General features: G+C 38.7%; 1 protein-coding gene and 1 long non-coding RNA gene across 6 annotated transcripts; one reads left to right on the top strand and one right to left on the bottom strand.

Annotated features, from left to right (window-relative positions):
- Nucleotides 1–251: 251 nt before the first annotated feature.
- LOC308498813 lies at nucleotides 252–4,118 on the bottom strand. Its single transcript, XR_013993517.1, has 3 exons — nucleotides 3,856–4,118; nucleotides 2,021–2,178; nucleotides 252–1,936 (listed from the first exon to the last, which is right to left on the bottom strand). It is a non-coding gene; the product is annotated as an uncharacterized lncRNA (long non-coding RNA).
- Nucleotides 3,002–175,808, top strand: MYO1B (myosin IB). 5 transcript variants are annotated; one of them, XM_081051487.1, is made up of 31 exons: nucleotides 3,002–3,552; nucleotides 34,853–34,996; nucleotides 51,862–51,977; nucleotides 81,532–81,626; nucleotides 91,806–91,910; nucleotides 96,404–96,450; nucleotides 101,564–101,627; nucleotides 116,909–117,007; nucleotides 118,539–118,642; nucleotides 120,191–120,338; nucleotides 120,822–120,940; nucleotides 126,585–126,671; nucleotides 127,303–127,368; nucleotides 136,649–136,753; nucleotides 138,820–138,882; nucleotides 142,153–142,353; nucleotides 143,731–143,957; nucleotides 146,552–146,752; nucleotides 148,448–148,541; nucleotides 149,635–149,784; nucleotides 152,341–152,409; nucleotides 154,346–154,432; nucleotides 154,718–154,804; nucleotides 156,560–156,646; nucleotides 158,395–158,469; nucleotides 159,854–159,988; nucleotides 161,834–161,940; nucleotides 167,491–167,623; nucleotides 167,971–168,123; nucleotides 169,525–169,652; nucleotides 174,487–175,808. In XM_081051487.1, exons 2-31 carry the CDS (start codon nucleotides 34,862–34,864, stop codon nucleotides 174,608–174,610), a joined length of 3,411 nt encoding a protein of 1,136 aa, XP_080907613.1. In that variant the 5' UTR covers nucleotides 3,002–3,552; nucleotides 34,853–34,861; the 3' UTR covers nucleotides 174,611–175,808. The 5 variants fall into 5 exon arrangements, with proteins under 5 accessions (XP_080907613.1, XP_080907614.1, XP_080907616.1 ...); XM_081051488.1 differs by lacking the exon at nucleotides 154,718–154,804; XM_081051489.1 differs by lacking the exons at nucleotides 3,002–3,552; nucleotides 154,718–154,804 and adding an exon at nucleotides 20,714–20,990.
- Nucleotides 175,809–288,358: the final 112,550 nt, after the last annotated feature.

A 288,358-nucleotide genomic window follows, 5' to 3' on the forward strand; every position in this document is an offset into this window, starting at 1 on the left:
CCTTAACACACTCAGTGATACACAAGCAAGGACAGAGAACATGAGGCTTCAGGATAAAATTCTAAAGCTAGCTGCAGACAGCACCAGTGAGAAAATCTAAAATTATGACTTCCAGCCCACTATTTTGCTTGCTATACCAAAATGAGGCAGAAGCAGGTCATGTGGTCCCTTCATGGTCTTTTTCCTAATATTGAATTCTTTTTAAAAAGGGCTCAAGTGAAACAACTAAGGAAAAAAAAACACCCCTCCTACACATTTAGTGGTAATCCTCTTCCTGGGACACACACAAATATGCTTTTTATTTCTGTATTTTCCCCCAAGGATGGCAGGATTTCCATTGTTTCCGTTTAAATCATTACATGGTTTCCTTGAGGTAAAGCACACTTCTTACATTCTTTTACTCCTGTAGTTTGGTAATTTATGTTTTTCACCCTCAAATCTTAATAACAGTCTTTCTGCCTCTTCATATATTCTACTTCTTCCAAACAGACTGAGGGAAAAGTAAAATATGCTTTTGTAGTTGGTGGATTTATTATCTATTCTTGACAATAATTAGAAAAACTGTAATCTGCTTCTCTTAAATTTAAAAGTTGTTGATTGATTGACTTTTCAAAAGATTTGCCAGGAAGGTAAAAGTATTTAAAAACCGCCTGGTATGTTCTCAGAAGTTTGGATTTTGAGATTTATGAAAACTAGGTTAATGGTATTTTTAAAAGAGAAGCATAGCCTTGCTCTAGAAGTATTTTTGGCTTTCTAGTAGCTTCTCGGCTATTTTCTCAGTGTTCATTATGATAGGATGAGTTCAATGGTTTCTAATATTTTCTTTTCTGAACTTGATGAAAAACAGGGAGGAAGCCTCAAGTGTCCCCCTATGCTAGGTCCTTCTAGAGGCAGAATTGTTTCAACATAACTAAATTCCCTATCTCTTTCTTGGGACAAGAGCTGCACATCCTGCCTAAGAACAGCTCTCTCAATAGTCCTACTCAGCACATACTTGTCACAAGTGTACTTTTTACTAAAACTTGGCCTTCTTCCAAGATCAAAAGGTTATAGAATTCCCCCACTTTTTCAAACCATTTGTTTACATTTTGTATTTGTGAACCTGCCATTTGAATTTTTGCTATTTTTGAAAAGTTGGAGTAGACAGCAGAGGTCGTAGGCTCCCTTACTGCCAAACTACTGTAAGCAGTCATTTGGAGCCTAGTATCAAATGGGCAAAATGGAAAAGCGAGTCCAAAACGTGTCATCAGGTAGCAGGTCCATATGTTGTCTGTTGTGAAGGCTGGGATCTCCAGGGAGTTCACTGGGCTAGATTATCAATGTCTGACGTAGTGTGCTTGATTGTGGTGAGAACTGTGGAGTCAGACTGCCTGGGTTCAAATGCTCTGCCACTGTTCCCAGTGTCTATTGCCATGTCACCACCATCCCGAAGATAATCTCCTATTGTTATCTCTCCTGTTTCTGGGCACTGATTAGGTTCAGCTAGGTTTTCCCTCTAGGTCTCTCATATAGTATGCTCAGTCAGTGACTGGGGCTGGAGTCATCTCAAAGGCTTGCTAACGCACGTGTCTGCCAGTTCATCTCTGGTTTAGGCTGGGTCCTCAGCTGGCACCAACAGCTGGAACACATATACATGACCTTCCAGATGGCCTGAGTTTTCTTACAGCATAGCAGCTGGGTTCCAAATGTGAGTGTCCTAAGAGAGCCATCGAAAAGCTATAGGTCCTTTTACAATCTAGAATCAGAAGTGATGTAGCATCAGTTCTTCTCCATTCCATTTATTAGAATCAAGTCATTAAGTCCAGCCCACATTCAAGAGGAAGGTAACTAGACTCATTCCTTAAGGGGAGGAGTGTTAAAGAATTGGTAGACATGTCTTGAAACCACCGTAGCCACTTATTAGCTTGAAGACTTCTCTGTTCTTTGCTTTTCTGGTCTGTAAAACAAGAACAATGGGAGTAACTCACCTTCCGGGATTTTGTGAAGATTAAGCAAGAAAAACAAAAAACAAAAGCAGTACCTGGTACTCAATGTCTTAGCTTAGACCTTTATCCTGCTTTCTGCATATCTGAATTGATGCTTGTCAGTGTCATCCATGATGAGATAGTTCCAAGCAGATACAGTCGGGAATTACCACCTTTCCAAACTCTACTGGTGGCATTTGACAAATCCCAGTGCCTGTGGGAACAGAGTTACTATAAATGGTTTGAATTCTTTGGTTCACCTTATTTTAGTGACAGTTTCCAGATATAGGTCAGTCCATTTAAACCTGGCCCCATTTATGGCAATTTAGTTCATTATAGGGTAAAGTAGTTAGAACCATGAGTAATAATTACTGTGCCTACATTGCTTTTAACACCTTAGTCAAGTAATCCTCAACTCACCCAGTGAGTAAGTTTGGAGGAGCACCCTTCCCTCCTCACTGATGAGGAAACCAGAACCTGGGTCAGGTGGCTTGTTCTAAATTCTACAAACAGGCAAGAGATCCGCTGGAGTGAGGAGCTGGGGGTACAGATTTGCTGGCCCCTCCAACATGCCTAAATAATATGCAGATTTAAAAATTTTTTTTTAAATTTTAAAATAAAAAAACGCAGATTACTACCCCATCATTGATCATTACCCAGTGTCAATTAACATGCTATATGCAGATATATATTTGAAATTTACTTTAAACTTTTATTTTCTGCAACAGAATTAATTGGTCAGTGTCTACTTAGCATGTGAGACTAAGTGGGTTAATAGATATTAAAATCATTGTAAGTAAAAGCACACTTTGCCATTCAATACATATTTTTTCTCTTTCGGTCAAATTAATATTTTGTTATTTTGGGGTACCCAAACTTTTTTTTAAATTACAGTTTATTGGGCAAAACTTTTTTATCTAGAAGAAGAAGCAAAATTGAGAACACTCCCACTCTGTATTTGCTCCCAGGTTGGCTTCTAGTTGTCATTTCCCCGCCCCCGACCCGCGCCCCAGTTATTACATTTCACGTTTGATGTTAGTGAATCCGGGAGTAAAAAAGGTAGAAGGACCGTGCCTGCCGTGGGGGCTGGGACGGCCGCCTCTTCTCTCTTTTCCATTTCTGTCCCATTTAGGGTTGCCCCGGGTGCGGAGGCTGCCGCCCGCCCTCACCGGGGGGCGCTATGCCGCCAGCACCGGGAAGCCGGAGGTGAGTTGGTAGGGAGGCGGTGGCTCTCGGTCCCGCGGGCGCGCCGAGGGGCGAATCCCAGGCTGCGAGGTCGCCGCCCCCGCCCCTCGGCCAGCCCCTCCGCCTTCCCGGGAGAGGGGAGTGGCCGGCGCCGCGCGCCGCAGCCGAGCACTCCGCAGCCGAGCACTCCGCAGCCGATCGCGCTCTGGAGCTCCAGCCGCGGCGCGTAGAGGTGGTGCCGGAGCGCGAGGCGCGCCAAGGGACCGTAGCCGTGGGACAGCGCCCACCCGGCAGCCTCCCCAGAGCAGCTGCCGCGGGAGCCCCGCAGCTTCGCGGAGGGCCCGCATCCCGGATCGCCCCCGGAGAGGGAGAACGACGAGGCGGCTGAGCGGTGCCCGGCAAGGTAGCGTGAGCGCCTTCCCTCTCCCCTGCCCTCCCGCTGGGTCCGGCCGCGGCCCTCGAGGGGCTGCGAAGCACACGCCCCGCGCCTTTGTGCCGGGGGTCCCCGTGGGCCGGCCGCGACCCGCCGGACTCGGGTCTGCGGGGTCTGCGGCTTTCCCCTCGGGGCGAGGCGGCGCTGCGGCGGGAACCCGAGCACGCCGGACATCGCGCAGAGTGGTCGCGCCCGCAGTTGCTTCGGGGGACGGTGGGAGAGAGGAGGGCTGGTAAACTAAGTTGCTCTTACTTTGCCCTATTGCCGTCGTACCTGTGGGCAAAGTGAAATCCAGATCTTCCTCGTGTTCACCCACATCCCGTCCATCTCTCTGGCCCACAGCTGTTTCCTGGCCCCCTGGTTCTGTGGAAGGACACGGGGTAGCCTCCTCCGGGAAGGAAAGCGGAGGGAGAACAATGGGGCGTGGGGTTCAGGTGCGGCGTGCCCCGGCAGCGGCGGGGGAGAAGGGGCCGGGACCCGCTGGGGCTTCCTGCGCGTGCAGCTGCGCTGCTCTCCTTTGTTCCGCCGCTGCGGAGGGGGTGGCCGGGGTCTGGTTTCCTGTCCCGGACGGGATTGATTCACAGTCCCCGAGAGGGAAGGGGAGGGGAGGGGGCGGGGCTGGAGTGGGAACCAGATTAGCAACGGGAATCTTGGAGGGTGCTGGGGTCGGGAAGTCGGGAGAGGAGGATTACAAACACACAGTATTTTGTGCCAGGGCCGTGTGGGTTTCTGGGGCTCATTTGTAAGGCTTTGTTCAGGCTGCGGCTGAACGTTTATTGCTGCAACAAGTTGTGTGCTTCTCTGAGTTCTAGGTGCTGCCGAATGTTAGTTTGGTGGAATCAAATCTTGTTAGTTACAGTGCAACAGTACCTTTTGGGTGGGTGTGTGTTAATCAGGGTGTTAAGTGTGTATGTGCGTGCCTGTGGATCTGTGTGTGTAGCTAATAGATACTGGCTTGAATGGGGAGGAGGCAAATTTTATGTAGAATCCATTTTGACATAAAATAATTTCCTCCATTGTAATATAGCATAACAGTTTTTCAAGAATGTTTGGGGAGAAACCATCAGAAAATTAGACACTGCTAAAGAAATGAATCAGATTATGTAACAGTGAATTGAAAATCCCTTTTACAGTCTTTCCCAGAAAACACACCACACATGCACCAACTTAGGTTTTGAGTTGAGAGGAGGCAGGGCTTTGTGCTTGCTTTCACTCCCCCAGTGTGTGTCATCTGGAATAAGAAAGTGAACACTTACATATTGGTGAATTGGAATTTTTTTACGGGGGAGGTACAATTAAATGAAGTATACTGCGCATTTGTTAAGTGACCCTTTCCTAGTTTGGAATCAAGAAACCCAGGAAGATTGGCTGACCTGGGGAGGGAGCTATGGAGGGACTGAATGAGAGTGTTTTTGAATGGGGTATTCCAAGCAAAACTGTTTTGGAAGGAGGCTGACATTTCCAGGCATTCATGGTTTGTGCCTATGGGACACTGGTTGAAGGATCCAAAGTCGGACTGAAGGTTAGAATTACGGTGGTGATAATTTAGGAGACATTCAGTTATAGTAGTCTGGCTGCAGGCAGGGCTGGGAAATGACCCAGGACTGCCTCTTTGACAAGCCTGAGGGCCCATGGTTAAACCACTCCATCGGCCATTCATTTTAGGATGAACCAAGTCTGAAAGCCACTTAAGCTTAGAAGGCAAATTAGGTGCTTACTCTGGGGGAAAAAAATGTTTCCTTGCCCACTAAATGGTAATGGAAAAGAGCTGCCCAAGCTACTGCTGGAGGGTTTGTCCTTTTCATGGGGGATGTGGTCAGATTTTCAGGCTAGGCTGAAAAGCAGTGGAACTTGTCCTCAGGAGCCATTATGATGTGAAGTTGAAGTGGGGTGTTGCCCAACCAGCAAGCTGGCAAAACATTTTGCCATGGGCAGTGAACAGAGGGAGACTTCTTGGTTATTGTCTTGCCATTTTGGACTCTTCATTTATGTTGTGAATTGTTTTGTAAAATATAGCATAATTGGATTCCTCCCAAATACTCATTGGAATATATACATTAACCAAATGGAAAGGATAAGACTGTTACTGCTATTAGAGACACGGATGTGTGATCCTCTTAACTAGTTTGTCTCTGGCATAGGCTGTCTAATGGATGCCCTCTCGTGTGATGGGGCTGGATACAGGCTGCATCCCCTTCATGGGATGGGATGAATCATCACTTTGTCAAGCCTGGAGTTAAAAGACTAACTCTCTCTGGTTGCTGCACAATTATGCAAAGCAATTAGGAGCTTCTGATACCAGTGGGGAAGGAGTGGGGGCTGGGTGTGGTATTTGGCTGGGAAAGGGTCCTTAGAGTGTAGGATCCATGTGTTTAGCATTTGTCCTCCTTTTGGGTGAGATTTTCCTCTCTTTCTCTCCCCTTGTACTGTTTTCAATAGCTGGACGTTTGGATTTTAATTAAATGCCCTAACAATAGTTGTTGCTATCATTCAGTAAGTGTTTATTATGTACAAAGAGTTTTACAGACATCACTCTGTGAATCCTTAAAACTTGATGGAGTGGATTTTCTCTCCACTTTACAGTTGAAACTGAGGTCTGGGGAGTTTAGTAATGTGCCTCTTACACCCTACCTGTGTAGGTAACTAACTAGAAAGTGGTGGAGGTGAGATTTGAATTCCCATCTCTGAGTCCAAGGTACATACTCTTTTAAGTATACACTGTACGGTATGATATCTTTTAATAATAGGAATAACAACGATTTGATTACCTATTTGATTAACGCATTGCAGATTTCAAATCCCTTTCACATATATTATCACAGTTGATTCTTTTAAAACCTCTGAAATGGGTTTGGGAGACCAGACTAGTGACATCACAACTCCTCCAACTGTACTGTCAGAAAGCTTTGTGTTGTTTATGGCCTGTATGAATTAGCTTTATGTGAATGAAATTTTATTTTTAAAAAATTAGGCTGCCAACATTTAAAAATAAGTTCTTTTTCGGAAACATGTAAAAGTGGTGGAATGGAGGAGATCTTACATAATATTCAAACATTTTGTATTTGTTGAAATTCATTTAGCTCTTTTTATCTTTCAGCCTTTATTAAAACACCACACTGCTTCTTTACTGAGACCTAATGCCAGTGTCTTTTTAGAAGAGAAATAAGGAGGGAAGGAATGTGATTATAAAGAGGAAATGGGACAGCAGAATTGGAAACATACACAGCAGCAGGCTGTAGATTTTCCCAGCAGATGCTTTTTGTCCTGGCAGTCGCCTTTTACAGGAGACATTCTTTTTTTAGGGAAGTGTCAAGGGTCTTTCTTTATAATATCCTCTGAGATCATCAAATTTCTGAGCTCTGTGGGAACACACATTCCATAGGATTGCTGTGCTCATCCTTCCCCCACAGAGGGGTAGTGAATGAGCTTGGGTGTCAGTGTGAAAATGGAATGGAAGGTGTGTCCTTTTTTGGGTGGAATAAAGGGCAATGCTGGACAGGAGGCTCTGACCCAAGAGTGACCATCACGTACAGGGGCAGAATGGATTATAACCCATGGCATCATTAATTGTTTATGGATTTCTCACGATGCTCCTGTGCAGAGGGAAAAGTCAATATTGTTTTTTTGTTTGTTTGTTTTGTTTGTTTCTAAGATAAGACTTTGAAGACTGGAAGTTCTACTTTTACTTGTTTAATTTTAATTTCAGGCTAGGACACCATTTACGGTCTTCAGGGGTGTGGTGTAGGTGCGGTAACGTATGTCTCATGTCATTAAAAGTCCCCTCCATTGGATAGAGAGGATGCAGCACATGGTCTACCGAGTCTAACGGAGCACCTTCCAACTTCCCCACTGAGAAGGAGGAAGGATGCTCACCAGCATTGTGCTCTCAGAACCTCGCATGGATTTCTTTTCAGTTGTCAGAACCTTCTTCATCAGTTCATATTTTATTAAGCACACACAGTCAATACATTAAAAAGCAATAAAGGAAATGCATTGTGCTTCAAACGATGGAGCAGGGCAGATTGGTGTGCCCAGAGAGTGGGTGTTGCTGAAATGAAGAAAGTGACACCTGTGGTGACTAAGGCCATGCAAACACATACTGCTGAGACAAAAGTGGAAAACAAACAAAAGCAGGAGGCTGAGAAGAAACCAAACACAGTGCCCGCTCCTTCCTCATCCTCAGCTACATTATGACCAACCTCTGATGGTGTAGAAGGGATCAGATCTCTAACGGCTGGATTGTTTGGGATGCTACGGAGCTTCATCCTGATGTTTCTGATGCTCAAGGAGAGAACGGAGGGAGCCTTCTTTAGACTCTGAAGATGTGTAAAGGACCATTCCGTGGGAGAAGGTGTTGAATAATGTGGTTGGTCCTGGAGTATGGCAAATCCTTGGTGATCTGCTTTCTTTCCTCCACACCTGCCAGCATTCCATCATCCTGTGTTCAGCATGGTTGTAGATTCAGCCCCACTGAGGCTGTTCATAGACTTCAGGCATATTTGCACTGGGACTAGAAATGGCAAGTCCCCAAAGAATGAATCATTCATATTTTATATGACATTCATGCTACTGTCGATTAAGTATTGGGTGCTTGCATTGTGTCAGGCCGCTTCCGGGATACTTTTCATAGCTTGGTTTATTTCATCCTCATTCCTGTCCTTCAGTAGGAGATGTCTGTAGATGAGGGAATTGAGAAACTTGCCCCGTCATTGGTAGAGATCAAATCCAAGTCTGTGTGCTTTCAGAACAACACACAGCCTCGTGGTGCAGTGTTCTTTGAGGCTTTGAACCACTTTTAGGGAATTAGTTTTAAGGAGTTGGAGAGCCCCCCCTGACGGTCGCCTTCCCTCCTGACTGGCTTCCTTTGTCACCCAGAATCAGGGTTTCTGTGGGTGTCCTTGGCTAGTCCAGAGTTGGGAGAGTTGGTTGAAGTGCTTCTTAGTTTCTCCTCCTTTTCTGGGTCTTGTTCTTGGCTCTCCCATTCTGTATTATTCCCCTTCCCCCAGATGAGGGAGACTTTGGTGAAAGAAGATGTGGCCTACAAGTGAGAGACTTAGGACGCAGTCCCCACCTGGTGGTCCTTCTTTCCCTCTCCTGCCACGTCTTTCTCTGCAGGCATCACATGGCCGTATGGGCGTTTTCAGGGTTTGTGTGATCTCCGGTCTTCTGTCCACCCGAGTGGGGTATACTGCAGGGCATCCAGTTGGAGCTCAGAGTCTGATGTATGGGTGTGAAATGGTGCGAGCGGCATTGCAGGGCTGGCACTTAGGAAATGAGACTTTGGGCAAGGCAGAGAAGAAAGGAGGTGGTATGGGTTTATATACTTTTTCAAGATAGGCACTTTAAGGAATTGAGGCCTGGAGAAGAGTGAAAATTGACGTTCTTCCTTTGCTTATCAGATAACTCTGAGCTTCTAAAAATACCAGGTGCCTGGGCTTTCCTTGATAGGTGAGAGGCCAAGAGGAGACCTGGTCCTTGGGTCCCTGTCTTCCCGGGACTTTTCAACCAGTCCCGTGTGGACTCAAGATGCTTTGAAATTACACAGACGGCTTCCTTTTGCTGTGTTAAAAATACAATTCAGAACTGTACGTTACTAGTTTTTAATTTTGTTAAAAAATAAGCCTTCAGTATCCTTAAAGAGATTTTAGAAAACTTAATTGAAAGGACAATGGAGCAGACTATCAATTACTGACTTTGTTGTAGTGTGTGCGCACATGCACCTCATTGGCCTACTCATGTCACAGGTTTCATAAAAGCGTTCTTCATATACTTAAAAAAAAAAAAAAAAAGACAAAAGAACCCAAAACCTTAATTGCAAAATTCCTGCTGGCCCCACTTACATCTTCCAGTGTACAGCTCTCTCCTTTCTCAGTGCGACTTCCTTTTAAATTAGGTATTATTAGACCCCGAGGTGTTACTCACAATGTTCAGATTGGAAATATGCTCGGTTCCTAGCTGATCATATTTTCCCCCTTCAAAGTGCTTCAAAAGGATCGTCACTGTTTTATTCACATTAGGGTCCAGCCTAAATGCTTTTAGGAAAAGCTTAATTTGTGTAAATGTTGGGCTTATGCCAGTTTGCATGGTTAGTTATTTTGCAGTCCTCTAATGTTCTGCTTACAGTTACAGCAGAATGACACAGTTTTGAACTACCCCTGATGTGATGAGCCATCGAGGAAAAAGTTCTCACTTGCCTGAAATCTTCAGGGTGTTGAGAAGGGTTCATAAAAATATATGAACTGCCACATTGGGTCTGACTCAGGAATCTGCTTTCTGCAGAAGCAGAATACTTAGTATTCTGTGACATTGGGGGAGAGGGCCAGAGTTAGATTTGAGATAGCTTTATAGGTTTCGGGGCATCTCTTAAACATCCATAATGGCACAATCTTTTAAAAACCTGTCATCCATATATTTAAATTCATATATTCAAATTCTTGAATTGTTTGTTTTTATCTTATATTCTATTCCTTTCACACCTTTAAAGGTAGAACTTGATTATATTGTTATTTTGATTTCAAATGCCCCATTTTGGGGATGGTAGAATGTCAGGGTGAAAGGGCCATAATGTTCACTGCTGTAACCCTTTCACTGTATTTGAGAGCTGCTCAGGATCATAAAGCTAATTGGACAGATGGATCTGGGTACTTGGCCCCAAGGCTTTTAACTTTTTGCTCAGTTTTTTTTCTAGGGGAATATCTCTCTCTCCCCAGAGCCATCTAAATCCAAACTCGGTGTCCATTATCTAACAGTTGATCCTCTTTTGACTTCATTGTTTGTACTAGTTGTGCTACCCTGTTTTCCCGAAAATAAAACCTAGCTGGACAATCAGCTCTAATGCTTCTTTTGGAGCAAAAATTAATATAAGACCTGGTATCGTATCGTATTGTATCGTATCGTATATTATGTAAGACCCGGTCTTATAGTAAAATAAGACCGGGTCTTATATTAATTTTTGCTCCAAAAGATGCATTAGAGCTGATTGCCCGACTAAGTCTTATTTTCAGGGAAATACATTTCTATCATTATCTTCAGTTTTTATTTCAGAAGCACCACCTACTTCTGTATTTTCGGTGACCTTTATATCCATCCAGTCAGTTGCTGTGTTTGGTTGGTTGTTGCGTTTTATTTTCAAATCCTTAAGCCTCTATTCTGGTTCCGACCTTTACAGGGCTGGGTACTAGAATGTAGCATTTCCCAAAGTGGGTTCCATTAAAAGTTAGTAGGTTGGAAAACAAAACAAAACAAAACAGAAATACCCTTAAAGTTAACAGATGTTAATATAAAAAAGGTTTGCTTGGGCGAGAAGGTGTTGGTTAAATAATATTTTAAATAAGTTTCATAGCAGAAGGACTTTGCATGGCCTCTTGTTTGTGACTGTCCTGGGACTCCGAGAGGGAGATACAGTATGCACATGTCCCAACTTATGTGACCATTCGACTACTTTTTGGGGGGATAATTATGTAGATCATACTGCTGAGTCACTTCATTGTACTATTTCTAGATCCCTTACTGACTTTTTATGGGAATATGTATTCTGTGTGAGTTCATTCTCAAATAGGTCGTATTGCTTTTTTACCTCTTTGATCTGGATCTTTCTTTCATCCTGGAAACCCATCTCCACCTGTCACACCTCCACATCTTTTAACAACCCAGTTTTGTTCCCATCTTCTCTGTCAATCTTACCCAGATTCTTGCTCTTCTGAACTTACAAAATAGCACTTACAGTTTCACCAGTTAAAAAAAGAGAAAATATTTGAAGTAGTCAAAATATTGTCACGTTGCACACCTATACTAGTTAAATTACTGAAATTCACACAAAAGGCCATTTTCAGTATTTGTTGTCGGTTGATGCATCACAACGCGTGTCACATTCTTCTCTCTCCCTTCACCCAGATTAACTTGCAAAACATTTCTTCAAACATATGGCTTGTATGTATGTATTTATTTGTTTTTAAAATTTTGTGTTCTTGGAATTGCACTGCATTTGTATAGAAATTCTGGGAGAATTGATCAAGTTCACATTTAAACTTGTGTTTGCTCCTGGAGCCTGAATTCGGGTGGCTTTTCTAATAGAGCATGAAACAAAAACCTGTAATGGATGTCACAATTAACTTTACTTTTAAAATTGTATGCAATACTTTTAGAAGTAAGGAGGGATGACTTGCAGTTCTTTAATGCATTCATTTTTTTCACTCGTCACATGTTCGCGTGCCTAGTACATGCCAGGCACTGTAGTAGGCTCTGAGTCTTTAATGTGGTTTCTGCTCTCATGGAGCATCGAGGGTAGAGAAACATTGCCGAAATTAGCACAGATATTTATGATGTATTTATGAATTGTGATAGCTGCTATGAAGAAAAAGGACAGGAGGCTGTGAGAATAAGAAAGGTGGGGAGAGGAGACTCAGGGAGGGCCTGTCTGAGGAAATGGACACTGATGAAGCTGCCTGACGGATGAGTTGGTGCTAGAGGAAGAGAAGGGTAGAAGAGCTTTCCAGACAGTGAAAAACGGGCTCAGAAGCCCTGAGGTGGGGCTCTGCTCTTAATGCTAGACTGATGGAAATTTTAATAATCAATGACTTAGATCAAGTTATTACTTCTTACAAATCATTATAATACTGGTATTTAAGTGTTTAAGTTATGATATATGAAAATATTTATTTTTGGTCAGTATATTCCCCTTCCTCCTCAAATAAAACTGCCTGAGTTAAGAGAGCTGTCTCTATCATGTGACCTGAACAGGACAGGACTACTGCCCATCTCCTAATCCCTGCTCTACTGTCTGAGTACTGCCATTGCCCCGAGTTCTGACGGCTGCTGGACACATCAGTGTTCTGGCCTCTGCATTATTGGTCTGGGCCTTGCTCCCAGGTGGGAGAAGCCCCCTTTTCCTTTGTTGGAGAGGTCCTGAGCCATCAGCGCTCTCTCCCTTCTCTCTGTGGCACCTTCTCCAGACACTCACTGAGGGCTCCAGTGTGGCCAGGGTGGGTAGAGGGGTCCAGTTTGAGTTACACACACCTCAGTCCTCTTAGAATCACTGTTTGTTTGTTTTTTTTTTTTTTTTTTTAAAGATTTTATTGGGGAAGGGGAACAGGACTTTATTGGGGAACAGTGTGTACTTCCAGGGCTTTTTCCAAGTCAAGTTGTTGCCCTTTCAGTCTTAGTTGTGGAGGGCGCAGCTCAGCTCCAGGTCCAGTTGCTGTTTTCTAGTTGTAGGGGGCACAGCCCACCATCCCTTGCGGAAGTCGAACCGGCAACCTTGTGGTTGAGAGGACGAGCCCCAACCAACTGAGCCATCCGGGAGCTCAGCAGCAGCTCAGCTCAAGGTGCCGTGTTCAATCTTAGTTGCAGGGCGCGCTGCCCACCATCCCTTGTGGGATTCGAGGAATTGAACTGACACCCTTGTGGTTGAGAGGCCACTGGCCCATGTGGGAATTGAACTGGCAGCCTTTGGCATTAAGAGCATGGAGCTCTAAGCGCCTGAGCGGGCCGGCACCTGAATCACTGTTGTTTGGTCAAGGATTTGCACCTGGGGCAAGTGCATCTGAGCTTGGATCTCTCTTACATGGTGTTAAGTGCTTGCTTCCATGGGAGGTAGTGTAGTGTGATGGTTATGGGCTGGGCTCTGGAGGAAGTACTGGTTTTGAAACTTGACTCTTTTGCTCGGTAGCCCATTACCTTGGGCGTGGAACTTAATCTGGCTCTGCTTCCTGTCTCTCATCTGCAAAATGCAGGTAACAGAACCTTCTTCTTTGGGCTGCAGTAGGGATTAAATGCGTGAACATGTAAGTGCCTAGAATCGTGTTAAGTGCAGTGCAAGCGCTCAGTGTAAAAATGGTATTTGCTATTTGTTCCTGAAAATATATTCTAGGGGTTCTTCCTTCCCACTGCCAGATACTCAGATCTGTTCAAATCTAAGCAGTGCATATAATTTATGATTTGATATACGGCTCCAGTTACTCCTGAAAAAATAGGTAGGAAGAAAGATGGCAAAGAAATAAATCAGAATGTTAACCATGATTGTGTTAGTATAGTAGATTGGGGTGACTTTTACTTTTATTCCTGTTATTTTCCACATTTTCTGTAATCTGGTTATGTTACAAACATAATAAAATCTTAATGAAAAAAGGCCAGGCTGGCTGTTGCCCAAGTTGTTCACTAAAGTGGGGCAGAAGAGAGTGGGACCCCTGGGATCTGCCTGCTCTAATTGCATTCACAGGTGGAGTACTTTCCCTTTTATGCTTATAGTTGCAGAAATGCAACAGTATTTAAAAGTCTTCAGCAGAAGTATACCAAAAAAGTTTGAGGATAGGGATGTGATTGTGAAACTCTTTTTTTCTTTGAGTGTTTGTTTTTCTATCATTATTTTCTCTTTTTGTTTCTTTCTGAGCTCTCTGAGTTGACCCCTGGCCATCTGTTCCTCAGTCTCTTTTGGTTTCCTCTTACTCCACTCCTTCTTGAAACCCCTTCCTTTCAATACCCCATCTTTCTCCTTGCTGTATTGCGGAAATGATGCACACACTTCTTCAGTTCAAAGTGAAGAATATTTTATTTCTTATTTTTAATCGTAAAAATAAATGTAGCTTTCACCTTCAAAAATATAAATTAAGTTGCCTTTTATTTACTCACACTTAGAATGAATGAATGAATGACCAGATTTACTAACTCAATAAACTTTGGGGGTTTGTAGCCACTTAAAAGCACCACGAATTGTAGGACATTGGGAAGCTGAAAGGAAGGGAAGATTGAGTGAATGCTGAAGTTGAATTTTCCTCTTTCCCTATATTCTGTGTTGGTTATCTGTGTTGGTACCATCTTGTTATGTGCCATAATTTTTAAACTTTTCCAAATTGGAAGAACGGAATTCTGGAAAATTACCAAAATATGTTTTTTATAAAGAAAACTTTGCCAAATCTGACACATTTCCTCAGAAACCCATTGATTTTAATTACTTTTTTAAAAGTTCAGTGAGCCTTCCTTTCATGCGCCTCCTCTAGTATAATTCTGAGTGGAGAAATGGGCTTTTCAGCTAAGTTTGTTTTATGTATAGGAATTTACTCTTAAGCAGGGGCATTCTGTAAGTATCAAAATGATACTGACATAGATTTCAAGGAAAGTGTGACAGAGATCTTGCCTGGCGTCAGTAGAAGAGCCGTTTACTTGAGGAATATTGCTAATTTCAATGAGATTTCACAGTTAAATATAAAATCTAGTTGAGGGGTTTAAATAAAGTGATGCCTTCCTGTACCTTATTCCACAATTTGTAATGTTTTACATCTCACATCACAAGTGCCTGATTTGAATGTAGCAAATATTTAGTATGAATGTTCTTTCTCTGCTGTAAGGAAGTCTAGTGCCATTACAATAAAATCTGGATTTATAGAGTAGGTATACTTAGAATTTAGCATTTCCTTTTCAAAAGGATGCATCATAGGAATTCTTTAAATTAGAAACAATATTCCGTATTTTGCCGTGTATAATGCACACTTTTTGCCCAAATTTGTGAGGGAAAAATAAGAATGCGCATTATGCATGGGTAGTAATAATTACGCATCTACATAAATGTTTTTAATTATTTTATTTATGCTTATGAGTTAAAAGTGTAGAAATCAATAACAATATCTGTATGCAAAATAATACCCTGGAATACCATAATTGGTTTGGTTAAACTTACAACAACAAAGAGTTCTTGGCCTTCTATGCTGCGTAAATATCATAAATTTGTTACCAGTACATAAAATTTCTTGTACCTTGTATCTATTCTTGTGTTTTGTAATTATTTGTTACATAAAATTTCTTGTACCATAATGTGTTAAAAAATAAGTGCTAAAATTCCTTTCTAATACAAGTACCTAAATGGAAACAAAATTTTGAATTAAACATTTAAAACAAAAGATTTTTTCCCCCTGAACGTTTGGGCCAAAAACATGGGCGTGCATTATACATGGGAACCCATTATACACAGTAAAATATGGTATACATCACTTTTGAGTCAGGCAGTGGTTGCAGATGTTCTGTGTACCCTACGCTTCTTACCAGGTTTCATCATAGACCTACGGATGTAAGCATGACCTTGCATGACATTTGTGGATGTTGCCTGTTTCATTTCATGCACCAGTATGTGGAGGAGGAGAAATTGGTTGGGTTTAGCTGAGACATGCCAAGGGTTGGGCATGAGTGTTGAAGAAATAATGGTACAATTGTCAGCCCAACCTTAATACTCGCCATTTGTCCCCAATTTAAAAAACAGACAAAAAAAAAAAAAAAACACAGACAAACGTTGGTAAAATGTTAAAGGAAACTTGTACCATTTTACATAATCGAGAAGTAACCTAGAGACCGTTTCATGGACTCTAGAAGGCATAGTTGACAACTTCTCTCCTCCTTGGATGGAGAAAATGCCCTTCCTTACCTAGCCGTCAGTGAGCCTGTCATGCATTTGATATAGAGGCGGCTTCACGTTCTGTGATTCCACTTCCAGCTTTACACTTGTGCTCTTGGCAGCAGCGTGTGCGTGCTGTTCTTTTCTTACCAGTACAGTTAATAACCGCGGCAGATGTTGGGAGCCTAGTTCCACAATCGTGCAGCTGTTTATGTGTCTGGTTGGATTTCTTGAAAGAATTAATCAATTTTTAGGATCTCATGCTGAGATCCTATAAGGCCTACACATATGACAGGATTTAGAGGGAAACTTACAGGAGTTTGCATTGGATGTTGCAACAGATGTAGCATGCAGGTGAAATGGCAGCTAAAAGGAATTCTGTAGTAAAGCTTCTCATTTATCCTAAAACCAAACAACTCAGAAAGTCCAAGATTACTAGCACTCTTTTGGATATTTTGTAGTAGAGAATCATCTTAAGAACATTACAGAGTTTGGAAAATGGAGCTGAAAAAGACACTTCTTGAGCCAACTACTTTAAAATACCAATTATAGTCATTTTTGAATATTCCTTTCCAAGCTTTTTATACGTATAGTTTAAAATGACTGTAATCAGAACATATATATATTTTCTATATTGCTGCATACTTTTTGAAATATATTTTTTTTTTTTTTTTTTTTTTTTGAGAGCCCACTGGCCCATGTGGGAATCGAACCGGCAGCCTTCAGAGTTAGGAGTTTGGAGCTCTAACCGCCTGCGCCACCGGGCCGGCCCTGAAATATATTTTATAGTTCTGTATTATTCCATTGAGTTTTGTAATTTCCCTAAAGGTCCCTTTATGATTGGGCGTTTGGGTTGCCTCTGCCAGTTTGCTATTGTAAATAAGACTATGATGAACATTTTTGCACATACAACCTTTTCCATGTTTTGGATGATTTTCTGACAATACATATTGAGAAGGAGGCTACTGGGCCAGAGATGGTTGTGAACATTTTGATATACCCCTCTTTGATCAGGGGGTGGACATGGTGCCTGGATTGGTGGGTCAGGGCAAGTTGGAGCCTGGGATGACTCCCAAGCTTCTGGCCCTAGTGTGGTTGGGAAAGGCTGGCACAGCCAGGCTTGAAGGGGACAGGTTCCTTGAAGGGGACGGGTTCCTTGAATGGGATGGGTTCCTTGAAAGGGAAGGGTTCCTTGAAAGTGACTGGTTCCGGTTGGGATGTGGGGCCTTCAGGCAGTGGGTGAGGCTCAGCAGACCATTGACATGCAGGGTCTGGAGCTGAGGGACAAGCCAGGGCCTGAGTTTAGTGATGGAACCACCAGCATCCAGGTATGGTTAGAGCTGTGGGTATTGTTAGTTTAGGGTTGCCTAGAGGGTTGAGTGAGAAGAGAGGAAGGTGGATAATAGAATGCCAGGGAGTGTTACTTTGTGACAAGGAGAGGAGGAAGGAAAAGCTACTGAGGAACATAAGAAGTCATGGGAGTGGGAAGTGGACATGGAAGAAATGACCCCTTGGAAGCCAGGGCAGGAAAGAGTTTCAGGGAAGGAGCGCAGGGGGCAACAAACAGGTGGTGACATTTTATTTGAGGCTGTTTCTATGGCATGTGCTGAGCAAACTGTGGGTGCCTAGCAAGGTGGCAACTGTCAAAGGTAAGCTCTGTCAGAAACCCGAGCTGTGGAGGAAGACGGAAGTAGGTAGTTGCTGGAAGGGGTTGTCGATGGTGTATTGGTCTGCTAGGGCTGCCATAACACTGCCACACCCACAGGGAGGCTTACACAACAAAAGTTGCTTTTCTCAGGATTCTGGAGGCTGGAAGTTCAAGATCAGGGTATTGGTAGGTTTGTTTTCTTCAGAGGCATCTCTTCTTGGGGTGTAGGCCACCTTCTTGCTGTGTCCTCATAATGGTCGTTTTGGATTGGGACCCACTGAGACGGCTTCATTTGAACTTAATCACTTCTGTGACGGCCCTATCCAAATACAGTCACATTCTGAGATACTGGGAGTTAGGGTTTCAACATGAATTTTGGGGGGCACAGTGAATTTGGGGGGTGCACAGTTCAGCCCCCACCACATGGATTCTAAGCCTGATGACCCACCTGTCTCCTCCCTCCTTGCCCCGTGCTCCCTCATCCTTTACACTGTTGACCATCTGTTCCTCCTGTCCCACGCTTGTCCCTTGGCTTTGGTGATCAGTGCTATTCTGGTCTCACCCCTCATCTCCTCCTGGTCTCCTGGTGTCCAGGTTCTGTAGGGGCTGGGCCTTGGCTCTCCTCTCTTCCTGGAATCACTTCTACCTGTTACACATCTTCAGCTCCTTTTCAACTATAACTCAATTTCATGTTACACAGTATTCATTCTCCCAGGCATAAAATTTGTGTCAGATTAACTATGTAGTGAATTTTATTTGATGAGAAGATGAAACCGTTTTGTAATCCTGTTCTCATGGTTGCTCATCTCATAGTTAACAAACAAACAGCACAGCGGGGTCAATGATTTAGGTCAGTCCAGTAAAATTTATATTTGAGTTCACTTCCTATTTCACAAATTGTTTTTCTCCCTAGAGTTTGGTTTTGGGTTTCTTTCTTTTTAAGAACCTACGTTGGTTAAAGTAAGACTGAATGCGTAGCTATCCCGGTAGAGTCCGGGGGCAGAATTATTTTGGTGGGTATGGTATCACTGCCTTTTTCCTCCAGGTGTGGGGTGTTTATTGTTTGTTGTTTGAGTTAAAACTATGTAGAGGTTAAGGTTATCCTATTTGATGCTGAGGAGGGAGCCTTTACATGCATGGTGTTGGTAAAAGGGTCAGGGGTCGACTTGTGAGTTGTTATAAAGTATGGTTGGTGGTTTTGGGGTCTCTGGTGTATATGTACTTACATGGTGTTTCTCACAACAGTCTGATGAAGTATATCAACATGATGTCTCCATAGAAGTTCATATATTTTTTTTTTTTTACCCCACCCCAAAAGAAGTTCATATTTTTATTGAAGAGGCTGACTATCAGATTTCTGGAAGTATATAAGTGACAGATAGAGTTACTGTTTGGCTACCTTAAATAGAAGCACCCAGATTTTGCGGGGCAACCTTGAGAGGAACATTATGTTTGTCAACAGTTTTAAAGAGGTATGTAATTTTAAAGTATGAAACTCAAATTTAGTTTTTAATAGTAACTTACGTGTTTATTCTTTCTATCTTTAAGAGGCAGCTTATTGGAATGACATGTGACCTTGTACTCTTGACTGGTTGTGGGTTTGCAGTATTATTTTTGTGTTTTCTTAAATGACTTAAGCACTTCTGACTGTACATTTGGGACAGAATAAATATGGTAGTTGGATATAGTTTTGAAAAACCAACCAGAGTTTTAACCTGGTAATATGATAGTACTAATTCACTCCTATAATTGTCTAGGCTCACAGCTTTGAAAAACAGTGCAGCTCTTAGTCTCCTCCAGACGTGTTCTTTTCCTATGCAAAATAGATCAGCTGATGCCCGTAAGACACTAAATGCTCAGAGTTAGAGAGGTACCCTACCCTGTAGTGTGCCCTTGAGCTTGTGGTCCTACCAGTGGAGATAGATGCTTATCCAGACTCAACTGTGTTTATTCCCAAACCTGTTTATGCCAGTTGCACTTACTATATTTAATATAATGGTTTTAAATACATATGCAAAAAGCATTGTTGTTGCTATCAAAATTCATTGGAGTGTTTTGGAAACTACTCGATTACGGTAAGTTTCTAAAAATGATGACACTTCATTTAGGAGTGGCTGAGAAAACTGGAACGGATTTGGGGAATCATAAAATAAAAGTATCTGCACTAATATTGTCAGTCATTCCAGATGGTGTAAGTTGTGACTGTGTAAAACTGAGAATCTTAGTGCCTCGAAGCGATATTCTGCACCCACATTGTGTGTCCATTGTAGTCAGGTGGGGGCTCTGCTTCCCGTTGCTGACGTCCTCACCTGGGGACACAGTGATGGAGCAGCACCCCCTGGAGCACTGCTGATCCCTGACTAGAGGGAAGGGCTGCTGCGAAGCCTATGTGGCCCTGTGTCTGCATTCAGCAAGGCGAGGCTGTGTCATCTTTCCAGAGAGAGGCGTATTGAGCATTTGTCGGGAATAGCACAGACCATCCCACATTGCTTCCCAGGTGTCTTTACCACCACACTGTTCTGGAAAGAAATTAGACTTGGAGGATGATGACATGAGTATGGTTTGTAAATGAAAGACCCCTGGGTACGACATATACTTAAAGAAATGATCTCAGCACTATAGCAAAAGATTGGCAAATGTATGTTTATAGGATTTAATTTTAAAAATTATGTGTAGGTATTGGTTGTGTTTTTTTTTTTTATGACTTTCAACTGTAACTGGCTTCTTGAAAAATCAACCAAACTGTCAATCTTTCTGCATTTGGATGAGAGAGCTTGCATTCTGCCTAATCACTGTCTTCTGAATATATTTTGTACTTCTCGCTTTAAAGTTCCTTCCTGCTTAACCCTTTCCTCCTAATCATCCTCAAAAAGTCAAGGACACGTGGCACAAATGCTTTGGCCATCCTTTTCTGATCCCCTTATATCCTAGTAATAGTTTCACCTTTAAACATAACCATCAGTCTCCGTGTTCCTCTGTTTGAGGTGACTCACGTGCCCACGTGAGTGCTTGTTTTATTGCTCTTAAGTACTTTCTGTCCCCAGCTAGATTGCTAATGCCTGGGTGCTTAAGCAGTACATGCATCTCGCATTCTTCCCTCTCCCAGTGCCTGTGTGTATACCAGGCTCACAGGTCAGAGACGTAGGCTGTGAATACAACAGAGGACTGTGTGGTTAATCATATAATACAGTTCTGGGTGGAAGCTTGAGGCCGCTCGTCCCTAGTTAGCCACAGGATATTGACCTACTTTTCCCTTCTTATCTGTGTGCAAAATATTTGTTGTACTTTGTGTGTTCTCCCTGTCACAACGAATGTTTGTCTCTCCCTTTCTCGTGAACCGAGTGCTAAAGTGCTAGTTAAATCAGTGGACAAGTAAAGTTGGTAAGCAGTTTTAATTTCTAAACTAGGGGGCTTTATAATCGTGACATTTAAAGAGATCGCTGTAATTTTTATATCGCTCTCTATCTCTACTCTACTATTGAGAGACATGATTAAGGGTGTGATTAAAAATTTTAAGTTTTTAGTATATGTGCTGCCGAAGCGAGCACACAAAAAAAATTTTAAGTTTTTATACCTCTTAATTTGATGATTTACAATGTAATGATGTGGTATTTTGAAAACCTGTTTGTTTTTGATAAACTACTTGTAGACGGAAATTAACTTTTCTTCATCAGGCATGTACAGTGTAGTTCAATATTGAATATTTTATTTCTTACTAAAACTTCACTTGGGAAAATTTATTGTATGGTTCTATACATAGTCAAATTTATTAACTTTAAAAATTGATTTTTACAGGTTGTGTACTATATTCAAGGGGGAAAATGAGTGTATGTGTGTGTGTGTGTGTGTGTGTGTGTGTGTGTGAAGGGAAGCATTTGTATGTATATATCCTTCTATAAATATATGAAATAATTGCTGTAGCCTACAGAACTTTTGGATGTTAGCAGAATTATTCAAATTTAGTTAACATTTGTAAATTTAAATTTAGTAGACAAATTTTTGTAAACATTTTAGTTGGTGACTTAAAAGGTTTATTTAGCGATGGCATGCCTTATAAGTGATTTGCTGTATAGTGTATCTTTTAGTTCTTCATAAATACTTGAGAATATATTTAGAGATATTTATATCTTACATAAGATATGGTACATTTGATTTTAAATTCAATAATGCTTCTAATATTAGAAAAATTAGGAAAATTAGGAAAAAAGTGACCCAGAAAAATACTTCCAAATTCTAATGATTGTTGATTTAGTCAGCGTAAATGAAGTAACCCACTGTGTTTTAGCTATTTTTTTTTAAATTCTTTTTAAATGAGAAACTCGTGTTGCCTTCTCAGTTTACATTATCAGTATTTTTTTGTTTGAATATCTTAGCTAGTTTTGTTTGATCAATTCTCAAGTAATACACATTCGTAAAATCCTAATGTAAATGTGTAAACATCTCTGATTACATAGTGTATTAGACCTGATTTTAGTGGCTGACTGCTTGAGGAAGCTTCTGAATTTTTGTTATTCTAAAGAATTTTTCTTAACCACAAGTAGAAAGGCATTACTGAAGATCCACTGTTAATGCGTATTTTTCTCATCTTTTCCTCTATGGGTTTCTTCATTTTGTAATTCCAGATCCCTTTTTGCTTTCATAACTGGATGAATTTATCAAAATAGCCAATGCCATTTTGCAACTGACCATGTCGTTGTAAACACAGCAGCAAACAGAGTCACATGTGTCTCAGTACCTTTACTTCTCCATCGTCTCGTGGATTCTGTGCATTTCTGTCAGTGCTGTGTATGGTTAGACCCTTAATACATTATTTTTTTTCCCCTGGTGAGGTCAGAATAAAGAGAGCTGCTTTCCTTTACCTCTGAGTAAATGGCATTGGGAAAGATTCTTGTGGACTGGCATTTTTGGTTTTTAACATTCTTTACAACCAGACCTAAGATGCACGTTCACCCAAAATGAAGGAATTAAGTCTTTCCAGAGTTGAGCTTTTCATGTTGAATCAACGTGATGGAAGCTGGGACAGGATCTTAGGAGATGATGCATTCAATCCCTTTGTGGGGCAACTGAGACTCAGAGCTGGTAATGTGCCCAAAGTCTCCCTCTGAGCCAGCTGCCGAGCTGAGTCTGCAACTTGGATCTTTTGGCTTCTGGAGCCACCGTGGTGGTCATGCTAACCTCTGTGGTCTGGTGCAGAATGCAACAGCTGATGTTTCCCTGTGAGACATAACTTGCTTCCTTACCCCAGAGGACAAAAAGAGTGCACTAAATTCAGTATATTTCTCTGCACTATCACTGAAAAGAGCCTGAGAGATGGAAAGGTGCCTTTCTAAAAGAAGGTACTTCTGCCCTGGTGTACCCCGGGCTCTTTTATGTGAACGTCGTCGTTCAGCCAGTTGTTTTCAAAAACCAATCCAGTGGGGCCCCCCAAACTGATGGGTACAAGAAACCCTATGTGAGTGCCCACCAGGTGCAAATCACTGTACTTTTAATCATGAGGGAGTACCTTGAGTGATTGGAGGGTTTGATCAAGTGTAAAGGGAACAGAAAGAATGACGCTACAAGCAGGGGAAAAGGGCAAGGGTCAGGAGGGCTTTGGTCAGGATATTAGTATATGGCACGAGATTGGGACTCTCTGATTCACAAGTCAATTCATTTGAAAGGGAAGTTGGTTTTCCCCTGGTGGCTGTATTCTATTTAATGATCACCAATCGAATCTGGTGTCTGTGCACTGGCCAGGAATAGTCAGAGCTGTCGGGTGTTATAGTCGAGTGGTTTTATGTTCATCAAGGGGTTCCAGGGTCTCGGGTTTGCCAATCTAAACACATTCGACTTCATGGAATTTTTAAAAATCTGTCTTGAGGGAACAAATTGAGAAGTCTATGGGTTATAATTAGCACGTTCCACATCCCAATTAACAGCTGAGTTTGTGTTTCTGGCTATAACGTGGTTTATAGTTTTTGGCTACCTTGTCCCGTAGGAACTCATAGGCCTTTTCAGACGTTAGCTCATTAAATAATTCTCCTAACATCCAGAATGAGTAGGATAGTGGGACCATTGGTTTCCCCCTAAAACTAGAACTGCTTGCTGTTCTTTCTAGACCTTCTAGGATTTTGGCTGGTGAAAGGTGCCAAGCCTGTGGGGGGGTGGAGCTGGCGGGGAGGTGGAGAGGGAGGGCTGGGGGTGGCTTTCAGACCCAGTCTTGGGGGTAGGTGTCATTCTCTGAAGTTGTTCTGCACTTTGGCTGTTGTTCCTGCCATGACTCAGCAAAGCCTCCTCCAGGAAGTGATGGTGGGTCGGTGATGTTGGCTGCATTTCCTCCTCAGGGTACTGAACCCCATGGAATGTCTGTTGCAAATGAAACAACTCTAGGTTATCTACCTGGACACCTGCCGGAAGACAACTCTCACAAGAAGAGTCGGGGAGCTCTGCAGGATCAGAAGCAGAAATGGCACTGGGAAGGGCTGAGCATCTAGTGAGAACCTGCTGTGAGTTAGGGCTTTGCTCTCTCCGCCAGCCTGCACAATAGTCCTAATAATGGAATGGATGTTGTCATCCCTGAGTTTTTACATCAGAAATTCGCGTTCCAGAGAGAATTCTCTTGGAATCGAGCCTGGGCCTGTGATCCAAGTCCTGTGCTGGGACAGAACAAAAGGGAATTCTCAGCTGTGGTAAACTCTTGCTGCAAAATTTCTGTAGCAAGTTGCTCTTTCCCAATGTAGAAGTAAAGCTTCTCCTTAAACTGGGGATATTTGTGAAGAGTTTGGCAACTTAGGAATTAGATTGAAGGGCGTGTATATAATATAATAAGTGTGAAAAACCACTCGCAGACTAGTCTCGAAAGCTTCCTCCTTGCCCTGGTTCTTCCAGAAACCAGATGTGCAACACCTCAGGTCCATTTCTCTTTGTCTTAAAGGTTTTGCCTGGGTTCCTAAGACATTTTGGTCGTGCATCAGATCAGAAAGGATAGTTTGCAGCTTGTAATCCAAAACCTTCAATGTTGTCATAGCAGCCACAGTTATTTTTGACTCAAAAATCCTTCTAATTAGTCTAGATAATGTATTTGTCATTTCTACAGTTAGAAAAAACAATTGTTTTTACCTGTCACTTTATGAATTGTGAAGTCCTAGACGCTGTCTTTTAAATCGTTAATAATTGGTCTGTGCCTGGGATTGAAGGCAGTTTAGCTCCTGCTCGATGGGCTAGCCTTTCCATAGCCAGACAGAAGCAAACCTTGGTATCGACACCTGGTGGTTCTTGGCCCCTCTCTGCCTATGCAGAGACCCTTTGGGGTGATAACCAGAATGTTAAATTAATTACCCTTTCTATTCACAGGACTTTGTAAAATTGGAGTCTGCTTTATGGTTTATGGGTTTCCATTTGCTTTTAACTGTTTGTTTTTCACTCCCAGTTCAAATGTTTTCCATTTTGTCATTGCCTGATAATTTAATGTCCTGTGTATTATCCAGAGTTTGAACACAAGCCAACAACTTACTGTATGGAAATTGCCCAGTAGTTGGGCCCATTTTTCCCCCCCCCAATCAAAGATTCTAACAAAAGGCATCCTACCAGCAGTCCATTAAATACTCTTAACAAAAGGCTTTAGAGGAGTGGGGTGTAATGCTCAGTATGTAGTAACTTTAATTGTGGAATAAAGGATTGGACAGTCAGATAACTATACTTTGTGAAGTAAATGCCATGGCTTCTCTAAGGAAGTGTGTTGATGGGAACAAAAATCAGCATCACCAGAGCCTTTTCACAAATGCATGGCAAGGTCCACTTGTTATGCACTGGGAGCCCTGAAAAGCACCCCTTGGGGTTCTATGTGGCCCACCAGCCCCATCTCCTTTGAAAACCATGCTGTTTGAGTAAATTGTCCTAAAGAATACAGTGCTCATTCCACTTGCCCGTTAGGTTGATAAATACGGAGAAGGTGTCTTGCCCTTTGATTTCTAACCTGACTCTTTCCTGATCTTTCATGTTCTTGGTGTATCATCTAAGGCGTTCTAATTGTTCTTTGCCACTTGTGACCTGGATAGGAAGGGTGGAGAGGATGGAAACAGTACTGCAAGGAAGAATGGGTCGTGTCTCTGTAAGGGGCCTCCATTCATTTGCTCTCCACACCAGAGTCCTGTGTGCCTGGCAGTGGGGTCTTTGCACATGGAGAACTCAAACCTTCTCCAGGGGAGGAGGAGACAAGCAAACTAACAGTTGTACTGGAGGTGTACTGGCTTGCTCAGAGCATGCTGCCCTCAAGAAGTGGCTACTCACACTGGTTTATGTCAGGGGGATTCATTTAGGATAAGAAGCTCGGCTGAACCTCTTGAGGACCTATAACTAGAACCCCTCTCAGGGTCTAAAGCAGCTTTTCTGTCTGCCCCATGAGGTTTGTCGTCGCTGCTTCTCTCTGCCCATGTGCTTCGTGCTTCTCCTCAGACTGGCTTCCTCGGCTAGCGCCCGGCAAGGCTTCCTTGAATGATACACCCTGTCCCCTGGATGTTCATGAGCTTCCTGGCCCAGTGCACAGACAGCCCTCTGACTATAGTCTCTGGGTCCTAATTTCAGATCTTTGTAAGCAGTTAGCGATGGCCTGGTTGGAGGAGCTGTTGGAAGCTTTGGCATATTTGTGTATCATGTGAGGTTTGCCTTAGGGTGGGGGCACTTTGCCAGGGAGAGATGAGACTGAGGAAGAAGGCTATCGAGTCAGGTTGTGCAGTTATGTGATCTCCGATAAGGAATTTTTATTGTGGTAAAGTATATGTGACATCACATTTGCCGTACCATTTTAACTTTTTTAAATGTACACTTAAGTGGCATTAAGTACATTCAGATTATCGTGCAACCATCACCACCATCTCTCTCCTGAACTTTTTCATCTTCTTAAAGTGAAACTCTGTACCCATTAAACAACTTCCTATTCCCTTCTCCTCTAGGCCCCTATGACCACCATTCTACCGTGTTTCCCCAAAAATAAGACCTCAGTTAAGATCGTCAGCCAGACGGACGCATTTAGTACATTATGACGATGTTCCAGAAGAAGGTGACATGACTGTATTTGAAGAAATGTAGATTGTTGTACTTGAAAAAATAAGACATCCCCTGAAAATATGCCCTAATGTGTCTTTTGGAGCAAAAATGAATATAAGACCTGGTCTTATTTTCGGGGAAACATGGTATGTCTTTATGAATTTGATTATTCTAGTACCTCATACAAATGGGGTCATACATATTTGTCCTTTTGTGACTGGCTTATTTCAGTTAGCATATTGTCTGAGTTTCTTCCATGTTGTAGCATGTGTCAGAATTTCCTTTTTAAGGTCGACTAATATTCCATAGTGTATGTATATCACATTTTGTTTATCCATTCATTCATTGATGGATTTTTCAGTTGCTTCTGCCTTTTGACCATTGTGAATAATGCTGCTTTGAACACAGGTGTACAAATACCTGCTTGAATTCTTGCTTTCATGCCCTAAAGTAGAATTACTGGGTCATGAAAAATCTGTTTCTTTTTTTTCTTTCTTTCTTTCTTTTTTTTTTGAGGATCTGCTAAGGGATTTGATTATTGGCTTAAAGACACTGGAGAGAGAGTTACTGAAGGATTTGAGGCTTACCTGATCAGACTGTGATTTAGAAAGGCAACTTGGGTAGTGTGGTCCAGGGATGGAGAGGGGGCGAGGGAGAGGGCTGGCCGAGGCTGCGGTGGCCAGACAAGGCAGAGACCACTCTGAAAGCTGTTGCTTCCCTGGCGAGACATGATGAAAGCTGAGCTAGGGCAGTCTCTGGAGAAGGGATGGAAGTGGGAGTGATTAAGGTGGTACAATCAATGAGAAAGATTGGCGGTGGGAGGAGGAAATGAGAGACAGGTAGAGGCCAAGGATGAGAAAATGGGTCACTTGTGACTTTTTGGAATTTAGGGGGAATAACAAGGTTGTTGTTTTATTTTTTATTTATTGTATTTTGGTATGGGGTGATAAATGATGTAAGTTTTGAACATGTATTCAGATGTTAGACACAGCCATGTAGTAGAGATGATTGGTAGGCAGGATGATTGGTTGATAATATGGGTTGCTAATTTGGGGGAGGAGGTAAGGTAAGGAATAAAGGGGCAGATGGCCATGCAGTTTGGCTGAATTTAAAAGTGTTGAGGATAGTGTTGGTGTAACCACACAGTCTCACAGCTCTGGATCTATTTCCTTTCCCTACCTTGAGGCAGAAATATATACATCAAAATTCATAAATCCAGAAATCACGGCCAGTTCATTGGTGAATAAAAATCAGGTTTCTTAAGGAGTAATGAATTCAAAAGGACTTAAAGTATGAGTGTGTTGAATTTGGCTTACGTTCTTTATACTTATCTGCATTTTCTGATCTTTTTTCCTGTAGTGAACACATATTGCGTTTCATCATTAAAAAGATCATTTGAAATTTCAAAAATTGCTTATTTTCTTATCTTGACTCTCTGTCTGGACTGTGATCTCCAAGGCGGTGGACTGGGGCGGGGGAAGTACAATGGTGATTCACAGTGTGTCCCTAGCACTTAACACAATATCAGAGACTAGGAGGGCTCATTGGAAATGATGGTTGAATGAATTGAACGGAAATTTAATCTAACTGCTCTCTGAGATGAGATTCCGTGCTATTTTAAAAGATGTAGGAAGGAAATTCCAGTTTTTCTCAGTCACTTAGCTCATTATATTAGGTACTGAACCACATCCTATAGACTTGGCCCCTCTTTTGCCTTTGTTTTGCCACCAGGATTTGCTGAGATTTATTTTGTGCATGAAGTCTTGCCACATGGGCCCTGTTTTCTTACTTAAATGTGTTTCTTATGTTATTCTTAAAAGCATTAGTGATCTTTTGGGGAGCCAAATAGCTCAATTCTGTTTTCCTGTCCTTTGTTGATAATATTATGTTTTTAGAGGAAAGGTTCCAAGTGACTTACAGCTGCAGTCATTATTCTGCCTTCTGGTCAGGAAGGGGCCTACCGAAGAACCAACTAATCCATGAACCAACTAATCCACCCACCCTTGGCAGCTGTGAGAATGTGCATTATTGAATGACTCATTTGTCAATTGTAAATTTGCATACTTGTTTTCCCTTCGTATTTCTCTGAATGCGTACTGTGTGCTAGAGGCTGTGGGCTGTGCCTTTGGGGAAATAAAGATGAATAAGGTGTGACTCTTGACACCAAGGAGCTGATTCTGTAGAATAGAGGCTACCATGCATACATGACGACCATACAAGGAGGTTAATGAGTGGAACTGGAGTCAGACAAGAGCAATTGTTAGTATGCTAAGAAGACCCTGAAAGTTCTCCTCTGATGTGTAGTGCTAATGACCTTACAATAGCTGTGTAAATGTCTTCATTTACAATTACCAAACCAATAGATAATCTGTTTTCATTAAGCTTTCCTACAAGAGTGGGTTTTTTTTTATAGCTTTGCTTTAAAAATTCCTTCAAATTTAAAATTCTATTAACTTGTTAATATTAAGCCTTATAATCATTGCATCCTCAGCGCTGATTTGTGCGTGTTCTTTCAAATTCTACAGTAAAACTGTTTCAACTTAAAAATGCACATCTGTTCTCATCTGTTGTGCTCTGAGAACTGTGAATTACACGGGAGACCATCAGATACTATATTTCAGATTATCCCACATCTCTTACTAATATTAAATTACTGATTAATTTGGAATAGCTTTTCAGTGTTGCTGTTTCAATATCAAATAGTATAATGATCATGCACTTCATATGGATGTGCTTGTCTGGTCTCTTGGGAGGGGCTTTTGGCTTAGGGAATGTTGGTCTTGACATTCCTGAGCACAGATGACGTTTAACACGGTAGGTGGCTTGTTAATTTAAGGTTGGTGACTGGGGTAGACTACTTATGTTTAAATGTTAGGTTGCAGATGACCATTTTAAGATGGTATAGGATGTTTATGCTGCATTTTTTTTTGGATTTAGAGGATTGTTTGAAATAATGATTTCAGTATTTAAATGGTATTTTTTACACAGCAAAAGATGTGAGTGAATGAATTGGTGTACATTGAAGTGTAAGTAATTTTGGAAGTTTTTGAGATAGAGTAGGTGGAGGAAAAAATGGTTGCTATCATATATATATATATACGATATATATATACATACATCGTATATATATATATATATCGTGTATATATATATATATATATATATATATATATATGATAAATTTTTTGTTTTTTGGCGGGAAAGAGCTGAGACAGCCATAGTCTCACTTGGCATCAGTTGGTGGGCTGGTGGCTGGACTAACTCAGCACCTGCAGATAAAGAGACCCTGCTTCCAGGCTCCTCTGTGGTTCCTTCCATCTCCCCCAGAGTATTTTGTCTTCATTTCACCAAGGTTGGCAGAAAGAGTTCAGGTTTGACATCATAATGAAGATCTCACAGTGGTATAGTACTGTGTGTTGGGCACTGTACTTAGTGTCATGTCGGTTAGGGATCGTGGTTGTTTGCAGTGCAGGCATGATGTAGAGACTCAGAACTGCAGAGAGGTTGGCAGACCAGGAAGGACACAGGCTTGGAAGATAGGGAGGAACCAAGGAAAGGCTGGAGGACTGGGCAGCAGGATCCCTAGCAGAGGCCATGCTGCAGGAACCACCTGGTCTTCATGCCGCTGCTGATGAGTATACTCTCCAGGCTGTCACCACCAGCTTTCATTTCATAGTCACCAGGGCTCCAAGTCCCCGGAGGATGTGATTGGCAGTGCGTAAGCCATGTTGCTTGGGGTGGCGAGAGAGCAGATTTGTCTCTTTAGAATTCTGTAGTGGGAGTTGGGCACTGCTCACTAGATTACTTGTTATCACAAGGTAACTGGGGAATCCTTAACAGCGAGATCAGGTGCAAATAGGAACAGGACTGTATACTGGGTAGTGTCTCCTTAAAGAAAAAAAAAAGGCAATTGTCTACTATGGCTCTCCCCTTTGGCTTCCCACCATTCACATACACCTTTCTTACCATACTTATGCTTACAAAAATAAAATGCCCCAGCCAACATAATGCAACTCGCCCTGTATGGCTGAAAACATAGTCACCCCGTATTCAGAGGTTCTGTTTTTCAAGAAGATCTCCTCTGTTCATTGTTTTCTGTGGCCACATCTAGAGCATTGGGGAAGATGGCTTTGTCAGGGGCTGCGATGTTTTAGCAGTTGTTTTTTTCTTGTTCTTATGCATTGGAGGACTTGGGGTTGATTGTTTTAAGGATCAAGCAATTGTAAGACACTCACTGTCAGCCAGACTTCATTGGTAGTATAGCTCCTTTAAAAATGTTGTTGGCTTTTTCTTTTTTAAAACAATTTATTGGGGAATATTGTGGAACAGTGTGTTTTTCCAGGGCCCATCAGCTCCAAGTCGTTGTTCTTCATTCTAGTTGTGGAGGGCACAGCTCAGCTCCAAGTCCGGTCACGTTTTCAATTTTCAGTTGCAGGGGTTGCAGCCCACCATCCCATGCGGGAATTGAACCGGCAACCTTATTGTTGAGAGCTAGCGCTCTAACCAACTGAGCCATCTGGCCACCCCTGTTGTTGGCTTTTAAGGTTTATTTGCTTCCATGGAGGAGTCACCAAAACTGGAGATAACTGCCAACTCCTAAGGTTTTGTACCTAGAACTTGGTCTGAGAACTTGTCTCCTGGCAATTGGACCCGTTCTTGGTTCTCTGAGAGTGTCTTAGCTCTTGGTTAATAGAATCTACCTGGGAACAGTTATGAAGCGTAAGAAGCAATAGGGTGGGTGATACCTCACCTGTGCTACATCTTTACGGTTGGTGGCAGTGCTATTCCTTTCTCAGGCCATATAGAGGCAACATCGTTGGTGCTTGGGATAAGTCACATCTCACACCTCCTGGCAGGACTCTTCTTAGCACCATATGTCTCCCCTCTGGCTTTCAGACAGGCCAGTTTCACGCATGCTTGTCTTTTTCTTGTTGATCCTTAAAAGGTAGCCAACACATACTCTGGTATCTGAATTGTTTTTCGAATTCTTTAAAGTTGCAGGCACAAGGTCTACGTCTTAAAACACAAGAGGCCATGGTTTAATCAGCTGTTTTATTACTAAGAATCAAAAATAATCATCTTGCCAGTCTAAGATAGTAGGTCCTCTTGCTCTCCACTTAAAACGCTGTACATCCTCGTATCAGCTTCTATTATTAGGTAAGGTGCTTTCTGTTGCAAAGAATAAACAATTAACTCAAACAACTTAAACAGTATAGTGAATTGACTTCCTTGACTAAAAACTTGAGGGCTGTCGGGCGGGCTTCAAGTGCAGTTTGAGCCAGAGATTTGTGATGTTATCAGGGTTCTGCGGCAAGTGTTCTCTTCTCAGATACTTGCCCATTCACCTCCATGTGGTGTTTTCATCCTCAGACCAGCCCCCTTGTGAAAGCAGACATGGTCACAGTAGCTCCACGTATCATGTCTGTAAATCCTGCCCATCCAGATGTAGACAGAACCTTTGTCCTAATGTATCAAGCCTCAGGCTCCATTATATGACCAGCTCTGAATCAGTTACAGTGGCTGGGAGATGGAAATGTATTGCTTCCCTTAGTGTATGTCGATCATGTGCTACATTCCTGGAGAAAGGGGTATGATTGGCTTCCCTAGAACAACATGGATTCCCATGGGAGTCTTGGGAAGGGTGAAGGTAGACATGTACGTGTCCAACAAGAAGTATCTTCAGTGCTATACATGTATTCTCATTTAATTTTTCCATGGGAATCTTCTGATAGTTTATGGAAATCTTGAGTTAGCAAGTGATTCTGACATTTGTTTTTGTGGTAAGCATTACTCTTTCAGAGAAAAAAAACCCCACAAATCAGTTGCTTTTGCTGGAGCAGTATACCAACTAATTTCATTGAGATGTCAAAGAGAACCAAACGAAGGCTGGAGATAGTAGTCACAATAAGGGAAATCAGTACATTTATAGGAAGATAGAGAAGTACCTGTACACGGTTTTCTCAGTGTCCCATTTTTAGCAGAATGATGGAGGGTGTTACCTGTTGCCTCTGGTCAGATGCTAAAAAGAAAAACACAATGAAACAGAACTGTTTGAATGACTAAAAGAATGGCGGTATCACCTTTTTAGTTGGTTTACTTTATTATTGTATTTTGGTTTGCAAAAGTTATGTTTTCAGTTTTTCACTTGTCAGTTGCTTATAACTCAACATTTATTTTGTTCCCCTACCTTAGGGTTATAAAGTTGAGATAGAAGTGTAAAAATTAGAACCCACACACACTTGCGTGAAATTTATATTTGAAAAGATGGTGAAGCAGGTTTAATGACGGAGAAAGATTGGATGCTTAATTATTGTTACCTGCAGCAAACTGTTGTCTTTCTGCATCTGTTTCCATAAATAGACTTTTAGATACAGGAATCCACCCCTGGGCAAAGAGTTCCCATTCAGTCTCTTTGCTTAATTTAAATTGCTGGTTTGAGATGCTTATTTTTGAAACCCATCTCAGGTTGACTTCCCCCTAATCCCTAAGCCTTCTTCCCTCATCTGCCAAATTATATGTAATGAATCGCAGCTAAGAGTGCTTTTGGCATTTCTGGAGTCTGAGAACTTGAAATTTGATTTAAATGTTAATTTATTGTGACAAAGGTTGGGCACTCAGGTTCCTTTTCCTGCAAGTCTTTCCATGGACTTGGCCTTTCCCTGGACTTGGCATGAGACCAGCTGTCTCTCTGGCTTCTGCTGCATTTCTAGAGAATGGCAAGTGCCCTTACCCCTACCTATTTCGTTTTAAAACAGTATGGCCTAGTTCAATACTCACGAAACCACTATTGTTAGGTTTTAGCAATACCTGGGGCTATTTATTTCAGGTGTAGTTGGCATGAAACTAAAAAAAAGCCACAAAAAAACAACAACAACAAAACCCACAAAAAACAAAAAACAGAACAAAGCACCTTATACTAACAAAAGTTAGCTCTATTTTTATTCTTTTGAATATTAAATACTTACTGCTTTTATTTGTTTATGGGAGAGCTCTGCTTCTTCTGGTCTCTCTTTTTTGGCTTTTGAGTACACACTTAAAATTTTTTTTAAAATAGCATCAAAAATAAATTACGTGTTTGTGAATTTGTATAACTCATTAGTAATGAATAATAAAGAAAATGTAATTCCCATCCTTTTCCAGTCCTTTTAGAAAGAGCCTAACTAAATGTAGTTTCTGTTGCCTCTCAGAGACCTACTGAATATTCTAGACTAGAATAGGAGGACATTTATTTAAATTGCTAACTTTTAAGGAAGTAGATCAACTGCTATAAGATAACATATGCCTGGGTGACTCCTTAAAGGAAAGAATTAAATGTACATTTTCCTTATTATTAGGAGTATGAATATACATTGCATGTTAATTTGATTTTGCTGTTTCAGTGGTGTGTCTGTTGGAATGAGAATTAAGAACATTGAAGGTCACTCTTGGCATGTTATATTAGATAGGCCACCTTTGATTTACAAGTGGGTTATGTACTTTCTAAGTCAGTTTTTATACCTCAATGTAAATTTCCCCCATAGGCGCAATGTTATAAGTGGCGATTGAGTTCTTTAACACAAAAGGTAATGCACTGGAAAGTAACCATAAGAAAAGTTTCTTAATCTCTGAGCTTCCGTATCTTAAAATGAAGGTAATGATAACCTACCTCATAGAGTTAATGTGAGGATTGAATTAATTAATGCATGTAAAGTTCTTGTTATAGTGTCTGATACGTGACAAGTACTCAGTAAATGTTAGCATTGCTTTTTAAATGTTTCCTGGGAAAATGCATTCTGAATGTCATCATGGAATACTGGGGAACGTCATCTTGGGGAAAGCAGGTTTATATAGGTTCGAGTCCTGGTAGAAAGGGGGTAGTTTGGGTCTCTTGCTTGAGTTTTGCAGCTTCTGACTGGGGAAACGGGATGCTCTAAAGAGGAAAACGGAGACCCTGCCTCTCTAATGATTCTGTCTATAGATGGACCTTGCCTGGGATGATGGACTGGGAAGGAGGTTCATTTGTGGCAGCAGGTTGGCAAACGGGGCTTCTCGCGGCATGGCAGTGACTGTAGCCACCTTAGAGGCTTCTGACATAGGTTGTAGGGAGGGGAGGTTATGACATTTGTGAGGCAGGTGAGGGCCATTTGGAGCTACCAGTGTTTCATTTCTCCAGTGGTGCTAAGAACCCATCTGAAATAATTTTGCTTATTTAAATGGACCCTTTCCCCTCTTTCCTATAGCTGGAGACTATGGCCAAAATGGAGGTGAAAACGTCACTTCTGGACAATATGATTGGAGTTGGAGATATGGTTCTTTTAGAACCTCTCAATGAGGAGACCTTTATCAACAACCTCAAGAAGCGCTTTGACCATAATGAAATATACGTGAGTATACACTAAAGGTCATCTGTGGCATTTAGACTGTGTATTTTGCAGTAAAGAGCTGGCTTCTCTTCCTGAAACTCTTCTCTCTCTCTCTATCTCTTTTTTTTTTTTTGTATATCAGAGTTCAGAGGTATTTGTTTATACCTTTAGGAAGAATTTTGTGTTTGCTCATTTGGCACATGAGTAATAGCAATTAGAGTCCAGCGAGTCTACTTTCCATATGGTGTTTGTAGAGTGCCGACTGTGTGCAGAGTATTGCATGAGATGTTGGAGGCATTCTACAGCAAGTAGAAGAATGCTTAATTCCTGACTTCTGAGGACCATGTATTTTGGTCCTCAGGGGGAGGGGGAGTTTTTAAATCCATAGGCGTTTTCTTGGTTGCCTTTATAAGATTAGCAGTCTAACCTTTGAGGAGCTGCTCATTAAAATGCAAGGCAGCGAACTGTCAGAAAATACACGAACCTTCTTAACAGTTGTAGTTAGTAGAGACAGGAGCAGATTACCAGATAAAAATATGTGCTTGGTCTCTGGAGATGTAGGAAGAGTCATGTCCTGCTATACAAAAGTATAATGTCATATAAAAAAAGAAAACATATAAGTATATACAATAATAGGAGACATTTTATGTTGTAAAACTTCTTTGTAAAGGATTTCACCAGGTTCCTTAAATATATACAAAACACAAGTAAAAATATATGTATATGCCGCTTTTCAGGAATTTGCATCTGTTCAGGTAGAGGTGTGTTGTTAATTAAACCAAGGAAATGGGGTATTTGGTTCCCTGTACCAGTGGCTGAGAAGGAAACAGGATGGAGTGGATGGAAGTGTGTACTTTTAATCGATTCTGCCTCACTTCTGAGTTCTTTTCCCCCCTTTTTATACTGCATCTGTGCCTGGAGATGAATGAGGTTATTGGGATATATCTCATATTTTTCTATTAATATAGGAACAGTAGGAGGAAATATAAATAAATAAAAGGAGAGGTCATAACTGATACAAGTAGGATCAATTATAACTTTTGTGAAACTAACATATTTTTAAAAATTATATGCAAAGCCATATTAATATATGTCCCATATAGCTTTCCCTGCCAGATAGCCAGTCATGTCTCAAGGATAATTTTTGGATAATTTCTTAATGAAATAATAGTCATCATCTGGGAATTGAACTTTTCATCTTTCTTGATTTGTATTGTTGGAGGCCGGAGGAGGTTGACAGTAACATGAGATTTGTGGATACTGCTCTTGGGAGATTAATTTGATAATTTGATAAGAAACTACGTTCAGAGATGTAGTTATGCAAAATGCTGATGCAAATGGAAAAGGTGTAAAATGCTGCTGCAGAGCAGGGAAGAGGTACTGTTTGGCTTGGCAATGATGCCCGGTGTCACCTTCCCTCAAAGCACAGCAGTTCAGCCTTCAGGTGGGAAAAACTTACGGTTCTGCAGCTTTAATTGAAAGTATGGTCTGATAACAAATAAAAGACAGACTTTAAACATTGGTCTCTGAGATAGAGATAGGAGGAACCAATTATATTGTAACTAATGCTGTTGATCGTTTTTCTTTTTGGCTCTCAGAAGCACAATTCACTTTTAGATGAATTGAAAATAGGATGGAGAGTAGGACATTACCTGCATTCAAATACCTGATTTGTTGTACTCACTAAAAATAAAACAATCCCCCTTTTAACAAAATGCCAAGTGTTAACATTCATGAGTCTTTAGCAGACAAAATGTCTGGGTTTCAGCTGTACATAATTTTCTTCTCTATTTTTGGAATGTCCTTTCTGGTATAAAACAAAGGCAGAAAATGGCTTTCTGCTTTCAGATATGCATATAAATTAAAAGTTTTCCATGATACTTTGGTACTATCATTTCCATAAGATGTGTGCTTCCATTTTGTAACTTTAAACACACATCATATTTGAGGGTTGGGCATTCTCTATTTTAAGAAAAAAAAAAAGAGAAAAAAAAAGCAGGTTATAGAATGTGTGTAGTATGATCCTATTTTTTTAAAAATTTTTATTGGGGAATATCGGGGAACAGTGTGTTTTTCTAGGATCCATCTGTTCCAAGTCAAGTTGTTGTTCTTCAATCTAGTTATGGAGGGCGCAGCTCAGCTCCAAGTCCAGTCAACATTTTCAATCTTAGTTGCAGAGGATGCAGCCCATCATCCCATGTGGGAGTTGAACCCACAACTTTGCTGCTAAGAGCTCGCATTCTAACCGACTGATCCATCTGGCTGCCCCGATCCTATTTTTTTTTTAATGGAGGGTTTATGTATTATATATTTGTATGTATATAGAGAAAGGCATGCTAACTTTGGGTACCACAGTGGGATGGGATAGAATGGGATGGGATGGGAAGTAGGGACAGGGCAAGGTTATTCCTTAGACATCTTTATTATAAGATTTGCTAAGTCAAACATGTATGGTTTCTATAATTAAAAAAATACTGTACAATAAATTTGATTACCACAACTCTGCTACCCCACACGTCATGTATACCACCCTTGGGAAATCTGTTTCTGGTTCTTATTCTTATAACATTCCTGCTTTACTTTTGTTCATGGATTGTAAAATTGTTTTGTCTGATGCCAAAGGCTAAGTTAATATGACATGCAATATTTTACTGTCTAGTACTTCACTTTGTTTTTTTAAAATTCTTTCCCAGATAGTGAAGGTGCATTTAAAAAAAAAATCTCCTTTGTAGTCTCATAGTTTTGTTTTATTCTATAACAGTGGGTGACAGTCCATGAGGATTCCTCATGCAAACACGTTGAACAGTCATATGTTCAGAAGCCATGGTTGACAAAGGGGCCAGTGAACGGAAGGACCCTTGGCTCAGACTTTTGAACTTTGGCTAAATCCTTGGCCTTAGCAGCCTTCTGCGTGAACCAATTCCAGGTCAGGGGACCCTATCCTTCCATCCTACCATCCATCACCACCCTTCTCCCCCATATCTGGAGATAAGAAATCACCCCTACCTTCACAGAGCTCTCACAAGGGATTGCTTTGCTTCTAGATGGGAGTTCTCAACTCTCTAGAGAATGAATAACCCCTAGTGGATCTCTAGACAGCTGAACCTGGAAGTAGAATCCCTTGTGATCTTAAACCTGAAGCTCTGCATGGGCCACTTGAGTCACATACCCTCTTCACACTACTGCTATGGTCAGGTGACTGCAGTGAGCTGACTGTCTCAGGACAACGATGTCTACTCCTAGGATTAGGGTCAGGTTAGCTTTTTCCCAAGTAGATGGGCTGTGTGGAAGGGGGTGGATACCCAACCAAAGGCATCTATCCCCATGCTAGAAGAGGAAAAGGGAAATGGATGAGGTCACCCGCAGGAGGCCCCTCACAGGCTTCGTAGGGGATTTCGTAATGAAGCGGCTTTACTGATACTGATATCACCTTAGAGGATATCTGCCCTGGGAAGCATTTATCGTTTGAGTTCTCGGTTTCAAGTGCACCCAAAGGCATACTTCTCTCCTGGAGAACTAATGGCGGAGAAGAGTAAATAGGTGCCTCAGAGACTCTGGGGCATAGTTGAAGTTCATTCACTTTAGGGAAATTTTGTTGACATCTTTGCTTCCAAAGTAATTCAATTTTATTCTATTATGTAAGGCATATGTTTTTTGTTTTTGTTTTTTAAATCTAATATGCTCTTTGCAGTCCTTCTTTGAGTAAGAAGTGTTTTTAGTGTTGACAAGTAGAGGTAGTTTATTTTCTATCTGAATTATCAGGCTGGAGATCATCTAGATATAGAGGTCTGAATTCATCCAATTTTCAGAGCTTATGTTAAACTCGTTGTAGTTGTAAGTGGACTGTTTTGACAGTCTAGTAAAAATTGTCTTAATTTTTAGAAGTTGGTACTAGAATTAGCACCTCCATAAAGATGGGGCCAGGTACTTTTACGAAAGATCCTCCTGGAGCCAGGAATATCCATTTTCACGTCGAGGTGGGTTCACATACTTGTTCACCCACACTGAGTTGCTTCATAACCTGGGCACAGTCTCTAATTTGGGACAGTTCCAGATGTTGACTTGCTCTTTTCAGTAAGGGCTGTGGTTCAGTTGGAGATGCAGGAGGGTCAGGTGAGAATCAACAGGGAATGGTGGCCTGATGGAGTAACATGCAGGGTCAGGACTCTGTTTGCTTTTATTCCTCCCTCTTGGCAGCGTGCAGTTCAAGCTGGGACCAGCTGCAGGACGTGCTGTTCAGTCTGGCAGCCTCTGTGTGGGGTCAGTGGTGGGAAATGCTGGTGGTGACGTTCCCGAGTGAATGCTGCTTTTCGGTATGCTTTCTGTCCTTCGGGAGACCTTCTTCCGGCCTCCCTCCCCCCGCCTCAGCCAGATAGAACTGTGGCAGGATTTTATGTAGACTTGTCATGTAGGTGACCCAGACAGACATGGTGCTGTTTTTAGGGTGACTGGTCAGGGCTGTGGTTCTGTTCAGGAACAGGAAAGCTGCAATTTAGGCAAGAGTAAGGCCCAGGGCAAATTTGGAAACAAAAGAACCAAGGTAACAAAGAAGTATTTTTTGTGCTGACAAGTAGATTTAGTTTGTTTTCTATCTGAATTGTCAGGTTGGGGATCATCCAGATATAGCGGTCCGAATTAGTCCAATTTTAGGGTCTTAAGTTAAACTAATTGTAGGTGTAAGAGCGACTGTTTTGAAAGTCTGGTAAAAATTGTCTTAAATTTTAGAAGTTAATACTCGAGTTAGGATCCCCATAAGGATGTGATTAGATGCTTTTATGAATGATACTCAAATATAAGTACGTATAATATATTTGGTTTAATATATTGAAAAGTAAATGAAAAGAATGCTATTGAGCATTTATGTATTTATTTGAAGTTTCAAAAAGCTTTTCATACAGCCACATGAAAATTCCTACCTTATGGGTATAACATATATCCCTGGGAATTTTGTGTTAATGCTGTATTCGTTTTCTCTTGCTGCATAAATAAATTGGCCCAGATGTAGCAACTTAACATACATTTATCATCTCACTGTTTATGTGGCTGGGGAGCTCGGGCATGGCTCATCTGGGCCCTCTGCTCACGGTTTGTTTTTCACCAGGTCATCGGGGCGTCCACCAGGACTGCAGTCTCATTGAAGACACAGTCCTTTTCTAAGCTCTTGGTGTCGTTGGCCAAGAGCTGGAGCCCCTGCTGGCAGGGGCTGGAATTCAGACATCCAATTTAGTGCTATTCATGCTACCCAGGCATTATCCAATTTTTTTTTTCTTTTTAAAATTTCCTTTAAAAAGTCCTTCGTTTTTATTTTTTTTCATTACGAAAGTAACATGCTTTTGGAAAAAAAATTCAGGTAGTACAGGCATACCTAACATAAAAATGTAATTTTCTTAACCTCAGTATCCCAGTCCCATTTCCAGAAGTAATAGTAGTTAATAGAGCAGTGGGTAATCAGATTATGTAAGTTTGATCAAAAATTATTTTTTTTTTGTTCTAGAGCTGGAAGTAAGGGGGTCCTCCTTCATCAAGATGGATGGACCTTTCCCCAGAGAACCCAGATCCAACCAAATTTGAGTGGAATGAGAACTATCTTTAATGCCACCTCCCATCCACCTAGACCAAATGGGGAAAGGAGGAAGGGGTCCCTGACTTGGTGAAATGAAACACCTAGACTTGTGTATGAGTGGTTCACCGTGAGCAGACTCAGCCTGCTCAGCTCATTGAGAAGGTGGAGCATTAAGGAAACACAAGAACAAATTGTGTGTGTTTTTAAGAGTGTAGCTTTGGTGTTTGGAATGGAGACTGCATTAGCAGGCTAGATAAAACTGGTGAAAACAGCAAATCACAAGGCTGAAGAGAAATGTTGTGTCTAATTTCTGAGCACAGTCTATTTCTTGGACAGTTTTATAATACTTTTCAAAAACAATCATTTTTGGTATTAACTTGCCATTTTTTACCCATCCAAGCTCGCTTGAAACCTTTGATGATTGGAAAATTTCTTCCTCTTAGAACTTGCAAAATGGACACAGAATTTATCTGTTATTTTTCGAGTGTAGCTGTTTCATCTTGCAGGCACTATATAGTTCTTGAAATATTTGTATACTATTTATAATATATTAATTTAAGTGCTCTCGTTGAAATCACTGTGAAGTTCGATTTGGAGGAAAATAAGGCCCGATCTTGGGTCTCTGAAAGTGTCGTCACCTTTTGGTGGCAGTGTGGTGCGTACTAAGAGTAAGAAGCAAAGACCTGAGCTCTTGTCCTGGCTCTGCCACTTACTGTCTGTGAGACCTGGGATAGGTGCCTCATCTCCTCCGTGATTGCTTTCTTATGGGAAAAATGGTAAATGATGACAACTAACATTCATTAAGTCCTTATTGGTGCAATATCCTATTCTACACACTTCACATGTATTTTTTCGTTTGAGTTTTACTAGAGTTCTATGCACTGTAGGTTTTCATCTTATCTTCATTTTACATATGAGGGAACTGAGGCTCAGAAAGGCTAAATATAATAACTTGTCCGAGGTAACACAGTGAGTAGGTGATGGAGCTAAAATGCACACCCAGGAAGTCCGGCCCCAGAGTTCGTCTTTCAGTAATACTCCTGACTTACTACGGTTGCTGTGAGCGTCGATGATACCACTAATACGGAAGCATTCTCAGTCTACAAAGTGCTGTTCAAAATAATTGAGTATGACGTTGAAGAATGTGTAGGTTGGGAACAAGACAGTCTCAACAACCCAGACAAATAATTGAAATGATAATCAGCATTCCTGCTGTGTGTTAAGCATTCAGTAATGCAGTGACATAAATCGGTGTGACATGGAACAAGCGTGTTCAGTTCTAAAGTCATAGGTGCTCATTTGTCACATTAGAGGTAACAGCCATTAAGATGGTGTTTTCCCCTCTGGAAGGTGGGAGAAAACATTGGGAGGAGATTGTTTTTTCATCATGTTTCCTGAATGGCAGGTGATTGACAGCTGCACATGGTCCTTCACCTTTGTGAGCACAGGTAGAAGAGGAGGGGAAGCAACTCAGCACAAGGGACATGTGGCCAATTTTACCCTCTTTACACATGCATCTATTTCTGCTGTTATAGCTGTAGTAGAGATAAATATAGTAATTATTGATGGTAATCCTAATTTCTAAAGAGAGGCTATTTTGTTTCAAACTGTTTTGGAGGAGGGGTGAAGGCGAGATACAGTATGGCATATTGGGAAAGGCATGGACTTTTGGCAGATAGACCTAAGGTTGACTCTTAGCTACTCACAACCACTGTGGCCATTTTAAGTAACTGAGGGTCAGTTCTCTCATCCATGAAAAAAATCATGATGCGTAGCATCTTAGCCTGGTACTTGGCACATAGTAGGAAGGGAGTACCTGGGACGTCCATGACCATCTGAAAAATTTGGAAACCCAGAATGACTTTTCTTCAAGGTTTCAGATACGGAGGTTTTCTGTAATTAGATTCTCTCTCTTCCCTTCCCCAAACTCTCTTTTTCCTTCCCTCTTTCCTTTCTTTTTTTCCCTACCCTTTCCCTCTTTGGTATTCATTGTGCAGATTTCATTTTTGTTGTATTACTACTTTCAATTAGCCACATAATATTATTTTTAAGTCTTCAGGTCAGTAGTATACCTGTGACACAAGACCACTCTGTACCTTAGTTACGAGTTTTACTAGGTTTGGAGTATGGTACCTGTTGTCTCATTACAGAGTTTATCTCAGTGAGGATACGGTAGTCTTGTGTTATCCTGCTCTAAAATAAAGACTGCCTGAAGTGATATTTTTAGCCACTATTTCTGCGTGGCATAGAACTCATATATAGTTCTTTAATTCATAGTCTGAAACGACTTGCAGCGCCGGAACGGTTATAATGTGATGGTAGTTTAGGCATGTCTCCAACTAGACTGACTGTGACCATGCCTGACTCGCATGCGGCCTCCTTGGCAGCCATGGTTTCCATGCTCTCCTGGCCTATGCGTGGGCTCCTGAGCTAAGGCCAGTGACTTATGGCACAGCAGAGTTAGAAAGAATGGGGCTTGATTCTTTGCTCAAACTTTGAATTGAGAAATACTGACACACAAAAAATAAAAGATCAATGGAAGCAGATACTGGCAGTCACGACTGCTGTGAGGCCATGATCAGCCACGTGCAAGCAGAAATTATGGATAAAAGTCTGTGCCATAGACCAGCCCTGGAGTAGAGAGTGAGAAAACCAGTCAGTAGTAGACCCAGAAGAAGCAGACACATGAGCAGGGGATGAGCCCATTGATAACTGGAACTGGTGGGGAAGTCTTCACAAACCTGTGTTGCCTTGGTCTGTAATGCTTCCTTGCACCCATACTCACTGTTATAGCTCAGTGATAGGTAACTTTGAGGATCCTTGGGTGTGTTCTTATTACAGTGAAACCTTCAGTACTTGATGTAATTTGAGAGCATCTCTGCTGAGCAGCTGGAAGAGCTTGACCAAATCACACTTCTCTGTTCTAGCGTCATATTAACAGATTGTGGTGTAGAGTTTTGGCAGGAAACTACCTGTACTGCTAATTGTGATACCTTGGGCAAGTGTGTAAAACCTTCGAATGCCTTCAGTTTCTTCCCCTGTAAAATAGGCTATTATTAGTGTTTGTTGTGTGTGTGTGTGTTTGTGTGTGTGTATACATGTATCGCATATGTATCACAAATATCTTCTTAAAACTGAAGATATGCAGTGTACACACTGTATTACATTGCTTCCGGTGTAAGACCTTGGTAGAAGCCTCAGCTGGTTCTTGACCTTATATTTGTAAATTTTACTTACGCAGTTTCTCACAATTTTGAACCTGTGTTTTTTTTTTAAAAAAACAACCAAAGAGTTTGGTTGACTAAACTGTCTTTAAAATCCAATTAAGACAAAAAGTCCTCTTCAGAGGAATTTGGGAAATCTTACAGGTAGATAATTAAAAACACTGTGACACCTAATGTCTTGATGTCTTGTCAAATTCCCAGGATCTGAGACCCAAAGAACAGGGTACATTTTTCCTCCTAAAGTGAACAGCATGTTGTCATTTCTGAAGGCTCCAGCAGTTCATCTTGTATAACCATTTCCTCGTTATCCTAGGCTTTTAATAGTAGCTTCGTTAAGACATATGTCATGTGCTCCCCTGGTAATTCATCACTTCCTTGTATACGAAGACCATGTTGTCGGGCTCTGGTATTAAAGGATGCCTCACTGAGTTTAGGTGAGATACTAACAGGTTACAGGCTCTCGAATCCTGGTTTGGCTATTTCCTGTGGCCAATAGCGTCCAGTTGAGCCAAACTGTGAGTTTCTATAATCACAATAGGTAATATTTACGGACTTCTTACTGTGTTTCATGCTGTAACACACAATTTCATTTACTCCTCAATTAGATGAGGGAGGAACCTGTGTCATCCTCCTTGTCCAAATGAAGCTGGGGCTTGGAGAAGTTTATGTGTCCAGGTTCACAGAAAACTGAAAAACTTTGCCTGATAACTTGGAGCCAAGGTTTATACAATATTTCAGATACACTGTGTTTCCCCACAAATAAGACCTAACCACAAATAAGCCCTAGCATGATTTTTCAGGATGACATCCCTTGAACATAAGCCCTAATGTGTCTTTTGGAGCAAAAATTAATATAAGACTGGGTCTTATTATATAAGATCCGGACCCGGTCTTACATTAGTTTTGCTCCAAAAGACGTATTAGAGCTGATTGTCCGGTTAGGTCTTATTTTCGGTGAAACACGGTAGAAGATCATTCCCCTCCTCCGCCTTGTTTATTCCCGGTGGTATAAGGATTTCTCCATTTCTCACAGCCACATAGGAGACTTCCGGCCAACTGAGCAGCTTTCCATTACACAGAGGTGAAGATGCCACTTGAAGGCATTGTATGTATAACGCATTTCCTGTGAATCGGAGTCCTTCTTGGCCATTTTTTGTCAAAGCTTGCTCAGCCTATCAGACAGCATGGATTTGTGTACTCTGACGAAGAGAACAGATTTTTGGCTCCTTGTCCTCATTCCAGTGTCTTAGACAATGGGGTCATGGCACTTCTTTGTGCTCCATTGTTATGGACATTAAGGTGGAGAATTCATATCTATCTCGTGGGGATTTAGGAGGAATTTAGTAAAAAGGTGTATGTGAAGTGTATATAAAATGCCAGCACTTTAATAGGCTTGGGGAATGAGTTTTTAAGGAGCTGCAGAGCCTATAAACAAGTAACATTCATTCTGAAGAAAATAAGGAAGCGGCAGGTAGGCAGACGGGATGCCTACCTAGTTAGAGCCTCAGCAAAGCAGGGCTTTAAAAATATATTGGAAGAATTTGATACTTGAAAAGAAGCATTGGAGTAGCCATCATGGTGAAAACAAGTCATAAGATTTCCTTACGTTTTTTATGGTTTAGTTATAATTTTATTTTCAATTTCATATGGGGAATTGAAATGTAAAACTACAGAGTTTTAGGGCTTCTAAAGACCTTGATGTTACCCTGATAGGAAAGATGTGAAACTCTCCTGAGTTTTTGGTGTATGTATACTAATGTTTCATTTCCCTGGCATTGTGGAAGAAAGTATATACAGTTCTACATAATTGAGACTCATAAAATACTAAAATTGTGCTTCACTATTTCACTTGCAAAAAGCATTGCATATAGCCTTGTCATCAAAAACAGAATGCTCTCTCTCATTTCGGCCCTTGATTGTTACGCTGTGTTCTGACTCGATGCTCAGGGCCAGCTGAGCTGAACTGTTGGCTCTTACTCTAAGTAGCTTTTCATTTCTATACTTTGAAATTATTTTGATCACTCCTTACTCCTTTTCTTTCTGTTTGCTTCTCTTTTTCTTTCCCTTGTGTCTTCCCTTTTCCATGACTGGCCATCGTTTTCTCCCCTTAGGGTGAGAGTTCTAATCTTGGTATATCCACTGTATGCAGACTTTTATCTTTTATGTGCTTATTATATGTGTTTTTTTTCTGGAGAGATGTTCATAGCTTTCATTGTCATCTCAAAGGGATCAATGACTGAAAAGCCGTTAAGAACTGCTCTATAGCAGTATTTTTTAATCTGCAAGATTCACCTCTTTAGTAGGTGATGAAAACCATTTAGTGGGTTAGGACAAGCAAATTAAAAAACAAAAATTGTAATGAATAGAATTCAACAAAGATATCAGTGCATTGCATGTGATTAAGGGTATTTATGGTTTTGTGAAATATAATTTCATATATGTATTTATGTGTATATAAATAGACGCTCAAGTACACATACTTGGTGGTGGTGAAAATTTTGTTTCTTGCAATGAGTCATAGTCAAATATTTGAAATATACTGTGAGAGAATGGCCCCAGTTTACAGATGTTGCTGCTGTTTTTCTCTGTAGTGTGCCGAAATACCATGTGCCAAGTTTATTAGAACTGTGGCCAAAATGAAAGTCGGCTAAAAGTATTTTCATTTTGCAATGTTTACAGAATTACTTACATAGGAATATTTGAAGGGGAAAGAAAGATAGAAGATGGGCCAACAGCGACACTAGCATGATTGCTGCATTTGAGAGTCAAACCCAGTCCTGGGAGTCCTGAAGGCAAAGGCCATTAGCAACGATTTTCAACTCTGGTTATACATGACTATCTCAGGAGACTTTAGAAGATACGAATTGAAGATACGAATAGATACGGTAGAATGCCTTGCCTCTCCCTAGACCACTGAAATAGAATCTCTGACGATGGGGTTCTGGAAGAACTTTCTTATAGAATAAAATTTATGGTCCTTGAATTATGTACAGAGGGTGCCAAAAAAATGTATACACATTTTAAGAAAGGAGAAAACTATTAATATCATAATACTCAGTATCAAAAGATGAATACAAGTCACGTTTGACTTCTGCAATTACAAGAGGTGCTCAAAGTGATTACCACAGCGTCCAGACACTTCTGATTATGGTGAACTATTGCTTGAGCAACGTTGACCAAAGTGTCCACTTGTATACATTTTTTTGGCATCTCCAGTATATATCAGAGGATTTTCTTCTGGGTTCTGAATTGTGATCTGGAAAGTGGAAGTTCATGTCTTCCAGAAAAGACTTTAGTTTTCACTGTAATCACAGTAGGAATACTCAAGTATTATTCACAAGGCGTCTGTTCTGGAATGCTGGAGATAAGTGAAATATGAAGACAGGATTGTTTTGACTTCGGAATGTGTGTACATTCTTGATTTAGTATCTGCCCTTGAGAAGTAAAAGATAAACTTGCTAATTGAATGTGCCATTTATATATAGAAAGGTAGAGTTTACGCTTCCTCTTCCCTTTTTCTTTTCTTCTTCTTCCCTTGACTTCCTTCCCCCTCCCTGCCTAGAAATCAGAGGCTGGGCAGTGGGAGAGAGGGAGCTTTCTTTTGTCATGGTGGTGGTGTACACATGCCTGAGAACTTGGGGTGCTGAGGGATGGGAGTGTTATGGGAGTTTCGGTTCTTCTTGCCAATGCAGTGAAGAAACAAAGGTCAACACGCTGATTAGACTGGAAGCAGGGTTCATTAGTGATACATTCTCAGGGAAGAGAAGGGGCCTAGCCAAGATGAGAGAGAGAGAGAGAGAGAGAGAGAGAGAGAGAGAGAGAGAGAGAGAGAGAGAGAGAGAGAGAGAGAGAGATATCTAGGCCCATTGTCCCAGGAATTATAGTTTGCTTGGTGGGGCGAGGAAGTTACATATTGATTGGGGGGGATGTGGGGGGGTGTGCGGGGGGAGTGGTGCACACTCCCACCACTCCCACCACTTTGGGGGGAAGGGGTGCACACTCCCACACTCCTACCACTTTGGGGGGGAAGGGGTGACCTCCTAAGATGGGTGGAGGTCTGTTGACCACCTTGTTCTAGACCACCTCTTCGTCCTCTTGTTTTGTAAAAACATAATATGGCTAGAGGCAGTTAATCAAAGCTATTTATGAGCTTTTTCTGTAGGTACTGTGGACACCCTCCCACCCCTCCTCCTTCTCTTACATTTTCTAATTTCTACCTAACAAGAGCATGGAGGTACTGAGCTAGGAAGTGGTAAGGATGGTTAGGAGGTTGGTTACAGGATAGATAGGAGTAAATAAGTATACTGAGCAATATCTATATACATACATACATACATACATACATACATACATACATACCTATGTACATACATTGAGGGTAAGGAGAGCCAGACTTGTCTCTGGAGAAGGTAGCTAGAACCTAATTGGTAGGTGGTCTTAGCCATTATGTGGAAGGGGTCCTTTTTGATGTGATCAGCCAACTGGAAGAACATCCTCTGGAGACTAGTAGGAGTTTCTCTGACTCCTTTGGGTCTTAAGGGCCAGGTTCAAGATGAGCATGGCCACAGAAATGGGCTGGTTGGAATGAGCTAAGATGCTGGAGGCCTTTTGTGGCTCTCTTGGTACTGGCACCGTCCGAGCTCCAGAGTAGATCGCTGGTGCTGGACATAATACAACACTGATCTCTTATTTCCAGTCGAGTAAGTGAGTGGAACTCTAGGGGGCAAGAGGTGGGTCCTTTTTGCTTTTCCCTTTTATAAAAGTTTACAATACTTTTCTTCCTTTTTTTTCTCCTTGGCATGTTCAGAATAAAAAGGACACATAATGACCAGGCTTTTCAATGCACATACTTGACTTGAAGAAGCTGTGTGTCTTATATCCAATTTCTTCTTTTTTTTTTAATGTCCAATTTCATAATTCCAAGGGTTATTTAAGGAGTTAGTTTACCATAGTTTTGAGAGCATGATGCAATAAAAAATCGCCAACTTTAAATAATATACAGTGGCTTGTTAAAAAACAAAATCAAATGTATCACTTAGAAGTCTAAATGTTAATTGATGTAAAAATGAACTGTCTGGTCACTCTTGTTTTGATCCCCGAAAAGAAGGTTGAATATGGAACTGCAATTACTTGAATGTAGCTAGCTGCCCAGCCAATCAGCTGCTGTCGGGGATGGTTTGAATCTCAAAGGAAGGAGGGTTGTGACTACGGACATTTGAGTTATCCTCTTGGCACATGTGGGAATATTTAAATCTTTGACTAACACACATAGGACCTTCAAGGAAGAAACCCATGCAACAGCAAGGGCAGGTATCATAACAGAGGACAAACCTCTTAGGAGTTCAAGAGTAGAACTTACGTATCTGAAGCATTTGCACAAAGTGGAACGGAGAGATAGCACAGTTTTCTTTTTGCTTATTTAGATTGATAAAGCTTGTTCTGCCTGGCCCCTTTTCTGACTTGCTGAGCTGTGTTGGTGTATCAGTAGCTATTACTGTGTAACACTCTCCCTCCAACCCCCCCCAAAATTAATGGCTTAGAACGACACCATTTATTTGCGCCCAGCTTTGGGGTAGCAATTTAGGCGGAGTTCAGTTTGGTGTGTCTTCTGCTGGTGTCATCTGGGGTCATGCATGTAGCTTTAGGCATCTGCGGGGCTTATTGGGGCTGGCTGGCTGGTTGAGAGTGGCCTCACTCATACATCTGCTAGTTATTAGGCTCTTTAATTTAGGGCGACTGGGCTTTCTTTCCATGTGATCTCTCCAACAGGCTAGCCCAAGCTTATTCACATCATGGCTTCCAGTTGCAGCCATAAAAACAGGAGCACATCTTACTGCACAAATTCTTTTCAAGCCTCTCTCCTTATGTGTCTCATCTTATAATGTCCATTTGGTCCTATCAAGTCACATAGACAAGTCTAGATTGAAGGGGTGGAGAAATAAACGACCTCTTAATAGAAAGAATGGCAAAGTCACATTTCAAAGTGGTATGCATACAGGGATGGAAGGAATTTCCCCAGCCATCTTTGCAAACAATCTACCACAATAGGACAAGGAACCTGAGGGGAAAGCATATAGTTTTAAGGGTTTGTTCAGTGGCAACGCATGGCATGCAGGTTTTAATAAAATATTAGACACTGGATGCAGTGTACTTGGCATGCTATTTTGAGAGAAGAATAATTGTATGAGAGTCAGTGGTTTGTACCATCCCATTTCTTAGGAATGCATAGGCCCTGTGCAAATCAGTCATTCGGTTAACAAATATTTATGAGACCTCATTATTGGGCCAGACCTGTTCTAGGTGATAGGGAAATAGCTGAGGGGAAAAAGCACACACAATTCAGTATGTATAAAAGTCACAAGTAACAAAGAGAAACTTTTAACTTGGTGTGGCTTTTGATTTTCAGTTTGAGACAGCAGGGTTTGCTCTCTATACAAGAATGCCACAGAAGCAGATTTTTATCAAGAATTTAGCTACTGTGAAGTTTGGTTTTAAAGAGCAACTTGATAATTCATTTCTCAGTTAACAACAAATATTTTGATTATTTTATTCAATAAATTACCTAAAAAGGGAAATTCATGTACTTTTCTACTAAAGAAGGATTATCTTTTAATCAACAGATACTAAAGGAATAACCAATGATTGTATTTCTATATCTACCAATGTAACGAATTCTAGTAAATTAGTTAGAAGGAATTTAATTACTCATCTCTAGCATTTCCCATCTACTTGCCCAGGTGGGTTGGAGTGTGGAGAAACCTTGAAAAAGTCTTGTCTAAATGGGATAAGTTAGGAAACTTGGAGTCATCTCTTGTCAGGCCAAATTCATGGGGTCCTAGTGATAGCATGCTGGAAACAAATGCAAAAAAATTGTGAGAACTGAGTTTTCTTTCACAACAGCAGTCTTGTCTACTCTTGATAAGATTATGTTCTCATTGGATGAAAGTGTGTATAAAAATGACCTGTTCAGTTTTCTGGGTTGGGGGAAAAGTTCTTTTATAATTAAAATAATCGATCCATGTTAAAAAAAATCAGTGGAACATTGTCTGCTGTTCTACTTTCTATTCTAATTTTTTAGAAAGACCGATAATTTTGAATCCAATGATACAAAAAAAATTTTCTTAAAAAAATTTCTTTAAAAAAATTTTTCTTAAAGAATATTTGTATTACGTAACATTTTTGTTAGCATCTTCCCCTGCATCCATCTTTATGATGTTGGAACTGAAAGGAAAAATGGAGCTGCTAAGATGAGTTACAGTTAAGTGACTTTTGCTTGTGGCATTGTGCTAGTCTTTATACAGTATGAACTAAACCTACACTACTCCTGCTGCCCAGGAATTTAGGATCAAAATGGAAAGGAAGATAAATAGTGTTCTGGTTTGTAACGCGAGAGGATTTGTGTCTGCTAAAATATAGTGTTGATGCCCCTGAAAGTACATTTAAATTCTACATTAAATTTAAATTTGACATTAAATGTACTCTCCTTCAGAAAGTACATTTAAATTCTGGTATTACAGTACCTTAGATGTAACATGCAATTATATTGTTTGAATGCCCAAGGGATAAATGGCTCTAATATTGAGTTGTATGTGGTCTGAACCCATTGTAGAGATTGACAGGCTTGCATAAGGGCAGTGCACCTATTTATTTGACAGATATAAGTGTGGGCAGGGAGGAGGGGAAGCTCGGGGTTACTATAAACTGAAACAGGAAGATGAAGATGAGAGACGGAAACACCCAGTTGTAAATGGAGTCAGGAAAAGCATACTCTTGCTCACACTTAGTGGTTGGTGATGAAATTTTGGGCAAATATGACAGGGCTTTAGTGAACTCTTATCCAGGATCATAAATTAATCTTGAGATTTATTTTGAAAAGTATTTTCAATGTATAAGTCTTTGCTTTCATTTATCAGCAAAATGAATAAACATTATTGTCCATGTCTTCAGAGATGTAAATAAAGCATTCTTGAAAAGTATAAAATAAATGGTCAAGTAGAACGAAGGTTGTTTTTTTAAAGGATGAAATCATGCGTCACTAAGACTTAAGATGTTAAATACATTCTGTGTACTAATGGGTATTTTTACTCTTTCTTTTGCAGACATACATTGGAAGTGTGGTTATATCTGTTAACCCTTACCGGTCATTGGCAATTTATTCACCAGAGAAAGTGGAAGATTACAGGAATAGAAATTTTTATGAACTGAGCCCTCACATGTAAGTACGCTATTAAAGCATTAAGTTTTCCTTTCCCTCCAGAGATGCTTAGTTGACAGATGTGTCCAGCTGTTTTCTTTGAGTCGTAGGAAAATGTTTCAGTCATTTTTTTCTAATTAGATGAAGGAATGTAGAAGCTAACTGTCATGGCTTATTTTAAATTTTAAAAAGGCAGAACACTTCATTTGGCGTCAGGCTCTTTATGTTCTGAAATATTTGGGTTCAGTATGTAAAATATTTTCTGTTAAAAATTCTGTGTAAGTAGCAGCTGCTGCTAATTATTTTTGCAAATAAAACAGGAATGTGCGTTGTTTATTATTATAAAGAGCCTAAGCAGCGTTTTCATACTCTTGTTGAGTTAAAGATCCCAAGTATTGGGTTGTGTAATGGCTTTTTGAGCAAAAGGAGTAAACAATACCTTGAGTTTATAATCTTCTCAGACATTGTTCACCACATGTGTGCATGAGGCCAGTGATTTCACCTTCTTTAAACTTAGTCACTTGTTTGATTTTTCTGAAGAAGGTCACTTGTTAGTGTAAATAATTTTTGTAAATAATGACTTAAAATAATTGCAGAGTGCTGAAGTTGAGTAACCCTGAACTAAAGTGAAAGAACTTGCAAAGTTTTGGTTGTGTCTTAGCAGAAAATCATTTTCTCTGTATGATTGAAGATGGGCTCTATTAATTTTGATAGAAAATAAAATCGAATAATTAAAGAACATATATACCACTGTCCAGATGTTTATTTCAATTTCTCTTCAACATGCAGCATATAGTGACATTTTTGGGCTATTTGGAATCACATTTAAATAATTTGTGAAAATGTTGAGAACCATATGATTTCACTCATGTGGGCTATAAAACTGAAAGCAACAAAGGAACAAGACAAAGAAACAAAAACTCATAGACACAGACTACAGTTTAGTGGTTACCAGAGGGTAAGGGGGGAGGAGAGGTGGTAGAAGAGGGTAAAGGGGGTCAAATATATGGTGATGGAAGGAGAATTGACATTGGTGAACTCACAATGCAATATATAGACGATCTGTTACAGAATTATATACTTGAAACCTACACAATTGTCCTAACCAGTGTCACCTCAATACATTTAATAAAAAGTAAATAAAATGACATGAACACTTGGCCAAAAAATAAGAAATTTGTGAAAATGGTTATTAAAAACTAAACACTATATTTTGCCAATCAAACAGATTCTGATTATTTAGTTTACTTCTAGAAGTAGATTTTGCAAGTGACTGTTTCATTTTGCCTTAACAAATATATAACCTGAAATTTGTTTTATAAAGTTATCCTTATAAAGTCCTTGCAATGAAATTCTTTATTTGATACCTGAATATTTATTTTATTTATTTATTTATTTATTTATTTATTTTAGATTAATATTGGTTATTTTCAGTTATTTATTACTGAAATTTTGTTTGAGTGTGTTACTTCTCCCATAAAAGAGGGCCAGGAAAGTGTTGATCAATAAGCTGTAGAATAGATTCTTTAAAAAGATCGAAAACCTTATTTTGATTTTGTCTTACATTTTACATGAATACAAAGCAACGCTTTTTTTTTTTTTATTAGTGTCAGGTGTACAAGACAAGGTAATACTTAGACGTTCGTCATTTATATCCCTCACACTGTGAACCCCCCCTCCCTGAATATTTATTTTAAATTGTAGGCTTGAAACTTCGTAAAATAAAATGCTTGGATCAACTCTGTCAGAATCCCCTAGTAGCTTAGGAAAAATCTAGTTTCCTAGGCCTTACCTCTGACAGGCCAAGAATCTACATTTTTTTACAAGCTTTCCAGGTGATTCTCATGTACATGCAAGTATGAGAACATGTTGTTTTAGTTGTATATTTACAAATGTTTGCATTTCCTTAACTGCTTACCACATACGTTGATCTTTTACAATAGTAGTATTAATAATAATGATAATAATAGTGATGGCTTGTATTTATTGAGTACTTACTATGTGTGGCTACAGCTCTAAGTACTTTATATGTATCATAAACTCATTTTATTCTCTAAATAATCCTGTGAGGTAGGTCCTATTACAAATGGGGAAATTGTCACAGAAAGACATGTGATTTATCCAGAGCCACACAGCTCGTGGCTGGGGACCTGGGGTGTAAAAACAGTCGTTTCTGTGCCTCTCCGCTAGAAATGGGTTCCTCCATTTTCATGTCAGGGCCTCTTACTGTGCACTTCCATCCCGCTACCCTTGGGTGGCCTGTATTCCTGCACCCTGGGCCCTCCAAGATAACCTAAGCTATGCCTCAGTTTACCTTCAGAGACTGTGTGCCATTCTTCCATTTGCACCTTAAATCTCCACTTTGGGGATATTTAGATATATAATAGATGTCTATTCCAGAACATAGAAGTTCATGCTCTGGAATATCAGTTTTTCACCCTCCACCCCCCAGAGATTCCTATAAGAGGCTGCATGACACTGCTATCTTAGTTCACTCTCCTTACTTCCAAGGAAAACCACCACAGCCAGCAATAAAATAAAATAAATTCCCAATGTGCTTAGGGTAAAGATAAAACCTTTTTACTATGGTCTACAAAAACTGTGTGTGGGGTGTGTGCCAGGTATAGCTTTACCTAATGAATCTGAATTTCCTAGATCCTTATCATGCCCTCTCCCCACCTCATTGCGTTTTTTGAGCCCACACCACACTTCTTCCTGCTACATCATCTTTGCATATTCCGTGCCTTCTGCCTGGAATGCTTTTCCCTCCTTTTTTCCCCAAGGCAACTCAAGTTCTTCCTTTAGATCTCAGATTGCATTAGACCTCCTCAGGGGACAACTGTCCCTCTCCCCTTCCCTGCCTAGGTCAGATCGATTGTTCTTGTCACAGTTAAAATCGAACATTTTGTTAGGGGATTATTTGATTCAGGGGATTATTTGATTCGTGTCAGCTTCACCTACCATGCCAGTTTTTGCACACCAAAATATTCTAAGCATCTGGAAGTAAGTGTTCAGAGTATATTGAACAGGACTTGGGTTTCAGACCCAAGAGTGACTTTTCTTGCCTTTGAGTTAGCAGAACCACTCATGTAATCTTACATACCATCTTTCTTACTGTGTGTTTGATCGTGTTTTGGTGTCATCCTCTTTAATGAGATAGAAACTTCCATAGTTTATGGACTTTATTCTACACATCTCATGATCTCTCAGTTCTTCGAACAGCTCAGTAACTGTAGAACCAAAGAGGCTTTAAATATTTTTTCATTACATTTTACTGGTTGTTATCTTTTCTCTGACAATTCAGTGAAATCAAACTATTCTTGCTAGGGTATTTGCAGAGTTTATTTAAAACTTCATGCAGTATAATGAGGATTCTTTCTCATTTTTATGAAAAAGCAAACAGAATATTATTTTTATGGTGCTCTTCAACACTGAGTGTTCAGGTTCAATTTATTCATGATGTAGAGCACTTACCATCTAATTATATCAAGTAGCTACTGGAGGGAACGTGCCACTAGAAGGAAGAGTGGTGGCCCCTGCCAACAATCCCTCCTGGTGGTCATAGCCCAGGAACGAACTGAAATGTGTCCTAGATTAAGATAGAATGTGGTGGCTTGTTGGCATTACAAGCACAATTGGAAGCAGTCAGTCTTTCCATTTTAGGAAATTAAAAACCCTGCAACAAATTTTAAAAACTGAGAAAAATGGCTTAAGGCTTTGCAAAATTTCTGGCTATGCTCACCTAAAAATGGGAAAGTAATTGATGGGGGATTTGAATAGCGCTCATGTGAGTTGTCTAGACATCAGCCCTCTGTCCTACGGAACCTCTGACTCCTAATTTTGTGCCATACTGGATTTGCAGGACCACATGCTGTTGGCCATACAATGGTGTTGCTAGAATGCTTGTGGGTTTGGAGTCCTGGTTTTGTTCCATTCAAGGTGAACCAGATAAATGTCACAAAGAACATTTCTGATTATATCTCAAAATGTACACGTGCTATGGTTGGGTGCCCAGAGTTTAGAATAAGGGTCTAGAAGACCCAGGTGTTGTCCCTTTTGTCTTATATTCTTTTCTACAGCAGAGTTGACATTCTGTGAATAAAATTTTACTTATTTTGAGAACTCTTATGACAGCTAGATCCTGAATTCTCAGAGAAGTTGTTTGTATAACTGGGTATGAAAGTGCTTTCTTAGGGAGTAAGAGAGAAAGGGTGTAGGGGGAGAGAGAAATGATATGATGTCATGTCACATCACTGAGACTTTTGTTATTTATCTATTTGACTTTAGGAATAGTTGAGCCTCAAATTGATCCGTACCTCCCAGAAAACCACTTGCAGAAAAGCGTTTTGTGCTTTCCCATCTGGCAGTCTTTCTACTTATTGCTTTAGAAAAGTTACTTATTTACTAAGCAGATATTGAGAGCTTACCATATGCCAGTCTCTCTTTTAGGTCCTGGGTTACAGCAGTGAACAAAGCAGGTAAATTTCTTGTCTTCTTGAGGGAGACAATTCTCAACCTTAAGTTTACAGAAACCAGTATTGTTCACATTATCAGGAGGGAAAGGGGTTTGGCAAAGGGAGGGAAGCTTTTATGAAAGACAAAGGGATTTAAATAGTATTCTTAGAAGCGCCTTCGAGCCATATTCTCTCAGGTAGTTTAAGTCAATCCCTGATAGGTTATGGTCTGGAAGTCTTTGCATCAGATTAGGTCTGTCTACGTGTATAACTTGTGTAGGGAGGGATCTGAGCTCTGGCCTACTCTCCAGTTTAGATACCTTAAATTAACATGTCAAATCTAATGCCACTATCTTGAAAGTAGTTTAAATTTCCTTTTTCCTTTTCTGCATGACTGTCACAGGTCAAAATAAGTAGAAGGCAGTCATCGTGTTTGCCTTCAGCCTTGGCGGATATTTGGTTGTGTCCGGAAAATCATGGTTAGAAAACTTCTTGCTTTAGAGAGACTGGTTTCATGTTAGCAGTGCAGTGGGGATGTGGTGAAGGACAGCTGTTGCATTGTAAGCTTTCTGAGACTGCGTCTGTGGGGGAAGCATTTCTGGGCCTAGTGCATATCCAGCTTTTATAAAGCTTCATGAACTGAATTTACCGCCTCTTAAACGGTTATTCTCAGTCTATTGCATTATTGGGGCTATTTTGAAAACTGTTTCTTTCGGAATACGCACTTTTGGCAAAAACAGTCCACAGCCAATTTCTCTTTCAGATTACATACCTTTTAAAATTAAAGTTGGAAGGTTGACTCTGTGCCACCATAATGTTTTTATCACGAAAATCATTGTGATTTAAGAATATATTTATTAACGAAAAGTGTTTTTGTATGTCTGAGAAGTTTCATATCCTCATTTCTAGATCCCTAGTTAGAATTTATATCACTTCTTACAAAATGCACACCTCAGACTTGAAAGAAATTTATTTTGAAAAGGCTGTTTGTAAAGCCAAGCCCATATTTATACCAGCATACATGATTATTTCAATGATATATAATCTTAAAGGGAAAAGTTTGATTCTTAGTAAAATAGGTTGTTGCTTCCTGCCAGAAAGAAATGTTACAGGTCTTTGGCAGGCCCAGAGAAATTCTACAAATCTGGAAGAGATCCATTTCATCCAAAGGAGTGGCACTGAGGCCTTGGTCCTGAAAAGACTAAGTTTCATCACTGACAATGAGAACTATACTTGGAACCCAGCCAGGGAGCTCTGACCAGAGAGGGTACGTTTAGGGTGGATGGGGAAGGGTACCCCCTTTGTGGTTGAAATAAAACTCACTGCCCTGGTCTGTTGTTGGGACTTGCTTGGTTGTTGGGTCAGTAGGACTGGGTAGGTGGGGCAAAGGGAGCCGTGGGGAGTTGTCTAAACAGGGGCCGTGCAATACTGGTCCTGAGTCAGTCTGAGGAAATCAGCAAAGCCAGGGATTATAGAAACAAAGTTCAGTAAAGTGCAGGGGGCCCAGGCTTAGGAGATGGGGGAACCAGGAGTGGGAACTGGGGCTGTCATGAGCCAGACATCCATGCAAAGGGGAAAAGGCCCTGGGTATCAGCTGCAGGAAGGGGGCTTTCTGTCCCCACTGTTAGGGAGGCGCCTTCCTCCCTGCTCCACCGCGGCTCGGCGATCCCAGGTCTCCACGTGGAAGTGGTTGTTCATTCATTTGATCAATATTATCAAGCATCTGCAATGTGTGTGAGGTGCTGGGGATACAAAGATGAATTTGTCCTTAAGGATTCACAGCCTGGTATGGGAGACAGCCAATAAATAAATGACTATGGAAGGGAATGAGTGAACAGCCATGGAAAAGGTGAGAGATGTGGAATGATCACGTTCTGGTTTGCCCTGGACAGCCCTGATCATTCCTATTGTATCCGTATAATTACTAACAGTGCCCCCTTGTACTCGCAGAACTGTCTGAGGGTGGGTCCCCAGGGGATCAGGTGCTGTGGGCGTGTCATAGAGGTGTTCAGCCCTGCCTGAGGAGATGGATGGGACAGTGGGGGTCTGGAAGGATGAGTTTTCCACATAGATAAGGAAATTCTAGGTCCAGGAAATAATTTTCCCATCAGTGGAAACAGTCTCACTTCAGTCATTGAGCATACGTTACTTGAGTGCCTGCCATGTGCTGGGTGCTAGGACAGGTACTGGGCCAAAATCTCGGCCCTATTGGATTTACATTCTGGCAGGGAGAGAGACCGTAAACAAGAGAAGTAATTAAAGTAAATGGTGTTGCAGATGCAAGTAGAGTGCTTGAGCTACCCACACTTCTACCCATTTGATTACAGATTTGGGGGTTTCCACAACCCTCCTGTTTAGCTTCAGTAATTTGCTAGACTGACTCATAGAACTCAGGAAAACACTTCATGTACATTTACTGGTTTCTTATAAAGGACACAACTCGGGAACAGCCAAATGGAAGACACGTGTAGGACAGTTTGGGGGAGAAGAGGTGCAGAGTTTCCATGCCCTCTGTGGGCGTGCCAACTTCCCAGCCCATAATTTTCCCATCAGTGCCTTCACGAACCCAGCAGCTCCCAGTGTTTCCTTGTTCAGAGTCTTTATAACCTGATCTGCAGCACCGCTTTGCCTTCCTGGCAGTGGGGAGGTGGGGCTGAAAGTTCCCACCCTCTAATTATGCATGTGGTCTTTCTGGTGACTAGCCCCCATTCAAAAACTATCTAAGGGTCCCACCTTGAGTCACTTCACTCACATAAAGTCAGGTTTGGGTGAAAGGGGCTTGTTATGAATAAGAAAAGACATCCTGATTGCTCAGGAAATTCCAAGGTTTTTAGGAGCTTTGTGCCAGGAACCAGAGACAAAGACCAAATACATTTCTTACTATACCACTGATTCCGACATGTGCATATATCATTCTTAAGAAGGCATAGAAAGTTGTGAAATAACTTGAATGGTAGCTTCCTGAAGCCAAGTTAATGTTAGAGGTTCGATATGGTGTCCTAGAAACCTGAATTAGTGGGCCTCCCTTTTCCAAGAAATGTCTGAAGGGTAGTTCTGTTCACTAAACGCTGAGTGTTATAAAGACTCAGCTGTCCAGCTCCCCTCTCCTCCACATGTGCCCTGTATCCCATCCAGTGCTTCTTGTGTCCTTAAGGACGTCACTCTGTGATTCTCCCCTCTCTACTGTATTACCAACTTTTTCTTCTCTCCCTTCCATTGCACCAACATATATAGTATAATTCTCTTAATTCCACATCTCCTAACTATTGCACCATTTGTTTCCCTTACCATGAACTTCTTTGAAAAAGTTGCATATACCTTTTGTCTCTAGTGTATCTCCTTTTCTTTAGTATTAAACTCACTCTACTCAGACTTTAATCTCCCTACTCCACTAAAACTGTTCTTCTCAAGGTCATCTGTGATCTCCCTGGTATCAAATCCAATAGTTGATTTTGATTCCTCTCTTCCTTTAATTATCAGGAACGTTTGACAGTGTGACCAATTCCTTCCTGACACCCTTTTTAATATTTGGCTTTCTGGCCTCACATTTCCCTGCTGGCTGCTCCATCTGTGGCCTCCTCAGAACATGCCCCCTTCCTCGCTGCCTCTGAATGCTGGCGGGTCCGAGGGCTCGGCTCGGAGGCCTTCTCTTTTCTCTCTGTAGGCCCAATTTTATCTGGGCTTTGAGGCCCTCTGCGTGCTGATGCCCCCAGATTTCGTTCTCCAGATGGAGCTCTGGCCTGAGCTCCGGGTGACTCAGCCACGGTCAACTCTTCAGGGTTTTCCTGGGTGTCGAAGAAGCATCTCAGACATTCGTATGCTTCAAAGCAGACTTGGGATTGCCCGCTCCCTCTCCACTTTCTTATCTCTGTCAATGGCAACACCGTCCTTTGGCTGCTCATGTCACAAATCTCATCTTCCTTTTCTCTCCCACCTTACATTTAACCCACCATCTGGTGGTGTTGGCTCTGCCTTTCTGTATCCCAATCTCATCACCTCCACTGCCACTGTACTTGTCCAAAGCACTGTCACCTTTTGCTTAGATGATTGTGGCAGCCTCCTAACTAGTCTCCTTTCTCTGCTATTGTCTCCTCCGCCCACGCCTTACCCTCCACCCCTATCATCTTTTCTCCATGACTGTCATGGCTGCTGGCTAAAGTGAGCTTTCTTAAAGATGCCCATCAGATTGTTTTTCTTTGCTGCTCAAAAGCCTGTAGTGTATGGGCTCCAGGTGATGTGCGCTCTGGCCACATGGCTGCATGTATTATTTCTCACACCCTAGCTCCAGCCACACTGGCCTCCTGGCTGCTCCTAAAATGCCAAACGTTCTGCATCACTCTTCCCCCATCTTGGAGCTAACTTGTCCTCTCACTTCAGTTAGGAAACACCTTAACTGGTAGTGATTACACTACCTGACATAGCAGTCCCCACCCAGTCACTCAGCATCCCCTTACGTGCCTTTATTTTTTTTCATTAATCACTATCTGATATTTTTTTATGTCTTTCTTGTTTGTCTCCTGTACTGGAAAGTCATCTCCATAAAAGCAGGGGCTTGTTTATTTCATACATCCCTGTGTCCACAGCAATTAAAACAATGTCTGGGACTTAGCAGGCAGTCCATAAATGTTTGTTGAGTGAGCAAGTGAATGGATGAATGAATGAATTTGGGGGGGGCGTACTATTTGTTAGAAACTATGTGTCGAAGACACACATGGTCTTTGTCTTCAAGAATCTTTAGGCTAATACGGAAGAGAAGGGAATGCTTACATAAACTGGTCATTTAAATATAATGGCACATTTGCAATGACAGGGAATAAGTTAGAAGCACAAGAAATTGGTGGGTTCAGAGATTCGGAAGATACCCCTTGTTGAGTCTTGAGGAAGCAATCTTAGAAATAGGTGGCTGCGGTAATGTAATAACTAGCTATATAGAAGATAAAGCAAAAGACCAGTTTTGGTTATGGCACAGTCAAGCCGAGTGTTAGGAAGGGGTAAAGGTGTTTGAGGGGTATGTAAACCTTTTTCTTTTCTTTTAAATAAAACATTCAAATACCAGTCTACTTGAATCCCTGGGAGGATTGAAGGATTATGAAGGTTATTCTAAAGTAATCCGAGGAAAGTTTAGGATGAGGGCATTCCTTAAAATTACAAGCTTATGTGTCTGGAAAAATTGTCTATCTTGCACTTTCAGTCCCCAACTGGAAAACATTTTGGGACTTGTTAAATATGCCTGAATGTGTGTGTATAAATGCAGTGTTTTAATGAATGAGTAGTGAATGACTGAATGTTGAAATAACTTATAAATGTAAACAGATGTTATGACAGAACCTCTAGTTGCTATTGGTGATGAATCATAATGTTATTCAGAAGGAGGAACATTTGATACGGAGTATACTGATTTTTAGCCATTATTGACTTCTACGAAGAATGCTCTATCCTTTGGCTATGATGCCCTCCCCGTGGGATATTAGTGTTCAGTGTCTGGATGCTTGAGTGATCTGCTTGAGATCTGAAAAGAATATCCTCAATTATGTTAGGGACATTCTAAACTTTACAGATGGTTTAGCCTAATTTCACAAAAATTGAGCAATAGAGGAATAAGTTACAATGTATACATTTTCTATTAATCTTTTTCCTTTAGTCTACATTAACAGCAAAAAATTAGAAAGTACCTGGAGGGAGGGAACATTTGGCTGGTTTGCACCAGGGATCTTTTATCTTTGGGAAATACTTGGAGGCACACTCTTAGGTTGCCTGCTTAAGACCTTAGATTGCCACCGGCAGGGCCCATTTGCACTTTTATCGTCTATACTTTCTTGAAGCATGTGTTCCTAAGGGCTCTTGAATTTTTCTTTAGGAATGGCTAGTTTTTAAGCCATTGCTTTGATTGCTTTCAAAAGACATATTCTCACACTCGATACCCTACCTTACATTCTGTCTGACAGTGTTGCCGCTTCTTCCATCTGTATTTATACCTGCCTTTTCCATCATTAATGGCGGATTCTTACACATAACTTGCTTGTGTGACTAGCATTATGGGTAAAACCAAGGATATTCAGAATAGCAGAATCCCATCTGAGGTCAGAGAAATGTATGAAAGAAAAATGTTATTGAAGTATAAAGATGTTAAGATATAAATTATGAAAAATGAATGCATGCCGCAATTTAAAATAACATGATATGGGTGAGTCATTGCTATCTGGTTACTCATTACCTGGAACGTGGATATCAGGAAGGAGGAAGTGTAGAAATGTGTATGGGTGTTTGTTGGGCATTGTTCCTAAAACAAATAGAAAATGATGTATAATACTTTGAACATTTGCTTCCTTTTCATAGTGTAACATAATTTTCATTATAAACAGTATCTTATCTACGATGGTGATATGCCGTGGGAATGTTATAACTTCTTACAGGCATAGATCTGGTAGCATAAATGAATCTTAAAACCTGAAAATCCTTGTGACTGTTTTTATATTCAGGGACTTCAGTGTTTTTAAAACTGGTGGCTGTGTATATCTTGCACTGGTGTTGCATAGAACTTACAAAATTAAATTAGTCCTACGTGAAACTTTTGTCTGTGAAAAAAATTTGAATAGGTTTGTAGCTAGTGATCAGTTAGATGTAAACTCTACTTCACCCGGCCTCTTGCCTATTCCACTGTTTTTTCTTTTATTTCTCCTTCTTTCCAGGTACCTTGGCCTCATATTCTGTTACACTTACTCCATTCTCTTCCATATAGTCAAACCCTACTCATTTTTCAAACTGCACCAGGGATATATCTGTATTTTGAAGTCTCTTCTCAAAAGACCACTTGGTGGTCCTACCACATATTTTCTACAGCATGCATTATGTTACAGTTATATGGCACTGTATTGTCTACTACCTTGTATATTTTATTATTTCATATTTAAGTATTGGACTTATACAAGAGTAAGCATCTTTTGAGCAGGGACGATGTATTATACTTTGTTGCCTCAAAATCAGTGGTCTTAAAATCATTCAGTACGTTTGCTTATCTATTGTTAAGTTCAAGTAATACCATCCTAATATATTGTATACATACATTATAACACACACACAAGAATAGGCTCTTTTTAAAAATTGATGAATAAAGACATATAAACAGAAGTTCTAATATTTTAGATCCATACTTCAGGGGCTTATCTTTGACGTGCCCTGGGATGCCCACACCTCCCTTGGAGGCCTAGAGTTAGGTCCATGTTAGGGACTCGGGGAATACTTATTTTTAGCCTTCAACTATTTTGTGCTGGTTGCTAACAAATTTTCTAACTGTCATAAATGAAATTCAAGATTATAGTCTAAGTATGTTTGAGATCTCGTTGGGGAAATATATGGATGTATTAGTCAGAATCAGGTAGGTGATACTCGGGCAAGCAACAAGCCTTCACGTCTCAAAACATAACGCAACGAAGGTTTGTTTCTCACTGATGCCACAGTCTGAAACAGTCTGAAACAGGTCAGATGGCTTTCCTCAGAGGTTCTCCTCCAAGTGGTGACTTCTATCCAAGCTGCTTCTATCTTGTAGTTATAACCACTGGAACCCATGGCTTTTAAGGCTGCTGTGGAAGGTGAAGAGAGAGCAAGGTCAGGCTTTATTCATTGGCCATTGCGCAGTCACCTGGGCCCAATCTAACTGCAAAGGAACCTGGGAAATACAGTCTTCCCATGTGCCCAGGAAGGGGGGAAATGAAATGGGATTTATTCAGTATGTCACATGGCCTGCTGTTTGCTAGGATCACCTGTTCATTTCAGTAGGGTTGTTACTATTTGATAATTCAACTCATGGATACCATGTAAAGCAAGCTTCTGCACGAATTGAAACAGGAGGTCGGTCGTATAATTTAGAAAGAAAATAAGTCCTCTTAAAGTACTTCTAAATATCCTTTTCCTTGTGATGACGAGAATCATGGTGCATTTCTACATTTTCATTTAAATCTTACTGGACTGCATTTGAAACTACAAAAGAAAAATTGGGGACTCATTTTTCATGTTTCCGTTATTATTCCTTTTCTTTCACACTGCTGTTCAGCACAGACTAGTGGCTTATTGGTTTATTATGAACAAAGACTTTTAGTAGTGTCACATTTTGTTGCTATTCTTTATAGAAGTAGTTAATAAGAAGAATATTTGAAGATATGTCTAAATGCTCTCATAGTTTATGGCAATAGGGCTATTTTTGGTCCAATTCCTATATTATTGATTTTTGGAGAAACAACGTATTTATTGAGAGTTTTAGAAAATGAGATGCTAATGTCATCTATTAGTTCACATATTCATCTACTGGGAATTGTGACAAAATGATTCTAACCAGCTTTGAAACTTAAGCTGATGCAATGTTAATTTTCTGGGGTTCAACTCTTTCCAGATGGGTGGTGAATAAATAAAAATAAATTTCTTCTAAACTGGGGTGTTTAAGGACAACTTTAGTTAAATTCGTTTTCCAAATAAGGATGTCATCAAAGATGGAAGGTGAAAAAATACTAAATTTTAGAAATGATTATAGAATTTTGATGTTACATCTGACCACTAAATTTTAATTTTAAGGCAATAATATTTATTTCCATGGTGGGAAAAACCAAAGCCCACTCTTCTATCTCCAATAAATGATGTTACTCTGTGTTCTCATCTTATGTAATGTGGACAGTATATTACTTTTGAATTTTACTTCCACATTTATACCAGTCATTCTCTTGTTAATTTTTGGTCATGATCAAGTACTTCGCAAAAAAGCTTACAGTATGTAATCTACATACTTTTCTTACAACCTCTTAATCGGGAAGAATATACGTGTTTTTTGATAAACAGATATAAAAAGCAAGTTCCTATTTATACATCTCTTATGAATTTATTGAAAAGCTAATTATCTTCTTATATGTATGAATCTTATTTTACCTGCAATACATTATCTCCTTTTGGGAACACACGAAGTTTCCTATTTTCTTCGAATGGTACAAGAATACCAAATTGAGTATCTTGCTCCTTGTCACTATTAATATTTGTAGGTTGATGTACCCAAAGGTCTGATTAAAAATCATTGTCAACCAAATTTTGCAGACATTAGATAGAGCATTAAAGTAGCATAGATAGTTAAAATAGAGCATTATCTCTCTCTCTTCCTCCTTCTTCACCTCTTCACCTGCTCCCTCTCCACATGTCCTTCTCTCTTACCTTCTTCAAGTCTTTGCTGAAATGTCACGTTGGTGGGTTCTTTCACCGTTATCCTTTCTAACAGTTGCAGCCTGCTCCCCTTTTCTGTTCTGCCCAGCACTCACCATTCCTCTCACCTGCTTTCTCTCTTTTCACCGCCTTCCAGCATACTATACTTAGTTTCTTTCTTGCCTGTCTTCCCCTCCGTTGCACCCATAGAACGGCAGGTTCACATTCACTGCTCATTCTCGGTGCCTATACAGTGGCTGTCACATGACAAACAGTCTGTAGTGTCAGTTAAATGGATTAAATAGATCTTCAATCACATGTTCAAAAATATCTGATGTTCTAGGAATTCATGAAGATTAAGCCAAATTGTAAAGACTTTGCTTGGGTATCTTAGCCTGATATTTAGTGACCTCTGCAAACAAAAAGGAAAAATTTCAAATTGTAATTGTATAATGTAATTTTTAAAATATAGGAAACTTCTTTAAATATTCATAATAGAAAACAGTAAAGTTATTCAAATATGAGATGTGTAATGGTAATGTGACTGCTAAATATTTACAAATTAACTTGTACTTTCAATAGAATTATGTATTGGTGGGTATTTAAGCTGTGAACGTCAACAAAGAATTTGTGAATGGGAAATACTTAATTCTAAAGTTCTTTTCAACTCTAAAATTCTATGAATATATGATCCTCCTGTTTAAGAAATGTGTGGTATATTTTAGGAAAACATTCATGAGAAACATTCCGTTAATGTTAGTGAATGACAGGTTTGCTTCAGTTGTCTAGAACAACTAGGAAACGGTGTATGTGGGGCCATGCTTTAGGTTTTCTGAGTTCAGTCTACATAAGAATAATTGAAGATTAGTTAACATCTAGATTTGAAGCATGGTTTTGTCCTTTTCCAATTTCATTGTCAACTGGGCGCTCATGACGGAAACTCTTCTTATCAACCTGGAGATGTACCTGAGAGGCTTTACTAACATGAAAAAGAAGGCAAATAGTTTTCAATTTTCTTTACAGAGAAAACGCTCAAGAAATGTCTTAACTCTGAGTCGCTGCTGACCAAATTTTGGTTTATTTACATTGGAGACCTTAGTGAGTAGAACAATACATTTCATGAGCACATGTCTCTTTTTCAGTAACTTCACAAAAGCCTGTAAGGGAAGACCTCTTAGAATTGGCGTGAAAGGAGAATAAAATATTGGATTTTTGAGAAGAGGCTGGGTGATGGATTAGGTGATAAAGCATGGAATTGGGACTACACAAATAAATACAGAATCCATGCCAACTGTCATGCATTCAGAGTTCTTATTTTTCATAACATGAGGCACGGCAGTAGCCTTTCAAAGTTACTCTTGATTTGATGTTGTTTTAATTTTAAAATTATAGTCTTTTTATTCTGGAAAACCTGTATCTATCAGTTTGCAAGCTAAAACGTTTTCTGGATTTGTGACTAGAATGTTACAGTTTTAAATGAATAAATGAAAAATTTCTGGGAAATTGCTTGTGTTCCTTAGATAGATACCTACATACCTACCTATCCACCCCCCACCCCCCAAAAAGGAAAATGAAAACAAAGAAGAGCTGTACATGTATGCATGGATTTTCGTCACACCAATTGCATTAAGTTTTTTATAGTTCAAAAATGTGTAAGGAATATGAAGAGGAGCTAATTATTATATTGCCTCACATTGAAAATTGACTGGAGGCAGCTTACTCTTTTACAGGCAATATAAAATGAATAGATTTTTAAAAGTCCAAGCAAAGGAAACAAAAGTAAAGGAGACGAAAGCAAAAGTTAATACCATGATGTCCTCTATGGTTAGTGAACTTGGGTTTTTTATTTCCTTGCAGTAGAAACAAAAGGGGAAATATGATCAGTCACAGCATTATTTTTGCACAGAAGATCAAAGCATTTGAGTTGCTCAAGGGAAGCAGTTTTCCTTACCAGTTAGGTTTAAAAGAGATTTCTCTTATGGGACTTAGGATGTGAAGGATGTCATCTTGAGCAGCAACTCTCCAAATTTCCCTGCAGAAGACAGTGAATTTTATATAGCTGCTTCGTATGCCACCTCACTAAGTGGAAGCAGAGGACATAACACCAAAGCACAGTTAGGAAAAGTAAGTTTCATGGGCTCCATAGAACCATCATAGAATTCTGTCACAATCTGTAGAGTTTGAGGGTGGGAAGAACGAGGCATCAGCCAGCTCCCTAGGTGATTCCAATGTGCACCCAAGGTTGAGACCCACTGGTGCTATACTACCTGGCTTATTGATGGTTTGACTTGATCGAGAAATACAGGGAACAGAGAGATTGCAGTTTCTCCTTCAGGTGATACTCGGGTGTATGTTCCTTTTTTTTCTGTTTTCTCATAATTGGGCTTTGAATTAAAGGTGGGCTGCAGACAATTGGAGGTTGGATTCCCTAGAAAGGGCCTAGAGTATACATACTCTTCATCAGTAAAAGAGCCTTAATTTCAAAACCCACTGAGAAATAGGTTGGGCTGTCATTGTTCTATGAGGAAGTAAGACTTGTTTGAATAGATGGCCCTCACCTTTCTGTAGAGATGTGGGCCATGAGTCATGGCAAATAGAAGATTCTCTACACTGGAACTAGTTTATGATGGTGAGTCATCACTATGTAGGTTGTAGGGTGGTGGTCCCAGTCTTTTGGCCTGGACAGTTAGTGCACAGATTGGTTTTTTCTTAATCAATATGTATCTAAAGTAAGCAAATTTGGAGAGAGCAGTCAAGTGTGCAGTGCGCTTTCTTTCTTTTTTTTTAAACTAAGCAACAAAGTTAGGAACCATAGAATATTTTTAGGAATTGGGATTCTCTATTTTAACAATTGTTTATACAAATTGCAGAGAAGTCTTTCTCCAATAAGTGTTCACAGTTCTGAAAACTCCTGAGATATGTGGCTTTGTTCCAAATCTTTATAGATTTTCTTCTGTCACTAAGCCTATTACTGTTGGCATATAGAAAACTCCATCGAGGGTCATTTGGCATCATTCTAGGACATGTCACTAAATTGACTGGATTCAATAGCATGTGTTCAGTGGCAAGAAAGACACATGGAAGAGAAACAGGTTTATTAACCAGTTTTTTTAGGCCATCTCCTAACCAGTTTAAGTTATAAAGATTTAATGTGGACTCTTTGAAGGTTTATTGGTTTATTCATCTAGCAAAAATTTTGAGTGTCCCACTTCTGCAAATTCTAGTGATTTTCTTGGTGCAGAAAATCTCCTCTGAAGATCAATTCTAGGACAGTGAAACTCTATGCCTTCTTCCAGAGAGGAGGAGGTAGTTTGCTGGGGGTGGGAGTCAGAAGAGGACTGGGATAGGTGACTCTTAAGAGGCCACAGTGGAGGATGAGCCTTGAACTTGAGGGCCTGGAGAGCAGAGGCAACCTCATTTTTGTCAGGACACTTTCACCAGCCAGCTCTCTAGAAATGACTCTAATTGGTTTTACCTCTTAGTTCAAGAACTAGCAAGATCCTAAAGTGTTACTAGGGCAAATAGAATCACATGTTGACTGCCTTTCCTAAAGCAGATGATTTTAGGTGGTCATTTGCCCATGTTTTCAAATAGAATCTGTATAGACCAGCATTAGAGAGAATTGCTAAATACTAAGAAGTAACCTAAATGAAGAATGTTAGCTAGAGAGTGTAAAGTGGAGTCCCATTTCTCTTTAACTTTCTTTATTTTAAATCTAGAGCCCTTTCTTTGTAAACATATGAATGTGCATTTACATACGCATACTTGAATAGCATTTGTTTTGATTTCTCCTTTACTTGTTTTTTTATAAATAGTTGGTAAATGAACATAGACTTTGAAAGTGCCACACATTAATTTTGTCAGTCTTTCATGAATAGGAGGCAAGACTGCATGAGAATTCATTCCACAAATTGATTCTGAGCATATCCTGTGTCAGGCACTGAGATGGTGGGTCATTATTCCTGCTCTCAAGGTAGAGAAACTGTAAGCAAAAAAGTCTTCAAAAATTAGAATACCACATGTGACGGTTATACTAGATGTATAAATGGGATTTTATGGGTATATAGGCAAGGAATTTCTAGAACGAGGGGAATCATCGCAGGCTTTCCAAGAGAAGGTGTTCGGTGTGTACAATGGGCAGAAGGGCAGTGGCAGGGAGATGAGCCAGGGGAGATAGCCTAGTTCCTGGGAAAGACCTTGCTTGCTTTCTAATCTATAGCACACCAGTAAGAAATAAAGCTTTTAGAGATTGGATTCTGTGTGAGTGACCTGCCTGATTTTGACCTCTCTGGGTAACCAGAAACCAGTCTTTATTTACGTGAATTTTGAGCTTAAATATTCTGTAAAAGAATGTATACCGGCCCTGTGCATAGTTCTCAAGGGCCCAGTTACCTGTCCCAGAGCACCTCGGGGCATGATCTGTTCTCTTCTGGGGTTTCTTGTCCTACGCTGCTGACCTGGGAGGATCGTTGCTGGCTTTCAGGACTTTGTTCTTAGTTTCTCAAAGTTTGGTCTTTAAGGATAAAATCTTTATTAGATGACTACCACCCCCCCCCCCCCCAATCCCACCAGGCATTTTCCTAACTGCCAGCTCGAAGATCTGAGTGTTTCTCTTAAATATATATGTGATCTGTGTATATGACATGTGAGCAGTCATATTCTCGTGGCCAACACGCAGACTTCTGGACATGGCTTAAAAGAACTTGAAAGCAGATGTTTGAGTGCTCCATATTTGGGCTCATTTTGGAGCTGTGCTTTCTGTGCGATGGCATGATATGAGTTGTTTCCGACCCTTTTGTATCACGGCACTTTGCGAAGCAGTGTGAAATCTTCCTCTAGCAGTTAGCTGTAGCTCAAAGCATTGCTGTTTGTTTCATTATCCCCTGCCTAAGGTCCTGGGCCAAACTCTTGCCAGAGTGTTGGAGAGCCATGGAAGCTTGCCAAGGAAGGAGTGACTTGTTTGTATTTCAGAAGAAGGAGCATTGCAGGGAAGCCAGCCGCTGTCCCAGTGGCATATGGTATTTTTGGTTTACCCATTCTTATGTGGCCACTTTGAAGCCATTGTTTAAAGGCGGCATTTTAAAAAAATCACATAAAATATGAAAATAGTAACCAAATACTGTGCAGAACAGACCTGCTGGCACCTTGAGCCCCCTTCCCGGGTGGGGATCAGGACTGGGATTGGCAGTGAGAACCGCTGGAGGACACACCCAGGTCAGGAGTAGTCATCCTGTTTTGACCACAGTAGGTCCTCTCTGAGAGGGCTGTCGGTCACTCCAAGCCTGGAGCCTGCTCATTTTCCGAGCGGGCTTCTATCTTGATGGTCTCACTTGCAATCCTCTGATGTCTTCAGTCACTGAGTTTCTTTTTCACATTAAGACATGAAGTGGCTGTGTAATAACAGAAATCATTTGTTTTCTGTTTAGAAATCCAGAGGAAAGCCTTCTGCGTTTTCTGTCTTGAATTTGCAAACCCTATTTGCATAGGTACTTATTAAACCCTGGTGTGTGGGGAGGGGGAAGGAGCGTCTGGGCCACATTAGGATCACTTCTGTTAGTCCAGACTCCCTAGGAAATCCTCAGACATGCTTCTAACACTTCTCTGGTGCCTAAGCAAAAGAATGGCTTACACTTAAAATCAGAGGCTGCATAGGACCGTAGTTTGGGAGGATAGGAATGATACAACCATGCTTTGCGTTTTAACAAATTTGGGGGAGGGCAGCTGGTTGGCTCCGTTGGTTAGAGCGCAGTGCTCATAACACCAACATCGCCAGTTTGATTCCCCCACGGGCCAGTGAGCTGCGCCTTCCACAGCTAGATTGAAAATAGCGACTTGGAGCTGATGGGTCCTGGAAAAACACACTGTTCCCCAATATTCCCCAATAAAAATTAAAAACAAAGAAACAAAAAACCAACCAAAAACAAATTTTTTGGAAAACACTTCATTACAGAAATACATAACATCAAGGTGTTAAATCTGGCTGCAGTGAGGACAGGAATAAGAATGGAGAAAGAGTCATGGTAATGAAAAATGCCCTATTTTGACAGCATTGTATTAAGAAGGCTTGAGAAAGTGTCCTGTGTGGATATAGAAAACTGCTTTAAGGGTTCCTGGAGCTCAGGTCAGAAATGAGGAAGTTGTCTAAGGCAATAAAAACAGGTGATGGAGAAGCAAGGAAGGGATGGATGTGAAAGGTTTTGGGTGCCTGAAAGGAAGACGCAAAATTTTAATTCAAAAGTATTTTTCTTCTGGTACCAGTATTCCTTTCATGCTTTAGGGAAAGTTTTTTTTGTTTGTTTTGTTTTTGTTGCTTTTTAGTTTTTTTTTTTAAGCCCCATAGACTAAATGACAAGTCATCAAATGACTAAATTATTATCTAGTTAGATAGTACATGATTTCTCTCAGCGGAGCGCCTGCGGGAATGGATGGTTGCCTTTGTAGTCTGCCTGACACTTGCCCTCTGGCCCGTAGAATGTTGATTAAATTAACGAATACGGAATTCTCTTAAAATTACTTCCAAAATGGTTCCTCCCTTACAGTATCATGATAGAATTTAGCTAATAATCAGGAAGTATTATTATTATGATGATGCCAATTCACATTCCTCTTTCCACAATTATATATGCAACCCCAGACATTCCATTGTATGTACACAGTGGTCTGTGTAGGTAGAGATATGCCTGTATCTTTTTATAACCAGGCATCTTATTAATATTTGTTTACTTCATTGAATTTTTGATCCACTCTATGAAATGGTGGCATATCTCTCTTTAAAATGTGAATAGGTTTGTGACCTTGATTCTGTAAGGTAAACATGCCAACTTAGCCTCAGCTGGTCTTTCAGGCCTTCATTGAGTGCCTGCTCTGTTTCAGACACTGTGCAGTGTGCTTTATAAATACTCTCTGCACAGGCCCTGTAAGCCTGGAAGCACAGATCAAAGCTTGAAGCAGTTGATAACCTTCTACTACTGCCCACTCCCTCGCCTTTGTGCATTTTTTTTTTTTTAATGAACCAAACCAGTGTGTACCTGGGGTTCCCACACTCAGATGCCATCTACACCCAATACCTTCTGTGACAACCACAGCTAGATTTCTCTGCACTTCTTCAGGACACAGCGCCATACAGGGTCCCCAGCCTAGTGACTTCTATTGTGAATGAGCGTCCTTGTGTCTCTCCCTTCTACTGGAGGGAAGCTGAGACCCCACTTCATTGCATTCTGTGTACATAGCAGGCACTTAGGGGCTATCAAAGTCAAAAGTGCTTTACATATGAGTGTTTTAAACATGAAATGCTCACTTTGGGATGTGGTTGTGCAGTAGCTTGGATCAGAATGTGTGTTTCAAAGTTAAACAAAGATAAAAACCCCAAAGTTGCATACGAGGTGGTACTTTTAAAGGCTTTAAATCTGTAAGAGGCAACATCTATCTGAAAAATCCCTTAGCATTTTGAGAACTTGAAATCATTCTTTTTAGTTTAATGAGTAAAATAAGTCCTAAGGATCACGAGGAACCTTGTCTTCGGAGTAACCTCTCTTGGGATAGGTGTGTCTAGGATTTAGTTACCCTTAATAAAATCATAAAAACTGACTATGAAATTAATTGAAATGAGCTATTTTGCCAAAAAAAAAAATAAATAGTTGTGCTGGGTATTTGTTTAATTGTATTCACTTTGAGCAGAAAGGTCTATTCTTATAGAGTGTAACACGGTGTAATTATTTTTTTGAGTCGAGTAATAAAAGATGACTGTTAGTATTGTTGAAAGAGATACTAAAAATATTTTATGGGCCTATTGAATTTGAATTAAGAGTCCGATTGTATATTTGTTCTTTTTCCCAAATCAGGTGTTTTGTTAATTTCTGGATAGGGGAAATAACATAATTTCCTCCTTGCTCTCTGTGTCCACCCAACCTCTGTCCTTGCATATTCCTTGGGGGTTCAGAGTTTGCAGCTTTCCATGACATGCTTCTCTCAGGAAAAGTCATTTTTTCCTTTTCTAAATGTGTTTAGGAGGTTGGTAATGTGTTAACTACCTTCTCACGTTCCCTTTATTGGGGGAACTTAAGTGTCTTCCCTGTTAGATTTTAAGCTCCTAGAGGACAAATTCTCTTAACCCTTGTCCTCATAACCCACACAATGAGTACAATGCCTCTTATCTCATGGGTGCCTATGAGCTCCTTGGGGATCCAGTCCTTGTGGATGTTCTCTAGCCTCCACACTCTCTTCCAGTTTTGTTATTAGGGGATTGATTCAAGACAGTTGAACTATTCACACTCCAAGTCCCTGTAACAGCAAAGACAGATAAGGTGGAATTAGCCTCTTTGCTGGTTTTGACTGGTTGCCAAGCCCAAGGCAGGATGCTGCCCCTGTGGAGGGCTTTCTCCGGTGGTATTTCTTGTTCAGAACACCGATTTCAGAAGGAAGTTTTCAGCAGCTGCAGGATTGTGCTACTACATTCCCAGAGAGCAGCTTCTAGGCCCCGAAGGCAGATGTTTCCGCCTTGCTGCTTTCAGATCAAGTCCTGTCCTTTTCCTTCCTGGAATCATTTAGTCTGGCTAAGCCTCTTATCTACTTCCTAATGCATATCTCCAATACCTGGCTTCTGCAATCCACCTTTGGAAAAGAGTCCTCTCTTGACCAACTCCACCTTTGTATCTCTCAGTTTTCAGTAGTAGAAGGAAGGTGTTTATACTTTGTCAGGTGACTCTCATCCGCTGGCCTAGGACTGGGTAGACTGGACGAAACTCCATTATAATTTTGATGATTAGGCCCTTGGGGTTGGAAGAATTTGGGTGTGTCCCAAAGCTGCTTCTTCACAAAAGGATTATAAATAAGATTTCGAAAACATTGAAAGATTATCCCTTAAGTGCCCTTGGCTGTGTGTTTTGCATTACAATCCCTAACTACATGTGACTTTTTGAAATAAAGAGCTTTGTTTGTAAATTCTAATACTGTAACTGTAAGAATTTCTTAACTAATTACACTAGGATTTCTTTTGTTCCTTAAGACATTATAACACAGGTGAGCCACTTTATATACACAGAACATTCAGATATGGGATTCTTGTCCCCTTAGCGGTTACATTTGACCGTTAAGATTAAAAATCTTTTGAAGTGACCCATTAAAAAATAATGAGAGACTGGTGTACATTGAGGTTGACTCAGACGAACTATGAAATTTCACAAAAATACTGTGGAGCCTGTTTTTAGAAAACCAATGCAATTTTAAAGGAAAAATAAACTTGTTGTCATGTTCTATTTTAAAGCCTGCTTTTGAGCTTTATTTGATATTTTACCATTGTCACTTCAGAACAGATGTCTTAAAATGATTCATCTCTGATGAGATTATTTCTTTTTGTGGCTAATAGAAACAAACCTTTTCAATTATGCAGCCAAAAGAAAGCAGTGCAGCTACTTACAGGTAGGATATAAGGATGTACATCGGGTGGCCTGTTAGCTCAGTTGGTTACAGCATGGTGCTAATAACACCAAGGTTGCCAGTTGGATCCCCGCATGGGCCACTGAGCTGTGCCCTGCCATGGTATAGCATCCTTCTTATATTGAGATAGTAATTAGGCACCTCTTTGACGTTAGATGTATAAAGAGAAAAGTACAATGCAGGTTTTTTTTTTCCTTTTTGACCAATTGTTTTACACGATATATCTTTTTCTGCTTATTTCCTTTCAGCCTACCTATGTCTTTATGTTTTAAGTGTGACTCCCGCAAGCAGAGTATAATTGGGTTTTGCTTTTATATCCATTCTAACATTCTTGGCCTTTTAATTGGTGTATTTGGTCCATTAACATTTAATGTAATTATCGATGTGGTTGACTTGAGGTCTACCACTTAATAATTTTCCATTTGTCTCCTCTGTGTTTGTTTTTCTTTTCCTGCCTTCAGTTGGATTACTTGAATATTTTTTTAGAATTCCATTTTAATTGTTCAATTTATTTTTGTTGCTCTTTGTGTTCTTATCTTAGTGGTTGTTCTAGGTAGTATAATATACATTCTTAACTTTTCAGGGCCCACATAGAGTTAGTATTGTATCACTTCATGTAAAATAGAGTAACTTGCAACCATTTAGGTCTATTTACCTCTCATCTCCCATCTCCCTCCAATTCTGTTCTTTGTTTTCATATTCTTTCCTTTGTACTTTATAGAGCACATTTTGCCCGTTGCTACTTATTTTGAAGAGAGGCTTACTTTTGTTTTCTATCTTTTGTTCTAAAGCTTAGATTGTTAGGAATGCTTACTAATGTTGTGTCTGAAGAGATAACTGTCGGGTTGCAAATGTATTGATTTACCATGTTTATCTTGACATTGGACACAAATGCAATAAAAATGTCCAGGACAAAAAGTTATAGTCATTTGTAATAAATAACTATAAAGACTTACTTTTCCTGATGTTTTCCCTTCAGATGTGAGAGGATGAATGTCTGGTGGAAGGGCACAACACTAATTTATCAAGGTGATATGTTTCAAGTGGGTGAACGTTTTCTGAATTAAATATCAGACAATTATACACACATCTACAATAGTATTTTGCAAGGAAGGCCAACATGGTGCCTCTCCTTAAACGCAAGCAAACAAACAAACAAACAACCCCCCCTGGAGCTTACCATGCAAAGCATGCCACACATGTCTTTTCTCCTTTTCTTTCTCTTCTATTTCCTTCTTGTGGACTATGTCAGCCCTTGATCAAGTTCAGTATGAAGTTAGAAATTGGTGGAACAGTTGGAGGTTAGGAATTTTTAAAAAACACATACTTTTTGTTACTTAGTTTTAGAAACACAGTTTTTAGTGCTTAACCAGAGTTGGAAAGGAAATAAATAGTTGAGATTTGTAGATCTCGATTGTAGATGAGAATTTTGAGACTGATCTATTTTAAGAGGGTTAAATTCCGAAGCAAAATTTCCCTTGTGTGACTTGAAAGTATTCTAGGATCAGGATTGAGTGAAAGGGGATAGTTGTTTGAGAATTTTTGAAGAAAAAATCATGCGATAAAAAAGTAGAAACAGTTATCTAAGTTTAGGAAAGTTTCCTGAGACAAATTTTGTTCTGTTAAAAACTTTGCTAATGGAGATGACAAACTAAACGTCTTCAGAATGGATTGGGCTGTTTTAGAGATGATTTCTCATAGAACTCATTAGGGGAGAGCCAGAGAGACTGAAAAATAATAGTATGCTTGGAAGAACAGAAGCTTTAGGTGGTGGTGGTGATGTATTTGGTGCTAGAGCATCTTTTCTGCTTTGCATTCAACTTAGAAAGAAACTTAGAAACTTAGGTGAAATAAACTTAGAAAGAAAATGGCAGGGTGGAGGGCATGGAGTTTTGGGAAAGCAGCCCTGTCGCTACCCTGAAAGCAGACCGTGAAAGCAGAGCCACTGTGGAGATTAACATTCTGAACAGAAATAAGATGGAAGAGGAACGTAAATACCAGCTAGATAATTTTGAACATGCAACCCAACATTCCGCCCTGACAGAAAATAACAGATGAGCCCCAAACCAAACTTCTAAAACCTAAAAGCAATAGGTACAGCTGTTTGGAAACATGCAGTGAACATAACTTGGTGTTGGGAAAGTTTGGCTCTCCATGAACAGCCGTTGAGCTGATCTGGAAATGAAGCGGAGACTTGCATTCAAACGTCAGGCCTTGTCTATTCTTAGAGCTCAACTAGAGGACAGAAGAAGTGGATAAAACCAGGCTCTTGATGTGGTGAGATAAAAACCATGCTTGCCCCTTACGTTATCGTCATTATATGATCTTTCATTTTTGTGTGTGGTAAATAACAATGCTGACATGCTCACAAAATAACGTGAAGCATATGGGTCACAACTGTTTTTAAGTAAAAACTTCTCTAAAGATTTATTTAGGTTCCCTAATTATAGAGTGGTTTGGAAGACTGGCAAGTGGTTTCAGTTTGTAGTTATAAATGTTGGCCTTGGTGATGAGTACGTGCTAATGTTGCCAGAGAAAAAGAGAACGAGATTGGGATGGGGCCTTCTTGCTTCGGGGACTACCCTTTGTCATTTTTTGAAAAAGTGAAGTCAGGATCTGTGTTTATATGAAATAAGTACCTATGTTTGAGATGGGTGTGCCAGTAGCCAAGCCAGTTTTCCTAGTGTTTAAGTAAGTTAGGTGGTAAATTTTCCTTGCAATTTGAAATCAGGGCTCTCTAGAATCCTGAAAGAACAACTGTTCCCTTTGGCCTTTATCTTATATTCAATACACTCTATGTTAGATGAATCAAGCCCAGTTTTGGGGACAGCAGTTTATCATTTCTGTTTGGACAGACAAGGAAAAAGTGTGTTCAACTTAGGTGTTTTGAGATGAAGTAAACCCATGGCAGGGCCGTGGTGATCTTCTGAAGCCGCGTGTGTGTTCACATATACATGCACACACCAAATCATAATGGTTATTCGTGTTAGAAGTAATTTTGCATCATTTGGGATCTAGTAAGAGTGGAATACATTGGGCGAAATTGTAGTCCTAGGGAGCAAGGAAAAGGCCTGAATTAACCAACCCCAGAAGAGGTCCGCGAATATGTATGGTTGGATAGTTCATTCGTGTTTATTCTAATGTGCTTTCCTGTGTTTCTTGACAATGATGATTATGATAGTGGCACTTCTGAACTATTGTCTGGAGGTGGAAAGAGTGGGAGGGGAGGAAGGCTAATAAGAAATCTAAGCAATGCTTTCCTTCCCTGCATGAAGGTCATAGAAGAAATGGATTTCTTGTTTACCGTTGTTCATGGAGCTCACTCCAGTAGTGACTTTGTCAGTACTTGGAGAGAGTCCACTCACTTATTCGTTCATAATTTGGTATTGGTGATGTCTTATGTTTGTAGACCTGTGGATGACACAAATATAAATTAGGTAGAAAGAAAAGCTGCGCTCCAGAAGAGCTTACACTTTGGTAGAGGATCAGAGGTGTGCATAACTATTAATAATTATAATGTAGAAGTATTTCAGACATTTTTGCAGTGCTTTATCACTTTTAAAGTGCTTTTATGCACTTTTATTTACTCGAAGCTCAAGTATGTGGCTCCATTCTCCATTTTGTACAGGAAGAAACCGAAGTTTAGCCAAAATGAATGAGGACTTGCTCTAGATCATTAGGTGGTATAAGCGGTGGTTTTAGAGCCCAGGGAATCCCACGCAGGGTGACTTTTGCCTCCACATTCACTGTGTTTTTCCACTGTCACTGGTGTACAGTGGTGCACAGGGGGGACGCTAGTTTCCACCTGGGGACTGGAGAACACGGGAGAAAGATGAGGCCACTGAATGAATGACCTGGCGGGGTGAGCATAGCACTGGTTATGTAGGGAATGGCTGAAAGTGATTTGAAGGAGAGGAAGACGAGCTGGGCAGGAAGAGATCAGTATACACTCTACCATTCTAAACAAGCTAAAACAACCTGTTACTCTGAAAAAGTCCCTTGTCCTAGATAGTTTCATTATCTTTTTTCTTGTATTTATTCATTCATTTAACAAATGCATTTGGGGTACATTATTATGTACAAGGCATTGGATTAATCAACGTGAGGGTTATAAGACTCGGGGTGGCTTTACTTCAGGGTCTCATCGCAGTCTATGTGAAAGACAACATGCCAAGTAATCATAGGAGAATGAATATTTCTGGGTTCAAGTTCTGAGTGTCCAGCGAAAGAGATCATGGGCATATCATATCGCCTCTTAGTCTCAGTTGGATCATTTTTCTTTAAGGAATCTAACATTTACTTCACAAAACTGTTTTCAGGATTAAATTTGATGATGAATATGAGAACACTTTACTCAACTCCTGGCATATTGAAGGTGCTCAGTAAATTGTCTATATTAACGGCTCCCCACACTTTCTGAAGGACCGCTAAAGTCCTTGATTGAGAGGCCCCATGTGGTTTGGTTGGCCAAATTTAAACTCTTCCTAGATCCCAGCCCTTCACCAGTCGCCCTGCCTCCAGATTGAATCTCTCTCATGTGTACCTTTGTAGCCCTGTGAGCTATCCAAATGCAGAGCTGGTGTAGTCCAGTGGTCAAGAGCAGGGGTGGGTCAGTTCTGACTGCTCTGTCACACTGGCAGTGTACCTCACTTTGTGCCCCAGTTTCATCATCCATAAATGGAATTAGTAATAGTTTATTCTTAATAGTTTTGTTGTTGTATTTAAAATGATTAACTTAAAAGGGCTTGGGGGCAGTGTTGATACAAAGTGCTGCTATTTTTAACTCTAATTACTATCTGATTACCATCTCACAGTGCCACTCCCCTGTTTCTAGGCCTGCAGTATGGCTCCCTATCATCTTCATTTTTCTCTTTGGAGTCTGCCCATTTATCTCATCACTCATCTCTCTCTTACTTATGTTTGCCTTCTAGTAACACAGAACTGCTCTTAACCCCTTAACCCACTTCTAGGATTTTTTTGGCTATAGTTTTCACCTAAAAGCCCTTTGTCTTGCTAATGCATTCTCTAGGACTGGTTTTTCCACCTTCTAAGATTCTTGAGGTCCCTATCTAGTTGTGTAATGTTTTGCACATCGTCTTTATCATTGCCGTTACCTTGCTGGGTTGCCATTTTCTGTTTGTATCTCTCTCCCCTGCTTTTGACTGAGAGCTCATGAGAGAAGGGCTGAGTTTTAATTGACTTTGCATTCTCAGCATGTTCTTGACACAAGGTAGACTCTCAGTAAGTATTTGCTGATAAATGAATTAGAAGAGGAACTTTACCCGTATTAAATACATTATCATGTTGTTAAAATTATTTTTCAGTTAGCTAGAGGGAGCAAAATTCATCCTATTTGTAAATTTTGAGGAGGGGTAGGTCAACCTGAAGACTGGCCTGGCCTTACCTGATAGGAGGCCCCTTGTCATCATAGGGCACAGCGAGGGCCTGGGATTGGACAAGAACCATGGCAAACCCACAGTACCATTTGCCTCTGGTGGACTTTACAGTTTCAGTCATCTCTTTGCAAAGGCAGAAGTTCTATATTTAGCCGAGTGATAGTAATATCAAATATTTGGTATTTGATAGCATTTTTTCTAATGGCTGAAAAGATTTTTTTTCTCACTATTTTGAAACTATTGTATTGTTCTGAAAAACGTCAACATTATCTGGTTGTGGATGTGTGATGTAACATTTTTTCTTGTTGGTTCTCTGAATTGCCTAGATTTTAGTAAAATGAGCCGTAAATATGTAGCATGTGCATTAAATAAAGTCTATCTCTAGAGTACAATAAATCAATACCATTTTGGTTGATTGCAAATGCATGGGAAAAGGTAACATGGGCCCCAAAGACTGTATGGTTTATTTACTTTAAGAACTTAAAGGAAATAAAATGTGATGTCTCAGTTTTCTGTCTAAAGCATATCTGTGGTCCTTTAGGGGTCTATAGTTTCATTTGATAAACACACAATAGTGTTTTGTATTTGTTTGTCTTGTTTGTTTGTTGCTTTTAGTTTTATATCCCACATATGAGTGAAATCATATAGTTCTCGACTTTATCTGCCTAACTTACTTCGCTTAGTATGATAATCTCAGGATCCATCCATGTTGTCACAAATGGCAGTATTTCATCTTTTCTTACGGCCGAGTAATATTCCATTGTATATATGTACCACAAACAAAAACTCATAGACACAGACAACAGTGTAGTGGTTGCCAGAGGAGAGGTGGTAGAGGAGGCTAAAGGGGGACAAATATGTGGTGATGGAAAGAGAATTGACTTTGAGTGGTGAATATACAATGCCATATATAGATGATCTATTATAGAATTGTACACTTGAAACCTTTATCATTTAACTAACCAGTGATACGCCAATACATTTAAAAAAAGAAATGAAATCCCGTCTGTGCCCCCTGCCCCACCACACACCCAAAAAACAACAAAAAAGAAAAATCCACGTAACAGTGAGCTGCATTTTAAGGCCTTTTTTTTCCCCCACCATGCCCTGCAGCTTTGCCCTGTCAGATGAAGCGTACAGATCCCTGCGAGATCAAGATAAAGACCAGTGTATTCTCATTACCGGGGAAAGCGGAGCAGGAAAAACAGGTAAGGCCACCACTGGACAACCTCACTTTTCTCCACGAGAAGGTAAATGTTGCACGGAATGACGCGTGACCATAGCACAGAGGGCATGTGTGGCTCATTAGCATGAAACTACTCAGGGCCACTGAGGGCTCCTTCACGGGAGGCTACTGATTAGGATCACAGAATGTTCTCTGGGAAAGACTTAACTCATCTCTCATATGAAGAAACAGGTAAATTGTCACAGACTTCTAACCAATGTGGGAGTCTATTTCTGGATTCTAGACCTTTCCAGTCCAGTCCCTGGGGTCTTCATTCTTACCTTTCTCCTGGGACACCGAGGCCTGTGAGGTCTCACTATTTCCCTAAGGAATGCCAAATTATTTGGGCTTTGGGAGGCCATAACCACAGCTCCTCTGAGGGAAGGCACCAGGAAAATGCTGAATTTCACTCTAGAGAAGTTTTCCTCTGAAACTTAAAGAATTGAGATTTCTATATATATTTTTAGATGGGCTGGCCACCTCCTTATTAAACAAACCCCCAAATGGAGGGATTATGCTTGCTCTTGTGCTTTGAATGGAACAATTTGTATGATTGATGGTCTTGAGTGAGAAAGTGGTTGTACACATGATGCCCAGCTACCTGGAAAAGATTCAAAAGGGTTGCACTCCCTGAGTCCAAACTTTATATAGGGTAAAACTGCTATTGTCAGTGGGTTTCTTTGGAACTGATGTGTCCACGAAGGAGGAAGATGGTATTTTCATAACCATTTCATCTGTAAAATGTTCTTTTTTTTTTAATGAAAGTGTAGTTGGCAGACAATAGCATATTACTTTCAGGTATACAACATAGTGATTCTACATTTATATATCTTACGATGTGATCACTTCAGTATGTCTAGTAACCATCTGTTACCACACACAGTAATTATGTTATTACTGACTATATTCCCTATGCTGTACATTACATCCCTGTGACTTATTTACAAAATGTTCTTGTTTTATAGGTAAGACTCTGATAATTGGTAATTTCTTCTCGTTTGCCAAAATGAAATTTAAGTGTTTCCACTTTGCTTGGCTATTTAGTTGTCAGATTAATAACTTTTGATTTCCCAATAATCAAGAGAAGAATACCCCTCCCATGGATATTTCAGTCGACTGTCTGAATCCATTTTGTTCCTGAGCCCTCTGTAAAATTTGTGCCTTTAAAGTTTCACTATCTGCTTTGGAATGGTCTTTCCTTCTACACTAGTTCCTTCCTGCACTTTGTTTAGGAGTATCTCCTCCCTAAATGGATAAATAGCCCCCAAAATGTAGCTAAAGAAAAAATGGTTGGATAAGCGTGTCCAGCTCCCTTCCTAGAGCCTTTTGGAGACATAGTACGCTGTTTCTTTGGAAGGTTGTACACGTTCTAGTATCTGGATGGGCAGAAGTAGAGGGAAAAAAACTGGTAGGTAAGAAACTAAAGTAACAGAAAGTATAGTCGCATATATTTGGAAGCGATTTGAGTTATAGACCGTCTAGAATAGGGTCCTACCAAGGGACAGCCAGACTCCTTTTGTCGTGATGGAGGGCGCACTGCTTTGTAAGGCAGCCTACTGAATTTTTCATATAGATTTGGCTAACAAAAGTTCTTCCTTGCCTAGCGTTGAATTCTGCCTCTACCCGTGATTCTTATCTCTGCAATCTGGAACCTTACCAAATTAGTCTATCGTTTCTTCTACTGCACAATCACTTAGTTATTTGAAGTAATCTGTCCCATCTTCCTAGGGCTAAAAAAATCCCTTGTCTCAAAAATTTTTCATGTGATAAACATTCACTGATTCATTCATCAAGGAAATAATTCCCAAGTACCTATTAGGTGAAAGGTACTGTACGAGGTACTAGTGATACATCAGTGAGCCAGACACCATTTCTGTCTTTATCAAGTTTATAGTTTAGTAGAGAAGATAAACACTAGCTCTACACTATATATGTATATGCATTTACATGTATGCATGTATACATACAATTTATATGCAAAACATTAAGTGTGGTGAAGGAAAAGTACAGGGTGCTTATAAGAACGTATAACAGGGGGATCAAATCTTATTCATATATCTCTCATTATCATGGTCATATTATTCTGGAATCATCCCAATTTCATTTTTCTCTTTACCCTCCTACCCAAACTTCCTAATCTCAATGCATGGGACCACTAGTCAACCTAGTTTCTCAAGCTAGAAGTATAAGACCCATCCTTGATTTTTTTTTTTCCCTTTCTTATGTCTCCCACATGAAATCCATTTCCTAATCCTGTCAGTCCTACCTCTAGAATAAATCTCTTGCTAAGATGTTTCTTTTCTTTGTGTCCATATGGAGATTCTAGTCCAACCTACCAACCATTATTTCCCTCGAGGGCTATTTGTAGCTATATCTAGCTGGTCTCTCCCTTTTCCTTTACGCTGCCTATAATCCGTTTTCAGAGACACTAGAATGCTCTGTAAACATGAAAACTGGGTGATAACTTTGGCATTATTGATATATAATTGATATAACTTTGTGTAAGTTTAAGGTGTACAATGTGATGATTTGATAATACGTGTATGTATATATTGTGAAATACCACAACAAGGGTAATTAACACATCCTTCACCTCACATAGTTATCTCTGTGTGTATGTGAGTACTTTTTTTTTTTTCCATTTAAGTTTATTGGGGTGAATTGTTAGTAAAGGTATATAGGTTTCTGGTATACAATTCTGTATTACATCATCTATAAATCCCATTGTGTGTTCACCACCCAGAGTCAGTTCTTCTTCCATCACCGCTTTTAAGATTTACTCTTAGCAACTTTTAATTATATACAAAATAAAAGCCAAACTTAGTAGGCTTGTTATATAAGGTTCTGCGTGATTTAGTTTCTACCTATTTCTTCCCCTTCCCCTTATGCTGTTCTTACCTTCAATAATTGCCGCTCATGTTACTTTTCATTAAGAGTCTTAACTTTCTAGTGTATGTAGACAGTGTTTTATTGTTTAGAGTTTTCCATCATTCATCTGACTCTCTGGGTATAGGCTCTTACCTGTATTTCCTCAGACATTTGTGATATCTTTGGCTATTCAGAACTCTTTTTCCCAGTAGGAACTTTCAGAAGATGTTGGTGTCTTGGGAGAAAGTTTTTGCCCCTATTCTTGTCACTGACCAGTTCTTATGAACCAGAATTAATGTTTAGAAGCAGTATAGCTTTTTGATTGTTTCCCACTTGACCAATGAAAATGGTAACCAGGCAAGTTAAAAACTATGTCCCTTGACAAAAGACTTTTGTATGGGTGTTGTATCTCATGCCACCTACCCCTACCCCAATCCTTTTGACTGTATCTGCAAGCCTATTCACTTCACATACCTTTTTTTTCCCCACTTAACATGGGGGGAGGAAGAGATGAAAATATTCCTAAGCCTATTAATTTTTTTAGGTTTTTACTCATTCTTCATCATAAGTAAAGATACTATTTTGGAGGGTCTGATTGTATCAATTTGTTCCTAAGTGAGTCATCAGAAGTAGGTTATGGTCACTGGTATGATTAGTCTTGGCCAGTTCCTCATCTCCTCTTGGAACATGCATTCCAAGAAAACAGCATATCCACTAATTAGCCATATCAGTATATGACCTCTCCTTCTCAGAGAGTGCAAACAGCATTGCTTCCTCAGGAACGAGATTCCATCTCCTGGAGGGCTCATGTATTTCCTTACTGAAAAACTGAGTGGAAGTTGCTGGTACTGTTTTACAGCATTTGCGTCCATTCTTTTCTGAGAAAAAACAAAAACAAAACCACCTCATTCCTCTGGTAGAAATCTGTAGTATGGAGTTTATTCTTTCTGTAGTTTACTCTTCTCTTGATATTTCTCTACTTAATAACTTGTCCTGTTGGTTTCAATGTCCTATTCACCACTTGAAATCCTTTTCTCTCTACTATCTTCCCCGGATTTAGTCCTTCTTAGGATCCCTTTGCCCTCTGTCATAAGCTGGAGAATGGATGCTTCTCAGGGCTGTCCCCTTTTCCTCCAGTGGGCCATTCTGTTTACAGTATCCAAGGTTTGGTGCTGCTTCAGGCAGGAAACTAGAGGAGGATCCCATCGACACCCTGGAGCAGCGCTTCTCAAACCTTCCACTGTGAAGCACCAGGTTCCCTTCCTTCCCCAAATCTGTTAACAGGCAGATACCAGAAAAATGAAACAAAAGAAGACATAAGGAGTTCAATCTCTAATTTTTGTTTTAGTTTCAGCAGACTAAATAAACTATGAAATTGCTACAAAAATTTCTAAAAGTCTACTCTTCCGTGTAGAATGGTAACAGTCCACCGACCAACCAGCTTTGAGTAGTGCCAGTGCTCGGACCATTCCTTGAGTATCACTGCCTATAGGTCATTTGAAGTATTTGTCTTTTGTCTGAGGTACTGTGATTCCCAGATCTGGCGATGCTACAAGTTGTCCATCGTCATCGGGAGGTGGATACTACTCCTGAGAGCTGCTGTTTTTAAATATGTACTCAACTGTACTCTTTGGTAGCTGCTAAGCCCTTCCTTTTCATTTGTAGATCCCAACAGCATCTCCTTCTCTGTCCCCACAGACATTGAGTGTTTTGCTCACTTGTTCCTATCTTTTTCTGCTTTTCTTTCATTTTTGAAAACTGTGTACAAAAATTGTTTCAAATTTTATTATGGTTTTAATTGTATTCGACCATAAATTTGAGTATTACATAGAATTTATGTGTTCTTTAATGTCTTTTTTATATGGAGGTTACTCATGGTAGCATAAAATGATGGACATTGCTATACAACTGGCAGCAGTATAGTGTGAGGGTTTTAGAGAGAGGGTTTAATCTCATTTCTGTGGGGAAGAGGTAGGCCAGGCCATTTTGAGACGTCACATTGTCTTATTCACCAAAATTGTTTTTGAGTACATGTAGTTATTAAAAATTTTGTATTTATAAATAAGTGAAAGAGAATGAGAACTAACATTTATTGAGGGCCCAAAATGTGCTTGGTGCTTTACATATAGTATCTCTTTTCAATAAGAATCTTTACTTACTAGCTTATTCAGAATCACCATGTGGTATCAGAGGACTTATTTTATAAGAAGTAATTAATTAAACTAGGTTGTAAGCCCCCCTTGGCAGGTGATGATGTTACTGGTCTTAAACATTGGAGACCCTTTTACGCTGCATGTTTATATAACGTGGGCACCCAGGGAGAGGTGAGAACTCTTTGAGTTCTTTGGGGGCTAAATAAAAAATTCATCATGCCTCACAATAGTGCCCAAGTGTTTCTAGGCAGTGAACTCAACAGTTTACTGCTGTGAATGCAAACAGATTTGTAACCATTCAAGCCCTGATGAGGGCAGGAAGGCAGAACATGAGGGAACCATCATAACTACATTTTTCCAAGGACATCAGAATAAATCTGTGGGCCTGAGAAGATGATCCTCATGTAAGAAAACATTATAAATTATTTGGTTTCTAATTTTACAGTTACATCAGTTTCTAGGAACTCTTCAGCCGTCTGCTTAAAGAGTTATGAAGCCTGTGTTACTCATTGAGACCTTTAGGTCTGAACCCCAAGCGACCTTGTATGACTTTACATCTGCGATAGACCTCTGACTCTGTCAGTGACAGAGATGTCATTGACTCACCTTAGTATAAGCATTAGTGACATGCACAGGTTTTGATGTCTTGGTTGTAAGCCCCATCCTTTTATCCTCATGGTTGCAAAAGGCTTCCATTCAGATGTTTGTTTTTCCTTTCTCATTCACCTACTGCTATTTCACAATACTTTCTTTCATAAAAATTACTATTATAATTATATGATTATGTAATAATTACGTAATATATATATATATATATATATATATCATTCACAACCTAGAAGAAGGTATCAGAGAATACAGAGTTAAATTAGTTATTCTTAATAGGAATTTAAAAACCCCAAGATCATACACTATCTTCTATAACCCCTTTCCTTTTTTGTGGAAACGAATTCTGATCTAGATATTCTGTTCTAGTGGTATTTCGTCACAGGCCATTTGTCTATTAGTGCAAACTATCTGTTAAATCCTAGAGGTTTTACCATTTTCTAGTGAGAAGAGATTTTGATTTCAAAGACTTCACATTTTGTTTGTCTTACTCTTGATGAATTTTAGGATTGAAGTTACATTCAAACATGTATAGAAATTTACATATGTAAAGTGTGTATGAGTTAGAGAAAATGATGAATTAAGAATTGATTTAAGCAATGCCGTTACATTTTGTCTTTTTCTTTTCTTTTCTTTTTTGACATTGCATCCCCATGACTTATTTTATACCTGGAAATTTGTTCTTTTTAATCCTCTTCCCCTTTGCCAATTTTAAATGCCAGTGTTCTTATGTCTAAAATGGCAGTGCTTTTCAAAATGTTGAGTACACGTGAAGAATATACTTTTTTGTTTAAAATAGAACCATTTTATATTTTTACAATATACATGAAAGACATTGTCATTGAGAATATGATTATTGGATTAATGTATTCACAGTCTTTTCAAAAGTATTGTTTTGAAAAATGCTTACAATTTTATGCTGTGATTGTCAAGGTCATATGTAGTTGGTCCTTACAATAGTCAGCATAATTCAAAAACTCGGCTGGGGAATATGGAGGATGATAAGTTACTGATTCTTCTCAGAAATATATTTTTCATTCGTAGATGTTATTACATAATATTTTTATTTGGATAAATATCTAATCATTTGAATAAAGGTCCAAAGTTATTTGAACTTTAGTACAGAAGAACCAAAAGGAAATAAAGCAGAAAGCTTTATGAGATAAGTGTTATTTCCTGTTTCCAGCATGGTGAAATATCATGAAAACAGTCCTTTAAACTATGTTGGGCTTTGCAATTTACCCTTACTGCTTTATTTATTTCTTTAAAGAAGTAAATATCTCGTGAACTACTTAAGTTAAAGATCAAGTACGTCAGGAAAATAAGAGTTGTCTCTTTTAGACAACGAGACTTTGTTTGAAGAAGATTGCTCTTAATCCTGACTTCCAAAAATAAATTATTAAAATGAGCCCAGGATAAGAATTCCTCAACATAGTTAAGAATCTGAACACTAAAACTTTATAAGAGCTTAGAAGTAAGTATCCTTGAACTATATTTAAAAATTACATCTGAATTTGAATTAGTTAAGTAAATTGTAAAGTTAGTAAAAGTGATTCCTAATTTCAATGCAAGTCAACCCATTTTTATATCTCAGTAGATACTGTAGGTTTATATACAGTTTAACAGCCAGATGATGTAAGTCAAATCCAAAGTCTAAAAGATGTGCTCCTAGTGCCATTTTAAAATGGAATTGACCCTGAGAGGACTTCATTCCATTTCATGCTGTCCATTAACCAGTCTCTGAGAGGCCAAATTAATTCTAGCAGCCACCGGAGAGTTCTGATTCTTGATTGATTTCAGCACCCTACCCCCAGCCCTGCCAATGCATTTTGTACCTCGAGTCTATCCTGGACCAGAAAAAGATTTCCAGAGAATTAGGTGTGGTCATGATCTAAAGTTTGAGGCTTGAGGCTACAATAAGTTCTTTAATCACTGCAATAAACAAATAGCTTGCCCTGGATTTTTAATACTTTTTGTCATTTTACCTAAAAGAAAAATTACCCTTTCATCTAAACTCTGTGTGTGTGTGTGTGTGTGTGTGTGTGTGTGTGTGTGTGTATTTGCTACTATGTGGAACAGTTAGCGTATTTTTGCCTATAAATGCTTTCAGTCTTCTAATAATATAATGGGTAGAAAGAGAGGCCAAAAATTCATGTCAAAAAGGAAGAATATACATAATATATGTGAGGGTATAGGTGGGGATGGGGAGCAAAAAATGCTGCTGAGAATACAGGGCGAAGAGAAAGAAAGCCTAGAGGTGAGTTGCTTCAGAGGCCAACTGCAGAGTTGGAATGTGAGGGTGATTCAGAAGAGTTGGCCCAGAGGTGAAGGCCAGATACCACAAGATGTCAGGAATTGGCAGGGAGGGCAGCCTCTCCTGAACTTGTAGGCCAGGAAGCCTAGAAAGAAAATACCCTGAAGTGACTCGAAGAAGAGTTTCAGTTTGGACTGGTGGGTAGAGGGAAATGTGGCACCAAGAAGTCAAATAAAAAGTAATATCACATAAACTCTTTGTCCATAACTGAAGCCAGTTCAGCCTGAACTGAGCAATAGGAGTATGTACATATAATCTACCAGCTTTTATATAAACCCTGAGAGCAATGGAAAGTGTAGTTCGGGAACTTTATACAATGGAGGTATTAAGGGACATTGCCCTTTGGACATCGCAAAGATGAAAAGATTGAAACGGTATAAATCAGCCATCACAGACCAATAGAGAGTGTATTTGGACCATTGCATTACCCAGAAAGCAAATTGAAGGAAGACCTGACTCCAACCATTGAAGGAAGCGCCCATCCTCCTGGGGACCACAGTTCCCAGGGCTCCATGAGATCATTTACTGTCTTTATACCTTATTTGTTTGTACTCCAGAAACAGTCATTGTAGGCTTTGAGAACTTTATGTGACCCGCATAGATTTTTGGTGCCCATTGGCTCCTGTTAGTCACTTTTTGATTGCTCAAAGGCCCTAAAGTAGGTGTTGGGCAGTGTGCCCAAGGTGGCATTCCAGTTGTTCATTTATGATTTCTTCATCGGTGGGGAATAGGGCTGGAAGCCACCTGCAGGTCTCCGCGAGAGAAGTGGCAGTGTTGAGATTTACCCCTTATACGCAAAGGCAGAGTTGCTGTCACTTACACCTGGGGAAGGCACTCCTGCTCTTGGTGCCACCAGTGCAGAGACCTGAGAGAAAGCACTATTTGGTGAGATTGGTTTCCTTACCTACACTGCTCAAATGAAGGCAGATGTTTTATTCAGCCAACGTTTAATAGTGGAACATTTCCCAGATCCTCGTTCTGGAATATTAGAACTAGGACAGCTCAACGTGAAAGATTCCATGGCAAATACGTTTGGGAAATGCAGCATTCTAGATCCTTTCTCAGAGTTCCTCAGTGCACATGGTCGTCCGAGAAGCCTTTTAAAAAGGAAACCTGTTTTACTTCATCTAACTCACTGTGCATCCCAAATTCATTTAACTTTAGACCTCATTTTTTCCTGAATACTTATTAATATTCCTTGGAACTCAGTATTAAAAGGATTAGGTTTTAGAAGGCAGTTGCTGAGAGGGGACACAAACTGCTGATAGACACAGAAAGGATGAAACTACCAAAAACAAATTTTGTCCAACTTGGAGCTAAGAATTTTTTGTATGAGCTAAGAAATCATTGTGTGCCTCAGGTAGCCTACTTCTTTTAGCATCTTACCTTTCAGAGTTACTAGTAAAGCCTGTGTAAACAACAGTGCCCTCAAAGGGCTACATTTCTTGTTATCAAATCCTGACATTAGCTGCTAAGTGGTTTTTATTTTATTTTTTATTTATTTAGCTGCAAAGTTTTTTAATTGAGTTGAAGAATAATTAATTTAGTCTAATTGTGAGCACACCAGTTTGATAGAAAATATTTTTGAGGACAATTCTTTTAAAATTTAAAAATATATTTGGTAAAAATACCCAGGCTACCAAGTTATTTTTGGCTTGAGTCATCTGTGTATAATATTGTAATTGTATATAAATGATGGCTTTAAGAAGATAGTTCTCTTGAGATTTTGTTGGCTATGTTACTTAGCAAGTTTTTTTAGCAACTGGTGATAACCTTTAAGCACAATTCCTATTACTGTGTTTCCCTGAAAATAAGACTTAGCCAGGCCATCGGCTCTAATGCGTCTTTTGGAGCAAAAATTAATATTAGACCCAGTATTATATTACATTATATTATATTACATGACATTATATTATATATTATATTATTATAAGACCGGGTCTTATATTAATTTTTGCTCCAAAAGACGCATTAGAGCTGATGGTCCGGCTAGGTCTTATTTTCGGGGAAATGCAGTTTATCTGAATTAATGACATGTCATTGAGTAGAAAAGACAAGTATTTTAAAAGATTTCCAAAACATTATTTACTCTCAGGTATACAGGCATTTGAAAACACTGTTAGTGGATGTTCTACCTACTTCACAATTTCCTTCCTCCAAAAATAAAAATAAAATTAAAAATTTCTGCTGCATTTATTAATATGGCTTGTTTTATCCACAGAGGCCAGCAAGCTTGTTATGTCCTACGTAGCAGCTGTTTGTGGAAAAGGAGCAGAAGTTAATCAAGTCAAAGAACAGCTTTTACAGTCCAACCCAGTCTTGGAAGGTAGGCTTTCTGTGTACATTGGGTCGGTGCGACTTGAACACTAGATGCAGATACGTGGTGTGCTGGGAGGTGGCCAGGGAGGGAAGAGGAAGGAAGAGATTCAGGCCCAGACCTGCCAAGCAAATGAGCTGTATCCTAAGGACTCTTGGCTTTAGTGCTTAAAGGAGGGAACAGTTTGCTCATATAAAAGCAGCTTTCCCACTTAAATTATTTTTTCCCTTTCAGTTTTTATTTGAATCACTTAAATTTTGCTTATAAGTAAACAACTAATACTTGCATTTGACTTAATGGCTAAGAAAAACTTGGTTGAAAAGAGCAATGTGAGTGAGTGTAGTGCTATTTTATTAACATCATTCAGGATAAACCATATGGCTGCCTATTTCTGTTGTCAGGGAAACCAAGGTTATGCCAGAGAAACATTTAAGAGCCAGTGTTTTCAGGACCACAGAAAGCCTAAACCTGACTGTAGAGCTCAAATTCTATGGTTGGCCACCATCTGTATTAGCTCTGGCTGCCATAACAAAATACCATAGACTGGGTGGCTTAAATAACAGAAATTTATTATCTCACACTTCTGGAGGCTCCGAAGTCCAAGATCAAGGTTCTGGCAAGGTAGTTTTTTCTTCTGAGTCCTCTTGGCTTGGAGGCAGCTGCCATCTCGCTGCTGTGTGCTCACATGACCTCTTTGTGCATGGTGGCGGCGGTGGTGGTGGTGGTGGTGGTGGTGGTGGGAGCTAGGCCGGCTCATGACCTCATCTAACTCTGCCAGCCAAAGGCCCCCTCTTCAAATAGCATCACATTGGGGTTAGGGTTTTAACCTATGAATTTGTGGAGGGGAGCACAAACATTCAGTCCATAATACCATCAGGAAAAAAAAGCCGGAGGTGAGTCCCGAATGCCACTGGGGTTGGCATAAACCGTCACTAGAAACCATCCTATATTTTGGAAACTAACTCAAAGTCTTTCCTTATTGATGACAAGCCCTCAACGTGGCTTTATATTGTAAGCATGTCTTTATTGTCATTTAACACAGTTGCTGGGATAGAGTAGGGTTTCTCAACGTCAGCATTATTGACATTTTGGCTGGATACGTCTTTGCTGTGGAGGGCTGGTTTGTGCCCTGTAGGATGTTTGACAGCATCCCTGCCCTGACCGATGAGGTGCTAGTAGTACCCCTGTCCTGGGTTGTTACCATTGAAAATGTCTCTGGATATTGCCATATGTCCTTGTGGGGTCAAAACCACCCGTGATGAGAATCTGTGGTCTAGAAGAATAGTTTGGTTCAACCCTTTATTCGGATTTCATGGTAGGTCAAGATTTAACATGGATTAAAGCAGAACTACTTTGGGGTGGGGGGATATCCCCCAATGTGGAAGGACAGAAGCCTTTGTCACTTAGGCCTAGCCTCTTCCTTACACTTTACTACAGGAAGTTGCCATGCACCTTTATCTCCCAGCGAGTGAAATAAGTCATGAAAATAATTTTGTGAAAAGCAAAGGCTGAAACATCTAGGAGTTGTTATTGATCTTTTTTCCCCTTTCAGTACCTGCACGAATAAAGAAGCTGCTGTAAAAGTGTCCTATCTTCCTGTTATTGTTTTAGGGTTTAACTTTTCGTTTGCTATCTTTTGCTTTTAAGTTAAGGTGCTGTCCATGTGTTGTATTTCTGCATATGTTTATTTTAAGAATGCTGTGATCCTGAGGAGAAGCCCTGTGGAATGCTATAGCTTGCATCTGTGATTAGAATCTGTCCTTTTATTCCATGGTATTTGAAGCCAGGCCCCAGTACAGGAAATGGCAGAAATGTCTGCTGTGGGCTTGCACTATCTTTTATGGGAATGCTTTACTTTTTAACTAGAGCTGCTACTGTAAATGAACATTTAGAACAATGAACTTAAAAAAAAACAACAATTGAGGAATGTGTCTCAAGTGTTCTATAATGGAACACTTGTTTTTGATTCTGTGGCTCACAATAAAAGACTTGAGTGTTTAGAGCTGTGTTTAGTAATGTGCAACTCAGATTTGTTTGATGAAAAGATGGTTTATGGCTTGCAAATGGCGCCTGAGTAAAGTTTTTTTGAAGCAATTCCTTTACTTGCGCTTGACCTTCAAGCCACAATAAACTGTCTTTCATGTATCAGCATCTCGAGCTGGGTTTGGGGGCCGGTCAAGTTAGTTAACTTGGCAACCCTACGTGTTACTCTACATGTTCATACCCACTAGGAAGGATTAGCCTGTGAAAACATGAAAAATGTCATGGTCTTCATGATAACTAGGTCAACACTCACCATTTTCAAGATTGCATTTATTCAAGCCTTTTAATCTGGTGGGGGACATGGGATGACAATGTGAATCACTTCCGCAAGCATCCTGTTTTGAGTATTTCCCGTGTGCAGTTTTCCTCACTCAATATAGCATCTCAGTATATTTTCTATTAAAGAGAGAATTTGGTGCCAGGGGCCTACCAAACCATACCCATTCCAAGAGGAGTATCTGATATAATACAAATAACTTTCCCTGTGTAGGTTTTATGTTAAGTAAGCAGGAGCCAACTGTTTGTTTTTTCTTTAATCAAAAGCATAAGAAAACCGGCTAATGTGAGATACAACAATCACGTTTGGCAGCCAAATATCCAAAGTGAACTTCGACTTAAACACACCCTAGCATGCTTGATCTGGTGATTGCTTTCAAAACTTGGACCAGCTCTTAGCCCTTAGTTATCATTTGAGCTCTTGTTACTCTAATCTTATTCTCTCCATTTAATTTAAAGGCTTCCAGGGCTTTGATGCCTGGCCTCTTAATCTAAAGATTCATTTCTCTTCACCACATCATCACGTCTCTTCAGTCCTTGCTACCTGTAGTGTGGTCCAGGAATCCCAGGAACAGCTGTGGGGTGGGTGTGACGGGGCATTGGTAGAAATGCAGAATTTCTTGCGCATCCCTAGACTCAGTGACCAAACGCCTGCATTTCAACAAGATCCTCAGGTGATTGGTTTGTACATTAAAATTCAAGGAGCCTCGCTGAGCTTCTGAAGCATCAAACAGGGATCTCCTCTGCTTATACAGACTTACATTTATTCGACTTAATCCTCTGCTACCCTGGCCCAGATTAATTTGCTCCTACTTTGTGCACAAGCTTGGTGAAATGATGCTTTTACCTTTTAATAGACTATGAACTACCTGTGGTGAACAGGAACACTGTGCCTGGGCAGCATCAACCCATGGTTCTTATGTGCCCTCACTTAACACGTTCCCCTGTGGGAGATCCTGGCTCTGCAGCAGCAGAGATAGGAAGGAACACACTTGGATTTTGCATTATGGGCCAGTTCCATTTTCCTTATATTCTGGAAAATTTCACTTAGATCTGACGAACATGAGCTAATAAAAGTATGTAGCATTTTTAGCCTATTGGAAATGACTTTAGCTTTCAAATCTCTTACTCTTTGTGTTATATATTTACCATATTTTGCTGTGTATAATGCACACTTTTTTGCCCAAATTTGTGAGGGGAAAAATAAGGATGCGCATTACGCATGGTTAGTACTAATTTTGTATCTATATAAATGTTTTTAATTCTTTTATTTATGCTTATGAGTTAAAAATGTAATTCTAGAAATCAATAACGATACCTGTATGCAAAATAATACCCTGTAATACAGTAATCAGTTTTGTTGAATTTACGACAGACTTGCAACGATGAAGAATTCTTAGCCTTTTATGATGCATAAATATCACAAATTTGTTACCGTACATAACATTTCTTGTACCCTGTATCTGTTGTGTTTTGTAATTATTTGTTATATAAAATTTCTTGTATCATAATATGCTAAAAAATAAATGCTAAAATTCCTTTATAATACAAAAAAAAGTGCCTAAATATAAATAAATAAAAATTTGAATTGAAAAATTGAAACGAAAGCTTTTTTTTCCCCCTGAAAGTTAGGGCCAAAAGCGTGGATACGCATTATACACAGGAGTGCATTATACTCAGCAAAATATGGTAATCACATTTAAATAGCTTTACTTAAAATTATTAAACAGTTTAAAGTTTCTCGGGTCTTATTCTATCTGGAAACCTTATCAAGTTTCACAAAACCTTTGGTAACATTTAGTTGTAGTTATCTCTGAAATAATCTTACTCGCTGATGATAATGTTTGGAAAGCATGGAAGGCTTACTTACTAGCCATTCAGTTAACTACTGTCAAAACAGTTGAAAGGTCTTGAATTAAACAAGGTTAAGTTTACAGTCATACTTGAAAAAAAATCCATGAATCATAGGAATGACTCTTTTTCTATGAACTTATAATAAGACATGGAAGCTTTAGTGTAGTTTTGTTAAGTATGTTTCTGTGGAAATTTTGGACAGAAATGTCATTGCTACAACTTGTATTTTCTAGGAATTATAGATGTCAGATATTACATTAGCTTTATCTCTCTGCTCAAAATTATTTTTTTTGTCAATTTTAACCATGCATCTGTTTCTTTCTTACTAGCATTTGGAAATGCCAAGACTGTAAGGAATGACAACTCCTCTAGATTTGTAAGTATTTGTATAAGCATAAGTGTTAACACTAATATTTAGCTCATGTATGTTAAACAACTAGTAGATGTTTAATATTTCTTAATACACACATTTAAAAAAGAATACCATTGCTATTGAGACACTGAAAGTTTTATAAGGAATTCATTTTTTGCTTTCTGGAATTTTCCTTTTTAATTCTTGCAATGACAAACTCTTTGTTTTTCATCATCTATCATAAAATTCCATGAGTAATTTAAATGAGGCTATTTAGAATAACTCTTTACTTATCTGAGTTTTGGTATTTAGAAATTGTAATTAAGAGTCAGAAATTAAGTAGAAGGAAGAAGAAGCTGGGTGTCAAGTTTGTATGCTCTACAGATTTTGTCCGTTAGGCAGTGGGACCAGAATGGATACAGGTGTATTCTAACACTTTGGAAAAGTAAAATTATGAGGTTTAGCAATGGCACCTAATGGGGAGAGGGAGAGAGGACTGAATAGTAAAAACTGAAGGTAATTGTTGTTTGGAGTTTGATTGAGTTGGAAAGTGTGAATTCCACTGATAGAAACCTTTCCAGCCCATCTCTCCAGCGTGTACTTACATATATGCCCTCAGGGATTTCTAGCTGGCCTGCACTCTGTCATGCCTCTGGTCTTTACAGGGACACAGACACTGCCTGGAGGAAGCTGGGGGAAACGTGTTGAGTATGATGGTGGCATTCTGAAATTGATCCCTTTTTTCTATAGTTTAACCAATTTTATAAATTTTATTATAAAAGATCATTTACTTTATAAACTCTCATACACATTTCTCGGGACCATTTTTGATAATCTTTTATGCTTTCCTGCCACAGACACTTCCTGCCCTTTCTTTTCCCTTCCTCTTTTAGCCCATTTTGGATTTTCTTCATTAGAGATACGCAGTCTTAAGGCAAGAGAATGACCTCTGAGGGAGATAGTTTTGATAGCTTGGAAAGTGGAAGGTTTCTAATTCCAAGGCTGCAAATTTTTTCCATTGGATTAGCCCCGTCAGTTGTTATAACTGATTTGAGCCATGCCTTTTCCTGTTGTGGTCATCAGGCTAATCTAATTACATAAATAGAATTAGAAGCAAAGTATGGGCAGATAGAAGTAATTCCAATAGATCAAGCTGCTTTATGGAGATTTTATTTTTACTGTTTGCAAATTACACACACACTTGACAGAAAATATTTGCAAATGTATTTAGTCTTAGACTACGAAAGTAGAAGGAAACCATACTTCTTAAAGAGTCATTCCTACTGTGTGACATTTGAAATCTAGTCAAAGGCTTGGCAGGTAATAGAGCTTATTAAGTAACTTCAGAGAAATCCTATTATAACAGAGATATTAGGATATGAGATTAATACTAGATTATAGGCTAAATCATTTCATGCCCTGTTTTTTAGTAATTTCTCTGCTTTGTGGTCTCTGACTTGACCAGTAACATACTCAAATCCATATTATAATTTTACAGGACTACTGTGTTCCAAGTTATATGTAATAGTGGTTTATGACTCCAGGGGAATTGCATTTCCCTTGACAGTGTTTGATGGGTTATCCCAGGATGAACTTCACTGAGAAATCTGGTAGACCTTGTGATGGTCTAGTTAGGCATGCTTGCTGTGGTTGACATTTTAGACCATTGTTCCATGGAGGTACTTCACGGTGTTTCTCATACCACCTCTATTTTTACATATTGAGCTTCCATTAAGAAAGAGGTGCACTGTTTTTTGCAAACAAACTTTTGAAGGCTTTGGAAATCATTGCTCAACCAAGGATATCAGAGGAAGAGAGTTCTTTGTTGAACACGTACTACTCGTGTGTGCCAAGAGCCAAGTTAGGCACTGGACAGTGTAGGAGAGAACCTATAGGGTCGGGAAAGTTTCATTACCAAACATCTCATTCGGTAGGAATGAAAAACCCACACAAAATTCATTTGTTTAAAACATTTTTTTTTTATACATAGTTAAACATAGGTCTCCCTGCATCTCCTCTTGCAGCCTACTATCCACTCTACCAGCAGCTGGAGTGACCTTTATAAACTTAAGTTCCATCACTGTCTTGCTGAAAGTCCTCAGTGGCTCCCCCTTAAACCTGGAATACAGGACAGGCTCCCCGGGAGGCCCTGCATGCGTGGGGGGCCTTTTCTACCCTTGTCTACCCTTATTCAGTCTCAGCCACACAGGCCTGTGTGACTGTCAAGCATATCACACACTTTCTAGCCTTAGCCTTTTGCCGTTGCCCATGCTCTATCCACAGATCTTTGCATGGACGCATGTTGTTTTATTTAGATCTCACCTCAGATGTCACTTCCATGATGCTTTTTCTGGACTCTGTGACTTCTTCCTGTTTTTATGTTTTCCAGGCATTCATTAGTCTCTGGGATTATTATATTCATGTCTCCTGCTTACGTGACCATTGACCTTAGAGCCATGGGAGCAAGAACCTCATTCTTGTTCCTATAGGGCCTCAGTCATGGCGCCCAGTGCCTGGCACAGTAGTAGACACTCAAAACATTTATTGATGAATGAATACCTATTTTGAAGAAGCTTACTGACTAGTTAGAAGAAGTGGACATGTTTTCTAAAAGTAATTATAACACAACACGTGAAAGAGTAAGTTCCCCATGAAAGGTACAGAGTAAGTTTTCATAAGTTCAGAATAGAGAAGCTGGAGGAGTCTGGGACAGCAGAGAATAGCTGAGTGGGCCCATATGATTCAAATGTGTCAAAATTGAGTGGAGAGCAGGTGGAGCTGGCAATACAGCATGAGGAAACTGAGGAGATAACCGGTATGGACCTGAACTTGTCAGAGTTATTGGCTATAGACCAGAAGGTCTGTGAAAGGAGCTGTGGGCCGAACGGTTGGAAAGATGGGTTAAGGCCTCAACTGGAGGGCTTGGAGTATCAAGTTCAGGGTCTCGGGCTTTATTTGTAGGCAATGGAAAGCCACTGGTTATTTTTGAGTAGACTAGTGACACGATCAGAACCAAGCTTTTTGGCAGTAGTCAAGATGTGGCTGGATGGGAAGAGTGCCATACCAATATCAGCGGAATCCTCAGTGTTGTCCGATAGTTTTTCCTTAGTCAGCTTCCTTTTTCATTTTCCACAGTGGTTATTCTACTCTCTTCAAACCTCTTATCCTTTACTCTCAGCTGATGATATGCCTGCTTCACAGAAATCATCACCACTACCACCATCTTCTTCCTCCTCCTCATCTAAGCCCTTTTTTGTGCCTCAGCTGTCCCTGTATCTGTGTACACAGCCTCCTGTCATACTGGGAGATTTTCAACTCCTGTCTCACACTATTCCTAATCCCTCTAACCTATGCTAGACCCTATTGCCTCCTAATTCCAGGGACCACCTTCCATCAAAATCATCCCCTTTCATCCGGTTAACCTTTCACTCTCTTGTGAAGTTACCTTTTCTTCCCTGCTTTGTAGGTGCTTCACCTGCTTTGTCCCCACCATCTTGAAGAATATCACTCACTATCCACTCAGTTGCCTGAGCTAGATTCCTGGATTTTTTAATTCTTGTCCCCCTTCTCTCTAGCCTTGTATGTTCAACCAGGACCTGTCATTGTGACTCTGGGTAACTCTCAACTCTGTTTACTTTTCCCTTTTTCTACTCCTGCTTAAAGCCACCAACATTCTCTCCTGATTGCTGCCACCTCCTGTGAGCTTCATGTGGTCTTGCTCCTTGCTAGTCCATTCCACACTAGTTAGAGTGATCTTGTAAAGAGGCAAGTCTGCTATGGGCATACTTGTTTAGGAATCCTTAATGACTTGACTTGGCTGTCAAGAAATGTCTCGGTGTCATGATGTACTCTAACTTCTCTCACCATCCTCATAGATGCCAATTCTTATGTCTGCTCCTTCCTGTTCTCCCACCTCCTGGCCTGCCCGACTTCTGATACTTTGCATTTAAGCTAGGGCAGACTTCCTCTTCTCCCCGTGTCCCTTTTCTTTGTGCATAGCACTATGACCCACTGTAGGATGTATCCCCATACACAGTAACGTCTTGTTTACCTGTCTCCTTTTCCCCACCTAGGCTTTACGTTTTTGAGGGCAGGTCCTGTGTCCTGTTTTCCCTTGTTTGACTACTTGAGTATCTAGGAAGAGGTTTGGTAGGCCTTTACTTAAGAATAAGTGAAGACTTTAAAAGGCCAGATGACCCATGATAATGAAGAAGGAGAAGGAGAAAGAGCATGCATGAGCTAATAAAAAGGCACAAATTGCATTGTTGACTGAGTGCCATGTGATCATGTTTCTTCTCCCTTACCATTATTTTGAAAATAGAAAAGAGTTAAAGTAATTCTTTGGGAGAATTATTTACAAACCATCTATCTGACTACTACTAAGGTAGAACATGAAACAAAACTAGACTACTTATTAGATCAACACACCCTTTTCCAAACAAAAAACAGCTGTCAAGGCTATTCTGTTATACTTGTTACTCTTTAACTAAACAACTACAGGCCAAATCTTTAAAAATTACAGTATGAAACTCCATGTGTTTCTCTGTGTTTAATATAGCATCTATAAAGTGTAATACGAACCTGGTTATATACTGCTGTGTAATCTAGGTTAAAAGCCTAAGAGAGTAATACCAATCAGTGTTTGATTCTGAACTGTTCACTCCACATAGCCATGTATTTAATTTGAGTAGACACAAAAACAGTACTTGAAGTGTTCCACTGTCCAGTATGATTCGAGTTTCTAGCCATGGCTCAAAACATATTTTGCCTATAAAAATGATATAATTTATCTTCCCAACGAGTGCATATGCAAGAGATACTTATTTACCTCAGTTTTATTCTCAAATTGAATATACATACCTTTCAGAATTTGAAATACATATCTGAAATGGAAAAGTTACGTGATGGCTGAGAATGTTCTTGAATTAGCAGTGGGATATGTTAGCTTTCAGCTAATGTGGTATTTAATATGAATTATTCATGGAGGCATTGTTTTGCGTCATGGTTATATAAACTGTCTTTCTTAATTACATTTAAACAAATATATAAAGGGCTCAGTATGCTAGTCTCTAAGAAGATAATGCTGACTGAATATTTTGAGGTGAACTTGAAAACTCACTAAATCTTTCTTTGGCAGGGCAAATATATGGATATTGAATTTGATTTTAAAGGCGATCCACTGGGAGGAGTGATTAGTAACTGTGAGTATTTTACCTGAATTCTTTTAAAGAAGTTCAAAATAGTAAAACGTGTGTTTATAATAGAATTTTTTAGATATTTGGGTCTTCAAGAGATGGATATAAGAATACGTTTTCTTAGATTTTTAACCTATCATTTCAGGTTGTCTTATATAATTTAATTTTTAAATCTTTTTAAAAGAATACTTAATCTTTACTTTTGACAACTTTTTAGGAGTCTGCTAAAGAAATAGGTATTAGTCCCTCTGTATTTTATACTCTATAGATCTTTAAGCCAATTCAGTAATGAAAAAGATCCTCCAATGCTTATTTTCGTTAACAAAATTATTTTATGACTAAAAACAAAATATAAATAGTTGATTTTAATTTAATAATTTTGGGGGGTAACATTTATCCAACATAATGAGTAGACCTCTAGTCAAGTTTTTTTATGAGACATTTTTTTTTGTCCTTCCATTTATTTAAATCATTGAGTGTAATAGACCCATTAGGTAGAAATGCAGATTTATTAGCCTCCTTTAGTCATGATTTATGATTATAGAAGTGAAACATTCTCTGTCAAAAGTGAAGAAACAATATCAGGTGAGGTTTGCTTAACAGCACAGGTTAAGAGTTTTCTAAAGTGGTCATAATGGTCAGTATCTATTATAAATGTGGCCCTGCCATCAGTGCTTTGTGGCAGCCGTACGTGCGGTGCTGCCCTGATGATGTCTGCTCGTGCTGGTTTTGTAGTTGATTAGTTTGAAACAGTTAAGATGATGACTCAGGGTTTGTGCACCTCCTATTGGAGCCATGACCTGGTTGTCCTCTTGAGTCCTCTAGTTTTTTTGAGGGCCACACTTTTGAACCTCCCATTACCTCAGGCTCCTCACCACCCTGTGGTGCTATTGGGATTGTTAGCCTGAAAATGAACTAAGTTTAGACCCTATAAACAAAATGACAAATGACTCAGATATCCAAAGCAATGCTCATTATGTTGGTGATCGCAGTGGCATTCCTTCTTCAAATGAACTTTAAAGCTGAACCCCAAATATGAAACAGGTAACTAAAGTAAGACCTGATCTGGTTTAACAGGAGATGATGGATAGCCAGCACCCCTGGGCCCCTAGGTAGCCTGTGAGATCTTCCTGATGAAATTTAGAACCAGAGGAATACCACTTGAAAGTTAGTGTTTTAAGTAATTTGGGCGAACTACGCAGCCGATTTAAAAAAAGAAAAAAGAAAAGAAAATTACTATTCATAGAGTAATTACATAGAAAATTACTATTCATAGAGTAAACTTCTAGAGCTAGTTTCCTCATCTTTGAAACAGTGGGATTAAATTGGATAAATTTGATGGCTCTTCCCATTTTCACCATTTTGTTGTTTTTAAATAGTTTAATTTTGCATTTTAGTTTGCCTGACTACACATTTTATGTGCCATGCGTTGGGATTATCCATATTTAAAAAAGTGTGTTTATTCGAGAAACATCTTAAAAAACAAATTTTTAATATGAAATGAAATTGGCTAGGATAGTGCTACTTAGGTTAAAGGTTTTTATATGTCAAATACAGAAGCAAAAGTACCTGTGCAAACCATAGATGACGTAACCGAAAGCAGATGATTATAACCACACCAAGCTTACGCAAGCTCCCTTCACAATGTATGGCAGCTCTTGAGAGCTGTATAGGAAAACGTATACCTCAGATTTCATTTTTAAGACCACCATTTTAAAGAATTGTTTATTTTTATTCTGAAGATGTTCGTAAATCTTTAGCATTTACTTTTTATAAGACAAATTAACTAGTTACCCTGTTTCCCCGAAAATAAGACCTAGCCAGACAATCAGACCTAATGCATCTTTGGAGCAAAAATTAATATAAGACCCGGTATTATATCATATTATATCATATTATTATACCTAGTCTTATAGTAAAGTAAGACTGGGTTTTATATTAATTTTTGCTCCAAAAGATGCATTAAGCTGATTGTCCGGTTAGGTCTTATTTTGGGGGAAACACGGTATTAATTTAATAATACACTATCATTTTAAATGAGGGCAAGTTTACTGTTTTCATTATAGAACTTATATCTAAACATTCTGAAAGGATTGACTCAGTATTACTTTTGGAGGATTCTAGGAAAATATGTAAGGATTACTTTATTAAAAGTACTGGAAAATAACTTAGGTTTTACATTTGAAGTTTGAGCTCCAAACAAATGTCTTCCTACCCTCTAATTCTTTCAGTATCCATGGAGAATAAATATTAAACAGTCAGTTATTTTCCAATTAAGATTACTGTATCATCATGAATGGGTTTCATATGGTGTTTGTTACCATTTGTTCCCACAATGAAGTTATATTGAAATTTGTGGTAGTGGGAACACCCTGGTATTTTTGAGTATCCTTTGCTTTGGAGAGGAAAGTACTACATTAGTGGCAAGAGCAGGAAATTTCACCCTGCATAGATAGAGGACTGACTCATAGGTACTCACTGGGACTTGCTGTCTGCTGGCTTAAGGGGGTGTAAAGCAATGGATAGACCCACTCTTGTTCTTTCCAAGCTGCCAAAAGTTAGCGTCTGGTAGCCTAGAAAAGGACACAAGATTTGCCATTTTGTAGGAAGCATATTTTGCTTCCTTTTCCAGCAGCCACCTAGTAAAAGTACAGATCGTTAGCTATAATTATTATCCTGAAACAGACACAAGATCACTTGAGCCAATTGTGTACTCAGGAAGTGGAAAAGAAAGCCCAATGTCTTACTCTCTTTCTAAAAGAGGTATGCTATCAAACTTGTCTTGAACTCACTTGAAAGTTAATAATATCCTCGAGGTTAGTACCATTAGGAGAGAAGTGTTTAAAAAATAGAAAGTGGCAAACATTTGCTGCATTTGAGAAGATAAAATATGAAAGCACATCCAGATGTTTGGTTGATGTGAGATAATATTTTTCCTACTTTGTTAATGCTTGTTGGTCTTACACAATTTATACGTTTTTTTGAGGATTTTGGATCTAATGTTATGCATTAGAAACTTTTGGAAACCTGGTGGGTTTTATTAATAGTCACAGGCACTTTCTTACAGCTGTGCCTCTTGGTGACAATTTAGACTGGAGAAAATGTGGTACAAGTCCCAAGAAAATGTTGTACAAGGCCCAGGTCTCCTAAAAGTAGAATAGTGTGCACACATATCTATTATGAAAAAGCCTCATGATTTCAGGAGTGCATATACCTGTGGAAACTGTAAGGACAGGAGATATAGCTGTCCTTTTCATGGTAGTTTATCAAGAGGCTAGTGTAATATCTGACACACAGTAGGTGCTCAGTAAATGCTAGAGTTAAGGATGGAATTGGTTAAATATAGGCAGGCCCTATCTTTTTCTGCTTTATTATTGGGGGCATATCCATGAGCCTACATATACAACTCGGACTCGTTTTTCATTTGGTTTAAACAAAAAAGACAGCAAGTTACTTAATTCTCTGTGTCTCCTTTCTTTTATCTTTGAAATGGGATAATAATAGTACTAATTTCATAGGATTGTGATAAGGTGTAAAATATTTGTTAACATCTGAAACACTTGTAACAGTGCCTGGCACATAGTAAGCACTCAATAAATGTTTGCTTTTTTTCATTATTATAATCTTATTTGTTTATTGCCTCTAGCTCCTAGCCACATATATGCCCTCTAAGGACAGACTTGGTTTGTCTGGTTCACTGCTGAATGACAGCAACGAAAACAGTATCTGACACTATTTGAATTAATAATCACATAAGAACACAAGATACAAGTACAGCTGTGACATAGAAAAATGTATTGAGGAATAAAGCTTCTACTTTATTGGATAATTTTAATTGACTATCCTTTTTTACGCAAAATGTTTTATGATGCTATAATTGACATGCAACATGATATTAATTTCCGGTGTGCAGCATAATGGTTCAGTATTTGTATATGTTGCTAAATAATCACCACTAGAAGCACTGCCGTGGAGGTGGAGGGAAGGGAACATTGTAATGTCATGGCACGCCAGATGTTTTAGATGCCTCAGTACATGTAACCTGCAAATCGTTGGAGATCTGTGAGATCTGGGCTGTGAGAGAGCCCTGTGGTGAACGTTCACATCTGCTGTCTTTCCCATATGCTCAGTGAATGATTTGTATGAAGACGTGGGCCCCATCTTTTTTCCTTTAACATCTGTCATTAATGAAACTTCTTAGTTGCCAATCTTGAAGGTCATGTTGTTTGTTTCCAGAAAAGTATAGAGTTGATTTTAGAATATTTCTCCAACATAGGAGCAAACCTAAGTTCATAGAATTTTCCACTGATACTACTACCGTAATGACTCACTGGGGACTGGACATTTTTTTCTTTAGGGATGATTATCCAAGACAACATAGAAAAAAGAGATATAAATTGTAGTTATTCAGATTGTAGACCCATAATTATTTCTAAATGTATCATTTTGCTTTAAATGAAAGGGCATACATCGATCAGCCTAAATGCCACCCCAATACCGCTTTTCATAATGTTTACTTCTGAGTAGTGGGAGAGGAGCACAGAGTCTCTGGGAGTCTGTCATTGTTCGGCCTCATGGGCGTTCATGGTCATTGTGGCTTGACTGGCAAAGGAAAACCAGCCGATACTTCCTTAAGCCTTAATCAAGAGCTTAGACCAGTTCTTCTTTTCCAAAAGGGAGATTATACATAAAATAAAGAATCTTTGATCATACTCTCTAATCTGTCACCTGCTGTTTCAAAGTAATGTGATTTTTTTTTTCCTCCTTCCAAACCTCTACTTGTTCTGCTACTCCTCTGCCTATTAAAATACTTCCTTCTCCAGCAGGTGCAAATGTGGACATTTTACTTCTTTCATATCTTGTGCATTGAGAGGTTGTCCTGTGACATACACAGGCAGTTGTACGCGTCACGGACTAGCTGGTGAATTAGTCAAGACTAAGAAAGCCCCTAAAAGATGTCCTGGTTCTATGAATATGTAGCCAGGTGACAGTGGCATGGTGGAGTTGGTGGCAAAGTTCTGATTCCAGAGTTTCCCTGTCTTTGCCCATTGATCCCCCCCCCCCATAGAATGACTTAATAGGTTTATCTCTTCCCCTAAAACTTAAATTTATATTACATTTAATGTGAACTTAAATTGATATCTTGAGAAGGGAATGTAGCTGCATTGGAATACAATCAGCCCTCTGTATCCATGGATTCTGCATCTACCAACCACGGATCGAAACCAACTACAGATCTAAAACATATGTATGCTTTGTACTGTGCCATTTTATGTAAGGGACTTGAGCATCCGCAGATTTTGCTATTTGCGGGCGTCCTGGAACCAATCCTCCACAGGTACCAAGGGGTGACTGTATATAGAGACTCTTATACTCTTTCTCTACTAAATAGTATTTGGCACGTCTTGCACTTCTCTTACTAGCAGAGGCTTACTAGCAGAGGCGCAGTCAGTGTTGGCAGAACCATCTAAATCAGAGGAGAAGGCTGTACCAGTGTTTTGGTTTGATTTAATTCAGGGGTACATTTCAGTAAATTAAAATGGTCAGGTGGTGAGTCCTTACAGTAAGTTAAATTTATCTTCTGTGCTTTGAGTAATTATTTGATATGGCTTCATACTGTTATGTTAGTGTGTGCACATAAAAAAGTAGAATAGGGTATGGTTTTAAACACTACTAAATTATTTTGGGGCATTTTCTCTGACTGCTTTTCTACCTGGAAGCTCGTAACTCATGAAAAAAGTCATAAATAGGCCATGGGGTAATAGACTAAGCATTTTGGGCGGTAAAACCTTCAACTCCTTTGTAAAAATAGGTTCCTCGTTTTACGATTGAGTTACTTAGTTGAAGTGATATAGATTATGTAAAGTACAGATTTCCAAGTGTTTATGGAGTTTGCATCTTTTTGCTGGAAAATTAAAAAGAGCATAAGCATGGCATCTTAGTCACCTAAAGCTTTGAATTCTGGCTCTATGTATGGCTTAGTAAAAGCATGTGAGCCTCATTTTCTCATCTTTAATATAGGATTGTAAAACCAGCTACAGGAAAGGTGTTAGGGTTGAACATGGTAACAAATGAGAAACACCAAATGCACAGAGGAACGTCAGTGCAAGCTCCCTTTCTACCCTCTCCCCAGCACCTTTCCTTTTAAACACAGATCGCGTTATGTTTCATATTTGAATATGATAGTAATCACTGATCATATCAGTGAGTGTGGTTCAAGAGAAGTACATTGGCCAACATTCCTTTCCACACTCTGCACAAGGGAATATTATTCTTTAACTTGGTAGCTGTTATCTGCTGAATCTCAAAGCTATCGCTGTTTTTTTGTTTTTTTTTTTAATTAATTTTATTGGGGTGACAATTGTTAGTAAATTTACATAGATTTCAGGTGTACAATTCTGTATTACATCGTCTATAAATCCCATTGTGTGTTCACCACCCAGAGTCAGTTCTCCTTCCATCACCATATATTTGATCCCCTTTACCCTCATCACCCACCCCCCACCCCCTTACCCTCTGGTAACCACTAAATTATTGTCTGTGTCTATGAGTTTTTGTTTCTCATTTGTTTGTCTTGTTCTTTTTGGTTTATATACCACATATCAGTGAAATCATAGGGTTCTCTGCTTTTTCTGTCTGACTTGTTTCACTTAGCATTATTCTCTCGAGATCCATCCATGTTGTCACAAATGTTCCTATATCATCTTTCCTTAACGCCGAATAGTATTCCATTGTGTATATGTACCACAACTTCTTTATCCATTCATCTATCGAAGGACATTTTGGTTGTTTCCATGTCTTGGCCACCGTAAACAAAGCTGCAATGAACATTGGAGTACACGTGTCTCTGTAGAGAAATGCTTTTATATTTTTGGGGTAGATACCCAGGAGAGCGATTGCTGGGTCATATGGTAATTCTATTCGTAATTTCTTGAGGAACCTCCACACTGCCTTCCATAGCGGCTGCACCAGTCTGCATTCCCACCAACAGTGTATGAGAGTTCCTTTTTCTCCACAGCCTCTCCAACACTTGTTACTATTTGTTTTGTTGATGAAAGCCATTCTGACTGGGGTGAGGTGATATCTCATTGTGGTTTTCATTTGCATTTCTCTGATGATTAGCGATGTTGAGCATTTTTTCATATGTCTATTTGCCATTTGTATATCCTCTTTGGAGAAATGTCTCTTCAGGTCCTCTGTCCATTTTTCAATTGGGTTGTTTGTTTTTTTGTTGTTGAGTTTCATGAGTTCCTTGTATATTTTGGATATTAGCCCCTTATCAGAGGAACTGTTTGCGAAAATCTTCTCCCATTCAGTTGGTTGCCTCATTATTTTGTCAATAGTTTCTTTTGCTGTGCAGAAGCTTTTCAGTTTCATATAATCCCATTTGTTTATTTTAGTTTTTACTTCCATTGCCTTTGGAGTCAAATTCATAAAATGCTCTTTGAACCCAAGGTCCATAAGTTTAGTACCTATGTTTTCTTCAATGCAGTTTATTGTGTCAGGTCTTATGCTTAAGTCTTTGATCCATTTTGAATTAATTTTGGTACATGGTGACAGATAGCAGTCCAGTTTCATTCTTTTGCACGTAGCTATCCAATTCTGCCAGCACCATTTATTGAAGAGGCTGTCTTTCCTCCATTGTATGTTTTTAGCTTCTTTGTCAAAAATTATCTGTCCATATTTATGTGGTTTTATTTCTGGGTTCTCAATTCTATTCCATTGGTCTATGTGTCTGTTTTTCCGCCAATACCAAGCTGTTTTGATTATTGTAGCCCTGTAGTACAAGGAAAAATCAGGGAGTGTGATACCTCCAGTATTGTTCTTTTTTTTTAATATTGCTTTGGCTATTCGGGGTCTTTTGTGGTTCCAAACAAATCTGATGATTTTTTGTTCTATTTCTTTAAAAAATGCCATTGGGATTTTAATGGGGATTGCATTAAATCTGTATATGGCTTTGGGTAGTATGGCCATTTTAACTATGTTGATTCTTCCAATCCATGAGCACGGAATGTCTTTCCATTTCTTTGTGTCTTCTTCAATTTCTTTCAAAAATGTCTTATAGTTTTCAGCATATAAATCCTTCACATCCTTGGTTAAGTTTATTCCTAGGTATTTTATTCTTTTTGCTGCAATTGCAAAAGGAATTGTTTTTTCTATCTCTTTTTCTGAGATTTCATTGTTGGTATATAGGAAAGCAATGGACTTTTGTACGTTGATTTTGTAGCCAGCAACTTTACTGTATTCATTGATTGTTTCTAATAGCTTTTTGGTGGAGTCTTTAGGGTTTTCTATGTATAGCATCATGTCATCTGCAAAGAGTGACAATTTAACTTCTTCATTCCCAATTTGGATGCCTTTTATTTCTTTCTCTTGCCTGATAGCTCTGGCGAGGACTTCCAACACTATGTTGAAAAGCAGAGGTGATAGGGGACAACCTTGTCGTGTTCCTGAACGTAGAGCAAAGGGCTTCAGCTTTTCACCATTAATTATGAGGTTAGCTGAGGGCTTGTCGTATATGGCCTTTATTATGTTGAGGTATTTTCCTTCTATACCAATTTTAGTAAGTGTTTTAATCATAAATGGATGTTGTATCTTATCAAATGCTTTTTCTGCATCAATTGATAGAATCATATGATTTTTGTCCTTTATTTTGTTTATGTGATGTATCACATTGATGGATTTGCGAATGTTGAACCATCCTTGTGCCCCGGGGATGAACCCCACTTGGTCGTGATGAATAATCTTTTTAATGCATTGTTGTATTCGATTTGCTAGAATTTTGTTTAGGATTTTAGCATCTGTATTCATCAGAGATATAGGTCTGTAGTTTTCTTTTTTTGTGTTGTCCTTACCAGGTTTTGGTATCAGGGTAATGTTGGCCTCATAAAATGAGTTAGGGAGTACTGACTCTTCTTCAATTTTTTGGAAGAGTTTGAGCAGGATTGGTATTAGATCCTCTTTGAAGGTTTGGTAGAATTCACTGGTGAAGCCATCTGGTCCAGGACTTTTGATTTTGGGAAGGTTTTTGATGACTGATTCAATTTCGTTCCTGGTGATCGGCCTGTTAAGATTTTCCAGTTCTTCATGATTCAGCCTTGGAAGGCTATATGTTTCTAAGAACTTGTCCATTTCTTCTAAGTTATTAAATTTGGTGGCATATAGTCCTTCATAGTATTCTTGGATAATCCTTTGTATTTCTGTGGTGTCCGTGATAACTTCCCCTTTTTCATTTCTGATTTTGTTAATAGTGTCTTCTCTCTTTTTATCTTAGTGAGTCTAGCCAAGGGTTTGTCGATTTTGTTAATCTTTTCAAAGAACCAGCTTTTTGTCACATTAATTTTTTCTATTGTCTTTTTGTTCTCTATTTCATTTAGTTCTGCTCTGATTTTTGTTATTTCCTTTCTTCTGCTGACCTTGGGTTTCGCTTGTTCTTCTTTTTCTAGTTTTTTAAGGTGTAACATGAGGTTATTTATTTGGGATTTTTCTTGTTTCTTGAGATAGGCCTGTAATGATATAAATTTCCCTCTTAAAACTGCTTTCGCGGCATCCCAAAAATTTTGGTAGGATGTATTTTCATTGTCATTTGTTTCTATGTATCTTTTGAGCTCTCCTCTAATTTCTTCTTTGACCCAGTCGTTCTTTAAAAGTATGTTGTTTAATCTCCATGTATTTGTGTTTTTTCCTGCTTTCTTTTTGCAGTTGATATCCAATTTCAAAGCTTTGTGATCAGAGAATATGCTTGGTATGATTTCAATCTTCTTAAATTTGCTGAGGCTGATTTTGTGTCCCAATATATGGTCTATCCTTGAGAAGGTTCCATGTACACTAGAAAAGAATGTATAGTCTGATGTTTTAGGATGAAGTGCTCTATATATGTCAATTATGTCCAATTCATCTAATGTGTCATTTAGGGCTGCGATTTCGTTATTTATCTTCTGTTTGGATGATCTATCCATAGCTGTCAATGATGTATTTAAGTCCCCTAGTATAATTGTGTTTTGGTCAATTTCTCCCTTTAGTTCTGTTAGTAGTTGCTTGGTATATTTCGGTGCTCCCTGATTGGGGGCATAAATATTGATGACTGTTATGTCTTCTTGTTGTATAGTCCCCTTTACCATTATGAAATGTCCATCTTTGTCTCTTGTTATCTTTTTCACCCTGAAGTCTGTTTCATCGGAAATCATTATGGCTACACCTGATTTTTTCTGGGTACCATTTGCTTGAAGTGTCAATTTCCACCCTTTCACTTTGAGTCTATGCTTGTCCTTGTAGCTGAGATGTGTCTCTTGTAGGCAGCATATGGTTGGGTTCAGTTTTTTGATCCAATCTGCTACTCTGTGTCTCTTTATTGGTGAGTTCAATCCATTTACATTCAGGGTGATTATTGATATGTGAGGATTTCCTGTCATTCTGTCTTTAGTTTTCTGGTAAGGCTGTGTCTCCATTGTTTCTTTGCCTTTTTGTTGTTGTCTGTTATTTCTGTGTGGTAGTATTCTATGATGTTTCCCTCTGTTTCTTCTTTTATTACAGTATATATTTCAGATTTGGATGTTTTTTGAGTGGTTACCCTTGAGTTTATGTAAAAGAAAGTTTGATATTTAGAGTATTCCAGTTTCTTCAGTACGCTTACTTTCTCTATTCCCATATTCCAGTTCAGGCCTTTACGCTCCCCCTTTTTATGTTTCGGTTGCCACAAGTTGTCCCTGTTGATGGTGGTCTAATAGCCTCCTTTAGTATTTCTTGTAGTGCAGGTCGTGTATTAGAAAATTCCCTCAGCTTCTGGATGTCTGGAAAGGTCTTTATTCCTCCTTCATATCTAAAGGAGATCTTTGCTGGATATATTATTCTTGGCTCATGATTTCTCTCTTTCAATAGTTTGAATATTTGGTTCCATTCCCTCCTAGCTTGTAGAGTTTCTGCTGAAAAATCTGATGATAATCTAATGGGCTTTCCTTTGTAAGTTACCGTCTTCTTTTCCCTGGCTGCCTTGAGGATTCTTTCTTTATCATTGATTTTAGACAGCTTCAATACAATGTGCCTTGGTGAAGGCCTGTTGGGATTGAGGTAATTAGGTGTTCTATTTGCTTCTTGGATTCGAGGATCCAGTTCTGTCCATAAGTTTGGGAAGTTCTCATCGACAATTTGTTTGAATATATTCTCTGTTCCCTTCCCTCTTTCTTCTCCTTCTGGTATACCCATTATTCTTATATTGCTCTTTCTGATGGAGTCAGAAAGTTCTTGTAGAGTTCTTTCATTTCTTTTAAGTCTCAAGTCTCTTTCTTCTTCCCTCTGTGTAAATTCCAGGTTCCTATCTTCGATGTCACTGATTCTTTCCTCCATCTGGTCAACTCTACTACCTAAGCTGGATATTTTATTGTTAATTTCTTCTATTGAGTTCTTAATCTCCAGAAATTCTATTTGGTTCTTTTTCAAGATTTCAATCTCTTTTGTAAAATGCTCATGGTGTTCTTTGATTGTGTTTCTGAGTTCATTAAACTGCTTTTCTGTGTTTTCTTGCATCTCATTCAGTTTTTTCAGAATTGCGATCTTGAATTCTCTGTCATTTAAATCACAAAGGTCCATATCTCTAAGTTCCTTTTCTGGAGACTTTTCACTTTCTTTCTGAGCTATCTTGTTGCCTTGGTTATTCATGGCAATCACTGATTTACTATTTCTCTTCCTAGACATCTACAGGAGTGTCTTCTGCAACAGGTTGATAGGTATGCGAAGAGCTTTTGGAGTTCCAAAGCTCTTTCTGCACCAGATTCAGAGCCCGTTTGTTTCAGCAGTTCTGTTTACTCCTGCAGGGATCCGCCCAGATAGGTGGGGCCAGGGGCGGGGTGAGTTGTGAGAGGTGGCCCAGAGCAATGGCAGCGACCACCACCACAGCCAGTCCTGCTTCCACAGCTCCCTCCCCTTTGCCGGAACTAGTTGAGCTGCGAATCTGTGTCTGCGGTCCACAGTTCTCAGAGCAGCAAATATTCTGTCCTTTGATCCGACACTGCTACTTTATCGCTTCTAGCACCGGGCAGGTGGGGGCGGGGCGAGCTCTGGGAGGGTAGGGAGGGGGCGGCTAGTCTCCGTGCCTAGGGCTTCCCTAGGGCTTCCGTTCTCCGCTCGGCAGTGAGGGCTTAAACCACCGATTTCAGCCCTCTTCCCTCAGTCTTTGCTCCGAGGTCTGCCGTGAGCGAGCGTTGGGTTCAGCGGTTTTGTATGCTGCCCCCTCAGCCCTGTGGGCCGTAAGCGGAGCCCTAGCAGTCCGAGTCCTTCCCTCTCCCGCAGTTGCGGAAGATCCGGGCGCAGCGGGCTCCGAGCACTGAGCTAGGTCTGTGTCCTGACTATCGCTGTTTTTAAACTCTCCATTTTCTACGAGCACTTGTTCAAAAAGTGACAAACATTAGGCTGGCCAATGTGTTGCTGTTGGACACTGTGGTCCTATCTTATGCTTTGAAGGTATCCTTCTGTGTCATGAAGTACCAGGCTGGCTTGTTGAACGTGATTGGCTCCAATCAATTGTCATTATTACTGTGTTACCCCGAAAATAAGACCTAGCCAGACAATCAGCTCCAATGCATCTTTTGGAGCAAAAATTAGTGTGAGACCTGGTCTTATATAAGACCTGGTATTATATTATGTTATGTTACGTTATTTCATATTATACCCGGTCTTATTATATTATATTAATTATATTATATCTGGTATCATATATCATATCATATCATACCTGGTCAGATTATATTATATTATACCCAGTGTCATATCATATCATATCATATCATATCATATCATATCATATCATATCATATCATATCATCAATCATATCATTATCCGATCTTATAGTTAAGTAAAACCGAGCCTTATATTAATTTTTGCTCCAAAAGATGCATTAGAGCCGATTGTCTGGCTAGGTCTTATTTTTGGGGGAACATGGTATTAAGGTGTCACTGTTAGGTGGAAGGGCAGCAGGCTGCCAAGGCTTGTGAGGTGTGGTAGGGTTCTTAGCACTATGGGAAGAGCCTGGCGTTTGTGGGTTTTGACAGGTGAAGGACACCCGGGCCCTATGCCTAACCCACCCCCACCTCATGCTCTCTCATAAGAGCCTTGGCATCCCACCTTGGAAAGAACTGCTACTGTTGGTTTGGGTGGTAGGAGTACTCCTGAGCCCGGGGGAATCTTGCAGGCCTAGAGGAAGGTCTTCATGTTTGCATTCAGTGCTGGCTCATCTGCAAATAGTTCCTGGCACATAGTGGTTGAGCAGTAAGTAAGTTGATTGAAAGAATCTGTGCACGACTGAAGTAAACTAGCGTTTGTTCGTATTTTTCCTGTAATCAAGTTGCTCTCTTCTAGGCTTGAGGAATTTCCTATAAGGATTAGCTTCTCAGTGAACAATCAACCCATGCCCTGTGGGTTCTTTCTTCTAAAACTGTGCCAGTGCTCTTAGGACCTCATGAAAGCTTGGCCACATGATTAGGAAAATCATACTGTATTTTTATCCTTACCTGTTCACTGTCTTCTGCTCTGTATGTCAGTATTTACTAATTCATTGATTGAAATGGTCAGTCCTTACAGATGATGAATATTACATAATCTTTCTTTTCTAAATTTTGTCTCACTTGTGCTTTCAATTTCTGTTTTCTTTCTTTTTGCTAAATTATTTGAGGGCATTGGCAGTGATCCAAATCAAATGAGAGCTGGAGATGAAAATTAAAACTCTGCAGCATCCTGTTCCTAATAATTTTTGTATTTACATATTTTTGTTCTCTTTTTAGTCAGCTTGATTAATGTTTCCTTACAAACTCTCTCTTCATTCTTACAAATGACCTCATGTATTTGGAGTGCCCTAGGGACTTCTATTCATCCCGTCTACACTCTAACTCTACCTAGGCTCCTCATCAGATGCTGGTGTGGATTCCAGAAATACAAATTCAGAAGTTCAATGACCATTTCCAGAGAAATCCGTAAGTGAGTCATTCTCTCATTTACGGATTTGTTGGATAATGTTTAGATTTCAATCTGATTGGAAATCAAATGTGTCTGTTCTCTAAAATTAGTGCTCAATAATGGGATCACTGATTCAGAATTTTATAACTAAGTTTGACCTTTGCCCCAAGAATCCAGTCGCTCTTTTATATCACTGGTCAAGGATAAGCCGGACTCCAAGCAGGATTATTTTCTGCTATTGTACTTTGCCATCTCTCACGTACTGCCACAATAGTTCATTTTTGTTTGCCTGGCTTCTCTTCCCTTCCCTTCCCTTCCCTTCCCTTCCCTTCCCTTCCCTTCCCTTCCCTTCCCTTCCCTTCCCTTCCCTCCTCCCCTCCCCTCCCCGCCGTTTCCCCCTCCCCTCTCCCTCCTCTTCTCTTCTCTCCTTTTCTCTTTCTTCTTTTTCTTTTTTCTTCCCTTTCCTTCCTTTTCCTTCCCTCATTCCCCCTCTCTCTCTCTCTCTCTTTCTCTCTCTCTCTCTCTTTCTCTCTCTCTCTTTCTTGTTTGAAAACTTGATTATATAGACATCCAACTTATGTCATGAAAAATTGTCTGAAATCAATGAAAGTATCCTGTCAAATCACACCAAGTTCCTTTAAATGAGAACCACTTTCATTCTCTAAGACTTCAAGATATCAAAAAAATCTGCTTCAGTTATTCCAGGTAGTAGGGCATGTGGATATAAGATGGAGTCTGTACTTGGGTCAGATGCTATGATTTTAAATTCTTCTTAAACTCTTGGACTCGCAGTTTTTCATCTGTTATAATATTGAGTCAGATGCTGTTATTTTAAATCCTGCTTAAACTCTTGGACTCTCAGGTTTTCATCTGTTAAATAATACCTTATAAAATGGTTGGGAGTATTCAATGAAATAAGTCTATAAAGCACCTGGCACACAATAAGATCTCAAAAATACTAACTTTTTATTTAGTGGATTCATAAAGCTGCATTTCATCACTTGGTATGTAACGCTACATTTTGAAGAACTTAATGTCATCATTTATTATATAAAATCAAGAGAATGTCAGTATAAAACTATGTTGTCTTTAATCAGCTTGTCAAATGTGTTGTTGAACTTACTTTGCCTATTCACTGTTGTTTAAAAAGGACCTGATTTGTTTAATTTGGTCATTTTAGTTAGAGTTAGCTTTTTCCTGAAAAAGAAATGTATCTTCTGTTATTATTTTGCTAATACAAAGCAAAATGAAAATGAAAACGTGAAAGGGGAGAAAAAAGAACCATGGTGAATTTAAAAGCAAAATTAATACTATAGTATGATTTGATTCTTTTTCTTTTTAGATCTTTTAGAGAAATCTCGAGTTGTTAAGCAGCCAAGGGGTGAAAGAAACTTCCATGTTTTCTATCAGCTGCTCTCTGGTGCCTCTGAAGAGCTCCTCAGTAAGTCCCTGTCTTTATGTATTAATCTTTAAGTGTCACAGCATTTCCAAAGCATTCTTTTTAAAAGTGTCCCATATGCTTTTCCCTTCTTCTTAAAAATTTTCCATGACTCTGGTTGAAGTGAAGAACGTGGTGTACTTTCTTTTATCATACCCCAGCATTTGTTTGATATATATCTCTGTACCTCACCAGATACTGTACCTTATGTCTGAGATGGTTTACTAAAAGACCTAGATGTTGGGAGAGGGGCTACTCATGAAGTGAAAAAAAACTTGGAGAGAGGAAATTATCCGGGAACAGTAGATGACTACAATCATAAAAAAAAACCAAATTGTTCAGCGAAGATTTAAAAATTGTGGGAAGACATTTGCAACTGATACTAGAGTTAAAAATATGACCTTTGAATATTTTAGAGAATATATAAGTACATAAGTACAGTATCCAATAGCAATGGCCAAGTGATAAAAAAGTTTTCAACAAATAGTTGGAAAGCTATGGAAAGTCAACAATACTTGGGGAAAAATATCATCCTCACTAATAATCAATAAATGACCTTAAAATAATTCTGAAGTGTTCCATATATATATATATATATATATATATATATATATATATATATACATATATATATAAAAAACTGTGTTTTCCCCAAAAATAAGACCTAGCCAGCCAGTCAACTCTAATGCATCTTTTGGAGCAAAAATTATGTTATAGTAATAGAAGACTGGGTCTTCTATACTATACTATACTACCGGGTCTTATGTAATATAAGACCCAGTATATAGCATATTAATATAGTATATACTATATTAATATACTATAGTATATTATAGTATATTATAGTATAATGTAATATAAGACCCAGTCTTATATTATAGTAAAATAAGACCGTGTCTTATATTAATTTTTGCTCCAAAAAACGCATTAGAGCTGATTGTCCGACTAAGTCTTATTTTATTTTCGGTGAAACACGGTAGTGAAACTTACAAAAAAGGACAAAGCTGGTATAGTTGTCAGGCATTGATATACTTCAGCCTTGTGGGTGTCACTTCAAAGTGAGGCCTCCTTCCTGGGAGACTAATTAGCAACCTAAAATAAGTCATAAAATGATCAGCGCCTACTGCCCAGGCACACCACTTTTTGGAATATATCCCAATGAAATAATTCAAAAGAACCCCAAAAACATTTTGTATGAAGACATTTATCACTGACCATTTTTTATTATTATAAACTGGTGAGAACGCAAATTTCCAGTGGTGGGGGAATTACTAGACAGGCATCATATTATAATGAAATAGTGCATTGAAGATATTTTATATTATAAAAATATGAAAATGGCCTTACTGTTTTGAAAACCGTAATAAAGGTGATTTTAGAAAAATGCTATTGTTGGTATTTGGGCCTCAGTTTTGTTCTGTTGATACAAGACAGAATGTGAAAGTCATTTTATCTGAAGGGATATAGAAATGGGAACTTAAAGATAATTAGATTTATTGAAGTGGCTTATCAGTTTTTGTGTGTGATTCAATAGATAAACTTAAACTCGAGCGAGATTTCAGCAGATACAACTACCTGAGTCTGGACTCGGCCAAAGTTAATGGAGTGGATGACGCAGCAAATTTCAGAACTGTTAGGGTAAGATGTAATCTTTGTGTTGCTCTTTAAAATGGGTAACCCTATATCACCAATTGGAATTGGTAACAAATCTGAGTTTTCTTTAATGTATAACTCATGCTTTCTAAGGTTTTAGAATTATGCAAGAATTTATTGTATTTTTATTAGTTTGGTGGGTTGTTATTTATTTATTTATTTTTTTACTAGCTCAAAAATTATACAATATTGTGAAGGCCATGTTGTACTGGAGCTTGCGATTTTACTATTTGTCAAAAGGAGCTTTCTTATTATATTATCTTGGAGTTTGACTCTTTTAACATTGCTGAAATTCTGAATGTTTTTTCATAGCCAAAGCTCAGTAGTTAATTTTCAAGTGTGAAAACTTGACTTAACATGTCCTAGGATCATGTGAAATCAAAACTGTTTTTGAGACAGAAAGTTGTTTTTTTACAGTTTTTGAAAAATTGTGAATTCACCTGAATAATTAACATTTTATGTTCATTGGAAAAAATATTATAATTTATATTCTTTTTACATCCTGTTTATGTTGCACTTTGAAAATTACTCCTATTAGGACATGATATGGTAACTGTTATTTACTTCCAAATGAGACAGTTGTGGTGGTAGGAAGGGGCTGAGGAGTAGGTCAGATTACAGATGAAACAAGACTGGCATCAGTCAATCTTTGAGGGTGAATGGAACTGACTTCAGGTTCTGTTCTTTTGCTCTTTCTAGTTTTTTATGTTTGAAATTCTAGGTAGCCTAGTCATAAACAAACAAACAAACAAATAGGGCTATTCTCAAAAAGAAAGCATTTCTTAGAGTATGTCATTTTTTAAAACTGTGTAAACATCCTCATATGTGAGGCCTGTTGATTCTAGGACATAATTTTAAGACTTGAGTTCAAGATTAATTCTAGAACTACTTTGCCTGGCAAATTTTTTGTACTCAGTAACAATTTATGACTGAACAAATGTTATTTGTTACCCATAGTGCCTTGGATCAGGCACTTCACTTTACAAACCACTGTTTTTCTCATATGTAAAATAAACAAGATACTTTTGGGTTGGTTTTTTGTTTTGTTTTGTTTTTAATAGGAGGTTTTTAAATTTGTGGTTTTTTAATTGTGAAACCTTTTTGTTTGGTTTTATTTCTAGCAGTAGAACCCCGGCACACACACACACACACACACACACACACACACACACACACACACACACACACACACGGCAAGAACCCAAGGTTCAGCTCTCAGCCTCTTCTTCTGTCTTCTTCTTTACATTCCCCCACCCCCTACCTTTTCCCTTTGCCACAGCACAGTGCATGTACTGTACTGTAGGGCTTCTAAAATCACAGCTTGAAAACACTGAACAAAGACTGAGCCCCACGTGGGTGATACATCAGGTCTGTTAATCAGTTTGTTTTTCGGAAAGTTTATTTTGGGATACTTTGTCTTTTTGTTGTTCTTGCTGGTTTTTCAGAAACAAATCTGTTGTATGATTCATTAAAACAATTATAATAAAGAACTACAAAAAGAAAATAGGTGAGTTTTTTTTTTTTCTTCCTCAGAATGCCATGCAGATTGTGGGTTTTATGGATCATGAGGCTGAGTCTGTCTTGGAGGTGGTGGCCGCAGTGTTGAAACTGGGGAACATTGAGTTCAAACCTGAATCTCGAGTGAATGGTTTAGATGAAAGCAAAATCAAAGATAAAAATGGTAAGACGGCGGAGAATCGACTTTGTTTAGCAAACTTGCTTTGTACTTCTGCCCCAAATTTTTAATCTGGAAAGTAAAACTTGCTTTTCATTGGTTTGAAAAAGGTAGATGAGGGTAAAGGGGATCAAATATATGGTGATGGAAGGAGAACTGATTCTGAGTGGTGAACACACAATGTGATATGTAGATGATGTATCACAGAATTGTACACCTGAAATCTATGTAACTTTACTAACAATTGTCTCCCCAATAAACTTAAGTAAATAAATAAGTAAACAAGTAAGTAAGTAAATAAATAAATAAAAGAAAAAGCTTTCTAGTGAAACTGAACAGAAACATAATTATAGCTAAGTTTTAAGTCTTTTGATTTATTCATTTTATACTGTTTGGTTTGAATGTGATTTAGAAAGAACACCCTAAGCCTTGAAAATGATTATTAGCACCACATATGCAGTCACTTTTTGTGTCCATTCCGCCCAACAGAGTTAAAAGAAATTTGTGAGTTGACTGGCATTGACCAGTCAGTTCTAGAACGAGCATTCAGTTTCCGAACAGTTGAGGCCAAGCAGGAGAAAGTTTCAACTACACTGAACGTGGCTCAGGTGGGTGAAACATAATGTCCAGAAGTGAGTTTTTAAAAAGTTTTTCATAGTTTTATGTCATTGGAAACAAACAATTTATTTTGCAGGCTAATATCTTAACTCCAATTCTGTATTCCAGGCATCTTTCTAGGCCCCGGGGGCACAGCTTTAAGTAAACTAACCACATAAACATCCCTTCCGTCTTGGAGCTTAAGATTTTGGCCAAAGGAGCCAGACAATAGCCAGTAAACGTAGTAAATAAATAAATTGGTATAGCAAGCTAGCAGATGGTGAGTGCAATAGACAAACAGAATAAATACCCATAAGTAGAGTGTAGTAACAGAGCCATCGTGCTGGGGGTGGGGAAATTGGGGCTGAGTGAGGTGGGAAATAACTAGAGATTTTTGAGCATGGGTGGCATGCTCTACCTTGTATTTTAAGGGATCATTCCGGCTGCAACGTGGAGAGCGGAGAGTAGGGGAAGGAGTAAAAGCAGGGTGTCTTGGTCAGTTTGGGCTGCTATCACAGAATACCATAGATTGGGTGGCTTAAACAGAAAACATTTATTTCTCGCAGTTCTGGAAGCTGGTCTGAGATCAGGGTGCCCGCATAGTTGGGTTCTTGGTGAGGGCCCTCTTCCTGGTTTTTAAATGTCCACCCTCTCGCTGTATCTTTCTCAAATGGCAGAGAGACAAAGAGCCAGAGCATGAGTTTCGGTGTCTTGTTCTCTTAGACACCGGTCTAAGAAGGGCACCGGTCCTGTCATGGGAGCTTCACCCTCAGGACCACAGCTAAACCTCATTGCCCGCAAAAGTCCCTACCTCCAGATAGCATCACATGGGATTGGGGCTTCAACATATGGTTTTGCAGGGGACACAAAAATTCAATTCATAGCATGGGAGCTGAGAGGAGCTGTTTGCTAACCCAGAGGTGATGGGGGCTTGAACCAGGTGGTGTGAGAAGTGATCACATTTGGATATATTTTGAAGGTAGAGACACCAAGACCTGTTGATGGCTTGTTATGTGGTATTGTTACCGAACTCAAGGGGTTCACCCCTTGGGGTGTTCTATTCTGGTTGTCCTAAGGTAGTTTTATTTACATGGAGCAAGTAAGGAGACAAGGGATTTACATCCAAACCTGTTCGTGTACACTTAGCCATTGTTTGTATATACTATTTGGTTAATTGTAAGTTGATTTCTTATTGGCATTTGGTTTAATTTATCCAGATTTTGTTAATTACCTGTTGATTAATTTTTCCAGGGGGCTAAACTTGTCATTTTGAGTTCAGGTCAAGCTCATCACGTTAGAGCTACATCTGCAAAATGCTGTGTTACATTTTCACATTTAGCAAGAATAGCATTTAGTACAAACGCCCCAGACCTTGCCGCCCTTGTCCTATCTAACACTATGAGAAAACGAGTCAAGGATGACTCATGGTGTCTTTGGCCCAAGCATCTAGAAAAATGGAATTTCCACTTAATGATTTGAAGAAGACAATGGGAGAAGCCAGCTTGTAGTTAAATGGCCACGTTGGCCTCTCTGCTTTCCTTGTTATACCCTCTTCATCCTCCACACTGAGGGCAATGAAGTCTTTCTAAGATACAAATCTGAGATGCTTACTTCTTCTCTCCTTTGGTTCAAGATAAATGGATGGATGGATGCATGTATACCTAGGCAGCTTCTGGAGATCCTGCCAATGTAAACCCTTTATTCTGTGGCTTAAACGTTTCCCCACTAGTCAATGCTGATCTGAACTAGAATTAAATGACTTATTCAGGACTTTTCCCACTCGGGCCTACTTTGTCCAACTGTATTTTCCTCCTCCTTGTACATAGCCTTAAGCATCTGTAGGACAGTAGAGTGGATTTAGTCTTTCTGCCACTCTGAACTAGTCTTTCCTACTAATCCAAGAATGCCTACATGTGTTTAGCTTTCTTTAAATGTTTATTTCTTATTTTAGGCGAGCTGTTTTGGCTATGGAAGAGACTATAACTTTATGTATACGTAACTGGTTTGTAACAGTCTTTTTCTAGTTATAACTGTTGTGTGTCCTTCTTCCTACATTTCTACTCCTGCTGTAATTTCTGTCCACGTCAGTCTTACTAGTTCAAAGTCAAATGGTAGTGACTTAGTTAATCAAGAAAAACATGTTGAGAGCTGGCTCAGTACAAGCCCTCGTGTAGACTGTAAGTAAGGACATAGAAGATTAAGGAAGACTTCATGGAAAAGATGGTTTCTGAGCCAGTCTTGAAGGATTTAGATGTATAAAGAGTGGACTAAAGGGCATTTCAGAAAGAAAAGTGAGGTGACTCACAGCAATATGGCTGCAAAGGTTAAGTTTGGAGTCAGAGAGGAGCACCCACAGCAGTAGTTCACAAACTTACCCGAGTGCATGAGAGCCACCTGGAGCGTTTGTTAAAAATGGTTTGCAGGTCGCACCTCCAGAGAGCTTGATTCAGTAGGTCTCAGGTAAGATGGAAGAATTTTGCATTTCTAACAAGTTCAGAGGTGATGCTGCTGCTGCTGGGCCAGGAACCACATTTCGAGAACCACTGTATTGAAGGTCACACCGAGTTCAGACGTGTTCACTAGCCAGAGTGGGAGTCGTTAAGTATATAGTGATGTGTTGAAAAAAACCTCTGTTGTTTAAGAAAGCCCTTTAGAAATATCCATGTGTGGAATATATATGGATATGTTTTGGTCTGTTTTTATTGTGTGTTTTACTCTTGCTTTTAAATCATTCTTTATAGAAACAAGGCCCAGGTGCCTCTTACTTTATAAGCTTGCGTCACCTTGCATCACTGTGGAAAACTTTTCTACATTCTTAAAAGAATTTGGCTTGAGATCCTTGATTATTCAGCTCCTTATTTATTTATTTTTAAGGTAGGGTTCAGAGTATTTGCTTCCAGTGATCTTATTGCCTAGAAGGTTTTGATGCCAGTGAGAAGTGATTTGTTTTATTAACTTTTCCTCATAGCTTCAATTCTTGGGCCCCATTATCATCTTTATTGCCTCATGCCTCATTTTCCCGAAGGCATTTAGATTTTCCCCGAGATACGGTGATTAATATTGAAATAATGGTAACTGAAGACAAAGTTATCATTCAGCTCCCATCACATGCTCTTTCCTTGACTTCCAAGGCCCTCTGTAATCTGACTCTACACAGCTTATCTCAGTTTATTCCCTGCTAGTTCTGTAAATGCCATGCTTATTTTTACCGGGTGCCCTTGCTCCTGCTTGTCCCTCACCCCACCTATCACTGCTCATTCCTTCTGCATCGCTAAAGGGTACTAATCTAGGGAGCACCTCCTCCAGGGAGCCTTCCTTGATCACATAGGCCCCCTAATTCTCCCTTCTCTGAACTCCCTTTTTCTCCTGCATTTTGGCACTGCCTCAGATTCTTTCATTCGTGTTGGTTTGATATTCCCTACTCCACTGTAAGTTCCTGGAGGGTGGGCCCTGTGTCCGTGCTTCTCTGTGTCTCTACCTTGCCTAGCATGTACTTTTCTGGGCCACACCTGAGGCAGGTCACGTTTGTCCCAGGTCCCATCTGGGAGTTCCTCAGTGAGCTTCACTCAGGTGTAGAAATGCATAGATTTTCATATTGTGGTGAGACTCTGGGATGGTGAATCAGCACACTCGGTGTCTTCCCTTGTTTCTACACACCTTATTGGTGATCCTTAAATGAGAAAAAAATTCCTGCACTGACTTTGGAGGATATTAATGTGGAGCTTAAATGGCATGAGTCAGGCTCAAGAAGTCGGGGGTGGCAAATTGGCAGCCCCTGGCGCCAGGTACAGCTCAACAGGCATATTTTATCTGACTAAAGGGTAGTTCTCTTTGTTTTGTTTGCTTACTTTCTTTTTAAGTTTTGAATTTCCGTGCCTTTAATCTGGAATACATCCTCCAGCTCATTCTGATCCCACTATTTCCCATTCATTTGTATCAAAGCAGTCCCTGGAAGCATTTGAGTTTGAGACTCCTGGAATAAATATTTGTTTGAAGGAAGCAAAGAAGGTTAATATTGGCTGTGAATACACTTTAAATTATATAAAGCAGTTTAACCAAAATAAATTGTCGCTATTAGTTCAGTTGCATATTGAAATGGTGGTTTGTTGGAAGGAGGTAGCATACAACTAAAAAAACTGGATGGCATTACGATGAAAAAGGGTCTGTTTACAAATATATAATATTTTGACATTAGGTGGTATTTGGAGATAACTGGAATGTATGAGAAGAAAGGAAAAAGAATTAAGAAAATTATATAGGCTTATGAGAAAGTAGTGCAAGAAGAGAGTACAAAAATCATAATATAAATACATGTATAGACTTACTATGTTCTAGGTACTTAAGTTACCTTTTTCAAGAAAGCAAAAACTAGAAGAAAGGGGACTGGAGAAAGGGTATACATCTAAATTTAGGCTTCTTTGTCTGTTTTAGCATTTTATGTTCATTTTCTGCTGTGGAATCACTCCCACCACCACCACCCTAGCACTGCATTGTGTAGTTGGGTTTATTTTTTTGCCAACTTCTAGGTTGATATTATAGCCCTGATTGGAGTAGTTGCCTAAGACTTAGGAGGAAGGTCTGGGATTAGTATGGAAATGTAACATGAAGGGAAAAGTTGCTGTCTTTTCAGCTGCAGTTTGTTGCCAGGTGCTTGAATGTGTTATTAAAGTTGTTACACTTCATTTAGGAAGCAATGTGGAAAAAGAATTTCCACATAACCTAATAAATTGTATTCTTTATAAAATGAAAGTCTAATGGTTTACTTTAATAATAATACCCAACTTTCTACTTTTAAGCAACAGAACACACATAAGGCCAGAGTGTTAAAAAAAACAACAAAGTAAAAAACAGCAAAACCTCTAGCTTCCCTCTCCTGAGGCTGCTGACATCCATCTTTAGTCTCCCCGGGAGCACTGGGACTCACACAGTCCTCATCCAGTGTGTGGCATTTGGTTCTCCCAACCAAATCTTTCTTCAGCCTTTGGATTCTCAGTCAAGGTCCTAGAGACATTTATGTCTTCTAGAGCTACTTTGTCAAGTAGCTCTGAACAGCTTTCAAATAAATAAATAAACAAATCGACAGGTTTTATTTTTATTACATAATGTGTCATTACACTACTTATTATGGAAGATTTTTAAAAAAATACTCAAAATTGAACAAAGTCGTTTTAATGTGTTTCCTTTGAATTTGCTTTCCTATGTGTAGTGGTTAAAAAAAATAGTTGTCATTGTGATAGTTATACAATTTTTTATTTTCACAAACCATAGCAAGCGTTTTTCACTTCATTACCCAATTTTCTGTGATGACTGTGGAACTTCCCTTTCAATGGGTGTTTATTTATTTATTTTACCATTCCCTTTTTGTTGGATTTCTAAATGGTCTCTAATTTTTCTCTGTTCCGTAACACTGAGATGAATATCGCTGCGGAGAAAGCTTTTACAATATTTAGATTTAGTTTTGAAAAAAGTATAATAACTGGGTATAAACAATTTGCCTAATTTTCTTAATGGTTTGACTGTTTATCCATAGTATAATGAAAACGGGGTCTGAAAAGAAATTTGAAATAAAAGATTTAAATATTTTTTTAAATCTTATTTTATTGAAATTAAGCATTGTGATAATTGTGGGTATTGAGTTTTTCTTTTTCTTTATAGGCGTATTATGCCCGTGATGCTCTGGCTAAAAACCTCTACAGCAGGTTGTTTTCATGGTTGGTAAATCGAATCAATGAAAGCATTAAGGTACTGAATCTTTATACCCAAATAAGTCAGTTATAATAAATGATATTTAAAATATATGCATTAAGTTAAAAGATATTTTAATTTTATAATCAGATCATTGGTTACCACTTATAAAGATTGTTCTTTGAAAAGAATATGCCATGTATAGGATTGAAATTTATCAGGGCTTCTATCTATTTTGTTTTGCCATGTGTGTCATAAGAAATCTCACTGGTAAATAGTCTTTGCAGAGTTACTTTGAGCATCAGCATCTTAAGTCCTGGTTGTGGCTCATCTACTAACTCGTACACACTGGCAAAAAAAGGTCACTTCACCTCTCTAGCGACTGGTATGTCCTTCAATAAAATGAGGGTATTGGACTAGGTGATTTTTGAAAGACCCTACCTATTGTAAGAGTCAGTGATCTTTTTCTATAGTTAAGCATTCACTAATGCCTTCTTTAAATAAATCATCTGTTATTAAAATTTCTGAAAGATTCCATACCAGTATCTTATATGTTTAAAAACCCTAATTTACAGTTATTCTAGTTATGAACACAATTAACTTGTAATGCATGTTTATGGTTTTTGGTATGCTTTTAGTGTCATTTTTCATGCCTAAATTAACCCACCAATTTGAAACTTCCTTTAAGGCACAAACAAAAGTGAGAAAGAAGGTCATGGGTGTTTTGGACATTTATGGCTTTGAAATTTTTGAGGTAAGGTGTTTTCTATTTTTTTTGTATTATCTTTATTAATGTAGAACAGTTGGAAATTAAATCTTACATTTTCTAGACAACATTTAGTATAATTAATAGAATTTTGCATCTACAAATAACCTTTGTACAGATGTCTCAAAATTTGTGTGTGTATATTTTAAGTGCCAAGAGCCAGCATTTTGGATATAATGCTGTTTAAAAAGAACTTCTTGCATCGGTACTTGACTTTTGAAATTGCAAATTCAAAATTCTTACTGTGAAATTTCTAGCAAGGTATATGGATATAAGGTCTGTAGTCATTCATTCATTTGTAGGTTGTTTGGAAAGTGAGGCAGGACGGTGCTGTGAAAAAAACCAGGAACAGTAGACAGTGGGAGGGATATTGGCCATGGCCTCACCAGAGCTCACTTCATCTCTGGGGGACTCAGAGGGTCTAGATTAGATGATTTGTTGGATCTCATCCAGCTGTGATCTGATGATGTGAATTTTGCTACAAAGGTTGAAATAATTTCTGCTGACGTTCATAATGAATTTTTTAAAAAGACTCTGTCCTTATTACAAATTAAATATTTAAACATTTTATACTATATTAGAATTTCCTGTTTATCCTCTTGCTAACTGTGACATTGAGAAGACTTTTTAAGGACTTTTAAAACACTTAGTGTCACTTTGAGGAGTGGTGGTTTAGTTTGGTTCAGAAAAATAACAAGTAGATTGGCTTCTCCTTTATTTTTTTCCCTCCCCCACAAATGATGATTTGTGATTTCTTTTAAATAACCAGTCCTTGCCCAGAATGATTACCCAAAGATTTTACATATTCCAAATTATCAGGCTCACAGAATCACAGAAATAACATCAAACCAGTCTCTGCAGCTAAACCAGGGCTTTCCAGCAAATGTCTTTTTCTTATAACATTCATTTATTTTTGTAGTAGTGCATTTTCCCTGCTTGACCGTGTTCCCTATTTAATAGTTAGTAGTAAATAATTATTGAGGGCTGACTGTATGCAAGCACTATGGTAAGTGTTGTGTTATTATCTGATGTAATTTTCACAACAACTTCATGAAGTAGCTGCTAGTATTATTCCCATTTTACGGATGAAGAAGTGAGGTTTTGAAGGTCAAGTTAACTCCCGGAAGGTTACATGGCTACCACGTGGCAGACTCAGGATTTAAACCGCAGGCCTCCTAATAAATACTAAAAGGTCTCCTACAGGTCCTTTCCCTCACTTTTCTCCCCAAACTCAGGGTCCTCAATATCTGGAAGTAAGGGGAAAAACCCCAAATGTTGTGAGAAGTTTCTGACTCCCCCTGTTTTCTGTGCCATTGTCATCACTCCAAGCTCCCAGCCAGCATGGGAGCCCTCCCAGAGTTCCTCTGTACTGGACGCAGAGAGTAGGGCACTCGTGCTGTGCACTGGCTGTCATCCCCTACGCTGTGCCCCAGGTCACTGCTCTTCAGCTCAATGTCTGCTTATATTGGTCCCCTGTTAGCAGACTCTGCAAAGGAAAGCTTCTGGTCCCTTGGTAAAAGGGAAGAATCTGAGGTTTGTGAGTTGGGAGAATTGCTTGCGTGTACACAGAAGTCACGGTGCCAAAATTAATTTCGTTCTAGCCAAGACGTCAGGTTACTGTCACTAAATGGGCAGCAAGTCAAAGTCATTCTTTGCAGCTTGCAGGACGAGATTTTTTACCTGGCATATTGTTAGTGTAAATTTAGATGGTTTCATGAATAGGGTAAACGCAGAGATTGCCTTGGAAAGTTAGAAGAAAAAGATATACAATGACATTTCTAAAATCAAAGAAACGGATTTTATTTTGTTTTTATTTTGACAGAAAAAACGATTTGTTGATCCTTAAGCCAATGGGCAGGTGCTTAATGTCGTATCACAATACATGGAAACATGTTTTATAGAGTAACCGGATTATGATGGGACATTGGCTTGACTTCATCATCCAGTGTGGCCTAAGATCTAATTAGCTGTGGGAAAAGAGGCCCTCACAGCACTCAGGAACTTGGGTTAAACCTCATGAGCAATTTTGACCATGAATAAGTGAGGGAGCCATTTCTCATGTATTTATTCAGTGCCGAATATGAACCAGATTCCAGTTGTAAACATGTCTGAGATGTTCCTTATCTACATGGAGCTCACTGTCTTGGCTCTACGATTGAGGGTCTATTGCCAGCTGAGGATATATCCTATCTGGTAGGAAAGTCTCAGGAAGACAGATTCTTTTTTAAAAGTGTGTCTGCTATAGACCTCATCAGAGCAGAACTTGGATGTTCTCGTTGGAAATATCCTATAACTTGGCGCTGGGTAAAATACCCTTTAGCAATCCAAGAATATTTCACTTATGGTTAATTCAAGTTTCTCTCGAAGCCCGTCTTTCTGCATACTTGTGTGCTTTCATTCTGTAAGTTATATCACCACTTTTCTCAATGCTGTTACAACTATGGACTGTTCATGAAAATGCATGCATGACGTTTTTCTTCAGAGGAATACCTCCGTTCCGTAGTTCTTGAACTTAGCTGCACATTGGAATCACCTGGGGAGCTTTTGAAATTTCAGATATCCGGGCGGCACCACAGACCAATATATCCTAATCTCTGGGCGTGGGGCCCCAGCAGCACAGCAATATTTTAAAGCTCCCATGTGATTTCAGTGTACAGTCAAGGTTGAGGCCAACTGTTCCTGTAAACAGTCATCTCCAGAGTGAACTGTAAATTCCAGACATATGTGTGTTCTTGTTGTTTGACCTCTGCTCAAAATGCCCTGTAAAACATCCAGCCTCACCTACAGTTCATTTCACATAAACTTAATCTGTATAATATAATGTTCCTAAAACCAAACAGGTCACATTTTTACTCTTTAAACAGAACTTTCCGGCAAGGCCAAATCCAACCAGTCACGTGTCTATAGCAAATCTTATCATGTCCATAAATTCAGTAGAAGTTAGTTTTCTCCATGCAGTAAGTGCTTTGGCTTCCCCCCTTCCCCAGTTCCTTGAGAGGATTAACATTTGTTTTTCATTATAATGAATTGTTCTTCATTTTCCTGTCAAAATCTTCTCAGATTCATCTTCCAAACCTTGATTTTTAAAAAAATCTATTATTTATTTTATAAATAAACTTATTTCAGGAGATGTCAGAATAGAGATTTGGTGGGGCACTTTTAAGTGCCCTTTGCTACAGAATCAGAAAGATATTTTTTCTTTTAATGTATTCATATACGTATATGCCCAGGTGTCATCTTGCATGTTCTTGGATTTTCAACAAAATTAAAACACATACACTTCAGGAAGCCCATAGGGTTGAACACTAGGAAGCCAGGGAATTAAGGACTTAAAATACCACAAACTGAAGTACAGGGGCTCAGAGTATGACTTAGGAAGAAGTAAGTATTCAAAATCCATATCAATGGAAAAATGAAAATTTCTGTGATATTGTCTACCCAAATAAAAATAAACTGATGGAATACAGAGAGACTCTGTTTCTGATCTTCAGTGAAAAGTGACTGCAGGAATTAAGGGTTCTGCTATTTAGAACACCCTGGGTGTCACTTTAAAAGTTGGACAGTTAACGTCTAGAATTTTTTTTTTTTTTTTTTTTTTTTAGCATTTCTAATTCTGCCTCATGACCCCATTGACAGTTCCTATGAAAACATTTTTCAGCTGAGCTGGTGGAAACCTTTCATTCACTTTGGTCCGTCTTTAAACGGAAGAGGGAAACTGATGCATTAAACCATGGGATGATGACACATGGAGTTGACTGCAAACGTTCCAGTGCCAGCTGGGTGAATGAATAGCTCAGCCTTGCTGGCCGCATGTGTTCTCATGTCAGTTTAGAAAACAGATTAGTGGAACATTGACACTAAACATAAGGTGAAGTGAAATAAAAGTCACAGAGGAGGAAAACCTAGCTATAAATCCTTGTAGAACATAAGTCCAGTTTTATAAATGAAGAGAATGATAAGCTAAACACTCCCATTCTACACAATTAAGTTTGGATGTACTTATAACTGAAAACGTAGCCTTTTACCCCTGAGAAATAGTTATAGCATCGGTATAAAATAACAAATGCCATTCTTTAAAATAATAAAATTAAATTCAAAACAGTGCCGAGCAATCTAAATTGCTTCAACTTTTTTCTAAGTACTTATCTGATTGACAGGCATTAAAATGGGCAGGTAGTTTAATGGGGAAATTATTAGTCTCCTGTAGACCAAAACAGGTCTGCAATGGATAAGTATTTCACTTTTTGTACAATTGCGCTAGTGTCATACAAAGTGCTAGTTATTTTCAACCAGGCATTCCTTATTTTGCTCTTAGGAACCTCATTGGCAGTGGCCCATGTATAGTAAGGATATGACAGTCTAGATGCAATGACTGTTTCAAATAAAACAATCTAAGGGTTGGGCAAGAGTCAGTGTAGCCTGGTAAGTCCGTCTCATGATTAGAGGATTTCTTTTCTAAACTGTATTAAAAAGAAAATGGATTCTGGTTACAGAAACACCTTCTTTTCCAATTTCCATCATTGTTCTTCCTTTAACATTTTAAATCAAAGTCTATTTAAAAATATTTAAGAAGAACACTGTAATGCTGTTTTTCTTTAAATTTACCATATTTGAGTATGTACCTAGAAGAAAAATGTTCTACTATATTTAAAAGGAAATTTTGTAAAACTTGAGGCAGCCATTCAATTTCCTAAATGTCTAAAAAGGACAATATTTAATGTTAAATATTTTCCTCTTATTTGGGGAGTTTTTAAAAGTATTTTCTAAACAAAGCAGTTCTTGATTTCAGGCCCATTGCTTGACATTGTGATTTTTAAAAATGAATTGTTAAGTACATCTTTTTTTTTTTTTTAATAGGAACACTTATTATTATTGGGGACTGCCCCAAGGCGCTCCAGTAAATCTTTTCTAGGACCAATAGCGCATTTTAAAGCAGTAATAGAGTCCAACTCCTCTAAAACAGTGATGTTATACTCAAAGTTCTAGAACTTATAAATGTACTGTTTCATACATTACACAAGAGATTTCATTGTGCGTAATATACCGAACCCCCTGCCGAACTTGATATATCCAAAATTTGGTCTCAGATGAAAGTGTTGAACTCTAAGAAATATCAGTTAAATATGTAATCAACAGTACTTTTTGCTTGAGTAAGTCATGGTGTTTGTGTTTGAACTGCCCTCCCCAGAATATTCCTACCCAGAATATTCATCTGCAAGATCCTCCCAATCCCACCATCCCAATGACGGACGCGATAAAGCTGTCTCCTTTATTTTACATCTTCCTTTCAATATTTATTGCTTTTAAAGTGTGCAAGATTTAAATATCTGTCTTAAAGAGAGTATAATAAGATAGCATAAGTCTCCTCTATAAGTGAGAATATACAAATGTAGTGACAGGCCAGTATTTTTTGATCCATCTTTCAAAATCATTGTAAGTGGAAAGTTTATGATGGACACTTAGGAGTATAAACTTATTTATGAACTCTACTGGGAGTATGATTTTTTTTTTTCCTTTTTGATGTTGAAAGGGTGGGCTCACACTCCAGAATTCTTGAAAGAAGCCCTAGAGTTAGAAATTTTGGTGTGTTATATACTTCTAAATATAGTAAGTGCTTACTACCCAGTCGTAAATGCAGTGTAAAACAATACAGAACCCCAGAGACCTTGCTGTTTACCTGTGTTTTCTATAGCAGTCTAGTGGGGGTGGGAGTGATTCGGAACTTTATTCAAGGGGATTGTGTAATGGAAAATTCTGGATGTCCTTGTTTGAAGATGTTCCCAAAAGCTTTAGTTTTATCCCTCAGTCTTCAGGGATAAATACGGGTGAGACAGTAGAGAAAAATTCCATGCATGGAACATGGGTAAAAAACTAGAGAAAGAGGAGGTGAATCATTCATGGGAGCAAGCTCCTGCCTACTTCCTCGTTTGGAGATTTTGATTCATGAGACTGACACGTGGGAGAGAAGGCCCCCCCCACCCCCAACTCAGTGATTGCCAACCACCCTTACAGTTCTTGATAACCAAAAAAGTGTCAAAATATCTAATGCTTTGGGGCCTTTATATTCATGTGATTGTTCCTAGACTCAGTTTAGCTATTTTATAAAGGGGAGAGGGAAAACCTGGTGATACTTGATGCCTGTATAAATGGAGAAATGCATGAGACCTGTGCAAGTTGCAGCTAGGGGAACTGTTAACAGGTTGTCCCTTAGTTTTTTGCAAATTATTTTTAATGATTTACGAAATCCCATTTCCCAAAAAATTTGGGCAATGTCAACAATTTAAAGTCAGATCACCAGAAATATGATTGCCTGCATTTTCAGCAATAATGATTGCTCTGGCGGTTCATGACATGTTTTGGAGGCTGTGAGGTATGTTTGCAACAGATGCGGAGCTATTTCTGTAGGAAAGTAAGCTGGTTTCTGCCTTGATGATTGTGCTATTCTGTTTTTGTTTTTCTTCTTTAAGCAGCAAGAAAAGGTCAGAGAGTCAAGTTTTTGTTCTTCAGCCATCTCCAGACACTTTTTTTTTTTTTTTTTACACCACTTTGTTTGTGTTTAAAGGGGCGACACAGCACGTATAACACAGGGTTGGGTCACTGGTGGGAAAGAGGAGGTGCTCTGAATCTTGCTGAATCTCTTCACTCTTTCTGTGACCTGCCAACTGCCTCTGTCCCTGACTATTTGGGTGGCTGTGTCGTACCCATTTTATTTTTCCTGGTAATTTAGAATTAGAAGCTTTAGATTTTCAAGCCTTAGGACTTCAAGCAAGTTACATGGTATATTATTATTTCAGTCAAACTGTTTTTATCCTGAAGAGGTCTCACCTACCAGAACCACAATTCAGATACCATATATAGGTATTGTGGTCCTGTCTTTTGAATTGATTGGAAATGTGTGGTGATCTAAAGTGTTATGCCAATCAGAAATATAGCCTGAATGGTAAAAATCTGTCATTTGCATCAATAAATAACTATCAATAAGTGTTTACTTTTAGAAGTTTATTGCAAATTAAGAACTGACTGCATTTTGTGTAATCTGTCCCTTTTTGCACCAGAATGCAGTAAGTATGAACTGTTTGCAGTGACGGTCTGTTGCATGCTCCTATGTTAATTGCTTCTCCAGCTGTGTGAATTTTGCAGTAAATGGCCGTTGATTAACTGTGTGGATATGAAATACAGAATTCATACAGGGATTTTTAAAAATTGAGGGGAAATTTAATTTAGCTCTAACTTGCTCCTTAAGTTGTATTGTAATCGTGAAGCTTTGCCTCTGATTTCTAATCTGCTTGTGTGTACTTCGTAGTCCTGTTCTAGAAGTGTACTCGAAACTGTTCATTGCCACATAATGTGTCTAAGGACACTAGTTGCTCTCTCCTTCCTTCTCCTCGATAGTTGTCATTTGAAGATTTAGCATAGTTTTGTTTAAATACCAACATGGGCACAAACTTATTAAAAAACAGAAAGGATTTGCTCCATGAAGTTGTTAAAAAACACAAAGATATGCTCATATGAACCATTAAAATATTAGTTTTATTTATAAGTTTTTTCATTTGTGGTAGTAGCATTACATAAGGATATATTTTACTAAACCAAGAACCTCAGACTTTCTCGCCTATGAAGTGGCCTTATGCTGATTATTATAATAATAAGGCATCTATAGACTTGTAATCAAAACTGTTAAGTTGTAAGGATTGGAGCACATGGTTTTTAAAATTTTTATGTGAAAATGAGTACTGAGGAATGTTCTTTGTGTCCCAGACTCTATTTGTTGGAAGTATTGAACATATTCCCTTTAGTAAGAACTTTCAGGATGAAGAAAAACTTTAACCTTGAATACGTTTAATGTTAAAAGATCAGTCAGTGATAGTGCATATGTGTCATTTATGGTTTAGAGTGAAACTTTCCTATGATTAGTTAATTCATCACTGGTGATTAGAACTTCATAGCTGACTTCCAGGGAAGAATGTGTTCAGATGCTGCATTGTAAGTAACATTTAAAAATTTGTCCTAGGTAGCACCAAAGTTGATTTTGAAAGATGACGTTTCAAAAAAAACCCCAAAACTATGACTTTTTTGCTTTCATCATTTATGGAGAGATTAGAAGGCCAGTAGTTCTGTGTATTCACAGGGAGGGGTGAGCTTCATTCCGCTGTCATGTGCAGACCCTCATAGCTCATTTAGTATTAGTCCAGGACTAGCCACATCAGTGGAAAAAGAGAGGTTTATCAGTGGTGGGGTCACACCATCTTTTGCTCCCAGTGTCACCGTTTCTCTCTCTCTCTCTCTCTCTGTCTCTCTCTTTCTCTGCAAAGAGGAGGGATAGAGATGAAAATAACTAGTTTTATTAGCAGTTCTACCTCTTCCTGGATGATGTGGTTCTTGGTGAAGTCTCTTCATTCAACAGACATGCATTTTATGCCCTCAGTATGTACAGCAATACGTTAAGCGCTGTGGATTGTTCAGAAGTGATTTAGGCATGGATCTTCAGAGTTCATAGGAGATAACTCCAATATGAAGGAGAAACTACTGAGAATCATAAGAGTAATAAATGTGTGAGTCTTCTAAAAAGAGAGAGATTGAGTCTCCATTTTGTAGGTGTGTCATTCATTCATTCATTCACTCATCAAACACATATTGAGTACTTACTTGGTGTGATGTGCTATGCTCACATTGGTGAATAAGAGGCGGATAGTCCACCCTTCCCTTAGAAATGTACAGTCTAGCTAGACAGATAAGTATGAAACTAACCAATCCATGTGTACACACATATACACACATTTAGTGTGATTGTTTTTTTAAAGTGTTTGTATGTGAGAGAATGAAAGAACTGACCCTTGGTGAGGGAATAAGAGGTCAGGTCAGGAAGACTTTCTTGAGCTCCAAAGTTATATCTGAGAATAGAAGATTGAGAACTTGGGTAGCAGAGACTATTAATTTCACTGTTCTTTTTTTCCCTGAACCTCCAGGGGAAAATGTATTTATTTGTATTTTTTACTATGTGTGGGTTGCTTCTCTGTCAACTAAAATTCTTCATCCTTCAAATACTGCATAACTTGTGTATACTTCATTCATTCACTTATGTCATGAATCATTTCGTGAGTGCCTGCAGTGTGCAAGCCTCTGTCCCAGGAGCTTTGTGCTGGGCCACAGTTAAATTTGAGAGACAGTGTGTGACATTTCTCGTGGATTGAGATATTAGATGAGTGTCATTGTTATAGGAAAGCTAATAACATGGTTTATAAGGCTATCTTTATTTTTCTCCATACAGGACAACAGCTTTGAGCAGTTCATTATTAATTATTGTAATGAAAAGCTGCAACAAATCTTCATTGAGCTTACTCTCAAAGAGGAGCAGGAGGAGTATATACGGGAGGTAATAAATGAAATATAGTTTTGTAAAAATGTTCCTTTTTTACTCATAATACAAACTCTGGATTCAGAAGGGTATGTAAACATGACCCTAAAATTAGATTTCTCTAAGTTTAGCCATATTATGTCTTTTAAGAATTTGTTTGGTATGACATCTAAGCTAACTGGGATTTCTTTGCTTCTGTACTGCTAGTGCCCTGAACAGTCATGGCACACAGTGGGCGCTCAATAAATATCAGTTGACTTTGACCAACTCGAGTCTTACTGGATTCTAGTGCAATGATGTGAAATAATCATGTGTTAAGACAATAATCTCAGAGGAATGGACAAATAGCTGTGGTACATCCATACAAGGGCATACTACGCAGAATAAAAAGATACACACAGTTATGTGAATGAGGCTCAAATGTGTTATGCCAAATGAAAGCAGTCAGACTCAAAAGGCTACATATTGTATGATTGCATTTATATGTTGTCTTTTAGAAAATGCAAAGCAATAGAGGCAAAGCAATAAAGACGGAGATCCATGGTGGCCAGGGGATAAGGGTCATGAAAGAATATAACTGCAGAGGAGTAGCACGAGGGGATTTGGGGGGCTGATTGTGGTAGTAGTTACATGATACTATACATTTGCCACAACTTGGAGAACTGTACACCAAAAAAGTCAATATTGCCGTATATAAATTTGAAAATATTTTTAGACTTTGTTCAATCTTGGGAAGCATTGAGTTCCTAAAAATTTATAATAAAAATAGGTAATATTTGTTGAGTGCTTACTATATACTGGGTATTGTACTAGTACTACCTTCTAGTCTCACTTAATGTAATTGAAAAATAATCATAAGTAATGTTTACCAAACCCTTTCATCCTTAATTTTAAAACGCATACTTGGTGGTCACCCTTTCATTTTTTTAAATAGTCAATGTTTTCCTAAGTATAAAATTGTTTGTTTCAAAAAAAGGGAAATTTATTTTCATTTTTGTTTCTTTTTTTATTTGCCTTAATATTTTAGTAGTGATATTACATATTTTTCTTCATTTTTATAGTGTCACATTAAGTCATTAAGAACACCGAATCCTCTCTTTTTCTGGTTTCTCAATGTAGGTTTTTCTAATGTGATTGTTATCCCCAGTGACATAGTAAAATAACCCATTTACTTGAAAGCTAAATCATAAATATTTTGTTTTTCTTTTAGAATGACCATTATACTTTAGAAATTTTTATACTTGTCTGACACCTTTTGGTAACATAAACATCTTAAAAGGCAGATTAATTATCTTCCTATTATCATAAAAAAAAATGCCCAAACTTTGGTCTGTAACTTAAAACAGTTTGTACGATTGTCTGAAACACTTTTGAGAGTACATAGAAGATCTCTAGCTTGCAATAGGAATTATTTTTTTTCCCCTTAGAAGAAAATGTTTACACTTATGGGCAGAGTATAAGCAGATACAGAATGATTTCAGGTAGCCCCACAGATTTGCCTTTGTAGCTAGCATTACAACCAGTGGATAGATTCTTGTGTCTTTCCTTCTGTTGAAAGTATTTTGTCTTAGCACTGTACTGTTTTTACACATGAAATAGTTAACCGTTTTTATATGTGAAATATATACAACATTGGATTGACTCTAAAATTAATTTTTTCCTTGTGATTACAAATTAAGAACAGAAAAATGTAGGCCATAGATTCTTAGGATCAAGTTCTGACTTATTTCCTTATAAACATTGTAAATATACACAGAGTAATATTGACCAAACGGCCTGTTGAGTAAATGTTTGGCCCAGGGCCAATCAAGTGCATGGGAAATAGCCACAGATGGGAGAGTGGAATGGGAGGCAGTCTCAGAAGAGGTCAAGGGCATTTGTTTCAATCAGATCATGTCAGTGGTGGACTGCTGCCCTAAGAAAGTTTTGGGAACGATTAGAGGACATTTGCAACACTGAGTTTACACGGGAAATATTGAGAAAGCAAGTGAAATCCAGTAGTAAGATGGGCAAAGGCTATTTTATGGATGGTTGTATTTTGGCATCATCGTATGGAATTTGATTTGTTCTGTTTTGTTTTTCAGGACATAGAATGGACTCACATTGACTACTTCAATAATGCTATCATTTGTGACCTAATAGAAAATGTGAGTATTGGGTACAGTTTTCTAAAGAATTTCTTAGTAATATAATTCACTACTTACGAATGATCTCACTGGCTTCAATGTGAAGCTTTAGTGTTCTCACTATTTTAACACTTTTCTTTAGGAAACTGCAGAGTTCTGGAGGCTTTGTTATAGTCCTAAGGGATCATACACAGTTCTTGAACACGTTCATAGACAGCTGGACATATGGATACTTAGCATGGGTTCCCCTATGCTCATCCCGTTGCCATATCACAGAGCCCATTCATGATGTTCACATGCCATGGTTGTTTACATGCCATGCCTTTAGACACACCAGTCTTTCCTCTGTGTTGGGAGCCCAGGTCCGTCCACAGCTCCTGGGAATGTGAACACTGATCGGAAGAGGCTCAGAGTAGTCATAAAGATTTTTGCCAAATCAAAACATCCATTTCATTTCGAAAACTCTAGCAACCTCTTAACATACTGTTCAATCACGGTTATTATCAAAAAGATAATTTTTGTCAAGGGCATGGATAAAAGGGAACCCTTGTTCATTGTTGCTGGGAACGTCAATTGGTGCAACGGCTATGGAAAACACTATGGAGTTTCCTCAAAAAATTAAAAATAGAACAATCATAAGATCCAGCAATTCCACTTCTGGGTATTTCTCCCAAAGAAATGGAATCGGGATCCTGAAGAGATATCTGCAATCCCATGTTCATTGCAGCATTATGCACAATAGCCAAGATATTGAAACAACCTAAGTCTTCATCTACAGATGATTGATTAAAGAAGATGTGATATAAATATATGAATATTATTCAGCAGTAAGAAAGAAGGAAGTCCTGCCATTTACAACAACACGGACAGACCTTGAGGGCATTATGTTAAGTGAGACAAGCCAGACAGAGAAAGAGAAATACTATATGATGTTCTAATATGTGGAATCTGAAAAAAGCCAAACTCATAGAAACAGTAGGTTGGTGGTTGCCAGGGTCTGGGGAGGATGGGGAAATAGGGAACATGGGTTAAAGGCTGTAAACTTCCAGTTTTATATAAGAGGGTTCAGTTCTGGTGATGTAATAAATAGCATGGTGACTGCAGTTAAAAATGCTGTATTGAAAGTTGCTAAGAGAGGAGCTCTTGAATGATCTCACAAGAGAGAAATGGTAGTTTTATTAGTGATAGAAATGTTAGCTAACTGCTATGGCCACGTTGGTAATCATTTTGTAATATGTGCATCGGATCAACAAATTGTACACCTTAAACTTAAGGTTGTATGTCAGTTATATCTCAGTAAAGCCGGACAGATTTTTATTAACAATTTTTAAAAACATGCTATTCAAGTTAAGATAAAGAAGGATAAAGGGAAAACCTCAGGTAGAACCCCAAGAATGGTTCAGGTGTAGACCTAGCACTGGTTCAGAAAACGAATGTGGGGACATTGCATGTGTGACTGCAGGTGGCCATGAGCCATGAGATTTATCAGGAGACCCAAGTATATGTGTATGAGTGTGAAAAGACTTAAAGTGTGAAAATGTATAACTTTTAGTAAGCTTTCTCAATCTAAGATTTTTATTTCTACATCATATTCTGTAGTTTACTGTATTTGAATTGATTGCAGGAAAACTGATTCATGTGCTTTAGGATTATTGACAACCCTGGCCTTGTTAACAGTAATTTGAAACAATGAGTAAACTTCTTGATCCTATAGTCTTTAGCTGTCAGTGGTAGGTGAGTGCTATGTTTCAGGAATGCAGTTACAGTCTCCAAATGTCCAGAAAAATCACTTTCTATTCATCTTTAACATGTCCTTTTGGAAATTATGTAGTTAAACAAGATATTTTTCTCTCAATATTCAAGAAATTCTTGAAATCTGTATTTTTGATTAAATTGAACATTAAAAACAATATTCTAAAGCATTACTATTTTCAATTAAAAAGTAAATTTTTTTTTTTGAAAAATCTGAACAGTGTTGGAATGTGAACACTACTATTCTACTTAACTCAAAACTCCAATGTAAAATCCAGAAAATCAGTAGATTTTCCTGAGAATTTTTTTCTGGTAAATTTCGTGAACCAGGGAATATCCTGGGGGAAATTTAACTTTCAGAAGTTACGACTAGCATTTTTCCCTTCATAAATATAACGTTGCACTTAATTGTTTCCCTTTAAGAAGGGACACAAAGAACAGTGGTCATACCCTTAATTTAACTAGTTTATCTCAGCCAAAAATCCCCTTGCATATAGATGTAAGAAACTTATGTTCATGTAAGAGCTTGAGTACTTAAAGGAAATGTTTCCTTCCAGTATCACCTAACAATAATGTTTATTCTGGAGCTGTTATGAACACATTTGATTCCTGAGAGTCCACACTTCCCCTTGGTTTTGTGTGGAATGAATCAATTCTGGTCAGAGGATGTTATGGCCTTGTACAGAGAAGGGGAGAGGACTTTGCCCTGGTGGAAGTGGGTGGGGTTGATGGTCAGTGCAGTAGATTGTTCTCTTTGGAATGGAGACACGTGGGCCCATAAGGGCAATTGAAGGAACAGCAGCCTTTATTTAGAAAAGTAGAAGATTCTTGAATTTTGATTCAGTTTAATGGGCCTGACTATTCTTGGGATAAATATGATCACAGGGTCTGAATAGCAAACAAATTGTCACTCATGTTTAACATTCATTTTATATGGAGGAATTTTATTCTAAACAGATACTTTTGAGACACAGCTTGATTGTATTGGTCGTTAAAAGCAGCATCCCAAATCACATTTTTTTTCCCTAGAAAGTAAACTTTATTTTGAACACAAGAACATCTGAAACCAATTTCCTTCTCAAGCTATGAACCGAATAATGGCCTTGGAAAACCGTGCTTTGTGATTTATGACCACATGTTATAGACTATATTGTCTCATGAGTTTCTGACTTTCAGATTTGGTTTTGAATCTTTGAGGTCTAACTTGCCTTTTTTTTTTTTAACAATATGAGTTTCAGCAATTAACCAGCTAAGGTGGCTGAGGTGACTCCTAAGTCCTATTCTATTGGGGGGAGCGCACCAGGGGATGGGAGAGATCAGTACAGTGGTCCCACTTCCCACACACGCACACCTGGGACACTTTGGAAAAGGGCTGACTTCTGTGGCTTTTTGTTATTTGTTTTGATTCTCAGCTTTTTGTTGTAACTGAACGGAATTTTCTTGTGACTAAGTTGATTGTGTTTGATGCTGTAATTAGGAATAACTATTAAAACAATACAGTGAGGAAGGAAGGAAACCTTTTTATTACCGTTCTCCTAGAACACGAATGGAATCCTGGCCATGCTGGATGAAGAGTGCTTGAGGCCTGGCACAGTTACCGATGAGACCTTCTTAGAAAAGCTGAACCAAGTCTGTGCCACCCACCAGCACTTTGAGAGCAGGATGAGCAAGTGCTCTCGGTTCCTCAATGACACGTCCCTGCCTCACAGCTGTTTCAGAATTCAGCATTACGCTGGCAAGGTATGAGGGAGTTGTGAGCACCCATTTGGTCCTGTAGGGTTATGCCTTCTAGGAAACTGTGCCTCAGAGATGGCATTCTGACCACTGCCAACTTGTGAGGATAAACTGAGCTGCTAAAATCGTGGAATCAAGGGAATATAGTCAATAATACTGTAATAACTATATATTGGTGAATGCTAGACTTATGGGAGGATCACTTCATGAGTTATATAAATGTCTAACCACTATGTGTTATACCTGAAACTAATACATTGAATATCAACTGTAACTGAAAAAAAGAAAAAAAAAAAGTTTTTTTAAATAGTAAAATCAGTTAAGGTTCAATAGAAAGAGAATCTGGATCATGTTAAGCAAAATCTTATTAATATCCATAGCTGAAAGGAAAGCCAGTGAACTTGATAAAAGAGTTTGAATGTATTTTAAAAAATTGATTTTACTATTTTCAATCTCTAAGCTATCCTATAAAAAAGATCTATCAACACTAATAAAGGGGATTTGACAATAAAAATTTTGAGTTACTAAAGACTTACAATAAAATTTTAAAAGCACAGACCATTTAAGCAAAAATAGTAAATTCTTAGATTGAGATTTTGAAATGACTGGGGAAAATATCTACTTTTTTTTTTTTTTTTTTTTTTACAAAAGCACTTAATTCGTTAGCTAAATGTTTGGGAGAATTAACTTTAAGTTACTTAATATATAAAGACAATGTTAAAAACAATTTTGACAATTGATTAATTTTTAGAATCCTAAAAGATTATGGATTGGAGGTAATACCTCTTTTCTTATACATAAGGTTGCAAACTTAAAAGGAAAAAAAATTCTCAACTGTGTATTTATATTTAGTAAAAACGAAATAAGTATATACTCTCTAAATTACCTTTAATTTCACAATTTTGGAACGTTATATTTCATTATTTTTTTCATTAGCCTATATTATTAAAACATACTTTTCTGGTTAATTTTGCTGCTAGCTTGGGATGTCTTTGAAAATTCGGTGTTAATCTTTCCTTTATTTGCCCCTGTCTACTTTTAAACCGACTAGAACTGGCACATATGAACTAAAAAGTAAAACCTCAAAAATTTGCTCAAACACCAAAAAAACAGAAAATCCTTTGAAAATGTTATGCTAACATTTTTGGAGTTTATTCTTGCTGATCCTGAAGGGTAATAGAATTTATTTTGAATTCTTCTGTGATTTACACAGATGGAATTTAAACTTGGAGGCTAATTTAGTATTACAGTGTGACTAATGTGTTGGGGATATGATGGAAAAAGAAGAGGCTGCAATATAGATAGACCTGGAATGTTTTTAACAGCCGTTTGATGTTCTAGCTTGCAGTATGTCAGTCACTGAGTCTCGTGTGTTGCTCATAGGTGCTGTACCAGGTGGAAGGATTTGTTGACAAAAACAATGACCTTCTCTATCGAGACCTGTCCCAAGCCATGTGGAAAGCCGGCCACGCCCTTATCAAGTCTTTGTTCCCTGAAGGGAACCCCACCAAGATCAACCTGAAAAGGCCTCCTACAGCCGGCTCACAGTTCAAGGCATCTGTGGCCACTCTGATGAAAAACCTGCAGACCAAGAATCCAAACTACATTAGGTATTTCTGGCACAAAAATTTTGACTGTTTGAATGTGAAGGCACTCTCAAGGAAGATCATTTTTCTGTGTCTAAAATGATCTTAACTCTGAGTGTAGCACAAACAGAGGATAACTAAAGTACTTCAAGCTCAAATAATATGGTATTTTGGGTTTGCTTAAAAAATATTCCAGTGCCCCCCCGCCCCAATAAGGAATTTTTAAAAGGCAGGAAAAGTGTGGCAGGGTATAGGAATAAATACTTAATGAAATTGGGTTATTGGCACATAGGAGTTTGCAACTTTTTATATATTTTTTTAAATGACAAGAAACAAAACGGGAATTTTTTTCTGTCAAGGTGTTACATAAAACTTTTGTTGGATTCATTTCAGATTCTTGTTATATTAACTTAAAGCACTGAAGCAAATGAGGCTTTAGTATAATTCTGGTGTTAGGAAATATGTGCTTCTTTCTTTCCTATGAGACTTATGGGTCCAGAGAACGCAATGATTTCTAAAACAATGTGAATTTTTTTCGAAGTAATAGAAAGGACTCCTTAAAAAGTGTCTCATCTCTTTTTTTTCTGCTTCTAGGGCTTCTTAGATCTTCAAATTCAGTAAAGACCAACTAGGATTAAGGCTATATGTGTATTTGGTGAACTAGATAATATAAGGTGTGTGTCTAACAGGTTAGATTTCATAATAGCATCATACACACCCACACATTCTATAGTTGTCTTTGAAAATTCAGTTATGAGGAAACTAGGGTGAGGAACACTTTTGTATTTAGCATGTTTACCTAATATTATATTAATAACAAATATACATAGGCAGAATCCCCTGGTTGATTACAATCAGGTTAGAACATGTATTAGGTAAAAATCTTAGTTTCGAAAGAAGATAATCCAGGAAACTATGATCAGTTGCTTTTCTTACTCTCAATTGAATGGATGTCCTTTTTTTTTCAGTTTTTTAAAAAAAATTCTATTAAGGTATAATTTACATGAAATGATAGGCACAGATCCTAGGTGAATGGCTCAATTATTTTTTTCACCATTGTGTACACTTAGGTAACCACCACGTAGGTCAAGACAGAACATTCATTCCATCACCCCGGAAAGTTCCTTAGTTCCCCTTTCCTTTTAGTGGTTTTAATGTGTTTCTAAGAAGTATTAATAAACTCCAAGATTGCGAATATATTATCATATTTTTTTAGAATCTTGAAAGTTTCAGGTTTCATATTAAGGTCTATAGTTATTCTGTTACTCCAGCACCTTATGTTAAAAAAAAAAAAAAAATTTCCATTTTTTTATTCATTTGCCTGAGGCTTTTACTGAAAATCAATTGAGTATATGTGTAGGAGTTTAGGTCTAAACTCACTAGTCTGTTCCATTCATCTGTTTGTCTATCCTTAAGCCAAAGAGTGGACATTATTTTTATGAACATAAAAGGAAAAGCATATAAAACATTAAGGCCAAACTCGGTAAGACTTAATTGTCCACTTATTATATATGTATGTAGAATTTATTTGACAGTCGTAGCTAGGCAAACAACCATCAATATTTAACAATGTATTAGGATATAGAGATTGTTGGGACAAGATCCAAAAATAACTATGGCTTAAACAAGATTGACATTTATGTCTTATGTAACTTCTAAGTGTGAAGACTCTAGGGCTAATAGAGCAGCTGCTTCTGTTTTGTGGCTTTGCAGTTTCCAGGGAGTTTCCCTCATCCACGTGGTCAAAGATGGTTCTCTACCATGTCAAAATTCCCAGGAGCAGTTAGCAGAAGAGCAAAGGGAGGGCAAGTCCCTATCCTTTTAAGGACTCATCCAGAAGTGTCATACATTACTTTTGCTCTGAGCCTAGTGGCCAGAATTTTTGTCACATGGCCACACCTACTTGCAAAGGAGGCTGGGAAATATAGTCTTCTCTTAGGCAGCAAAGGAGGGAGATACAGGGATATAAGGAGACAGCAGTGATTTTAACTTTATTTAAAAAGAATAAAGTTATGAAACTTTATAAAAGTTTTGTAAAAACTTTTAGTTTAGAAAACTTTTAGTTTAAAAAGTTTAAAAACATAAAGTATATACCTTTTTATTTAGGTATACAATATACATACAATACAGTAAAGTGCATGAATCTTAATTGTACAGCTTATTGAATTTTTATGTATACACCTGTGTAACCCCATCCAGACCAAGATATAAAACATTTCCATCATTCCAGAAGGTTCCCTTGTGCCTCTTCCCTGTTGATCTCTACCCCTACCTCTACCCAGAGGTAACAGCAATACTGATTTCTAACCATAGATTAATTTTGCTTGAACTTCATATAAATGGAATCATAAAATATGTATTTTATGTCAGACTTCTTTCATTCAACAAAAAATGAGTGATATTCTACCATGTTATTGGGGTTTCTGTATGTAGTGTTGTATTATTAATTTAGGTTTTTGTAAAACAATTTGAAATAATTTCAAAAGGAATGACTAGATTTCTCAAGGATAATAAATATCTCACCACAAAAATAATTATATATGATACTTTGTAAAACCTGGACAAGTAATACCCATAAGAAACAGAGTTTAATGCCTAAAATCTTTGTACTCTTTTAGATGTATCAAACCGAATGATAAAAAGGCAGCCCACATCTTCAATGAGGCTCTAGTATGTCATCAGATCAGGTACCTGGGTCTTTTGGAGAATGTCCGAGTGAGGAGGGCAGGCTACGCCTTCAGGCAGGCCTATGAACCTTGCCTAGAAAGATACAAAATGCTTTGTAAACAAACATGGCCTCATTGGAAAGGACCAGCAAGGTAAGAAATGCATTGGTCATATTTAATAATGAAGTTTTCAAGCATACAAATAACATGCTTTTGTTTTCTTTTGTTTTTTAAATATATGCTGTTAAGCGAAGAAATTCTATGAAAAATTGCATTTAATCTCTCACCCTCTTCCATCAGGATATTATTTTGTGCTAATTCTTGATTAATTATAGAAGTCTTAATTTTCTTTAAGGTCAAAACAGGGCTTATCAAATCCACATTTGGAACTTGTATGTTAATAGAATTTTTAAAATAAGTCAAATTAGGAGGGGATTTGTAACTGGTAAGTATATTTGTGTAGAATCATAGAAGGGTATAAACTTAGAGGCATCTTGAATCACTGCTGTCAGGTTTTTGCTTTTCTCTCAGCCTTTCGTCCCCCCGGCCCCTCCTGGGGAATTAACCCCAGAGTCAGTGGCTGGCGGTGAGGTCCCACTCTTTGCCCAGGTCTGCACCAATTGAGAACTAGATACAGAAGGAGATAGGGTCCAAAGTGTCAGTGTTGTTGCTAGGAAAGCTGGATTGGGGCATATGGCTGAACCTGGGGCCATATGGCTTTCAGCTCATCTGCCCTGAATCATACTCAGCCATCTAGTCCCAGACTGTGTGCTGAACCACTGCAGGCCCATCCCATGGAGCAGCCTCTGTGAGCTCGCCACATATTGAGAGAAGTTGTGTGCTGGCGGGTGGGTGTGCTGCCCAAGAGAAATCAGGCCTTGCCTGTGTAGTGACCTTCCTTCTGCTTTCACCAGTCAAAGAAGGCACGCTTTTTCTGCTGGTTGTAGAAGCTCTCCTGACTACTCCAGGAAAGCCAACGTGCCAATTTTATGGGCCTAGGCAGGAACTTGGGGTTTTATTATTTCACTATACTGGTGTTACCTTCACATTATTACTGGACCTGGCCTTTCACAGAAACATCAGCAGTATTAGATACCCTGTGTTACAAGAAGGTAAACTCCAGACACATGGTGTGGTCTCCGATGCATAATTCAATACCCAAATAATGTAAATTCTGGGTACTGTTTCAGTTCCCTCTGCTAATTTTCAGGGTATTATGGTTAACATGTGCCATAGTACATTGAGCCTGTAGTCACCCCCTGCCTGGCACTTAATCCACACGTTGGTGTGGTAAAGTGAAGTTTAAAGACTCATGTTGAAACCAGGGTCCAGGATGGAGAGAGGTCAGAGCCAAGACCAGGCCTTGCTTCCGCTATCTAAAGCCCATGTTTCATTGCACCCCCATTGGTCTGGCAGTTAGCCTATTTCTCAAGCTCTGCACACAGTCTGAGGGGCAGGAACAATGTTTAAAATGTTTTTAAGAATTAAATAGGTGAGTTCAAAATAGATCTGAGTTTCTTGCATACCCTCCTGGCCCTGATTAGTTAAGGGTATACTTGATACAAGTATTGCTTCTGCTAATGAAATCAAGAAATTGTCTTTAATACATTTTTCTTAGAATATGTCATTTCGGAACCCACATTTACTCTTTCAGCATTTACTGGATTTGGTCTAATTTGTGGAATTCAGTCTTAATAATTCTTTGATAAAAGGATACTTACTGAAAGAGCAGTTACACTTGGAAGTGAAGCTATTTTTTGATATCACTGAGAACCTGATATCATGATTTAAGATAAGATAAACTATTTTTGTAACTCAGAAAACTCATTGTTTTTATTGATTTTTTAGGGCTGGTGTGGAGGTTCTGTTTAATGAATTAGAGATTCCTGTGGAAGAATACTCTTTTGGTAGATCAAAGATATTCATCCGAAACCCAAGAACAGTATGTAATCGAAACCTTTACACTGTGAACTTATAATCATATAGGCAAGTTCTTAAGGATGTTTGTAACATTACCTGAGATGCTACCAAGAAAGCTACATTCTCTGATTTATTTGCAAATGTCCAAGAGAGGATGGGCAACTAAGCGGTAATGGAAGAACGTGTATTTTTAATGAAACATTGAAGTCTTTGATAAGTTGTACAAGAAAGAAATCATAAAGAAACTGTTCGTACAATAGTAAAACCTCCCTAATTCATAGGAATTGGAGGTAAATTCAATCTGTCTTTGTACTATCTGAATTACACAATAATTTAAGGAAAGATAACCCTATTATGTAGAGGTACATGAAGGCACTCAAATTAAAACTTTAACAGTTAAAAAGAACACTTAAAATTCTATTTAGCAGAACTCCAAGGGAGTCTTTTTATAAATGAATAAGCTAGAATGAAGTAGTAATGAAAGGGTCTCCCTTTCATTAATAATTGCGTCCTTATACCATGTTTCCCCAAAAGTAAGACCTAGCCAGACAATCAGCTCTAATGCGTCTTTTGGAGCAAAAATTAATATAAGACCCTTTCTTATTTTACTGTAATATAAGACTGGGTCTTATATAATATAATATATAATATAGCATAACACAATATAACATAACATCACATATAATATATAAGACCGGGTATAATATAATATAATATAATATCATATAATAAACACCATGTCTTATATAAGACTGGGTCTTATATTAATTTTTGCTCCAAAAGATGCGTTAGAGTTGCTTGTCCGGCTAGGTCTTATTTTTGGGGAAACATAGTGTGAAGGTGAACCTAAGCTTAGTTCAGCTCTTCTCTGATTTATCATAAGTGCTGAATCACAGAATCTAAATTGTGGATTTTATATGAATTAATCAAAATAGTTTTCGTGTGGGCTGTTGCCCAGATTATCTATAATAATTAAGACAGTTATTCATATTTTTTTCTCATTGTGGTTGACGCCAACATCATGACATTTTTCCTCCTCAGAATGTCTTTTAAAATCTTGTATGCCATGAGTAATTGGTGGAATTTTGATAAACCCTCCTATCATTTCTTGTTAGTTATTCAAATTAGAAGACTTGAGGAAGCAAAGGCTTGAGGACTTGGCCACTCTCATTCAGAAGATTTATCGGGGATGGAAATGCCGCACACACTTCCTGCTAATGAGAAAAAGCCAAATTGTGATTGCTGCCTGGTACAGGAGATACGCTGTAAGTCCTCATCTTTTTAAATCTGTAATAACAATGCTCACTTGCAAACATTTGTTATGTACTTACTGTGAATGTCATTTTTACATATTTAATTCTCCCAATAGTCTTATGAAATGGGTGCTCTTATGGTCCCTTTTCTAGAGATAAGAAAACTAAGGCATGAACTGTTATGTAACTTGCCCACAATCACACAGCTGCCAAGTGGCAGAGATGGGATTTGAATCCAGGACAACTTTAGAGCTCGAATTCAGTATTCCACATTGTCTTCCACTGATATAGATATCATGGGAAATCTACATCTTGAATTTGGTCATCAGACTGAAGGTCCTTTAACCCTTTGACTATGGTAGGGTCAATTTTCCCAAATACTTGGTTGTTCTCCATTTATTATAGCAACACTGAAAATGGCTCTAATTCCAGAAAGCTAATGCCATATTTTAGTAGAATTGGGGGTTTGGTTGAAGGGTTGGATTTTCTTTGGTCCTCTGACATTTGGCCCTATTAATTATGGGAAAAGATTCAGTAAATAAAGTATGTCTACATAATTGATATGGAATTTCTTTTTGGATTTTCCTTTCTCACTTCATTATATGTTTCTTCAGAGGCATGCCACAGATTTGAGAGCATCCTGAAGGTTTATCTGTAGACTAGCTTGAACTTGGGTTGTGTTCTCACAAAAGGAATTTTAGTGAGAACACTGCTTCCAAATGCTTTTTCACTAGAATGAGCTGGAAGATGAATTCAATTTGTAGTCAAATCTCTTTTATAGTATTCTTTCTCTTTTTCAGCTATCGGGAGTTTTGGTATGAGGCACTGTGTTATGAGGACATAATTCATGCTGACCTATTCTCATGTAATAATAGATTTTAGTGTTTATTTCCAAGTTTTAGAAATTAATGAGATTCTTAAATGACTATGCTAAAGAACAATTGATTGGTCTTTAAAATTAGAGTATCTTTAAAATTGCTTCCTCTAGTTAAGAGTATAACCAACAATAGAAGTGCTAAAATATGAACCTGTCCAGCCACGTTAATGATAAATTTATTTATATGTATTCTGCAAAGGCACAGAGGACTGTTATCACCTAGCCTGGCTGCACATGGCAATGGTACTTGGCTCTTTTGCAGATTCATAATGTTCTATTTTCTGTTTGCCTGAGAAAGGGGAGACCAATAAATAATCAGTTCTCAAGGAGTCGTTTTTATCATTTCTCTTTTTGAGATCATTAAGAACATCCAATTTGGAAGTATACTGAATTAATCTATCTTGAATTCGACAAATAATTTGAAAACACCGATTCAGGGTCTGGGGATAGCAAGGTGAACAAGAAAACCTAATTTCTGACCTCACACGATTTATATTTAGTGAAGGACAATATGCATTTAAACAAATAAGCAATTGGAACAGTTATTGATTGTAGTAAGTGCTAAAAGGGAAATGGAAAACTGAGATAAAGAATAATGGGAAGCCAGGATATAACTTTAAATAAGATAGTTAAGGAAGATCTTCTGGAAGGGGCCATTTCATCAGAAGGATGAGAAGAAACAGCCAAAGCAAAGAACCAAGAATAGCGAGTGATTTTGTATCTCCAGATAAACAAAAAGTCACCATATGTATCATTAATTCATGATGCATTACGAGCATTATTATTCATAATTCTGTTTGTAGAATGAAAACAAATAATAGCTTAGTTTTTAGAGAAGATATGAATTTTGTACTAGTGTTATATCTGTTTCAGAATTTGAACTAAATACCCCAACCAGTTAACTAACATGTTATCCAAGCCAGTGATTGATTAAACTCAATATTTTCCCTCAGCCAAATAATAACTCAAATATTTTTCTGAATGCCCATTTTCAGTTACTGATTCTTTTAAAATCCATATTCTGTGATATTTCATGGTTCCTTGAGATCAGTTTTAAAGTGAGATGGTTATTTTCAAGTGATTTAGGGATTAAAAAAGAAAACATGGAGGAACCAAGTGGATGTCAGAAGTGTTGGTCAGATATTATAGGAAAAGTATGTTTCTGCAGCTCTGGCATATTACTCTGTGAGGAGTCTTAGATATTTTCCACCTCCTCAATTGACAGATGTGGAAACTGAGCCCCAGAGAAGGTCCCATTGTTCTTTTTGCCCTTTTCTCTGGTATTCTCTTTTCTGCTGCTCATGTGTTGATAACATCACCCTCTCTTTCCTGTGATCTTCCAAAGTGTAGCCTAGAGTCTTGGGAGGTTCTCATTTTACTTAAAAAATAGCCGTCATCTGGGTCTTCAGCGCGTTGTAATCTTTTGCTGGTCAAAGGTCTTGCCTCAATGTTGATGAAAACATAGCATCTGCAAAGTACAATAAAGCAAAGCACAATAAAACGGTATGCCTGTAGTAATTTTAGATTGTTTAATATTTTGGTTTATTTCCATATTGATTCCCAGAAGGAATATGGGTGATTAAGAGTTAATTGCCCTAAGTGAGCAGATAGTCTTTCTCAATCCTTGCAGTATATGTATTCCAGATATATAAACAGAGCTGCTAATAATATCTTCCCCTTTCATCCTACAGCAACAAAAGAGGTATCAACAGATAAAGAGTTCTGCCTTGGTAATTCAGTCTTATATCCGGGGTTGGAAGGTGAGTTTAAAAGAAGTGAACCTTATTTATTTGGGGTTTTCAGGTTCTTCACAAAGGACGACGTCTTTAGGCTCACGCTGCATGGGAGAGCTCCTCATCTCCTGCCGATTCTGTAAACAGTCCGGTCGAAAGAATAAATATTATGGGGCCAAGCTGGGGCCCTTGTGACCATGTCTTGGCGGCTTCCTTCTAACCGGCTTTCTTTTCAAGAGCTTTGTTCTCTGAGCAGGAAGTCCTTGAAATAATTCCGTACATGATTCCAATATCCTCCTGCCCTCTGTTTGTGAGGGAAGCTGTAGTCCCAAAGGCTGTCTCACACTGTTGCCTCCCTGCCTGTGAGTCCTGCCAGATCTTAGCACCCTCACCCCAGCAGCATCTTCCATCACTTTCCAGTAACCATCCTGCAGGCTGCCCCATAATGATCGAAAGATTCTGATCTCTGGCCACCCATTCTCCCAGGGTTCACCTTGGGGGACTGAGTTCTGGGTCCTTTCTGCCAAGGCTTGGTTCTGGGGTTAGCAAACTATGGCCCCCTGGCCAATTTTAGCTTACCTCCTGTTTTCATACAGCCTGAGAGCTAAGCATGGTTTTTATATTTTTAAAGCACTGTTAAAAAGAAAGATAAAAAAGACAAGACTGTTTTGTGACATGTAAAAATTAGATGAAATATTAAGTATAGGAAATACAAAAAGTTATATGAAATACATACACATATGAAATACAAAGTTCATGTAAATAAAATTGTATTGCTACAAACCACACTCGCTTCTTTTGCACTTGTTTGTGGTTATGTTAGTGATACCATGGCAGAGTTGAGTAGGACTGTGTTTCCCCGAAAATAAGATCTAGTCGGACAATCAGCTCTAATGCGTCTTTTGGAGCAAAAATTAATATAAGACCGGGTCAGGGAAACACGGTAGTGACAGAGAACATGTGACCTGAAAAGCCAAAATTTCTTAACCATCTGGCCATCTACAGAAAAAAAATTGACCCGTGCTCTGGGTCAAAGATACTTCAGGGCCTGTTCTGACCACTGCCCTGTTGGGAGGTTTTGTGGAGTGACATGGATCCAGTGGGACCACCTGAATGTCCTAGGCCCAGAATCCCTTTAGAGGGTAGAGTCCTCTGCTTTACAATGCTTTAAAAATATAAAAACCATCCTTAGGTCTCAGGCTGTATGAAAACAACGTAAGCTAAAATTGGCCAGGAGTCCAGTGGCATCAACTGACTTTTGCCTAGGCCTGTGGGCAACCCAGGGGCTCGGCAGTTGTCCCAAAGCAAATGCCAACGTACAAATCTGACCGTGTAAAGTAAGTGAAATTATAGCCTTAGACCTAATTACTGAGTCCTAGGGTCCAGGTCTCTAGTCTAGAGACATCAGAGGCAGGACTCACCCAAAGTCCACCTCCAAACCAGGCATTCTCCTGGCCCCCGCGAAATCGGGTTCCAGTAACTACTGGAAAGAAGCTACTCGTTTGGGACCAGTGAGAATTTTATCTTAGCAAATTGTTAAACTTGAATTAAAAACATAGCTACAGTTATATCCCTAGCTAACAATAATAAAAGTTATAAATAGATTTTGGTGGATTATTGGAGACCCTCCAACCTCATTCTGAGAACTGCTCCTTTTATCTTTGTGCACCAGCTTATATTGCTGTGGTCAGATTTTTTTCCTGTGACATTATTAGGCATGGGAGGCTGCTGTCCCATTCTGAGTTGGGGGCTGCTACACTGTTGTACTTGGTAATGTTTTCGTTTAACACTTTCTCATAGTTCTGTTTGGGGTTAATGAGCAACTTCCCTTTTTTCTTTAAGTTACTGATTTTTCACTTGAGAATGGGTGTTACGAGTATCTCTTAAGGTATTTTTGTATGTCACTATGGATTCCATGTTTTTTCATTAACTCAGTGTTTTTCTGGATGATTCTGCACCTTAGGCCAGAAAAATCCTGCGGGAGCTGAAGCATCAAAAGCGCTGTGAGGAAGCAGCCACCACCATTGCTGCATATTGGCATGGTACCCAGGTAGGCCAGAGACCGCCCCCAGGAAGGCAGGGGGTCGGGACGAACTCGGAACAACGGACACTGTCGTGTGGGAGGCACAGGAAATGTTTCACTGGCTTAAGCTACTGAGCACGCATTTGCTCTCTGCTCTTTCCAACATTTTGGTGTGGGGTGGTGGCACACGCTTTCTTTCGCGTTTACTATTTGGTGGTGACTGGTATCTGTCGTCTTCTTTCTCCATTGAAAATCAGCAGTAACCTTTCCTGCCTTAAACTTTTCTGTAACTCCTTTTCAAATGCATCACAGGCGCGAAGGGAACTGAGCCGGCTGAAGGAGGAGGCTAGGAATAAACATGCTATTGCAGTTATTTGGGCTTACTGGCTTGGATCGAAGGTACTTGATATGCACATCCCATCGCTCCATCCTGGAATCTGAAGTAATCAATCCGTAGTTCTAGCATATCAGGGGATGAATGACTACAATTAACAGTGGCTCACACTGGTGCACGTCCTAGCAGCTGGATTTAATAAACCTGGAGGTGTTAGTGTCAGTAGTGCACGGTAGGACTCTTAAGCATGTCTAGGCAAAAAAGATTAATTTCTTACTAATGAGGTACTAGTGTAGTTGCTGTTTTTTCAAAACTCTCAAGTAACATGCATGTGTGGTTTTTCCTTTTTTTTTTCTTCTCCTTTCCCCCCCTGACATTACTGGCAGTTTTCTAGAGGTATTTTTGTGTGTGGGGGCATGTTGAAAATGTTCAGATTTGGGCCTCAGTTGGTCTTCTGCAACATGTTGACAAGGGAAACACCTTTAACGCATGCCTTAAAAAAATACTAATCTGTGAATGAAACTTTTAGGCTCATTGTGGCAGCTATTGATTATTATAAGCCAAATGTTATATGTGGAGAGAATTATCATCTGTGATTTAACAGAAGGCTATATTCATCCAAAGCTAGCTCTAATTACCACTGAAAAATCTCAGGAATTTCAGCATCAGCTATTTGTTTTCAGAAACAAAGGCCTCCTGAAATGCTCTCACTAATCCCCAGGCAGAGTCGTGGGCTCTGTGAACATTTCACATACCCCAAGGGATGAGAGTTTTAGATGTTTTTGTTACTTAGAAAATCAAAGGTCATCTCTGCTAAAAATGTGTATTCCAATTAGAAACACAAGTATCCACAAAGTCCTATGTTTTTGAGTCTACCTTGTCAGCATTATAAGCCCATCTTGTGAGAAAAGTCAACATTTTTGCCCCAGTAAAGATCTTCATTTGCCAAAAACGCACCAAAGTTGTTCATTTGATTTTCCCTTGAAAATCAGTGAAGAACAAACTAGTCCCTTTAGTAAACGGTGGCAGAGGCAGAGGGACTCTCAGACAGTTAACCCTGCGAATTCTGCACTGAGGGAGCTCATTTCCCAGTTTGAGTGCTACCATGTAATAAGAAATCGATGCTGCCTATTTATACCTTTTAAAATAACATGCCTCAGATTAATGGTTCCTTAAGATTAATTTTTAAACCTATAAGTTGTATCTTTTTTTTTTTGCAAGATTGTTCCAGTTTGGGGCCTTAGCTGATACTGAATTTTGATACATGCTGCTTCCAATTTTCTAACTGGAAAGCATTTTGAGTTTTGTGTTTTTGTTTGAACTTCAGAGGAACAACCATCATTCCTTCCAATTTTCTAAATGGTTGTTCACAAGAGATGTCTTTTTATGAGTCCAAATAAATGAACTTGGGAATTTCTCTTTAGCTCTCCCCCCTTCACCCACCCCTTCCACCTCCTAGCAGCAAAGGGAAGTCCACTGAAATTATTAGGAACCACTCATAGTTCTAAGGCTTTGATAAGGGTGGGAGGGAGTGAAACTGGGGGAGAAATAAGGAAAAGAATGGAATCAAGGAGGCGGAGGAGTGCTTACCTGAAGAACCACACAGATTGCCCTCCTCTGGCACAGAATCTCAACACACTAAAAATGCCAGGGACTGCACCAGCCTGACACTGATTCTTTGGGTTTAAATGATTATGCACAGTTCCTCTATCACTCTGAAATCCTTATTCATAAATTGGCTCTTCTATTTGGTGGGGTGTCTTTCGGGTCATTTGTGCTGTCTGCATTGGGCTCTCTTATTTACCATCTAAACATTCTAGGCTCGAAGGGAATTGAAACGCTTGAAGGAGGAGGCTAGGCGTAAGCATGCAGTTGCTGTCATTTGGGCTTACTGGCTTGGACTGAAGGTACTTCCTCAACCCCTTTTCTCTGTCCAGGGTGAACTCAATAAAGCCTCGCACCTACTAACCCTGAAAAAACGATTGATTATGCTTGCTGATGGTCTGCACAGCCTTTTACAATGTCATCTTGCCTAATTTTGTTTCTTTTTGAAAACAAACATGTACACTAATGTTTTCCGATTTTTATTCTGGTGCATTAATTTAAATAGTAGGTTTAAAGGAATAGCAATGTAGCATATTTTATCCAAGACATTTTATTATCCAAGTTCTGTTTTATACTATCTTTAGGAGGATGAAGTGCCCTTTTTTTTTTTTTAAATTCATGAGATGATTACAATAGGTGAGCTAAAAGCTGACCCACTGTCTGCAGTGACCATCAGGGGTTATCAGCCTTTTGTTTCCCTTTATCTGCCTATTCTGCTCCAATGATGGGTCCTGGAGCAGAGCTTTCTTCAAAGTGACCATCATTCTAATTGTTCAGCATAGAACCCAAACGGTTTTGCTTAAATGTACAGATTTTGACGAATAAGACCAGCAGTGGATCATTCAGGTTAAAGAGAACCTTAGCATCAAGTGGCTTCTAATTTAGGGCATGGTTTATTTCAAAATGGTGCTTACTACTTGAGGTAAGGATGCATGTAAGTAAATACAATTAAGAAATAAAAATGAATCTAAAATGTTCTGTTTCAGGAATTTTGAACACGTTCTATACCTACTATTTTTTAAAAATCAACACTAAGGGTTTTATTTCCCATTTTATTCACATTTTCTAATTTGCATTCTACCTTTCATAAGAGGAAGGAACAGACAACATTGGGTCAGGATTTTTACTCTCTTTAATGACTTCTACCAGGGACATCACATTTATCTTCAGTTTTCTGGGTTTAACTGACTACATGTGATTTCAAAAATACTTTCATGTTAGGAGTGTGTGTTAGCAACCTGTAAACCAAATTCAGTTGAATTATTCAGATAGGCTAATATTTGACTAAAATCTAACGCTCCAGTAGATGGCTGGATAATAATAAATATTTAAGTATTTTTCCCTCAATTTCAAAATTTAATTATTCATTTAGCAAACACCTCACTCAGTTATTTTATTTGTTAGACATTAGTATAAAATGTAAATATGACTGTCAGAAGGGAGAAATAGGTAAATTGAAACTATGATCTGATGTCTTAAGTGCAGTGATAATATTCAGTAGAAAGATGGGTAGGAGTAGGGATGAGAGAAAAATTAATGCCATTAGGAGATAATGGTAGTTCAAATCTTTTTTTTTTTTTAAATTCTTATTTTTAATCACCTTCAGTTCTCAGTGAGCAGTACTGAAATCCTATTTTCATATGTAAGGCTTTTGGAAACTGCAGCATACTTCTTCAGGCATGTTTTGACTTTTCAGAACAATTTGAAATAAAAATTACCTTACATAATTTTTTCTGAAATATATTTTGATTTGTGACAAGTTTGCAGCTATGCCTGAAAATGTCTTTCATTAAATAATCTGGTTTTTTAAAAACTGGTTTAGAGGATTTAAGACATCAAAACATTCTGGTCTTATCACTTTGCATCTCTTAATTCCTTTTTCTCTGACTTAAAATTCACTGTCCCAGTAGGCTTCAATTGTTTTACTACATCCAGAGAGGCACTTACAAATTTATTTGTTTCACCTATTTTCATTTTTAATAGAGGTATATCATGTGTATGGGCATCTGCTGGCCACACCTTAACTGCTATATTCTGCTTCTTTTTAAAGGTACGTAGGGAGTACAGGAAATTCTTCAGAGCCAATGCTGGAAAGAAAATTTATGAATTTACAATTCAGAGAATTGTAAGTTTACATTTTAAATATGACTCATTAGCATTACTGGATTAAGTAGTTAATAAGATCAACTCAATAATTTGTGACTTTCTTGGTAATAGTTAAATCATAAATCTGAGACTGAGAGATTGTGACCTTTTTTATCATCTCCCCTCAAGTTCAGGCAGAATTGTATCTAAAAGAGTTATTTATGGTCCATATATAATTAATAAAAGATTCTTATTTGACAGTGAGAACATACTTTGGGAAAAGTGAGTGAAGTCAAGAAAGCCAGATGTCTTAGTTATAATAAAAATCCCATGGATTGGGTGGCTTAAATTATAAATATTTATTTCTCACACATCTGGAAGCTAGGCAACCCAAAATCAGGCTGCCAGCCTAGTGTGGTTCTGGTGAGGGCCTCTTTTTGTTTTCATCACATGGCAGAGAGAAAGAGAAAGAAGCTGTTTCCTGTCTCTTATAAGGGCCCTAATCTCATCATGGGAGCTCTACCCTTACGACCTCATCTAAACATGATTACCTCCCACAGGCCCCATCTCCTAATGTCATCCCATTGGCAGTTAGGAATTTGGGGGAAATAGCGAGGTCTTGCCCTATAAACTGCTGCAGCAAAGCAAGGTTGGCAAACAAGTTAGTGGGTAGAGGGGTGAAGGAGAGCAAGGCTGTGCCACTCTACCCGGATGGACTCTAGAGTCCCCACTGCCTCACAGAGAAGTGTTTGTAGTGGTGAAGAGTGCAGACTCTGGAGTCAGCTTGCTCTACCACTTACAGATGTGTGACTCGAGCACATTTTTTAACTTCTATGAGCCTCATTTCGTCATCTGTAAAATAGGGATGATAATACTATTAATAGCACTAAGCTCATAGGGTTGTGGTAAGGATTAAAATGGAACGGTGGCATAAAGCTCTAACATTGCCCATGTGAAGTAGAGCAGTGCTGTCCAATAAAACTTTCTGTAATGATGAAAATGTTGTACATCTTTGTGGTACAGTAGAGTAGCCGCTAGCCACACGTGGCTATTGAGCACTTGAAATGTAACTAACGTGACTGACGAACTAGGTTTCTAATTTTATTTAATTTTGATTACTTAAAATTAACATGTACGAGCATAAATAGCCACTCGTGACTAGTGGCTAAAACAGTACCGCTCTCTAGCATTAGCTGGTGTAGTATTAGTGATAGCGTTCTTTTCTCTTAACCATTTGGTAGAGCTCAGATTTCCTCAACCAGTATGAAGAGTGGCATAGAGACTTTCCAGGGGATTTACAGTTTTATGAACTAAAACTTGCTGGATTCCACTAAAGACTGCTTTGTTTGATTCCAGTTTATGTAAAACAATGTGTTTTCTGGTATATTTTGCTCATCGGGTATTTTCTGTCAAACCCCATGCAGATGCAAAAATACTTCTTGGAAATGAAAAATAAGATGCCTTCCTTATCTCCAATAGACAAGAATTGGCCATCAAGACCTTACCTATTCTTGGATTCTACTCACAAAGAGCTAAAAAGGATTTTCCACTTGTGGAGGGTAAAAAAAAATGTTATGTTTTTTTCGGGGATGTCTTATCATATATTTTGAGTGTATGAAAGGTGTTATGCAGAAGCAGATTTTACCACATTCTTCCTCTAGCCTGGAGGAGAATTACTTGAGGACTTTGGTATTTTTGAGTCATGCATTGTACTTGGCTTCCCTTGAGAAATCCGAGAGCAGCCAGGTCCCTCTGGTGGTCTCCTCTCCTCCAGAGAGGCTGGAAAGGTGGGGTTGGGGAAGATGGAGCATGGCTGCCCTGTTTTTCCCTTTCATACTCCAGTTGCTTTCAAGTAGTTGAGCTTTGTTTGTTTTTTCCATCCGATCTGAAGGAATACTACTATAGAAGATGGAAATAATTAAATTTGAACATCTTCACACAATATAGTTAAATTCTGCAAATTATATGTGTTTACTTTTGTAAGATTTATTGAACCCATACACAGACACACATTTTGATGGACTGGAAAAAAAGCTTTAAAATCCCCTCAAAGACATTACAATTTCTTTCTACCTGAATTAAAGGGAAGCTGAAAATCTATTTGATGTTGCCTTGGCTCACTTAATTTTACATCAGAGCATAACATATAATTTAGGTGTTGCCCAGCATGGGGTACATGGGATGTTTCTATAGATGTTGACCTTATTTCAATAACTTAGTTGAAAAACGGAATGCTAAACACATATAGGTATCAGATATCATAAAACATTAGATTGAAAGCCTTATATCTAGTAAGTGAATGATTGATGGATACATCTGGGAAACTCTTTGCCACCCAGCGTGTAGGCTTGTTCCTTACCAAAATCACGTATGTATAGAGTGACATCATCACTAATTAATGTAATGATTGTACCAAAAGAAAATGTGGAACTGGATTTTGAGATCTGTTCCCTAACTTCGTCAGTTTGGAGAGATTTACCAACGTTTTGATGTTCATCTCCCCTTTTGAGTCTGCCATAAACTATTTTCCAAAATAACAGTGGGAAGCTGCTCACGCTGGGGGTCCGCTCTGCCTCTGCTCTCCACTGGCTCTGAATCTCACCCTTATCTCCCTCGATGGGAGCTGGAAAATGAGAGGGATGTATTATTCCTGAAAGGGTGGACAGCAGTGCTAGCATTCCTTTGTACAGTTAATGTCAGTGGTTCTCAACCACACCTGTAATTGAATTTCTTAGGCGTTCATCTAAAAACACCCAGCCCTGCTCCTCTCACTACCCTGTGTCTCCTTTCGAAGCCATCTCAAAATCGGGGTGAAGAGGAGATTTCTGAGGTCTCATGTCCACATTGTAAAATGGTAGTGGGGGATTTGGAGCAGTGTTTTTCAAACTATAGGGCATAGCACATTTGTAGGTTGTGAAATCAATTTAGTAGGCTACCAACAACATTTTTAAATGAAATAGAATAGAATAGAAAATAGTGTACCCAACATTTTGAAAGGATACGTAAGTATCGTTTTGTGAAGCTTTTGTGTCGTTGACTGTGTGTAAATGTGTGCACTGGGTTGTGCTGTACGATGTTTTTCTTACTGTGAATCTCTTAAAAGAGCGCGGCAGCCTCAGATCTGAAGGATGTCCAGGGACTGACATCATAGTGGGAGAAAAGAGTACACGCAGCAAGGCCTATGCCAGCAGCGCCCTTGCATGTTTTGAAGTTTCCCAAGTTCTGCAGAATAAGCAATAAAACCCACAAAGGAAAAATGCTTTTGGCCTTTTAAATGAATGTTTCATATACATTTACTCTTATTCTTGCTGCTGTTAAATTGGCTTATTATATGTAAGAATGAGTAATGATTTATTTATATAAGCAATATCTTATGTTTTCCCCCTTTTCTTTATATCTCACAGTGTAAAAAATACAGGGACCAATTCACAGACCAGCAGAAACTTATATATGAAGAGAAACTAGAAGCCAGTGAACTCTTCAAAGACAAGAAGGCTTTATACCCATCTAGGTATTATGGCTTTGCTTTCCTGATAAAATCAGTATTTTAACAGTCTCTCAAATATGTTTGTAGGTCTTTTCTGGTAGAGTTTGATTTGGGTAATGCATGAGAGAGTTTTAATTTTATGAATTATTTTATGAGCAGCTAGATATGAGCAACATAAACACAGTGGAGCAGCAGCTTCCATACTGTGATGAAATGAGATTACCTTAGTTGGTTTTACTCCATTGGCATTAGCTTGAACACTTAACTAAAGTAGAAGTTGTGATTTAAAGTAAAAATTGTATACTCTGTTAAGATAAGTTTACATTGCAAATTCCTATTAGTTTTCCATAGTTTTCTGAGACCAGTCCAATTTCTGTTGGCCGTATACTGTCATTACCATTCCAGTCTTCCTGCTTTGTTTAAGAGGCTGGGTCAGAATCTCCTTTTTAAGATCAATGAAAAGAGTGAGCCAGTCTGTCCCTTTCTGAGTTTAAGCACTGGTCTGTGGTGGCCTTCGGTCTGCTAACTCTTTGGGCATGACTTTGGTGTTCTGTGCAGCAAGTTTGGTTCCTTTACTGTAGATGTCAAGTACTCAGTGAGATAACAACACCGATTGCAAGTTGACCAAGGGAAGTCTTTGGTGAAGATTACTTACCTTACATTTCCCAAGTTCATCATTGCTCCCCAGAATTCTTACCCCTTTTCATCTGGTATTTATTAAAAAAAAAATGGATGGTATAATTTCAAGCCAAATCTATAACAATTTTTTGTTCCTCCCCACGAATGGCCTAGAAATAAAAATGCATTATATGCTAAGTATATTCACGTGTATTACATATGGTGTATTTTATTCTCTGTGTCTTCACACATTTGAAAGCTCTTTTTGTTTTTGTTTTTATTATTAGTTTCAGGTGTATAAAATAAGATAGCGATTAGATATTTACACACCTCACAAAGTGATAATCCCAACAAGTCTACTACCCATAGTTGACATTCAACATTATTTTATATTACCGTATTTCCCCGTAAATAAGACCTAGCCGGACAATTAGCTCTAATGAGTCTTTTGGAGCAAAAACTAATATAAAACATGGTCTTATTTTGCTATTATATAAGACCAGGTCTAATATAGTATAGTATAGTATAGTATAGTACAGTACAGTATAGCATAGTACAGTATAGTATAATACAATACAATATAATATAAGTTTTGCTCCAAAAGACGCATTACAGCTGATTGTCCGGCTAGGTCTTATTTTCAGGGAAACAGGGTAGTTACTCATAGTATTGTCATAAAATTTTTTATGTATCTGTGGCGTCTGTTGTCATTTCTCTTTCATTTCTGATTTTATTTATTTGGGTTCTCTTTTTCTTGATGAGTCTGGTTAAAGGTTTGTCAATTTTGTTTATCTTTTCAAAAAACCAACTCTTGGTTTCATTGATCTTTTGTAATTTTTTTGCCTCTGTTTCATTTGTTTCTGCTTTGATTTTTATATTTCCTTCCTTGTACTCACTTTGGGCTTTGTTTGCTGTCCTTTTTCCAGGTCCCTTAGGTGTAAAGTTAGATTGTTTATTTGAGATTTTTCTTGTTTCTTGAGACAGGCCTGCATTGCTGTGAATTTCCCTCTTAAGACTGCTTTTGCTGTGTGTCATAGATTTTGTGTCATTGTGTTTTCATTTTCATTTGTCTCAAGGTATCTTTTAATTTCTTCTTTGATCTCATTGTTCACCCATTCATTATTTAGTAGCATGTTATTTAGTCTTCATGTGTTTATGTGTTTTTCAGGTTTTTTACTTGTAATTGATTTCTAGTTTCATACCACTGTGGTCAGAGAAGACGCTTGATATGATTTCAGTCTTCTTAAATTTATTGAGACTTGTTTTGTGGCCTAACACGTGGTCTAGTTTGGAAAATGTTCCATGTCCACTTGAAAAGAATGTATATTCTGCTGCTTTGCGGTGAAATGCTCTAAAAATATCAATTAAATCCACCTAGTCTAGTGTGTCATTTAACCCTGCTGTTTTCGTGTTAATTTTGTCTGTTTTCCAATGGTGTCAGTGAGGTGTTAAAATCCCCTACTATGATTGTGTTGTTGTTGACCTCTGCCTTTATGTAAGTCAGTATTTGTTTTTTTATATTTAGGTGCTTCTGTGTTGGGTGCATGAATGTTTACTTAGGTTATGTCCTCTTGTTGGATTGATTCCTTTATTATGTAATGTCTTTCTTTGTCTCTTATTATAGTCTTCATTTTAAATTCTATTTTTTCCCATATAAGTATTGCTACTCAGGATTTTTTTTCTTTTCCATTTGTGTGAAATATCTTTTTCCATCCCAGTCTGTGTGTCTTTCAATCTGAGATGGGTCTCTTGTAGACAGCATATGTATGGGTCCACTCAGCTACCTATGTCTTTTTTTTTTTAGTTTACCTACATTTTTTTTATTAGTTTCAGATGCACAAAACAATGTACTAGTTAGATATTTATCATTTATATCCCTCACACTGTGTCGACCCCCCTATCCCCATCCACTATACTTTGAGAGATCATTTATATAGTATGTTACCCTATGTCTTTTGATTGGAGCATTTAATCCATTTACATTTAAAGTGATTATTGTTAGGTACATAGTTATTGCCATTTTACTATTCATATTTTTGATGTTTGTTTCTTTGTTTGATTTCCCCCTTCTTTCTCTTAAAGTAGTCCTTTTACCATTTCTTGTAGTACTGGCTCGGTTAATGAATTCCTTTAGCTTTTTCTTGTCTGGGAAGCTCTTTATTTCAATTTTAGTTGATAACCTTGGACAGAGTAGTCTAGGTTGTAGGCCCTTGTTCTTTCATTACTTTGAGTATTTTCTGCAACTTCCTTTTGGCCTGCAAAGTTTCTGTCGAGGAATCAGCAGACAGTCTATGGGAGCTCCGTTATAGGTAACTAGTTGTCTTTCTCTTGCCGATTTTAGGATTCTCTCTTTGTTTTTAACCTTTGCCATTTTAATTATAATTCGTCTTGGCCTGTAATTCGTGTGGGCCTGTTTGGGTTCATCTTGTTTGGAACTCTGTACTTCCTGGGCTTGTGTGTCTATTTCCTTTGCCAGGTAGGAAAATTTTCCGTCATTATTTCTTCAAATAAGTTCTCGATCTGTTGCTCCCGCTCTTAGCCTTCTGGTACCCCTATGTGAATGTTGTCATGTTTGATGTTGTCCCAAAGTTCCCTTAAACTAGCCTATTTTTTTAAATTATTTTTTCTTTTTGTTGTTCCTATTGGGTGTTTTCTATTACCTTTTCTTCTAAATCGCTGCTTCGATCCTCTGCTTCATCTAATTTGCTGGTGATTCCTTCTAGTGTATTCTTCATTTCAGTTATTGTATTCTTCACTTCTGACTGTTTTTTAATGGTTTCTATGTCCGTCTTAACGCTTACTGTCACTTTGTTGACGTTCTCAGTGAGTTCCTTAAGCATTCTTATAGCCAGTGTTTTAAACTGTCTGGTAGGTTGATTGCCTCCATTTCATTTAGTTTTTATTCTGTAGGTTTCTCCTGTTCTTTTATTTGGGATATGTTTCTTTGTTTCCTCTGTGTTTGTTTCTATGTATTAGATATACCTCCTATGTATCTCAGTCTTTGCCAAGTTGCCTTATGTAGTATATGTTCTGTGTAGTCCAATGGCACAGTCTGCCTGATGTCCTGTGTGTGTGTTCCAGGAGTGTCCCTTGTGTGTGTTGTCCTGTTGTAGTTGAGCCTTGATTACTTTTGGCACCAGTGGGTGATATTGACTCTTAGGCTGACCGGCTGTGAGGATTGGTGACACCCACAGCGTATGAGCTGCTTTGTGGGGGCTGGCCCCTTGGAGGAGAATTGCCCCCATGGGCTCTTGTACCTGTAAGACCACCGTTCGTGTGTGCCCCTTGTGGGGCTAGCCAGGTATTGCTCTGGTGTGGTCTGAAGCTGTTGTCTGGGTGTGTTGTTTCTGGTGTCTCTTTGGGAGGGGTTTCCATGCAGGTCAATGTCAGCCTTGCCTGTGACCTGCGTGCTGGACAAGTGGGGGTGGGGGAGTGGCCTCACAGTGAACCACGGCTGGCTGCCACCAGTATTGGGCTTGGGGCAGAAAGCTCTTCTTTTTAAAGGATTAAAAGAACATATATTGCCAGACTCATTGTGTTTAAATGTTTTAAATGACACAGCTTCCTCAATCAGCTGATAAGCTGCTTGAGCTGGTTTATACTTTCCTAAGTCAAACATAGCATCTAAATTCAAAGTCGTCCCAAGTGTCTGCTATATACAACAGTGTATTCACACAGAAAAATTGTCTCTGTTTTCTCCAGCAAGTAATTTTATTTAACGTTTTTTTTATATATTTTTAAATTGTAGAGTAACCTCCTTAATTAACATTCCCTGTGGATGACTCTTCAGAAACTGGAGAGAGAAAAATGCATTTTTGAACAAACAAATTCAAAGGCTCTTAGCACTTTTTATTAAACACACTTTTGAACGTGAACAACAACAAAAAATGTAAATGTCAAGCCAATTTTTTGGAGGGTGTTATTTTAGTTTTCAGGGATGGTGGCGCGCTCACTCTATAGCAGTCCGAGGGGTGGAATAATTCACCGTCCCACCACTGTGTAAAGCAGCAACACTCGTGGGTGTTGGCCTTCTCTATCCTGGGAGCTGTGAACACTGGCCACCTACATGGATTTTTCTTCCCTGATCTTCCACCCACAACACAAGCATGTAAAGTTGTATTTGCAAATTGCCAGAACTTTATAGCGCAAAATGAAGCTGCAGGTTGGGTGTTTTGTTTTTTTGTTTTGTTTGTTTTGATGTCTTTGGAGAAGCTGCCCTGAGAGAGTCTGCAAATCTTAAGCGAAATCAATATTTTAGTGCTGTATACATGATTATGTCTCTTGTAAGATGTAGTTTGAAAGAAAACTGCTTTGATTCTAAATGTTGACCTTGGCCACTTCTCTTCATTTAGGGGGAGAGGTCTGATTTTTCTTTCATATATTGCCTCTTTATAGCCAGACTTACAAGATAATATTAGGTGTTCTGTAGTTTTCTTCTAAAGTGGTTGCTCTGGACCCATTTTTCCTCAGAAGGCCTATTGATTTTCTTACTTTTCAACAAAAGGAAATATTTCTTTGGATCAGGTGATGGTAATGATTTGTGCTCTTGTTTTCATTGCTATATATTTCTTAAAGGCATTAATACATTTTTTTTGTGGGCAGTTGTCAATTAACAGATTAGCAAGACTTGTCTTTTCCTTCATATGAGGCCCTGCACTTCGCTCTTGGTTGTTGCTCTTGTGAGTGATTTCTATCTTGATAGCTCCATGTGATAAGATTTTTATCAGAGTCCTACCTATCAAATGCCATGAGCACATCAAAAATGTATTTGAAATAGGTTTCAGTCCAGCTTATATTTAGGACAAGTATGCGTATAACGTATACAATATAGCAAATAAGTTAACTTTTTATGAAGTTGTCATAATACTCTTTGGAATCAACTGACCCGTTATCTTTTCCAGTGGTGCTTCCATTTGAAACTGTTTCTAATGTGAGGGAATTTTTTTTTTTCTTTAGTGTTGGGCAGCCATTCCAAGGGGCTTACCTGGAAATCAACAAGAATCCCAAGTATAAGAAACTCCAAGATGCCATTGAAGAAAAGATTATCATTGCTGAAGTTGTGAACAAAATTAACCGTGCAAATGGGAAGGTAAAAACGTTAACTCTGAAGAACTGCAAGATGTATTTATCAGTTGGGACAGTCATCTTTAGTTTTCTGAATGTTAACATTTGTATTTATTATTCTCAGCAAGGGAGCTATTTTTCCTTCCCTTTAAGCCTTGGTGGAATTTTGCTTGTTTTCTGAAATTTTTGTGAATTAAAAATATTATCTATGTCCCTTAGTGTGTTCTTAGTTTACATAGGTGTGCATACCGAAAGATTGGAATAAAATGTGAATTTCTGTAAATAACTAATGGCTTTAGTGTCATGGACCATTTTTGAGTATTTCTGATCATTGGGTTTTACATCCTCTTTTGTTTTGTTTTGTTTTGTTAGAGTACATCCCGGATTTTCCTCTTAACAAATAATAATCTCCTTCTTGCTGATCAAAAGTCTGGACAAATCAAGTCAGAAGTTCCCCTGGTGGATGTGACCAAAGTATCAATGAGCTCACAAAATGATGGCTTCTTCGCCATCCACCTCAAAGAGGTAAAGATTCAACTGTTGATTTGATTGAAAGATTTCTGCATCTGTCTAATATCTAATTATGCCACATAGGATAATCCTATTACTTGAAGTTTATCCTTGTTACAGATTTGCACATTTTAGCTATATTCACGCCAATGTAAAAACTCAGGGTTGGCTTTTTTCAATAATTGAATACGATTCATCACTTTCATTGGCTTGTTCACTTGAGTTCTAATTTTACTGAGTAGCTTTTGTTCACACCTGCTATGATATGCATTATTTTGAAACTAATTCAGAGGAATATCAGGGTGTTTTAAAGTATGCTCCCTCCTGTTGTTTCTTCTATACACCAACTTAGTAAATGTCTTCTTGTTCATTTTAATTTTGGGGGTTTTAAATAAAGAATGCAACTACAATAAAACAACTGCCTAATAATTTGGACCTAAAGATTTTTTAATGTTCTCTGCTTTTAGCTCAACCAATGACCTTGGTTACATCGTTTAACTTTCATGTGCCTACCTAATTTTCCTTGTCCTTAAAATAGGGAGAATAATAGTACCTACTTCATAGTGTTGCAAGGATTAGATGAAATACTATGGAAAGTGCTTAGCATAATGCCCATCACCTAATAAATAGTCACTGAGTAAACAGATGCCAGCAAATATTAATCATATTTTGGGTCATACATCTAGCTAATAGTGCACCTATCTAGCTGATTCTAAACTTAGGAAAAATACCGTAAGCTTAATTCAGCCTGTCTTCCCAGTTATGAATCTTAACCTAAAGGAAGTATATCAAATCCTAACACAGTGATGCTGAACCTCCATTACACATTAAATAATGCTCATGCCCAAGTCACATCCCCAGTTCAACCAAATCAGTTTCTTGGAATGGGACATAAGCATCCTATTCTTCAAAAACTCCCCAAATGAGTCCCCTGTGTAGCTAAGATTGTGCACCACTGCCCTAGGATATTTGTTGGAAGTGTTATTGTTCTTATTTTTTTAACCAAATCCCCGAGGAGTTTTTGTAAGCAGTTCTTTCAGAATGAGTTAATGGGTTAGGTCAGCGCTTCTCCAACCTGAACGCCCAAACAGATCACCCAAGGATATTGTTGTGGGTTCATATTCAGTAGCCCACAGTAGGGCCTGAGGTTCTGCTTTTCTAACAAGCTCCCAGGTGATGCAGATGCTACTTCTGGTCCTGGAACAACTTTGGGTAGCGAGGGGTTAGGTGACCTTACTAACATGATCTGAGCAAGTTGAAAGAAATACTGCTTTTGTAATTGCTTATTCAGAAGAGTGGATTCCAGTAGCTGCTGTTTTACAGAGGCTGTAAATACATTTTTAGCGACACCTGCAAGCATTTGCCTTCTAAGCAGTCTTTAATTATGATAGTCTGACTCTTGGTTTGTCTTCTTAGGGCTCCGAAGCAGCTAGTAAAGGAGACTTTCTCTTCAGTAGTGATCACCTGATTGAAATGGCCACCAAGCTCTATCGGACGACTCTCAGCCAAACCAAACAGAAGCTCAATATTGAAATTTCTGATGAGTATGTTCATGAATTACTTGAATATACCTTTTAACTTTCAGCTTTATTGTTTTAGTTGAGCGATGTGATCACATTCATTTATTAGGTATTGAATATATGTCTGGCATGTGTTCTAGATGATGGATGGGCAGTGAATGATACTGACCGGGTCTCTGCTTTTATGTATCTGACATCGTAGTGGAAGAGACAAATATATACTAATAAAATAATAAGTGGGTCACATGACTTTGGTTAGTGGGAAGTGCTATGGAGGGGGGAAGAAAGCAAGCTAAGGATCAGAGGGTGTTATTTTTGATAGGGAGATCAGGGAGGCCTCTTTTTAGTGACCTTTGAGTCAAGACTGGAATCGAGAGCAAAGCCACTCTATAATCTAGGGAGATGTCTTCTGTGGTAGGGAGGCAGCAGGTGCAAAGGCCCTGAGACATGAGTGAACTTTGTGGCAGAGTGAAATGATAATAAAAAGACTCTGGGGAGAGAGGCAGGGGCCAGCCATGTGGAGCTTGGAAGCTGAGGTAAGGAGTTGAGATTTTACTGAGGATAATGGGAAGCCATTAAAGGTTTTGAGCAAGGGTGTGGTGTGATCTGATTGATTATTTTCAAAGATCGCTTTGGCTGCAGTGTGGAGAGTAACTACACTGCAGCAAGAATAGAGAGGCAAGAATAGAAGCAGAGAAAATAGTTAGGAGCTGTGTAGGGTAAGGATGATATGGCTTAGGCCTGGGTGTGAGAGGACGGTAGTGAGAAATATTCTGAACGTAGTTTGAAGGAAAACAAGGACTTGTGAACAAATTCGATGTTAGGTTTTGGGCCTGAGCCCAAATGATGATCCCATTTACTACAATAGATGACACTTGAAAAAAGAGGTTTGGGGGTGGACGGAGTGGGATAAAATAAAAAGAGGGTTGTTTTAGATATGTTGTATTTGAGATTACTTTATTTTCACATATAGACAATTAGAGTTATAGAATAAGTATGTTGACAAGGATTTACTAGTACCAAGACGGCATACATTGGAAATTAGCCTTTTTTACTTTACATTAGGGCTCTAATTACAGACATTATTTGTTTTGCATGCAGTTTTGAACATCCCTCCATTTATTAAATCTATCAATAGAAGATCATATGAATTTGAGTGACTATGTTATTTGATACCGAATTGATTACTTTTCGACAGATTGTTTACTATATGCTTAAATACTTGCATCGTAAAATTGCATGACCAGATTTTTCAGGAAGTGATTTTATTTTCTGATTAAGATTTTGCCAGCGTAATCTATTTCAGCTCTTTGTAAAAGTCTTTTCAAAACCAGTACACACCCATACCTATCCTTTTGGAAGCCAAACATACCATACTTGATGTATTAGGATTTATAGACCTTGGTTATTGTCTATTCTCATTTTATACTAAAAATGGTGTTTGGATTGGGTGGGAGATTGGCCTTCATGTATACTCTGAAATTAGAGTTTGGACTAAGTAACTTTCTTGTTTTTATGTCCTTTCTCACAAAATGAAGAGTATTAGGGAAAAAGATAATGGCTAGCTGGGTTCCAGTTAGTTAAGGTTTTCACCTGGTAGTTCTATTAGAGCTGTAAACTTCCTTGAGCTGAAATTTTTCATAAGTTGGGATGCTGGACTTCTGGTTGGGTACGACTGATAATTCCCACTACCATGGAAGATTATATATATTCCAGATGCAGAAGCTCTTTAGTATAAGGATGAAGCTGGTTTGTAATTGGCCGACTAGACTAATTAGGCTGTCTTTACAGAAAAATATCGTACCAACAGCCAGGCCACCAGGGATAGTAGCCAGGGATAGTAGCCAGGGATTGCTACTTTTAAGCATTTCCCAAACTGGTATTCTAAGAACACTGCCTTTGCAGGATGTTAATAAATGGTGTGCTGTGAAGAAAGTGTTCTCTGGTGCAAATTTACAATCAGCCCTTCTCAGAGCCTCTGCAATCTCATTGCACATTATGACTCTCCTGAGGGGCTTTGGGGAGAGCATGTGCTGTGTTTCTCAAATGTAATCAACCACAGAACCCCTCCAGTGGCTCTCACGGTTTGTGTTTGAGGCGCTGAGGCATACGATTACACAACACTGATGAGGATGGCTTCTTCTGGGCATCGGGGACTCTGCCTTATCACAGAGAGGGGTGTGTGATGTTCTGGCTGTGTAAGCTTTCAGTAAACATGCTGTCTGAGTAAAGATTTACCGTGTGGCCACATGAAGAAAACCAGCCTCTAACACCTGTCCTTCTCCAATTCCTAACTATTGACTGGTCTTCTAAAACTGAAAGAGCTGATACAACCTTGCATAGCACCCGTGGTCCCTTGCCAGGCAGCACGGGGAAACACAAGGCCAAGTAAGGTGCCCAAGCCTCTCTTCCGTTACCTGTGGGAGTGTGGACGCAGGGTTATATAATCTTTTGGGGGTGCATTTTAAGTTTAAACAAAATTTTATAAAGTCCTGGGCAGGAGTGCCTGTGATGTATTTTCCAGCCGTAAGTGTTTTTGGTCCATTTTGTTGTCAGCTGTACAGGGTAATGTTTTCAACAGCATTCAGTTCAGTGTGTGCTTTCCTCAGTGCAGCCTTTTCAGAAGTAGAAGTCGTTAATCTAACAAACCCCATCTCCATAATCATTATGGGTAAACTGGATGTCAGTTTACAAGGAGCAGAATCAAAGTACTGTTTACTCCTTCCAGCGGTTTTAACATGCACAGTGAGAATTGTAGTTTAAAACGTAGAAGTGAGAATTGAATTCATCGAGGGACTCAACTGCTTTGTAATTCCCAGTTCTTACACTCCAAACTGTTCAAACTGTAAGTGGTGGCCTTTTAAGGAGAACCTTAAATAAAAGGTGTAGTATTTCTAAAAATTAAGTTCTGAATATATCGAAAACTAAAGTGAATTTGTTCCATTAAATATTTTAAAACTACCTGTATATATACATACATGTATTCGCATGTATACATATAGTACATACACACACGCACAGACATACATGTATATTAATTTAAGTTATACAGTTGTTTTTCTGAATATTTTAAACCTGAACAGCTAATCCACAGTCCTTTTGCTGTGAAGTTCTAACTGGTATTGATGCCGTGAAATAGTGCATTCAATGTTAACTGTTTGCTGGAAGATGATTCTTTGATTCTCCATTTTTTTTGCTGTGGGCCATGCTTCAGTTTTCTATGAATTACAGATAAATAAGAGCATTTACCTCACAGGTTTGTTTTAAAGTTGTTTTAATATTTTAATTTACTAAGAACAGTGTAGTGCATGGTAAATACTCAATAAATTTTAGCTGTTGTTATTTTTAGAGTGAATCGTGATCCTGGAGTATCACCATGGAGACAGCCCACGTATGCTAAAGTTATTGGGAAAAGAGCTCCTTGTACATTTGTTGCACTGCAAGTAGACTTTGAAAATTGAAAATATAAAAATATTTGATTTTTACGATGTGTGTATTTGTGTTAAACTTGAAAGATGTTTTTTCTTTTTTTGTTTCACACACATAGATAAGAGTATATACACATGCCAGAGAGATGTCCCAGACAGGCGAATTTGGAACTAAAGCCTTTTCTGTGTTTTCAAGTTAAAAAAAAAACCCACCAATTCATTTAAAAGCTCAGAAATACTATCATTTTAAAACAACCAATGAATCAGAAGCTTATGTATCACATTTCACTCCAGAGGATAATGTTTGCAAAATGTGGACTATTCAGGCCTTGAAACTGAGACTAATGTATACAGAGCAGAGTTGTTTCAGTCTTTGCTTGTTGTCGTGGATGCCAGTGACTCAGAAATCTGTTCCCTAAGAAATATACTGAAAACTTGGCGACATTATACTGAGTCTAATGGTTGGGAGAAAAGAGCACTGGCTTTGAAATGGGCAAGGCCAGGTTCTGATCCAGCCAAGCCACTCTCATGCTTCCCCGCTGATGTCATCCTGAGGGCAGGGACCTCATGGAATACATCCCGGTGTCCCTCACAGCACCCAGCCCAGGGGAAGCTGGCAGTATGTTTGTAGGAAGGTATGACACATAATCTCATGGGCAGGCACTTGACCGCTGATTATCTCTGAAAGGGAAGATTTGGGCTAGAATATTGTTTCCCACAGTATGCCACACGTGCCAATGGTAGGATAAGAACTGGCTTTCGGTGTACACTGATGGTTTTTAAAATTTTATAACTTATGTATATTTTAAATGGGTATTAAAATTATGTATACATTAAATTGGTATTAAAACAAGTGGCAGATCAAACTCGTGATTTTATCATTATCATTATTATCTGTAGATCACCACTATTTTGAAATACATTTATTTAGGCTGGAAATGACTATTAGCATAATGTATGGGTATAAGAAAAATTGTATCTGAATAACTAAAGACGAAAAACCATAGTCTGTGGGATCTCCAGACCCCTTCTTTTTCTGAAATTGTTGATTTCATTTTCTCAATTTGTTGGTTATTTAATAGGATACCTCCCCCGGTTTATATTTTTGCTATGCAAAAATGAAGAAAAGTGGAAAAATGGCATGTTGTTGTTCTTTGCATTTGAAACATGGAAATTACTGTTCTTACCCTGTCTTTTCTTACTGGAATATGATGAGTTAAAGAACTTCATTTTCCTTAGGGCTAAATGATGACTGCTGGAAGTAAATGCAATGTAATACCTGATGATACAGTTCTATGTACAGAAGTGCTAATGGAATGGAAAGGAGGAATGCTTGTCAACATCAATATCCATCAAAAACAAAAGCTAGTGTTAGTGTAATCATCAGCTGTTTTGTGTGTACTTTAATTTGTATTATTCTTTTCTCCTAGGTTCCTGGTGCAGTTCAGACAGGATAAAGTATGTGTGAAGTTTATTCAGGGCAACCAGAAAAATGGGAGTGTCCCAACGTGCAAACGAAAAAACAACCGTCTCCTTGAAGTCGCTGTTCCTTAACTGGTGCCTCCTCCTGCTTTCATGGACTTGTTTCTTTGTAATAGTGCAATTTGGTTTCGTTTTATTTGGGGTTCATTGTACGTTTGGGAATTGTCAAAGGCTAATACCTTTAAAGTCCCTTGGCAAAATAAAACTATTTGACTAATCAATTTTTATTATTGGAATAGTTTTAACCTTTAAAGGTGCACATTCTGTCCTGGGACAGGATTGTAGAAACTAACAGTGTCTATGCCATGTCATGTGTGTTCTTTGTTTAGTCATCATGTTAGGTCTGTGTACCCTAAATCAACATATTACTCATAGATCATTAATACATCTAAGTATAGGAAATGGTCCTAAAAGATAGTACATTCACTCCTCTAATATTTATGGAATGCCTGCTCTGTGCTAGGCACTGTACTACATGGTTTGAAAAGCTATGAGGAACTTGTTCTATTTTGAAGGCCACAGCATTCTGGCTGGTTTGGGCTGGCTTTACTATGGCTAAGAGGGCTTGAAAATGTTGAGACCAAAACAGTAATTGTTGATGATGGACAGCGTGATTAGAAATCCTGTAGTGTGACTTTAACAAAATACTTCAAAAAGGGCTGGTCCTAGGAAGTAGAACTATATGACTGGGTAAAATGGCTCTACGTGTGATTTCTATTTGAAAAGAAAAAACTGACATTTGAACAGGACTTTTAATTTGTTTAGATCTCTTGTAATTGCTTAGAAAACAGATTCATTCTTATTTTAGAAAAAGTGACAGAAGCAGTCCACTAAGGTTATATTTTCCTGTTTCTGGTAAACATCATATATGATCCTATATATGCTAATATTTACAGAGTGTTGTTTTCACCCAAATTTGAGTAAGTACTTCAAACAGCTAATACAATGAGGGCTGAAAGCCTTTCAGATAGAGGCAAACATTCTATACAATGTGCAATAAACATCCAAGATCGTTTTTGAAAGTTTTATTTATAGTAAACATTTTGTATGAGAGAGGTGATCGGTACAGGGTGCATATTTTAATCAAGGATCAAAATTGTTTGTGTTAATTTGCAGGACTTTTTTTTTTTCTTCAAATTTATAATAAGGATTCATTTTGGAAGCTACTTTTTAAACTTTGGAATCAAATTTCTTCTTATTTGGGAGGATAATGTATATACAATGGTATGTTAAATAATAAAACTGTTCTAATTTGGTGCCATTTCCTGGATCACAACTGTATTTTTGTACTTCAAGCTATTTTCTTATGTTGTGTGTCAATATATTGTCGCACAGAAAGGCTTTGCACTCCAAACATTTCATGTTCTCTGTATAATTGAATTTCACTTATCGTTTATAAACCAGAAACAATCATTGAAAGTATTTTCTGGGGATTTTCTTTTAATTTTTGTACTTAAAAATATTGCTTCCATAAAGAAATTCTCAGAAGCCTTTGTTTATTGGTGCAGAGAGAGGATACAATGACTTTCTTTCAATCTTCTCCAATGTGGACCTAAAGTGATAGATAGATGGTTCCTGAAATAGGTGAGTAGAAGTTTGGAACAGAGAGGTGTTTGTGTTTTGTTTTTTCTTTTCCAGTATGTAATACATTCACATTGTATAAAAAGATATACAATACAACACAAATTCTCCATCTCATCAGTCACCCTGCTGCTCAGTTTCTTGCCCCTCCAAAAATTAACCATAGTTTTCTGTTGCTTTGCCTTACTTTATACATATACTTACAAGAGGCAATAAAAATATAGATATTTACCTTCCTCCTGTTTAGTAGACAAAAGCTAACATGTTATAGGCATTTTTCTTTACTTTGCCTTTTTTGCTCTTCATTCTTTTTATAGTGGCAGACGTAGTCACCCATTGTATGGATGCACTATGTGTCTGTCCCCTACTGATCATCACTGGGTTGGTTCCTGAAGGAAAGTTTAAGTCCAGCATGGAGAGGACCAATATTCTATGGGTCTATTTGTCAAATTTTCTCTAATACCTTGTTTGCAGTTTGTTCATTAGGATCATTAGCGACAATAACATTAACATACAATAATGTATTTTTCAAAGTTTATTTCCAATAGAGAAACCATTTACTCTCAAACTTCATGGTAGGTATTCTGAAAAGATTAAAAATATCTCTGTAAAGTAGGTTTTTCCACCCCTTTATAAATTTTTTAATTATAGTTGACATTCAATATTATTTTATATTAATTTCAGATGTATAGCATAGTGGTTAAACATTTATATAATTTAAGAAGTGCTTCCTTCGTCTGACCAGTCTGGTACCCACCTGGCACTACACATAGTTATTACCATATTATTGACTATGTTTCTTATGCTATACACTAGCATTCCCATGACTACTTTGTAACAACCAATTTGTACTTCTTAATCCCTTCTCCTTTTTTCACCCACCCCTCCAACCCCCACTCCCATCTGGCAATCATCAAAATGTTTTCTGTTTCTATGAGTTTATTTTTGTTTTGTTTATTTTGTTTTGTTAAATTCCACATAAGCAAAATCACATTGCATCTGTCTTTCTCTATCTGACATACTCCACTCAGCATAATACCCGTCAGGTCCCATGCCACCACAGATGGCAAGAACCCATTCCCTTTCATGGCTGAGCAATATTCCATTGTATGTATGTACCACCTCCTCTTTATTCACCATCAGTGGACACCGAGGCTGCCTCCACATCTCGACTATCGTAAACAACGCTGCAGTGAACATATGGATGCACACGTACCTCCAAGTAACATTTGGGTTTCTTCAGATAAATACACAAGTGGGATTACTGGGTCCTTCATTGTCTCTTATAGCCTTTGTTTAAAGTCTGTTTTGTCTGGTATAAGTATTGCTACCCCTGCTTTTTTTTTGCTGCTTTTTTCGTTTCCATTTTATGGAATATCTTTTTCCATCACTTTACTGTCTGACTATATGTGTTGTACAATCTGAAGTGAGTCTCTTGTAGGCAGCATATGTAAGGGTTTTGTTTTCTTACCCATTCAGCCCTCCTATGTCGGTTGAATGGAGCATTTAACCCATTTACATTGAAAGTAATTGTTGATATGTATGTAGCTATTGCCATTTTATTATTCATAATTGATTTATTCATAAATGATTTTGTTTCTTTCCGTCTTAAAGAAGTCCCTCTAACATTCCTTGTAATACTGTTTTTTTGGTGATGAACTCCTTCACTATTTCTAGTCTGGGAAGCTCTTTCTCCGTCCTTCAATTTTAAATGATAGCTGTGCTGGGTAGAGTTATCTTGGTTGTAGGTCCTTGCTTTTCATCGTGTTCAATATTTTGTGCCAGTCCCTTCTGGCCTGCAAAGTTTCTATTGAGAAATAAGCTGATAGTCTTATGGGATCTCCCTTGTAGGTAACTAACTGCTTTGTTCTTGCTGTTTTTAAAATTCTCTCTTTGTCTTAACCTTTGGCATTTTAATTATGATGTGTCTTGGTGTGGGCCTCTTTGGGTTCATCTTGTTTGGGACTGTGCGCTTCATGGACTTGTCTATTTCCTTCGCCAAGTTAGAAAAGTTTTCAGTCATTATTTCTTCAAACAGGTTCTCAATCCCTTGCTTTCTCTCTTCTTCTGGTAGCCCTATGGTGCAAAGGTTGCTGTGCTTGATGTCCTGGAGGTCTCTTAAACTATCCTCATTTTTTTGGATTCTTTTACTTTTTGCTGTTCCAATTGGATGGTTTATGCTACCTTGTCTTCCAAATCACTGATTTGATCCTCTGCTTTATCTAGTCTGCTGGTGATTCTTTCTAGTGCATTCTTCATTTTAGTTGTTATATTCTTCACTTCTAACTGGTTCTTTTTTATGGTTTCTATATCCTTTTTTTATGCTTCCTATCTCTTTGTTGAAGTTCTCACTAAGTTTCTTGAACAACCTTATAACCATTGTTTTGAACTCTGTATCTGGTAGGTTGCTTGCCTCCATTTTGTTTAGTTGTTTTCTGGAGTTTTCTCCCATTCTTTCATTTGGGATACATTTCTTTGTTTCCTCGTTTTGGCTGCCTCTTTGTATTTGTTTCTATATATTAGATCTGCTATGTCTCCCAGGTGGCCTTATGTAGTAGGTGCCCTGTGAGGCCTTGGCACCATCTCCCTGGTCACCAGCTCTGGGTGCTCCAGAAGTGTCCCTTGTGCGGGTTGTGTGTGCCCTCCTGTTATAGTTGAGCCTGGAGTGCTTTTGGTATGCCATTGGGTGGGATTGACCCTCAGGCTGATTGTTTATAGGGTTTGGCCACATCCACAGCTTATGCGCTGCTGTGTGGGGGCCTTACCCCACAGAGAGGGGTTCTCCCCAGCAGACTCTAGTGTATATTGAGATCACCTTTTGTGTGTGCCACTTGTGGGGCTAATTGGGTGGTGCTCTGCTGTGGTCTGAACCCAACCTCCACATATGTTGGTTCTGGGGTCTCGGGAGGGGCTCTAATGCAGTCCCAGGTCACCTACTGTCTGTGACTGGCCAAGGTCTACCTAGTAGGAGCTACAAAATGATCCGCAGTTGATTGCTGCCATGCTAAACCTAGAGACTTGTGGGAGAGGCCAAGATGTGAACCAAGGATATCTGCCACCAGTACCGGGCCTGGGGTAGCTTCACAAAAAGCCATGACACATTGAGGCCTCCTACCACCTGCTGATTCCCTTAAGGTTCAGCCACTGATAAAGCCTCCTGTATTGCACAAGTTAGGTGAGGCAGGGTCTGGGGGAGTCACTAGAGTGGGAATCATTGTGGTCACCAGGTTAATATAAATTCTTGTTTGGTGCCAGTGCTGAGCCTAGAGCTACTCAGCAAAAATCGCAGCACACTGAGGCCGGTCATCACCCACCTGTAGCCTCCTGAATTTGATAGTTTTCCAAGAAAGTGCAATGTGGGCAGGTTGGCTCCTGGTACTGAGGGATTGGAGTGGGGCGGAGTCCCAGAAGGACTCACCAGGCCAATCAGATTCAGATTTGAATGTGTGGGGGAGGGCTCAACACAGGAAAGATCCTGCCCACCTTCCCGCAGCACTGGGAAGAGGGCCGCTCACAGGGATAATAATGAGTGTCCTCCAGGCCTCATACGGAAGCTACACACCTCAGTCTTCACTCGTGTGCCTCTGACACCCACATCACTATCTCAGCTGGAACCCAAGGTGAGTGCCTGCAAGTGAGTGAGTCTGTGGGGGCTGTTTAAGAGGACGCCTGGGTTTCCCACAGCGTTTTCTCCTACCTGGGTGTTCGGAATCCCCACCGTTTTTCACAGCCAGATATGGAAGCTCATCTTCCCAGCACCAGTACTCTGGATTAGGGAGCCTGGTGTGGAGGGTTGCCATCTCTCTCTCCTCCAGGGAGAAACGGGCCAAGATATCCCTCCTGATTCTCAACTGCCACAGTTGAGAGGTTTGGGGCCCATTCTGCATCTCCACCCCTCCTACCAGTCATCACGTGGCTTCTTTATATTTTTAGTTTTAGGACTTATGTTCATGAAATTCATTCTAGGTGGGTTGTGACTTGACTTGGTGGAAAAAGTTTTCTGATCTTTTGCAAGTAAGCTTCCTTGTATCAGGGTGAAATTTGCCTCCGTAGAGTTCCTTAAACCAAACTAGCCAGTTTGGGGGAGCATCCTTAAACAATACAGTTGTTAAGTGAGAGTTCTTAGTGCTTGAAATATAAGGGGTGATGTCTCCTTTCTTTTCCATAAGGAGCAAGGTAGCAATTAAGGAAAATGTTAACTGCTGCGAGCAATTATTTAGAGATTTTCAGCTTAGAAATGGAATATTAAACCCTAATTTTCAATCCTGAGGTTAGAGGTCACTGCCCTTCAGAGGCACTTAAACTATTTTCTTATTGGAAACCCTTTGCATTCGCCAGTAGGGAAAGCAGTGATAATTTGACCTCACTGGAAATGAGAGAGCTACCTCGTTCCAGGTGACCCACTGTAAGTGCAATGTTTCCCATTATGTCACCAAATCAATCTGGGTCAAAATCACAAAGAAAACTTGTTTTAAAAGAACAAAACAAAACAAAAAGCCATGCTGATTATTGGGCTATACCTCTTCACAACTGAATCAGAATCTCTGGAATAGTTGAACACAGGTACTTTAAAGGAAATCTCCAAGTGATCGGGCACATTAAAGTTTGAGAACTACCAAGAAAAACCGTAGAACTATTCTGTAGCTACACACAGCCATCTGTTTTAACAAGTCCCTCAGGAGGTAATACTGATGCAAACCTAATTGAGAACCACTGGTCTACAGCTTCTCTTTAGCTACACATGTTGGACCTGCCAATGCTGCACCCCTCCCCCAATGCCTGACTAGAAGTTACTGATAAACTAGCATTGCCCTATTACAGTGGGTAAACGACCAATATTTTTTTATCTTTGAATTTCTTTCACTGTCCTGCAATGGAGAAGTAAAGTATTGGTGGCATGCCAGATTTCCTATGTACCATGAGCTAGCCACACAGACCTAACTTGTTCCCGACCACCAGTTAGTTGCCCAGCTCCTGGAGTGACTTGAAGATCTTAACTAACAGGTGATGTGCTTAAAAACAAGGTCACCAGGTAATGTGTACCAAAAATCAGACCATGGTAGTCACCAAGTTTGCAGTGTGGATGACACAATTACTTTTTTTTTAGTAAGCAATATGACCTTTATTGAAGTAATGACCTTTATCAAATACAGTAAAATTATTTCACAGGAGAGGAATTTATATAAATACGCACTTGACTTCCATCTACCGCAGGGTAAGAAAGGAACTTTGGGAAAGTTACTCTGTAATAGGCTGGTTACATTTTTGTATTTCACACTCTTGGAATAATAACTTGGACCCAGTACTCAGGTGTAAGACCTTCAGCTCAAGTTTGAATACCTTTGTTGATACCCCAAGAGTTACGGGGTATGTGTAATGGCAAAGAGCCAAAGCCAAGAATTCTGAGAATCAGGCACAATCCTCAATACTGAGGATTTGGCTGAAATCTAGGAGAATAAATGGCTTTATTATGCCATTTCAATTAATAGGCTGAGTGAGAACTCTCAAGTTCATGTAATTGAGTATAATTGTGATAATTAGAGCATAATTTAAAATACTTTTAGGCTAAATATAATAGACGAGGTTTTTTTAATGCTATTTTTCATATACTACGTAAGTCATTTAGGTTCTAAGATATTCAGATAACAAGCACTCTTTAAAATTGTGTACATTGCTGGGGAAGGAGTACATTTTTTACTGTGTATTAAGTTTTTTGCAGAAAGCATTGTAGTAAGAGCCTTTGTTTTTAAACTGGGCAATTAAGTTCAGGGGTGTAGAAGGGAAGATAATTGACTGTAGTATTGCTCTTCTTCCTGGTGAGAAAATCAGCTGTGAGTTTTCATTGTCCATTTGAAGATTTAATGTTGAGGTGTTAATATACCAGAGGTGCCAAAAAAATGTATACACATGACTTGTATTCATCTTTTGTTATTGGTATATATTGAGTATTAAATTTTAATACAGTTTTTCCTTTCTTAAAATATGTATATATTTTTTGGTACCCTTTGTATTATCAGCGGAGGCATTCTTTAATCTCGTTTTAACAGTTCCTTTATCTGCTCTTTAGGTCTCAACTTTTGGTTATCTAATCCTTGGTAAGCCATGCCGCTCATAAGATGGCACTTCTTTATGATCTCATCAGGTTTTATTTCAATAGCCACTCAGTAGAAAATTAACTTTTTGAGTGGGTTTCCTCCAAATCTTGGAATTGTTTGCCTCATCCTCTTTGGTTTGGAGATCATTTTTAAAAATCTGGAGTTAATTACAGTACAGAATAAACCACAATCTCTTCCTCATTAACTTATTGCTAGCATGATGGCCAGAGACCCTCTGTTCAGTTCCATAATATTCAACAAAAATCTAACTTTGTAACCAAGGAAAATAGTCTCAGCTTCTCAGTATTGAAGGAGGAAACTGGGAACAGAATTTAATTCCATATTTACCCAAAGACCTTGCAGTGCCGAGAAAAAGAAACAGAGCAACAAGTCACTTTATCATTTTACTCATTTTTAAATGTATTTTTGTCCAGTTTTGAGATATAATTGACATAACATTGTATTAGTTTTAGGCATACAAGATGATTTGATATATGTATATATTGCAAAATATTTACCACAATACATTTAGTTAATATCCATCACCTCACATAATTAAAAATTTATTTGTGTGATTAGAATTTAAGATTATTCTCTTAGATCATTTCACTTATTTTATACTCATCCCAATTTTCCTTTTTTCCTTCCTCCATTCTTCACTCCTTTTCCTTCCTTCCTTCCTTCCTTCTTTCCTTCCTTCCTTCCTTCCTTCCTTCCTTCCTTCCTTCCTTCCTTCCTTCTTTCCTTCCTTCCTTCCTTCCTTCTTTCCTTCCTTTCTTCCTTCCTTCCACACATCCATTCTTCTATCCTTTTACCAATCATTGAATCTAGCATATTCTCCTTAATACTTTTAATGACATACACATCAGAAATGTATACAAACAGAAATGTACCTATCAGGAATTTTTACGAAGTGAACACATTCATGTAACTAGCACCTAAAACAAGAAATATCCCAAAGATAACACCCAGCAGCCCCCTTCTTCATCCCAGTCATAATCCCCCACAAAAGTAACTTCTATTTTCTAGTACCATATATTAATTTCACCTATTTTTTTTTACATCATATAAACGGAATCATGCAGTATATACTCTTCCCTCTGGCCTCTTTCATTCACCATTATAATTGTGAAATTCAGTCTTACTGTTGCACATAGCTAAAGTTTGTTCTCCTTGCTGTGTAATATTTAATCATCTGGGTAGACTACAATTTTGTTATTCATTTTACTGTTAACGGACATTTGGCTATTATGCATAGTGTGACTACAAACATTCTTGTACATGTTTTGGTGGATATCTGTATACATTTCTACCAGATATATACCTAGGAATAGAACTGCTGGGTCACAGGGTTTGCATCTATTGAGCTTTAATAGATTCCGTCAAACACTTCTAACGGATCAGACCAGTTTCCATTCCCACCAGCAGTGTACTGGGCTTGCAGTGCTTTACATCCTGGCCACACCTCATATTGTCTTTTTAATTTTGGACTTCTTGCTGGATCTTAGCTTTAATTTTCATTTTCCTGATTACTAATGAATTAGAACACCTTTTCAATATTGGCATTTGCATATAATTTGTGAAGTACCTATTCAAGTATTTTGCCATTTTTTTTCTGTTGGGTTGTATATGTATTTCTTCTTGATTTGCAGTTATCTTTTGGATATGAGGCCTTTATCAGATATGTGTATGGCATGTATCTTCTCACTGTCCGCAGTTATCTTTTTACTCTCTTATCTGCGTGTCTTTGTGAACAGACATTCCATTTTCATACAGTCCAGTTTACCAGTTCTTTCCTTGATGGTTAGTACTTTTTGTTTCCTGTTTAAGAAATATTTGCTTACCCAAAGTTATAAAGATATTTGCCTATGATTTCTTTCAGAACCTTAATTGTTTTATCTTTTATATGTAGCTCACTAGTCTACTGGAATTGATTTTCTTTTTTGGATGGTGTAAAGTAGGGAGTCAAGATCATTTCTTTCCATATGGATACCCAGTGGACTCAGCACATTTTATTGAAAAGGCCATCCTTGTCCCACTGTACTGCTTCTAGATTCTCTCTTGTATTAAATCATTTATCTGTGTGATTACTAAACTGTGTTAATTATTATAGCTTTGTAAAATGTTGGCATAGTCATTTTGAAATGAAATTCATAACTTTTAGTTAGAGGTCATATGCTCTTGTGACTGGAGAGGGAAAAGCATTAAAACTAATAAATACACATTTTGAGGTATTTAGAGTAGTGTTAGCTCATCAGAGTTCTAAAAATATGAACATAAAATCAGCTCTTTCCTTTAGCGATGGAGATTCAGGTATGGGAGTTCCTAAGTGGGATCATATGGGGGAAAATATTAAATGTTTCCTGGAAATAAATTAACAGCTTCTAATTTTATGTGATATTTTGGTTTTCCATTGACTCAGTGGTTTCTATATTACCAATTATCCCAATTTTAAGTTTTCCCTAAAGTCTTCATATAATTACTCTCTTATATAAAAGTGCATGTGAATATTTTGTTTTTAAGTTTCCCTGTCACATTCAGTTTCGTTAGTAGTGAGAGACCTCTAATGGTTTTTCTAGTTTTTTAATAATCTTTAACAATATTTTTACAATGTTTTACAACTTGTTATCTTGTGCAATGATAACAATTTATAGATGAGGCCAGATGATGCTAGAAGTGGAGTCCACATCTTTGTTTGGCTTCTTTAGTGCTCCCACACTTTTTTAAAAAGATTTTTCTAAATCATTTCCTAGTAATCACCCAATCCACCCTCGTGTGCAGTTAAATTCAGTATTAAATTTAAATTTAAACTGAGCTATTTAAATTCAGTATTAAATTTAAATTTAAACTGAGCTATTTAAATTCAGAATTGCCTTTTCTAAAACGATCACAGCAAACTCAGTTTTCCTGAAGTTGAAATTTTAATTGACAGAGGAACAGTACTAAAAAGGCATTTAGTAGCCGTTTTTCAGTAAGATTAAAGGCATACACATCTTTTTTCCCCCAATCAGGAGCAAATTGTAGGCAAAGGAAAACGTACTTAACATTCATTTTACATGCAATCAGTTGCCTGGAAAGTTACGTGCATCTATAAGTCAAAAAGGAAATAAGTTTATATCAGTCTAAGCTCAAACACAGAAGGGAGAGGGATAGAGTAGTTAGACATTGCATAGCAGAAAATAAAGATTTTCCTCCATTTAGAAACCTGATAGTAATCCTTCAGTTACAAATTCACCTTTGTTCATTCAGTAATGTGTCTGGTGATATTGCCATTCTGTTGTCTCGTGAGTCCTACCTTTTAAAAGGGAATAGTGTCATATTTAAGCAGAATAAGCAAGACTCCTTCTCTTTGTCATAGCTCCTAAAAATTACCTGAAAATGAGTTTCCTAGAGCCTGAAAACAGCTTTTAGAATAAAAGCTCATAGAAGATTGGACTGTACCTCTTAGGAATCAGCACTGTTTTTATTCAAGGGAAACTACCTAATACTTTTTGATAGGGGAAAATCAGTATGTTTCTACTCAGATGACCAATACAGCATTTTTGAGAATCAAGTTCAAAAAGGGTTTTGCAAATTTAATGCCTCCAAACATCCATTTACACATGAGAGGAGAAGAATTCCTATCTTGACAGCTATTTTGTAGAATTTGGGTAACCATAAACACAAATGAAAAGGAAAAGCTTCATAGGTATCTTGGTATTTGTTTTCATTGGAAAATACATTCACTTCACTGTAGCTTTGACCATAAATGGGGCAAAAGTTCCTGTATCTTGGTATTTGTTGGCAGACTTGGCACTTACTAAGGTAGAGATTCAGGAAATGGGAATAGCTGGAGTCTAGTCTTTCTGATCATTTTGGAGACTGTTTTGTAACAGCTGTCTTTACTTCCTTGCACAAGTTGGACTTGAATCTGAAAAATAAGTGGGATCTGGTCACATTAAATGAAAGGCACTTGGGGACTGTAGCTGAAAAATTATAAAAGGGGAAGGAAATCCACCCACTAATTTGTTCTTTCTACTAGGAAAAAACCCCACAGAGGAAGATGCCATGTGTGGTGTCTTGAACTGTCCCAGACCACACCACAAAGTTTGTCTGAAAGAATTTATTTCACAAGTGTGGTCTGATACATACAGAAGCAGGCACACCATTTATATCGCTATCGTAAGATGCCATTTCTGATGGATACGTGTGTCTCGTTAGGACAACGGATATAGGCCTGCTCTACTCATCCAACTGCACAGAAATCATCATCAGTCACATGGTTGCCACTTTCAAACAAACCCATCTTGAATACTTTATCTTTGTGGCAACCACTTCAGGATTTCATTACATTTTCTGCTGAGTTATGGTACATCCTCGTAATAGGAACTGCTTTATGTTGAGGGTAGAGATGTAAATTCCAATTTTGCTTTCAAGTCCTATTTTGACGTGATCAAATCACATATTTTTCAATAATGGCGTTACCACTTATTCTTTTCCTGGAGCTAGTAAAATGCCTTTAAACCAAAATCAGATCCCTGACTGGGCCATTTTGCTCCATCTTAGACTTCACCCCAATGAATCTTGCCAAAGTTGTATCATTAGACAAAAATGCAAGTCAGCAGCTTAGCAGAAACCCTACACTGCCATTCAAATGAAGCTATATTGAGAGTGGCTCAAAGGTTGCCATCTTGATTTAGGAAAATGGATGCTGAGGATTAAAAGTGTTAGTGAAGGAAAAACACTTTATAGTCTTGTCTAAAAAGAAAAGCATTTTCCCAACACAGTGGAGTTTCAAGAATATCAGTGAGATAATACTATATTAAGAGATTGTCTGTGTCATCTAGTTGGGTGGGTCCCAGCATTTTCTAGTATGAAGGCCTCTTCTTTTTTGAGTAACTGCATGACGGTGGTCACACTTTTATCATCTTTTGATTGGGCAAACACATATATAATTTGTATAAGTTTATGACAACTAAATTTACATTTCTCAACACATGTGCAGAATGGAATTACATATGTTTGCAGCCATTTATAGAGTCACCAGGACTTGGTTTATGAGGACTTGTAGACTTCTTTCAAAAACTCCAACGTTTGGGGATTATCAATTTGTATCTTCTGATCCCTTCATTTTATAGGTAAGAAAAGTGAGGGCTCAGAGAGATTCAATGATTGGCCCAAGATCTTATGGTCTTTGGCAGAACTAGATTGCAATCCATGTCTTCTGGCTTTTCCACTCCCCACTACAGGCTCCCTTAGGAGAATTAGGAAACGCATGAATATTCATTTATGAATTTATAGTGGTGGATATTAATGGAAGACGCCACAGTACAAAAAAATGTACAGGAAAGATGGGACCCCAATGTAGAAGTTAAAACTGGCAGTGCCCAGCATACAGTAATTATTCAATAAATAGAGCAGATGGAAGACAACTTCTTTCCCATGTCTAACCCTCTGCTCTCCCTGGCATTCCAGTTTCCTTAAATATGAAGTTGTCACTATCCTTGTTCATCCAAGTTATAAAATTAAATGTTCAAACCTGCTTTTCCCAAAGATCTTTATTACAGAAATTCAGTTCCCAACCCCGGCCATTCTCCCCACAACCCATAACTTTGTGTAATAACTTTATGGGACTTACTTTTCATACCATTCCTCTGGCAGGAAGTGGGCATAAGCAGATGGATTATTCTCATTTCCCAGGCAAATGTTTTAGAAAGAAACTTTCTCTCTTGTGGTCCTAAGGAGAGTAACGTTGATATGAACAATTAAATAAGATTTCCCCTGGTCTTCATTCATTCTTTCTGGCATTATGGGAGCTATCTCCGAGCTAATTAAGATGGTAGATATTGCAGAACCAAATTATATCTTTAATATCATAAGTATAAACAATCCTGCAGCATGAACACCCATTTCAGAAACACATTTGCATCTTCCCTAAACCCATGAAATTGTTACTTGAGTCCCACTGGACCCACTATTTGTGGAAGAGTCAATAAAGACGCCCCAGGATGAGAGCTTTGTGTCAAGCAGAGCCAGGCATTAATTCAGATTATCCAGTCCGGGATTCAGCACTCTTTCAGACAAGTCAAGGCTATACTCTCTTGATATCCTCCAAAGGGAAGAGGAGACAACAGAGACCTTCAGCTGCCTGAAAAACAAAGGGTACTTAGGTATTTTGTCTTAGGGAAAATTGTTATCTTAAGTTTACTTGATAGTGACCATGTTTAAAGTAATAGTACTTAAGTCTGTATGGGACTAGGCACTTCATTTGTTTTTAAAGAACAATTGTGGCTGCTTGCCACACACCATTTATTTAATAGAAAGGATCAGGGAAACAAATTGAGTTTCATGAGTCTGAAGGAAGCCAACACCTGCTACCTCTGATAAGCAAAGTAATGGTGGGTATTTATACAGATTTGCACTGCTCAGACAGGGTGGGGGGTGGGGGCAGGGGGGCTAACATCTTTTATCATTTAGGAAGACCATTTTAGAGCAGATTGGAGGTTCCATTTAAAGTCAGCCAGCTTCATTAAATCTTAATCCTGGTTTATAATCTCTCTCTCTCTCTCTCTCTCTCTCTCTCTCTCTCTCTCTCTCTCTCTCTCTCTCTCTCTCTCTCCCCCTCACACACACCCCAGGGCTTCTGTAGCACACACTGGCTCATGTTGGGTTTTTTTAAGGACAAACCTTCACTAGCACTCACTTTGCCCTGTTATTCTTCTCATTTATCTCAATCTCTCTAATCCCTGCATCTCTTAACCTCCTCAGGACAAGTGCAAAGCAAGAGCCCAAATTATTGGCATTGGAATTTGGCCCTGAAGCAATCCTGAGATAGCCTAGGAGGATTGCTCACACTTTTCTCATAAGAAATTAGTAGCTCAAATTCCTTAACTCAAATTTCTTAAAATTCAAAAATAATGATTTTGAGAAATTGATAATAAATCGATGAAGGTTAAAATGGCACACAGTAAAATATGTCATAGATGAAGATTTGATTGGAGAACTCCTGCATGAAAATTGCACCTATAACTACCTTGGTTCTCGTCTGAAGCAACTCTGGAGAAGTCTATGTGCTTCAACATGTATCGCATCCTCATTTAAAAAATAGAGGTTTGATATCCTCTGTTTCTTCATTCATATGTAGGACGGGTCTCACCCTAGGTACCCTGTATGCAAGGTAGTCAGCAGCACTGGGAACATGCAGCCCCAGGGTTACATACTGTGCTTATCAATGTGACAGGCAGGCACTCTCTGCTTTGGGAGGAGCTGGGATGTTTGAAGCCACTTCCAGTGAGAGAAAACAAAACAAAACAAAACAAAAAACCAAAACAAGCTATCAGAAAAAAAAAAAATTGTAAGAAAAATAATGAGAAATAAAATTTACAGAACATGCCTAAAACAGATGTGTTTGTATTATCCCATTGGGATACATTTTGTCCTTGAGTATATTCTGTATAGCACATGTTTTCTTTAAAAAAGAAGTCAGCTATCACTTCCTCTGTTGCCTCCCTTTTATTTTCTGGACCCCTTAATAAAATAATTCTGTTACAGAAGAAGAGTAAAATAATATGATCAGATATGTTTCCCACAAATAAAACTAGCTACAGCTTTGAAAATATTTTTTTTTAACTACTGAAGTATGGCGTAAGAGAACAGTGGTTTTAGCATCTTTAGCGTGTCCTTCAGCACTTGATGTGAATGACAGCTAATAGAAAAGAGTCAGGCTGGCGAATGACTGCCCCACCTCCAAATGGCTCTTGAACAGACACAGCTGGTGCTTTGGACCATAAAGAGAAATAATTACTTCTGCAGAGTTTAATTTATGCTTCATTTAAGATTTGTAGGAAATAGCTTACTACTGTTCCCCTTTAAATCTTTGGGGCTTAGGTGCCAAAGAAGCTAACCATGTAGACTCCTACTCCTTCCATTTCTGGCACTTATTCAGCATGAGAGGACTTATTTGCATTTAAATGTTAGATATGGGGCCTTTTTGGACTTAGTGCTGTTTGTAAGATTTCCTTGTGCTGGTGACTGACAAATGGATATTTAAAACAATCAAATGCATGCTATTATTTGAAATCATATGATTTAGTCTCTCTTGTGGCTAAACTGTTTTCCAAAATAAAAAGTGTCCAGAATCCTCAGCTCTGCAGATGACGTGTGTGTGCACACATGCGCACGCCTGCATATGCACATGAGTATACATAAAAAAAAGAAGGGGAAAAAAACCTCACTATGTGCTTGCTTCTTTGAACTTGAACCTCATCTTGCAAACAGGCAGATCTCATGTGTGATGTATCTAATCAGGAAGTACTGGAGATATTTCTGTAACTATTTTGCAACATAATGCTATATCTTTCTGCCTCCCTTGAAAATAACATGTCCTGTGTCTCAAAGATCATAACACTTGGGTTACATTTTTTTAAAAGCAAAAGAACAAAATAAAATTCCATGATGCTGGCTTGGACCGTATCCACCATACTCTCTGGAGCAAAGTCCCAGATGCCAGGCCCCTAGAGGTCACTTGTTAATTCCTTCCCTGCTACTGGAAAAATGTAGCTTCCTTTCATGCCATCAGGGAGATGCTCTATTGCTCTCTGCAGAGTGCACTGGTGTGTTGGCCTGTGTCTAGGCCATTCTGACAGACTAATGGGGAGGAAGGGTGAGAGAGATGAGAGAACAGATGATGATGACATTATGGAAAGACGGATGTGGCCAAGCTGCCTGAACAGAGTAGCAGGCAAGGCACAGCGACTGGGACTAAGAACAAGGGTTTGGGGGGGCGAAGATCAGTGGGAGGAAATACGGCTGTGATGGCAGAGGCAGTGTAAATACTCTCTAATTAATGAATAGTGTTCAGTTACACCCTTAAATTTCTCCTCGTCTTGTAGAACGCAATATTATAAAATCACAATTATTTGTCTAAATCATAAACCTAACTTTTCAGGAAGGCTCAACAAGGGAACTTTTCTTTGAGAGGTTGCTTCCTGTGTATTTGAATGACGTTCCATTCTTCCTTCCCTATCCCCCACCTTCCACTGACTCACTCTAGACAGCAAAGCTTTGTGCCCTGGGAGGACATCCCCACACTTTCTTACATTCACTCTACCCGCCTCCCAACAGGTGTTGTGTAAGACTGTGCTCTGCACTTCATTTGTCTTTCCATCCTCTCAGCTCAGTTCACTGCACCTCTGGAAAGTTTATTCTCTTCTGCTTGTACACACTCTTATAATCTCCTTCCGTCTTGCCCCTTAGCCTCTCAGTTTTCTCAATAGAATTATATTTCTTCTTCATCTTTATAGCATTTTGGTGCCAAAAAAGATGTGCTAATCATGGCAAAGTAACTCTTTCCTTCAGAGCCCTTAACTAATTTTGAATGCTTACTACATTCATTAGTAAGATTCTTTTGTTGAGTTTTTCTCTCTTTCACAGGAGTGTAACACCAAGAAGGTGGAGATTTTGGTTTTCCTCACTCCCTTTTTTATATTCCCAGCTTCTATATAGTGACATGCATATGGCAGACACTTAATCAATATTGTTGAGTTATTGAATGAATGAATGCAATATTTATTGAGCACCTACTATACGAGGTCTGACAATTAAGTTTGCAAACTCATCCTAGAAAAAGTGCTCCATACCTCACTGCTGAATATCACTATGGTCACCTTTGAAGTACTCCCCTTGGGAAGCTATGTACCCATGGCAGTGCCTAGTACACCCTTCAAAGTAATTTTGGAACTCTTTTTCTGGAATGGCCATCAGAGCTGTTGTCGTATTACCCTTGATGTCCTGAATGTCATCAAAATGTCTTCCTTTCAATATTTCCTTTATCTTTGGGTAAAGAAAGAAGTCATTAGGGGCCAGATCAGGTGAGTAGGGATGGTGTTCCAATACACTTATTTGTTGACTGGCTAAAAACTCCCTCACAGACAGTGCTGTGTGAGCTGGTGCATTGTTGTGATGCAAGAGCCATAAATTGTTGGTGAAATGTTCAGATCATTTTTGTCTAACTTTTACATGCAGCCTTTTCAGCACTTCCAAATAGTAAACTTGGTTAACTGTTTCTCCTGTCCAGTTGGTACAAATTCATAATGAATAATCCCTGTGATATCAAAAAAGTTTAGCAACATCGTTGCAATAAGTTCGTGAACTTAATTGTGAGACCATGTATGTCAGATGCTGTTCTAGGTGCTGAGGATATAATGACAAATATAATTGACATGTCTCTGAGCTCTTGGAGCTTACATTCTAATTGATAAATGCACCAAATGATTCTCTTTTAAATAAAAGAAAAAGCAATTGAAAGTAGACATCATAAAATACCAGTATGATCAAGCTCTAAAATCCTTGAAAATAAACACAAAATTCTATCTCCTGTCTTTTTTCTAATTAAATGCCAGCTTTTAAGTAGAAATATTTCTTACTTTGCCTCATTATTTTTCTCTTTTAATGGCCATTATTATATAGTATTACTGTTAACTATGTATTGTTTGCAAACATGAGGTATTTCAGCCACATTATAATATGAACAGACTTTGGATATGAGCATAAGGAACCAAACTGTCTTTTAGAACACTTTTTATGGGAAAAGATATTCATGTATCTAATATTGAACTTAATTAACTCTTGAAATGCAGCCTGTCTGCATGGTTAGACAGGATTTCAGCATGAGCAAAACCCAATGAACTGTTGACAGAAGCATTGTGGAGTGTTAGGCTGGTTTAAAAAAAAAAACGGATGTAAATATTTTATCTACTCATTGCCCCAACAACATCATTAAGAGGAAGAACTTGATCATGGCCCTGTCACGTGGGTGCTAGTATGGTGTCTCCTTCCCAGATTACGGGCTCTCCATCACTCAGACTTCTCTTCCAGAGGGAAAAATCAAACAGACAGCTGCCACCTTTGTTGATGGGGAAGACCATTCATCAACTAGAAATGGTGGCTAACATTTTCAGCAAATCACATGAATTACTGTTAGATATTAAAATTAAAAGGCAAAAATGCTACATTGATTTTGCAGAATTTCTTTTATTTTCTTGCATTATTGCTTCCTTTGCATTCATTTATTTATTCATCCATTAAATACAAAGAGAAATAATATGAGGACTATGCACAACAACAAGCTATATACATATGCTGCATGTTACCTTTCACTGCAATTAACAGATAGAATTTAAAAGTTATGGTAGCAGTGACTTTAAACTGAGCCTAACTCAAGTTGAAACTTTCACTATCTTCTCTGTCATTTATTTCATATTGTTATGAGTGTGGCAAAAAGCAATAAACATTAATATTTGAGATGATTAAGGAACGGCATGTACTTATTCAAATATATTTAATCTTACAGTAGATTATTTCATTCATATCAATTCTACTTAAATGTTTTCAAATACGTTGATAGTGACCGTCCTAAAACTGAAATTTTTTTTTTGCTGAGGCAAATGCTTTCTTACAAGTCTTGTTATCGTTGCTGAGAACACCTAAGTGTATATTTTCTCATGTGAATCAGTGTAGTGAGAGGTAAAGGGTGTCTTCCTATCTAATACGGGTAAGTCAAAATGTCAAACAAGCATTTATTTATAAACTTGCTATTCTAAAGACTCTACCTCTTATATGAGCTCAAATCTTCTACATGTGCTCTTCATTTAAACGAAAACTGGTATGGAAACCTGTACTTGCAAAACATAATTTAGGGATAGCTTTGCTTAATTAAAGATTTCTTCCCTTTAAGAAAGAATTTACTGTGGGGCTTATTTCAATAGCTAACAACAGCAGCAAATTTTCCTTTTTTTTAAGATTTTATTGGGGAAGGGGAACAGGATTTCATTGGGGAACAGTGTATACTTCCAGGCCTTTTTTCCAAGTCAAGTTGTCCTTTCAATCTTAGTGGTGGAGGGCGCAGCTCAGCTCCAGGTCCAGTTGCCCTTGCTAGTTGCAGGGGGCACAGCCCACCATCCCTTGCAGGAGTACAACCGGCAACCTTGTGGTTGAGAGGACGTGCTCCAACCAACTGAGCCATCTGGGAGCTCAGTGGCAGCTCAGCTCAAGGTGCCGTGTCCAATCGTAGTTGCAGGGGGCGCTGCCCACCATCCCTTGTGGTTGAGAGCCCACTGGCCCATGTGGGAATCGAACCGGCAGCCTTTGGAGTTAGGAGCATGGAGCTCCAACCGTCTGAGCCACCGGGCCAGCCCAGCAGCAAATTTTTAATTCTGAGTTTCGAACTTACCAAAAAGACTGATAGTGCTTAAAGGGGACGTAAGACTTTTGGGTTTCTGTTACATCATCCTCCCAACCCTCTAGCTCACCCTCTTTTGGTGTCTTTCATTGCTTTAGTGCCTTGACTGGATGAGCACATTTTCTTTTATTTTTCCAGTCTGAGAGATTGCTTCACTACGTGAAGGTGTAGTCAACACCGCAGTCCAGTACCTCTTAAGAATTTGTACCTCCTTCTGGAAGCATTCTGCTCAGAGCAGGTATTATGATCACTGGCTGAATGTTTTCTAGACCAAAGCTTTCATCTCCACCCATTAGGGAAAATGCCACATAAATCACTGTGTCAGTCATATCTCTGGCATGCATCACTCCATCAGAAATGGACCTGCAGTCTTAAGTAGGGGGAATTCAAGCCTAGGACACAGACTTGCTGAAGGTTGGCCCACTGCAGATGGTTTCTGCCCTATCTCATTTCCAGTGTGGGAAGTAGGACAAAGGATTTTAGGAGCACAAGCATCCAGTCAGACCGACACTCGTAGATGGGGACTCGAGCAGGCCAGATGTCCCAAGTTACATGTGGAGAAGTGTTTGTGGTTGATTCTGTTTGAAATTGATTGTTGATACTCTCATGGGACAGCCTGTGACAAATAGTATAATAAAAATGTTAAAAATAGCATATTTATTCCCAGGAAAAGCTGAGTTCCCACAATTCAGCGAGCTGGGAAAATTGCTAGAGTATTTGCACACAAAGTGCTGATTCTCTGTTCTTATAATCCGTTCATTACACATAGGATTTTTCATTATAATTTTTGTTTTTCTGAACTCTGAACAATACTCCATCTAGCCCTTTAAGGAATAGAACAAGTAAGTCAACTTACATGTTTGAATAAAATTTTGCAATCCAACTAACATGTACATACAATATTGATAAATTAGTTATAAAAATGACAGTCAATTTTTAAGAAAATTATTTATGTACTGTATACTAGCCCTGTCCAATGGAAATATAATGTGAGCCATAAATGTACTTCTTATACGTATTTAAAACTTTCTAATAGCCACTTTAAAAAAGTAAAAAGAATCAAATGAAATTAATTTTAACACTATACTTAAAGTAGTTTATTTGATCCTATTTATCCAAATTCTTTCAATATGAAATCAGTGTAAAAAATTGAGGTAGTTTACATTTTTTTCTTGAATTAAAGGTTCAAAATTCAATGTATTTTATACTTGCAGCACACCTCAATTTAAACTACCCCTATTTCAAATGCTCAGTTGCCACATGTAGCTAATGGCTATCGTATTAGACATCAGAGATCTATAGCAAACATTTTTTTTAAAGAGAAAAAATACCCTTATCAATGTTTCTTAGGGCCTTTGATATACAGTGGAATGGTAGGATTTTCAGAGGCATAGATCTTGGTTGAAAATGTAAGAGAGGAAGAATAAGACAGAGCAGGGAAATACTTTGTGTAATTGTGATTAAGGTCAATTAGGATGAAAAATGTTTGGAATACCTAAGTAGTTCTTAGATTTCAAACAGTACTATGTAGCAGGAATGCTTTTGGCTGCAAGTAACACAACACTGAATTATAGTAACTGTGATAGTTAATTTTATGTGTCAACTTGGTTCGGCCATGGTACCCAGGTATTTGTTCCAATATTATTCTGAATGTTTCTGTGAGTGTGTTTTTGGATGATATTAACATTTAAATAGGTGGACAGTCCTTTATTCTCTGGATCTTCAGCCTGCTGGGCTACCCTGAAGATTTTAGACTTGCTAGCTTCTATAATCATATAAACCAATTTCATAAAATAAATCTCTTTACACACACACACACACACACACACACATAAACACACACACACAACACACACATTCTGTTGGTTGCCTGTTGATATCATGGCATTATGTCTGTGATTTTCTTGGCCTTTCCTTATGCTTGTTACAAAGTAGATGCTATCTCTCCAGGCATCACATTTGTATTCAAGACAGAAAAAAAAAGAAAGAAACTGGGATGATGTTAAGGAAACAAAACCTTTCAAAATCCTCCCCTGTAATCTCTTATCTATATCACATTGTATCACAAAGTCACTACTAGTTGCGAAGGAGGCAGGAAAATCAAGTGCTTTTTCCCCCCAGCTTCTATAGCAGAAAGTAGCAAGAGAGAAAGAGATTGAAAATTACAATTGGACCAACGAATCCATGGTGTCAAACACTAACTACAAGTTGGTACAATCCTTTTAAAAGGGAGTATATAAATCTATAATATATAATATGTAATATATATTATGATATATATAATATAAACCATAACAATTCCAAACTTTCCATAAGTGATAAACATTAGGTATTCCTTTCATCATTATCTGTAATTTTAGATCATATACTTGTCATTTTGGCTGCCCAGCTCCAAACACTTATTCTATTCAGAGAAGAATATAAGAAAGTAGTAAGGCATGACCAACCACAGGAAGTAAAAGTGGCAGACATTTTTTTCCTTCCTGGGAGCTATGTTGTGGTCATGGGACCGTCATAGTGACTCAGGCACTCAAGGAATTTTGAGTCTTTGTGGGAGTGATGCAAAGCTCAAGGTCCATTAGAGATTATTTGACTCTGCTACCCAGAGGGTTTGAAGTCCAGGGCTCTTCAGCAAACATCAGAGGTGTCTGTGCTTGGTGAGGCTGCTGATAGTACTGACCTCACAGCTTTCTCGGGAAAAGTGGGTGAGACGATGCTTGGCAGAACACCTGGTTCACAGTGAGCCCTCCATGCACATTTCCTCTATGTATTATGTGGTATCACAGTTCTCTCTTCCTTGCACCTGAGCTGCGGCACCTTCCTTCTCTTAAAACGACCCTCTTTCCCTGAGTTCACTATCACTGCTAGCGTGTGGTTACCTTCATTGCCCCCAGCATCCAAATTGCAGGCTGTCTCAGAGCCATGTCTTCTTATTTGCTGATCTGATCACTGGCTCCAGGACTTAAAAAAAAAAAGAAAAAGACTCCCATCACCATCACTTACTGAATAAAGTCCAAACCTCATAGGCCGGCAGCAGGACAGCTCCAGAATGCCCACATGAAAAAGAACTGGGCACAGCAGTCTGATGGAGGGATTGAGAAATTGTCTTCTTTTTTCACTTAAATTGTATTTTATACATCAATAAAATTAGCAAAGGTTTTTTTAGCAGCCAACTTCAAGGAGCTCCCAAGGACCATATCTGGGACAATTTGAGCAACAAAATGAATAAAATAAGACTACATGAGTCAATACCAATATAAATAAATAATTAAATGGGAAAAAAATAAATGGAGGAAAAGGGAAAGCTCTTTCTTGAAATAGAAGTGTAATTAATAAATGTAGAAGTAATGTTGGCAAAAACTATACCAATAAATTGCTTCAGGCAAAAATCATCAATGGATGCCAAAATTAGTAGGTGAAAGAATGATGAGAAACACTGTATTTGCATGACCTTAATGACACATATTAATTATCAAGGGAGCATAACCCATCAAATTTACAGTGGAGAATTCTGGCACAACCACCTTAACAAAGTGATCAAAAGTTAACAGTAGCAGTAATGGAACAAGTTGTGCCTCTGATGTGAACACGTATTGCTTCTGTGGTATCCTTGACAAAAATATATAACTTATGTTAGTGGTTTGCAGCTGGAATTGATTCTCTCTCCCACTCAAGACACTTTTGAAAATGTCTGGAGACATTTTTGATTGTCATGAGTGGAAGAGTGCTCCTGGCATCGAATGGGTCGAGGCCAAGTGTGCTGTTAAATTTACAACAAAGAATTATCTTACCCAAAGTGTTAATAGTGGCAAAATTGAGAAAACTTGAACCAAATTTAATTGTGAGAAAACATCAGATAAACCCAAACAGGGGAACTGTGTACAAACAAATGGGCCAATACTCTTCAAAAATATGGAAGACAAGGAAAGATGGAGAAACTGTTCAAACTTACAGGAGACTAAAGAGACAGACCTCTAAATGCAGTGTCCGATGTTGGACTGAGTCCTGAATGAGGAAAAGGACATTAGTAGAACAATTTCAGAAATTTAAATAAGGTCTGTAGATTAGGTAATAGAGTTACATCGGTGTAAATTTTCTGATTGTGATCATTGTACTACGGATATGTAAGATGTTAACATTTAGGGAAACTAGGTGAACAGTAGACAAGAATTCTTCATACTATTTTTACAACGTTTTCTTGTCAGTCTGAAATTACTTCAAAATGAAAAAGTCACATATGGATAATATGAGAACCTTCCTGAAATTAAAAAAAAAAAAGATTTGAAACTAAATATTGAAAGAGCATACCATCTATCCTGAGAATATTGACCCACAATGTCCAACACCAATACATTCCTGTAAAATCACTCAACCATAAAGAAAAAGAAGATGTCCCTTGAGTATTTAGAAAAAAGAGTACATGATTTATAAGGAAAAGAAAATTCAACCATCATACTTTTTGATGCTAATGCTCTAAGAGAGAAAACTTTGGAGCACAAATTTAAGATCCTCAAGGAAACAAGTGTAAATCCAAGAATTTTTTTTTTATTTTTTATTTTTATCCAGCATAGCTTTCAAGAATAATGGGCACAGATGGAACTCAGGAAATATTTTTCCCATCAGCCCTTCTGGAAAATGAGCTTCAGACAACAAAATGACTACACAGGTATTGACTGACATGGGGACTTTTGGTGAACATTAAGTACAGAGTTCCCCTAGAACTAAGATGACTGAATGCTAAGAGAGAATGCTTAGAGCTATATCCTCTCATAGTGCAGGTATCAAACAACTACTCAAAAATGGAGAAGAGAATATTTTCAGTAATCATATTGGTATTAACCTTATAACTGCTATCTTGAGACTGTTATGTGTATAATATGGGATAAAACAAATGAGTAATTATGAGATACTCAATTTTATCATCTCCTTTGTCCCTGAGAACAATTCTATTATGTCTGTTGTCCCTGATTCCTTGAGAACCAGGATTCTTGATATGGAAGAAAAGAGACAGTGAGGTCGTAGAGAAGAAGTTAAGTAAAAACTCTGTGATCTCCAAACTGAATTGGAATCATCAATCTAAACCCATATGATACTTGATCTTATTTTATTCCCAGATTTGTCCACTGAAAAGACCTAGAAACAGAGCAATGAGTATTTCTAGCACCCATATTGTGGTCTTATAATACCATTTTCACTGCAAGAGACCGGTCTCTTTGGAGAAATGACTGATTACAGGTGTAAGGCAGGAAATGAACAAGATCTGGACCATCTTGTCATATCAGATGACAAGGAAGCTACAAAGATTACTCCGGTCAGGCCTGAAGGACTCTGGAGTCAATGTGAAGAGGCTCCCACTGGCCAAAGACAGACAATTTTAAGTTAAGAATGATAATTGCAATGGATTGAAATTCATAAATATGTTTCAATCCATGATTTCACAAAAATATGGAAAATAATTACTACTTTTGGAGGATGATAGAAAACCAAACCATTATCTGAAAAACAGAGGTAAAGAACCAAGCATTTATCCTCCCTTTCCTATATGAACTGTATCATTGTGTAACCAAGTAGTGGATGAGGGGAAGTGTCTCTTCATAAAAGTATTCTAACTAACCATTGAAAAAGAATATAAAACTAGAATATCATTATTTTTCAACTTATAATAAGTGGTTATAGGTATTAAGTATTAACAGTTTCTAAAATCACGAAAAGAGAAACAACCAGATATTTTGTATCTCTGTATAGTCTTCAGAAATACCACCTTCACATTTGTCAAAGGAATGGAACCAGAGTCTGACCCTGTCTCTGGATTTTTTGCGGGAAATACAGAGAATGGGTGAATAAGTCAGGATAGTGGTTACTTATGGGGACGGGAGGGGTTGTGATTGGCACATTGAAGGGTTTCTGGAGTGACTGATGAAGTTGTTTCATGACCTTGGAGATAGGTTTGCCTCCTAATAATTCAGTAAGACATACATTTAGTTTGTGTGATTTTCTGTACTAGTGTTTCATTTTATAATAAAATTAATAAGGAGATAAAAAAAATGAAAGAAGACTAAGCATCCAAAAGATTGAATGAATATTTCCACAACTGTTAGTTTGGGAAGGCAATGTCTCACAAAGGTCATGGGTTTATTTGACATAGAAAACTTACTTCTAGGGGACTTTGGGTTAAGTTTCCTCCAATTTATTTTAACCTTTCATGAGCAGTAGGTTTATTTTTAAAAAATAAGTAAACAAAACAGTGATAAGCTTTGTCCCTTGCTTTCCCAGAAGCGGTGAGAAAATGGAGTTATGTGTTTTCTCTTGCAAAAGCATTGCTTAATATCACCAAAAAACATCTTTGTAATTTATCAGGACAATAAATTTCTATGAATCGGTTAGGCAGCATGACAAGAGAGACACATGACTCTAGATTGCTTATTTATACTACCTACTAATTTATATTACGTAGGTGGAATCTTTTAGACATATTGGTGCTTGCACTATAGGCACATGGAGACAGTACCTTGTACAAGAAGGTATTTGATAAATGCTTGTTTTATAAAATTTAAGTGAATAAATTAGACAGAAGAACATATTAAGTTGTACCATGAGTATGCAATTAGCTTAATCCAGACTGTGGACCTACGTGTTTTTTCCCTTTATATTCTATGAACTAAATAATTTCCAGATTCTATACTTTTCAGTTCTAGAACTTTTACCTTTTCATAGTTTCCTTTTTTTATTGCAATTCATCAATAATAATGGCTATGTTTTCCTTTAAGTCCTTGAACATATTTATAATAATTGCTTTAAAGTTCTTGACTATTCTATCTGTTCATCTTAGGGGGAATGGCTTATACTGAATGCTTTTCTTCTTGACCATGAGTCATATTTTTATCTTTCTTCATATGTCTGGTAATTTGGATTTCAAACAGGACATTGTGAATGATAATATTATAGAGACTCTCGGATTCTGTTATCTGGTTTTTCTAGCAAACAGTTCACTTGGCTGAACTTAAACTCCAAACTCTGCCTCTCCTCTGTGAGCAGTAGTTAAAATCTCAGGTCAGTTATTATGATACTCTTTTTATTGTTTTCCAATGGGCTTTTTTTCTTTTTAAACCCCATGTGTGTACAGTTCAGGGATCATCCAATGAGTCGAATGCAATTTACATGCAGATTTTTGGGTTTCTCACTCTGTGGAATATTTTTTTCTGAAATTTCTCTACTCAATATCTAGCTGCTCTTGCAGTCCCTAAATTCTGCCTTTTGACTCTTCAAACCAGTAAGGCTATGCTTTCTGATTGAATTCTAATTGCCCCGTGTTACATAGACAGGAGCTTGCTGTGCAGTGAAAACCCACAATCTCACTTAGAGTCATTCCTTTCTTTCAATGGTTGGTTTCTCTCTGGTTTCTGCTTGCTTCTGATCACTCGACAATGTCCGGAGTTTATAACTGTTATCTGTAAGAAGTTTCGTCGGATGCATATTACTCTGCCATTCCCAGAACCAGAACCTGCTGTAATTTCTTACCTAGAGTGCAGCTATGGCCACCTAATTGATCTCCTGCTCCAACTTTTGCCCCTCTGTATGCTTTCTACCCAGCAGTACAAAGTATTCTTTTAGTATTTAAGTCATATCATTTCAATTTTCTGGTCAGAATCCTATATTTCTCACTTTATTTATAGTACAACCCAAATTTTTTACAATGACCTACATGGCCCTCCACCATTGGGCCCCTTCACTATCTCTCTAACTATATGTCATGTTCTGCTACAGGCACACTTGCCTCGTTGATGTGCTAACATGCAGTAGATACACTCTTGTCTCCAGACTTTAGTCCTGGCTGTTCCCCCACCTAAAATGCTCTTCCTTCAGATACCCACCTTGTGCACTCTTTTTCTTACTACAAGTCTGGCTCAAGTGTCACCTTTTCAGTGACACCTTCCCTGACCATTCTTTTAAAATGCTACTTCCCCTCCTCTTGTCACCTCACCACCACCACGGGCATTCCTTATTTGCCTTCCTTGCTGTAGTTTTCTTCATAACACTTACCACGACCTAAAATATTATCATTTTACCATTTTATTTATTGTCTACTTCCACTAGAAAAAATAAACTCCATGAGTGCAAGAGGTTTTGTCTCTTTTGTCCATTGCTGTTTCTCCAGTGCCAGAAGAGTGGCTGGCAGTTAGGAGGTGCTCATTAACATTTGTTCAAAAAAGACTGGATACATTTGGATAACCCTTCTGTGTCAGTCAGGGCTATACTTAAACCACTGATACAAATTCAGTGATGGAGTTTGACTTCTTTTAATTAGGGATCAGGCAACAAGATGGGTCTACCAAACTCTTACCCTAAGATAAACCTTAGATATGGAGAACAACCATAATGAGCTTCTTTCTACCTAAAGACCTGTCCAACTCCAAATTTATTTGGTAGTTTAAACATGTTTTAATACAGAGCAAATAAGCTTTGGCATTCAAAAAAGAGCACTGTGAACTTTATCAGCTATATGGCTTTAGGTTATTTAACACCTCTGTGTCTCAATTTCTTCATCTGGAAAGAAAGATAATGGCCATTATCCAGGTTTATTGTGATTAGGTAAAGTTGGAGTGACAGAAAATTCCCAATTAATAGAGAAGCAAACAGGTTAGAAGTTTATCTCTCATATACAAGCCTAGAGGTTGGTCCAGAGTGGGCATAGTATTCTGTATTATTAGGGACCTTGTGGCCCTGTCCATAGGAGACTTCATTACCAAGTTCACTTGAAGTTCTAAGATGGTTTCTCCTGCTCCAGCTACTGTATCTACTTTCCAGCAGTAAGGAGGAAAGAAGAGTTTTAAAGTCTATCACAAAATATTTACTCCAATAACCAGAACTTAGATAAATAGCTATATAGAAGGTGACTGGAAATGTCGTGTTTATTTTGGAGGGCTATCAGCCCAGTTGAAAATGTTATTACTGTGGAAGAAGGGAAGAATAAATATTAAGGAGCAAATGGTTGTTTTCCACTCCAGTTTATTATAAAGATTAAATAACTCTAAGATTCATGGTATCTAGAAAGCACTTAAACAATTAACTATCTTCCTCCCTGTTCTTCATTGAATCATGTATTGGCCTTGCCCTTTCAAGAAAACTAACATCTTCTAATCCTTTTTCTCTGGTTCTTGTTTCTTACACATTTCTGCTGTACTTTCTTAAACCTTCTCAGTCTTCTCCAATTTTTACAGGTAGAGATGAAATCTAATCATAACAATCTAAAAGGGGCTGTTCCAGGTGATGTTAAGCCATTGATGGGCCTCTTTGGATGAGCCTGTCATCACTTTAGGAGTTCCTATAAAAACAAACCCATCTTTATTGCTGGTTTTCAAAAGGTGTCCCTCAGAATTCCTTGGAATAAGATGTAGTAAGGCAGATGTACAGTATTTTTGTGTTTGTTCCGATACCTTTAGCTCTTTTCTCAGCACTGCATGCAAAAAGAGGTTCTAGGATGTCACTTATAGCCTCTAAATGGTCAATGTTTTCATTTTAAGTGGAGGTATTTTTTCTTCAAATAAAATCTCATGAAAACACCTCAGACAGATTAAAGCACTATTGTACTGATGGAAGCAAGGGTGGGACCACAGACAAATTAACTTGCCTAGATCATCTCTTAACTTGTTGAGAATCAATTAGTAGGGGATGAGTGCTATTAATTTCAAAACGGAATTTGGCAAGAAAGTCAAATTTCTTATTCACTTCAGTAACTCTAGCTATAAACTGAGGCCTAGTTACCTAGCAACTCAAACCAAACTAGGAGAAGCTCTGTCAATACTTCCCCTAGAATCTGCCACTAAAAGAAGAACTCATGATTAAAAGTCAAGGAATGGATCCACAGTGTTATATATTAAACATTAGGGAACAAACCACCATCAGGCTCTCAATGTGTTGGGAGCCTGAGGGCAGAGTGGGCAGAATGAGAGAGGAGAATGAGATCAGCAAGCTGCCCTCTAGAACAAACAATAAGTAGGTCTGATTTCCCAACCATTTGCTTTCTCCTGCCCCACATAGCATCACCTTTTGCACTTCACTTTTTCCAAGATTGTCTTCTGCGTTTCACCTTTTTACTTCCTAGTCTTTCCTTTAGTTCTCACTTTAATTATCTTTCCTGCCTTTCGACCACAACATTGGCATACTTCCTTCTTGTTTATGTCTAATGCAGTGGTTCTCAAATGGGGGCAGTTTTGTCCCCCAGGAGACACTTGACAACATCTGGAGATGTTTTTGGTTGTCACACTGGGGAAGGGGAGTGAGGAGGCACTGGCATCTAGTGGGTATAGTCAGAGATGTTCTAAACATCCACCTATGAACATCACACTGGTGAGGTCAGCCCCTCACAACAAAGATTTATCTGGCCCCAAGATGTCAATAGCGCCAAAGTTGAGAAACTCTGGTCTAATGTATATATTCTCAACAAGAACTGTAAATTAAATATTACAATGACAATCCCACTGGACAAAATCTTATTTCTTAGTTCCTTAGTATTTAATTTTCTTGGGAGGGAGGTGACAATTAAAATTAATCTTAAAAGTCTCTTGTGCACAAAAAAAGGGATTCTAAGAAAAGTAACCTCACAGGGCTATCTGATCATAAATTCCTAATGAGGCAGTTCATAGTGGGTAGTTACGTGCCAAGCACATCACTTCTTTACTAATAGGCTTATCTTTGCCTTTTGCAGACCCTGTTCATTGTTTCTGTGCATCTAGGTAAACATACCTTTGAAACGCCTCCTTTCTGATGCCTCCTTCTAATACCTGATGGACCACAGGTATTAGATCCCCCAGGAGAGTACGTAACCTTAACTACTCTATAATCTGATCCCCACCTGGCTATCTCCTACCTCCTTACGTCCCTTCCTAAATTTCAAATGCATAAAAGAAGTTGAAAAACTGTTATTCTCTGGAGCATTTGAAATCTTGCTCCCTAACATATGTCCTCAGTTTGACTCAAATAAACTCATAAAAATTCTGTACAGGTTTGGGCCTTCTTACATTGACACTCCTTATGGGAGCAATAATGAAAAAAGGATTGACAAACACTGGTCTAATTGATAGGAGCCTTTCAGACTGAAGAATCAGTTGTATAAAGCCCTTACACAAAAGGCTTTGAAATCCAGCAAAAACTGTTTCCTGGCATTGCTATACACCAAACTCCCAGAATTAAATATGAGTTTAAAATGGACTGGTCCTGATTTTCTTGGGAAGAAGGGCAGATAGACCAACCATTAGTGATCTAGCCCTTCTTTGAGAAAAGCACATATTCTTTCAGGCCCCAAAGGTACCTTAAAATGTTTTGGGCCAGTAATTTACTTAATGACACCCAATGACCTAGAAGAGTTAATGTGCCTTTAAGTGATAAGATTTTATGATTTCCCCAAAGGCCCTCATTTTTTTGGTAATTGAACACTGTAATGTAGAAAACAAAGGTGAGAGTTTCAAGAGCATCCCATTCTTACCACTGAAAAAATTCTCCTCTCTCAACTGAACATATTTCTTTTTGCTTCAGGGTGTTTCTCCTATTGAAAAGGCTTAAAATCACATTTTTTCTCTGAAGGTCAAAAGCAAACATATCTTGCTGAGACAGTTTATCCTGACCAAAGTGTTAGAAAAGCCATGTTATAAAATGACTAATATATGTAACTCCAGATTCTGAGCCAATAACTTCTGTTTTTTCTTACCAGTTAACAGTGTTTTTAAAATTATTAGTAGTGGACATTTTTATTGAATCTGGTTGGAATCCCTGAGATATTACACTTTTACAAAGAGAAAATGGAGGACCATAAGAATGTGTAAAATTTGGCAAACTTTCAGTTTGATATTCTTGTTTTAAGGCTATTTGGTGTTACCAAGCTCTTCCACTCTGTGCCTGGGAACAGTCCCAGAAGATGGTTTAATCAAGGAGAGGAGGCTCTAAGGTTCTTCAGCGGGTGGAACCCATAGCAGTGGCTGGCCTTGAAGAAATGAGGAGTCAAAACTTCTTCTGAAATCAGAAAATACTCTCACAATTTTGAGGACAAATTTGGGACTTTGTTGGTCAGAGTAATTAAGTGAAGGTCGCTCCAGGAATGTGGCCTCCTCAATCCACACAGCTGCAGAAGACTCTGGGAAGAAAGACTCCTGTAACTGTGGGTTGTTCCGTTGGGACTTCCTGTCACAGGCTGTCCTGAGGGCTCCAACCATTCCCCGCTAAGCTTTTCTTCCTACCAGTTTGCATCATCTTTAAACAAAAGAATAAGGGGAGAGTGAGCTCATTGAAACTGATGCCAAAAAGATATTTTACAGCAGAACTTTCTAAATGAATTCACATGTCTCAAAACATTTTTCTACTAAGTAATTTTAGTTATAGCTTAAAAAATAAAATGAGGCAGGAACAGGAAAGAGAGAAAGGACTTTATGAAGCCAAAATAAAAGTTTTATTAGATTCAGTTTCCAAAATAGAGTCCTTGGGTTCAGCTCTTATTGTGACAATATGGGGCAAAAACATTTAGTTTTATGTGCATAAAATATATTCATTTTTAAACCCGGCCTTGTGTTCCAACAGAGGAAATTATATTGACATTGTGAAAGTTTTTGCTCTTGAGTCCCTTGAGAACAATTTTATTGAGTTTCATGGCACTTTATATTTTTAATTTTAGTGTCACAATCATCAGTTTGTTTAATAGTATATATAACATGTATTGTCTTTGTTAAACAAATAAGTGATCTAAAGACCTAGAATGACAATTCTACAAGCCAAATAAATAAATAAAGTGCTTATGCAATTTTGTAGGCTTAGCCTTTCTCACTTCTAAAAACAGTTCAAGAGATATTTGTTTATTTATTTATTTAGTTAGTTAATTAGTTATCTTATATTTAAAATTAAATCACAGTTGACATACAATATAATAATAGTTTCAGGTGTACAACACAGTTATTAGACATTTATATAACATAAAATAATCACCCCAATAAGTTCAGTACTCATCTGATACCATACATAGTTATTATAATACTGACTATATTCCCCATGCTATATTCTACATCCCCATGACTATTTTATAACTACCAATTTGAATTTCTTAATATCCTCCCTGACTTCACCCATCCTCCCTACCCCTTCCTCGAATCCAACAACTACCAAGATGCTCTCTGTATCTATAAGCTTTTTTCTGTTGTGTTTGTTCATTTACCCTGTTTTCTAGATGCCACATATACGTGAAATCATTTGACATTTTCTTTTTCTGTCTGACTCCACTCCTCACAGTACCCTCTAGATCCATCTATGTTGGTGGCAATTTCATTCATTTTTTATGGCTGAGTAATATTCCATTGTATATATGTACCACCTCTTCTTTGTCCATTCATCCACTGATAGACACCTAGGCTGCCTCCACATCTTGGCTATTGTAAATAATGCTGCAAGGAACATATGGATGCACATGTCCCTTGGAAGTAGTGTTTGGGTTTCTTTGGATAAATACTAGGAAGTGGGATTACTGGGTCCTTCTTTGTCTTATGGTATAGTCTTTGTTTTAAAGCCCATTTTGTCTGGTATAAGTATTGCCACCCTAGCTTTTTTGTTTGTTTGCTTGTTTTCATTTTCATGAAATAACTTTTTCCATCCTTTACTTTCAGTCTGTGTGTTTTTTAATCTGAAATGAATCTCGTATAGGCAGCATATATAAGGGTTCTGCTTTCTTATCCATTCAGCCATCCTATGTATTTTGATTGGGGTATTCAATATATTTAAATGTAAAGTAATTGTTGATAGATATGTACTTATTATCATTTTATTATTCATATTTTTAAAATTTTTTATTCTTCTTAAAGAAGTACCTTTAACATTACTTATAATACTTGTTTGGTGGTGATGAACTTCTTTAGCTTTTTTTTTTGCCTGGAAATTCTATATCTGTCCTTTGATTCTAGACAATAGCTTTGTTGGATAGAGTAATATTGGTTGTAGGTCCTGGTTTTTCATCACTTTGAATATTTCCTGCCAATCCCTTCTGGCCTGCAAAGTTTCAGTTGAAAAAAATCAACTGGCAGTTTCATGGGGGCTCCTTTTTAGGTAAATAACTGCTTTTCTCTTGCTGCTTTTAAGATTCTCTCTTTGTCTTTGGCATTTTAATTATGATGTATCTTGGTGTGGGACTCGGGGCTCATGTCGTTTGGCACTCTGTGCTTCCTCGGCTTGCATGTCTATTTTCTTCACCAGGTCATTGATGTTCTCCATCATTATTCTTCAAATAGGTTTTCAATTCCTTGCTTTCTTTCTTCTCTTTCTGGTATCCCCATGATGTTAGTATGCTTGATGTTGTCCCCAAGGCCCCTTAAACTATTCTCAGTTTTTAAAATTCTTTTTGCTGTTCTGATTGGGTGTTTTCTGCTACCTTATCTTCTAAATCACTGATTCAGTACTCTGCTTCATCTGGTCTGCTGGTGATTTCCTCTAATGTATTCTTTATTTCAGTTATTATATTCTTCATTTCTGGTTCATTTTAATTTTGTCTATCTCCATTTGTATGTTTCTTATCTCTTTCTTGAAGTTTTTACAGAAGTCATTCAGCATCCCTATAACCAGTATTTTGAACTCTGCATCTGGTAGATTGTTTGTCTCCATTTTGTTTACTTCTTTGTCTGGAGTTTGTTCTGTTCTTTCATTCGGGACATGTTTCTTTGTCTCCTCCCTTTGGCTGCCTCCCTGTGTATGTTTCTGTGTATTAGGTAGGGCTGCTATATCTTCTGGTTTTAGCAGAGTGCCCTTATATAGTAGGTGTCCTGTGGGGTCCAGTGGTGCAATCTCCTTGTTCATCTGAGCTGGGTGCTCCCAGTGTGTTCCTTGTGGGGGTTGTGTGCGCCCTCCTGTTGTGGTTGAGCTTTGGTTGCTGTTTGCATGTCAATGAGAGGGATTGATCTTCAAACTAATTGGTTGTGAGGGCTGGTCTTGACTACAATGGAGGAGCTATTGTGCAAGGGCTAAACCTACAGAGCAGTATTTGCTTTAGCAAGGCTCTGGTGCCAGCCAACTCTGCTTCTTGGATGTGTCTTTTGTGGAGGTGGTTGGATGCTGCCCTGGTATGGTCAGAAGCTGACCACCTGGTGTGTTGGTTCCAGGACCTCTTGTGGGAGGCTCTGTTGGAGACCAAGGACAGCCATTGCCTATACCCTGCCTGGGGCTACTTAGTATGAGCTACAAAGTGATCTGCAGATAGTTGCCACTTGTGCTGGGTTTGGAAGTGCCTGGGAGAGGCCAAGCTGTGAACCTAGGCTGGCTGTCATTAATGCAAGGCTTGGAACTGCTCAGCAAGTGTTATGGGGCATGTCAAGGCCAGATGCTGCTTGCTTAGGGCTTGTGAACTTTTGAAAGATTTTTAGGAAAGTCTGTAGCATGTGCCAAGACAGTCCATTTCTATGGAAAAGACACTGAAAGTGGCTTGGGTTAGCCCTGCAAGTTGGGTGGGGTGGCATCTCAGAGAATCAGCAGGGAGGGGCAAACGGTGTTAGCTAGGTTGATGGAGATTTAGATGTGGAAGCCACCTGGGTCTGCATGTTATTATAGACGGGGGAAGGGCTCAACAAAGGAATAATGATTCTGCCAGCACTTCTATCTGGGAGAAAGTCGCCCCTCCAGCTCTCACCCTGAAGCTAGACAATACAACTCCTCCCTGTATGTCACTGGCACCTTTCAAGTATGTCCAGTGCCCAGCACTGGAGTTCAGAGAGAGTGAGTCCATCGGTGAGTAAGTCTGTTCCTAGGCCCTTTAAGAAAAATGCCTGGAACTCTAACCACACTTCCTCTCATGCAGCCACAATCTCCATTGGTTTTCATAACCAGAAGTTATGGGGACTTCTCTTTCTGGCACTGGAGCTCTAGGCTGGGTGGCCTGGTATGGGGCTGGGACCCTTCACTCTGCAGGTGGGACCTCATCAGCTGATATATTTTTCTTGATTTTTAACCACCACACACAGGTGTGGGACCAGCCCATTCCATGTCTCAGCCCCTCCTACAAGTCTCATCGTGGCTTCTTCTGTATATCCTTAGTTATAGGATTTCTGTTCAGCTAGAATTCAAGAAATTTTCAATGATAGTTGTTCTGTAGTTTGGTTGTAATTTTGAGGTGCTCATGAGAGAAAGGAAGCACAGCATTTATCTATTCCAACATCTTGACCAGAAGTAAGAGAAATTTAATGTTTTCTATTGATCACATGAATTATACACAGAAAGAAGTGTTCTGGCCCAGGAGCTCAATGCTGTTAGAAATAATGCCTTAAGCTTGTGTTCATTTCACTAGTTTTTAAACACTTTCCTCACATATGTTATCTCATTTGATTTCCTTAGCAATTGATCAGGTTGGCCAGGTAAACATTATATGTGGATATAGATCTCATCCACAGTTCAGCTTGTATGTCTCATTCACACAGTTCAGATGTGGTAGAATAGAACTTATCTAAAATTCACATTAATTTCTGAGCTTGAGTTGGCAGGAGTAGTTAAATTTCAAGGCTCCACTAGCACCTTATTTCCCCAAAGCATGTCTTCCAGGTAGTAGAATCAAAAAACACACCCTGGGTGGACAAATCACAAAAAGACCCCTCTTCTAGGTGCAGGGCCTGGGGCACAGAGTGGATTTTTCCCAGCCTGCACCCCCATGCCTTGGTCAGGAAGATTTGTGTAGGATACAACCAACACATGCTTATACAATAGTCCTGACAACTTTCATTTTTCCTGGGCTTCTACCCCATCCTGTCAGGTTAGGTGCCAGAATTCCTGGACACTATTAATTTCTAAGACCTTGAGAAGGTGAGGTGGTAGAAGCAGGGGAATAATTTTTACCTGTCTACACATGTTGCTATCGTGATGTCTTGTTCTTATCTATATATCACCTGCAGGCCTGATAGCTCTCTGTTGTTTACATTACACACTCGGGGCATGCAGATGTCTGCTCAGAAACCTGTGATCTCATCCTAGAGGTACAATGCAGCCATTTTTCCTCAGAGCTTCTGGAAAGGGCAGCACTGGTGCTTCTGCTCATGGCTTACTCTCTCATATCTTACCACTGTCTCCGTCTCTCACTTTCACTTGCTTTCTCTTTCTCATTTTATCTTCTTCTTCCTCACAAGAATGCCAAGAGATCCTAGTCTGGGGAGAGGAGAGAATGAGCTCTTCTGTAAGAATCAGGCTTTGTAAGGCAAAACCAGAACTTCCATTAAGCTATTTCAATTCCAGCCCTGATACAAACCTCTTGAATAGAAGGAAGCAAAAAGGAAAGAATAAAGTTGGAGAAAATTATACACTCACAATGACTATTTTTTAAATAGAAAATAAACTGCTATAAAAGGTTGGAACCAGGATAAAACTGACGGCAGACTCTGCTGGATATTTCACTTCACAGTGTGATAAAATGAGCTAAGTATTTTGTAAATTACAAGAAAAAAAAGTTGGGCCAAGCCTGACTATTTTTTTAAAACAATAAACTATCTTTTATGTAAGGGCTGGGAAATATAAATGTATTTATTAATATTTATCCATATATTTTAAAATCTTTTTAATTACAGCTGACATTCGATATTATATTATTTCAGGTGTACAGAATAATGCTTAGACATTTATATAGCTTTTTTTTTTCATTTACTTAACCTATGAAGCGATTCCCCTGATAAGTCTAGTACCCACCAGGCACCATACATAGTTATTACAATATTATTGACTATATTCCCTATGCTGTACTTTACATTCTCATGACTATTTTGTGACTGCCCATTTGTACTTTTTAATCCCTTCACCTTTTTCACCCAACCCCCAATCCTCCTCCCATCTGGCAACCATCAGTTTGTTCTCTATATGAATCTGTTTCTGTTTTGTTTGTTCATTTATTTTGTTTTTTAGATTCCACAAATAAGTGCTATCATACGGTATTTGTCTTTCTCTGTCTGACTTATTTTATTTAGCATAGTACCCTCTAGGTCCATCCATGTTGTTACAGATGGTAAGATTTCATTATTTTTATTGCCGAGTAATATTCCATTGTATATATGTACCACCTCTTCTTTATCCAGTCATCTATTGATGGACATTTAGCTTGCTCCCATATCTTGACTATTGTAAATAATGCTGCAATAAACATAGGGTTGTATATATCTTTTCAAATTAGTGTTTTGGATTTCTTTGGGTAAATGCACAGAAGTGGAGTTTCTGGGTTATAAGAATTATATTTTTAATTTTGAGGGCAATCTCCATACTGTTTTCTATAGTGGCTGCACCAATTTGCTATCCCACCAACAGTGTATGAGGGTTCCCTTTTCTCTACTTCCTCACCAATACTTGTTTTTTGATTTATTGATAGTCATTCTGACATGTGTGAGGTGATATCTCATTGTGGCTTTCATTTGCATTTCTCTGCTGATTAGTGATGTTGAGCATCTTTATATATGTGCATTGGCCATCTCTATGTCCTTTTTGGAGAAATGTCTATTCAGGTCCTTTGCCTGTTTTTTAATTGGATTGTTTCTTTTATTCGTGTTAAGCTGTATGGGTTCTTCATAAATTTTGGATAGTAACTCCTTGTCAGATGTATTATTGGCAAATATCTTCTCCCATTCAGTAGGTTGTCTTTTCATTTTGTTGGTCCTTTCCTTTGCTGTGCAACCCTTTTAGTTTGATGTAGTCCCATTTATTTATTTTTTCTTTTGTTTCCCTTGCCTGAGGAGATATAGCCCTAAAAATTATTACTAAGCTCAATGTCAAAGAGTTTGCAGCCTATGTTTGCTTCTAGAAGTGTTATAGTTTCAGGTCTTATATTTAAGTCTTTAATTCATTTTGAGTTTATTCTTGTATACGGTATAAGAAAGTGGTCTAGTTTCACTTTTATGCATGTACATTTCCAGTTTTTCCAACACCATGTATTAAATAGACTGTCTTCACTCCATTGTATATTCTTGCCTCCTTTTGTCATAGATCAATTGACAATATAACCAGCCTGCCTGTTTTGAGTTGACCTTTATCAATGCGGAAAAGGATAAGAACTGAATTGTTCAATTTTTTTTCATTCTTCACTCTATTGGGTAAAAGATAATTTCTTGGGAGAAATGGAATCTGAGACTTCACACGATCTCTGACAGCCTGTCAGGCAGTGAGGTTTTCTGGGAAAGACCAACATTAGATAGCTGACATGGATGTGTACACCTTGCTACCTCACTGTGATTTTCCCATATGGCGATCATATTGAAATGCATGGCATTCTCAAAAGAGCCCCTTTGATGTGTTGTTTTTCTTATGGAAAGTAACATATGCTTTGTGATACATTAGGAAGGCCTTAACTTCACATAGGAAGTAGGGTGGCTGGTAGTGGTGCTGGTGATGGTGGTGGTGCTAGTGGGCAGGAAAGTGACATCTCCAAGGAAGAAGTGCCATCTATGGGGAGATATAAAAGTTTAATAGGAATGAACTTGGAGAAGAGTTTAAGGGAGAGAGAGAAAATAGAAGGAAGAACACATAAGAGGCTTGCGGGTAAGAAGACATGGCTTGTTGAAGGAACTGAAAGTAGTTAGCTGTTGCTGGACCAGAAAATATAAGGGCAGAATAAAGAAATGTGATGGGGTGTGGTGGTGGTGAGATTGGAGAATTAAGGAGAGAAATTAGCAGAGGTGAAATTAACCATATATAACAGAAAACCCAAATAACAGTGGCTTTAACAAAATAAGCATTCGTTTTTCTCATGTAACCAGTAAGAGATGAGTATATATTGGCTGATATTACTTGGGTGGCTCAAAATCATCAAGGTCAAGGTCTCAGTGAACCTCTTGGCCCTTTTTTCATGGCTCTAGTCAGCACTTCCATTTTCAGGAATTAAGGAAAAAGCAAAAAGGGCAAAAATAGTGCGTGCTTATTGAGTCTGACCTTTAAAGGAGTTTTTCTTGGAAGCCCCACTCCAAAACTTTAACTTGTTCAGAACTGTATAAAAACAGAGGCCTGTTTGTCTTCCAGACATCACACTAAATTGTTGGGATTCACTCTGAATAGGTACATTTGACACCTACTTTCACTTTATTAAACCAATCACTGTGGCACCACTCCAGGCCCTTTTTATCTTATTCCTGAACTTCAGCAGGAATTTCTTATGTAACTTCAGTGTTTTCTTCAGGACTCCGCTCAAGTCCCAGCTTGTCCTGGATGTCACCTGGCCCACTGATTTATGAAGATTTCTTTCTGTTTTCAATTCACAGCACTCATTGTCCTATATCACTTGACTAGCAATTAGGAATGCAATGCCATGTTGCTACTTGGTTTTTATCATGCTATCGAGCTCTTGCTCTAAGTTTCCATATAAGCATGTCTGATCTCGACTCTTCACATCCTCCACATAAAACTTTCAGGTATGTTTCATGTTGAAGGAAGACCAGTGAATGAATAAAAGACATCAATTTAACTGCTCCAAACACATTCAATTGTAGTTTTAAGATCATTTTGATGCTTCCATGCATTGAACTTGTCAATTGTCCTCAAAACTATGTGGTCACATTTCCACTGAGATGTGAATCCAAATATAGGTATCCCCTGCTTTTCGAGAAAGTTCACTTTACTCCACTTTGCTTTTACAAAAGACCTACGTTAGTACCTGTTTTCACTAACTGAAAGAAATCCAGAGAGGATATTAGTGTTTATGAAAAAAAAAAAAGGCAAAAAGCAAAAATAGCTTCCAGCATTTGTTTTGCAGCAAGCTATTATGGGGGTAGTGCGTACCCCCAAGCAGTGAGAGTAGCAGCACCGAGCTTCTTACCCCGAACAACACTTAGCATCAAGCTGCCACAGCTTTGAACTGTGTGAGTATCTGTACTTTATCTTGATTTATTTTGTGCATCTGTTAGCAAGATGTCTTAAGGTATCAGAAAAGCCTAAGAGAGCTCATAAGGATGTTACCCTTAATGTAAACTGGATGTAATTAATTGTTCTGAAAGTGGCGAACAAAATAAAAACACTTTGTGTGTGTGTGTGTGTGTATGTGTGTTGAATTTGGGGTCTGGGGATGCTCAGAAAATTTTCCTTTAATGGTAAATTAATGGTAACTGTGTATTTGCTTTATGCCATTGCAACTTATGAGAAGCTTCATAGGAACGCTCTACTTTCAGGTAGCTGGGGAAACCTGTGCACTGGGGGGACTTAGTCAGTTCCTTTTATATATTTATTAAATCACTTTCTTCTGTAGATGGAGACATTGATTTCACAGAGCCTTAAACAAATACTCACCAGGACACTAATACCTGGATAGGTGTTAATAATATAGGAGGTTCACCAGGTTGGTATCTATCCAAGCAAGTGTAACATATGTGGTTGCTAAATTGCTTGTTGAAATAAAAAAAAAATTCAGATTTCACAGTTGCTATTTAATTCTTATACACAGCAAGTAAGTGTCTTGAGAAAAGTAACAGTTGATTGCTAAGTATAATTATACCTAAGCAGTAGTCAAATTGTCTAAGAAGGCCTCGTAAAACTCGAGAGTTAATCTCGAATAAAGCAAAAATATTCAAGGTAGGCTTATGTTGTAACAATAATGAATCTATGACTCTCAAAACATAAAATGGGCCTTTGATTTCACAGTAATATTTAAGAGAACTTTAAAGCCTATGACTATATTTGATTTATTTGTGGAGACAATGATTAAGTACGAGGTGGGTGTGTGAGGTTTGATATGGCATTTGATGAGGAATTAAAACTTTTTCCTAGACCTGCTGGCATTGACTACATATGAACTTACCTTTAAGTACAGAAGAATCTTGGCATGAATAATGCCTGGAATAATTTTTCCAAAATAGAGCATATTTTACTTTCCTACTTCAAATAATTTTGTTCAGCAAGACTAGTTCACTCACTAAAAATTAATGTCAAAATCTTTCACAATGTGAGTTAATCTCAGCATCTCTAGCTTGTTCTCAAATCAGGTCAAGATTCACCCTGAGGCTTTTTTATATCCTTCTGGCTCTGGATAGCAGCTTGAGTCCCAGGGTTCCCAGGCCCTATTTATTAGCAGCATAAAATGGAGCAGGCAGCAAAAAGCCTCTCCCCTGGCATCAGTGCTCACCTCCTGGTCTTTGCTTGCCTTACTTCTGAATTCTGACTCTAGACTGATCTGCCTGTCTCATCACCTCCCATGTCTTCATATCGTTCCTGGAAACATGTAGCCTTCTGCTTTAGTTAAAGTGCTGCAATCTGTTTTCTCTTCCATTTAGACCTACAGGGGCATCAAGAAATGCTCTGTCAACACCAATTTAAGCTGGACTCCTGATCAGACCTTGACCAAAGCCTCCCCTCCCCATCCAATGCCTGCTCTTGCATCCATTTATTTAATAGGACCATCCACTGTTCATATTTTGCTTCCTAGTGAATTTGGAATATCTAGCTATCAATAGCTGCTGTAGAATTATTCTCATCCTAAGGACTAAGAGTTGGTAGGTAAATCAAGAAGTTGGTTAAAGTACAAAATCATAAAAATTGCATGTATGTGTCTTAAACATTCTATTTTAACCTAAACTATTTTAATGTACATTTATCCACCAATTCTTTGATGAAAGGCCAATTTTTCTCTGATTAGAATTCTGAGTTGTCTTTCTTGCATAAACCACTCACTCCATGGTATATGAGCTATTATTTCTGGTTTGGATTTCTTCATAGTGGAGGGACAAATTAAAGGTGCTTTTAAATCTAAAGTTTTATGATTTTTTTCCCAATCTTTTAAAGTTTTCTTGCCCATGTTTAAGTTGATATCAACTTTATGTAGTGCTTCACTTTATTAAGTCTTTTGAAAGTATTTCACTTTTTCATAGAACAACTCTCTTTACATACTCATATATAATTGATGTACACAGCATACATTATGTTCTATAATTATAGTAAAGAACAAGTGTCATAAACAGGTTTGGAAACAAATGCAGTTGACTCTTGGCAAGTATATGACTCAACCAGTAAAGGCAGAAATGAGAAAACAAGAGAAACAGATGTGGGTATTCAAAATGCTGTGGACATCATTCATTATGCACTAAAGAAGGAATTAAAAGCATCAGTTAGGATATATCTGAAATCAGTAGAAAGTTTCTGCTGTACAATGGTATAGAGCATCTCCCAGCTTAGGCAAACTAAGAGAAAGGAACTTCTCTCTCAACAATATATAGCTTATAGAGAGAGAATCTGATTGGGTTATGTATCTACCATGAGATCGACTACTGTTACCAGCGACATGGAGTGCTATAATAGCTCAGCTTGGGACAGACTGAATATAAATGGCACACCTGGCGTTGCCTACGCAGTTGGCCCAGAAGCCCTAGAGTAATTGACTAACTCAGTACTAAAATACTGATCCAGTTAAAAGTAGGGCCTTGTGGTGGGAAAGGGTAAGGGAAAATTCTTGTAAGGAGAATATTAGCTCAATATTGAGCAAAATTATAGTAGCTCAATATTAAACCCTTTTTAAGATTGCTTATAGTTTTTTGAGAGTAAGGAGTGTGATATAATAATAGTAATAATAATAATAGCAACAACAATAATAACAGCAAATGGCTAACAACAGCAAATGGCTTCGAATGATTGAACTATTACGATGTGCTAGGCATTATTTCAAGCATTTATGATTCCTACTTAACTTATCCTCTCATGAACCCTAATCTCCACTGATTCCCTTACCGCCGCCTAGCCATCTTACTACATTTCCTGAGTTTCTTCCTACCTCCTAGAAAACGTTCCTCAATTTACAAAGCTTTCCTCAACCTTCCCCTGACTCCCATCTTTATTCAGTTTATAAACTTGCTTCTTATTTCACTGAGAAAAAAGGAGCTATGAAAAGAGCTCCAAGCGCCTCATGTACATACCTATTTATACCTGTACCTATGTTCTGTGACCTCTTGTTACCAGGGATCAACTGTCCACACCCTATCTGCAGCCAACTCCTAGATCCCATCTATCCCCTATTGTATGTTGAAGGACTTCCTTCCTTCAATTATTTCCTCTCCACATGGCATCATCAATTTTCCCTTTGCACTTACCATTTCCATTAGCAGACAAGTCTTCTATGATTTCTCTTTGAAAAAACAAAACAAAAATAAATCCCTTTCAATCTCATATCCCATACCAGTTATTGCCTCAATTCTCTGCTGTCCTTGATAGAGCAAAATTCTCGATAGTGTTATTTATCCTTGTCTCCAATTTCTTTTCTTCCATTGTCTCTTGAACTCTCTACAATCAAGCTTTTGCTCTTACCATTCCATCAATTATTAACTGTCTTTCCTTGTCTTGTTTGATTTACCAGCAGAATTGAACAAAGCTGATCATTCTCTTCTCCTTCAAACACATCCTCCCCCTTGTTTCTAGAACAATCTTCAGTTTTTACTCCTACATCACAAACTGGTTTTTCTTAGGCTCCTTTGTTAGTTATTCCTCATCTCTCTAACCCCTAGATGTTGGAGTTTCTCAGTCCGAGTCTCTTTTCTATCTATGCTCAATACCTTGATGATCTCATGGATTTAAATATATGTATAAACTGTGCTCCTTATTTATATAAAATAAGGAACTGTGTTCCTTAGAATAAATGTATATTCTAGATAAATGTATATTTAATATCTCCACTTGCGTGACAATAGGCATCTCAAACTCCATACAGTCAGTTCTGCCTTAACAGTTACTTTGAAATTGTGAATTTGTTCTAACATGATTAATACATTAGGGAATCATTTGAGCATGACACTAATTTCACTTTTGCTTGTGTGCAATGCAGAAAACTACACCCAGCTGAGTATATACAAAGTACACACATGCACACAACATCTGCCAGCAGTTCGCATTGTGTGTGATCCTGCAAGATTGTGTTTGACTATTCTTTCACCTTTGTGAAATTTTTATATTAAAAAACACTCATTCAGTGTTGCAAACATATGTAAGTGTCCTGGCTCAAAAACACCAAGCAATGCATTCAAGGGGAGAAGTATTTGAGTATCGATAAGCTTGAAATAATAATTTTTTAAAAAGAATATCGCAGTCTGCTTCGCACAATACCACATTAACTGAAACTCATGCAAATAGGAAGGAACTGTGTGCTCCCTTTGTATGGTTCTGTTGTAATTGACATATCTTAGCAAGGACACAGTTCTGATATGTATGAGATTCATGCATATAATACAGTGTCATGCAAAGCAAGGATTGCCTGTATGTGATCTCTTGAGCAATAGGCAGAAAGGAATCCACACTATAGACCATGACGAACAATGCCTCAAAAATATAATTTTAAAAAGTCTATGGTTGGTACAACTTTGAGTGCTGTGAAGTCAATGAGAACAAGGCCTAAACACATAGAAGAAATGGAAATATAGTTAGATATATGGATTAAAGACCAAAGAGTAAAAAAATCAAGAACAATCTTTCTCATAATCAAAGAGACAGTACAATCTATATACAAAGAGCACAAGTGGAAATCTCCAATTTCCAAATCTTGCAGAAGTGACTTCTTTTCATGTTATTAATGCCTGGTTTAGGGATTTCAAACATCACTACAGTTTCCAAATCCTTCAGCTGTCAGGCCTATCAAAAAGCTGCAGAAGAATTTTCAGCAATGCAGAATTTAATGAAAATGGCTATACTTTGGATAAAATTTGCAGTTTTGATGAAACAGGTATCTGTTATAAATACATACCTTGAAAGACACACATCTCAGGGGAGGAAACATCTGCCCCATGATTCAAGGCTGAGAAAGATCACTTAACTGTTATGTTCAATGCCAATGTGAATGGAGGCCAATGTGTAAGGCCACACCCATCCACATCTGTTGTTTCTACTTTCTGTCCTATTTCACATAGCCCTACTATATTAAGTTCTGCAGAGAAACAGAATCAATAGCAATAGGAGATAGATAAATAGATGATAGGTAGGTAGGTAGGTAGGTAGGTAGGTAGGTAGGTAGGTAGATAGATAGATAGATAGATAGATAGATAGATAGATAAATAGATAGACAGACAGAGATATATAAAAGAGGAGCTTCATTATAGGAATTGGCTCATATGATTATGGAGGCCAGGAAGTCCTACCATCTGCTATCTGCAAGCTGGAAAACCAGGAAAGTTGGTGGTGTAATTTAGTCCAAGGCCAAAGGCCTGAAAAACAGGGGAGCAGATGATGTAACTCCAGTCTGAGGCTCATGGCCTGAGAATGGCAGGGAGGGCTGCTGGTGTAAGTCCTGAAGTACAAAAGCATGAGACCCAGGAGCTCCAATGGTCAGGAGAACATGGAAGTTCCAACTGAAGGATAGAAAGCAAGAATTCACCCTTCCTGGGCCTTTTTCATTCCATTCAGGCCTTCAGTGCATTTGATGATGCCCATCCACATGAGTGAGGGTGAATCTTCTTTACTCAGTCTACTGAATCAAATGCTACTCTCTTCAGAAAAAAAACCCTTATAGACACAGCCAGAAATATGTTTTACCAGCTATCTGGGTATCCTTTAGCCAAGCCAAGTTGACACATAAAATTAACCTTCACACATATTTTACACTTCACAATAACACCACTGCAACTTTTCTGACACCTACTCTGTTATTTTGTTTGTTTGGTTTTTTCAGTTTCAGGTGTACAAAGCAACATAATAGTTGGACACTTACACCCTTCACAGAGTGGTAACCCCCTCCCTCAAGCTACAACTCCTCTGACATCTTACATAGCTGTTACAATACCACTGACTATCTTCCTTATGCTATATTCCACATCCGTGAGAACATATACATGACACCTACTTCTACAAGCAAACTTCAGGTCTTCATAAGGTCACGTGCCATATTTATTGATTGAAGTATTTATGCATTTCTTAATAATTATCATGTGTAAAATTGTGCTCTCATTTGCATTAGGTTTCTATTTTTTAATGTATCCCTGAGGAAGTTTTTGAATTTTATGCCCCAATCTCACTTTTCCCCATAAATCCTAAGGTTTTTATTGTGTAAGTTTTTGATGATTTTTAGAAATACATATTAAAGCAGAACTGACTATATCTCCAAAATGAAATTCCTAATCTTTTCTTTTAAAACCTGTTCTTTGTATAATCTTTCCCATCTCAGTTAATGACACTCCATTCAACCAGTTGCTCAGATCAAAAATATTGGAGTTATCCTTGAATTGTCTTTTTCTTTTAAATCCCACCTCTATTCTAGCAGCAAATTCTGTTGATTCTATTTTAAAAATGTATCCAAAATCTGGCCTTTTCTCCCACTCACACTATACCATACTCCTAGCCACCACACTGTCTCTCCTTAATATTGTTTTACCTTCTAATTGGTCTCCTTGCTTTATCCTTGCCTTCTGTGGTCTACCCTACCCCCATCAGCATATGTTCTCCTAATGTTGTTAACATCAGGCATACATTCACTCCTCTACTCCAAACCTTCCAATGGCTTCATGTCACCCAGCATAAAGCCCACAGGTTTTTTTTGGTGGCTTACAAGACCCTGTAAGATCTGAATTCCCCTCGATCACCTGTGTCACCTCATCTCCTGCTGCTTTCCCGTTGCTCACCGTGCTATTTTTTTAATGGTCATTCCTGCCTCAGGACCATTTCACTGCTCTTCCTCTGACTGGAGTGGTCATGCCCCAGGATCTACACAGTTCATTCACCTCCTTCAACATTTGTTCAAATACCATTTTATTAGTAAGGCCTTCCTAACCATCCTGCTTAGAACTACACCCTCAATTCCTCAAGTGACAGTACTCTCTATCCCCTGTTTTTACTTTATTCTTCTTCATAACACTATTGCCATTAAGTATATTATATATAGTATGTTATATATTAGTTTATTTTCTATCAACCTGTGGCAGTTTTAAAATATGACTGCAAATTTTTTGACACTTCTCTCATAGAGAGGTGGGTCTATGTCCTCTCCCCTTGACAGTGTGGTGGGAATGACACAATGTGACTTCTGAAGTGAGGTCACAAAAGGCCATAAAATTTCTGCCTTGTTCACTGTAGCACTTGCTCTTGGAGCCTGACTATCCTGTGGCAGCCATGCTGTGAGGAAGCCTTGGTCTAATGGAGAGGTCATCTGTGGCTGCTGGTGAAAAGTATCAGCCAGGCCTAGGCTTTGAGTCACGCTAGACCAGGTGCTGAGAACCTAGATGAAAAAGGAACATGCACGTAACTATAATCAACAATTACAATTCAATGTGAAAGATGCTACAGTAAGATATTTTCAGAGAGCTGCTGAAATGAAAGGAAAGGATAATTAGTTTTCAGTGGAAGGCTATAAGTTAGGGCTCAGAGAAGTGACTTTAGAGCTGTCTTAATGGGTGAACAGGGATTTGACAGGCAAAGGATCGGAAAAGAATTAAGCTTTTGGTTTCTTTTACTTTTCAACACTCAAGTAATTTTGAGGGCCATACATCTGACAATAGGAATCAACCAACTGACCAGAAGCATGAACTGAACTATATACCGAGTGTGGGGATAGGTAGCCTGGTACTATAGGAATAAAACTACCAGGTTTAGGCAAGATTGTAAATGGAAATGAACAAGATAGTCCCCTTTTCTGGGCCTGTTTTCTCATCTGTAGAAGACAGGGGTTAGAGTAAAAGATTTAGAGAAATTTGTTCCTACTCGACAATTTTGTGATTCTAGTTTTTTCCTAAACTTGATCTTCTTAAGGTTTGACAATCTCTATTCCCTCAACTGTTCCTCAGATGATATGTTTTCCAAGAACTTTAGCCACAAATGTGCCTCCCTTTGCATGGATTTTACTTTGTAAAAATCTGCTTTAAAACAAAGTGTAATGTACTGTAATGCCCAGAATGAAAGTAATATTTTAGATGTGGTCTTACCAGAGGGAAGACTCTGAGGCAATGCTCCTTTTTACCTAGATATTATACTTCAGTTGAAGTATCCAAGCTCTTTTCCAGTCACACAAGATTTTAAGGTCTTTCTCACGTGAACTCCTAATTAATTCATCTATGTACCATGTATTGTGAGCTTGTGGAATCGATTGAACCTAAATGTAGGACTTGACATTCATGCATGTTAGATTTATCTTTGCAGTCCTAGAAGCATCTGGCATAGTTAGTCAATAAATATTTGTTGAACTGATTTACATTTTGCTTTAGGCTGTCAACACAACTTAACAAAAGCTTTTTGAATTTTTATTAATTTTATATTCTATAACACTTAAGCCTTTCTACTTTAAAGACTGATTTAAGATGTGTTAAAAAGCAAGACAACAAGCCCAAAATGGAGTCACTTATACTAATCCCCATATCACCAAACTGAGACTTAGCTTAATTACAGTTTTGGCTTTCCTAGAAATGGAATATTAAACCGATTAATCAGGAATTTCCTGATCAGCACTAGTTGGATAATCTGCCTGGTAGACCCCTGTCATCCTCTAAAGAAAAGTAACCTTGCAATAACCAACTCACTTTTTTGCCTAGGATAACTTTCTTTTTCCTGCTCCCTGCTGCCTATAAAAGTGTTTCATTTTGTACAGTTTCTTGAGGCTTAGATACTGCCCTATTGGAATCGATTTTTGCTCAAATAAACTCTTAAAATTTTAATATACCTCAGTTTATCTTGTAACAGATGAGAACCTTAATTCTACATTTCCTCTCAGCTGTGTGCTTTCAATAAATCAGACAAAGTTCCCATTTCTGTATCCATAGTGAATGTGGCCTGGAAAAGACATTAATCTGGTGTTTGCTACAAGCCTTCTCCATTAATAAGTAAAATGTGCTTTACTAACAAGAGTGCTAACCATGTGCAGATCACAAAGCACACTAAAAGCGTAAAACAGGGTCCCCAGTGAACGGATTTTAAAAACATTACAATTGAAAACATAGTCCTTTCAAAGAAGGATTTACAGGTGCAAATCCTCCATGGAGTAGGAGATGTACAATTCTCAAAGCTCCCTGTCAGTTAACTCTCTGGCCTCAGACTCCGTTGTTTTAAGCACAGGGTTGAATGTGAAATTCCAAATCTGGTCACCTTGTTCTTTGTAAGGAATTTTAGAAATTATTCTAAATCAGATTGTTCAAGACAGTTTCTATGGGCTCAGAAAAAGACCCTCAGATACAGCAGCAGCAGAATGGAAAACAGTTAGAACTAGGAGCCTCCCATTTCCCCTTGGTCCTGCTTGTCCTTTTCACCCTAGAAGCCTTGCCCAGCCTCTCACAGTCAATCCCATAGAACTCAGAACCTTCTCTTCCCCATCAGCAGATGAAGAGGTGGAGCCAAGAGGGTACAAAGGACTCTAAGGACTGAATTTTCTAGCAATTTTCCTTTTTTAACTCGGTGCTTTTCAGAAACTGTAGGAGTGACTGCATGTAAATAGACCTCTGTAATGGATGTCTGGTTACCACTGATTTTTTAAACATTTAATCCGTTAAGTGCCTTCCGTAGAAAAAGGACACAATACCCCAGATGCACAGGGTCAACCATAAAAAACAAAACACAACCTGAATGGGGTAGTGCAAGAAGAGAAATCCAAACAGCCTCAGATGGTAATGGGCTCATCGTAATCTTTTTTCTTTTCATTTTTAGAAAGAAAGCTAAATCAGGAGCCTGATGCTTCTGCTAATCTTTTTCTTTCCCTTTTTTCCCCTCCTCCCTCAGGAAGGAAACCATTTAGGCGACAAGCAGGCCCTTATCCCTGGCTTCTTATCATTAACCAGAAGAGCCTGTTCTGGAAATGAGATTCAGAGCCACGACCCGGAAAGGCTGTTTCCTTAATTGAGTGCCTCTCTTTTGAAGTCCTGTCTCCCTGGTGGAGCCCGGAGCTGGCTGGGTCCCCTTGGCCAAGATCACTCGTCTGTAATCTCTCACACCAGAAGCAGATGCTCTACGACATGAAGCTTTTCTGAAAGTCCTTTAATAAGATTTCTCCGTCCTCCACGTTTCAGGCAGGTGGAGGGAGAAACAGTTTTCAGGAAAGCCACTGATCAAAGTGTTCAGGAGTTTAGGCGTGCTGGGGCTTTCCTGCCAGATACACCTCAGTCAAGAATCTGCAGATCCGGGGGTTTCTCGGCACCCTGAGGGTACTTACTCCTCGTCCTATCCCTTCCCATGCTTCCCCTGCCCTGTTCCTACAGGCTTAAGGACCACTTCTCTTCCAGTTCCTTCAATTCATGGAAATTAAAATTACTATTCTTTGAGATTTCTTGATCTGCTTTGGGTTATTCGGAGATACGGGAGGCTGTCAGGAACTCTGGTACAGTGTTTAATAGATGACGCAAACACCCCATTTGGAGATAATTTGGGGAAAAGGGCTACTTAAAAAAACAATCAGCCAAGCCCACAAGATGTTGGAGTTAATTAAACTCTGAGTCCAAATGTCCTCTGTAAGTGAGGGTAATGCCAGACGTAACGACAAGATCATCATGGGAATTAGATGATGTAAAATGTGAGAAGCCTCGAGTACAAATGTGCTGAAGAGCTCAGAAATGTTTATTATTAGTTTATTATTTTATTGTTACGCCTGTGGGGAGGAGAGCCCTTAGCTAAGGGGTAGACTGTCTAAGCTTAAGGCAGTGACGGCACGAAAGCACCAGAGTCAAGGCTTTGTTAGCTGTGGCAATACAGTTACACCTGGGTGGAGAAACTAGATTATTTTCAGTCACATAAACTCTGCCATGCTCCGTCACACCTTGGCCTCTGCCATACCTCCTTTCTCACTTTCTACTCTGTCTTCTCCATGTCCATCAGCCCTTTTCTACTCATTGCGTGGATTCTTTCTCTTCTGCTCCAGCTGCTGAGTTTTACAGAGAAATCCTCACTGCTCAGACTGATGTCACCACAGCATCAGGGATTCCAACATCAGCAGGAAATCCTTCTATATGTTCCCAGTTCACATGGCAAAGAGTTCATGTTCCTCAAGTCCTTCCTCACCTCCTCCCACCTTCTCAGCAGATGACCTGGTCTGTCTAGTCACTGAGAAAATGGAAGCCATCGGAGAGAAAGCTCTTATCCTGCTGCTACTCTGTCTATACACGTACCTGCACCCACACTCATCTCCCCCCTTTCTGTCCAAGGGACTGGATATGTCTTTTCCCCTGTCCTAAGCGTTCCATCTCCTCAGAGTTTCCTCCTTGTCCTCAGGGTTGCGTCTTATTCTTTACTAGGCTTCCTAAATGCATGTAACCTCTCTCTCTCTCTCTCTCTCTCTCTCTCTCTCTCTCTCTCTCTCCCACCTTCTCCCACCATATTTCTTTTGTTCCAGCTTCTGCCCTTACCCCCTCTTTTTTCCTTAATGGCTGAGCTTCCTGAAAGTCCTCACACACCACTCCCTTCTCACTGTGCATTCACACCTGCAGTCTGGCTTCATCTTCTACCCCTTCTTCCACTGAATCCACCTGCTGCTAGGTTGAATGGGCTCTCACCAGGCCCTGTGTTATTGGATCTGTCTGCAGCATTTCCTGTTCACCATCCCGATGATACTCCCATACTGATTTCCATGGCAGCATTTTACACTGGTCCTCCCACCTCTTCCATTCTTCTCAGCCTCCTTTGTGAGGGGCTCTTCCCAGTTTCCCTGTCCTAATATATTAACAGTCCTTCCTGGGTTCTGGCCTAAGCCTTCTTCTCACTCCACATATTCTGGTTGTCTTATCCTCTTTCATGGCTGTAACCACCATCTCACTCCAATCCAGATCACTCCCCAAAGTTCTAAATACACACAGCTGCCTACTGGACACCTCAATTTAGATGTCCCATGAACACCTCAAAATCATGTTCTTGTTAACCAATTCTCATATCCTCTTACCTAAACCCACTTTCGTCTCCTATATCAAATCGGTCACCAAAGACAGTTGATTCTATCTCCTAGTTTTCTCTGAGATCCTTCTTTAACCTCTATCACATAGCCACTACTTAGTTTAGGAGCCTATGTTTTCTTGCCTAGATCACTGCAATAGCTCCATTTCATCTCTGTGTCTCTGGTCCTGCTGTACCCCAACCCATCCCCCACACTGCTTTTACAGAGAAACTTCTAAAATTAGATTGAATAGACTCCTCTGGGGTCCTTGATGACCTCCTTCTCTAAAAACCCAAAGAGGTTGGTCCCTATAACTCGGATATGATCCTAAACCTTCTGGGCTACATACAGGTAATTGGACTGAAGAACACGAGATCCAAGCTGATCCAATCAGATTCTCCTAAGAATTTGCAATAAGGACTCAGAAGATTCTAGATAGTCATGTTAGCACTTAAGCTACCATGAGTATTCTCTAGGTGATTTTAATTTTCTTCTTTTTCCTTCTCTGTGATTTCAAAACAGAAGAAAATAAGCAACATTTTTGTAAGAAAGAAACTTAAAAATCTTTTTGCTGGTTTTAAAATAAAAACTCTCAGACTTAGTCCCTATACTGTCAAGTCAATTCTCATTTGATTACTTAGATTAAGAAAGAGGAACAAATTGACCATAAGCAATAATATTTACTCGTGTTGTCAAAACATTCTTGGGTTGTACGAATTGAGGAATTCTTCCTGTTACATGCCTTTGCTGCTTTCCTTCTTTTCCTTCTCTCTTTCTTGTGGTCCGTGTATTAAACCTTTGAGCTTCTGGGGGTTGGTAGTAGTTGTTGGTTAAAAGTCTGGGTTTTGGAGCCAAGCAGATGTAAATTAAAATTCTAGCTTTACCACCAACAGGGTGATTGTGGGCAAGCCACTTAAACTCTTTGTGTCTCTGTTTCTTCCAGTGTAAAATAGGATAATAATGCCTATATCACAGGGCTATCATCAATTTTAAATGGCATTGACACAGATTAAGTGTACAGTTAACTAATATTACATACAATAAATATATTTTATCTGCCAGCTTGCTAGGGGGCCCTATCATTCTTAGTGACCACTGCTGATGTCTAACCCATGGCTCCCCCTCCTTTTGTTCCCCAATCAATCTGACACACGCTTGGCTCTAACAGTCCTTAGTTTCAAGCGTAGGGACTCTGCAGCCTGGGTATGGAAATGACCTTTCTTCCACTGAACACATTGGGCCTGGGAAGAGAATGAGGTAAGATTTGGTTATTTCAGGAAGTGGCTTCCACTTACAGACAATAACATCCCAAGGAGAGACAAGACGTTATGTAAGCTCATCACACCAATATGATCTTACATAATGGCAGCCTCCATGACCCCTCCAACCCTACCTCCCACCCCTTTCCTACCGGTTTACTGCTTTCCAATTTCACTGTCCTCTTCACTTTGACCCAGACCCACCATGAATGTTCCTGCCTCAAGGCCTTCACTCCAGTTATTTTCCTTTCCTGGAAAGTCCTTTTCTCATGTTGTCGACTGGCCAAATGCTTGTCTTCACTCACTTCTCTGTTCAAATTAGCCAGGCTTCCCTGAACACTATCTAAAACCACTCTCTTCCCCAGATAATCTCTGTTGACCTATTGCTACCTAAAATTATGCTATTCATTTGCTTACTTGTGTGTAGGTGAATGAGGACAGGTTCTTTGTCTTGTTTATTGGTAGTGCTAAGTAGGATGCCTGAAGCATAATAGGCATTCAGTAAATACTTGTCAGATATCTCAGTAAAGTTATAGAACAATTGCCAAAAAACAAGTAAACACTATAATAATTAGATAAAAATACATGGACTTGGGGGCTTGTGAGAAATGGTAAGTTTGTACTGATTTAAAAAAAACCCCAAACAGAAGGTGTAATCCAAAAATAAGAGATGTCAAGGGAAATGACATGTGCTAGAATGACTAAGACAAGTTGAGGTGATGGTTTAGGAGACTGACCTGACTAAAGCAGAACTGGTCTTTTGAAGAAGTAAAAGATATGAAGACATGTGAAGGTGGGGGGGGTGGTTAACTCAGACTGCCATGTACAGGTGTACAGGTTATGTGTCACATAAAAAGCATCAAATCTAAAGTGTCATTATTCACAATGGGAAGTTGTTAGCCGTTATATCTTGTGCTCTTTCCCCCTCTTCTCTTTCTCGTACTCCTATTATACACATGTTGGTGCATTTAAAAGTGTGTCACATTTCTCTGAGGCTGTGTTAAATTTTCTGCATTCTATTTTCTCTCTTCTTCAGGTTGAATAATTTCTATCCATTTATCTTTAAATTTGCTAATTCTTAATTTTGTCGAGCCCCTCTGGTGAACTTTTCACCTCAGTTATTGTACTTTTCAACTTAAGAATTTGTATTTCGTTTTTTTTTTTTTAATTAACATTCTCTATTTGATGAGACATTGTCATCATATCTTCCTTTTCTTCTCTAAGCATGGTTTCCTTTGGTTCTTTGAACATCTTTATAATGATTGCTTTGAAGTCTTTGTCTATTAAATCCAACATCTGGGACCTATCAAAAGCAGTTCTCGGTGACTGCTTTTTCCCCTATAGATGGGTCACGCTTTTTTCTTTCTTTGTTAGTCTTTTAATTTTTTTGTTGAAAATTGTATGTTTAGGTAATGTTCTATAGCAACTTTAGATACTGATTTCCCTCCCTCATCTCTGGGGCTTGTTTTTGTAGTTTGCTTGTTTATTTACTTAGTAACTTGGTTAAACTATTCTAGTGAAGTCTGGGTCCCCTCTTTCACTGTTTGGTGGTGGCACTCCTCAGAGGGTGAAGACTTGACTATTCACACAATCACCCTGGAATGACATAGTTTCAGCAGGACTATCTTTGTCTCTTTCCCTGATCTCTCTGTGAAGCTGTCTGCCTCATTTGGTATCACACTCAGCTGTTAGGCTCCACTATTTACTGTCTGATTGCTCTAATGTTTTCTGACTGTGCCTGGTGCAGTCTGATCCAATTCTATAGAGGTAGTTCTTCAAGTTTGTTCTAACCTCAAGAGGGCTCTTCTTAGCTCTGTCTCTGGTCCTCTCTGGTGAACTACATGATCTATGGTTTGGCTTGTTGCTCTTAATTAAAAGGAGTTTTCTTTTCAAGCGTGCAGCTTAGAGTTGAACTTCCCCACACTTTTTTTTTTTTTCAAATAAAGTCAATTTCTTTAGGGAGAGCATAGGAGCTCCCTTTTCTTATGGACTTTCTCTCACCATGGTCAAAATTACTAAGCCACTATTCTGTGAGCTGGGTGGGAGTGATAGCCAACAATCTTTTCAGCTTGCCTCTTCTGGGGTAGGACCTCTATCCTGTGAGTGAGCTGGGATCAGGGTGATGAGGTCCCAGGATTCTTGGCCTTTCTAGGTTGGGGTAGAGACCCTCCTATGAGTGGTAGGTGGATTGCAGATGAGAGCCCCCAGACTCTCAGGTGCACTTACCAGGAGTTTAGCCTCTTCATCTCAGAGTTAGAGGAGATAATAAATGCTGGTGGCCTGCCTCTCTTGGCGACATATGGGAATCCCTGATAGGAAGCCAAGGGGAGATGGAACCCCATCTTCTTGGTCACACCTGCCCAAAATAAATTTCCATCCAGTTGAGCTGCAGGGGAAGTGGGGAGAACGGAGAAAGTAGGCTGTGGTTTAAATGCCATAAAATCTCTCTGATTTTGAAATGAAGTTTTAGTAGATATATTTGAATGAAGGTTTCTTCATTTGCTGTATGCCCTCAGGACAATTTCCAGAGACTTTAAATGTTCTTGTTGCTTTAATAATTTACACCAGTTTTGCTTGCTTCTCTGGGGAGGGGTTCTGTGGAGTTCCTCATATTGCCATTGTGAAGTCATGTATCTCGTTCACACTGTAGATAGAGTGGATTTGTATCTCTACCATAATAAACACTTTCTGGCAGTTGCCTGTAAGACATCTTATTTATCAGAATGTTTCAAAATTTCCCATTAGATAAACGTCAAGTGTCTTAAGGAAGGAGTGTCCTAATTTGCACAAAGATTTCTTTGGATCTAACCACGGCCTGGGTGGTGAAGGTTAGCGTGTAGGTGGTGAAGGAAGTGTAATGTGGTTGGAGGTGGAGGTTGTCCTGGTCATAGCATGGTGTCAGGAATGCTGCAGTTGGCTGTGCAGGTTTTTTATTGTGTATCTGTAGTGTCATCACAGATTTATATTTATTATTACAATTCTGCTGACTGTTTCTAATTCACACCTTCTGTCTACTCTTCCCATTTTTCTATCTTGATCTGTTGACTTGTATGAACTGTCTCAATGGGCTGCTTTGTTGTCTGGTCTCTCGTTGGATTCAGAGAAGAGGAGCAAGCAGAAGAAGTGTGAGGTGGGAGAATTTCTTACCCTGATTCTGTGTTAGGTCAACATGGGTTGACAACTTCCCTCTGCTGAAGGTCACAATTATTATCAAACTGCCCTTTTCATACAGCTACCTTTCTTTGGGTTGTGATCATCACCTCCTGCTCTGGAACCTTCAGTCTTGGTGAATGATAATGCCTCCCGACAATTGCAAGCCCTGGGGTGCTACACTTTTCATTATTTGTTTCTCTTAATCTTGCCCACAGCTTTGCAAATAGTCCATTTATTAACCTGTACTTAAATTATCCAATTTGTACCATCTGTTTCCTGATGAGGCCCTGGCTGACAGCAATAATTTTGCTACAGGTGGCAGTTGAATATCTTGAGGACAGGGTGCCTTTTACTACCTTGCACCTGAGTGAGCCATCCTGGTGAGCTCATAGTGTAGGATAGTGGTATCGATGGTTGAGAGTGGCAGGACTAATGAAATTATTTTGAATGTCAGGAAAAGGCTAAGGTGTGCAGCAGACAATATGGATTCATGAACCTGTGGATAATGCTCTTTAAGAAGGATTATTCTGGTAGCTTTGTAAAGAACAGACTGGGATAAAGGAGGGCTTCCAAAAAAGAGGTCAACTGGAAAACTGTTGCTTATCCTTAAAACAAAACGGTGGGGGGCTTAGACTAGAAAAGAAACCCTTGGAAAGAAAGGAAGCATTCCAGAGACCCAATGCAAAGAAAAGTCAGCGTTCCTAGTAAGTATATTGGAGATAGAAGTAAAGAAAAGCAAAGTAGAAGAAAATAATTACTGTAGCATATATGGGTAAACTAGAGAGTTGAAGAAGGTAATAGAATAATGAGAATGAGAATGACTAATTGAAGCTTAGATTTATTAAATGTTTCCTGGATTACGACAGCAAGGTTTTAAGAACTTAACAATTATTAACTCTCTTAATCCTCCACCGACTTTGTGAAACATATCTCATTATTATCATTTTACAGATGAGGAAACAGAGACATAGTGAGTTCCAGTAACTTATCTAGTCACATAGTAAAGTAAGCAAGTTAGTGAGTAAGTGAGCTGAGATTCAGACTCTGAGCCTGAACCCTGCTGCCTCTGACAATATGTAGGAAGTGCTGAGAGGTCAGGAAATAGTGCTTCTAAATCAACTCTCTGACTTCATCGTTACTCCAGGTGCTCACCAAGATGGCTATAATTAACTTCTTGCTGTTTCCATATTCATCACATACTTTCCCAGCTCTGACTGGAATGCCCTCACCTTTCTTGACCAAATAGTAATAATTAATAATAATAATAATAATAATAATAATAATATAGTAACAATGATGATATTATAATAGCATCTATTTAGCATCTATTATGTGTTGTCATTGTTTTAAATTCTTGACATGTGTTTGCTCCTTAATCTTTAATGACAGCCCGATGAGGTGGGTATTATATTATTATTATTATTATTATTATTATTATTATTATTATTTTCCACTAAAAAGTAAGCTTCAGAGAGCAGAGATTTCTGCCTGTTTTATTCACCAGAGTGCCACCTAGTACGCTGTAGTGCTCAGCAAAGATTTGTTAAATGAATGAACTTTACAGATGAGGAAACTGAGGCATAGCTAGGCCTAACATGACACAACTGGTACACGGTGGAGCCAGGCTGGAGCTCCAATGTCTGGCTTCCTAGTCTGTGTGATATCACTAACTCCTTTCAACTCAGTCTTTAAGACCAGCACAGGTGTCACCTCATGTGGGAAGCTGGAAGAGAAATTGATCTTCTGGGAAAACCTCCCCACTTCTCGCTCCTTCTATGACTTCCATGGGATCTTAGAAGAAACAGTGTGTTGAGGGCTTCAAGCAAAGCACCAATCATGCAGCATCTTGCTCGATCTTTAAATCCTGCACTGCTTCTTTCTGCTGCTCTTCCTCACTTATCCTTGACCTCCTCCCTCGTTTTCTTCTGTGCTTCTATCCTCCAAGTACTCGTTTTGAATTCCCAGGATCACACTCCCACCCTCAGCCTTGCCCTTTATCTTCCTGGGCCAAATTCTGGCCTTGATACTGTCCATGCAGCTACTCCTCCTATTCCCTAGGGCCCATTATGCTAGCTCTGCAGAAGGCAGCACTTGGGTTTCCATTTCTATCCAACCTTTGATCCTCTCCACAGCTCTTTTTATAGTCTGCAAATTGCATTTCCTGTTTCCTCTCAACTTTGAAATTAGGCAGTATAGGCTGACCTGGGTGTGGCACTCTAAAAATAGGGTTGGCCTCTCCTCCTTCCAGACTTATATAATAGCTGCAGGGAGAGAACTATCAAAGAGTACTTATTATCCATCTAGTAGAAGTCAGGCAAGGCACGAAGGTGAGCATACCTGTGGGGGTAGTAGGGGAGAGTATGGCCTTGGAGGTAACTGCTATGGTAAAGTCTTGCTTTGAACCGATGCCCTAAAATTTTGCAAAGGGAAATGCCAAAAGGACAAGTAGCTTCATCAGACTTCTCAGATAGGAGCAGATTGCATCAACGATTGTATTCCATTCAGCACTGTGTTTGCTATGACCTAATGTCCCATGAAGGAGCTCTGGATCCAATAGCTAAAAATAACTGAAACCCAAATCTAGGTTTTTCCAGTTGGAGGATTAGAATTCAATTCTGGAGCCATGAGTTTAGGAGGAAATACTACATGATATTTCATAAACCACAAATACTATTTGCTCTTTGGGGAAGAAACTGGTTCTTAGGAAGCCAGTTATGGAAGGCAAATTGCCTTCCCTGGTCTTTTTTCGATTCCTGGCTCTACGAGTTTGTGACTCATGACCACAAGCCGCAGCTTGGAGCCAGGAATTGAGGTTATTACTGGAGGTGACTAAACAGCATCCAGCTGAGGTAGCGGAATCTGGTGCTGCTAATGAGGAAAGATGACTACTGCCTTTTCCACAAGCTGGAGGTTTTCTTTGGCCGATTTTCATCCTCTGCATGAAATGGCGGACTCGCTTCTGGCACTCCCATTATGTTTTCTACAGATGTAGAATTATAAAATTTTAGAACTAGGAAGTTCCTTAGGGATCATCTTCTCCATCTTCTCAAATTATATAGAGAGATACTAAGGCAGAGAGACCAGGTAACTGCCTTTGTTAATGAAAGCCTGGACTGACAATGTCTGAGTCCAGTGTTCTTGACATGGAAGGTACAAGGGTGTCTCCATGGACCATCTGGTAGTGGGGGGTAGAGTAATTGAAGAGGGCAGACTGTTCTTTTGTGAATGACACTTTGTTGACACTCCTTTTGAGGTTTGTCAATATTTTGATAATCAGTGTCATTGAGGAAAGACAATGTCTTCAGTGCTGCCTGGAAAAAATAGGAGCATAAAGACCAATGAACAGAGGAGCTGGTGGAGCTATACAGAACTGGAGCTTGAGCTGGCATGTTGGCCAGAGGGGACTCATGCGTATTTCATGTTTTCAGCCTGCGAAGTGGACAGACTGTGGAGGGGTGTGCTGTATCACTTTATCTCAGTTGGGACCTTTGTTTCTTCAAATCCCCTTCTTTGCATGAGTAAGGCTACAATTCTATGGTCATGTGTGGTGACAGATGGGCAAAGCTTGTCCTCACTCTTCTCTGAATCCAGTTCTTCCAGATCACAGCCCTGTTGACCAATAGCAGCCCTGAACCCACGGGCAGATGCTGGATTACAGACCCACTGAAGATGCAGAGACAAGAGCTTCTCGTAGACCCGAACAGTCTCATTTCACAGGCCCTTTTGAGTCGTGGGAATGTGATTAACTCCTCTGTTTGACTGGTTGGTGACTCCTCATCCTCCAACTCGCCCTTTCACATTTTCACTTCTGCAGCTCCTCCCACATTTGTGGAAGGTCTAATTCCTGTAAGAGGTCCTTTATCCTGCAGCACACAGAGGAACTGCCCCTCCGATTGATCCCTGAGTGATTCACGCTGAATCTCTAGGAAGGGCGAGCCTGGGTTATGCAATGCCTTTGCTTCTCCCTGTATTTAGGAACCCACCAGGAAACTCCTGTGGCAAAGGAGGAACCAGGAAGTGCTGTTACAGTCTGCAGGCAAATATGTATTGTCAGCACCTCCCTGTAAGACTCTTCAGGTGAAGAAAGAATGTCCACAACACTGTCAGCAAAGGCTTGTCAAGGGGGATGGGGGAAGTTGAGAGCCATACATCCTAGTAGGCCCTCGCATGAGGACAGTGCTTCTATCATCCAAAAGCCTTTTCTATCTTTCGCAACCTCTCCAACCCTCTTCCCCTCTTCACCTGCCCCCAAAGATCTGGGCTCTGCTATAAGACTATTGAAATCCTTGTTGTCTAATTGATCTACAGAACCGAAGACTGCTTTTCTTAATCTGTTTGGACAGTTTATATTTCCAGACCCCTCTGGGACCAAATCAGTTGTGAAAATCCATCTTAATAGGACTATGATTAACTGAACTTTTCCAACCCCTATAAAATGTATAATTTGTAGCTTCTCACATTATTATTTTCGCCCTGTTATTTAAAAATATAAAATGTCACTGGTAAGCAGTCAGAATATAATTTGAATGAACTTCCTGATGCCTAAGCCCCCAAATTTGAAAACTGCTAACCGCATCACATTTTAACTAAACTCTAAATGGTGGAGGAAGGACATGACGACATTTGACAGTGGGACATCAAGTGATTTTTCTTATATATAAAAACTTCCCTCTTCTTTACTGTGCAATACAAATTTTCCTTTTTAAATTTCTGCATTGATTTTTATTTTCTTAAATACCTAAATCAGCAGTTCCTGAGAACACTGATATGTGGTTGTTAAACAGATGTTATAGAAGAAACGATTCTCTGGTAAAATAAAGTGTGAGAAATACTGGCTTCGTTAAAAAAAAAAAAAAAAGAATGGCAGAGTGCATCCTTGTTTTGGGAGCTGAGGTAGACACTGAACAAAATGTACCTGATCTCAGCACAGTTAAACAAGCTTCCTTACTGGAAGATTCTTGAGGGCCTCTAACAACATACTGATAAGAATCGTGAATACCAAGGAAAAATGCTCTGCCACATTTTCCCAACTGATTGGACCTCCCTTCTTCTTCCCTTCTCCTTTTTTAAGCTTATGGAGTAGAACCAGTTATCCTTAGGGTATTTGTTTGTGAAAAGCTGACCTAAATTAAATAAAATCTCGAGCCTAAGAAAGAGTGTTTCTAAAGAATAGCATTGAATTCTTGTCCAAGTTGAATTTTACATCATTAAAAATACAGAATGAAAAGATGCTATTCATTTTTCATAAAATGAGCTAAGAGCATTGACATCATATTTTTTAGCAATGCAAAGATAGATTTGGATGTTTATATAACTTTAAGTGGGACAAATGTTGAATGTATCTGCTATAGTGGTGATAATCCAGAGAACTGAAAAACAATGAGCAAATTCTTGAATTAGGGCTGTGTTTATACTTCTATTGTAACAGATTAATTCAATACAACCTGATGATATGTCGCAAAGGAAAATGTTTGAGTCTGGATTGTTTTTCGGGAATTACAATCCAAGTGTCTAACTGTCCATTCAAGGATTATCTTCTCTGGTACTTTTGGAGATCAGGAGAGTTTGTCTCATTTCTGCTCCCTGATTGGTACAAACCAGCCCACTTCACTGATGTGCCCTGACTGCGCGTCCCACTTGGACCCCCACTCACCTGAGTGCTGGTCCCCTTTGATTCTGTTGCCACCCTTTAATATGCTGCTGGCATCTGCGATTAGTGCTGCAGACACATTTGATTTCACCATTCTGTTCCTGAATTTCCCACTATGATGTGGAGGGTAAAAGACTTCTCTTTTTTTAAGGGTTGGAGTAGCTGAGGATGGAAATGAAATTTGGATATTATTTTCTAAAAATTCCTTTGCCATTTCTTCATAGGAAATTTCTAACCTCCTCAAAGCCTTGGATTAGCTTATCTTCTCTGTCCTGTTCTCTCTTTTTCTCTTACGTGCATGTGAGTTTTTTTAGAAGTTGAGTGTATTGTGGTATACTTTATATGTGATAAAATTCACCCTTCTAGTGCACAACAGTTTTATAACTTTTGGCAAATGCTATGGTTATACGACCACCACCACAATCAAGTTATTGAACATTTCCCTCAAATTCCCTTGTGCTCTTTTCTAGCTACCCAGTCACCTTACCCATAGCCTTTGCCAGCCACTGATCTGTTTTCTGTCTTTATCTTTGCTTTTTTGAGAATGTCATAAAAAAGGAATTAAAAAGGAATCATTCAGAATATAGCTTTATTTATTTAGTATGCTGCATTTAACAGTCATTCACTTTTTTGCATTGATTCAATGCATTCTTATTGCTGAGTAGTACTCCAAGGTATAGGTATACCATAGGTTTTTTTGTTTGTTTCATTTGCCAGTTGAAAGACATTTGAGCTGAAATGCTGTTTTTGGTATTTATGAATAAACCACCATAAACATATGCATATAGGTTTGCATGTGAATATAAGTCTTCATTTCTCTTGGATAAAAACCTAGGAACGAGATTGCTGAGTCATGGGGTAAGTGTATGTTTAACTTTATAAGAAACTGACAGTTTTCAAAAGCAGCTGTATCATATTGCATTCCCATCAGCAATGTATGAAATTTCTAGATGATATGCATTCTCACCAGTACTTGGTATTGTTAGGTTTTCTTTAAGTAGTTCTAATAGATGTGTACTGTTATTACACTGTGGTTTTAATTTGTTTTTCCCTAATGATTAATGATGTTGCATATTTTTTCATGTGCTAATGTGCCACCCATATATTTTCTTTGGTGAAGTCTCAGTTCAAATCTTTTGCTCATTTAAAAAAATTGGGTAGTGTTTTTAAAAATTGAGTTTTGAAGATTATTTATAAATTCTGGATATAAGTGTTACATCAGATATGTCTTCTGCAAATATTTCAAATGTTGAACCAACATTGTATTTGTGGGATAAACCCCTGTTGGTATGATATATTACTCTTATTGCTGGATTCAAATTCCTAATATTGTTTTGAAGACTTTTATATTCATGTTCGTGTGGAGTATTGGTCTGTAATTTCCTTTTCTCATGACGTTTTGTCTGGTTTTGGTATCAGGCAATGCTTTCCTCATAAAGTTTCTTGGGGAATATTCTGTCCTTCTCTATTTTCTGGAAGAGGTTGGAATTATTTGAATTATTTCTTCTTAAATATTTGGTAGAATTTGACAGTGAAGCTATATGGGCCTGAAGTTATCTTTGGTGGAAGGTGTTTAACTACAAATTAAATTTCTTTAATAGATATAGGATTATTCAGGTCATCTGTATCTTCCTGAGCAAGCTTTGGTCAATATTATCTAAGTTGTCAAATTTATGAGCATAGCATTGTTGGTAACATTTCCTAGTATCCTTGTAGTATCTGTAGGATCTGTAGCAAGATTCTGTATTTCATTCCAGATATTGGTATATTGTATTTACCCCTTTGCCCCCTTGATTTTTGTTGATTTTTTCAAAGATCCACCTTTTGGTTTCATTGATTTTCTGTATTATTTTTCTTTAACATTTCTTGTGGACAGAGTTGCTGGTGATGCAGTTTCTAAGCTATTGTTTATCTGAAAAGTTTTTACTTCACCTTCATTTCTCATTGGGTGTAGATTATGGAGGGCCTATGGTCATTGTATGGATTCTAGCTTCTAGACTGAATGAAATAGAAGCCATTGCAGGGTTTTGAGCAGAGGAGGACATGGTCTGAGTTATAAGAAGGTCATTCTGACTGCTGTGTTGGGAACAGGCTGCTGGGGGCAAAGGGAGAAGCAGAGGTACCTATTAGGAGACAAAAGTGGTAATAGGACAAGGGTGATATAGTGGAGGGTGGTAGCAGTGGTCCAGTTTTGCATATATTATTAAGGCAGAGCCAGTATTATTTGCTGAGGGATGGGATGTGAAATGGGAAAGAAAGAGCCCAGTTAGGATGACTCCAAGGTTTTTGTTCTGAGCAGCTGAAAGGATGAAGCTGTCATCAGCTGGGATGGGAAGGCCTTGGGTGGATTTGATTGGGAGCTGGGGGATGAGGATCAGTTCAGTTTTGGAGAGGCAAGTTTGAGGTGTCTTTTAGACATTAAGAAGAGTTCTCTCAAAAGCAGGTAGGTGTGTAAGACTACAGTTTGGGTGAAGAGTATGGATTACAGATGCAAGTGGTCTCTAGAGGAAGCAGCAGTTGGGAACAGCTTTTGTTTTAAATAAGAATGTTTCCCCCCTTCCTGGTATAAGGACTACAAATCAATAAAATCTTTTGATGCTTTCCAAAAACAAACATTTCAGACATTTTTTTTTTCTTAATCAAGATAAAGTAGCTCATTTAAGAGAAAGAATTGTTAACAGAATTAAAGTTCCTTAATACATTTGTTCATTATTCTTCTGATTTTTTTGGCTAAGTTTCGAAGGGAGGCAGGATGAAATATTAAAAGTGTAAGCTCTGGAGTGAGACAGACCAGTGTTTAAGTCTACTTTCCACCATTTATTAGCTGTGCAGAACTGGCAAATTGTTTAACTTCCACGAACCTCAAGGTCAGGAGGAATTATAACACCTACTGTCATTAAAATTTTAAAAATAATATGTTTATTTAACTTGTATCAAAGTGCCTGGCAATTCATTCATTCATTCATTCATTCATTCATTCATTCATTCAACTAATTAAGACTACCTATTATGTGTTACCTGATGAGTATACGATTATAAATAATACAGACTGCTCTTGCTCTTGTGGAAATTTCAGTATAAGAAGCAAGATGTTTATAAAAGAAGGTAGACTGCTCAGTCTCACTGGTGGAAGAAAATGCAAATTAAACTCACAGTCAGATATCACTTCACACCTATTAGATTGAGAAAACAAAAAAAAGAACTAATAATACCGAAGTTTCATGAGAGCAATGGGGGAAACAATAGATCTTTTTTCAGTGAAGGTGGGTATTCAGATTGTACAACCACTTTGGAGATTAACCTGACAATACCCAGTGAAATGGAAAATGTGCATCCTCTACAACCCAAAAGTCCCACCACGAGGATTGTGCACCAGAGAAACTCTTACACGTGCACTTGGGGCAATATACTCTGGATATTCACTGCAGCACTTGTGATAGCAAAAAAATGGAAGCAACCTAATCAATAGGGGGTTCAAACAATAGACTAGTATTCTGGATTTTAAAATGACTGAACTATATAGGTCAATGTGGGTAAATCTTCTTAAAAAGATGGGTAAAAAAACAAGTTGCAAAAGACATTATCCTTTGTCTAATTTAAATACAACACAAAACAATACATGTTCTTATGTGGTAAAATGTCAAAAAAAACACGAAAGGGCACATGCAAGGGCAGTTACCTTTCTACAGGAGAAAGAAGAATGAAATAAATGGGGTGAAAAGAGGAGATTTAACTTCATCTGTGATGATTTGTTTCTTAAAAAAAGAAGAAGCCAACATGGCAACATTTTTAAATCCAGGAACTTATGTAATTGGCTGTTATTTTATGTACTTTCTTGTAAATTTGAAATATTTCACAACTAAACATTTAAAAAATGTTTTTAAGTTGTGATAAATTATGGTAATAGATATACAACTTACCGTTTTGACCATTTTTAAGTGTACAAGTCAGTAGTAGTATTAAATACATTCATAGTGTTGACCAGCCATTATTACCATCCATCTCCAGAACTCTTCATTTTCCCAGACTGAAACTCCATAGCCATTAAACACTAACTCCTCATTTCTCTGTTTCCTTAGCTCCTTGCAACCACCATTCTATTTTCTGTCTCTGGGAATATGAGTACTGTAAGCACCTCATATAGGTGGAATTATCCTATATTTGTCCTTTCGTGACTGGCTTATTTTAGTTAAAATAATGTCTTCAAGGTTCATCCACATGTAGCATATGTCAGATTGTCCTTCATTTTTAAGGCTGAATACTATTCCATTATGCACATACACTACATTTTGTTTATCCATTCATCTCTTGAGAGACAGTTGGGTTGCTTCCACCTTTTGGCTATTGTGACTTAATTAAACATTTTAAATCAAAATAAAATACAGTAGTGCCTCATTATCCACAGGGTATACATTCCAAGACCCCCAGTAGATGTGTGAAACTGTGGCTAGTACCTAACCCTATATACACTATGTTTTTTCTTATACGTATATACCTATAATAAAGTTTAATTTACAAATTAGGCACGGTAGAGGCTAACAATAACATACTAAAATAGAACAATTATAACAATATGCTGTAATAAAAGATATGTGAATGTGGTCTTGCTTTCTCGAAATACTATATTGTACTGTCCTCACCCTTCTCATCATGATGATGTGAGATGACGCATGCCTAAATGATGAGATGAAGTGAGGTGAATGACGTAGGCATTGTGATGCAGGGTTAGGCTACTGCAATGTCCGGGCAGTTTATCTGATGATGGAGATGCCTACTAAGTGACTAACAGATGCTGTTGATAGGCAGCATATATAGTGTGAACATGCTGGACAAAGGGATGATTCATGTCCTAAACAGGATGGAGTGAGACAGCAAGAGATTTCATCATGCTACTCAGAATGCAGGCAATTTGAAACTTCTGAATTGTTTATTTCTGTAATTTTCCATTTAATATTTTCAGACAGCAATTGACAGCAGATAACTGAAACTGTGGGTAACTGAAACTTCCAAAAGTGAAACGGATAAGGGGGGTCTCCTCTAAATACGTAACAGGGAAGTTATAGACAGAGAAGTCAAAAATAAAACAAATGTTTATTCGATAGGAATACCTGGAGATAAGCTTTCACCTTGTGAAGTCTCCCCATGGGAACTTGTGGCACAAGTGAAGGTTGTGAGTGTGTGTGTTGCATATTTCACAGTCGAGGAGCCACTCTGTCATTTACAAGGCACAGTGGCATGGACAATTCCCAGCAGCCCACTGCCTCCCCCGCATCAGAGGCAGGGCTGGCAGCTGTACTCTGCAACCCGGGCTTCTGCATCTGCCCCTCCTAGAGCGGCTTCTCTGCTACGCGCGATGTTCTGGCTCAAGGTCAGCTTCCTTCTTGTTGAAGCTGGCACAAGCCAAGAAAGAAAACAGTCCCAGGCAATTGGCAAGTATTCAGACTGAGAAGTATTTTGAGCCCCCGCACTAGCAAGCCGATTATAGGACCCACCCAATACTTGCTCACAGCCTCGATGCCTTTTGGGCATCACACCCCGTCACTACTGCTCATCTGAGTGGTTCCAGATGCTCTACGCCAAGGGGCTTCTCTGGCGGTTTGAAAGCATTAGACCTCTCCCTACCCACCAATGTGACTCAGAATCGCATTGAATTGCATAAGACAGATAAAAGGGGAGCTGCTTTGTTTGGTTAAGGGGTAATGGTGGGGTAGGTGTGAACCCCCCGGGGATCTGAACCCCGGTACAGCTGCATGGAAGTCCACTTTGAAAATGCTGCATTCCCAGGGTTCTAGTAACTAAAAACTCCAGACTGAAAGTCCGTTGACATAGGAAGGAAGAGGAGGATTCTAATCCAGAGATGGTCAACTCTCGTATGTAAGGCCAACCAGCTATTCTTGTTGCAGTTTGTGTATATGTGCAAGTGTGTGCACATGTGCGTGTAAGAGGATGGGATCTGATGGCCGGAGCCTCCTTCCCATACCAGAGTGACCTCTTAGATATGCCCTCCAGACTCTTAGGGCCCCTCAGGGAGTGATTTGAAAATCCCTGACTTGTCTGACCTCACTTAACTCTTGTGATATTCTGCAGCCAAAATGTCATTGTCCCCGCATAAGAAAGGGTGAAACCGGGGCCAAAGTCCCACAGGTTGGGAGTGGTGAAGCTGGGAAGACTCCTGACGATCTTAAGTTATTGTCCTTCAGCAGAGACATATACACTGTCTCTGCTTAATGGTTGGAGGTTTCTGGGAACCATGGAGACTACCTGACAAGGAATCACCTCCCATGTCGTGGAGCCCACTCTGGCATGCAGAAGCAAAGCACATTATAGCTGTATAGCTGCTGGCAAAGTAGGCCAAGCTTGGCCAGGCAGAGATAGACTGGGATCATTGGTCATATCCTGGGGAATCCTGTGTATTCAGGTCTCTCCTCCTCTACCTCCTGATCTCCCAGGCTCCTCACCCCCTTTCAGCAGCGAGACACATAGGTTACCAGGAGTCTAGTACAAAATTCAGAAAACATACCTGAGCAGTAGCGGCCTCACTTCCTCCCCTGTTGCTTTTCTGGTGCCTTACTGAACTCCTACCCCAGGGTCAAGAAAGGGAGTCTGGTGAGAGGGCTAAGAAGAGAACTGGAGAGCATGGAATGAGTGAGAGAAGTGGGAGCCGGGTGCTAGCAGGAGAAGGTGGGCTGGTGAGATGGGGGTGCCATCTGCCAAATTAAAGGAGCAAAGCCTATGTTAGGAGATGGTTATGGCTTTTGTAACAAGGTCTGTTTAAGAACCAGGTTTCAATTTATATCTCTCTGTAGGCAGGACCCTTTTCTATAATGGCCAATTGAATGAAAGGTGAGATATAAAGGGAAGAGCACACAAATTGTCCCTAAGGGTAGGGGGCCAGGAAGAAAATTGGGGAGTATCTCAGACCCAGAGATAGCTGTGTCCTTCTTTGGTGAGTAGAAACATACGGTGATAGGCCAGCAGAAGAGACTCCAGTTCTGGAGGTGAGGAGAACCTACAAAGTAGCCCAGGGAAGGTGGAGAGGAGGAAGGGAAGACACAGGAGATCTAGCATCTCCTAAGTGCTAAGCCAGTTAAATGGAAGAGCTTACATGGCTCACTGCTAGGTGGAGCTGGGACACCTGCCAGGCTGCAGGGTCTACAGAGCAGAATGGACGCAGCATTAATTTGCCCTGGGACTGCGGCACGTTAACACTGTAGGCTGAGACTTGTTTAAAATACTTTACCTTCTCCTTCTCTCCCCCTCCTCCTCTTTATTCTTTTATTCCCCTCACTTTTCTTTTTCATCTTTCTTTTTGGAAATTGAATCACCTAGGAGAACTTTGAGTTAGTAGGCATCTAGGTACATTCAGAGATTTGCTAAATTGTTCTAAGATACTATTATATTTCACAGGATAGAAAACTAATACCTTTTAAAAATTGACTAAATCTAAAATGTCTTGGAAAGAAGTCCTTGAAAAGAATCATAGTTTTCTTCTTTTTTTTTTCTTTTCTTTTTTTGCTTCCCTTATGAAATTTAGCATGAACCTGTCTCCCCCTTGTGGATTTAATCTTAGTATGTAGTAAAATCAGAGTGAAACTTGCTGGGGATGTCTTGTTGCCTTGCCTCTCCAAGATCTATCTTTGCACACACACACACACACAAAAAGCAAGAAAAGCATTATTATAATTACTAAACAAAAAGCTTTAATTTTCTGAATTGAACAAGAATTTTGAAATACACTTTTAATCTAACGCTTTATGATGCCAAAATTCTGCCTGTAAAATCTAATGCTTAACAATTTAGTTTAAAATTACTTAGTTCTTCAATATTCAATGGAATTTCTTCTCCATTTTATGGTTAAGAAAGACAAAGAGGGCCATGACAAAACTAAATTTATGCATTCTAGACCAAATAACAATTCTTTGCAGAATTGTTAGTAACAATGACACAATACAGCAATATTTAATAGTTCTTGGTCATTTGCTTCTTGCCGATCCTTAAGCCAAGCACTTCACCTAAATTATATCATTTACCCTTGGCAATAAAATTATTGGACTAATTTTACTAGGAAACTGAGGCTTAATGAGGTTAAATACTTGTTTAAGATCCCACTACCAGTTGTTGGGGTTTAAATTAAATTAATATCACTGATCCCAAATGGAGACTGAGAAACAAAGAATAACTGAAGCACACATTAAATTGCTTTCTCAAGTTTTGGCCTTTGCGAGATGAGTGGAAGGCTATATAAATAATCCATAAGTTTTTTTAAATTTTTTCCTTCTGAACTATTTTGAAGAATAATGTGCTTCTAAATAATGTGAGTTGATCATATTTTATTATTATTTGCAAGGTTAACTTAAACTTTAAATCATGGAATACTTATGATTAATAATAGAGGAACATCACTCATGCCATAAAGGGGAGTTGGGACCCAGATGTCAGGAGGTGAAGATGGTTGCCTGATGTCATAATTGCTCCATTAATGCTTCTAGCCACACCCACCCCATTGATTGGTGAGACAGTTATTACAAACCAGTGTGAACATGACATGACAAAGCTGCATTGCTGATTCAGAAATCCCTGGTGCTGAACAGCAAGAAACGATAGGGTAACAGAGGCACTTTTGAAACGAGTCAGTCTTAAATATTCACTCTGGCCTCTTTGTCAACTTTTGTGAATTGTCATTTTGCCATCTTTGAATTGAATTTAGGTCTACATACAAGAGACAGAATATTTAGATGCCGTTAGTGGCCTCCATCAAATTATGGAACCTTGATTGCCTTGGCGATTCCTTTTCTCATAAATTTGTCTGTAAGTCAAGAGGAGCCATTCCTGTCCTGTGACTAAGCTATCACCTCCACAGTACCCTTCTCTTTTCTGAGACCATCTGGTACAGTGGAGAAAAAACATGGGTCCAATAGTCATTTTTCTGAGCAGCAACAGCTGGTATTAATTGCTAACAAGGCAACACAAACACAGAGCAATTCTAGAATGGCTGGTCAATGAGACCAGGTATCCTTAAGCATGAAGAAATAACAGCCTTTGAGATAGCAGCTCACATTGACTTAGTGTAAATATTGTGTTCAAAGGGGTTTAGTTTTAGTCAATGCACTTTAGCACAGCATTTATCAGGATGCTTTCTGCACAAGAGGCCGAAAACCCCAACCTCCATTGGCTAAATAAGGGGGCGATTTATTTTCTCTCAGAAAAAATAAGGGCTGAGACAGCTCCAAGGTTGATTAACTAAGAGGTAAAATGATGTCATCAAGGAAATCAGGTTCTTTCTGTGTTTTCAATCTGCCATGTCATCTTGTCAGATTCATTCTCTAGCTTAATATACTCATAGTCACAAGATCGCTGCTGCAGCTCCAGGTATTATAGAGACATGGAAACATCCAGTAAAAGAAGAGATTATCTATCTGATTAGCTCTTCCTTTTTTTTCTCTTCTTTTTTTAAACATGAAGGAAATACTTTCCCATATGCACCTAATAAACATTTGCTCATAGCTTATTGGCCAGAACTAGATCACATGACCATGCTTAAACCAATCACTAGCAAGAGAAGTTGTTTCACCATGATTGGTTTAGACCAACCAAGATTTATCATTGAGTCACATGGGAGAGGAATAACCTGGAGAGGAATAACCTGTGGAGTAAAATATGAGTCTGCCATTATAAAAAGAAAAAGGAGGATGAGAAGGAGGAGAAAAAGGAGGAGGAGGGGAATGACTGTTGTGTTAGCAACCAAAAGAGTCTGCTACATATGGTTTGGAATATGTGAGTACGTGTACATATGTTTTCTTTTTGAAAACCATTTCTTTTAAGGATCCTATTTATAGTCCAGACCCCATCTCAACCATTTGGAATGTAGCTTGGCAGAAATAACCACACCCAACACCTATAGGAACTTTGAGTGAAACACCTCTTAGAAAAGAAAGAAAGGAAAGAAAGAAAGAAAAAAAAGAAAAGAAAAGAAAGGAAGATATGAAGAGAAAGTTATGAATTGAACTCTCTTAACATTAGGGAATTATAAAGAATAAACAGTGTTTAGTACTGTTGCTTTACATTTCTAACAACGGGCATTACCCAAGCAACTTTGCCAGCAGTTTCCAGACCAGCAGAGAAGAAAGCCTCTGAAGTCATTGTTTCAAAATATGTGTTTATATGTTTTAAGTTATGTTTTCCAACTGTGAAAGTAAAAGTAATTTTGTTTAATAAAAGTTTAATATTTACTACACTTCTTTTATGTGTGTGTGTGTGTGTGTGTGTGTGTGTGTGTGTGTGTGAGAGAGAGAGAGAGAGAGAGAGAGAGAGAGAGAGAGAGAGAGAGAGAGAGAGAGAGGGGTAGAATGAAATTGTATTGTAGTTGTTAAGGAAAAGTGCTTAATAAGTCTCTTGTATACAGAAAATGAGGCTCCAGGGCATGTTTAGAAGGAAACAGCAAAGAGACAGTGAAATTGCTCTGTGTGTGAAATGAACAGGAGTGTAGTTATGGGAAGACAGAGGAGGAAAGAGAGGAAATGAGAAGTAAGCAGGACAGCAAGGCAGGAAGCTACAGCCTGAATTAAAAATGAGAAATTCCTAAGGTAGGATGATCAAAGGACTTTTATGAGAAGGATGTCTAATAATTCATTTGAACTTGTGTGATATATGAATCCTCTTTGGTCACCCCAAATCCATGCTCTCTTGCTTCACATCCTAATGCCTTGTGTGCATGTTTGGGGGGAAATAAAAATGGCTGACTTCCACATCTGCATCAGTGTGGAGGGACGGGTAGAGAAATGCCACAGGGCTGATTTCTGCATGAGAGCCAGAGTTTAGTAGAAGAGACATGGCACCCCAAGTGACTAAGAAAGCAAACCGCAGAATGCACAGAAATTTTGGAGATAGCCCCAAATTCCCATTGGGATTTAGAAAGGGGAGAAAAACAACTTTATTTAAATTTGAAAATGAGGATGGTGCCAGCTGACACTTGGGTTGCATTGATATAATGAAAAAATAATTGCAATAACACTAGGCATAGTTTTAGGTACTGTTCCCCTCCCCCGCCACCTCCGACCCATGTATTATAAGCATTTCTATGTTTTTGAAGATATATTCTATCTAAATCTAAATTCTTAAAAATTTTATTATGAGTTATATCTTATTCCAATTCAAAAATACATGACAAAATTTTATAGGCATGCTATTCCAGATGCTGGTGAAAGGTATTTGTATAGTCGTTGTGTATTCATTTTTGTAGATTGCGACAAATACTGAATTTTTATTGTATACCTATAAATAACTAAATGCCGAAATATCCAATGACTTGCTCCCTTGAATTTTAAATAGTAGAATTGCATAAAATATGATTTATTGAGCTGAGTTTCATTGGCGTGAACAATTAAAACAGATTTGTATGGTTGTTTTTCTCCTTCAAAATTTATTTTCCTCTTCTACATTATTCTTCACCTTTTGGTGGTAAAATTTAAGACACAAGTTTATAGTCTGCCTTAAGCCAGAAGGCTAGTTTACTTTTTTTTGTTTGTTTGTTTTCTGGCTATAGAAGAATTTTTCTGGTAGAGATGACCTCTAGTTTTTTTTAACGCAAAATATTGATCTTGAATATCAGCTGTTAACACACGGACACATCAACCTGTGATAACATATGTGAAAGCATCAATTAGAGCACTTGGCTCATAACCAGGGTGTCAGACTTGCTTCCCTCCTTTCCTTCCTTCAGATGACCTCTTCTCTGATGTGCCCAGTTTGAAATTATGATTTCTAACCCTGAGGTTTAAGGATTTTTCTTAAACAACACATAAAACAAATATTGACCACTGACAATAAAATTAATATTTGCCTTTTATTTTAAGGGGCCAATAGCACTGTGGTTCTAAAATCTAAGGAAATATTAATACCAACTTTCCGTGTCTATTCCTGGCACATCCTTCCCATTGAGTGCTGTAATTAAATCTTTTCCCACCTGTGGGCCAGAGAACCCCCAGTGAGCCTCTGTAATTTTACAAGATATTCATGAATCATACAGACACCTAATAGTTTTTTTTTACCTGTGTGCATGTATAACTGCTTATTAAATGTGTATAGATACCATGGTGGTTAACAAACTACAAATTCATTGAAAAGTATTGCTAAATTAATAGTAGCCTTTTGTTGACAGAAATTTCTTCAGTTAGTAAGGTACTAGAGATTGTCTACTGTCATGTGTTTAGTTGGTAATTTTCTTTTATGTTTAAGAGAAGGTTTACATAATAGCAAAAAACAAAACAAAATCAAACAAACTTAAAGCCCAACATTGGTTAAATAAAAGATGGTACATTCTTACATATAATTTTAACATTAGATATCCATTAAAAATCATGATGTAGAGTAAAATATTGAACAACAAAGAAAATATGTTAGCAGAATATTACTATATGGAAAACAGCAGGTTATAAGCCAACATAATGATATGATCTACCATTTAACAAATGACAGATAGAGGATAGATAGGATAAAGGATAAAATATAGAATAAAAGGATGTTATTATAAGATTATTACTCATTTTCTCTGGATAATGAAATTACAGATATTTTTCTCTCCATTTTCTAAATGTTTTATAACTTCAGTTATAAAAGAAAATTTAAATTTATTTTTAAGGGTCCTCTTATTCAAGAATTTGCTATTGTCCCATAAATAAATAGTGCTTATGAACCTTGGCCTTTTCAACCCACTAGAAATGCTAAAGTTGTTTAATATTTTGGGTGTGTGAGACAATGCCCATTAGTTTTTGCTGGCAGCCCTCTCTCTCACCCCGTGGTCTGTGGCAGTTCTGCTAATGATGAGTTGAAACCTGTCACCATTACTTAGGGAGAAAATGCAGCTGGGCACTTCTTTCTCGGGGAGCAAGAGAGGCCTTCCCTGACAGCCTTGAGAAGATAGGGAGTCATTTAAAGACATGTTGAGATTATAAAACAATCACTAAACAAAATGTATGTGTGAATGGGTGTGGGTAGCATATATGTGTATAGTGTTTTTCAATAAGAGAAAATTGTAATTAAAACCAAGTGTTGCTCTGGGCTACGGTGGCCCATTAGTGGCCCTTTTTGCTGAGCTGCAGATGGACAGAATTATATTGCCTTAATAATACGACTGTTAAGTGCCAGCTGTCATACAGCATGGCAGCCCTCCACGCTAACAAAGCCCTCATTAAATGGTTTGCTGGAATAATTTGCCTGCTCTCCCTGCCTTTCTAGCAACTGACAACTCCGCCCCACTGCTGCTTCCCCAGACCTTCAGTGGACACTGTTAATCACTTGAAAGAGAAATCTGTGCCATGTATGATGGGATGGTAATTTTTTTCATACTTCATGTCTTCATATTATTTTTACGCCCTGTTTCAAAAGTTTTTAAATGAGGTTGGTAGCTAACATCCTGTGCTATCATTCATTCTGTGGCAAAATAATAATTGCTAATTTTCTTCTTCAGAGAACCAGAGCTTTATCAGGAATAACATTATGCAAATTACTATGCAAATGTCAGCCAGAGGAGTATCTGGGAAAAAAAAGTTCAGATAAAACCTTCAGAACACATCCAAAGTTTGCTGAAAAAAAAAAACTGAACATTATAAATTGTAGGTCACCATGGTAGCAAAAGGAATTTCTTGCTAATAAGAATTTTGCGAGAAAGCTTTGCACTCAAAATAAAAGGTAGGGCATACATTAGTATTTATTCTAGCTTAATTTATTTATGATACTATGGCTGTCCTTGTCAATGGTCGAGTCTCCTTGGAGTCGGTCTCTTCATCCTTTGTACGATGTCTAACATTCTAAAATGCTTAATGTTCAAACTTCTATTAGCATTACAAAATTAATCCTTTATTTTCTCCACTATTAATATATTTTTCTAATCATCAGTATTCTAGTTTTTTTATGTTGACTATTATTGGAAGAAAGTGCATAGAAATACAGAGAAAAATGCTCAGTTCTTTCAAAACATAACCTTTAGGGTATTGGTAAAGAAAGAATGTCTTTAGAAACTACATTATTCCTCAGGATACAGCCTTTGGAACACTAGGGTAAGAAGCCTGATTGAAAGGAAGGATGTTATGGGGGAAAAAATTTTTTTTAAAGAAAATTTTAAAAAAGGAAGGACGAACTCCAACACTATTTATTTCACATACGTGATGTTTGTATATAGTTTATGATCAAAAAGGTAATAAACCTGAGGTTTTATTTTTGTTCTTATTTTTGAAGACCAATTCTTTGAATTTAATACAAGAGAAGAGCATTTGAAAGACCCTCACTTTAAAATCTACATAAATAAAATCTATATCTAAGACTGACCTATATGATAAGGGAAGCAAAAAAAAAAAAAAAGGCCTTTTTGGTCTAAAACATCTCACCAACCCAGGCCTGAAACTCCCACTGGAAAGTCCCTCTCTATGATGCAAATCTGTTGCCAGAAAGTAGTGACACACTGGACTAGTGTAAATGGAGTGGGGCTGCCTGCATCTGATCCTGCGATGCTCACTGCAAATATGATCCCTGGGTCTCACTCAGTTCTACCTCATCTACCTCACCCTGAACCACCAAGTTTGGGGACTGGGATTTGCATTTTCAGCAGACTCAGCACTCTAAAGTTCTCTATTAGACTGTGAAAAATTAGAATGGGATAAATAATGTCCCCCAAGGAGACAAAGGAGAGAATAGTTTTATGATGATGGGGTCGGGTTGGTTGTGTAGGGGAAGATGGGTCATGAGAGTTCAGAGATGGACAGGGGATAGAAAATGGAGAAGAGTAAAGATGGGAGCTCTTCAAGAACATGTCAATGAATTGACACTTCTTTTATCTAAAGCCAGACACCCACTGAGGTTTCTGGGGTAACAGAGCTCTGTGCCCAGGAGCCAAGGCTTTGGAATCTGACAGACCTGCTACTGCCCAGTTACTACCTATATTAATTAACATCTTGAACTTCAGTTTTCTCATCTGTGAACTGGGTATAAAAATAGAGTTGTACGAGGATTAAAAATGAGTGAACAGGGAAGATACAATAACATGACGGTTAAAGATGTGGCTGTTGGAGCATCCAGACATCGTGTCCGAATTTACTTCTTGTGTAACCTCAGCAGGTTATTTAATCTGTCTGTACCTCAGTTTCCTCATTCATCCACTGGTATTAAAAATTTGATATATACCTCATAGGGTAGTTGTGAGGGGATTAAATAAGAAAATACATATAAAGAATCTATAACAGTACCTAGCATGTAATAACTCAATAAATATTACCCTTCATCATTATTTCGTATAAAGCAGCTGGCACCTGGTGGGAATTTCATAAATAATAGCTATTATTAGCGTCATAATCACACCTGGCTTTAAGACAAAGTCTATTGCCAAAATCCTCTTGTGCAATACTGGCTGAACCCCATGCCTTGTTCCTAGTGTATCATAATAGTGCTATTGAGGGTATTCACAATAACGTCTGCTCAGGAGAGTGATTATTGAGCAGAGAAATGTCTGAATGTTTTATGAAGGTGGGTGGATGGAGCAGCCGATTGCCTGGGGTAAGCAGCAAGAAGGCTCCCCCCATCTTTCTGTAGGGAGAGCACAACAGCTGTGTCAACAGCAACAGCATCAGCTAGTTAGCTCAGGGAGAGCTGAGCTCTTGGAAGGTAATGAACACACACACACAATGATTTGACAATCCAAACATTGTACTCACTTGGTTAAAAGCCTATCACAGTTCCTCAGGTTCTGTTGTTTGCTACCTTGAGTTGAACTGTCCAACTATCCCTACAGCAATGACTACTTCTTTTTCAAGGTTGGAAACAGTTGTAAGAAGTTTTTCCTCTGGTGAAGACTATTTTTAAATCTATTATCTCAAAATTTTCAAATTTGGAATGGGTGCCCAGTTCTTTATCCTTTGTTGCCACATAAACCATGTAATCTCTGTAGAAAAATAAAGAATAGAGGGGAGCTGTCCGACCTGTGCTTCCTGCTGGGCATTGATGCAATTTCCAGTTAAATGGAAGTGGAAATTGGAGTGGGGGCAGTATGATACTCATCAATAAGAGAGATGGGGGGACGTGCAGATTATAACAAGAATCTCAAGTCTCAAGTCATGGTTTCACTTTGGGGAAATGTGACACTAGCAGTCCTTTGTGGGGAGTTCTAAAAGGCACTCAGCTGAGAGAAATCTGTGGTGTAAACATTACAAGCTTGGCTGCCATGGGTCTACTAACTTGGTTTTACAAAACTGAAATGATTGGATGCTAGTTAATTTGTGTCTATTACATTTAAGGCTTTAAAAATGTGTCATGGATAACATTATTGGCTAGAGACTCTTAAGGAAACAGATAAATCCCTCTCATGGCTCAAACTAAGTTCTGTAGTGGGTAGAAATGGAACGCCTGTAACCTGCAAAGCAGGTCTCAATGCTCCTATTGCCTGACAGGTTTACTGGGCAGCACGTCTACAAACTTCCCAAGCACGGTTCTCTTTGTATTAAAATCGATAGCCTGCTTGTTCTCATGGAATGCATGAAAACAGCAAGCAAATATGAAAATGCATAGCATAAATACAAGAAATCTTTTCAAATGTTGAGAGAGGAAATAGGAAGAATCTTTTTTTTCCATGCAAATTATCTAAAAACAGTTATTCTTTGGATCAGGATAAAATTAATATCACTACGCAAGTTTCAGACAGTCTATAATTCTGGTTAACAAATATTTATTGAGCACCTACTGTATGTTTGGGGACAGAGCAATTAACAAAGAAAGAGAGGCTGCCTTCCAGGACCTCACTGTGTAGTGGAAAAGACTTTTTTATAAAGCTCCCAACCCTATGCCAACACAAGATCTATAATGCAAGGGTACAGGACACCCAACAGGTGTCACTTTGTGGGTCATCTATTAAAAGCTACAGAGAATGTAAGATATTTTTTTAATAGTTGGTGATCAGGGACATCATTTGAAGATGCATGTGAGTTGGACCTTAAAGGACCCTAATATTTTAACCAAGATGTGGAGGGAAAGTTTTTCTCAAACAATGCATAGCAATGATGGGAGTTTGGCTTAGCTGGACTGCTGGGTCTGTGTATGAGAGAAGTGAGGTATTAGGTGTTAGTCACATTTAGGAGTTTGGACTTCATGGAGAAATAGTGAACCATCAACATGTTTGAGCAGGAAAGTGACATAATCAAAATGACAATTGAGGAAGCGTAATCTGATGGAGTTGGGTAGGAAAGATTGTATCGGGAAGGGTCTAGAGGCTGGAGGGTAAACAGAAGGATGCTGTAAGAGGCTAAGCAGAAAGTGGTCAGTTCGGAGCTAAGGTATTATCCAAAGACACAGAAAAGAAAACAATTATAAATAGTCATTTTTTGGGGGTTAGAAACTAGTAAAAAAAAGCATTTGAGTATCAGCTAGAAAGCATCTAAGTAGCTTTGCTGGAGTCTGAGGCAACAACTTAGTAAAACATAACTACATGCCCAACATTTTTGTTATTCAACTAGTTCCTTTTTAGCAACTTCTAGGGACAGCATAAACTAAAACTCAAAAATACACACATACCATTTAGTCAGTTTGTATGCATGTTTATGTATCTGTGTGTGTGTGTGTGTGTGTGTGTGTGTGAGTGTGTGTGTGTGTGTGTTCGTTCATTAATTTCTGGGTGAGGAGGAGCTTTGGGTAGAGTAAGTTAGTTTGAAAATGGCCGTTTTAGCTTCACTAAGGTTGGAGTCTAAAGGGAAATTATGAACCATTATATGAACCCTTTTCCCCCGGAAGTACAATTTCTTCTTCCAAAGGAAAAAGATAAAAAGTTCTGAGTTACGTGGCAAATGAGGCGTAGCAAGTTGTTCTTTTGTGATTCCTGCCACATGAGAATCCTGTTACTTGTGACCACAATGACCTGATATGGAAAGTCCCCCCCAAAAGGGAAAAGAAATCGGAAAATGAGGTTTGACATATTGGCCTTAATTTATAATAATGTGTTGTCAGAGTAGAAAAGAAACCTTGGAATTTTGAAAGGTGTGGGAAGGAGAGGTTAAGTATCTGATACAGACTACTTCAATATATAGCATTCCTTTTTCATCAAAGCTGTTTTCTCCTCTCTTTCTTCTACAAAGAGTTACAAACAAAAGAAAAATTTTTAAAAATTGACAAGAAAGGCTTAGTTTCTTGGTCATAATCCATTGCAGAAACATATGCTCCATATAATATTTATGAGGGATGCTCTTTGTGATTGGTAGGAAAGTGGTCTCGGGTGTTGTTATGAATTAGAAAGTGCATGTAATGATGGGTCTGTTTCCCTAAGCAATATCATTTATAGGTAAAGGCCCTGTCTATAATCTAAGATCTTTAACCATTTAATAAGATGCTGTTACAGAAGTCACATCGTCTTCAGAGCTTTCAGCTCTCAGAGGCTGTCTCAAATCCTTCATTTAGATATGATTCTCCTGTTACACTCTCTGATTACTGTTTCCTTAATATCTTTCTCCTCTGATTAGCTGTTAAGTGTAATGGGGATTTCCCCGTATAACTAGCCATGTAGTCCTGACCTTTTCTTTGAGCGTCAAATTCCTATACCCAGTTGCCAACTCAATTTTTCTACTTGAATATGTAATAATCACCTCATGTTTAGCATGGCCAAAAACAATTCTTGCACTCCAACTCCCCCTACCCCACCCCACAAACCTGCTTCTCAGACTTCTGCATCACCAGGTCTCAGCTGAAAACCTAGGAGCGATCCTTGACTCTGCTCTCTCCCTCACAAGCCCTGGCTAATTCATCAGAAATCCCTGTCACCTCTAATCCTCAAATATGTCCTAGATCTATCTGCTTCCCATCATCCCCATTGTCACAATCCTAGTCCAACCATGATCCTGTCTTTGTGATGGCCTCTGAACTTGCCTCCTTGGCAGTGGTACTTTAAAGGGTAAATCAGGTTGAATCATTTCCCTTCTCAAACACCTCCAGTGGCTTCCCATTGCAGTTAGAATGAATTCCAAGCCCCTTACCTGGCTTGTCCTGAGGCACCTGACAGAATTTATCACTTTCGATTTCATTTACTTCAGTGGGTCAGTAATAATGGTCTTTGGTTAAACTCTCAGAGAAACACAGAGACTTTGAAAGCCTCTGCGTAGGACTCTTTACCCAGATCTAATCTGTCTTATTTGCCCCGATATTTCCAGTATTAGAAAGAGTGACTAGAATGTGGGGGACACTCAATAAATACTCATAGGCTGAAGGAATGAATATAGTTAGTGTTACAGAAGTCAAATATTATAGTTAAGGTTTCAAGACCAGGGCCAATCCAGATCACCAAGAAACTCAGAAAAATGGAGGAAGGAAATGTAGAAAACAGATCAGTCTGTTTACCTAAAAGAAGGTTTTTATATATAAGATATTTTAACATACAATAGGAAGACATTCTATTCTAGAGATCATGTCATCAAGAAACTATATAATAGGTTTCATAACTCTTTTATGTCAGTGCTACAATATTCCTAGGACAAGAAGAGGTATTGTTTGAAAGTACATTCCAAGTACAATTTGCGCCCTGATTATTGCATGGATAATTCATAATAACAAGTGTTTTGCATATTAATTTAAATCTTGGAAAATTACACTGACATTGCAAATGAGAAATATAACCATCTAGCTAATCTTTTAACCTATGCTGTGATGGTAAATGGTGACTTCATACCAGACCACTTTTTAAATAAACCCCAAATCAAATGCGTTTTTTTAATGAAATGAAACTTATACAAAATGTTAGTTTCAATATTGGACAATAAAATAATATTAATCCTCCACCATAGGCTATCGCTCATCAAAAGTTCAATTCTCATTCACAAAGGGCTGGCAATTGACTTCATCTATGGCTGAAGGCAAATTACCAATGAGTAAGCCTGTTTATTACATCATGTAATTCAACTTTTTCTCTTGCTCATTTAAGGGCACATACAAAAAAGTTTTCTAAAGAAACCTTTTAGCTTTTCTTCCCTTGGGATTGTTGTTAATAAGTACAGCAAAGCAAGGAAGATTTGAGCTACTTTAAAATATGCAACTCATAGTAATGAATTAATTACCATATAATACTTAAAGCTTTGATTATTCGTACATGAGAGCTTCCATTATTAATGATTGCTTATGAAATTAATCTTTCTAATTTCCATTATGATTCAAATTAACTTGATTAGTTGGTCTCATGATTTACATTTCTATCAACCTCTACTTTTAATTTCTGAAGCATGAAATGACATAAAATGTCTTTGGGGGAAAAAGCACTTAAAATTAAGATTTCACTTTGATGTACTAAGTAAATGAATTGAATTAGATGAATAGTAATTGAACTTTGTTTTCATTCACACACTGTCCTCTGGTGTCTAAATGTCTACACTGCATGTTAAAATGAAAACACAAAATCAAATGCAAAAAGTTAATAGCTTCTTGCACTTGGGAAGGTACATTTATCTTTATGTTTGGTCTAATAATTATCTGCCATCTTGAGATTGTGGGTAAATGGATAAAAAATTCAAATGACTATGAAAAATAAATGCTTTCAAAAAACACAAACTAAAGGCTTATAGAATGCATATTTGTGTTGACAGGATATAACCATCGTTTTAAGAGTGCACATGAAGATTTCTTTTAAAATCATTCATTACTAAATAATTCATTTCCCTCCTAGATTTTCTCCTTAAAACTAGTGTTTTCACTAGAGGTTGGACAAAGGAAAATTTAGTGGCGATCTAATGCAGGCATGAGGAGCAATTAGGCTCTCAATCAGAGCATTGTGCTTATTTAGGAATTATGTAATCCTAACAAATATCCCCCCATTGCTTTAATTGAACATTTTTTTTCCTGCAATATCTTCTCTTCCTTGATTTGAACTGTGATCAGAGTTAAAACTTTCTAAATGCTATCTCTTTATTATAGCTTAAGTCTCTTTTGGATTGGCTGGAGACTGAATTTGTGGATTTAATTTTTTTATTGTTGTCTTTATGTTTTTTGAGTAGTCTTTCCCCTCCATTTTCTTTTAAATGATGACTGTTATCATGCTGCTTTTCAAATGTCATGAATCCAATTTTATTTGGTTGGTAGAGTTGACTGAGGAAGCTCAGTGAGTTCCACAACTAGGATATGAGAAATAATAAATGTCAGCCTTAAGGGAATTTATCATTTTATTACAATATGTTTACTAAAGTCTAGTTATTCTAAGGAATTAGCATGAGGCCATCAGGGAAATGCTACTTTCTGGAAGCAATATGTTTTTGCAGGTAAATGTATTTCCCTAAAGCTGGTAGAACCCTTCTCAGACATATGAATGGGGCATTCCCTCTTCAGGAGTGAGGGTAGACGAGATGGCCTCTTAAATGATTGTCAATACTAACAGTCTGTGACTGAGAACACCCTTTCCTATTTTCCCACCATGAGGCAGTGATGTATGACACCCAACAAAACCCGATCGCCATGTGATCACCAAAATGCAGGAAGTTTCATCTCAGAGTGGTTTATACTATGGAGAATTAGGACTGGCAATCATTTGATGCTATTTCTTAGAGGAACATAAAAGGATTTATACACTGAGAAAATGTGTCTCTCAGATCACCTGATCACATGTATTACAGTCCTGTTGGTTACACCCAGGATTTTCCATTTTTGAAGGTTCATGAGGGTAGCTAGCTAGCATGCTTGGTGTAGAATCCCCTGTATCTAGTAAAATACATGGCATGTAATAAGATTCAATAAATATTTGTTGGAAGAATGAATGAGTGAAAATCGGCATAAAAAAAGTCAAAGCATCCACATGGTAATATTTTTAACATTCTACTCTTGCTTATCATCTATCTATCTTACATCTAATCTATATCTTATACCTAGGAAAAATGTTACCTTGAAATCTGAGATGAACTAATATTAGTGGCTTCATTTGTATAAATAAAGCTTTAGCTAAAGATTGATCTAAGATGTTTAAGAGAGAAATCTGCTGACTGATTGTCATGGCATGGTGAGGTGACTGTGGTTTGAGGTCAGGTCCTTAGTTTGACAGATTCAGAACTTGGATAATGTGGCTGAATCACTGATATTACTATTATCTCAACAATTACTACTACTTCTACTACTACTACTACTATTTGCTAACATTCATTAGAGGTTTAATCATGTGCCAGGCTCAATATCTTAATTGCCTCATTTAATCCTCATAAAAACTTCCTGAAGTCAATACTATCATTGCTTTCATTTTTTTTTTCATTGCTTTCATTTTTATAGTGCAGAAACTGACATTAAGAGTGGTTAAGTAATTTGCCCTAAGTCACACAGCCAGACTGAAATAAAAACAAGAATGCTAATTTTATAAGAAAAAAAGAATAAAACTGAGGTAGTAAACTAATGACATTAAAATATGCTTTCAGTATGTGAAAAGAAAAAGGAATGCCAGTTCAGGATTACAAAAATTTTGGTTTAGTTTAAATAGTCAACCTTGTCAGTGCGTTTCTGTGATTACAGACAAATTGTCTCCCTTGTGAATGTGGAACCCTGGTCCAATGAATCCTTCCTGCTTACTGGTGCCCCACGGCAGGCAGTGGGATATAAATCTCTGCTTGGGCAGGGGCAGGCCTGCTAAGGCCTGCATCTTTCTTCTCTACTGGAAGGTCAGCGGCTGCTTCTCTGCCATGGTTGTAACTTCGCAGTCATTCCTTCTGGCCAGAGGGTATCTGGAGCCTGTGCTTAAGCAATGCTGTGGAGAATAACATGAGTTGGATAAAGTGTCTTGTCAAATACTGTGTGTAAGCCTCAGTTTAGAGTCCCCAGTAAGTAGGAATTCAGAGTGCTTAAATCAGGGCCTGTCTTGTTAAACTCTATCCTAAGCACACTCCCCCACAGGCCTGTTGCATTAGGATCTTCCCAGGTTTGGGTGCAGAATCTTTTCAAAAAATTTCCCCAAAGATTCAGATCAATTAGATAGTGGAAACACAAGTCCTTGAAATCTAGGCCTGAAAGAAAGAGGTCAAGGGAGAGAGCGGAGGTATGAAGACATACTTGGTTTCCCTACAGACACTTTCCTCTTTCTGTGATGATGGACCCCTGGAGGCCCCACTCCCTTCAGAAAGACAAGGTCTACCCAGGCCCTAAGATACTCACCATTTGCTATAACACCAAACATTTCTTCAGGAGGTAATAATAATGATAATGATAATAATAGTCTCTGAGCACATACTGTGTGACTGGCACTAAGTGGTTATAAGTATTACCTTAATAGATTAAATATATCCACAATAATTATATTGAGATATAAAGATTATAGACAGTTTTGGGTAGGGAGAAAAGTTGTGAGACCATCAATAATGAAGCAGCATACTATTTACTTATTTGTTTTCTCCTTTATTTTTCTTCATATTATGCCTCCTCCCTTCCCCCACCCTCCTTTGAGAACTAGGAGGGCAAGGACCACGTTGTTAACTGTTCTGTGCCCTGTGCTTATTTCTGTGCACGGCACACTGGAGGCTGCAAAATATTTGTCAAATGCATGGATGAAAGGGGAGTGAAACGCTCACTTCCACTAATAAAAAGTTTATTTTCTGTGAGAAAACCTACATGCGGATCCAAATTCCATTCAGATTCAGAACAGAGAGTTATTTGGAAGGTATTGTTGGCTGGTGGCACCACAACAAGACTAGCTTTTCTTTTAAGGTGACTTCTGTAGATTGGTAACTATGTTCACCATGTGTTGAGAGAAAATGTGGTTCCTGGTGCTTTGGGGTAGGGTGATCTGACAATGGTTTCCTGTATGTTGATCATATAGAACATATTGTTCTGAACTTTTGGTCATGGTAACAGTTGCAAATTTAGTAAAATATATAGCTTTGTCTAAACTAAATTGGAAGTCATAATCCAGAAAATAAGTATCTTGGTAGCCCTTTACTTTTTAGGATCTTAGAAGAAAATTTCTTGTTAGCCACAACTGAAGTTTGTGGCTGATTGTTAGGGGTTTAACAGGACAGCATTTACCTTGGCACTTGTGGAAATTAGTCTGCTTTCTAACTAGGTTACAAATTTACTCCTGAGGATAACTCATGGTGATATAATTAGTTGGTAAAGTCTTGCAGGTCTGGGCTTCCCAAGCCCCCTGTTGGCAAAGATGAGCCAAGTATTACTGTTAATTGCTCCCTGTTTATAATATAAAGAGCTAAAAGCTGACAGTTCACTGTAGACAATTCTTATTTGGCAACTTAATTTTCCCAAGTCGACAAAGCATAAGGTCATTAAATCTCAGAAGATGGGAAAAGGGACATTTAAAAAATGATTTACATACACAGTGGCACAGTGGTTTTCCCATAGGTCTAAGAATCAGTGAGAAGAATAATATTTTGCTTTAACTAGGATTAAAATAATTTCCCTAAATTGGTGACAAAACTTCCATCATTATTATTTTATGTTCCAATATCCATATTTTAGTTCTCATTGAAAATATCAAGTTGTCTTCTTTTATACCGGGGTTGCCAAAAAAATGTATACAAGTGGACACTTTGGTCAACGTTGCTCAAGCAGTAGTTTGCCATAATCAGAAGTATCTGGATGGTAACCACTTTGAGTACCTCTTGTAATTGCAGAAGTCAAACGTGACTTGTATTCATCTTTTGTTATTGGTATATATTGAGTATTACAGTTTTAATAATTTTTTCCTTTCGTAAGATGTGTATACATTTTTGGCACCTTCTATATAAGTAGAAATAAATATATATTCAAAACAGAAACATGCAACAGATACATGGTTCAGAAAATACTCGAAAATACAATTTTAATGGATTGTTGCTCCATCCGGTCATAGGTAACCAGTACATAATTGACTGAGCTAGGGATAAAAGTGGGATTATATCTAGAAGATTCTCAATCCTTTCTTTCAATTAGTCACCAGATTTAAAAAATTTTGACTTGCGTGTGATTTTGCCATAAAGCTAATGAAACTTAAGTCTTGCAGTCTTTTATTTGCCAGTGCCTTACCTAGGCCCTGCACCAAATTTGCTGTTGTAATTTTGTATTCTTTTCTTTAAACGGAGTGCCCAAAATGTTTAAGTTTCAAGTTTCACAAATCTGAATTCACCTTTGTCTGAGTTAGCTCTGCCGCCTTTCTTTATATTGGCTTTTTTTTAAATTGCAAGAACAAATGGCTGAATGCAGATGATTTCTAAAATGAATTATTTCTTCAAGTTATATAAATAGATAGCAAAAGGTAAAAACCCAGGACTCCAGGATCTTAAAAAATTATCTCTATTTATCCATTGACTCTTATTCTCTTTTGCGTGAAACCCATAGTATATCACTGAGTGAGTGGCTGAGGTCTGATGCATTTAGTGGCTGGGAAGTTTGGTTCTGTTCTTGATTAGGTAGGACTAGTAGAGAAGCCAGTTCTACTTTTCTTGGTGTCTCCAAAGACCATGCTGCGTGAGATGCTCTATTAGGGTGATCTGAATTCGGCTTACCCAATGACCCGAGTGTTTGCATAGAAGTTTCTATATATTTAAAATAGGGGCAAATGGCTTTCCTACTTCAGAGATTTCAATTGGAGTTCAATAGAACAGATGCTATTAGGAAGATAAGATAATTTGAAAATAAAGGGACTTCTCCGTGTAAGGTCTGTGAAGGCTGGACTGTATCAGTTTTCTTTAGCTTCTAGCCCCTAAATTTAGTATAGGGCCTGGTATATAGTAGATGCTCAATAAATATTTGCAGCATGAATAATTACAGTAGTAAGCTTTGATGATTTTCATTGATCTCATGCATTAGTTAAGATACCACTAGCTATTTTAATAGTAATCCCCAGAATCTCAATGGTACAACAGAAAAAGAAGTTTACTTCTTGTTTATAGTCTTAGAATATATAGAATTGGTCTTGTATAGAAAGATCAGTGGTGGGGGGAAGGAGGACAAAGGGGAAATCATTGCGGGACCTAAGGCATCAACATCCAGTCACCTGAGGCAGGAAGTAAGAGTACAGAAGGTGTAATGTTCTGGAAGTAGAGTGCATCCTTCTCACATTCCATTGGGAAGAACAGTCACTTGGCTTTAACTTACTGCAAGGGAGCCAGGGAAATGAGGTCCTTGGCTGGTTAGCTGCTTCTTGGGAACATCTCTGCACCAGGGAAGACAAAGGATGGCACAAGGGTGGCAGCTGGACGTCCCTACTACACTGCACTACAGGATCTATGAGAGAGAGAGGAGACAGGTGATCTCAGGCAGAAATGATGTGGCATGTGACGAGAGAAGAGCAAGGACAAAAAGAATTTCCAGAACATTAGTTGGAGAGGATGAATGGAAGGACAATAAGGATACAAAGTAAAAATAGAAGCAATTAATGTGAGAAATGTCCTTTGATCCCTTTCTATAAACACAAAGCAGAATGCTTTAAAACCCCACTCCCTGTGTCTCTTGTCTACATTTTCCTCCTTAAACTAAACCTTCCATTCATTTCCCATGCTTCACTCTGCCACTGCGACTATGAAAACCTTTCAAAAGCAGTTCTCAGTCTTGATTTTGAATAAAAATGCTACACAATACTAAATCTTCAACGTTCGACTTATTCTAGTTTCACCTCAGTGATGTTACTGTAAAAAAGTTTATGGCTGTGAAAAAAAAAAATACCAGTACCACATACTCTTTTTTTTTAAAAACAGCTTGTCATCCATTAGCAATAGATTTTGTCGTTGTTGTTGTTAAGTGTTACTCTGCCAGTGACCTGGAAGTCTCTGAAGTAACATGAATTTCTAAAGAAGAAGGTCCTTACACCAGAGTGAAAGTAGCAGTCAGCCTCTCAAAATAAAATTGTGCTGAAGTAGGTTGCAAGTGAGTCAACCTCAGCGAGGAACAAATTGTTTGAACAATAGACTTAATTAACTTATGTTTAAGTCTTCCATCACAGCATGTGTGAAGTCCTGGGGAATCTGCTGATACACCTGAGCTGGAAACCAGAGTCACTTCTAGAAAAGTGTGAAAAATGACTGAAGAGTTAAAAATGGGCCTGGTTGTACTGGTAGTTCTCCCCTGCCATCTTCGGGGAGGGCGGAAAAGCGGTGGGAAATATAAGACTGAGTCTCCTGGAGCTTTGTCTACTATATTTCTCTTCACTTTAAAAGAGCATTTAGCACTAATAGAAGCGTACTTTGGGTTGACATATAATGGGGACTCTCTCCATTAGAGGATGCAAGGCAGGAAGGTGAGGTCTAACTAGTATGTATGAAAACCCAAATCAAAGCGATCCTTTTCTCATGTCTAATCTGATGAGAAGAAAGTTTTTTTTTTGCTTGTACAATGAAGCACATGGGGAAAAAAATGCTTCAAGAATTTTATTTCAGGTTTAGCTCTCCAGTAAACAGAATTAAACATTTCTCTCTTTGGAAATTCTTCTATCCTAAATTGGGCTTGCCTTTTTAAACTTATTTTTCTTAGACGTGTTTAGTATTTATTGTAATGTGTGTTAAATATGGCGATAACATGCCTGGGGACAAACTACAGAGCACAGACATAACTTCATGTCTAGTTGTGTTTTCAAACTTGGTTTCATCCACTAATGATTGGGTTATGAAATTCACTTAGGTTTCCTACACACTGAAAAAAAAATTAACCTACTTATTATTAATCTTACTGAGGAGATCAACTACATTTAGGGTCAATTATGTAACACTGACCTAGTAGAGAAATAGTTCCCCCCATTACTATTTTCTGTCGGAAATTTTGCTGCCAATTTATGACACAGTTTTGGACAGGAATACCATGTTTCCCCGAAAATAATATAATTATGTAAGACCGGGTCTTATGTTAATTTTTGCTCCAAAAGACGTATCAGAGCTGATTGCCTGGCTAGGTCTTATTTTCGGGGAGTCATGATATATAAATGATAGGTAGAACTTTTTGAGGATTCGGGGGAATTCTAGAAGAGAATAATTAAACATATTATAGCTGTCTTACATTTATTCAAGACTCTGATTACAATGCTGACATGTAATGTGTGCGTATTTTATACATTATCGATTCATTCATCAAATATATAATCAACAATTATTGAGTACTTTCTCTATGACCAGTAGTATGCTGGGGGCTGGCAATGCAAAAATGACTAAGACCGCCATAATGAGTTTAGTAGAAAGAGATCTGATCTGGTAAGTTTATCAGTTCTATCATTTTTGGAATATATCCATTAAATGTGACCTCAAAAAAAGATTTCAAGAAGTTCCCTTATATTATCCCAGGTAACTGTTAGCCTTTTGAAAATCAAGAGATATGTTGCCGGTTGGTTTCTTCCAGAAACAGGTACACAGATGGAGTTAGGAGTGCAAAAGTTTTATTGGGTAGTACCACCTGTGAAAAGAAAAGGGAGGAAGTCTGTGTGGGCAGGGGGGCCCTTAGTCTGCAATGCAGATCTGACAAACTCTGCTAGCCCAATCGGAGGCTCTGGAGCACAGACTGCCTGTTGGAAGAGCCCTGCATTGGGTAGACATGATTAGGCCTTTGGTACCTGCCATTCAGATTCTCGAAGGTGCCATGGTGAACACTGAGTGGCGTTGCAGGATATTTTAAAATTTCCAGGAAAACACAGTAACATTTGTCAGACACCCTGAAAACTATGTACTACTGTTATCTTATTTGGAGCTAACTATTTAATGAAAGGAACTGGCAGCCATTTATTTTGGCTTGGGGAGTGCCATGATAAAATGACTGAGAGACTAAGGGTGCCATGAACTGAGGAGCTTGAGGAATTCTGGGCGAGGCTCTTATACCTTGGGATGCTCAAGAAGAAATTTGACCTTGGCTATCACTGCCTTGCTCAATCATTGATTGGGGCTACGGGAGAAGAGTGTGACCTCAACCTGAAGGCTGGGTGGCTTCTATTGAAGCTGGTAGCTGGAGGCTGCCCACATTAACCACAGCTATGGTTAGTGTGGACAAATGAAAAAAAAGTCTTTTCTTGAAGAGGGATCTGAGAGATACACCTCCATGTCTACTATGGGTGGGTCTGGCTTCACATATGACTGCATCTAGGACTCACTCTTCATTCTCTTTGACTGCAGATGTGCTTTGTTCATTGTATGGAGAAGATGAATTTGGTAGCCTCTTCAGAACCCAAAAGACAAGGCTTTTTTTTTTGGCTTCAAATAAAAAATTCCTGATTGGCCTGTCTTGAGTCACATACCCAGTTCTAGACCAATCACTGTGACTGGGAAATATTTGGTTGGGCCTGGTCACAAGTCATATGCCCTTTCTCAGGTATTCACATGCCTGCCTTTCTCATAATTCAGGTTGCGACTCCAATGTCATTTCTTGAGTCCCACAGGCAGTCTCCATCCACTACTTGTTTAATTTTGTTCCTGACACTCATCACTGTTAGAAATGATATTTACTTGTTATTCTATGTGCTTATTGTTTGCCTCTTTCAGTTCCACATAGGCAGAGAGTTAATATTCAATAAATATTTGTTAGAAAAATGGATGAGAACACATTGGTATAGCTAGACAAACATGGTCCCATGCTATACTGAAGGAACCAACCACAATTGTTCCTACATGGGTAGGGATTCTGGGGAGCAGTTCCCCAAAGGAAGTGGAGATTTTTGACAGAAAAAAGCAATAATCAGCTGGTTATTCCATGTTAGAGGCAATATTGGTTTGTAACCAGGCTAAGGTTGGACTTCTTCATGGGATGTGGCCCAGCACCTTTCCCACCAGCCATTCAGATTGGACTCAGTTCCTTTGATGTCAGCAGACAGGGTCGTCAGTGGAATTATTAGAGAGCTGCAGCTGTGATTCCAAACAATTTTATGGAGAATGAGGAGCTGTTATACAGTTCTAATATTCGTAATCCCCCAGAGCCCTCGTATTCTTTGACAACTCATTTCTATCTCACAAATGTGTTTTACGGGTCTTAGTGTGACTATTAAGTCACTAGGCCCAGGCTTATGAATAAGCTTTTATGTGTCAAGCGTTTGTATCTCACTTGTAAACTGCTTCTTATCTATATGATAAAAAACAATTTCCGTAACACTTAACTTAATTGGTTTGTGACCAAACAAGGACCCTGGGCCTCACTTACAGAGCTCGGGCAGTATGCTGTGGCAATTCTAGAAAGCGTGTATCTTTTATGTTCAATCACCCATTACTTCTGAGCCCGAAGGTGGGCAAATGCTCTGCGTGTTAAATAAGGTTTGTGGAACTTAATTTTGCAAATAACTGAAAGAAATTATTAGACAACCAAAAGGTTGAGCGCTGTTTGAAAAATGTGCCAGATTTCTCATCTGGCCCGCTTATTTTTGTATTTTCATCTCTCCTAGTTATAGAGCCACATTTAATCATGTTCACATTTTCATCCTATTCCCAAGCTCCTGCTTGCATAATTTTCAAATTATTATTATTATTATTTTCATTTATTTATTTAGGTGTTTTTAAAAAAATAGTCATATTTCCTTGATTGTGAACCTCGTCAGAGCAGACCAGGCTCGTACTTTGTGAACTAGGCTGTGATAAAGAGTCCTATAGACACATCACGTCAACTTTGCCATCAACTCAGTGCTTTATCTTGGAAGTCTCATCCCCTCCTTTATCTCAGTTTCCTCACCTGTAAAACGAGGAGTTAGAAAGTTCCTTTAGCTTCTGTGAGTCTATAAATTCCAGTGCGATGGCCACTTTCTGCTCCCAGAGCCTCTTTATGCCACTGCCTGGGGCGGGGCGGGGCGGGGTGGGGACAGGCCTTTCCCCTGGCTGTTTTCCTCATCAGGTCCCCTGTCTCCATCCCAGGCTCTGGGCTCAGATCAAGCCTGCTCTGGAAGCTGCTGACGCAACCATACCCTCTTCTCTGCAGGGAAAGAAATTTGCTTCTCTGACACCCATGCGAATTTCTCATCTTCCCCAAGGGAAGTGCCCGTGACAAATGCAAAACAGCCCAAGGGCCCTCTGCTCAGCTGGTGACACCAGACCTTGTTTGCTGTTGACTCAAGCCAGTGATACTCATGCTGCCTCTGGGGGGAAAAAATCTATTTTTATCTGAGATGATGGAGTGTAAATCATATGCCTGGTTTACAGCAGCTAAGGGTCAAGAGAAACCCTGCCACTTAATAGGAAATACTGACCGAGTGCACATAGGCCAATCTTCTGAGGGGAAATAACCCACACGAAGGACAGGCAGGGCAGAGTTTGTGACTTTAGTAGCTTTCACTTGAAGGAGAAACTAATTATCATAAAAATTAATTTTATGTGGCTATCAACCAGCCCAGAGTTTATATGGTATAAAAGAATTATAGTAATTAGTGTATCCAGCCAGCACAACAATACAAATAGCCAGTGGCATCTGTGATTTCCAGCAGTGCATTTGCTACCTGGGCAATTCTCTTTCTGAGTATCTGTTTCTCAAGAACATGGTTTGTAATAGCTTTGACTTGACATTTATATCTTGAGCAAAACTGAAATGGGCAGCTAAAGACTAATTGTGCTAAATATTCTAACAAGCATAATTATTAGCATGCCGGCAGGGGGCACCGGAAGCAATGTTTCTGTGTCTTTTTCTTTCTTCTTCTTCTTTTCAATTTATTTTTAAATTTTTTTATCCCTCAGCTCCTTATTTTAGGCTTAGTTATTGGAAGCTGATTGCACTATTCTAATGATTCCTTCTTTTGCATAATCTACAGATGCAGTAACCTAGAAGCATTTTAATTTCAGCATAATTTAAAATTTTGGTTTCTGCTCTGTTAGAGTCTTTGCTTTCAGAGAATGAAGAGATCACAGAAAAATCAAAATCTTGCCCTGAGCGCCAGCCTTGGAAGTTTTTGAGCAGAACCTCCTGACTTGTTTCAAGGGCCGTGGTGCGTCCACCCAGTGATTTGCTTGGTGTTGGAATTAATTGCAGAGGGGAGGAGGAGGGCATGCACAGGGCCTTGCAAATTTAGTTTCTATCAAGTCAACAGCAAAATTGAGGAATGAGCTTTTCACTAGCAAATGCTAATTGTAATGAAAAATTCCCAACCATATACGCAGGAGAAAAACAGATATATAAGTATACTGCTCTGTAATTTCTAACATATCACAGTTGGCAGCATTTGACTGCACAGGTCAAAGACCTTATAGGCAAGATTATCTAGAAAATCCCTTGCTTCAGAAGCCAAAATCCTTTAAGTCTTCAGTATTTAAATGCAGCTGTATTGCTGATTAGATGTCAGAACTAGTGCACACTGAAGTGCCCTGTTTAGTGATTAACTCAATGGACCAATTTTGCTGTCAGATACTTCCATGGAGGAGAAATTTGCATACAAATTTGGAACCGACTATCATCTTTCTGGGTTATGCAGGAACTAGGGGAGACAAAACTTGTAAATGCCACAATAATTGTCTTCCACAATTATCTCTCTCTAACTTAATCTCTTAGTGAATCATCTTTATCACCAAGAGTATGGCATAGCCACAGGGATGTTGCTAGGACCAAATCTTTTCTCGTTTTCAGTGCTGTATTGATTTGTGTGTCCGCACTCTGCTAGGTAGGAATCAGCATCCAGAGGGGGCTTTTCACTCTGTAGCATGGATTAAAATCTTTGGCTATATGTGGGGATTCCCTGGTGCAAATATTACCTGAGCCTTATTGCTTTGCGCTTATAATTAATCCACCTAGTGCATCATAAATTTGGAGCACAATCTTAGCATTCCTGTGGGGACAAAGCCCCAAAAAGCAGTTTCCAGGCTCTCGGCCTCACATAGAAAGGTGCTGGCTCAGGTAGTAAATGGCCATCAACTGTGATTGGATGGCCATCAGCTGTGGCTAGTTGGCCGTCAGCTGTAACCCGTAAGCCATTGGCCACTAATATAACTGCCGAGGCTACGCTAGCAGAAAAAAAAATGGGGGCTAGCAAGAAGATTGTGGCTGGCAAGCGCAGACTGCTGTTAAGACGGTGGGTTGCAGATTATGTAGATCCTACTTCGTGTGTCTCCAGCCCAGCCGCCAGCGAGAATATATTGGTGAGACTCCCCTATCTATGGCTCCGTGGGTGTTCCATTTTGGCCTTACCATGTCCTGTGTTCTTATGTGGGGAGCGGGACCAGAGACCCCGCACGACAATTCCCCTCCCCAGAGAGAAATTCCTGTAAGTCTCAGTTTAAATTCTCCCTCCTTCCCGGATCCCCGGGCTCAGGTAGACAGGGCTTCCTCTGCCACCCACCTCACTGAGAGCCACTGAAGGCCAAGGAAGAGGTACGAAGGGGTTTAACTGTAAAGCCCAGCCTGTCTCAGCCAACACGGGCATTTGGTAGTCATATCCAGAACATGTCTCCATGACTCCAGAGGCTCATACTCCATTTGGAAACTATATTTCCCACTGAAAAGACTGAGTAGACTATAGAAGGACCAAGAAAGAGACTAAACTCTAAGCTCTAAACCCCTGAATATATAAAAAGCCATAATAAGTGCTGAGCAGCAGATGTTTATTAGGGGCATTAGAGGAAAGCAAGTGCAGCCGATAGAGACTATATATAAAATCTGAACTGTGAGCAGCTGCAGATGCAGAGAATATGCTGCAGTTAGTAAAGAGGGATTTGATACAAGGAAACCATCACAAGGTGCACACTGGTAAGGGGCCAGGACAGCAGGCTCTCTCCTAACATTCATAGGGCCCAGGACATATACAATAGAAGGCCCACATACTATATGTCTAGATATTTTTAAATTATTAATCAGGCTTAGGAATTCATAAGTAAAATTTGTTCTGGTGCCCTCCCTTGACAAATGTAGTTTCATAAAGACCTGGAAGGTCAGGTTCAAGTCAGGACTCCTCATTATGCTCAGGGCTATGACCTACCTATCCCCTTCTCTTATCACCTCAGGCCCCCTCCCACATAACAAGGGCCCTCCTGCACACACGTGGTCAGCTTGCATTTCTGAGCTTCAGACACCGCCCTCCCATAGTCACCACTTGGCCACTCCACTGGCAAGGTCCCACCCTCAAGAGAATAGCCCAGTAAAGAAGTATGTACAGCTTGGAAGTGGGTTCAGGGCTATTTGAGCACAGAATTCTAGGGACCTGGATACTCACAGAATGACCTAGAAGGGGGCCTGGGCTTCAGATGGGCTTCTCTACAGTACTGAGTCCAAGGCAGGGCCTTTCTACCTGAGCCTAGGGGCAGCATAGGTACATAACAGAGAATCTGTGGATCCTGGTGATGAACAAACAAGAAGAATGTCTGGGCCAGATCAGAGTGAGGGCAGTTTCTTGAGTCATACTTGGTAAGGTTCCAGCAATTCCTGGTGAAAGGAAAATGGAATTTCATGCAACAATAGTACTCTGAGCTATGCTATTTATAGATTCTTATATGTGGTTGCACATTAGTTATCTGTACATTGTTTTCATCCATAGTGTGCGTTCAATAATTTAAACTTAATCTTATGTCATTGAATCAAAGGCTTGGGTCCAGATGACCTATAGTTGGCAATGGCAGTACATATTCTGGCACTCAGAGTAGGAAGACCAAATAATCAGTCTTCTCTTAGAGAGTTTTAATGTTCAATCCTATTTGGATGTGCTGTAGTCACCAAAATTCTATATTTATGGGGGTAGGAGAGGTGGTGGGAACAATAAGGAGACAAAACATTATTCTAGGCCAGGTTCTATGTGTGCAATCTTCTTTTATCATCTCAACGAAAATAAGAGCCTAACAGATGACGTATTATTATATCCACCCTATCTCAGAGAACTGGAATAATGCCACACAGCTCATGTCTCCTTTTCTCTATTATGACACTTAAACATTATTGTATTTTTTTTTGTTTATGACTTTTTCCAGATGGATTCCTTGTGTGGAGGATCCATGTTTCTCTCTGGTGCAGCACAGGTAGTCCATAAACGCTGTTGAAGACACATTAGTTTCTTAGGTATTTAATATTAATTATGTCAGTTCTTTGAAAGCACAGAAGCTAATGTAGCATACAGACCAAAGGGAGAGTTAATAGAGACTGAGATATCCTACAAAGTAGACAAATGTAAACCTTGGGCCGGTTAACGATGTCAGTTCTAGTCTCTTGAGTAATTTTGTAAATTAGGCTTGAACCAAAGCAGGTCGCCAATGCCGAGTGCCTGAAATTCAATTGAACAATGCCAGATTCTGACACTAATCTGTATGGGACCAAAGAGAAGAGGAGCACACGACATTCCCCTCTGTGCTGAATGGCAAACAAAAGTGGGGCGGCAGCAAGGAAGCTGAGTAGAAGTGATGTTGTAAGTTGACCCAGTATGACACAATCATGGATAGAGGGTCTGAACTAAAGTGTGGGCCAGGCAACGGGGTTGTCCTTTCTCAGCAAAGTCATAATGTGCAATGGGCCACTTGCTGGTTTATCTGTAGGGAGAGCAGTTACATTAACTTGCATCATTTTACCTATAAAGAAAAAGGATGTGTTTGTATTTTCCAGTTATTAGAGTGAAGGACAACCTTGTCCTCTTTGGAAGAGAGACCTTGATGAAAACTACCTGCCTTTTTACAGAGAATGCTGACGAGTAAGCAGGTGTGGATCTGTTGCCCAATGGGCTTCCTAATATTTCCTCACTTGAATTCTACTTTTAAATTATGCTATTGAATTATACTTTTAATTTAATTTACTATCCTTTGAATTTACTTTATACTATTGAATTATACTTTTCCACCCTCTCTGTCAGGCTGAAGGCCCACAGAATGGTGACAAATAGGACAGACAGCAGAGGATGGGCTGCTCCCAAAAGACTAAAAGGGAATGATCCCTTCCTCCTTCCAAGCTCGTCCATCATATCCGTCACTTTTTGGGAGCAGTAAGTGAAAGGCCTTGCTTTGCTGGGGGATGGGAGATCCCTCCCCTCTATGGAAAGTCCAGCAGTGATCTCTAAGTTATATTTTACTGACTCACTAGAAAGAAGATTTGAATGCAGGGAGTTAACTAATGGGTTGAAGAATCCTACGTAGCTCACTCTGCCTAGTTTGCCCGGCAACTATAAATAAAAGATTTAAAAAGCAGCCATCTCTTTCTAATGAGTTGTGATCCTTATTAATACAAGTTTAGGTTATCTTTTTCATGATACTCTTCTTCTGCCTGCTTCCCTCATGGGCTTGATGCCATTTTGCAGCAATCTAGGGTTCCAACACGTGCTTCCAAAACTTTCATGGCATGTAATCAACTGATTAAGAGAAATGATCACAAATAAAATTGTATAGACTCACTACAAAGGTCTTAACCATGAAACTAAATATAGCAGAGGGTACTGAAATAGAACATAAAATATCAAACTTGCTTTTCTTCACTTTGAGTTGATTACCTATTGCTTTTTGTTGAATGCTAACAACAGTTTCTCCCTAGTTCTCTTGAGATCACGTGATATCCCTGCATGATACATGAAACATCTTTTCGTGACATTTATTTTTTTGACACAGTACCATTAGCATTAAAGGGCCCCCTTCCTAAGTGCTTACTCCTAATGCCTTATTAGCTTGTTACCCATTTTTTGTTATTCAGTCCTTTCCCCTTATTTGCCCCAGAACTATAGTGTCCTGAGAAGAAACCAATAATTTAAAAGGTAAGAATTCAAGATGAAGGATTATTGTTGAATTGTAAAAAGTTGGCATGCATGTCTACTTGATTTTTAGTGGTAAAAAAGTATTTTTTTAAATGAGAAAAGAGTTGATATATAAATATATTTCCATTTTTGCTCGTGATGATCAAAGATCTAGAGAAGATAAAATAAGCAAGTTCTCCTCATGGCAATACCTGGGGGTAGTTGGAGACTGAAGACATTGTTTCTATTTTAACCTTGGTTTGCGCATTAGTGTGACTCCTGGTTAAAGTCATCAGATGCCCAGCCTTTTTCTTCTTCTACCTCATGCAAATATGTACCCAGGGGGGAATTTCCTCTCTAGTACATGTTCCTTTACATTATTGGACTTGGCTTTGGCTCCCGGGGAGCCAGTGTTTACCAGCTTTACAAACAGATCAAAACTCTTTAAGCCTATGCCACAGACTTTTATTCATGTTTGTGATGCCTGCCTGCCTGGCCCTCCCAACCAAAACACCTCTCAGCCCCTCAGTAAGATCCATGGACACCCCATGTTCTTCCCTTCACAGTGTCTCCAGCCAGTGAAGCACTGGGGTTCAGCAATTGACATTGTGTAGTGAAAACAGGCTTGAACTGAAAAGTCAGTCTCGTTGTTTGAGCCCCAGGTTTCAAGAGAAATATGACAGTCAGGAATTCTCCTTTTTTATTTGCTTTACATTATGAAGGATTTCTACCTCAGAAGACCAAGATGAAATAGGTCAATTCATGGATGTAAGATTTTCTCATATGATGATTTCAGAAGGAACAGGTAGGTTTTGTTAACCATAAACTAAAAGTCAGCTGGATATTTCTCCAGCAAAAATAGGTTTATTTGGGAACAATAAGGAATTGCAATCTGACAGGCAAACATGGTGAGCCACATGCAAATTCGCCAAAACAAAGAAGAGGAAGCTCTTTTAGAAAGAAGAAAAGGAAGTTGGGAAGGTCTGTTGAAAACCAAGAGTTTCCCGTTGTTCTTTATGGTTGATGTGGGGTGTGAGTGCTCCCTCTTCTGGCCTATTTAATTTTAGATAAGGTTTATGTTTATATTATCATTAATTATTTACAGTTTTCACGAATGCTAAAGCTTTCCTTTTGCAGTGGGCACCTGTTGTTTTTTTCCTGCTCCTCATTCCTTTCCCCTTCTTCTGGTTTATGCCCCCAGTTCTCCCTTTTCGTAGGTGGAATTTCCTCTCTCCAGGAGGAAACATGAGGAAGCACTTATTACCTAAATTCTTGTGTGACGTTGGGCAAGATATTCCACTTGTCTAAGTGGAGTCAGATTTCTTATCTGTAATAGAAGTGTAATAATATAGTTCATAGGGTGATGATGAGGGTCCAGCACTTAGTAAACATTTAATAAAGGTAGCTCTTATTATAATGAAAACAGTGTGACAAGCCAGCAAGATATTAGTTTACTTATATACTGTTTAGCTGGTATTTACTTGGAACAGGTGTCAGGAAAGGCCTTACGAAGCAGACCAGGTGGCCTCAGGGGATCAGCTTCATTAGCTGAGGGAGGCAGGCACAGCTCAGGCCTAGGAACCCTGTCTCCTAAGTGTAGTTTGTTGGTTTCTGTTCGAGAATTGCCCTCAGCAGATTCCTGAATGGAGCCCATGCCTCTAGGGGGCTGCTGAGGACCAAGACTTCAGCTGGCTGTTTCCCTCATTTTTTTAATTCCACCTCTTGAGACCTGTTTCTTTCTCTTTCTGCAGCATGAGTTCTTACCTCCTTCAGGGCACCTGTTCTGGTAGGAAGTCTGACGCATGTGTTTTTGATTCCAACTTTTAATTTTGGAAAAGTGGATAGACTAGTACGACAAAAGTGTCTACACCCTTCCTCTGGACTCACCAGTTGCTGACATTTTGCCATATTTGCTTTATTTTTTTCTCTCTACAAACACACAGTTTTTCTTTTTTTCTGAACACTGGAAAGTAAGTTGCAGACATCATGACACCTTCCCCCCAAATATTTCAGCTTGTCTTTTCTAGGGACAAAGACATTCTTTTACATAACTACATCATTATTATACACTATGTAATATATGTAATTATATTATATACTGTACGTATGTTAACTAGTACATAGTTCTTAGTCAAATTACTCCAAGTATCCAAATAGTTGTTGTATGTTATCATGTCTCTTTTAATCTGGAACAGTCCCCATCACTTCTTTAAAATTTAAAAAAATTTCTTTTCCATACAGTGGCTTTTTGAAGAGTGCAGTACAGTTGTTTTCTAGACTATCTCATAGTTAAGGTTTGTCTGATTGTTTCCTCATGATTAGATGCAGGTTAAAGACATTTGGCCAGAATACTATATAAGTAATATTGTGTTCTTTTCATACCCAAATGTTGGTGAGATCTGGTGAAATTCAGGTTGCACAAGTATAGGAATATATGTCATAATCACAGAGTTGTAGAGCAGAAAAAGCACCTCACAGTCTGAAGCAACCACCTCATGTTACACTGAGGCACAAAGAAGTCCAAAGGCCTGTCCCACGACACAGCTGGTAGCAAATTAGCTGTTGCTGTTATAGCATTTACTAAATTCACTTACAATGTCAGCATTTGCTTTCTTTGACTTTTCAGGATGTTAATGAGGGTGAGATTAATACTGGAGACAAGGGGTGGTTAACATATTTATACAGATGCCAGAGTGTGTTATTGGGAAGCTCTTTCGTTCCCTTGCTTGGAAGTCTGGCAAATCCCCCTAGTAACCTCTCTGAGAGAGACTCAAGAAGCAATGAAGGCCTGTTTTCAACAGGAAAGACAAGTTTTATGTAGAGTGTGGCCTTTTGCTAAGTTCTAGAAACACTTCTAGGTTAAGAGAAGCAGCAGCCCAGCACTTCTGAGCAATTTATGTCGATTTAAAAGGCAAGTGTCTTTCCATTGACCTGTTTTCAGTGCTATAATCCCATTACCTTGGCGCTATCCTCTGGAGTTTTGCTTTGTTTGGGAATTTTAAATTCCTTTATTTGTAACAGATCAAAAGCTATCTGGCACACATGCTGCATGCTGCAGGCTCTTTGATGGATTTTGCAGACTTTCTGAACGCACACGTCGGCATATTTCCTGCATAACTGCTCACGGTGTGCCCACCGCTTCCAATTTTAAATAGCAACCCTATTCACAAAACTTTCAACTCCTCTCCCGAAGAGATTAACTGGTAACTTGGTTGATGAGTAGAAAAACATGACTTTCTGCGAAATTTACCAGGTAGTTTTATGACGTTGAGTGGGGTTATGATAGGCACTTCAATTCAGGTTTCAGTAGAACTGGCGTGGTGGGCTGGCATGCTGAATAGATTGGATGGTGGGCTGTAGCTCCTGACCTCACCTCCATCACTGTGTTTCCAAGTGGAACCGTGCCCAGCCTGAGACCTGTGATGGGTAATTTGAAGGACTTTGTGCAGGGTTGGCAAACAATGGCCTGTGTCCCAAATCCAGCCACTTTTAATTTTTGCCCAGTCTACTCTAAGAATAGTTTTTATACTTTTAAATAGAAAAAAAATTAAAATAATAATAATATATCCTGACACATGAAAATTACATGAAATTCATATTTTATTGTCCCTAAATAAAGTATTATTGGAACACACACAATTATTCATTTATGTCTTTCCTATGGCTGCTCTTGCATTACAAAGGCAGAGTTGACTATTTGTGACAGATATCCTACGCCCACAGCATCTAGAATAGAGACCATTCGTTCATTTGTCAAATACCCTCTCTAGACACTTTTATGTGCCAGGCACTCTGCTAAGCGTTGAAGGCTGAAAGATATAAAAATACAATCTCTTCTTTTGGGGAGCTCAATCTATCAGGTGAAGCTGAGGCAGGATAGGTAACCTAGGAAATTGAAACCCCCCTCGAGGGTACAACATGAGGTGCCTCACTGGTTACACAATAACAAGTGACTGTATCCAGCACCTGCAGCTGGAGAAAAATAAAAACCAATTTCATCTGGCTCAGCCAATCCCTATGACCAGGACCTGAACTTTAACTAATTTTAATGTCGTTTGCATTGCGTTTACTACGACTCCCATCCTGCATCTGACACCATGACAGTTCTGGAGGAACCAAATAAAAAAGAAAATGTGGGAAATGGAGGGTTCTGCCCAGAGAGAGGAGATGAATAAGCCACATCGATGGAAAGGCATCAATTCCTGCTTCAGGAGGGATAAAACCCCCTAATTATGACTCCTCGGAACGACTCATTCTCTGAGTTGGCCTCACTTTCCTCTCAAGTGTGTACTTTCATTTTCAATAAATACCTTTCATGTTTCTGCATCTGTCTCTCCCTTGAATTCTTTCTTGCATGGAGACAAAAACCCGGTCACCGCTGCTCCAGGTCGAGTGCCCTATTGGACATCCTTGTGAGCCTCTGGCGACAAAGCAAAGTAACCAGAAAACTTACATAATGAGACAAATGCTATAATAGAGATGCATGAAAAGTGCTACAGAGCAGGCAACCTTTCTTGGGAGGGGTGGGGGAACAGGACAGTCTTGACAGGCAAGCAGCTGACGTTTCAGCTATTGGGGTGTTTCCTCATGCACCACCACTGTGAGTATTTCTTACCAATCTCCCTTCTTACGCATGTTTTATATGTTTGTATTCATAGCACACATATAATTTTGTATCCTACTTACTTGTCATCTGCTATCAATGGGAGGCATTATAGGGTTGGCATTAAGTGCCAGTGTTGGGACTAAACTGCCTGGAAAGTCACTTCCCTTCTCTAAGCCTTAATTTCCTCATTTGTAACACGAGGATACAATGAAAACTGCCTGAGAGGGTTGTTGGGAGGCTTCAAGGAGACAAAGCCTTGAGTACATTTAACACAGGAACTGATGGGTAATAAGTGCTCAGTAAATGTCAGCTAGTACAGCCCTCCTCAGCTTCCACCCATCGCCTGACTTCTCTTCCATGCAGGTCTACCAGGTAGATGGGAAGTGGGTGACAGTGAAAGACCAGGGATGAGGGTAATTCTGGGTAAAGGGTACTTTTGGAAACAAGGATAGCATATGCAAGAACCCTGAGGCATTGAATCACGTGGCTTCCCACACAGCCAATAGATTTAACAGATTTTTTGGTTCACATTTTACTTTATTATCAAAAGATTTGAGTCAGATTATCCATATAATAGATAAAAACCATGCAATGGAACCAGCATTAAGGGCAGTTAGCAAAGTACTGCATCCCTGTTGTATTCCTGGCAGCAACTCAGAACTTGTGATATAACAGATGCTCGGTAAATGTTTTTTTAATGAAAACATGGAATGGTGTTTCAGGTAATGGAAAGAGTTTGGCACAATAAGAGCATGAGAGAATGACAGGAAATGATCTAAAATTTTGGGTTTGAGCACTGTTGCTGGTAGATTTATGCCTGTTGTGAAAGTTCTCCAATGCCTCAAGCTTTATGCAATGATAAATCCAAAGATCTGAACACATTTTATTTTAGCAAGAGATTTAAAAAGTATTATGCAAAACAGAAGGGGAAAATCCTGGAATTAAGGTAAACCCGGTAGAAAGTTACAGGAATAATAAAGTACAGAGACAGAGAGGATGTATTTAGAAGCTATTTCTGCAATGACACGACTGGGTGTGATGAGGGAAAATTTTCCAGATTGAGAAACTGATGATACAAGAAGGAATTTATTATATGGGGCAAAGTGGTATGATCAGTGTGGTCGAGTTAACAGTGCTGTGTGGGACGTGGGCTGAGCTAGACTCGTGGACCTGGGGCTTGGGAATGTTTGGAGCCAGAGATGTAGAGTCGAGAGCCATCAACACATGGGCAGAAGTAGAAACTACAGGAGTGGAGGAGTGGCCTGGGAGAGGATGGATGAAGAGCAGGAGAGACACAGGACAGAACCTCGTGAATGTTCAAATTTAAGGGGCAGGTGAGGGCATGGGCACTAGCAAAGAAGAGAGAGAAGAAAGAAAAGAGAGAGTATCGATCAGATGACGGAGGGGAGCCAGAACTGAGGAATTTCAGAAAGTCAAGGGAGGAAGGTTTCCAGAGGAAAGGAGGGGTCTCCAGGACCCAGAGCAGGAGGGGAGTTCAACAGGATAAAGTTGGAGAAGAAAACATTGCGTTTTCAGTTCATTGGGAACCATTATGGATAGTTGTTTCACTAGAATATCAAGGGTAGGATTTCATTTGTGGTGCTTCAGTGAGTGAATAAGTAAAGAGGCAGTGAACTGCCATCCACCTTCCTTGACTACAGCACTGACAAATACTCATAACATGGAATTTAGATTAAGTAGCAAGACCTGAGAATCAAAAAGTGCCGTCACCATAGCACCTTTCTCTGCATTCTTGCTGGTCCGTTTACCCAGGGCCCCAGTTTACAGTAAGATCCTGAAACAGAAAGACCTGCTATTATCCTATAGTAGGAAAACCTAGGCCAAGCTGCTTTTGACATGAACTCTATCAGTGTATCACATTCCCAACAACTAAAGGTTATGCTACCAACATAAAGTAAAGAGGATACAAATGCTGTGGCCACTCCATGTGCAATTTCAAGTTTATTGTCTTTCTGGCTGTACATGAGGTACCACAAGTTACGTACGTCTACACCAGAATATCCCAGAGGCATTTTTTTATTGGTTGGAACAACAAGAAATAAAGACTAAGAAAAATTTAATATTTAACTCTAAATCTTTAGTTTCCCTCATTAGGCTGTCTCGCCTGCAGCCATCTTGCTGTAAATTAAACAGCTGAATCTGGTATTTTGCCAAAATGCACAGCCAGAGAAATGTTAACAGTTCTTTCCTTGTTCTTACACCCAATCAAGTTCAAAACAAAAAGTAATCTGTTTGCCATCCATAGAGGTCACTGGAAAGAAAAGTTAAAAAAATAAACTGTCAACTTATTTTGGGAGTTGGAAACTGGCTCTATCTTCAGGTCTAAGTTGGTCTTTGTAGAAAGTAGCGAATGGAGCTAGATATGAAAATTGCTTCTTTTGATTGGGCCTCATCACAGAAGAGTTTCAGAGAGGGTTTCTCCAATCAAATTATCATTGCCCAGAAGAATGAAGAAAATACCTCTGACCAGTGGAAGTAGCGAAGATATACCCTGTTTCCCCAAAAATAAGACCTAGCCGGAAAATCAGCTCTAATGCGTCTTTTGGAGCAAAAATGAATATAAGACCCAAGATTATATTATATTATATTAATTTTATTTTATTATATTTATTTTATTATATTATATTAAAGACCCAGTCTTATAGTAAAATAAGACCGGGTCTTATATTCATTTTTCTTTTTAACTTGTCAACTTCCTGTGTATTTTTTTTTTAATTTATTAGTTTCAGGTTATATTCATTTTTGCTCCAAAAGACACATTAGAGCTCATTGTCCATCTAGGTCTTATTTTCAGGGAAACATGGTAGTGATAGCTGTGTGTGGAATGCCACAGAAATGATCCTAGATTTCTCTGATTGGGGGGTCACTGTGCCACACCAGAGAGAACTCTCCTTCAGGTGCTCCATCAACCCAAATCTGGTTTTAGGTGGAAGTGGGGTTTGGTCCTCTTTCCACATTTAACTTATTTCATAGGTCTTATTGATCTAGAATGGACAGTTAGCTGTCATAGTACCTTCCTACCATGCTAGTGACAGAAAAAGGAGCTCTGATTGAACAAATATTTATTGAACAGTACAAGCTGTTTATAACCCGAGAAGAGTAGAGGAGGACAGCATGTTAGCTTTGCTTCTGCGTTCCCATGTCTATCGGATTAGAGCTGCCAGAGATAAACATAACCTTGATCTGTCAGCCTTACTTGTCATGACTCTGGAATCATCAGGAAGCACGTCTTTTAAAATTTTATTTATTTTTAAAAAGACTTTTATTAAAAATATAGCTAACATACAATATTATATTAGTTTCAGGGGTACACCATAGTTATTCAACATTTATATACCTAAAGAAGTGATCACCATGATAAGTCCAGCAACCATCTGACACCATACTGCGCTATACAATAGTATTGACTATATTTCTATGCTGTATATTACATTCCCATGACTTACTTGTTTTATACCTGGAAATTTGAACCTCTTATTTCCCTTCACCTTTCCCCCCTTTTTATTTTTCAATTAAAGTTGACATTAAATATTATTTTATATTAATTTCAGGTGTGCTGCATAGTGGTTAGACTTCTGTATAATTTAAGAAGTGACCCCCTGACTAGTCTAGTACCCATCTAGCACTATACATAGTTATTACCACATCATTGACTGTATATATATATATTCCCTATGTACTTTACTTCCGCGTGACTATTTTATAATAACCAATTTGTACTTCTTAATCCCATCACCTTTTTCACCCTGCCCCCCAACCCCCTCCCATCTATTACCCCAACAAGTCTAGTACCCATCTGACACCATGCATAGTTATTACAATATTATTGACCATATTCCTTATGTTATACCCTGCATCCCCATAACTACAGTGTAACAACAAATTTGTACTTCCTTTTTTTCACCCACACTCCCAAACCCCCCCTCCCATCTGGCATTAAAATGTTCTCTGTATCTATGAGTATTCCCTTCCATGGCCCAGTAATATTTCATTTTATATATATATATATATATATATATATATCATCTCCTCTTTATCCATTCTTCCATCGTTGGACACCCAGGCTGCCTCCACATCTTGGCCATTGTAAACAATGCTGCAATGAACATATGGATGTGCAAGTCCCCTCCAAGTAGCGTTTTGGGTTTCTTTGGATAACTACCCAGAAATGGGATCACAGGATCTTTCTTCGTCTCTTGTTATAGCCTGTGTTTTAAATTCTATTTTGTCTGGTATAAGTATTGCTACCTCAGCTTTTTAATTTTTTTTATTTCCATTTTCATGAAATAACTTTCCATCCCTTTACTTCCAGTCTGTGTCTTTCAATCTGAAATGAGTCTCTTATAGGCAGCATATGTAAGCATTTTGTTTTCATATCCATTCAGCTGTCCTATGTTTTTTGATGGTCTCCAGTACCAGGCCTGGGGTAGCTCCATAAATAGTCAGGACACCCAAAGTCTGCTGCCACCTGCCGACTTCCTTAAGGTTCAGCCTCTGATAAACCTTGTGCAGTACCCAAGTTGGGTGAAGCAGGGTCTCAGGGAGTGACTAGAGTGGGAAGAGTTGTGGTCATCAGGTTGATGCAGACTCTGGTTTGGTGCCAGTGCTGAGCCTAGAGCTACTTAGCAAAAGTCTCAGAGCACACCAAGACCAGGGGCCAACTGCTTGGGGCTCACAGACTGATGGTTTTCTAAGACAGAGTATGATGTGGGCAGGGATGGCTGCTCAGGTGAAAGTGCCTGTGGAGTTGGGGGAGCTCGGTGGGGTGGGTCTCAGCAGAGCTCACCAGACCAATCAGATTCAGATTTGGCCGTTGGAGGCGAGCTCAATACAGGAAAGATGGCAGCCAACTTCTGGCAGCTCAAGAGAAGAACATCACACAGGGAAAATGGCAACTGTTCTCAAGCCCCTGCCTGGCAAACACACACCTCAGTCTGCCCCCCGTGAGCCTCCAGTACCCCTCGAGTTACTGTTCCTCTTCCAGAGCCCAGGGTGAGTGCCTATGAATGAGTGAGTCTGTGCGCGGGTTGTTTAAGAGTACCTCTGGGTTTCCCACAGCCTTCTGTCCCACCCAGATGGTTGGAATCCCCACTGTTTTTCACAGCTGGATGTTCTGGGGGATCCTTTTCCCAAAACCAGTACTCTGGGCTGGGGAGACGGATGTGGGGCTGGGGATCCTCAATCCTTGGGTTGAAACTTTGTGGCTGAGATATCCCTCCTGATTCTCAACTGCCACATGGAGGTTTAGGGCCAGCATGTTTTACATCTCCACCCCTCCTACCAGTCTTGACGTAGCTAATTCTTTATATCCTTAGTTATAAAACTTCTGTCCAGCCAGACTTCAGATGGTTCTCCAGGTTGATTGTTCTATAATTTAGTTGTAATTTTAATGTGTTCATGGAAGGAAGCAGGCACAGTGTTTATCTATTCAGCCATCTTGATCCTCTTCAGGAAGCATGCTCTTAAACCAGGTTTTCTCAACCATGGCTGCAGATTTAAATCACCTGTAGAGTTCTACAAGTGTGCAGTGCTCTGGTCACACCCTAGACCAATTACATCAGTATCTCTGGGAGTGTGACCAGGCAGCAGTATTTTTTAACGCTTCCCAAATGAGTGCAATAAGTAGCCAAGTTTGAGAATTGGCTACATTAATTCTCAATTCTGATTTCACATTGGATTCACCTGGAAACCAACCCAGACTAAGCTGATCAGAATTGGATTTTTTTTTAAAGAAGTTCCCCAGGTGATTGACCCTAGAGTGAATTATTTTAGCAATTTTTTTCTGAACAGCTTTTGATCTGAGGAAAAACAAATAGGGTATAGATCATGAGAACAAGGGAAAATCAAAGACAGTGTGGGGAAGAGGAATAGGAGAGACTCTCAGATCCACAAATTCAACCTTTGCCAACTCTATATTTTTGCCCAATGTCAGTCTTGACCTTGATTTATAACCCAAAAGATGGAAACAAAGGTGTCCTCCTTTCCAGACACTGTTGTTTAGAAAATAAACAAAGGCTTCTTGCCTTACCAACCTCTCGTTAACAAAGAATGTGGGACTAGAGGAGAGGAAGGCCCTTGACCATTTGGACTTCAGCATACAATCTTCCATAAAATGCTGCCTTAAATTCTCCCTTGCAACCGCCAGGTGGCAGCAGCAATCCACTTTCTGATTTAGCCCAGGAGATGCCGAACTAGGCTTTATTTTGTTTAATTAAAGTATTGGTCATAGAATTGTGGAAATTTAGATCCTAAAAGACATTTATTAAAAGTTCTACTGACTACCACAGATGTTTAAATAAAGGAAAAAGAAGAACACATATTTTAAGAACACTTCATATTCAACACATTCAATCTATGAAGGGAAGAGAAATTGTAGCCTTTCCTGAAACCTACTATATGCCAAGTGCGTTACTAAATGCCTCATATGTTATTTCATTTGATTATCATTTGATTGGTATCGATCTCACATGGATACCAATGCCTTTGTTTTACAGATGAGGAAGCTGAAGTGTGATAGATTATGTAACTTGCTTGAAGTTTCAGAGAAAAGAAGTAAGTGACAGAGACAGGATAGGAACCCAGTTGGACCACATAAATTCATGATTTTTCCATTATGTGAGATCATCTCTTGCAATTGGGAGTATCAGGCACCAACCAAAATGGGCTTTGAAGGACAACTTGGAGTTGGACCAGAGTATGCTTGGGTGGGGGTGGGCTGTGGAGATTTACTAGCCAAATAGTTTAATGGTGAGAGAATGTGATTATTGTTTGGGTATCTTCTGTTTTCTGTCCTAGTACTTGTGCTTGTCACAAGAAGTAAGAGATCAACAGTGCTTTCTAAATTTGAATTGTCTGGTTATTCAGTAGGAGCTTTTAGAAATCAGAAGAGTCCTGGCCTAGAGAGAGGATGTGTTCTGAAAAGGGGATAGAATGCTCTATTTCCTAGGATAATATGAACTGGAAGTAAATGACAGATTTTATGTCATGTCAAGTATTATTGGGAATATTTACTAATGAGAGGTTCCTCTGTACGTGTTGTCTTTGTAAATATATAATACACTTAAATCTCTACTTCTTAATGTTATCTTTTTAGTCTCATTATGTAAGATGAAGAAATTATCTCCCCATGCTTTCCTGTACCTCTCCTCCTCATAAATTTCCCCATTTTGGCCAAATTTAGCCTTATTTTTATGCAGTCCAGGTTATTAATTTACATTGTGTTGTCCAACTGTAAATACGAGTGATTGTGATATAATTACATAAAGATTATTTAGTACAAAACAGAGCAGTGTGACTGGTCAGTAGGGAAAGACTAACCACATGTCCTTGTAAAGTTAATTCTCCAATCATCAAGGTCATATGGATTCTCTTCTCTAACATGTTCAAAATCATGCCATATTTGGATTGTTTGTATCTGGACTACAACTTCTTGTAAACATTTTTTTAAAGGTTCTATTTGCCTCTTTTATTTCTGATTGTTAGAACAAAATATGTCTCATTTGTCATATCACTAGGATATGGGCCCTGGATCATACTATCCATTGAAAGGAGTGGACTCATGTAGTCTGCATCTGTCACCGTGGGCTTTCTTTGTATTATATTGCTTGGCTGGTTTCCCTGTTTGTTAGAGCTCAGGTTTCCTCATTAATTAGGTTTGCTTTTGTATTTTGCTGAAATACATTCTTAATAATTACTTCAGAAATAGTACATGTGGAGTGTATTTTCCAAGGGTTTGCATATCTTGGATGTCTACTTGTCACTCTCCCTTGATTGAAATTTCATGAGAAAAATGTTCTTCTAATTTCCCTCTTAAGAGTTTTTAGTGCTTCCTTATTTTTATCTAGTAATAAGTTATTAGAATTAATGTTAGTTGTGTCATATAATTCTACTGAAATTTTTTCAGCACTATCTTTGTATTATTTTTAACAAAAGATATTATATGAGTAAATTATGGACTTAAATGTGTCTTTTTTGGCTGCTTCCAATTAAAATAAATCCTCTCCCATTTCCTTTACACCTTTGCAACACCAACTAGGCAAATCCCCCCCCCCCCCAATACATTCTATTTTGTTACTGTGAAGCTTTCTGGAGGGGTTTTAAAAGCAGCATTTCTGTCATCATCTGTGAGTCCTATTTTCACATCTCAGAAGCAAAATATTTTATTAGAAGCTGTGTGGGCTCCAGAATGAGGGCAACACTGGTTGTCAGGCAAGATTTAGAAAATAAACGCTTCTAGTAGATTTAAAGCTAGAAAGCCCATCTGCATAAAGAAAGACCCCTTAGCCCACCAAGAAAGTGCTGATGGGCTTCAGAAAACTCCTTTTTTCCCTCTACAAAAGAGAGAAAACGGTTAAAGTTTTTTATTTATGCCCTAATCCATTGCTGTTTATAGCACTGAAATCTGTAATTCTCCTGCCAATAGAACTAAAGTTGCTTTTAAATGGTTACAGTCAAAAAATGCTCAGACCAAAATATTAGCTGTATTTTCCTCTCTAATGATCTCAATAATACCCGAGTGGATATATAATTATTTCTCAGGCCTGTTGGGTGAAGTAACCCACCTTCTTTGTCAGGCCCTCAACAGATGGAGAGGCAGTAAAGCACAGTGGTTAGGATGGGCTCCTAGGGCCTGACCAGCCTGTGCTCAAATCCTATCTTGGCTACTTCCTGGCTGAGCAACATTAGACTACGTTGCTTTAACTTCCTACAACTCAGATGTCCTCTCCACCCCAAATGTCTCCTCTGTGAAGTGAGAATGACAGTAGCACTTATGTGGTAGGGTTATTGTAAAAGTTAAGTGAGTTATTTTCTGAGAAAGCTAAGAATACTGCTCAGTCCTTGAAAAGCCTCCTGTGAGTATCTACTGGCATCACTATCATGCAGTTATGAATTAGGTTGCCATGTCTCACCCTCAAGGCAGCCCTTATTAGTGTCCAAAGAAAGATGTGATCACTTAGGGTTGATAGAGGAATAGCCAAAGAGATGGGGTCCTTTTTCAAAGCTTTGTGGGGATGAAGGGAATGTATCTGAAATGAAAACAAATGCTGTTGATCTGGTCTAAGAGATACGTGGAAAAGGGGTGAATGAAAAGGGAGATTGATTCAAATGTGCATCCACCCATGTACGTGATGTGATAGGGAAAGAGAGGATGGCACTAGAAAAGAGAAGGGGAAACCTTTACATAGCATTCAAAGGATACAAAGAAAAATGATCAACTAGCATTCTAGGAAAGGAAATTTGACTACACAGGCACGTGAAATAGTCCAGTACTTTGAATGCATCAATCTAGTAGATAACTGAAATAATTTAAAACTGTAAAACAGCTTTACCTTCAAAATAAGGCACGAGGAAGACTTCTCAGAGTTTCTTAATTTTGAGTTAGAATTGAGAAAAGTGCCGGTTTCATTGGGTGGGTTGTTGATAGTGATGGGGTGGCCATGAAGTCACCTAATGATGGGGGCAACCTCCCTTTCCTAGTTTGCATGAATCCTTTATGTTTGGTCTTGGTTTCCTAGGCTATGAAATCAGAGGGCTGTGCTTACTGAGGTCTACGGGCTCTTTCAATGTAAATGTCTGGGGCCCCGAGTAACAGGGGGGCCACCTCCTCTGCTAGTTCTTGTGTGTAAAATGTACAAAGATGGACATTCAGGGGGAAACTCAGGAAGATTAATCCATTAAAACTTTGTTTTTCTGATTCCATGTTTTAAAGACTGAATGGAGAAGGGGGCAAAAACTAAATGGAGATTAAATTTAGTATTTTAAAAGAAGAAGAAAAAAGGCATGGAAGCTATAGGGGTGGTCAAATTTTCTTCTATGGGATTTTCAGCAGATATTGAAATAATGTCTGAGATTTCAAGGAAGAACACACCTCCCCCTTGCTACGTTTCCATCTGAACTGACAGATTAAATTTCTTAGTGCACAGCCTCCTAAACTCGCCTAAGAACCTTAAC

Source organism: Rhinolophus hipposideros (assembly GCF_964194185.1).
Source record: "Rhinolophus hipposideros genome assembly, chromosome: 6".
NCBI lineage: Eukaryota > Metazoa > Chordata > Mammalia > Chiroptera > Rhinolophidae > Rhinolophus > Rhinolophus hipposideros.

Coding starts and splice junctions, on each gene's coding strand:
- MYO1B (XM_081051487.1), top strand. CDS start 34,862: ATGGCCAAAATGGAGGTGAAAACGTCACTTCTGGACAATATGATTGGA. Junction 142,354..143,730: donor TTCAGCATTACGCTGGCAAG/GTATGAGGGAGT, acceptor TGTTGCTCATAG/GTGCTGTACCAGGTGGAAGG. Junction 149,785..152,340: donor CCTGGTACAGGAGATACGCT/GTAAGTCCTCAT, acceptor TTCATCCTACAG/CAACAAAAGAGGTATCAACA.